The 276,535-nt window shown below is 46.5% G+C and overlaps 5 protein-coding genes across 5 annotated transcripts; 2 read left to right on the top strand and 3 right to left on the bottom strand.

The window, feature by feature from the left end:
• Positions 1-41,479: 41,479 nt before the first annotated feature.
• On the bottom strand, positions 41,480-59,766 carry KLF1 (KLF transcription factor 1). Its single transcript, XM_069762199.1, has 3 exons — positions 59,603-59,766; positions 56,404-57,130; positions 41,480-41,993 (listed from the first exon to the last, which is right to left on the bottom strand). Exons 1-3 carry the CDS (start codon positions 59,654-59,656, stop codon positions 41,788-41,790), a joined length of 987 nt encoding a protein of 328 aa, XP_069618300.1. The 5' UTR covers positions 59,657-59,766; the 3' UTR covers positions 41,480-41,787.
• A 22,212-nt stretch (positions 59,767-81,978) lies between these two features.
• Positions 81,979-109,400, top strand: GCDH (glutaryl-CoA dehydrogenase). The gene is made up of 12 exons (XM_069767161.1): positions 81,979-82,034; positions 85,467-85,576; positions 86,178-86,213; positions 90,066-90,206; positions 90,287-90,349; positions 90,419-90,589; positions 97,724-97,853; positions 98,024-98,240; positions 107,410-107,513; positions 108,319-108,444; positions 108,706-108,866; positions 108,968-109,400. Exons 2-12 carry the CDS (start codon positions 85,477-85,479, stop codon positions 109,039-109,041), a joined length of 1,323 nt encoding a protein of 440 aa, XP_069623262.1. The 5' UTR covers positions 81,979-82,034; positions 85,467-85,476; the 3' UTR covers positions 109,042-109,400.
• Positions 109,401-128,486: 19,086 nt separating this feature from the next.
• On the bottom strand, positions 128,487-152,399 carry SYCE2 (synaptonemal complex central element protein 2). The gene is made up of 3 exons (XM_069762484.1): positions 152,389-152,399; positions 149,183-149,393; positions 128,487-128,877 (listed from the first exon to the last, which is right to left on the bottom strand). Exons 1-3 carry the CDS (start codon positions 152,397-152,399, stop codon positions 128,677-128,679), a joined length of 423 nt encoding a protein of 140 aa, XP_069618585.1. The 3' UTR covers positions 128,487-128,676.
• An 11,023-nt stretch (positions 152,400-163,422) lies between these two features.
• On the top strand, positions 163,423-195,794 carry SMIM44 (small integral membrane protein 44). The gene is made up of 4 exons (XM_069762485.1): positions 163,423-163,432; positions 179,670-179,803; positions 193,334-193,577; positions 194,278-195,794. The coding sequence occupies exons 1-4, from the start codon at positions 163,423-163,425 to the stop codon at positions 194,514-194,516; spliced, it is 627 nt and encodes a 208-aa protein (XP_069618586.1). The 3' UTR covers positions 194,517-195,794.
• FARSA (phenylalanyl-tRNA synthetase subunit alpha) lies at positions 195,789-214,967 on the bottom strand. Its single transcript, XM_069767162.1, has 13 exons — positions 214,778-214,967; positions 209,070-209,207; positions 208,823-208,921; positions 208,394-208,512; positions 202,450-202,542; positions 202,224-202,352; positions 202,023-202,138; positions 200,951-201,035; positions 200,693-200,792; positions 200,407-200,575; positions 198,610-198,687; positions 197,485-197,599; positions 195,789-196,474 (listed from the first exon to the last, which is right to left on the bottom strand). The coding sequence occupies exons 1-13, from the start codon at positions 214,949-214,951 to the stop codon at positions 196,369-196,371; spliced, it is 1,521 nt and encodes a 506-aa protein (XP_069623263.1). The 5' UTR covers positions 214,952-214,967; the 3' UTR covers positions 195,789-196,368.
• Between the last annotated feature and the right edge of the window lie 61,568 nt (positions 214,968-276,535).

Genomic DNA, 276,535 nt, shown 5'->3' on the forward strand with positions numbered 1-276,535 from the left:
TGTGCTGGGGGCAGCTGTGCGTGGCTGTGCTGGGGGCGGCTGAGCGTGGCTGTGCTGGGGGCTGGGGGCGGCTGTGCGTGGCTGTGCTGGGGGCGGCTGTGCGTGGCGGGGGCGGCTGTGCGTGGCTGTGCTGGGGGCGGCTGTGCGTGGCTGTGCTGGAGGCGGCTGTGCTTGGCTGTGCTGGGGGTGGCTGTGCGTGGCTGTGCTGGGGGCAGCTGTGCGTGGCTGTGCTGGGGGCGGCTGTGCATGGCTGTGGCTGTGCTGGGGGGCGGCTGTGCTGGGGGCGGCTGTGCGTGGCTGTGCTGGGGGCGGCTGTGCTGGGGGCGGCTGTGCTGGGGGCGGCTGTGCTGGGGGCGGCTGTGCGTGGCTGTGCTGGGGGCGGCTGTGCGTGGCTGTGCTGGGGGCAGCTGTGCGTGGCTGTGCTGGGGCGGCTGTGCGTGGCTGTGATGAGGGCGGCTGTGCGTGGCTCTGGCTGTGCTGGGGCGGCTGTGTGTGGCTGTGCTGGGGGCGGCTGTGGCTGTGCTGGGGGCGGCTGTGCGTGGCTGTGCTGGGGGCGGCTGTGCGTGGCTGTGGCTGTGCTGGGGGCGGCTGTGCTGGGGGCGGCTGTGCGTGGCTCTGGCTGTGCTGGGGGCGGCTGTGTGTGGCTGTGCTGGGGGCGGCTGTGGCTGTGCTGGGGGCGGCTGTGCGTGGCTGTGCTGAGGGCGGCTGTGCATGGCTGTGGCTGTGCTGGGGGCGGCTGTGTGTGGCTGTGCTGGGGGCGGCTGTGCGTGGCTGTGTTGGGGGCGGCTGTGCGTGGCTGTGTTGGGGGCGGCTGTGCATGGCTGTGGCTGTGCTGGGGTGGCTGTGGCTGTCCTGGGGGCGGCTGTGCATGGCTGTGGCTGTGCTGGGGGCGGCTGTGCATGGCTGTGGCTGTGCTGGGGGCAGCTGTGCGTGGCTGTGCTGGGGGCGGCTGTGCGTGGCTGTGGCTGTGCTGGAGGCGGCTGTGCTGTGGGCGGCTCTGCGTGGCTGTGGCTGTGCTGGAGGCGGCTGTGCTGGGGGCGGCTGTGCGTGGCTGTGGCTGTGCTGGGGGCGGCTGTGCGTGGCTGTGCTGGGGTGGCTGTGCGTGGCTGTGGCTGTGCTGGAGGCGGCTGTGCTGGGGGCGGCTAGGCGTGGCTGTGCTGGGGCGGCTGTGCTGGGGGCGGCTGTGCGTGCTGTGCTGGGGGCGGCTGTGCGTGGCTGTGCTGGGGGCAGCTGTGCGTGGCAGTGCTGGGGGCAGCTGTGCTGGGGCGGCTGTGCTGGGGGCGGCTGTGCGTGGCTGTGGCTGTGCTGGGGGCGGCTGTGCGTGGCTGTGCTGAGGGCGGCTGTGCGTGGCTGTGCTGGGGGCAGCTGTGCGTGGCTGTGCTGGGGCGGCTGTGCATGGCTGTGATGAGGGCGGCTGTGCGTGGCTCTGGCTGTGCTGGGGGCGGCTGTGTGTGGCTGTGCTGGGGGCGGCTGTGGCTGTGCTGGGGGAGGCTGTGCGTGGCTGTGCTGGGGGCGGCTGTGCGTGGCTGTGGCTGTGCTGGGGCGGCTGTGCGTGGCTGTGGCTGTGCTGGGGGCGGCTGTGCATGGCTGTGGCTGTGCTGGGGGCGGCTGTGCATGGCTGTGGCTGTGCTGGGGGCAGCTGTGCGTGGCTGTGGCTGTGCTGGAGGCGGCTGTGCTGGGGGCGGCTGTGCGTGGCTGTGGCTGTGCTGGGGGCGGCTGTGCGTGGCTGTGCTGGGGTGGCTGTGCGTGGCTGTGCTGGGGCGGCTGTGCGTGGCTGTGGCTGTGCTGGAGGTGGCTGTGCTGGGGCGGCTGTGCTAGGGGCGGCTAGGCGTGGCTGTAGCTGTGGCTGTGCTGGGGCGGCTGTGCTGGGGGCGGCTGTGCGTGGCTGTGCTGGGGTGGCTGTGCGTGGCTGTGCTGGGGCGGCTGTGCGTGGCTGTGGCTGTGCTGGGGCGGCTGTGCGTGGCTGTGCTGGGGGCGGCTGTGCGTGGCTGTGCTGGGGGCGGCTGTGCGTGGCTGTGCTGGGGTGGCTGTGCGTGGCTGTGCTGGGGCGGCTGTGCGTGGCTGTGCTGGGGCGGCTGTGCTGGGGTGGCTGTAGCTGTGGCTGTGCTGGGGCAGCTGTGCTTGGCTGTGGCTGTGCTGGGGGCGGCTGTGCGTGGCTGTGGCTGTGCTGGGGTGGCTGTGCGTGGCTGTGCTGGGGGCGGCTGTGCTGGGGGTGGCTGTGCTGGGGGCGGCTGTGCGTGGCTTTGGCTGTGCTGGGGTGGCTGTGCATGGCTGTGCTGGGGTGGATGTGCATGGCTGTGGCTGTGCTGGAGGCGGCTGTGCGTGGCTGTGCTGGGGTGGCTGTGCGTGGCTGTGCTGGGGCGCTGTGCGTGGCTGTGGCTGTGCTGGGGGCGGCTGTGCGTGGCTGTGCTTGGCTGTGCTGGGGGGGCTGTGCGTGGCTGTGCTGGGGCGGCTGTAGCTGTGGCTGTGCTGGGGCGGCTGTGCGTGGCTGTAGCTGTGGCTGTGCTGGGGCGGCTGTGCGTGGCTGTGCTGGGGCGGCTGTGCGTGGCTGTGGCTGTGCTGGAGGTGGCTGTGCTGGGGCGGCTGTGCTAGGGGCGGCTAGGCGTGGCTGTAGCTGTGGCTGTGCTGGGGCGTGTGCAGTCCGTGTGCCGTGCAGGAGACAGCGAAACATTAAGCGCTGTCCCCCCCACTGGTGCTGGAGCCGCGATTCATATGTTCCCTGCAGCAGCGTTTGCTGCAGGGAACATAGGAATATTAGTGTTTAAAATGCAGATCCAGGTAACCCCCCCTCCCACCCCCGGTGCGCCTCCAAGGTGCGCCTCCCCCCCTCTCCCCCCCTCCCCCCCCCACCCCCGCACACCCCCGGTGCGCCTCCCCCAAACCCCTCCCCCCCCCCATGTGTTTCCCCCGCTGTGATTAAAATACTCACCTAGCTTCCGGATTCCTCGCCGCAGCGTCCTCTTCTGGCCGCAGCCTCTCCTGTATGCGATCACGTGGGGCCGCCGATTACAGTACTGAACATGCGGCTCCGCCCCTTTGGGAGGCGGAGCCGCATATTCATGAGTTTAATCGGCGGCCCCACGTGACCGCATACAGGAGAGGCTGCGGCCAGAAGAGGACGCTGCGGCGAGGAATCCGGAAGCTAGGCCCCCCCACGGCCGGTATATTATGGGGGGGATAATTAAGTTCGGCTGCGTCACTCTGGTCCAGACTGCGCAGGTGCGGTGCGTCGCGCTTGCGCAGTCTATAAAGGCTTCGGACAGAGTGACGCTCCCACCGTTATATTATAGATATGATTGTGCTCACCGCATGTGTTGGGGGACACTCGCTTGGCACGGGATTCAAGCACACGGGCACGAATTTTAAACACAAAAACAGTCCATATGGTTTATTTAAGACTCATAAACCGCACCGTAAGCCAGGTTACACATCATTGGCTTACACATAGTCTGTTACTTCATTAGTCTGCGGCAACTAAACACTCTGGCCCTCTCCTGACCAGTTGCCATGGGTTACCACACAGTTCATATAGCAGATACACTTCTCTGCCATAACTACAGTACATTACAATCCCCTTGTCCGGGGTTACCTTCCAGGAGCCCCGCTCCTCACGCTGACTCCTTGTCAGTCCTGTCTTCTGGGAAAACTGCCTCATGGGAATCACCAACTTGCCTGGCAGGCATATGGATCGCCCCCAGACACAGGGCCACGCGTTCTCGGTACCGGGCCTCTCTGGTTCGGTTCTGGAGCTGTCACGGTGGCTAGACCCGGTCCGCGACCCTGCTAAGGGGCGTCCAATAAAGGTCGTGCAGTCTGTAAGGGGTTTGTGACGCCACCTGTGGTATTCGGTCAGGGCGACCGACGCTTCTGTGGGGTCCGCTGGGGTGATGGAATGGCAGCTGGATGGTATACCTTCCCACAGGTGAAGTGTGTCCCCAGGGCTTCCCAGTAAGGTGGATGGTGATGGTGTGAGGTGCAGGCAATAACGAGGACACAAGGTTGCAGTCTCTTTACCTCTTTACTGAAGACTTCAGGATCCGCAATCCAGAGCATGCTTAACAGGGCTATCTGAGACCGGCCGGTCCGATGGGCACTTCCAGAATTCCCTTTGCAGGTGGAAATCGTTGCCTACCAATAGCGCCTGTGTGTTGTAGTGCTACCCTGCTGAGCATTCGGAATAGTCCTCACAACTTCTGTTCTCGTTCGTTCGTTCTTTCTAATGTGTTCCAGATGTTTCTAGTTCAACGTCCCCCAGGTATGTTATGGCTAGGACGCACCCATATGACGGCAAGGCCTGGAGGTCTTCCGGGACCCTAGAGACGCCCCTCTCCCACTGTTGCCCCCTATGTCTTCGTAGGTGTTTAGGTGAGACAGCCAACCTATAATTAACTGTCCTGCGGAGTTTGAAGTAAGGCTGAGTCATTTACTCCCTCGGTGTTCCGGCTACGCGCCTCAGTAGGATGTTGCCTCGGTCTCACGGCACGACTCCTACTGGTTCTCCTTTGTGCTTGATCTCGTTTCTCACTGTCTCACAATATCCTTCGCTTCGTGTCTCTTTCTTAGGATACCGCCGCGGGGTGTGCAGGCGCGGTTCCGTAACGTTCTGGTCGCCTGGTGCCTGCCAGGTTCCCACGCCTGACAGGGACCCCCCTGTGTCTTCTCCCTGCAACACCCCCTGCCATGGGATGTTGCCTGAATCCAACCCAGTCAGCTTCTGACTAACTTTCTCTCCAACCCCTAGTTTTACCAGTGTGAGGAGGGGCCCAATAAATAAAGCCTTTTGCTCCCACTAGTGGCCGGAGTGTGAAGTGTAATGTGTGCTGGTGATACCTGGTCAGTGGAATTCCTTCAGTGCCATCAGACGTACCATCACTCCCCTTAGTGGCAGAGTGTCATACTGCAACGACCAGATCTCTGGGGCGCTGCACATACCTCAGTCAGTCCAGACCCACCGAAGGACAATAGCTTCCCCAACACAGATCGTCCAGGTCCACGGTCTTTCAGGTGCTCCAGGAAGACTCCACTCACAGGAGCTTCCAACACAGACCGCCCAGTACCACGATCACACTGTGCTCTTCAGGACATCCATCCCCACTGGGACCGTCCAACACAGAGGCATGTTGCCTGGCCAGGTGCTATTCAGGACTTCGTCCAACACCCCAGGCCACCAGGTCCAAAGCCCCACCATGTGCTATTCAGGGAGATGGCACTCCCAACACAGGCTCTCCAGGACCTTCAGCACAGACCATTCAGATTCATACTGAGAGACCATGCAGGAACCACCCAGGAAACATGTGACCCCACACCCTGGTCAAATTATATACCTTTAACCACTCCCCTAGGTGGGAGTGTGTGTGTGGCTAGTTTGACCCGCGTGTCCTGGGGAGTACATACAGCGCCCCCTAGCTGTAACAGGGGTCACTGCATCACTATATATATATATATATATACATATATATATATATATATATATATATATACGTACAGTGGGAGAAATAAGTATTTGATCCCTTGCTGGTTTTGTAAGTTTCCCACTGACAAAGACATGAACAGTCTATAATTTTAAGGGTAGGTTAATTTTAACATTGAGTGAATATCAAAAATAAAACCCAGAAGATCACATTGTATAAATTATATAAATTTATTTGCATTTTGCAGTGAGAAATATTTATCTGATCCCTCTGGCAAACAAGACTTAATACTTGGTGGCAAAACCCTTGTTGGCAAGCACAGATGTTATTTGTAGTTGATGATGAGGTTTGCGCACATGTCAGGAGGAATTTTGGTCCACTCCTCTTTGCACATCATCTATAAATCATTAAGATTTTGAGGCTGTCACGTGGCAACTCGGAGCTTCAACTCCCTCCATAAGTTTTCTATGGGATTAAGGTCTGGAGACTGGCTAGGCCACTCAATGACCTTAATGTGCTTCTTTTTGAGCCACTCATTTGTTGCCTTGGCTGTATGTTTTGGGTCATTGTCTTGCTGGAAGACCCAGGCACGACCCATTTTTAATGTCCTGGCGTAGGGGAATCAGGTTGTCACTCTGAATTTGACGGTACATGGCTCTATCCATTCTCCCACTGATGAGGTGAAGTAGTCGTGTGCCCTTAGCAGAGAAAGACCCCCAAAACATAATGTTTACACCTCCATGCTTGACAGTGGGGATGGTGTCCTTTGGGTCATAGGCAGCATTTCTCTTCCTCCAAACACATCAAGTTGAGTTAATGCCAAAGAACTCAATTTTTGTCTCATCTGACCACAGCACCTTCTCCCAATCAATCACAGAATCATCCACGTGTTCATTGGCGAACTTCAGACGGGCCTGCACATGTGCCTTCTTCAGCAGGGGAACCTTGCGGGCACTGCGTGATTTTAAACCTTTACGGCGTAATGTGTTACCAATGGTTTTCTTGGTGACTGTGGTTCCAGCTGCCTTGAGATCATTAACAATTTCCCCCTGTGTAGTGTTAGGCTGATCTCTCACCTTCCTGATGATCAAGGATACCCCACGAGGTAAGATTTTGCATGGTGCCCCAGATCGATGTCGATTGACAGTCATTTTGTATTTCTTCCATTTTCTTACTATTGCATAAACAGTTGTCTCCTTCTCACCCAGCATCTTATGGTTTTGCAGCCCAGCTTTGTGCAGGTCTATGATCTTGTCCCTGACATCCTTATAAAGCTCTTTGGTCTTGCCCATGTTGTAGAGGTTAGAGTCTGACTAATTGAGTCTGTGGACAAGAGTCTTTTATAAAGGTGACTATGTAAGACAGCTGTCTTTAATGCAGGTAACAAGTTGATTAGGAGCGTCTAACTGGTCTGTAGGAGCCAGAACTATTAATGGTTGGAAGGGGATCAAATACTTATTTCTCTCTAAAAAATTCAACTAAATTTATATAATTTATACAATGTGATTTTCTGGATTTTATTTTTGATATTCTATCTCTCAATGTTAAAATTAACCAACCCTTAAAACGAACCTGTCACCAGGTTTGGCCGATATAAGATACGGCCACTGCATTCCAGGACTTATCTACAGCATTTTATAATGCCATAGATAAGTCCCTGATCCGACCTGAAGGGTAAGAAAAATAAGTTTTATTATACTTACCCGGGGGAAGGGTCCGGTCCAATGGGAGTCGCAGGTCCTGGTACGGCACCTCCCATCTTCTTGCGATGCCGCCCTCCAATTGCTGCATCGCGCTCCTGCGCAGGCGTATTTATATGCCATGTTAAGGGCGGAGCAAGTACTGCAGTGCACAGGCGCTGGGCCTCTCTGACCTTTCCCGGCGTCTGCGCAGACACTTAAATGCTAAATGACTCAACATAGCAGACCAAAGAGACCAATCTGCTGCAAACGTGGGAGAGGCAGACCCATTTTAGCATTTAGATGTCTGTCTTTATGCCTATACCTTGCTCATATGTGGCACTGAGGTGTCGCTACCCTTTGTATTTTATATATCTGCTATTATTTCTATTGTATTCTATTTTTCAAAAACTTGTAATAAAGCTATATACGGTAATTTTTTAGCACAGCTCTTATCCATTTTTCCTTTGTTCTCCATTATATCGTATGTAAGAAAATGTGGGGCCCATTATACTGTATGGAGGACTATGTGGGGCCCATTAGACTATGTGGAGAGCTAGGTGGGGTCATTATGCTATGTGGTTGTCACGCTGGGTGAGGGAGAAGCTAGGTGAACAACAATGGGAAGAGAGTGGGAGAGCCCAAACACTAGGAAAGGGGGAGTCGAGACTCCTAGGCGCATCTGACAACACTCTGTCTGCCCTATCACCGAGCAGGAACCTAATCCTTGACAGCCCCTAGCAATAGGCCATGGATAGGGAGTGGGTGGGGTGGGCGCTAGTCAGCAACTACAACTAAAGACAAAGCAGGAAGACAAACGAGGGAATGCACTTAGCTTGAGACGACACGAGAGCTCACACCAGCAGTCCTCCAAGAGGCTCCAAGAAGAAACTAGCCGTCTTCTAGCACTGCCAACAGACAGAAGTAAATAGAGCTAACACCAGCGCCTAACTGAAGGGACTCGGGGTATTTAAACATCCAGCAAGGGTGTGTCAATAAGCAGCAGAAGGTGGAGGTAACTGCTAGGTCCTAAAGGAAGAAGGATATCGCTCCATAACAGAGATGAAAATCAAGAAGGTGCTGGCAAAGCCAAGTGCAATGACCTTCGGCAGCTGGATCCAAAATGACTGTCGCATCTGGCACACTTGTGACAGTGAGGACCATTATACTGTATGGAGGACTATGTGGGGACTATTATACTGTTTGCAGGACTATATGAGGGCCTTCATACCGTTTGCAGGTCTATGTGAAAGGGCCGATATACAGTTTGCAGGTCTATGTAGGGGGGCATTATACTGTTTGCAAGTGGATGTGGGGGGCAATTGTACGGTTTGTAGGACTATGTGGGGGCCATTATACTATTTGCAGGAGTATGTGGGGGGCCATTACACTGTTTGCAAGACTACTCAGGTGGCCATTATACTGTTTGTAGGTCTATGTAGGGAGGTATTATACTATTTGCAGTGCTATGTGGGGACCATTATACTGTTTGGAGGGCTATATGGGGGCCATTATACTGTTTGGAGGGCTGTGTGTGGGCCATTATACTGTATGCAAGCAAACAGTGTGAAGGTTTTTGTGGGATTCATCATGCTGTGTAGAGGCCGTTGTACTGTTTGCTGTTTGGAGGACTGCATGGGGGCCATTATACAGTGTAGATCAGGGGTTTCAAACTGCAGTCCTCGAGGGCCTCAAACCATGCGTGTTTTCAAGATTTCCTTCTCATCGCACAAGGTGCTGGAATCATTCTGTGCAGGTGATTAACTTATCACCTGTGCAATACCAGAAAATCCTGAAAACAGGACCCATTTGCGGCCCTCGAGGAATGCAGTTTGAGACCTCTGGTGTAGGTGGTTGTGTTGGGGGTCATCATACTGAGGGGAGGTGTGTGAGGGCCATTATACTGTATGGAGGGCTGTGCGGCAATTATAGTTGGGCCATCATACTGTGTTGGGGTCACCATACTTTGCCACGGGAGGGTTGAGGGGAGTGGGGTGTAGTACGGTCATTATACCGTGTGTGTGTGGAGGGTACTGTGCAAGAATTCACTGTGGAGAAATCATACTCTGTTTCGGGGGGACACTGTTGTTGGCATCATACTTTATAGAGGCAATAAAAAATCAATCTAGGGACTTCAATAGGAGGAAAATTACAATGTAAGAGCTGCAAAGTTGTGAGATTTTCTCTTCCGTGACTTTTTTAGACCACTTGACCAGCTGGGATGTAATACGCCACACAGTCCATTGACAAGAGTGGCGTTGTTTCTTGGAAAATAAAATAGACATTTTCTTTTTTTTTATATTCAACCCCCTTTTATGGATCATAATCGGATACTGCCACCAGGTTGAGAAAGGCCTTATAGACGCAATTAAGGACTTATTAGGGGTGATTCGATAGCTACTTTTCCCAAAAAAAATTGCTGCAGCTTCTAAAACAGACGATCTATTGTGCTGAATTTTGGATTGTACCTACCTTGGTTAATGAGAAATTGATGTTTTAAAGGAGGTGTTGAAAATGTCCACCATTTGCATCCAAGCACCACACGCTGGCCATTTCATACAGGGCTACCACTAGAAATTTTGGGGCCCCATACTGGCAAAATTTTCGGGGCCCCCTTGAGACTCCGCCCAGGCTCCACCCCAGCCCTGCCTCCAGGCTCCACCCCTCGAACTGTCCACAGTCCCACCGCGCTCTCTTGGAAAATCTCCACTTCTCACCTATCACACATTAACAGTTCCCATCACCAGATCACACATATAACCGGCAGCTTTTGTTTTGGCCAAAAGATTTTTTAAGCCGCCACCATAACACAGTAGACACTTTTGGCCAGGCCCTACTCTACTGTAACCTAATAAATATTTGTTAAAATATGCAATACAATTAAGGTATATTTTTATTTATTTTTCAATTTTTAAAATGACCTATAATACTACATACAAGGAACAAATACCACAGCACTATGACCAGATGACATATAACCACCACAGTGATCGAATAATATAAAATACAAGCAACAAATACCGCTACATCATGACCAGACCACATATTACCACCTGTGACCGAATAATACCACATACAAGGGACAAATACTGCAACACCATGAACAGACGACATATTACCACCACATAATGACTGAATACTACAATACTGATCAGTAATAAAAAAAAAACACAATACTATCACCATCAGTGCCATTATACACAGGAGATCTGTAATTAGTAAGCAGTGTCTACAGGTAATACAGTGATCACCGGTGACATTATACACAGGAGCTCTGTATATAATGTATAGGTAATACAGTGATCACTGGTGACATTGTACACAGGACCTCTGTATATAGTATACAGTGTATAGTGTCAGTGTATAGTTAACACTGACTCACCAGTGACGTCTCTAGGTGAAGTCCTTCATCTTTCATCCAGCACAGACCGCCATCACTTCATCCAGCCAGGACTCGTCTCTGCAGGAAATAACACAGTTATCTCGAGTTCCACTTGTAGAACACATTGCTTAATTTTCCCAGCCTCTACATTACACCACATGAAGAAGGCGACATAGTATCACTCTACACAGCAACAGGACCGCCCCCCATTTAAAACAGTATACTCAAAAAATAAAATAAATACATCACTGCAATAATAATATCCCTTAATTAGCCCCTATGGTAATATTCCCCATCCTGGCCCCCGTGTGTCTCATTCCAGGCTCCAGCCATATGTTCTCCCATCCTGCCCTCATGAGTATCCATTCTACCCCATATGATCTCCCCATCCTGCCCCATCTGTCTCCATCGTATCCATTCTGCCCCATCTGTTTCCAATCCTGCCCCATCTGTGTCCAGCACTCTGCCCCATCTGTTTCCAATCCTGCCCCATCTGTGTACAGCACTCTGCCCCATCTGTTTCCAATCCTGCCCCATCTGTGTCCAGCACTCTGCCCCATCTCTGTCCAGCACTCTGCCCCATCTCTGTCCAGAACTCTGCCCCATCTCTGTCCAGCACTCTGCCCCACCTGTGTCCAGCACTCTGCCCCATCTGTTTCCAATCCTGCCCCATCTGTGTCCAGCACTCTGCCCCATCTGTTTCCAATCCTGCCCCATCTGTGTCCAGCACTCTGCCCCATCTGTGTCCAGCACTCTGCCCCATCTGTGTCCAGCACTCTGCCCCATCTGTCTCCATCGTATCCATTCTGCCCCATCTGTGTCCAGCACTCTGCCCCATCTGTTTCCAATCCTGCCCCATCTGTGTCCAGCACTCTGCCCCATCTGTTTCCAATCCTGCCCCATCTGTGTCCAGCACTCTGCCCCATCTGTTTCCAATCCTGCCTCATCTGTGTCCAGCACTCTGCCCCATCTGTGTCCAGCACTCTGCCCCATCTGTGTCCAGCACTCTGCCCCATCTCTGTCCAGCACTCTGTCCCATCTCTGTCCAGCACTCTGCCCCATCTGTGTCCAGCATCTCTGCCCCATCTGTTTCCAATCCTGCCTCATCTGTGTCCAGCACTCTGCCCCATCTCTGTCCAGCACTCTGCCCCATCTGTGTCCAGCACTCTGCCCGATCCCTGTCCAGCACTCTGCCCCATCTCTGTACAGCACTCTGCCCCATCTGTGTCCAGCACTCTGCCCCATCTCTGTCCAGAACTCTGCCCCATCTCTGTCCAGCACTCTGCCCCATCTGTGTCCAGCACTCTGCCCCATCTGTTTCCAATCCTGCCCCATCTGTGTCCAGCACTCTGCCCCATCTGTTTCCAATCCTGCTCCATCTGTGTCCAGCACTCTGCCCCATCTGTGTCCAGCACTCTGCCCCATCTGTGTCCAGCACTCTGCCCCATCTGTCTCCATCGTATCCATTCTGCCCCATCTGTGTCCAGCACTCTGCCCCATCTGTTTCCAATCCTGCCCCATCTGTGTCCAGCACTCTGCCCCATCTGTTTCCAATCCTGCCCCATCTGTGTCCAGCACTCTGCCCCATCTGTTTCCAATCCTGCCTCATCTGTGTCCAGCACTCTGCCCCATCTGTGTCCAGCACTCTGCCCCATCTCTGTCCAGCACTCTGTCCCATCTCTGTCCAGCACTCTGCCCCATCTGTGTCCAGCATCTCTGCCCCATCTGTTTCCAATCTTGCCTCATCTGTGTCCAGCACTCTGCCCCATCTCTGTCCAGCACTCTGCCCCATCTGTGTCCAGCACTCTGCCCGATCTCTGTCCAGCACTCTGCCCCATCTCTGTACAGCACTCTGCCCCATCTGTGTCCAGCACTCTGCCCCATCTCTGTCCAGCACTCTGCCTCATCTGTGTCTAGCACTCTGCCCCATCTCTGTCCAGCACTCTTCCCCATCTCTGTCCAGCACTCTGCCCCATCTCTGTCCAGCACTCTGCCCCATCTGTGTCCAGCATCTCTGCCCCATCTGTTTCCAATCCTGCCCCATCTCTGTCCAGCACTCTGCCCCTTCTCTGTCCAGCACTCTGCCCCATCTCTGTCCAGCACTCTGCCCCATCTCTGTCCAGCACTCTGCCCCATCTGTTTCCAATCCTGCCCCATCTCTGTCCAGCACTCTGCCCCATCTCTGTCCAGCACTCTGCTCCATCTGTGTCCAATCCTGCCTCATCTGTGTCCAGCACTCTGCCCCATCTGTGTCCAGCATCTCTGCCCCATCTGTTTCCAATCCTGCCTCATCTGTGTCCAGCACTCTGCCCCATCTCTGTCCAGCACTCTGCCCCATCTGTGTCCAGCACTCTGCCCGATCCCTGTCCAGCACTCTGCCCCATCTCTGTCCAGCACTCTGCCCCATCTCTGTCCAGCACTCTGCCCCATCTGTGTCCAGCACTCTGCCCCATCTCTGTCCAGCACTCTGCCTCATCTGTGTCCAGCACTCTGCCCCATCTCTGTCCAGCACTCTGCCCCATCTCTGTCCAGCACTCTGCCCCATCTCTGTCCAGCACTCTGCCCCATCTGTGTCCAGCTTTTTGCAGCTGTGTCCAGCGTTCTTCCCTGGGCCCCCCGGATCGCCGCTCTCAAGAAAAAAAAAAGTTCTTCTTACCTGGCCGTGCTCCTGCGGCGGGCGAAGTTCTCTGTCTCCACGCAGCTGCAGCGTGCACTCGCTGACGACTGACAATGACGTCAGACGCCGGCGACATGCACACACACTGCGGCTGACGTCAGCTGCCAGCCTCAGATTGTCTGGCGGCTGTTAACTATCGATAGCTTTAAACAGCTGCAGCGTCGGCGCTAAGGGCCCGGTTAGCCTGCGGCTGCCGGTAGGGGCCCGGTGAGCAGATGAGACGGGGCCCGATACGGGCCCCCTCTGCCCACCGGGCCCCATACGCCAGTCACGGCCATCATGCCCTGATGGCGGCCCTGATTTCATATTGATGTATTCCGCAGGATGTCTGGGGTCATAGCCTGAATTTCTCGCTATATGTTCTCGGAGGGCCTGGAATGTTGGTGGCTTGTTACTATACATCCGACCTTTCAAATGGCCCCAAAGGAAAAAAAATCCGTTAATAATGAATTATTTTCCCATGATCGGGCCTTCTCAATTCCTGGCAGACAGTGACTCTGTACGGGCAAGCACAACTTTTCTTGGCCGCTCGTTGACCTACTGTATTATCATTTTGGGTCTCTATTCTAGCATGTGACTGTATGGCCATCACCCATATACAGGTGCTTCTCACAAAATTAGAATATCATCAAAAAGTTAATTTATTTTAGTTCTTCAATACAAAAAAGTGAAACTATATAGAGTCATTACGCACAGAGTGATCAATTTCAAGTGTTTATTTCTATTAATATTTGGGGGAAATTGTGTGTAAATGGGTTAGTAACTGGCTTAGTGATAGAAAGCAGAGGGTGGTTATAAATGGTATAGTCTCTAACTGGGTCGCTGTGACCAGTGGGGTACCGCAGGGGTCAGTATTGGGACCTGTTCTCTTCAACATATTCATTAATGATCTGGTAGAAGGTTTACACAGTAAAATATCGATATTTGCAGATGATACAAAACTATGTAAAGCAGTTAATACAAGAGAAGATAGTATTCTGCTACAGATGGATCTGGATAAGTTGGAAACTTGGGCTGAAAGGTGGCAGATGAGGTTTAACAATGATAAATGTAAGGTTATACACATGGGAAGAAGGAATCAATGTCACCATTACACACTGAATGGGAAACCACTGGGTAAATCTGACAGGGAGAAGGACTTGGGGATCCTAGTTAATGATAAACTTACCTGGAGCAGCCAGTGCCAGGCAGCAGCTGCCAAGGCAAACAGGATCATGGGGTGCATTAAAAGAGGTCTGGATACACATGGTGAGAGCATTATACTGCCTCTGTACAAATCCCTAGTTAGACCGCACATGGAGTACTGTGTCCAGTTTTGGGCACCGGTGCTCAGGAAGGATATAATGGAACTAGAGAGAGTACAAAGGAGGGCAACAAAATTAATAAAGGGGATGGGAGAACTACAATACCCAGATAGATTAGCGAAATTAGGATTATTTAGTCTAGAAAAAAGACGACTGAGGGGCGATCTAATAACCATGTATAAGTATATAAGGGGACAATACAAATATCTCGCTGAGGATCTGTTTATACCAAGGAAGGTGACGGGCACAAGGGGGCATTCTTTGCGTCTGGAGGAGAGAAGGTTTTTCCACCAACATAGAAGAGGATTCTTTACTGTTAGGGCAGTGAGAATCTGGAATTGCTTGCCTGAGGAGGTGGTGATGGCGAACTCAGTCGAGGGGTTCAAGAGAGGCCTGGATGTCTTCCTGGAGCAGAACAATATTGTATCATACAATTAGGTTCTGTAGAAGGACGTAGATCTGGGGATTTATTATGATGCAATATAGGCTGAACTGGATGGACAAATGTCTTTTTTCGGCCTTACTAACTATGTTACTATGTTACTATGTAATATTGAAGACTAGCTGAAGAGCCCGGCGTTGCCTGGGCATAGTAAATATCTGTGGTTAGTTATAGCACGTCACTTCTCTTATTTTCCCATCACGCCTCTCATTTTCCCAATCACATCTTTAATTTTCCCCCTCACATCTCTCATTTTCTCCCTCACTCCTCTCATTCCCGCCTAACACTTGTCATTTCGACCTCACATCTGTCATTTTCCAATCACTACACTATTTTCCCTCACTCCTCTCATTTTGCACTCACACCTTTTCATTTTCACCTCACACCTCTCATTTTCACCTCAGTATATACGTTTGTCATCTCCCTTATATATAGTATACACCTGTATGTCATCTCCTGTATATAGTATATACCTGTATGTCATCTCCCCTATATATAGTATATACCTGCTGTGTGTCATCTCCCCTGTATATAGTATATACCTGTATGTCATCTCCTCCTATGTATAGTATATACCTGTATGTCATCTCCTATATATAGTATATACCTGTATGTCATCTCCTCCTATATATAGTATATACCTGTATGTCATCTCCTCCTGTATATAGTATATACCTGTGTGTCATCTCCCCTGTATATAGTATATATCATCTCCTCCTGTATATAGTATATACCTGTATGTCATCTTCTATATATAGCATATACCTGTATGTCATCTCCTCCTGTATATAGTATATACCTGTAGGTAATCTGCTCCTGTATATAGTATATACCTGTGTGTCATCTCCTCCTGTATATAGTATATACCTGTATGTCATCTCCTCCTGTATATAGTATGTACCTGTATGTCATCTCCTCCTTTATATAGTATATACCTGTGTGTCATCTCTCCTGTATATAGTATATATCTGTGTGTCATCTCCCCTGTATATAGTATATACCTGTGTGATCTCCTGTATTAGACCTCGTTAACACGTTATTTGCTCAGTATTTTTACCTCAGTATTTGTAAGCTAAATTGGCAGCCTGATAAATCCCCAGCCAACAGGAAGCCCTCCCCCTGACAGTATATATTAGCTCACACATACACATAATAGACAGGTCATGTGACTGACAGCTGCCGTATTTCCTATATGGTACATTTGTTGCTCTTGTAGTTTGTCTGCTTATTAATCAGATTTTTATTTTTGAAGGCTAATACCAGACTTGTGTGTGTTTTAGGGCGAGTTTCGTTTGTCAAGTTGTGTGTGTTGAGTTGTGTGTGGCGACATGCATGTAGCGACTTTTGTGAGATGAGTTTTGTGTGGCAACATGCGTGTAGCAACTTTGTGTGTCGAGTTGCATGTGACAGGTTAGTGTAGCAAGTTGTGTGCAGCAAGTTTTGCGCATGGCAAGTTTTGCGCGTGGTGAGTTTTATGTCTGGTGCCTTTTGAGTAAGTGCAAGTTTTGTGTGAGGCAACTTTTGCATGTGTTGCAAATTTTGTGCATGTGGTAATTTTTCCGCATGTGCAAGTTTTGCGTGTGGCGAGTTTTCCATGAGGTGAGTTTTGCACTTGTGGCGAGTTTTGCGTGTGGTGAGTTTTGAGCGGCGACTTTTGTGTTTCGACTTTTATGTGGCGAGGTTGGTGTATGTGTGGTGAAATGTGTGCTGAGGGTGATATGTGTTCAAGCACGTGGTAGTGTGTGGCGCATTTTGTGTGTGTGTTCATATCCCGTGTGTGGTGAGTATCCCATGTCGGGGTCCCACCTTAGCAACTGTACGGTATATACTCTTTGGCGCCATCGCTCTCACTCTTTAAGTCCCCCTTGTTCACATCTGGCAGCTGTCAATTTGCCTCCAACACTTTTCATTTCACTTTTCCCCATTATGTAGATAGGGGAAAAATAGTTTGGTGAATTGGAGAGCGCGGAGTTAAAATTTCACCTCACAACATAGCCTATGACGCTCTCAGGGTCCAGACGTGTGACTGTGCAAAATTTTGTGGCTGTAGCTGCGACGCCTCCAACACTTTTCATTTCACTTTTTCCCCATTATGTAGATAGGGGCAAAATTGTTTGGTGAATTGGAAAGCGCGGGGTTAAAATTTCACCTCACAACGTAGCCTATGACGCTCTCAGGGTCCAGACGTGTGACTGTGCAAAATTTTGTTTCTGTAGCTGCGACGCCTCCAACACTTTTCCTTTCACTTTTTTCCCCATTATGTAGATAGGGGCAAAATTGTTTGGTGAATTGGAACGCGCGGGGTTAAAATTTCACCTCACAACGTAGCCTATGACGCTCTCAGGGTCCAGACGTGTGACTGTGCAAAATTTTGTTGCTGTAGCTGCGACGCTTCCAACACTTTTCCTTTCACTTTTTTCCCCATTATGTAGATAGGGGCAAAATTGTTTGGTGAATTGGAACGCGCGGGGTTAAAATTTCGCCTCACAATATAGCCTATGACGCTCTCGGGGTCCAGACGTGTGACTGTGCAAAATTTTGTGGCTGTAGCTGCGACGGTGCAGATGCCAATCCCGGACACACACACACACACACACACACACACACACACACACACACACACACACACACACACACACACACACACACACACACACACACACACACATTCAGCTTTATATAGTAGATTATGGCTTACACCAATGAAAATCCAAACATCATTATCTCAGTAAATTAGAATACTTTATAACACCAGCTTGAAAAATTATTTTAACATCCAAAATGTTGGCCTACTGAAATACACTGCTCAAAAAAATAATATAAAGGGAACACTTAAACAACAGAATATAACTCCAAGTAAATCAAACTTTTGTGAAATCAAACTGTCCACTTAGGAAGCAACACTGAGTGACAATCAATTTGACATGCTGTTGTGCACATGGAATAGACAACAGATGGACATTATTGGCAATTATCAAGACCCCCTCAATAAAGGAGTGGTTCTGCAGGTGGGGACCACAGACCACATCTCAGTACCAATGCTTTCTGGCTGATGTTTTAGTCACTTTTGAATGTATTCTGTGCTTTCACACTCGTGGTAGCTTAAGACGGACTCTACAACCCACACAAGTGGCTCAGGTAGTGCAGCTCATCCAGGATGGCACATCAATGCGAGCTGTGGCAAGAAGGTTTGCTGTGTCTGTCAGCGTTGTGTCCAGAGGCGCTACCATGAGACAGGTCAGTACACCAGGAGACGTGGAGGGGCCGTAGGAGGGCAACAACCCAGCAGCAGGACCGCTACCTCCGCCTTTGTGCAAGGAGGAACAGGAGGAGCATTGCAAAAGCCCTGCAAAGTGATCTCCAGCAGGCCACAAATGTGCATGTGTCTGCACAAACGGTTAGAAACCAACTCCATGAGGATGGTCTGAGTGCCCGATGTCCACAGACGGGGGTTGTGCTCACAGCCCAACACCGTGCAGGACGCTTGGCATTTGCCACAGAACCCCAGGATTGGCAAATTCGCCACTGGCGCCCTGTGCTCTTCACAGATGAAAGCAGGTTCACACTGAGGACATGTGACAGACGTGACAGAATCTGGAGATGCCGTGGAGAGCGATCTGCTGCCTGCAACATCCTTCAGCAAGACCGGTTTGTCAGTGGGTCAGTAATGGTGTGGGGTGGCATTTCTTTGGAGGGCCGCACAGCCCTCCATGTGCTCGCGAGAGGTAGCCAGACTGCCATTAGGTACCGAGATGAGATCCTCAGAATCCTTGTGAGACCATATGCTGGTGCTGTTGGCTCTGGGTTCCTCCTAATGCAGGACACTGCCAGACCTCATGTGGCTGGGGTGTGTGAGCAGTTCCTGCAAGATGAAGGCATTGAAGATATGGACTGGCCCGCCTGTTCCCCAGACCTGAATCTGATTGAGACCTGAATTCGATTGAGCAGATCTGGGACATCATGTCCTGCTCATCCACCGTCAAGTTGCACCACAGACTGTCCAGGAGTTGGCGGATGATTTAGTCCAAGTCTGGGAGGAGATCCCTCAGGAGACCATCTGCCACCTCATCAGGAGCATGCCCAAGTTTTGTACAGTAGGGAGGTCATACAGGCACGTGGAGGCCACACACAATACTGAGCATCTTTACCTTGGCATGAGGCATTTTCACTGAAGTTGGATCAGCCTGTAATTTTATTTTCCACTTTGATTTTGAGTATCATTCCAAATCCAGACCTCCATGGGATATTCCTTTTGATTTACATTGACAATTGTTATGTTTTATTGTTCTGAACACATTCCTCTATGCAATGAATAAAAATTTGCAACTGGAATATTTCATTCAGAGATATCGAGGTTGTGGTATTTTAGTGTTCACTTTATTTTTTGAGCAGTGTATATATTCATTCACTACTAAGTCAGGGCTCCTTTTGCATCAAATATTACATCAATGCGGCGTGGCATTGAGGTGATCAACCTGTAGCACTGCTGAGCTATTATAGAAGCCCAGGTTGCTTTGATAGCAGCCTTCAGCTCGTCTGCATTGTTGGGTCTGGTGTCTCATCTTCCTCCTGACAATATCCCATAGATTCTCTATGGGGTTAAGGTCAGGAGAGTTTGCTGCCAATCAAGCACAGTGATACTGTTGGTTGGTTGTAAGCCAGGTATTGGTACTTTTGGCAGTGTGGACAGGTGCCAAGTCCTGCTGGACAATTAAATTTTCATTTCCAAAAAGCTTGTCTGCAGAGGGATTTCCTTGTAGATGGCTGCGCTGACTTTGGTCTTGATAAAACACAGTGGACCTACACCAGCAGATGACATGGCTCCACAAACCATCACTGATTGTGGAGACTTCACACTAGACCTCCAGCAGCTTGGATTGTGGCCTCTCCACTCTTCCTCCAGACTCTGGGACCTTGATTTCCAATTTAAATGCAAAATTTACTTTACTTTCATCTGAAAACACCTTGGACCACTGACAACAGTCCGGTTCTTTTCCTCCTTGGCCCCGGTAAGACACTTCTGGCGTTGTCTACGGGTCATGAGTGGCCTGACACAAGGAATGTGACTGTTATGACCTGGTGGTAAGGACAATAATGGACCTGGTGGTTAAGAGCACACGGAATGACCTGATAGTTACAAATAATATAGGACAAGCTCTGAGACGTGGGAACTCTGCTGACCGCAATCCCTTATCCTATCACACACACTAGAAATAGCCGTGGATTGCTCCTAACGCTCCCTATGCAACTCGACACAGCCTAAGGAACTAGCTAGCCCTGAAGATAGAAAAATAAGCCTACCTTGCCTCAGGCAATTTCCCCAAAGGAAAAGGCAGCCCCCCACATATAATGTCTGTGAGTAAAGATGAAAATACAAACACAGAGATGAAATAGATTTAGCAAAGTGAGGCCCGACTTACTGAACAGACTGAAGATAGGAAAGGTAACTTTGCGGTCAGCACAAAAAACTACAAAAAGACCACGCAGAGGGCGCAAAAGACCCTCCGCACCGACTCACGGTGCAGAGGCGCTCCCTCTGCGTCCCAGAGCTTCCAGCAAGCAAGACAAAAATCAAAATAGCAAGCTGGACAGAAAAATAGCAAACTAAAGAAAAACAAGCAGGAACTTAGCTTCTGCTGGGAAGACAGGTCACAAGAACGATCCAGGAGTGAACTAGACCAATACTGGAACATTGACAGGTGGCATGGAGCAATGATCTAAGTGGAGTTAAATAGAGCAGCCAGCTAACGAATTAACCTCGTCACCTGTGGAAGGAAACTCAGAAGCCGCAGCCCCATGGACAGAACCAGCCGAAGTACCATTCATGACCACAGGAGGGAGCTTGACAACAGAATTCACAACAGTACCCCCCCCTTGAGGAGGGGTCACCGAACCTTCACCAGAGCCCCCAGGCCGACCAGGACGAGCCAAATGAAAGGCAAGAACCAGATCGGCAGCATGAACATCGGAGGCAAAGACCCAGGATTATCTTCCTGACCATAACCCTTCCACTTGACCAGGTACTGGAGTTTCCGTCTCGAAATACGAGAATCCAAAATCTTCTCCAACTCCCCCTCAACCAACACCGGGGCAGGAGGATCAACGGAGGGAACCATAGGCGCCACGTATCTCCGCAACAACGACCTATGGAATACATTATGGATGGCAAAAGAAGCTGGAAGGGTCAAACGAAACGACACAGGATTGAGAACCTCAGAAATCTTATACGGACCAATGAAACGAGGCTTAAACTTAGGAGAGGAAACCTTCATAGGAACATAACGAGACGACAACCAAACCAAATCCCCAACACGAAGTCGGGGACCCACACAGCGCCGGCGGTTAGCGAAACGTTGAGCCTTCTCCTGGGACAATGTCAAATTGTCCACCACATGAGTCCAAATCTGCTGCAACCTATCCACCACAGTATCTACACCAGGACAGTCCGAAGACTCAACCTGCCCTGAAGAGAAACGAGGATGGAAACCAGAATTGCAGAAAAACGGCGAAACCAAAGTGGCCGAGCTGGCCCGATTATTAAGGGCGAACTCAGCCAAAGGCAAAAAGGACACCCAATCATCCTGATCAGCAGAAACAAAGCATCTCAGATATGTTTCCAAAGTCTGATTAGTTCGTTCGGTTTGGCCATTTGTCTGAGGATGGAAGGCCGAGGAAAAAGACAAATCAATGCCCATCCTAGCACAAAAGGCTCGCCAAAACCTCGAAACAAACTGGGAACCTCTGTCCGAAACGATGTTCTCCGGAATGCCATGTAAACGAACCACATGCTGGAAAAACAATGGCACCAAATCAGAGGAGGAAGGCAACTTAGAAAAGGGTACCAAATGGACCATCTTAGAGAAGCGATCACAAACCACCCAAATGACCGACATCTTTTGAGAGACAGGGAGATCCGAAATAAAATCCATAGAGATATGCGTCCAGGGCCTCTTCGGGACCGGCAAGGGCAAAAGCAACCCACTGGCACGAGAACAGCAGGGCTTAGCCCGAGCACAAGTCCCACAGGACTGCACAAAAGAACGCACATCCCGCGACAAAGACGGCCACCAAAAGGATCTAGCCACCAAATCTCTGGTACCAAAGATTCCAGGATGACCAGCCAACACCGAACAATGAACCTCAGAGATAACTCTACTAGTCCATTTATCAGGGACAAACAGTTTCTCTGCTGGGCAACGGTCAGGTCTATCAGCCTGAAATTTTTGCAGCACCCGCCGCAAATCAGGGGAGATGGCAGACAAAATTACCCCCTCTTTGAGAATACCCGCCGGCTCAGGAACACCCGGAGAGTCGGGCACAAAACTCCTTGACAGGGCATCAACCTTCACATTCTTAGAGCCTGGAAGGTACGAAACCACAAAATCAAAGCGGGAGAAAAATAGCGACCAACGAGCCTGTCTAGGATTCAACCGTTTGGCAGACTCGAGATAAGTCAAATTCTTGTGATCCGTCAAGACCACCACGTGATGCTTGGCTCCTTCAAGCCAATGACGCCACTCCTCGAATGCCCACTTCATGGCCAACAACTCTCGATTGCCAACATCATAATTGCGCTCAGCAGGCGAAAACTTTCTAGAAAAGAAGGCACATGGTTTCATCACCGAGCCATCAGAACTTCTTTGCGACAAAACAGCCCCTGCTCCAATCTCAGAAGCATCAACATCGACCTGAAACGGGAGCGAAACATCTGGCTGGCACAACACAGGGGCAGAAGACCTTTAACTCCTGAAAAGCTTCCACAGCCGCAGGAGACCAATTGACCACATCAGCACCCTCCTTGGTCAAATCAGTCAATGGTTTAGCAACTCTAGAAAAATTACTGATGAAGCGACGATAAAAATTAGCAAAGCCCAGGAACTTTTGCAGACTCTTCACAGATGTCGGCTGAGTCCAAACATAAATGGCCTGGACTTTAACAGGGTCCATCTCGATAGTAGAAGGGGAAAAAATGAAACCCAAAAATGAAACCTTCTGATCTCCAAAGAGACACTTTGACCCCTTCACAAACAAAGAATTCGCACGAAGGACCTGGAACACCATTCTGACCTGCTTCACGTGAGACTCCCAATCATCCGAAAAGACCAAAATATCATCCAAATATACAATCAGGAATTTATCCAGGTACTCTCGGAAGATGTCATGCATAAAGGACTGAAATACTGATGGAGCATTGGAAAGCCCGAATGGCATAACCAGGTACTCAAAATGGGCTTCGGGCGTATTAAATGCTGTTTTCCATTCATCGCCCTGTTTAATACGCACAAGATTATACGCACCACGAAGATCTATCTTGGTGAACCAACTAGCCCCCTTAATCCGAGCAAAACAAATCAGACAGCAGCGGCAAAGGATACTGAAATTTGACTGTGATCTTATTATGAAGGCGGTAATCAATACAAGGTCTCAAAGAACCATCCTTCTTGGCCACAAAAAAGAACCCTGCTCCCAATGGTGACGACGACGGGCGAATATGACCCTTCTCCAAGGATTCCTTTACATAACTCCGCATAGCGGCGTGCTCTGGCACAGATAAATTGAACAGTCGGCCCTTAGGAAACTTACTACCAGGAATCAAATTGATAGCACAATCGCAATCCCTATGAGGAGGTAGGGCACTGGATTTGGGCTAATCAAATACATCCCGGTAATCCGACAAAAACTCCGGGACTTCAGAAGGGGTGGATGACAAAATAGACAAAAATGGAACATCACCATGTACCCCCTGACAACCCCAGCTGGACACAGCCATTGATTTCCAATCCAATACTGGATTATGGACCTGTAGCCATGGCAACCCCAAAACGACCACATCATGCAGATTATGCAACACCAAAAAGCGAATATCCTCCTGATGTGCAGGAGCCATGCACATGGTCAATTGGGTCCAGTACTGAGGCTTATTCTTGGCCAAAGGCGTAGCATCAATTCCTCTCAATGGAATAGGATACTGCAAGGGCTCCAAGAAAAAACCACAGCGCCTAGCAAACTCCAAGTCCATCAAATTCAGGGCAGCGCCTGAATCCACAAATGCCATAACAGAATAAGATGACAAAGAGCAAATCAGAGTAACGGACAAAAGAAATTTCGACTGTACAGTACCAATGGTGGCAGACCTAGAGAAACGCTTAGTGCGCTTAGGACAATCGGAGATAGCATGAGTGGAATCACCACAATAAAAACACAGCCCATTGCGACGTCTGTGTTCTTGCCGTTCAGCTCTGGTCAAAGTCCTATCACATTGCATAGGCTCAGGTCTATGCTCAGATAATACCGCCAAATGGTGCACAGCTTTACGCTCACGCAAGCGTCGATCGATCTGAATGGCCAAAGACATAGACTCATTCAGACCAGCAGGCATGGGAAATCCCACCATGACATCCTTAAGGGCTTCAGAGAGACCCTTTCTGAAAATTGCTGCCAGGGCACATTCATTCCACTGAGTGAGTACAGACCACTTCCTAAACTTCTGACAATATATCTCTACCTCATCCTGACCCTGACACAGAGCCAGCAAGATTTTCTCTGCCTGATCCACTGAATTTGGTTCATCATAAAGCAATCCGAGCGCCAGAAAAAACGCATCAACATCACGCAATGCCGGATCTCCTGGCGCAAGGGAAAATGCCCAGTCCTGAGGGTCGCCACGTAACAAAGAAATCATGATTTTCACTTGTTGAACAGGGTCACCTGAGGAGCAAGGTTTCAAAGCAAGAAACAATTTACAATTATTTTTGAAATTCAGAAACTTGGATCTATCCCAAAAAAAACAAATCAGGAATTGGAATCCTAGGCTCTAACATCGGATTCTGAACCACAAAATCTTGAATGTTTTGTACCCTTGCAGTGAGATTTTTCATACAAGAGGACAGACCTTGAATGTCCATATCTACACCTGTATCCTGAACCACCCAGAGGTAAAGGGGAAAAGAGAGACAAAACACACTGCAAAGAAAAAAAATGGTCTCAGAACTTCTCTTATCCCTCTATTGAGATGCATTAATACTTTTGGCCACCTGTACTGTTATGACCTGGTGGTAAGGACAATAATGGACCTGGTGGTTAAGAGCACACGGAATGACCTGATAGTTACAAATAATATAGGACGAGCTCTGAGACGTGGGAACTCTGCTGACCGCAATCCCTAATCCTATCACACACACTAGAAATAGCCGTGGATTGCTCCTAACGCTCCCTATGCAACTCGACACAGCTTAAGGAACTAGCTAGCCCTGAAGATAGAAAAATAAGCCTACCTTGCCTCAGAGAAATTCCCCAAAGGAAAAGGCAGCCCCCACATATAATGACTGTGAGTAAAGATGAAAATACAAACACAGAGATGAAATAGATTTAGCAAAGTGAGGCCCGACTTACTGAACAGACTGAGGATAGGAAAGGTAACTTTGCGGTCAGCACAAAAAGATACAAAAAGACCACGCAGAGGGCGCAAAAGACCCTCCGCACCGACTCACGGTGCGGAGGCGCTCCCTCTGCGTCCCAGAGCTTCCAGCAAGCAAGACAAAAATCAAAATAGCAAGCTGGACAGAAAAATAGCAAACTAAAGAAAAACAAGCAGGAACTTAGCTTCTGCTGGGAAGACAGGTCACAAGAATGATCCAGGAGTGAACTAGACCAATACTGGAACATTGACAGGTGGCATGGAGCAATGATCTAAGTGGAGTTAAATAGAGCAGCCAGCTAACGAATTAACCTCGTCACCTGTGGAAGGAAACTCAGAAGCCGCAGCCCCATGGACAGAACCAGCCGAAGTACCATTCATGACCACAGGAGGGAGCTTGACAACAGAATTCACAACAGTGACACTTGTAGCCCATGTCCTGGATACGTCTGTGTTTGGTGCCTCTTAAAGCAATGATTCCAGCAGCAGTCCACTCCTTGTGAATCTCCCCCAAATTTTTGAATGTTTTTTCCTTAACAATTCAAGGCTGCGGTTATCCCGGTTGCTTGTGCACCTTTTTCTGCCACACTTTTTCTTTCCACTCAACTTTGCATTAATATGCTTGGATACAGCACTCTGTGAACAGCCGGCTTCTTTACAAAGACCTTTTGTAGCTTACCCTCCTTGTGGATTGTGTCAATGACTGCTGTCATGATCCCAATGGCAGGGGATCACAAAAAGGACAAGCACAGATACAAACAAGCTCTAGGGCGATGGAACCTGAGCTGACCGCGACCCTGAACCTAACACACAAATAAATGTAGCCGGGGAACGTGCCTACGATGATCCTAGACGTCTCGCTCCAGCCGAAGATCTAACTTCCTCTATTAGAAGAAACACAGACCTCTCTTGCCTCCAGAGAAATACCCCACAGCAAATAGCAGCCCCCCACATATAATGACGGTGAAATGAGAGGAAAGCACATACATAGAATGAAAACAGTTTCAGCAAAATGAGGCCCGCTAAAGCTAGATAGCAGAGGATACAAAAGTGAACTGCGCGGTCAGCGAAAAACCCTTCAAAAAACCATCCTGAAATTACTTGAACTCATGTGCCAACTCATGGTACATGAAAAGCAATTTCAGCCCACTAGAGCAACCAGCAGCAGAGAATCACATATCTGCAGGCTGGACTAAAAACCAAATTGAGCAAAACACAAAACAGGAAAATCCAAACTTAGCTTGTCCAGAAGGTTCTAGGAGCAGGGAGCAGAGGAAACAAGACACACTGGATACATTGATAACCGGCGAGGAAATGCCAGCAAAGCCAGGTTAAATAGGAAACTCCCATATGCTGATGGAACAGGTGGAACCCAGAAACCCAGGAAAGACAAGTCACCCAGTACCATCAGTAACCACCAGAGGGAGCCCAAAAACAGAACTCACAACAGTACCCCCCCCTTGAGGAGGGGTCACCGAACCCTCACGAGAACCACCAGGGCGACCAGGATGAGCCCTATGAAAAGCGCGAACCAAATCATCAGCATGAACATCCGAGGCAACCACCCAAGAATTATCCTCCTGACCATAACCCTTCCACTTGACCAAATACTGGAGTTTCCGTCTGGAAACACGAGAATCCAAGATCTTCTCCACAACATACTCCAATTCTCCCTCCACCAGCACTGGAGCAGGAGGCTCAAGCGAAGGAACAACAGGTACCTCATACTTCCGCAACAACGACCGATGGAACACATTATGAATAGCAAACGATGCCGGGAGATCCAAACGAAACGACACAGGGTTAAGAATTTCCAAGATCCTATAAGGACCGATGAACCGAGGCTTGAACTTAGGAGAAGAGACCTTCATAGGAACAAAACGAGAAGACAACCACACCAAGTCACCAACAAGAAGTCGAGGACCCACGCGGCGACGGCGATTAGCAAACTGCTGAGCCTTCTCCTGGGACAACTTCAAATTGTCCACCACATGACTCCAAATCCGATGCAACCTATCCACCACCATGTCCACTCCAGGACAATCAGAAGGTTCCACCTGACCAGAGGAAAAACGAGGATGAAACCCCGAATTACAAAAGAAAGGAGAAACCAAGGTAGCAGAACTAGCCCGATTATTAAGGGCAAACTCGGCCAGCGGCAAAAAGGTAACCCAGTCATCCTGATCAGCAGAAACAAAACACCTTAAATAAGTTGCCAAGGTCTGATTAGTTCGTTCAGTCTGGCCATTCGTCTGAGGATGGAATGCAGACGAAAAGGACAAATCAATGCCCATCTTAGCACAGAACGTCCGCCAAAATCTAGACACAAACTGGGATCCCCTGTCAGAAACGATGTTCTCAGGAATCCCATGCAAACGAACCACATTCTGAAAAAACAGAGGGACCAACTCAGAGGAGGAAGGCAACTTAGGCAAGGGTACCAGATGAACCATTTTAGAAAAGCGATCACACACAACCCAGATGACGGACATTTTTTGAGAGACAGGGAGATCCGAAATAAAGTCCATGGAAATGTGCGTCCAAGGCCTCTTCGGGATAGGCAAAGGTGACAACAATCCACTGGCCCGAGAACAGCAAGGCTTAGCCCGAGCACAAACCTCACAAGACTGCACAAAAGAACGCACATCCCTCGACAAGGAAGGCCACCAAAAAGACCTGGCCACCAAGTCTCTAGTACCAAATATTCCAGGATGACCTGCCAACGCAGAAGAATGGACCTCGGAGATGACTCTACTGGTCCAATTATCCGGAACAAACAGTCTCTCAGGCGGACAACAATCAGGTTTACCCGCCTGAAACTCCTGCAAAGCACGTCGCAAGTCTGGGGAGACAGCAGACAAAATCACCCCATCCTTAAGGATACCAGAGGGCTCAGAATTTCCAAGGGAGTCAGGCACAAAACTCCTAGAAAGAGCATCCGCCTTCCCATTCTTTGAACCTGGCAGGTACGAAACCACAAAATCGAAACGAGAGAAAAACAGTGACCAACGAGCCTGTCTAGGATTCAGACGCCTGGCAGACTCAAGGTAAATCAAATTTTTGTGATCAGTCAAGACCACCACACGATGTCTAGCACCCTCTAGCCAATGACGCCACTCCTCAAATGCCCACTTCATGGCCAAAAGTTCCCGATTACCAACATCATGATTCCGCTCAGCCGGCGAAAACTTTCTAGAAAAAAACGCGCATGGCTTCATCACTGAGCCATCGGAGCTTCTCTGTGACAAAACCGCCCCCGCTCCAATCTCGGAAGCATCAACCTCAACCTGAAAAGGGAGCGAAACATCTGGCTGACGCAACACAGGAGCAGAAGAAAACCGGCGCTTAAGTTCCTGAAAGGCCTCCACAGCCGCAGGAGACCAATTAGCAACATCAGCACCCTTCTTAGTCAAATCCGTCAAAGGCTTAACAACACTAGAAAAATTAGTTATAAAACGACGATAGAAATTAGCAAAGCCCAAGAACTTCTGTAGACTCTTAAGAGATGTAGGCTGCGTCCAGTCACAAATAGCCTGAACCTTGACGGGATCCATCTCAATAGTAGAAGGGGAAAAAATATACCCCAAGAAAGAAATCTTCTGGACTCCAAAGAGACACTTTGAGCCTTTTACAAACAAGGAATTGGCCCGCAGGACCTGAAACACCTTCCTGACCTGCTGAACATGAGACTCCCAGTCATCAGAAAAAACCAAAATATCATCCAAATACACAATCATAAATTTATCCAGATATTCACGGAAAATATCGTGCATAAAGGACTGGAAGACTGAAGGAGCATTAGAAAGTCCAAAAGGCATTACCAAATACTCAAAATGGCCCTCAGGCGTATTAAATGCGGTTTTCCACTCATCACCTTGCTTTATTCGTATAAGATTATACGCACCCCGAAGATCAATCTTAGTGAACCATTTAGCCCCCTTAATGCGAGCAAACAAATCAGTCAACAATGGCAAAGGATACTGATATTTTACGGTAATCTTATTCAAAAGACGATAATCTATACAAGGCCTCAAGGAACCATCTTTTTTGGCCACGAAAAAAAAAAACCTGCTCCCAAAGGGGACAAAGATGGACAGATATGTCCCTTTTCCAAGGACTCCTTAACATAATCCCGCATAGCAGTATGCTCTGGCACTGACAGATTGAACAAACGACCTTTAGGAAATTTACTGCCTGGAATTAAATTTATAGCACAATCGCAATCCCTGTGAGGAGGAAGCGAACTGAGCTTAGGCTCCTCAAAAACATCCCGATAGTCAGACAAAAACACAGGAATCTCAGAAGGAGTAGATGAAGCGATAGAAATCGGAGGTGCATCATCATGAACCCCCTGACAACCCCAGCTTAACACAGACATTGATTTCCAGTCAAGGACTGGATTATGAGTTTGTAACCATGGCAGACCAAGTACTAGAACATCATGCAAATTATACAGTACCAGGAAGCGAATCACCTCCTGATGAACGGGAGTCATACGCATGGTCACTTGTGTCCAGTACTGAGGTTTATTCATAGCCAAAGGTGTAGAGTCAATTCCCTTCAAAGGAATAGGGACTTCCAGAGGCTCCAGACTAAACCCACAGCGATTGGCAAATGACCAATCCATAAGACTCAGGGCAGCGCCTGAATCCACATAGGCATCGACGGAAATGGATGATAATGAACAAATCAGAGTCACAGACAGAATGAACTTAGACTGTAAAGTACTAATGGCAACAGACTTATCAACCTTTTTTGTGCGTTTAGAGCATGCTGATATAACATGAGCTGAATCACCACAATAAAAGCACAACCCTTTTTTCCGCCTATACTTTTGCCGTTCACTTCTGGACTGAATTCTATCACATTGCATTATCTCAGGTGACGGTTCAGACGACACCGCCAAATGATGCACAGGTTTGCGCTCCCGTAAACGCCGATCAATCTGAACAGCCATAGTCATAGACTCATTCAGACCAGCAGGCGCAGGGAACCCCACCATAACATCTTTAATGGCCTCAGAAAGGCCATCTCTAAACTTTGCAGCCAGAGCGCACTCATTCCACTGAGTAAGCACCGACGACTTCCGAAATTTTTGACAATAAATTTCTGCTTCATCTTGCCCCTGAGAGAGGGCCAACAAAGCTTTTTCAGCCTGAATCTCTTGGTTAGGTTCCTCATAGAGCAAACCCAATGCCAGAAAAAACGCATCCGCATTAAGCAACGCAGGGTCCCCTGGTGCCAATGCAAATGCCCAATTCTGAGGGTCACCCCGCAGGAAAGATATAATTATCTTGACTTGCTGAGCAGGGTCTCCAGAGGAGCGAGATTTCAAAGAAAGAAACAACTTGCAATTGTTCCTAAAATTCAGAAAACGAGATCTATCTCCAGAAAAAAACTCTGGGACAGGAATTTTAGGTTCAGACATAGGAGCATGTACAACAAAATCCTGTATATTTTGAACCTTAGTGGCAAGATTATTCAGGCTGGAAGCCAAACTCTGGACGTCCATGATAAACAGCTGGGATCAGAGCCATTCAAAGATTAAGAGGAGGAGGAAGTAGCCAGACTGCAATAAGGCTAGGCAGCAAACTCTGAGGGAAAGAGAAGGAAAAAAAAAAAAAAAAAAAAAACTTCCTCAGACTACTTATCCTCCTACTTCAGCCAATACAATTAACACTTTGTGGGCCGGTTATACTGTCATGATCCCAATGGCAGGGGATCACAAAAAGGACAAGCACAGATACAAACAAGCTCTAGGGCGATGGAACCTGAGCTGACCGCGACCCTGAACCTAACACACAAATAAATGTAGCCGGGGAACGTGCCTACGATGATCCTAGACGTCTCGCTCCAGCCGAAGATCTAACTTCCTCTATTAGAAGAAACACAGACCTCTCTTGCCTCCAGAGAAATACCCCACAGCAAATAGCAGCCCCCCACATATAATGACGGTGAAATGAGAGGAAAGCACATACATAGAATGAAAACAGTTTCAGCAAAATGAGGCCCGCTAAAGCTAGATAGCAGAGGATACAAAAGTGAACTGCGCGGTCAGCGAAAAACCCTTCAAAAAACCATCCTGAAATTACTTGAACTCATGTGCCAACTCATGGTACATGAAAAGCAATTTCAGCCCACTAGAGCAACCAGCAGCAGAGAATCACATATCTGCAGGCTGGACTAAAAACCAAATTAAGCAAAACACAAAACAGGAAAATCCAAACTTAGCTTGTCCAGAAGGTTCTAGGAGCAGGGAGCAGAGGAAACAAGACACACTGGATACATTGATAACCGGCGAGGAAATGCCAGCAAAGCCAGGTTAAATAGGAAACTCCCATATGCTGATGGAACAGGTGGAACCCAGAAACCCAGGAAAGACAAGTCACCCAGTACCATCAGTAACCACCAGAGGGAGCCCAAAAACAGAACTCACAACAGACTGCCTTCTGGACATCTGTCACGTCAGCAGTCTTCCCCATGATTATGGAGCCTAATGAAACAGACTAAGAGACCTTTTTAAATGCTTAGGAAGCCTTTGCAGGTGTTTTTTGTTAATCATTGTAATTTACTGAGATAATGACTTTTGGGTTTTCATTGGTTGTCAGCCATAATCATCAACATTAACAGAAATAAACACTTGAAATAGATGACTCTGATTGTAATGACTCTATCTAATATAGGAGTTTCACTTTTTGTATTGAAGAACTGAAATAAATTAACTTTTTGTTATTCTAATTTTGTTAGAAGCACATGTATGTATCACACAACTTCCCTCTGTATCTTACAACTTTTTACATTTTTTTTATTATGTCAATAATTTAAGTGTGTGCACCCGTTCTTCTGCATTTCCACTGTACACCAACTTGTGTTTCTAATATTCTTTTGTACTGCCACTATACATGGTGTGTTATGCCCAACGGTGCCGCACGGGGATTTGTGGACTCATTGTGCCACAGGTACGGGCCTGCCTAGAAAAGGGTGTAGCTAAGCGGCTACCGGGTGTTCACTGGAGCTCCTGATGATGGAGACAGACTGAGCTGCAGGTAGCTGCCAGGTACCACTCCTAGGCAGCAGGGCTACCACTTGGAATTTCGGGGTCCCATAATGGCAAAATTTTCAGGGCCCCCCTTGAGACTCACAGAATGACAGATGTATATCTGCCTACTGCACATTAGTAATACGGTATGTCGTCACACCCTCTATTCTCTCCACTTTTCATCACTGCTCCGTTTCACTCACTTTAGATCTAGGGTTCTGTGAGATACCTGGTTATTAGGCTCTGAAAACATATTTATATCATGCATCATGACCATTTACAAATTGTTTGTATATACTTTGGTTTCTCATGTTTTTTATGTTTTTCTATGTTTATTTTTATATTGTTTTATGTTTTCAATGTTCTTTTTGTACATTTATATTAATGCCTGTAATTCTATTTACTTCGGTAGTAACTGATGAAGGTCGTTAAGGACCGAAACGTTTTGTGTATACTACAATAAATATTCCAGCAAATACATTTAAGTTGTGCTAGGTTTTTTACTTACTGTCCATTCTGCCCCATGTCTCCATCCTGCACCATGTCTCCATCCTGTCCCGTGTCTCCATCCTGCCCCCTGTGTCTCCCTTCTGCCTCCTGTCTCCATTCTGCCTCGTGTCTCCATTCTGCTACCTGTCTCCATCCTGCCTCCATGTCTCCAATCCTGCCCCTGTGTCTCCATTCCTGCCCCCGTGTCCCCATTCTGCCCCTTGTCACCATTCTGTCCCGTGTCTCCCATCCTGCCCCTGTGTCTCCAGCCTGCCCCGTGTCTCCTAGCCAGCCCCCGTGTCTCCTAGCCTGTCCCCTGTCTCCATTCTGCCCCTGTCTCCTATCCTGCCTCCGTGTCTCCCATCCTGCCCCCGTGTCCCCATTCTGCCCCAGGCAGGATGGAGACACATGTTCCATGTGTCTCCATTGTGCCGGTAAAACATATTGCAGCTGCCGCTTTCAATAAAAAAAAAAACCCCTTTCTTCATACCTGGCCGCGCTCCTGCGGCGATGATCCCTCCAGGCGTTTCAAGCAGGCGCTCGCTGGCGAACGACAATGACCGATTGGCTTTAACTTTTTTTTTTTCTTTTACAATAGAGTAACTGAACCTGCGTCTTGGACGCAGGTTCAGTTGCTGCACAGGCACAATCCTGCCGCTGGGGCCCGATGAGGGCCCCTCTGCTGATCGGGCCCCATACGTCAGTCAGGGCAGTAATGCCCTGATGGCGGCCCTGCAAGGCAGAACCGGGTACTGCAGCTGCTGTCCCCAGGGGTCAGGTTCGCTGACACTGATAAGGGTTATGTTCAGAAACACCGGTCTAGGATACTGGATGAGGGACTGACTGCACACGGACCGAGGGACAATGCTCATGAACTGGCCGGACTGGGCCTAGGGGACTTCTACTGGCCACTCCAGGACCAAGGGACAGTGCTCAGGCACTGGCTGGGATTTGGGTTCAGGACGCTGGCCACACCACGACCTGCTATTCAGGTTCAAAACACTGGCCGCACTGGGAACAAAGGACCTCACAACTGCACTGGTAGATGACCAACTACCTAAAGACTCAACTAATTTCTTGGCGACTTCGTAAGTGAGAGGGAGTCTTTTATACAGGATGACTCCCAGCAATTGGCTGGGAGCCATCTTGCAGGTGTACTCAATTATGCTAAATGCCTCTCCGCAACAAGCTTAGGGCATTTACTATATGCACGTTCTGCCCCTTTCAGACCAGTGTTAGTGGGTGCACACCAGGAAGAGGAAGGAGCACGCCGGGGAGCCACGCTGTTGGTCCGAGTGGTAAGTCGGCATCCCTGCATGAAGGGACAAGGGGACACCATGCAGGGGCCCTAGCCATTGAGCTAAAGTAGTCCCCTTTAAGCCCCCTCTTCTTCAAGCCCATGAGGACTCTCTGGAGAGAAGTTGTAAGCCGACAGCTCTTCATGGACTCCCACGATTTCTCTTTAGGACCACGACATCTTCTGTCTACTAGAAGAAACGTGACATGTCTCACCATCATCACAACTAGGATTCTTATCTCCATCAAGCCATCCTCAGCATAGAAAGAAATGGGCATAGTACCAGGAACTGGGCTTTGGGAAGTCTTTCTCCATTAGTTAAGATCTGCTACCAAGCCTGAGGATTCAAGGACCGACTGGAGTTCCTTTGCCTGGTTGGTGGACAGCTGATACTTGGAAGATGCCACCGCATTGACATTCTCTTCACCAGACCTACTAGAGACTGAAGATACCATCTCTGGGTCCATCTTCAGCCTGGTCTCAAAGTCGAAATGTCCACAAGGCTGGGAGGGTCCTGGAGGGCAGATCATTGGTACTATTATTAGGACTGTGTGGAACATTGCCTCCTCTTCCATTTCTTTGGACACACCAGGGCACAGGAACTTGGCGACTAGCAGACCTGGTGGAGAAGATGGCAACACTGCTGGTTGACCTGGATGTATGGGGATAAGGCATTTGTTGTGACTCGGCTGTCCCCAACAAAGCACCACACAGGTTCTCCAGACTAGAACAAGTACCAGACAGCACATGGAAGGTGATATTCTCTGTGTATAACGCTTTGATCTGGAGCTCAAATTGTTCAGACATGAATTGACTCTTTCTAAATATAATAATAATCTTTATTTATATAGCGCCAACATATTCCGCAGCGCTTTACAGTTTAACAGTTTAAAACACGACAGTCATAAGTAACAACGTTAGCAATAATACAATAATTAAAGTAAAATAAAATGACCCTGCTCGTGAGAGCTTACAATCTACAATGAGGTGGGGGAGACACAGAGTACAGGTGTGTCTGAGCAGGGCTCGTCCTTCCCTTGACAACACCCTCACTGGATTCTGGAGCTGTAGGACAGGAATCTGATACCGACTCTTTATGGCTTGCAGCACTAACTTTCCTGCCAAACCAAAGCCTCTGCTTGCCACGAATACAGTCACAATCATCTATGGAGAGGTAATACTCCCACCAAGGGCAGCCTCTCCCACTGGCCCAAGGTTTTGGGGTTACTTAGACTTCACTTGACAAAGACCATCAGGATGTTCCACACACCCGCAGTAATACTGCAATCCCATTTCTTGACTGATATCCGGCTTCTGCTCAGTCTGCCAAGCACTGTCGATCTTCACAGATTCTGCACAGCACAGGTAGCTACCTCAACAGGCTGGGGAACAAATGGTCTTTGAAAAGACAACCAGACGTGACGGTTTCTTCACATGCGTCACCTGTCTGGTCTGTTCCTGAAAGTAAAGAAGTGATATTTTTGCAGAAGATTCATACAGAAGGCTCCCTGGTCCGAGGTGATAGGAACCCCTTGTTCCAATGGGTGGTTGAGCCATGCCAAGGCATCTCCTGCTAGATAGGACATCAGGAATCCCACCTTGGCCGATCAGTGAAAAGCTGCTGAGAGAAAACTTCATAGTGTCACATGCACTGCTCCAGGAACCCACGGCAATGCTTCAACTCTCCATAATATCGAGGTGCATAAGACAGGACGGGTTCCATTCCAGGAGCACAAGTGTCAGGTTGTCCAGATGGCAGGGCTTCCAATCAGGCATCGAGTGTCATCAGATGAAACAAAATTTTATCCTGTCTCTCGCTGATAGCACAGCTGCCGACACAGCGTAGAGTGCAGAGAAGAGTGGGGATCAGCAGGGCCCAGCAAACTGTTACACTCATTGGTGGTTCACGCGGATTTGTGGACCCACTGTGACACAGGACTGGGCCTGCCTATGAAGGGAGTAAGCGGAGACTTGGAAGGGGCTAAGCAGCTACCAGGTGTTCACTGGAGCTCCTGATGGTGGAGACAGACTGGGCTTCAGGTAGCCGCCAGATACCACTCCTAGGCAGAACAGCGGTACTGCAGCTGCTGACCCCATGAATCAGATTTGCTGACACTGATTAGGGCTATGTTCAGACATACTGGTCTAGGATACTGGATCAGGGACTGGCCGCACAAGGGCTGGGGAACAATTTTCAGGCACTGTCCGCATCGTCGGGACCAGTGGACTTCAGGAACAGGCCTTTTTTATTTCAAGACTGGCCACTTCAGAACCAGGGGACAGCATTCAGGCACTGGCCGCACTGGTACCAGGGGACTTTGGATTCAGGACTGGCCACTCCAGGACCAGGGAACGACATTCAGGCATGGCCGCATCAGACCAAGGCGACTTCGGGAACAGGACTGGCCAAACCGGGAGTGAGGGGAAAACATTCAGGCACTGACAACACAGGGACCAGGGATTCGGGTTCAGGATACTAGACAAACTGGGGCCAGGGATTCGTGTTCAGGAAACTGGCCAAACCGGAACCAGGGATTCGGCCACACTGGACCAGGGAACCTCACAAATGCGATTGTAGAACACCAACTATCTAATGACTCAACTCTTTGCTTGGCGACACCCTAATGGAGATGGAGTCATCTTGCAAGTGTACTCAATTATATTAAATGCCTTTCAGCAACAAACTTGGGGCATTTACTATATGTGCACACTGCCTCTTTAAGATCAGGGAAGTACTGCCGGATACTGCGACGCGCACACCAGGATCGGGCAGGAGCACACCAAGGAACCACGCCATGGGGCCAAGGAGGTCAGTGAGCCAGCGTCCCTGCATAGATCGAGAACAGGATACCATACAGGGGCGCCGGACATAGCGCTACATGGTGTATGCAATTATTTGACCTAACATCAGATTCTCTCCCCTTTTCTTGGTCTTTCTAGTCCGAGTTTCAGTACGATCGAACTTTTAGAAGTTACAGCAATTTTTCCGGGAAAAGCAGAGAGGGAATCATCCTGTATATTATCATGGGCACCTTACGTTACACTGGCAGGAAAGAAAAGACGTTTAGAGACATTTGTGATGGTTTCTAGAGAAGATTCATTGAGGTCCCAGAGGGAATTGCCCCGGCTGCTGCCTCCATGACGCACATCATAAACACAACTCCGCACATCCCGGGCCCGCCTGCTGATTGACAGCTGATTGGCTCGTCATTTCCCCAGGGGGTCTGACTATGTAATTGCCAAGAGCTATTTTTCAGGCATGCGATTCTCCGGGGAGCAGAGCTTATCCAAGTAATGTCTTATACACCTACATAACAATAAGATGTCAACCATTGCATCACATATAAAACAGCAGTTTAACAACTTCCTAAGAACTCCCAACACTGGCCCTGTTTGGACCCCGCCTGATGGTACATGGTTTCAAATAAAAATGTAGTAGTAACATAATGGCAGGCAAGGGCACCTCTATGGCCCGATAGCCATGCCATGGGTTTCCCACTTAGTCGGTATGTTATTGTTTAAAGGACCTTATAACTTTTCTATGATTATTATGTCTTGATTTTTACAATGTACCACTGCTTTCGTAACCATTGTTATTATTTTTACTTAACAAATCAATAGAAGACATGAAAATAAATAACTTTGTAATATATTATATCAGATAAACCACTTCTGTCTTCTCCTGGACTAATCTTTCATTCTTAAAATTCTTTAATTTACAGATAAAATCTATCTTTAGCAAGGAGAGATTTCCTATTACTGAGATAAGAGATGGCAGTTGGTGCTTATAAGGTTCTATGGAGAACTCTCATTTCAGGAGAACGTGCAGCAGAATGTTTGTGTCTGCCTCCTGCTCCTCCCTCCTCTATGCCTGTGTCTGCCTTCTGCTCCTCCCTCCTCTATGTCTGTGTCTGCCTCCTGCTCCTCCCTCCTCTATATCTGTGCCTGCCTTCTACTCCTCCCTCCTCTATGCCTGTGTCTGCCTTCTGCTCCTCTCTCCTCTATGTCTTTGTCTGCCTTCTGCTCCTCCCTCCTCTATGTCTGTCTCTGCCATCTGCTCCTCCCTCCTCTATGTCTGTGTCTGCCTCCTGCTCCTCCCTCCTCTAAGTCTGTGCCTGCCTTCTACTCCTCCCTCCTCTATGCCTGTGTCTGCCTTCTGCTCCTCTCTCCTCTATGTCTGTGTCTGCCTTCTGCTCCTCCCTCCTATATGCCTGTGTCTGCCTCCTGCTCCTCCCTCCTCTATGCCTGTGTCTGCCTCCTGCTCCTCCCTCCTCTATGCCTGTGTCTGCCTTCTGCTCCTCTATCCTCTATGTCTGTGTCTGCCTCCTGCTCCTCCCTCCTCTATGCCTGTGTCTGCCTTCTGCTCCTCCCTCCTCTATGTCTGTGTCTGCCTCCTGCTCCTCCCTTCTCTATGTCTGTGTCTGCCTCCTGCTCCGCCATCCTCTATGTCTGTGTCTGCCTTCTGCTCCTCCCTCCTCTATGCCTGTGTCTGCCTCCTGCTCCTCCCTCCTCTATGTCTGTGTCTGCCTTCTGCTCCTCCCTCCTCTATGTCTGTGTCTGCCTTCTGCTCCTCCCTCCTCTATGTCTGTGTCTGCCTTCTGCTCCTCCCTCCTCTATGCCTGTGTCTGCCTTCTGCTCCTCCCTCCTCTACGTCTGTGTCTGCCTCCTGCTCCTCCCTCCTCTATGTCTGTGTCTGCCTCCTACTCCTCCCTCCTCTATGTCTGTGTCTGCCTCCTGCTCCTCCCTCCTCTATGTCTGTGTCTGCCTTCTGCTCCTCCCTCCTCTATGCCTGTCTGCCTTCTGCTCCTCCCTCCTCTATGTCTGTGTCTGCCTCCTGCTCCTCCCTCCTCTATGTCTGTGTCTGCCTCCTGCTCCTCCCTCCTCTATGCCTGTGTCTGCCTCCTGCTCCTCCCTCCTCTATGCCTGTGTCTGCCTTCTGCTCCTCCCTCCTCTATGTCTGTGTCTGCCTTCTGCTCCTCCCTCCTCTATGCCTGTGTCTGCCTTCTGCTCCTCCCTCCTCTATGCCTGTGTCTGCCTTCTGCTCCTCCCTCCTCTATGTCTGTGTCTGCCTCCTGCTCCTCCCTCCTCTATGTCTGTGTCTGCCTCCTGCTCCTCCCTTCTCTATGTCTGTGTCTGCCTTCTGCTCCTCCCTTCTCTATGTCTGTGTCTGCCTCCTGCTCCTCCATCCTCTATGTCTGTGTCTGCCTCCTGCTCCTCCCTCCCCTATGTCTGTGTCTGCCTCCTGTTCCTCCATCCTCTATGTCTGTGTCTGCCTCCTGCTCCTCCCTCCCCTATGTCTATTTCTGCCTTCTGCTCCTCCCTTCTCTATGTCTGTGTCTGCCTCCTGCTCCTCCATCCTCTATGTCTGTGTCTGCCTCCTGCTCCTCCCTCCCCTATGTCTATGTCTGCTTCCTGCTCCTCCCTTCTCTATGCCTGCACAAATAGAGAATAAGACCAAAACATCCAAGCTAGTGTGAACAGGCGCCAACCAAAAAAACATAAGTTGAAAAACGATAAAGGTTGCACCATTATTTTACCAAGAATGATTACTCTAGAACATTCAACATGCATTACTGCCATAGAAAATAGCAAAAATTTTTGCAGATAAATATTTCATGTGTAGATTATATAGCGCTTTTCTCCTATTTTCTATGGCAGTAATGCATTTTCAATGTTCTAGAGTAATTCTTGGTAAAATAATGGTGCAACCTTTATCGTTTTCCTCTATGCCTGTGTCTTCCTCCAGCTCCTCCCTCCTCTATGCCTGTGTCTTCCTCCAGCTCCTCCCTCCTTTATGGCTGTGTCTTCCTCCAGCTCCTCCCTCCTTTATGGCTGTGTATTCCTCCAGCTCCTCCCTCCTTTATGGCTGTGTCTTCCTCCAGCTCCTCCCTCCTTTATGGCTGTGTCTTCCTCCAACTCCTCCCTCCTCTATGCCTGTGTCTTCCTCCAGCTCCTCTCTCCTTTATGGCTGTGTCTTCCTCAGCTCCTCCCTCCCTTATGGCTGTGTCTTCCTCCAGCTCCTCCCTCCTCTATGCCTGTGTCTTCCTCCAGCTCCTCCCTCCTTTATGGCTGTGTCTTCCTCCAGCTCCTCCCTCCTTTATGGCTGTGTCTGCCTCCAACTCCTCCCTACTCCATAGAATTTTAAAAGCACCAACTGCTTATCGGAGGATTTCGCTGACAAGATACCTGACAAAGTTGCTTATTTTCAAGTACACAATTATGAAATTAAAAAAATAAAACAACAGTTACTCTTTAAGACCATTGTCATTGGTAGCTACACCCATTAATGATGTCATCTAGTAATCATAGTAACATAGTAACATAGTAACATAGTTAGTAAGGCCGAAAAAAAGACATTTGTCCATCCAGTTCAGCCTATATTCCATCATAATAAATACCCAGATCTACGTCCTTCTACATAACCTAATAATTGTATGATACAATATTGTTCTGCTCCAGGAAGACATCCAGGCCTCTCTTGAACCCCTCGACTGAGTTCGCCATCACCACCTCCTCAGGCAAGCAATTCCAGATTCTCACTGCCCTAACAGTAAAGAATCCTCTTCTATGTTGGTGGAAAAACCTTCTCTCCTCCAGACGCAAAGAATGCCCCCTTGTGCCCGTCACCTTCCTTGGTATAAACAGATCCTCAGCGAGATATTTGTATTGTCCCCTTATATACTTATACATGGTTATTAGATCGCCCCTCAGTCGTCTTTTTTCTAGACTAAATAATCCTAATTTCGCTAATCTATCTGGGTATTGTAGTTCTCCCATCCCCTTTATTAATTTTGTTGCCCTCCTTTGTACTCTCTCTAGTTCCATTATATCCTTCCTGAGCACCGGTGCCCAAAACTGGACACAGTACTCCATGTGCGGTCTAACTAGGGATTTGTACAGAGGCAGTATAATGCTCTCATCATGTGTATCCAGACCTCTTTTAATGCACCCCATGATCCTGTTTGCCTTGGCAGCTGCTGCCTGGCACTGGCTGCTCCAGGTAAGTTTATCATTAACTAGGATCCCCAAGTCCTTCTCCCTGTCAGATTTACCCAGTGGTTTCCCGTTCAGTGTGTAATGGTGATATTGATTCCCTCTTCCCATGTGTATAACCTTACATTTATCATTGTTAAACCTCATCATTGTTAAACCTAATCATGATGATGTCATTCACTATTCTTAAAATAAATGCACCAACCCACATTTACTATATTAGATTGGGGTTGATGACCGGGGCAGTGGATGAGACTCATACATTCCCCTTGGGCATGTCGTCCTTGGGTATCATTGACACAATCAGAGTATACAAACAAATACAAAAGAAAAAAAAAGCACAAAAAAATCATCAGAATTAGTTTATTGCTACAAAATTAAAAAAAGGATTGTTCCAAAAAAATCACAAAAAATAAAAAAAAGGCAGCTGCCTCTAGTGGTCATGCAGTAAAATCACACATATGGAATATCTACACGCATGTACATTACTCTATACAATTATGGTATGAAGAAGAAGTGGGAACATAGGGCAGAGCCTGAACTTGTACAGTTCCTGTGATAGGATTAGTTAAAAAAAAAACACATATATGTATTATATACAAAAATAGAACTTCTATAATAACAGGAGATCTGACAGACAGATAATAGTACTAAAGATCATTTTATTATTTCCTTCCCATTACTCTTATATTCATGCCTCTTCATATGTAGAGCCAGATGGTCAGAACGGGCAAAAGTTCGTTCACATAAAAAACAATGGAAAGGGCGAACACCAGTGTGCTTCCGTATATGACGGGTAAGTTCATCAGAACGGGCAAATTTCCAACCGCAACCATCCCATTCACATACATAAGGTTTCTCTCCTGCAAAATAACGTGGAAGTTCATTGGTATTCATATAATATAATTATTATTAATTTTAAAATAATACTATTAATGTAACAGGATTTTACAGGGTAATAAGAGGATCAGGAGCCGGGTTACTGTAATAAGAGGTTACAGGGTAATAAGAGGATCAGGAGCTGGGTTACTGTAATAAGAGGTTACAGGGGTAATAAGAGGATCAGGAGCCGGGTTACTGTAATAAGAGGTTACTGAGGTAATAAGAGGATCAGGAGCCGGGTTACTGTAATAAGAGGTTACAGGGTAATAAGAGGATCAGGAGCCGGGTTACTGTAATAAGAGGTTACAGGGTAATAAGAAGATCAGGAGCCGGGTTACTGTAATAAGAGGTTACAGGGTAATAAGAGGATCAGGAGCCGGATTACTGTAATAAGAGGTTACAGAGTAATAAGAGGATCAGGAGCCGGGTTACTGTAATAAGAGGTTACAGGGTAATAAGAGGATCAGGAGCCGGGTTACTGTAATAAGAGGTTACAGAGTAATAAGAGGATCAGGAGCCGGGTTACTGTAATAAGAGGTTACAGGGTAATAAGAGGATCAGGAGCCGGGTTACTGTAATAAGAGGTTACAGGGTAATAAGAGGATCAGGAGCCGGGTTACTGTAATAAGAGGTTACAGGGTAATAAGAGGATCAGGAGCCGGGTTACTGTAATAAGAGGTTACAGGGTAATAAGAGGATCAGGAGCCGGGTTACTGTAATAAGAGGATACAGGGTAATAAGAGGATCAGGAGCCGGGTTACTGTAATAAGAGGTTACAGGGGTAATAAGAGGATCAGGAGCCGGGTTACTGTAATAAGAGGTTACAGGGGTAATAAGAGGATCAGGAGCCGGGTTACTGTAATAAGAGGTTACAGGGTAATAAGAGGATCAGGAGCCGGGTTACTGTAATAAGAGGTTACAGGGTAATAAGAAGATCAGGAGCCGGGTTACTGTAATAAGAGGTTACAGGGTAATAAGAGGATCAGGAGCCGGGTTACTGTAATAAGAGGTTACAGGGTAATAAGAGGATCAGGAGCCGGGTTACTGTAATAAGAGGTTACAGAGTAATAAGAGGATCAGGAGCCGGGTTACTGTAATAAGAGGTTACAGGGTAATAAGAGGATCAGGAGCCGGGTTACTGTAATAAGAGGTTACAGGATAATAAGAGGATCAGGAGCCGGGTTACTGTAATAAGAGGTTACAGGGTAATAAGAGGATCAGGAGCCGGGTTACTGTAACAAGAGATTACAGGGGTAATAAGAGGATCAGGAGCCGGGTTACTGTAATAAGAGGTTACAGGGTAATAAGAGGATCAGGAGCCGGGTTACTGTAATAAGAGGTTACAGGGGTAATAAGAGGATCAGGAGCCGGGTTACTGTAATAAGAGGTTACAGGGTAATAAGAGGATCAGGAGCCGGGTTACTGTAATAAGAGGTTACAGGGTAATAAGAGGATCAGGAGCCGGGTTACTGTAATAAGAGGTTACAGGGTAATAAGAGGATCAGGAGCCGGGTTACTGTAATAAGAGGTTACAGGGTAATAAGAGGATCAGGAGCCGGGTCACTGTAATAAGAGGTTACAGGGTAATAAGAGGATCAGGAGCCGGGTTACTGTAATAAGAGGTTACAGGGTAATAAGAGGATCAGGAGCCGGGTTACTGTAATAAGAGGATACAGGGTAATAAGAGGATCAGGAGCCGGGTTACTATAATAAAAGGTTACAGGGTAATAAGAGAATCAGTAGCCGGGTTACTGTAATAAGAGGTTACAGGGGTAATAAGAGGATCAGGAGCCGGGTTACTGTAATAAGAGGTTACAGGGGTAATAAGAGGATCAGGAGCCGGGTTACTGTAATAAGAGGTTACAGGGGTAATAAGAGGATCAGGAGCCGGGTTACTGTAATAAGAGGTTACAGGGGTAATAAGAGGATCAGGAGCCGGGTTACTGTAATAAGAGGTTACAGGGTAATAAGAGGATCAGGAGCCGGGTTAATGTAATAACAGGTTACAGGGTAATAAGAGGATCAGGAGCCGGGTTACTGTAATAAGAGGTTACAGGGTAATAAGAGGATCAGGAGCCGGGATACTGTAATAATAGGTTACAGGGTAATAAGAGGATCAGGAGCCGGGTTACTGTAATAAGAAGATCACGAGCCGAGTTACTCTAATAAAAGGTTACTGGGTAATAAGAGGATCAGGAGCCGGGTTACTGTAATAAGAGGTTACAGGGTAATAAGAGAATCAGGAGCCGGGTTACTGTAATAAGAAGATCACGAGCCGAGTTACTGTAATAAAAGGTTACTGGGTAATAAGAGGATCAGGAGCCGGGTTACTGTAATAAGAGGTTACAGGGTAATAAGAGAATCAGGAGCCGGGTTACTGTAATAAGACGTTATAGGGGTAATAAGAGGATCAGGAGTCGGGTATCTGTAATAAGAGGTTACAGGGGTAATAAGAGGATCAGGAGCCGGGTTACTGTAATAAGAGGTTACAGGGGTAATAAGAGGATCAGGAGCCGGGTTACTGTAATAAGAGGTTACAGGGTAATAAGAGGATCAGGAGCCGGGTTACTGTAATAAGAGGTTACAGGGTAATAAGAGGATCAGGAGCCGGGTTAATGTAATAACAGGTTACAGGGTAATAAGAGGATCAGGAGCCGGGTTACTGTAATAAGAGGTTACAGGGTAATAAGAGGATCAGGAGCCGGGATACTGTAATAATAGGTTACAGGGTAATAAGAGGATCAGGAGCCGGGTTACTGTAATAAGAAGATCACGAGCCGAGTTACTGTAATAAAAGGTTACTGGGTAATAAGAGGATCAGGAGCCGGGTTACTGTAATAAGAGGTTACAGGGTAATAAGAGAATCAGGAGCCGGGTTACTGTAATAAGAAGATCACGAGCCGAGTTACTGTAATAAAAGGTTACTGGGTAATAAGAGGATCAGGAGCCGGGTTACTGTAATAAGAGGTTACAGGGTAATAAGAGAATCAGGAGCCGGGTTACTGTAATAAGACGTTATAGGGGTAATAAGAGGATCAGGAGTCGGGTATCTGTAATAAGAGGTTACAGGGTAATAAGAGGATCAGGAGCCAGGTTACTGTAATAAGGTGTTACAGGGGTAATAAGAGGATCGGGAGCCGGGTTACTGTAATAAGAGGTTACAGGGTAATAAGAGGATCAGGAGCCGGGTTACTGTAATAAGAGGTTACAGGGTAATAAGAGGATCAGGAGCCGGGTTACTGTAATAAGAGGTTACAGGGGTAATAAGAGGATCAGGAGCCGGGTTACTGTAATAAGAGGTTACAGGGTAATAAGAGGATCAGGAGCCGGGTTACTGTAATAAGAGGTTACAGGGTAATAAGAGGATCAGGAGCCGGGTTACTGTAATCAGATGTTACAGGGTAATAAGAGGATCAGGAGCCGGGTTACTGTGATAAGAGGTTATAGGGGTAATAAGAGGACCAGGAGTCGGGTTACTGTAATAAGAGGTTACAGGGTAATAAGAGGATCAGGAGCCGGGTTACTGTAATAAGAGGTTACAGGGTAATAAGAGGATCAGGAGCCGGATTACTGTAATAAGAAGATCACGAGCCGAGTTACTGTAATAAGAGGTTACAGGGTAATAAGAGTATCAGGAGCCGGGTTACTGTAATAAGAGGTTACAGGGTAATAAGAGAATCAGGAGTCGGGTTACTGTAATAAGAGGTTACAGGGTAATAAGAGGATCAGGAGCCAGGTTACTGTAATAGGAGGTTACAGGGGTAATAAGAGGATCAGGAGCCGGGTTACTGTAATAAGAGGTTACAGGGTAATAAGAGGCTCAGGAGCCGGGTTACTGTAATAAGAGGTTACAGGGTAATAAGAGGATCAGGAGCCGGGATACTGTAATAAGAGGTTACAGGGTAATAAGAGGATCAGGAGCCGGGTTACTGTAATAAGAGGTTATAGGGGTAATAAGAGGATCAGGAGCCGGGTTACTATAATAAGAGGTTACAGGGTAATAAGAGGATCAGGAGCCAGGTTACTGTAATAAGAGGTTACAGGGGTAATAAGAGGATCAGGAGTCGGGTTACTGTAATAAGAGCTTACAGGGTAATAAGAGGATCAGGAGCCAGGTTACTGTAATAAGAGGTTACAGGGGTAATAAGAGGATCGGGAGCCGGGTTACTGTAATAAGAGGTTACAGGGTAATAAGAGGATGAGGAGCCGGGTTACTGTAATAAGAGGTTGCAGGTTAATAAGAGGATCAGGAGCCGGGTTACTGTAATAAGAGGTTACAGGGGTAATAAGAGGATCAGGAGCCGGGTTACTGTAATCAGAGGTTACAGGCTAATAAGAGGATCAGGAGCCGGGTTACTGTAATAAGAGGTTATAGGGTAATAAGAGGATCAGGAGCCGGGTTACTGCAATAAGAGGTTACAGGCAGTGGCGTAGGAAGGGGGGTGCGGGGGGGGCGGTCCGCCCCGGGCGGCACAATGCGGGGGGCGGCCGGCGCTGCAGAAGAAAAAAAAAAAAAGACGCCCCTTTAAATCTTCGGGCGGCGCCGTCCGCCGCCACGACCAGGGCCAGCTCCCCCCACCACCGGACCCCGCCCCCCGCTCTATACTCACCTCTCCTGGTTCCTGCGGCGCCGGCAGCTGCAGCCTCCTCTGACTCTGCGACGTCTCAGAGCAGAGGGCGCGATGACGTCACTACTGTGCGCGCCGCTCTGCCTCTCTGTCCTGAGCGTCGCAGAGCCGGAGAGACGCTGACTGCACCGGACCTGCGCTAGGAACGGGAGAGGTGAGGATTTTACTTTTTTTTTTTTTTCTTTATGTCTCACTGTCTGGGGCTGGGGCAATGCTGGAGACCATGGGGCAGATTGCTGGACACACTGGGGCAATACATGAGACCATGGGGCAGATTGCTGGACACACTGGGGCAATACATGAGACCATGGGGCAGATTGCTGGACACACTGGGGCAATACAGGAGACTATGGGGCAGATTGCTGGACACACTGGGGCAATACTGGAGACCATGGGGCAGATTGCTGGACACACTGGGGCAATACAGGAGACCATGTGGCAGAATGCTGGACACACTGGGGCAATACAGGAGACCATGGGGCAGATTGCTGGACACACTGGGGCAATACAGGAGACCATGGGGCAGATTGCTGGACCCACTGGGGCAATACTGGAGACCATGGGGCAGAATGCTGGACACACTGGGGCAATACAGGAGACCATGTGGCAGAATGCTGGACACACTGGGGCAATACAGGAGACCATGGGGCAGATTGCTGGACACACTGGGGCAATACAGGAGACCATGGGGCAGAATGCTGGACACACTGGGGCAATACAGGAGACCATGGGGCAGATTGCTGGACACACTGGGGCAATACTGGAGACCCTGGGGCAGATTTCTGGACACATTGAGGCAATGCTGGAGACCCTGGGGCAGACTTCTGGACACACTGGGGCAATGCTGGACACTGGGGCAGATTGCTGGACACACTGGGGGTAATATGCTGGACACACTGGGGCAATGCTGGACACTAGGGGTAATATGCTGGACACACTGGGGCAGACTGCTGGACACACTGGGGAAAGGCTGGACACTGGGGCAGATTGCTGGACACACTGGGGGCAGTGCTGGACATACTGGGGCAGATTGCTGGACACACTGGGGGTAATATGCTGGACACACTGGGGCAGATTGCTGGACAACATGGGGGTAATATGCTGGACACACTGGGGGCAGGACTTGAGGCATGGGCAGAATGTAGATACGGGGCATGATTGGAGACACGGGGCAGGATTGGATCATGGGGCAGGACGGATACGATGGAGGCTGGTGGGGCAGGATGGGGAGATCATATGGGGTAGAATGGATACTCATGAGGGCAGGATGCGAGAACATATGGCTGGAGCCAGGAATGAGAAACGGGGCCAGGGTGGGGAATAGTATTACCATAGGGGCTAATTAAGGGATATTATTACTGCAGTGATGTATTTATTTTATTTTTTGAGTATACTGTTTTAAATGGGGGGGCGGTCCTGTTACTGTGCAGAGTGACACTATATCACCTTTTTTTCTTCATGTGATGTAATGTAGAAGTTGTGAAAAATTAAGTAATGTGTTCTGCAAGCGGAGCTCGAGATAACTGTGTTATTTCCTGCAGAAACGAGTCCTGGCTGGAAGGAATGATGGCGGTCTGTGCTGGATGAAAGATGAAGGACTTCACCTAGAGACGTCACTGGTGAGTCAGTGTTACCTATACACTGACACTATACACTGTATACTATATAGAGGTCCTGTGTATAATGTCACCAGTGATCTCTGTATTACCTCTACACAGACACTGCATACTAAGTACAGATCTCCTGTGAATACTGGCACTTATGGTGATAGTATTGTGTTTTTTTTTTTATTACTGATCAGTATTGTAGTATTCAGTCACTATGTGGTGGTAATATGTGGTCTGGAAATGGTGTTGTGGTATTTGTCCCTTGTATGTAGTATTATTCGGTCACTATGTGGCCTGGTCATGGTGTGGTGGTATTAAGTCACAGGTGTGGCATGTGGGGGTGACACCATTAGGCCCAGTTTAAGTTCTACAAAACAGGAAAACCGTTTTTGGTAACCTTTGTGTGTATTGAGCCGGGGGGGGGGGGGCGCCAAACTCGGGAACAGCCCCGGGCGGCAAAAGCTCTAGCTACGCCTCTGGTTACAGGGTAATAAGAGGATCAGGAGCCAAGTTACTGTAATAAGAGGTTACAGGGTAATAAGAGGATCAGGAGCCGGGTTACTGTAATAAGAGGTTACAGGTTAATAAGAGGATCAGGAGCCGGGTTACTGTAATAAGAGGTTACAGGGTAATAAGAGGATCAGGAGTCGGGTTACTGTAATAAGAGGTTACAGGTTAATAAGAGGATCAGGAGCCGGGTTACTGTAATAAGAGGTTACAGGGTAATAAGAGGATCAGGAGCCAGGTTACTGTAATAAGGTGTTACAGGGGTAATAAGAGGATCGGGAGCCGGGTTACTGTAATAATAGGTTACAGGGTAATAAGAGGATCAGGAGCCGGGTAACTGTAATAATAGGTTACAGGGTAATAAGAGGATCAGGAGCCGGGTTACTGTAATAAGAGGTTACAGGGGTAATAAGAGGATCAGGAGCCGGGTTACTGTAATAAGAGGTTACAGGGTAATAAGAGGATCAGGAGCCGGGTTACTGTAATAAGAGGTTACAGGGGTAATAAGAGGATCAGGAGCCGGTTTACTGTAATCAGATGCTACAGGGTAATAAGAGGATCAGGAGCCGGGTTACTGTAATAAGAGGTTACAGGGTAATAAGAGGATCAGGAGCCGGGTTACTGTAATAAGAGGTTACAGGGGTAATAAGAGGATCAGGAGCCGGGTTACTGTAATCAGATGTTACAGGTTAATAAGAGGATCAGGAGCCGGGTTACTGTAATAAGAGGTTACAGGGTAATAAGAGGATCAGGAGCCAGGTTACTGTAATAAGAGGTTACAGGGTAATAAGAGGATCAGGAGCCGGGTTACTGTAATAAGAGGTTACAGGGTAATAAGAGGATCAGGAGCCGGGTTACTGTAATAAGAGGTTACAGGGGTAAAAAGAGGATCAGGAGCCGGGTTACTGTAATAAGAGGTTACAGGGTAATAAGAGGATCAGGAGCCAGGTTACTGTAATAAGAGGTTACAGGGGTAATAAGAGGATCAGGAGCCGGGTTACTGTAATAAGAGGTTACAGGGTAATAAGAGGATCAGGAGCCGGGTTACTGTAATAAGAGGTTACAGGGGTAATAAGAGGATCAGGAGCCGGTTTACTGTAATCAGATGCTACAGGGTAATAAGAGGATCAGGAGCCGGGTTACTGTAATAAGAGGTTACAGGGGTAATAAGAGGATCAGGAGCCGGGTTACTGTAATCAGATGTTACAGGTTAATAAGAGGATCAGGAGCCGGGTTACTGTAATAAGAGGTTACAGGGTAATAAGAGGATCAGGAGCCAGGTTACTGTAATAAGAGGTTACAGGGTAATAAGAGGATCAGGAGCCGGGTTACTGTAATAAGAGGTTACAGGGTAATAAGAGGATCAGGAGCCGGGTTACTGTAATAAGAGGTTACAGGGGTAAAAAGAGGATCAGGAGCCGGGTTACTGTAATAAGAGGTTACAGGGTAATAAGAGGATCAGGAGCCAGGTTACTGTAATAAGAGGTTACAGGGGTAATAAGAGGATCAGGAGCCGGGTTACTGTAATAAGAGGTTACAGAGGTAATAAGAGGATCAGGAGCCGGGTTACTGTAATAAGAGGTTACAGGGTAATAAGAGGATCAGGAGCCGGGTTACTGTAATAAGAGGTTACAGGGTAATAAGAGGATCAGGAGCCGGGTTACTGTAATAAGAGGTTACAGGGTAATAAGAGGATCAGGAGATGGGTTACTGTAATAAGAGGTTACAGGGTAATAAGAGGATCAGGAACCGGGTTACTGTAATAAGAGGTTACAGGGTAATAAGAGGATCAGGAGCCGGGTTACTGTATAAGATGTTACAGGGGTAATAAGAGGATCAGGAGCCGGGTTACTGTATAAGAGGTTACAGGGGTAATAAGAGGATCAGGAGCCGGGTTACTGTAATAAGAGATTACAGGGTAATAAGAGGATCAGGAGCCGGGTTACCGTAATAAGAGGTTACAGGGGTAATAAGAGGATCAGGAGCCGGGTTACTGTAATAAGAGGTTACAGGGTAATAAGAGGATCAGGAGCCGGGTTACTGTAATAAGAGGTTACAGGGTAATAAGTGGATCAGGAGCCGGGTTACTGTATAAGATGTTACAGGGGTAATAAGAGGATCAGGAGCCGGGTTACTGTATAAGAGGTTACAGGGGTAATAAGACGATCAGGAGCCGGGTTACTGTAATAAGAGATTACAGGGTAATAAGAGGATCAGGAGCCGGGTTACCGTAATAAGAGGTTACAGGGGTAATAAGAGGATCAGGAGCCGGGTTACTGTAATCAGATGTTACAGGGTAATAAGAGGATCAGGAGCCGGGTTACTGTAATAAGAGGTTACAGGGTAATAAGAGGATCAGGAGCCGGGTTACTGTAATAAGAGGTTACAGGGGTAATAAGAGGATCAGGAGCCGGGTTACTGTAATAAGATGTTACAGGGGTAATAAGAGGATCAGGAGCCGGGTTACTGTAATCAGATGTTACAGGGTAATAAGAGGATCAGGAGCCGGGTTACTGTAATAAGAGGTTACAGGGTAATAAGAGGATCAGGAGCCGGGTTACTGTAATAAGAGGTTACAGGGTAATAAGAGGATCAGGAGCCGGGTTACTGTAATAAGAGGTTACAGGGTAATAAGAGGATCAGGAGCCGGGTTACTGTAATAAGAGTTTACAGGTTAATAAGAGGATCAGGAGCCGGGTTACTGTAATAAGAGGTAACAGGGTAATAAGAGGATCAGGAGCCAGGTTACTGTAATAAGAGGTTACAGGGTAATAAGAGGATCAGGAACCAGGTTACTGTAATAAGAGGTTACAGGGTAATAAGAGGATCAGGAGCCGGGTTACTGTAATAAGAGGTTACAGGTTAATAAGAGGATCAGGAGCCGGGTTACTGTAATAAGAGGTTACAGGGGTAACAAGAGGATCAGGAGCCGGGTTACTGTAATAAGAGGTTACAGGGGTAATAAGAGGATCAGGAGCCGGGTTACTGTAATAAGAGGTTACAGGGTAATAAGAGGATCAGGATCCGGGTTACTGTAATAAGAGGTTACAGGGGTAATAAGAGGATCAGGAGCCGGGTTACTGTAATAAGAGGTTACAGAGGTAATAAGAGGATCAGGAGCCGGGTTACTGTAATAAGAGGTTACAGGGTAATAAGAGGATCAGGAGCCGGGTTACTGTAATAAGAGGTTACAGGGTAATAAGAGGATCAGGAGCCGGGTTACTGTAATAAGAGGTTACAGGATAATAAGAGGATCAGGAGCCGGGTTACTGTAATAAGAGGTTAAAGGTTAATAAGAGGATCAGGAGCCGGGTTACTGTAATAAGAGGTTACAGGGGTAATAAGAGGATGAGGAGCCGGGTTACTGTAATAAGAGTTTACAGGGTAATAAGAGGATCAGGAGCCGGGTTACTGTAATAAGAGGTTACAGGGTAATAAGAGGATCAGGAGCCGGGTTACTGTAATAAGAGGTTACAGGGTAATATGAGGATCAGGAGCTGGGTTACTGTAATAAGAGGTTACAGGGTAATAAGAGGATCAGGAGCCGGGTTACTGTAATAATAGTTTACAGGGTAATAAGAGGATCAGGAGCCGGGTTACTGTAATAAGAGGTTACAGGGGTAATAAGAGGATCAGGAGCCGGGTTACTGTAATAAGAGGTTACAGGGTAATAGAAGGATCAGGAGCCGGGTTACTGTAATTAGAGGTTACAGGGTAATAAGAGGATCAGGAGCTGGGTTACTGTAATAAGAGTTTACAGGGTAATAGGAGGATCAGGAGCCGGGTTACTGTAATAAGAGGTTACAGGGTAATAAGAGGATCAGGAGCCGGGTTACTGTAATAAGAGGTTACAGGGTAATAAGAGGATCAGGAGCCGGGTTACTGTAATAAGAGTTTACAGGTTAATAAGAGGATCAGGAGCCGGGTTACTGTAATAAGAGGTAACAGGGTAATAAGAGGATCAGGAGCCAGGTTACTGTAATAAGAGGTTACAGGGTAATAAGAGGATCAGGAGCCGGGTTACTGTAATAAGAGGTTACAGGGTAATAAGAGGATCAGGAGCCGGGTTACTGTAATAAGAGGTTACAGGTTAATAAGAGGATCAGGAGCCGGGTTACTGTAATAAGAGGTTACAGGGGTAATAAGAGGATCAGGAGCCGGGTTACTGTAATAAGAGGTTACAGGGTAATAAGAGGATCAGGAGCCGGGTTACTGTAATAAGAGGTTACAGGTTAATAAGAGGATCAGGAGCCGGGTTACTGTAATAAGAGGTTACAGGGGTAATAAGAGGATCAGGAGCCGGGTTACTGTAATAAGAGGTTACAGGGTAATAAGAGGATCAGGAGCCGGGTTACTGTAATAAGAGGTTACAGGGGTAATAAGGGGATCAGGAGCCAGGTTACTGTAATAAGAGGTTACAGAGGTAATAAGAGGATCAGGAGCCGGGTTACTGTAATAAGAGGTTACAGGGTAATAAGAGGATCAGGAGCCGGCTTACTGTAATAAGAGGTTACAGGGTAATAAGAGGATCAGGAGCCGGGTTACTGTAATAAGAGGTTACAGGATAATAAGAGGATCAGGAGCCGGGTTACTGTAATAAGAGGTTACAGGTTAATAAGAGGATCAGGAGCCGGGTTACTGTAATAAGAGGTTACAGGGGTAATAAGAGGATGAGGAGCCGGGTTACTGTAGTAAGAGTTTACAGGGTAATAAGAGGATCAGGAGCCGGGTTACTGTAATAAGAGGTTACAGGGTAATAAGAGGATCAGGAGCCGGGTTACTGTAATAAGAGGTTACAGGGTAATAAGAGGATCAGGAGCCGGGTTACTGTAATAAGAGGTTACAGGGTAATATGAGGATCAGGAGCTGGGTTACTGTAATAAGAGGTTACAGGGTAATAAGAGGATCAGGAGCCGGGTTACTGTAATAAGAGTTTACAGGGTAATAAGAGGATCAGGAGCCGGGTTACTGTAATAAGAGGTTACAGGGGTAATAAGAGGATCAGGAGCCGGGTTACTGTAATAAGAGGTTACAGGGTAATAGGAGGATCAGGAGCCGGGTTACTGTAATAAGAGGTTACAGGGTAATAAGAGGATCAGGAGCTGGGTTACTGTAATAAGAGTTTACAGGGTAATAGGAGGATCAGGAGCCGGGTTACTGTAATAAGAGGTTACAGGGTAATAAGAGGATCAGGAGCCGGGTTACTGTAATAAGAGGTTACAGGGTAATAAGAGGATCAGGAGCTGGGTTACTGTAATAAGAGTTTACAGGGTAATAAGAGGATCAGGAGCCGGGTTACTGTAATAAGAGGTTACAGGGTAATAAGAGGATCAGGAGCCGGGTTACTGTAATAAGAGGTTACAGGGTAATAAGAGGATCAGGAGCCGGGTTACTGTAATAAGAGGTTACAGGGTAATAAGAGGATCAGGAGCCGGGTTACTGTAATAAGAGGTTACAGGGTAATAAGAGGATCAGGAGCCGGGTTACTGTAATAAGAGGTTACAGGGTAATAAGAGGGTCAGGAGCCGGGTTACTGTAATAAGAGGTTACAGGGTAATAAGAGGATCAGGAGCCGGGTTACTGTAATAAGAGGTTACAGGGTAATAAGAGGATCAGGAGCCGGGTTACTGTAATAAGAGGTTACAGGGTAATAAGAGGATCAGGAGCCGGGTTAGTGTAATAAGAGGTTACAGGGTAATAAGAGGATCAGTAGCCGGGTTACTGTAATAAGAGGTTACAGGGTAATAAGAGGATCAGGAGCCGGGTTACTGTAATAAGAGGTTACAGGGTAATAAGAGGATCAGGAGCCGGGTTACTGTAATAAGAGGTTACAGGGTAATAAGAGGATCAGGAGCCGGGTTACTGTAATAAGAGGTTACAGGGTAATAAGAGGGTCAGGAGCCGGGTTACTGTAATAAGAGGTTACAGGGTAATAAGAGGATCAGGAGCCGGGTTACTGTAATAAGAGGTTACAGGGTAATAAGAGGATCAGGAGCCGGGTTACTGTAATAAGAGGTTACAGGGGTAATAAGAGGATCAGGAGCCGGGTTACTGTAATAAGAGGTTACAGGGTAATAAGAGGCTCAGGAGCCGGGTTACTGTAATAAGAGGTTACAGGGTAATAAGAGGGTCAGGAGCCGGGTTACTGTAATAAGAGGTTACATGGTAATAAGAGGATCAGGAGCCGGGTTACTGTAATAAGAGGTTACAGGGTAATAAGAGGATCAGGAGCCGGGTTACTGTAATAAGAGGTTACAGGTTAATAAGAGGGTCAGGAGCCGGGTTACTGTAATAAGAGATTACAGGGTAATAAGAGGGCCAGGAGCCGGGTTACTGTAATAAGAGGTTACAGGGTAATAAGAGGATCAGGAGCCGGGTTACTGTAATAAGAGGTTACAGGGTAATAAGAGGATCAGGAGCCGGGTTACTGTAATAAGAGGTTACAGGGTAATAAGAGGGTCAGGAGCCGGGTTACTGTAATAAGAGGTTACAGGGTAATAAGAGGATCAGGAGCCGGGTTACTGTAATAAGAGGTTACAGGGTAATAAGAGGATCAGGAGCCGGGTTACTGTAATAAGAGGTTACAGGGTAATAAGAGGATCAGGAGCCGGGTTACTGTAATAGGAGGTTACAGGGGTTATAAGAGGATCAGGAGCCGGGTTACTGTAATAAGAGGTTACAGGGTAATAAGAGGGTCAGGAGCCGGGTTACTGTAATTAGAGGTTACAGGGGTAATAAGAGGATCAGGAGCCGGGTTACTGTAATAAGAGGTTACAGGGTAATAAGAGGATCAGCAGCCGGGTTACTGTAATAAGAGGTTACAGGGTAATAAGAGGATCAGGAGCCGGGTTACTGTAATAAGAGGTTACAGGGTAATAAGAGGGTCAGGAGCCGGGTTACTGTAATTAGAGGTTACAGGGTAATAAGAGGATCAGGAGCCGGGTTACTGTAATAAGAGGTTACAGGGTAATAAGAGGAACAGGAGCCGGGTTACTGTAATAAGAGGTTACAGGGGTAATAAGAGGATCAGGAGCCGGGTTACTGTAATAAGAGGTTACAGGGTAATAAGAGGATCAGCAGCCGGGTTACTGTAATAAGAGGTTACAGGGTAATAAGAGGATCAGGAGTCGGGTTACTGTAATAAGAGGTTACAGGGGTAATAAGAGGATCAGGAGCCGGGTTACTGTAATAAGAGGTTACAGGGTAATAAGAGGGTCAGGAGCCGGGTTACTGTAATTAGAGGTTACAGGGGTAATAAGAGGATCAGGAGCCGGGTTACTGTAATAAGAGGTTACAGGGTAATAAGAGGATCAGCAGCCGGGTTACTGTAATAAGAGTTTACAGGGTAATAAGAGGATCAGGAGCCGGGTTACTGTAATAAGAGGTTACAGGGTAATAAGAGGATCAGGAGCCGGGTTACTGTAATAAGAGGTTACAGGGGTAATAAGAGGATCAGGAGCCGGGTTACTGTAATAAGAGGTTACAGGGTAATAAGAGGATCAGGAGCCGGGTTACTGTAATAAGAGGTTACAGGGTAATAAGAGGGTCAGGAGCCGGGTTACTGTAATTACAGTATTATTGTTCCTATTTCTCGGCGGAGGGGTGGTAATGCGACGCTCAGTGTGTACACAGCCATTGCTGTCTCTCACCAGTGTGGGTACGTAGATGAGCTTTCAGGTGTGAGCTCTTGGTGTAGGTTTTGTAGCATCCATCGTGGGTACAGCTGTGACTGGTGACAGTTCGGTTTGATGTGCGCTTTCCTTGCTTTTGCTTCTTTTCCTTTTGGGTATAGGCCAGTGAATGTGCCGTTGGTTGTGGTAATACATAGTAGGACATTGTGGAGGGGAAGGACTGGTAAGATTGCCCTTCTAGAACAGAAAACGAAGTCCTTGGTAAAATTGGCACTGGAATCGTTGAATAGTGGGTGCTGGGAATCCCTGGCGGCATTAGATCTTGTTTGGGTGGCAGGGAATACACGTAGCCCATAGATTGTAGGATGGAGTAATTGGCATTGTCTGTGGGTTGGTGGATCGGGTTGGTATTGGTTGATGGCTCGGTCTTGGGAATCATTTCTGGAGGTCCATGTAAAGATGCTGGATCTGCGAGGTGGTCTTCAAAGGGAAGGAGCAGGGTACTAATGACGTCAGTCGGGCACATATCCGTGAACTCCTGCGGGTGACCCTGGGTAACTGGCGCCTGTGAGGAATAGCCGCCATCTGCTGACTGTTCTAAAAAATGGAGGAAATCCACATCCCAATTGGATTCTTCTTTTTTTTGGAATGTGGTAACGTCTGGAGGAGCGGAGTGCGAATACTGACAACCAGGGGGCACTGGGTATATCTCCGGCCCCGGCTCTGACGCGGCACAATTCCATATCTGAAGATGAAAAACAATCTCATTACTCAGGGAAAGCAGCAGGTTTTGTGAAGAGCTTGTTGATTTTTTTTTTATCACTATTTTTTCTCTATCTCGGCTTTTTTTTTTTTTAACCAAAGGGCAAAGATTGAATTTGCTGCCTGTATACCCTGCTCACTGTCGTTATTTTTTTTTTTTATTCACATTCTAATTTTCATTGTGTAGATCATTCCGAAATAAAATAGGCCAAAATATAAAAATAAAAATAATAATGATGATGATAATAATATAAAGAAGAAGAAATATAAAAAACAAAAGTAAATAAGAAAATTTAAAGAAAAAGTTTTGGAATGAGAGAAATTCTGTTGCAATACCAGACTCAAACAGCGACAGGTGTGGCGCTGTTCCTTAAAGTCATTGCCATGTTTTATTAATTCTGCACAACCCCTTTAAGGACATAATTGAAAAAAAATAAAACTTGCATGCCTTTCCGTAAAATTAGAAGCACTGTATGTGTCCATAGAAATTACTAAAGGGGTGATTTACTACTAAACAACCCCCCGCTAAATTACTTCAGGTTCCATTTAAAATAAAAATATTCATCTCCGGCAGTAATGTCGTTCCGGAGATATTACTTGTTGTGTCACGGTACTGCTGCAGCCAATCACCGACTGCTGGTCAGGTGAAGCCGGAATATTGATGAGTTACAGATAATCAGCAGCCAATCAGTATCCATTGTTTTTATTTTAAATGGGGCCCTGAAGTTATTAGGCAGGGGGTGTCTAGTAATGGACAACCCCATTAATGCCCAAAAAAGGAAGCCCTTGTGAATAAAAATATTCCAAAATTTCAAATATTGGAAACAAAAAAAAAATATTAGTATGAAGTATTTTTTTCGAGACTGTGTGATCCACGTTAATACTTCTTCAGGGTAGGCCTATGTTCTATAGATTTTGGTCCCGTACCGTCTGTTGGTGCCCTCTCCCTATGGGGTTATTTACTTTCCAGTGTGTAATTGACTATACAGAGCTCAAATATAAGCACCATACGGTATTATACCCAATCACAGTGAGGAAGAACACATAAAACGTCCATATTGTAGCCTAAATAACAATACTATACAGTGCTACCAATGCTATACACTGCAAAAATAACGTTCTGTACGGTGACAAAGTAGCAGTAATTATCACCGAGTGCTTAAAAAATACCAATATACAATGACCAAATAATACCTGTGTACAGTGCTCAAATAAAAGCTACTGAGAGTCTTCAAATAATACATGAATACAGTAACTCAATAATACCTACATATAGTACTGAAATAGCTTCTACATACAAAGAATAAATAATACTTATATACAGTGATCCAATAATACCTAGAAACATTACCAAATAATGCATATATACAGTGCTTAAATAATGCCTACATGTAGTAACCATATAATGCCTATATACAATACTTAAATAATACCAACATAAAGGTCCCAAATAACATCTACATACAATGAGTAAATAATACCTGTGTACAGTGCTCAAATAAAAGCTACATACAGTTCCCAAATAATACCCGAATACAGTGAACAAATAATACCTACATATGGTGCTGAAATAGATCCTACATATAGTGATCAAATAATACTTATATACAGTGATCAAATAAAACTTACATACAGTAACCAAATTATACCTATATACAGTGCTCAAATAATACCTACACACAGTTCCCAAATAATATCTATATACAATAACCAAATAATATCTATATACAGTGCTCAAATAAAACCTACATACAGTGACCAAATAATACCTATATACAGTGCTCAAATAATATCTATATACAGTAACCAAATAATGCCTACATACAGTTCCCAAATAATATACAATATATATATACAATATACAATAACCAAATAATACCTAGGCACAGTGCTCAAATAAAACCAACATACAGTGACCAAATAATATGTATATACAGTAACCAAATAATACCTAGGCACAGTGCTCAAATAATGCCTACATACTGTTCCCAAATAATATCTATATACAGTAACCAAATAATATCTATACACAGTGCTCAAATAAAACCTATAAAACCTACATACAGTGACCAAATAATACCTAGATACAGTTCCCAAATAATATCTATATACAGTAACCAAATAATATCTATACACAGTGCTCAAATAATGCCTAGATACAGTTCCCAAATAATACCTATATACAGTGACTAAATAATACTTAGATACAGTGCCAAATAATACCTACATACAGTGCTCAAATAATACCGACATACAGTTTCCAAATAATACCTAGAGTTCCCAAACAGTGATCAATTAATACCTATTTACAGAAAACAAATAATACCTACATACGGTGCTGAAATAGCACCTACATACAGTGGCTAATTAATAAAATATATATATGTATACGCACATGTCTATCCACTACCAAAATAGAAAACTACCTGCTATAATGTGTACAGAGGCCACTTACCTGATTATTGTCATATATGAACTGACCCTGAAAATCGCAGGAAGCTAACGCCATCCTCCCTATACACAGCTGTACGTATAGACGGTATATATAGTAGTATACGTATATCTCTTAGCTCTGCATTTCCCCGCTCTCTGTCGTCTTCATTCAGTTTGCCATAAGATAACCAGAGCAGGGAACGCTGTGTTTTCTATTTGCTTTTTTTTTTTCTCAAGAAATTTTGTGGTTTTGAAGATTGTATCTGATTGGTGGAAAGTGAGAGGAAGCCCCGCCCCTGTGTTAATCTCTCCGCCCTTTCTCGCTCGCCGTGTCATCAAATTATAGTGAAGAAATGGCATTTTGTGCTTTTTTTTTTCCGCAGAGACGACACATTACAACATGGCAATAGTCAGGGACATATTTTAGTAAAAATGAGCAATGTTCCGTAAAGACCTGCAATATGTCTACGTATCTCTGATAAAAATGAGGGAAAGATTAATTATTTTATTATGTACACTGATGAGCAAAAGGGTAACGATGTTTTGACCTTCTGACTTCCAGGCTCCATATCTCACCATCCACTACTGCTTTGATCTTGAGACTGCCATCATTTTATAGACAATCATCTTGACTATCTCATACATAAATTGTACTTACAGCTGTTTAGCATATGATTACTTATGCAGATTCTTGTCAGGTCACTGCATTGTTACTGTTTTGCTCTTAAAAATCTAAAAAAAAATTTTTTTATTTTGTTAATCCACCTTTGTCTTTCACCACTGCCTGAATCCTTCTGCTCTCAGTTAGATTCAAGCATGTCTCCCCCGAAATCTGATCCCAGGTCTCTTCTACAGGTTTCCCATGTCGGTGCACACTGGTCCCTCACTTGGGTCTGTATACAGCTTTTTCTTCACCTCTACCCACAAGTGTTGGATTGGGTGAAGGTCTGGGCACTGTGGGTGGAATCCAGCTCCTCTACTTCATTGTCATTGAACCATTTCTTCTCCAATCTCGATGTATGCTTTGGGTCGTTGTCCTGCTGGAACACTATGCCGTCCTTTTCAAAACCATAGTACTTGACTGTATGAAGTAACTCATCTTGTAGGACAGTCACATATAGCTCAGCATTGAGACCACCATCGATCCCGGTCAAGTATCCAATGCATTTGGCTGTGAAACAACCTCATGTTATCAGGCTTCCTCCACCGAACCTGACAGTTCCTTCAATTTGTCCATCCATTAGCCCCTTTTCCCTTGTTTCTTTCAGACCCATTGTCACCCATCAGTGCCTATAGCCTATTGATTTCCGTCTCGTCACCCATTTCCAATCTTCTACCATTCACTTTTCATATGACAATATTGAAGTCAAGGCATCTTCGCCTTTTTTCGGACCACCACTCCAGTCTTGTGTAATGTGGGTCACACGATGCTTCTATGGACTTCTGTGATCTCACTATTACGAAGCCTATGAGCCACCTCCACTCTTGTGTTTGTAGCACTACAACTGATCGACCTTGTGATGAGCCGACTTGTTGACTCTGATATTTTGCCTGGACGTCCACCTCTTGGCTTCTGAATGGATAGATGGACTTCGTTTTCTCTTCTGCCAGCTGTCATGGCGCTCACATGATGCAGTTTGGTAATTTTCTTGGCCAAGAGACCACTATCTATGAGTTGGAAGATGCTGTTTCCCTTTTCTTGGGAAATCTACTTCATGGCTCCTCGGTTCAAACCAATGTCTGGGATGTCTTAGTGAATCCTGCTTTGAGCAGGGGGTTGGACCAGATGACCCAGGAGGTCCCTTCCAACTCTAACATTCTATGATTCTATGACCTTTCACTTGGGAATCAGCCTAATAACACACTGAGCTATTAGAGAATGTGAGAACAGGTTGTAATTTTGCAGTATTGAGGAAGAAAAAGACTTTTCCACCACCAGGATCAAAACAGTAACAATGCAGTGACCTGACAAGAATCTGCATAACTAATCATATGCTAAATAGTTAGAAGTCAAATGTCTGTATGAGATATCCAAGATGATTGTCTATAACATGATGGTAGTCTCACTTTCCAAGCAGTAGTGGATGGTGAGATATGGAGCCTGAAAGTCAAAAGTTAAAAACATTTTTACCCTTTTGCTTTTATTACGACCCCTCTCATTCTTCCTTATTAAGACATATGGATGTCCCCTGCTCTCTTCTTTAGTCAGACACAGTAGAAAGCCACTAACAATTTTTACTCCCGTGGACCCAAGTTGTCTGTGCATTACATGTCATGCAGCTGCTATGAGGACCGTGGAGGAAAGGGGCGCTGCCCAGGTTGGTCTGATATGTTCTTCAGGGGTGGTGAGAAGCTATGCTGGACCACCTTATGAAGAAAACCTACATCTTTAGCACAAATGTGGGTTGAGTTGTTGACTAATCAGGTCTTGAATGACTGGGGACTAGAAGTGAACAAACTGATTCGCAAAACCTTGGTACAGCTGCTACGTCAGTGTTCCGTGACCGCCAGATGAAGCTGTGCGAAACGTCTCTTCCCTTACACTACCCACAGAGATTTTTCTAACTGGTAGGACTGGCTTACAAATGAGGAGGAACTGGGTATTCCAGCAGGTACTAAGCAGTTTACAATGCTTCCATCTAGAGGCCACAGATCATCGATGCAACAACTGGACCAATGTCCTGTGGATTTATTCACTCATCTCCAGTGGGGACAGGTCCTTCTCTCCTTGATAGCAAGTCCCAATGTTATAATGAGGGGGTGATTTTAAAGGGTCCTCCTCTGTTCTGCTTACACCACAGACACCAAGCGCTACTTCAGATACTTGATGAGGGCCAATCAGTTGATCTTTAGGGCAGCTTCATTTGAAAGAGCGGATGTCCTGATGGGGCTACCGCCTCAAATAGTTATACTATGATGTATTTGTTTTAAATGCAGCAAGGCAGTGGCGAGGACTGATCATATCTGCATAAACCTTATTCCCTGTTACTAATTTTACAATACTTTAATCGAGAATCAATGGATAATTCTGAAAACCACGATGGACCCATATCATATACTCTCTATATTAATATGGTCTCCCTATGATAGCGACCCCAGAGGAGAAATGAGGTATTGCATGTTTCCCATTGATATCAATTGGTTGTCTGTGAAATGCGTTGGAATGACGGGGTCCTCCACAGCGATTTGTGACGAAAAGATGAGGGTTCTGAAGAGGTAACCATATTTCTAATAAGTCAGGATTCTCTAATGGGGTAATTAATACCAGACTACCTCATTAAGGAGGTGAGGTAGGGGGTCGAAATGAGGGACAATTGAATGATGTGAATATTGCTCCATACATTGTAAAAATATTGCAGTCGTCTTCTTCATCTACTCGCACTTCACTAGTTCAGCACAACCTGCTCCCAGAATGCTTGGTGGACAGATTTAAGGGAGAGACAGATAAGGCCTCCATGGCTCTTATCTCCTCCACTCCACCGTGGCACATGCGGCACATGAAGGCCGATAACACTGAGTGACGTTAAGTTACACGACTGCAAGTTATTTTAAAAAAAAAACTTCAAAAGTCATCCCAAGAATTTGACGATTTTGCTAGTAATAACTATCAACGATCAGAGGCTTGTAGTAAGCCTCCAATACGGAGGATCGAACACAGAGGCTAAAAAGAAAACCTCTTTTTTTTTTCAATATTCTAGAAAGAAAAAAACTAGATGAATTAATTGCCCTTGAAATGTAAAGCTCAAAGTATTACAAAAACATCTGGTTCTTGATGGTTACGGGTTGTACCTACTTTCTATATCGGGTCCTTGGTGGTCTGTGATGTTGTCAATGACCAATAGTATGGAAGAGGAAGGGAAAAGAACAAAAAAAGGGAATTCTGCAGAAAGGTCAAACTGGGCAGATAAAGGTGTAACTTGACCGTAAAGCAAAATCCGCACCAGGGATCCCACGTACCAAACTCCTTTAATAGTAGCAGAGCTTTTGGGTCCCTTTGGCACCAGAGGTAACATTTGTCAGAGAAATGTTACCTCTGCACTCACTATAGTTCCGCCAATGTGGGACATAGAATGTTAGAGGTGGAAAGGACCTCCAGGGTCATCTGGTCCAACCCCCTGCTCAAAGCAGGATTCACTAAATCATCCCAGACAGATGTCTGTCCAGCCTCTGTTTGAAGACTTCCATTGAAGGAGAACTCACCACCTCTGGTGGCAGCCTGTTCCACTCATTGATCACCCTAACTCTTACTGTGCCCGCATTATTTAGCTATATTATGACTCCATTGGCCCCAATCTTCACCCCTTTTGCATTATTAATGTACTATAATTTTTCTGGGGAAAAAAACTAATCAAATTAGTTCTCTTTCATGTAGAAGGAAACGTTCAGTAGTTCCACCTCTTGGAGCCCGTCTGAACCTTGCAACAAGAATAGAAGCCAAACCAGAGTCTCCTTAAGGAAAATAAACCTATCTGCAGACAGCGGTTTGGGGAACCTGCTCCCTATAAGAGTCCCTACATCGGCTGGAAGTTGCCTCAAACTGGACAAACCCTCTGGATAAGAAAGTCCTGCCCAGGTCTTCAGAAACGGAATAGGACTTTATGGTCCATTGGCACATCATCCAGTGTTTAATCCATGGTGGTCGAAAAACATCAGAGACCTGGTGGTCTAATGGAAAAATCATGATTAGATTGTAGGTGACTGTTAAAAGTACCTTCTCAATGAAATCCGTAGGAAAAGAGCATATTCTATAATCCCTGGTGAGACCCCTGTAGAATAAATGTGGGCAACATGGGCAATGGACTAACTCTGGGTCCCATAGATATGAAAACCTGTATGCACCATGTAATATAATATACACGTACAGTGGCATATCCTGAAGCTCATGGGTCCCAATGCCAAAATTTCCAAAACAGCCCCCAAATATCATCAGTCTATAACAGTATGGGCAAAAGTGACCTTTTGGGCCCCTCTAGACTTTGAGACCTGAGTGCATCTGTGACCCCTGAGCCCCCTATAGTTACATCCATGCAAGTATAATAGTTTAACATTAATTCGTTTCCATCTATATAACCCGCGAAGATGGGGTTTTCGAGTGTTTTTAAAACTTTACAAGTAAAAAAGTTGAAAAAGTGAAAGGGCCGAGGGTGAAAAGTTTGGAGGAAGTTCATGACCATGCGTGTGCTATCCACGTTCCTCTATTTTTTTTTTCTTTTACCATAATATGGAGGGTACAAACAACTCCAAGCCGCTGCCATCCAATGAAATGTCCTAGAAAATGCAGCCTGTGCAGAGAGTTGTGAAACATATTGTGAATCGTGCAAGTTCTTTTTATGGATTTCCTTGTGAAGAAGACACGAAGGTGTGATGAAAGCGGCCGGGCCTTCTGCTTCATAATCACGTGTAATATTATACATTCGTGTACTAATTCAAAGCTAGGGGAACTAATGCTAAACTGGAGCATAACTGTTGTGAATTCTGCTCTTGGGCTCCCTCCGGTGGTTATGAGTGGTAGTGCTGCTGTCTTTGGATCGCAGCATTCATCAGGTGTGTCCACTTAGTGCTTTGGACTGGGCTATTTAGTCTTGCTTGTTTCTTTAGTCAGTGCCAGTTGTCCATTGTTTTTGGAGGATTCACATCCTGCCTGGTCTCTCCTGCTTTCGCTGTTCATTTCAACAAAGATAAGTTCTGGCTTTGTTTTTGCTGTCCACATGCTGTGGGCCTTATAGTTCAGTGCATTTATATGTTTTGCCTTGTCCAGCTTGGTCTGTGTAAGGATTTATTCAGCCAAGCTGTATCTCTGGAGATGCAGATATACCCTCCATGTCTTTAGTCAGATGTGGAGATTTTGTATGGTCTGTGGTGGATATTTTCTAGTGTTTTAATACTGACCGCATAGTACTCTGTCCTATACTTTCTTTCTAGCTAGAATGGCCTCCTGTGCTAAATCCTGATTTCAGTCTGCGTATGTCATTTCCCTCTCCTCTCACAGTCAATATTTGTGGGGGCTGTCTATCCTTTGGGGATTTTCTCTGAGGCAAGATAGTTTTCCCGTTTCTATCTTTAGGGGTATTTAGTCCTCAGGCTGTGTCGAGGTGTCTAGGGAGAGTTAGGTACATCCCACGGCTGCTTCTAGTTGCTGAGTTAAGTTCAGGGTCTGCGGTCAGTACAGGTACCACCTGTGATGAGGGAACAGCCGCCATCTTGGAACAGGCATGCTATCAGATTGGCGTGACTCCATTTTGTCTCCTGGACACAGGAGTGCTCCTGGCCCCCACCTTTGCTAATGAATAGAGTTCCTATTAGTATGCTAACGGGCTGAGCTCAGTGTAAACTGTAGACGGTAGTTCAAAGCCCCATGAGGAAACCACGCCACCAGGGGGCTTGGAAATGCTTGGGGGCTTAATTAAAACACGCATGCCAAGTGGCCACTGGATACACATCTATTATGGCAGCCCAGCCAAACCGTCTCCAACATGGAATTGTGAATTATGGACGCATCGTCCGAGGTACAGGCTCATAAAAAATATTCTCCTTACCCTAAAGAAATTGTGCATCCAACAGTGTGACTCCCGTGACGGTGGAAGGTCTGAAACCCGAGATATAGGGATCAGCCTCCCACAGGGACCGAATGGGTCCAGGTTTGATCCCAGTACGACCGGCAGAACAAACCACAGGCGCTGGTACTGCCCGTGTGCTGATCCGATCATCCTGAGAGAAGTTATCCCATTTATTAGATATTGGAATAAATCTTGCAGGGAGACAGAGGGGGTGGAGATTGCTAAGCCCACCCAGCTGCAGGCAGGGGGGCTCAGCCAGGTATAAGAAGAAGCTGAGGTCACTGGGAGGGTCTCACTCCACAGAAGAAGATGATGATGATGACATCTTAAGGAACAGGGTATGCCAGCCAGAGGGGAGCAAGCACATGCTTTCTGGGGGCTGCCCGGCAACTAAGTTTTTGGACCTGCGGAATGCTATGCCCCCCGGCTTCCACAAGCGACCTTCGACCTGGTAAATTGACCTCCAGCTTTATACCTTTAAGCCTTGTATTATTGTTGTTATATTGTACTCTGACTAATTCTTGATATATTTTTTGACTGTATATTTCTTGTAATTATCTAGTGCGCCCTTAAGGCAATTAAATCATAAATTAATTTTGGGCTGATCCTTTTACTCTGATTGCGAATCTTAGAATACCCAGGGTGGGTAACAGGGCAGTCTCCCCGGCGGCCATTTGCTCTAGGTGCAGTCCCTTTACTGACCTGAGAGACAAAGGGGGCGCCGGAGAGCTGGACCTGTGTAGTGACGTCACGGATTGGTGACGTGGGAGGAAGGGGTAATCCTTCACACCACCTTCTCCAGAGTACATCTCATGCTGCTCCTAGGCCACCAGATCATAACAGTACAACTGGCCAACAATGAGTTAAACGCATCTCAGAAGAAGGGAAGAAAATTGCTGAGCCATTTTTTTTTCTGTAGTCTGTTGTGTCTTTCCTTCCCTCTTTTCCTCTGGGTGGCTCAGGAGTTGGGCGCTGACATGGAGGTTCAGGAACTGGTTTCTCGTGTGGACCAACTTGCTGCTAGAGTACAGGGTATTTCCGATTATATCATTCAGACTCCTGTCTTGGAGCCTAGAATTCCTACTCCTGATTTGTTTTTTTGGGGACAGGTCCAAATTTTTGAGCTTTAAAAATAACTGTAAACAGTTTTTTGCTCTGAAACCCCATTCTTCTGGTGATCCCATTCAGCAGGTTAAGATTGTTATTTCCCTGCTGCGTGGTGATCCTCAGGATTGGGCATTTTCCCTGGAATCTGGGAATCCTGCTTTGCTTAATGTAGACACCTTTTTTCAGGCGCTAGGGCTATTGTATGATGAACCTAATTCAGTGGATCATGCAGAGAAGACCTTGTTGGCCTTGTGGCAGAATCGTATTGCCAGAAATTTAGAAAATGGTCTGTGTTGACTAAATGGAATGAGGATGCTTTGGCGGCAATTTTCAGAAAGGGCCTGTCTGAATCCGTTAAAGATGTTATGGTGGGGTTCCTGTTGTGAATTCTGTGGCAGAGCTCCCTCCTGTGGTCACAAGTGGTACTTCGGCTGATTCTCTCTGTGAGCTTCCGTTGGTGGAGGAAAGTGGTACTGCGGCTTCTGAGTTTCCTTCCTCAGGTGATGTGGTGAAGTCGTTAGGTGCTGCTCTATTTAACTCCACCTAGTGCTTTGATCCTGGCCTCCAGTCAATGTTCTAGTATTGGACCTGTTTCCTCCTGGATCGTTCCTGTGGCCTGCTGCTCTGCATAGCTAAGTTCTGCTTTGCTATTTTGTTTGCTGTTTTTTCTGTCCAGCTTGTCTATTTGTTTTTTTCTGCTTGCTGGTAGCCCTGGGACGCAGAGGGTGTACCTCCGTGCCGTTAGTTCGGTACGGAGGGTCTTTTTGCCCCCTTTGCGTGGTTTTTGTAGGGTTTTGTGTTGACCGCAAAGTTACCTTTCCTATCCTCGCTCTGTTCAGAAAGTCGGGCCTCACTTTGCTAAATCTATTTAATCTCTACGTTTGTCTTTTCATCTTAACTCACAGTCATTATATGTGGGGGCTGCCTTTTCCTTTGGGGTATTTCTCTGAGGCAAGGTAGGCTTATTTTCTATCTTCAGGCTAGCTAGTTTCTCAGGCTGTGCCGAGTTGCATAGGGAGCGTTAGGCGCAATCCACGGCTGCCTCTAGTGTGGTTGGAGAGGATTAGGGATTGCGGTCAGCAGAGTTCCCACATCTCAGAGCTCGTTCTATGTTTTTGGGTTATTGTCAGGTCACTGTATGTGCTCTGACCTCTATGTCCATTGTGGTACTGAATTACCTTTTCATAACAGGTTCCCCACGCCTGCTGGTCTGAGTGATTCTATGTCTCTGGCCATTCAGATTGATCGGCGCTTGCGCGAGCGCAGAGTTGTGCACACTGTGGCGTTGTCCTCCGAGCGGAGTCCTGAGCCTATGCAGTGTGATAGGATTTTGTCTAGAGCTGAACGACAAGGATTCAGGCGTCAGAATGGGTTGTGTTTTTACTGCGGCGATTCTGCTCATGTTATTTCTGATTGCCCTAAGTGTACAAAGAGAATCGCTAGTTCTGTTACCATCAGTACTGTACAACCTAAATTTCTGTTATCTGTGACCTTGATCTGCTCATTATCGTCATTTTCTGTCATGGCATTTGTGGATTCAGGCACCGCTTTGAACTTAATGGACTTAGAATTTGCCAGACGTTGTGGTTTCCCCTTGCAGCCTTTGCAGAACCCTATTCCTTTAAGGGGCATTGATGCTACACCCTTGGCTAAAAATAAGCCCCAGTTTTGGACACAGCTGACCATGTGCATGGCGCCAGCCCATCAGGAAGATTGTCGTTTTCTGGTGTTGCATAATTTGCAAGATGCTATTGTGCTGGGTTTTCCATGGTTGCAAGTACATAATCCGATATTGGATTGGAAATCTTTCTATGTCTGTGACTAGTTGGGGTTGTCAGGGGGTTCATGGTCACGTTCCTTTGATGTCAATTTCCTCTTCTCCCTCTTTTGAAATTCCAGAGTTTTTGTCAGATTTCCAGGATGTATTCGATGAGCCCAAATCCAGTTCCCTTCCACCGCATAGGGACTGTGATTGTGCTATTGACTTGATTCCAGGTTGTAAGTTCCCTAAGGGTCGACTTTTCAACCTGTCTGTGCCAGAACATGCCGCCATGCGGAGCTATATTAAGGAGTCTTTGGAGAAAGGGCATATTCGGCCATCTTCTTCACCATTGGGAGCAGGTTTTTTTTTTGTTGCCAAGAAGGATGGCTCCCAGAGACCCTGTATTGATTATCGCCTCTTGAATAAGATCACGGTCAAATTTCAATACCCTTTGCCTTTGCTTTCTGATTTGTTTGCTAGGATTAAGGGGGCTAGTTGGTTTACTAAGATTGACCTTCGAGGGGCGTATAATCTTGTTCGTATTAAGCAGGGTGACGAATGGAAAACTGCATTTAATACGCCCGAAGGCCATTTTGAATACCTTGTGATGCCATTCGGACTCTCTAATGCTCCATCTGTGTTCCAGTCCTTCATGCATGATATCTTTCGGAGTTATCTTGATAAATTCATGATTGTATATTTGGATGATATTTTGATTTTTTCTGATGATTGGGAGTCTCATGTGAAACAGGTCAGGATGGTATTTCAGATCCTTCGTGATAATGCTTTATTTGTGAAGGGGTCTAAGTGTCTCTTTGGAGTGCAGAAGGTTTCTTTTTTGGGCTTCATTTTTTCTCCCTCATCTATAGAAATGGATCCGGTTAAGGTTCAGGCCATTCATGATTGGATTTAGCCCACATCTGTGAAGAGCCTTCAGAAATTTGTGGGCTTTGCTAATTTTTATCGCCGTTTCATTGCCAACTTCTCCAGTGTGGTTAAGCCCCTGACCGATTTGATGAAGAAGGGCGCTGATGTGACGAATTGGTCCTCCGCAGCTGTTTCTGCCTTTCAGGAGATTAAACGCCGATTTACTTCTGCCCCTGTGTTGCGTCAGCCGGATGTTTCTCTTCCATTTCAGGTTGAGGTTGACGCGTCTGAGATTGGGGCAGGGGCCGTTTTGTCTCAGAGGAATTCTGATGGTTCCTTGATGAAACCGTGTGCCTTCTTTTCTTGGAAGTTTTCGCATGCGGAACGCAATTATGATGTCGGCAATCGGGAGTTGTTGGCTATGAAGTGGGCATTTGAGGAGTGGCGACATTGGCTTGAGGGGGCCAAACACCGTATTGTGGTCCTGACCGATCATAAGAATCTGATTTACCTCGAATCTGCCAAACGGTTGAATCCTAGACAGGCTCGATGGTCCCTGTTTTTCTCCCGTTTTGATTTTGTGGTCTCGTATCTTCCGGGTTCTAAGAATGTCAAGGCTGATGCCCGCTCTAGGAGTTTTTTGCCTGATTCCCCGGGGTCCTTGAGCCGGTCGGCATTCTGAAGGAAGGGGTGATTCTTTCTGCCATCTCCCCTGATTTACGACGGGTTCTTCAGGAATTTCAGGCTAATAAAGCTGACAGCTGTCCAGTGGGGAAACTGTTTGTTCCTGATAGATGGACTAGTAAAGTGATTTCTGAGGTTCATTGTTCTGTGTTGGCTGGCCATCCTGGGATTTTTGGTACCAGAGATTTGGTTGGTAGATCCTTTTGGTGGCCTTCTTTGTCGCGGGATGTGCGTTCTTTTGTGCAGTCCTGTGGGACTTGTGCGCGGGCCAAGCCTTGCTGTTCCCGCGCTAGTGGGTTGCTTTTGCCTTTGCCGGTCCCTGAGAGGCCTTGGACGCATATTTCTATGGATTTTATTTCAGATCTTCCGGTTTCCCAGAGGATGTCGGTTATCTGGGTGGTTTGTGACCGGTTTTCTAAGATGGTTCATTTGGTACCTTTGCCTAAATTGCCTTCCTCTTCTGATTTGGTTCCGTTGTTTTTTCAGCATGTGGTTCGTTTGCATGGCATTCCGGAGAATATTGTATCCGATAGAGGTTCCCAGTTTGTTTCTAGGTTTTGGCGGGCCTTTTGTGCTAGGCTGCGCATTGATTTGTCTTTTTCTTCCGCATTTCATCCTCAGACAAATGGCCAAACCGAGCGAACTAATCAGACTTTGGAAACTTATTTGAGATGCTTTGTGTCTGCTGATCAGGATGATTGGGTGGCTTTCTTGCCATTGGCCGAGTTTGCCCTTAATAATCGGGCTAGTTCTGCTACCTTGGTTTCGCCTTTTTTTTGTAATTTTGGTTTTCATCCTCGTTTTTCTTCAGGGCAGGTTGAGCCTTCTGATTGTCCTGGTGTGGATTCTGTGGTTGACAGGTTGCAGCAAATTTGGGCTCATGTGGTGGACAATTTGGTGTTGCCTCAGGAGGAAGCTCAACGTTTTGCTAACCGTCGTCGGTGTGTTGGTTCCCAGCTTCGGGTTGGGGATTTGGTCTGGTTGTCTTCCCGTCATGTTCCTATGAAGGTTTCTTCCCCTAAGTTCAAGCCTCGGTTTATTGGTCCTTATAGGATTTCTGAGATTATCAATCCTGTGTCTTTTCGTTTGGCCCTTCCAGCCTCTTTTTCCATCCATAATGTTTTCCATAGATCTTTGTTGCGGAAATATGTGATGCCCGTTATCCCCTCTGTTGATCCTCCGGCCCCGGTGTTGATTGATGGGGAGTTGGAGTATGTGGTTGAGAAGATTTTGGATTCTCGTTTTTTTGAGGCGGAAGCTTCAGTATCTTGTCAAATGGAAGGGTTATGGACAGGAAGATAATTCTTGGGTTGTTGCCTCCGATGTTCATGCTGACGATTTGGTTCGTGCCTTTCATTTGGCTCGTCCTGATCGGCCTGGGGGCTCTGGTGAGGGTTCGGTGACCCCTCCTCAAGGGGGGGGGGTACTGTTGTGAATTCTGCTCGGTGGTTATGAGTAGTAGTGCTGCTGTCTTTGGATCTCAGCATTCATCAGGTGTGTCCACTTAGTGCTTTGGACTGGGCTATTTAGTCTTGCTTGTTTCTTTAGTCAGTGCCAGTTGTCCATTGTTTTTGGAGGATTCACATCCTGCCTGGTCTCTCCTGCTTTCGCTGTTCATTTCAACAAAGATAAGTTCTGGCTTTGTTTTTGCTGTCCACATGCTGTGGGCCTTATAGTTCAGTGCATTTATATGTTTTGCCTTGTCCAGCTTGGTCTGTGTAAGGATTTATTCAGCCAAGCTGTATCTCTGGAGATGCAGATATACCCTCCATGTCTTTAGTCAGATGTGGAGATTTTGTATGGTCTGTGGTGGATATTTTCTAGTGTTTTAATACTGACCGCATAGTACTCTGTCCTATACTTTCTTTCTAGCTAGAATGGCCTTCTGTGCTAAATCCTGATTTTAGTCTGCGTATGTCATTTCCCTCTCCTCTCACAGTCAATATTTGTGGGGGGCTGTCTATCCTTTGGGGATTTTCTCTGAGGCAAGATAGTTTTCCCGTTTTTATCTTTAGGGGTATTTAGTCCTCAGGCTGTGTCGAGGTGTCTAGGGAGAGTTAGGTACATCCCACGGCTGCTTCTAGTTGCGGAGTTAAGTTCAGGGTCTGCGGTCAGTACAGGTACCACCTTCTCCAGAGTATGTCACATGCTGCTCCTAGGCCACCAGATCATAACACATAACATTTATCAGGGGCCTAAGAAGAGACCCCAAACTCTAAAGAGACATTCACAGACATATGTGATGATGAATCTGTAGGGTCTTAGCATCTGAGATTTGTGCTATTAAGCCAATGAAGAAAAGAGTACAACATTCCCAACAGAATTATGTCACAGTACAGGGATAATAAACACAGTGATGTCACAGTACAGAGATAATAAACACAGTGATGTCACAGTACTGGGATAATACACACAGTGATGTCACAGTACAGGGATAATACACACAGTGATGTCACAGTACAGGGATAATAAACACAGTGATGTCACAGTACAGGGATAATAAACACAGTGATGTTACAGTACAGAGATAATAAACAGTGATGTCACAGTACAGGGATAATAAACACAGTGATGTCACAGTACAGGAATAATATAAACACAGTGATGTCACAGTACAGGGATAATAAACACAGTGATGTCACAGTACAGAGATAATACACACAGTGATGTCACAGTACAGGGATTATAAACACAGTGATGTCACAGTACAGAGATAATAAACACAGTGATGTCACAGTACAGGGATAATACACACAGTGATGTCACAGTACAGGGATAATACACACAGCGATGTCACAGTACAGGAATAATAAACACAGCGATGTCACAGTACAGGAATAATAAACACAGCGATGTCACAGTACAGAGATAATACACACAGTGATGTCACAGTACAGGGTTAATAAACACAGTGATGTCACAGTACAGGAATAATAAACACAGTGATGTCACAGTACAGGGATAATAAACACAGTGATGTCACAGTACAGGGATAATACACACAGCGATGTCACAGTACAGGGATAATACACACAGCGATGTCACAATACAGGGATAATAAACACAGCGATGTCACAGTACAGGGATAATACACACAGCGATGTCACAGTACAGGGATAATAAACACAGCGATGTCACAATACAGGGATAATAAACACAGCGATGTCACAGTACAGGGATAATACACACAGCGATGTCACAATACAGGGATAATAAACACAGCGATGTCACAGTACAGGGATAATAAACACAGCGATGTCACAGTACAGGGATAATAAACACAGCGATGTCACAGTACAGGGATAATAAACACAGCGATGTCACAGTACAGGGATAATAAACACAGCGATGTCACAGTACAGGGATAATAAACACAGCGATGTCACAGTACAGGGATAATAAACACAGTGATGTCACAGTACAGAGATAATAAACAGTGATGTCACAGTACAGGGATAATAAACACAGCGATGTCACAGTACAGGGATAATAAACACAGCGATGTCACAGTACAGGGATAATACACACAGTGATGTCACAGTACAGGAATAATAAACACAGCGATGTCACAGTACAGGGATAATAATCACAGTGATGTCACAGTACAGGGATAATACACACAGTGATGTCACAGTACAGGGATAATAATCACAGTGATGTCACAGTACAGGAATAATAAACACAGTGATGTCACAGTACAGGGATAATACACACAGTGATGTCACAGTACAGAGATAATGCACACAGTGATGTCTCAGTACAGGGATAATAAACACAGTGATGTCACAGTACAGGGATAATAAACACAGTGATGTCACAGAACAGGGATAATAAACACAGTGATGTCACAGTACAGAGATAATAAACACAGTGATGTCACAGTACAGGGATAATACACACAGTGATGTCACAGTACAGGGATAATAATCACAGTGATGTCACAGTACAGGGATAATAAAAACAGTGATGTCACAGTACAGGGATAATAAACACAGTGATGTCACAGTACAGGGATAATAATCACAGTGATGTCACAGTACAGGGATAATAAAAACAGTGATGTCACAGTACAGGGATAATAAACACAGTGATGTCACAGTACAGGGATAATAATCACAGTGATGTCACAGTACAGGAATAATAAACACAGTGATGTCACAGTACAGGGATAATAAACACAGTGATGTCACAGTACAGGGATAATAAACACAGTGATGTCACAGTACAGAGATAATACACACAGTGATGTCACAGTACAGGGATAATAAACACAGTGATGTCACAGTACAGGGATAATAAAAACAGTGATGTCACAGTACAGGGATAATAAACACAGTGATGTCACAGTACAGGAATAATAAACACAGTGATGTCACAGTACAGGGATAATACACACAGTGATGTCACAGTACAGAGATAATAAACACAGTGATGTCACAGTACAGGGATAATAAAAACAGTGATGTCACAGTACAGGGATAATAAACACAGTGATGTCACAGTACAGGGATAATAATCACAGTGATGTCACAGTACAGGAATAATAAACACAGTGATGTCACAGTACAGGGATAATACACACAGTGATGTCACAGTACAGAGATAATGCTGTGTCTTGTGCACTTGCCAACGGACATCTACATAGGGAAATAGGAAAAAGGACTGGAGTCTGACACAGGTGGACAATGAATGGGCCGAAAGATAACAATGGACACAGAGAAAAAGGTTCACACTCAATCAGAGTGATAGGAAAATGGACGTATGGTCACCTGAACGCCTTACCACCATAGCCCATGTTCATCTTCCTGCTCAGCCAAATCTTTCAAATCTGACACGTGACACTGTGATACCAATTTGGGAATGCTTCTACATATCCCATTGATTCTGAGTTTATATTTTTGTGACTCGTTGTACGTTATATCAGTGATAGATTCAGGTCATTATGATTTGCCTTTATTCATGAAAATATCTGAAATTTGACAAAAATTTTGAAAAATTTTAAATGTTTGAACTAAGATGGGTGGAAAAGGGTCCACAGCCCGGGGGGTGATCAAAGCCCCCAATGCACATAAACATAAGAGATCCCCACCACTGAGTACACAGACGGGGCCATCATTCATTGCCACAAAAGTGAAGATTGACCATAAACAGCATCACCGGAGAACCCAAGTCTTGTGTCCCATGGACTGCACATCATTAAAATGAGCCATGTAATACTTCTTTCCCCTCTGGGGGTGCTCCAGGTTTCTATACAGATCACATCTGATCATGGGTGGTTCTGCAGTGGGACGCCATAGTGTCACTAATAAATCAGCAGTATTCGAGAGTAATGAATCATAGAAAGGAGAAGCTTGTGGTCACTCTTCTATAATATGACTTCCTTTTAAGAGTAGTAGAGTTGCTACCTAAAAAGAAAAAGATCAGATTTATACAGAAGAAAGGGGCTTTGGTGTTGAAGGTTTTGTCTCTCCATGGGGAGATATTGTTTATTTACTAGTTCCCTGAGAAAGCCCACGCGAAACGCGCGTTGAGGCTGCGTGATCTGGCGTAACACAGGGATTCACATGAGTAAGGAGCATTCCTGCAGCTCTTAGCTGAGTTACACATGTATTGGAGGTTTATCTCTGTTTTTCCATAGTTGGATGATATTTATCCTCAAACATAACCATATATGCTGCTGGTTTTATCTCAAGTAGGAACTGTTACATCTTCATGCCCTGCAGCTTAAACCCCTTTATTTGATCTTAGGATTGTGACTCGCCGTTTCCTATACTTTAATTGTGTCGACCCCAGACTTAGTTATCTGAGTCCTTCATTCAAATCTCCTTTGTCTTTATGTGACTTCCACCTTTAGTGATTTATTTATTGTGTTATGATGAAATTATAATAAAATGTTTCTATACATCCTTTAACAGTAAATCTTTACGCCTTGTCCTCTTGTATTTGCATATACAGTATGTTTCTGAGTATTTCTGTTGTCCTTGACAACCCTCTATGTGGCCTAAGGCCTCTAAATCACCTTTGTGTGACACGTTTTGTTCTGAAATAGTCGTTCCATGTATTACCGTGTTTATAGCTCCAATACAGGCCTATGTGTCTCCATGGTAACAGACTACAAACAAACTGTGTAGTCTGATTATACTGCCTTCCATGGGTTCCTTACTTTTCGTTATACATTGGTAGGTCAGAAAGCAGTATAGGACAGATGATCAGGACTATGACCACAGGTTCAGACTACATGGGGTTTGTTTGTTGTCCGTTTCCATGGAGAAACATTACTCTGCTTAAAAGCTGTTTAAACTTTTTTTTTTCATTTTGATTATGCTGAAACAATACAAAATGGGTGTGAAAATTGGATTTTGAGAAATGTAAATCTTTAGGCCTCTTTCACACTTCCCTGACTCCTGTATGTGTGGTGACAGTTTTCACACGTACCAGAAACATGTACACACCTAGACCCATTCAAATGAATGGGTATGTGCACATGTCAGTTTGATTCCACAGACCGTGTGTCCATGGGCAAAACCCGCTGACATGTCCGGTTTTTACCGTCAGCACGGGCAGCAAAACATCCCACACACGTGAACACGGAGATTGATGTCCTCTGTGTGACACGCATCGGCACCGGGGAAGAAGTGCTTCAATAAGCGCTGTTCCCCGGCGGCAGGTGCTGAAGACGGCTGTTATCATTCTCCCCTGCTCTGCCAGTGATCGGTGCAAGCAGAGAAGAATGATGAGACTTATAATAATGTAAGGGGGTGAAGAGGAAAACGAGCCCAAAGGAGGTTGCTTTCCCTGCTCCTTACCTGGAACCACTTAGTCGTACAGCTGGGTTGTTGGGGAGAGGACTTTCTGCCCTGGACAGAGGAGACCATGTGACTGCTGGGGGCAAAGAGGAAAAGAGAGGGGTGTTGTCAGAAAAGAGCGGGAGAGCAAAGCGCGTGAGACAGAGGGGACAGCGCGCCAGAGAGAAAGCAGGCTACGAGAGAGAGAGAGCTCCCTGTGAAGGCACTGAAGCTGAGATACCAGCCATAGTGAAGGCTGTATGTGAGAGTGTGGACTTGGAAACCTCCGTAATCAGAGAAGACTTTTCCCCTGACAGTGCAGAGACAGTGACCCGAGCGCGCAGCCTCGGTGAACGCAGTGACAAGCCAAGACTCCCTGAGTGTGACAAGTAAACTGCCCAGTGTGTGTGTGGCATCGCAACTGCAGAGAGACTGCCAGCTTAACATACAGAGACTCAGCAGTGTGGCTGTGCTACTTCCTGCTTCCAGTTTCACTCTGAGAAAAGGCTGCAACGATTTAACCCCGGAGTCTCCAGTTCCCAAGAGACAGAGCAGAGACTTCAGAATCTTCAAGTGCTGTGGGTGACGGCACCCTCGCTGGAAAAAGGACCCTTCAGTCAGGACCTCGCTGGACTGATAAGTTACAAGAACACTCGTTAACCATTTCTATTCCGCTTAACTGTTTTCATAGCTTCAGTTACCTTGTTGTGTATTGTTATACTCTGTGCTCTTTCTCTATTAACCCCCTCTGTTTTCTCCCTGCGAGGAGAATCTTACTCCTAGTAATAAATACCCCCCAACAGTTGGTCTGTCTGTTCCGTGGTGACATACTCTACCCTGCACTCTATTACAATAAAGTCCGAACAACGACATCAGGTGGGGGCTTTTGGGACTCTTAGGCTGGAGTCACACTCAGCGTAAGACAATACGGTCCGTATATTACGGCCGTAATACGCAGAAAAGTCCCCAAAATAGTGGTCCGTAGCTCCTCCGTAGGCAGGGTGTGTCAGCTTATTTTGCGCATGGCATCCTCCGTATGTAATCCGTATGGCATCCGTACTGCGTGGTTTTCTCGCAGGCTTGCAAAACCGACATACGGCTATACAAGGGATCCATGTGTAAAAAAACAAACAAACATATATACTGTCTATATATATATATATATATATATATATATGTCAGTAGACACATATATGTATATATATATTATTACTTCATACAGCTCTAGATAGCTTTAAAGTCGGTAATTCAATTACCGGCTTTTGCTTTCTCCTTCACAAACCCAACATGATATGAGACATGGTTACATACAGTAAACCATCTCATATCCCCATTTTTTTTGCATATTCCACACTACTAATGTTAGTAGTGTGTCTATGCAAAATTTGGCCATTCTATCTACTAAATTAAAGGGTTAAATGGCGGAAAAAATTGGCGTGGGCTCCCGCGCAATTTTCTCCGCCAGAGTAGTAAAGCCAGTGACTGAGGCCAGATATTAATAGCCTGGAGAGGGTCCACGGTTATTGGCCCCCCCCCTGGCTAAAAACATCTGCCCCCAGCCACCCCAGAAAAGGCACAATCGGAAGATGCGCCTATTCTGGCACTTAGCCACTCTCTTCCCATTCCCGTGTAGCGGTGGGATATGGGGTAATGAAGGGTTAATGCCACCTTGCTATTGTAAGGTGACATTAAGCCAGATTAATAATGGAGAGGCGTCAATTATGACACCTATCCATTATTAATCCAATTGTAGTAAAGGGTTAAAAAAACACACATTATTAAAAATTATTTTAATGAAATAAAAACAAAGGTTGTTGTAATAATTTATTCTACGCTCAATCCACCTGAAGACCCTCGATCTGTAGCAAAGTAAAAATAATAAACCAACAATATACATACCTTCCGATGATCTGTAACGTCCCACGATGTAAATCCATCTGAAGGGGTTAAAATATTTTGCAGCCAGGAGCTCTGTTAATGCAGCGCTGCTCCTTGCTGCAAAACCCCGGGGAATGAAGGTAAAGTAAGTCAATGATGGGGGTAAGAGTCCCAAAAGACCCAAAATGCTGTCGTTCGGACTTTAATATAACTCTCGTCATTTTCTTCTGCTCGCGCCGATCGCCGGCAGAGCAGGGGAGATTGATGAGAGCCGTCTTCAGCACCCGCCGCCGAGGAACAGCGCTAACTGTAACGCTTCTTCCCCGGCGGCCATCCGTGTGGTACTGATGCGGCACACTGTTGCCACATGTATTACACACACGGACACACGGACATGGATATCTCTGGTACCGTTTTTTACCTGAAATAAACCGACGTGTGAAAGAGGCCTTATGGTTTAGTCACAGAGCGTTTTCTGGATAGTCACTGTATGTTGGCTCGTAACGCGCTGTGGAATTATCGTGTCGTTGGGGTAAAGTGAGGCATTATAATATCCCAATCTTATCCTGCCACGCCACAGAAGGTGACAGCAGAAGGGCGCACTTACTTACGAAGGCGTGCGGAGTAAATAAAGTTAATATATAACAGCTGCGAACTAAGGAAATGTAACACTTAATAGTCCAGTGACGTTTGTTCCGAAAGGCCCAGCACCTCTCATCGTATACAAGGACCCGATGATCACATGAGCCATTACTACATATGTCGGCCATCAAGGACAGCCGGCCCCATACACATGGCGGCCACACTTCTGTCTGATGAAGCGCTCTGTGATGATAGACCGCCATCTGGTGGGTAAGAGTGGGATAGCAGCTATAATGAACTGTCCACTAGCTGCGCTCTGTGATGATAGACCGCCATCTGGTGGGTAAGAGTGGGATAGCAGCTATAATGAACTGTCCACTAGCTGCGCTCTGTGATGATAGACCGCCATCTGGTGGTAAGAGTGGGATAGCAGCTATAATGAACTGTCCACTAGCTGCGCTCTGTGATGATAGACCGCCATCTGGTGGGTAAGAGTGGGATAGCAGCTATAATGAACTGTCCACTAGCTGCGCTCTGTGATGATAGACCGCCATCTGGTGGTAAGAGTGGGATAGCAGCTATAATGAACTGTCCACTAGCTGCGCTATGTGATGATAGACCGCCATCTGGTGGGTAAGAGTGGGATAGCAGCTATAATTAACTGTCCACTAGCTGTGCTCTGTGATGATAGACCGCCATCTGGTGGTAAGAGTGGGATAGCAGCTATAATGAACTGTCCACTAGCTGCGCTATGTGATGATAGACCGCCATCTGGTGGGTAAGAGTGGGATAGCAGCTATAATGAACTGTCCACTAGCTGCGCTCTGTGATGATAGACCGCCATCTGGTGGTAAGAGTGGGATAGCAGCTATAATGAACTGTCCACTAGCTGCGCTCTGTGATGATAGACCGCCATCTGGTGGGTAAGAGTGGGATAGCAGCTATAATGAACTGTCCACTAGCTGCGCTCTGTGATGATAGACCGCCATCTGGTGGTAAGAGTGGGATAGCAGCTATAATTAACTGTCCACTAGCTGCGCTCTGTGATGATAGACCGCCATCTGGTGGTAAGAGTGGGATAGCAGCTATAATGAACTGTCCACTAGCTGCGCTCTGTGATGATAGACCGCCATCTGGTGGTAAGAGTGGGATAGCAGCTATAATGAACTGTCCACTAGCTGCGCTCTGTGATGATAGACCGCCATCTGGTGGTAAGAGTGGGATAGCAGCTATAATGAACTGTCCACTAGCTGCGCTATGTGATGATAGACCGCCATCTGGTGGGTAAGAGTGGGATAGCAGCTATAATGAACTGTCCACTAGCTGCGCTTTTATGTTTATTTTATGTCTTTATACATACACATTTATATACATAATAAAATAACAAAAAAAAAAATAATGTCAATAGAATAAATCAACAACAACAATAACAACAACAACAACAAAACAGAATAAAGTTATGGGGCAGGATAAAATGCAAAAATCCATTTTTTATTTTTTTTTAAAGAACGTTTATTCTGCTAAAACCATAAACACCTATCATTTTGGTATTGCTGTCATCATCACACGTCCCCGCAGAATAAAGGTAACATGATATTTATTCCACATGGTCAACACCCAAAAGACCCCAATAAACACCATTTTATTCTATTTTCTACCCTCCAAAAAAGTTTGGCGTTTGTTAATAAACTCTATATGATGTTGCTAAAAAAAAAAAAAACTCATCCCACAAGGGGTTAAAGGAGATCTCCTCCACAAATATAATAACGCGCTTTCCTTTAGCGCCTCGTCTAGGCCATCATAGGAGGGAAGGGGTTAACGGACTTCATTTAACTAGTTCACCCACAGCAGCCAATCAGCTTTCACCTCTCATAGCTCTAAGTTCAGCTTGAAAATAAAATCAGGAATTTTGATTGGTTCCTAATTGGCACCTCCTTCACCGATTGGTTGCGTCGGAGCCTTTTCGCGCAGTGATTGGTTATTGCCTATACGTTTTCTTTACATTCGTGTTCTTCCTTACATATATAGAGATATCTCGGTTTAGTTGCCTATATGACAACCTTCACGTCACTTCTCGCAAATTCGCATTCGTCACGTACCCGCCACACTCAATATGGCGTCTTCAGCCAGTCAGTGACGTCATTAAGCAGCGACGCTGCAAGTCGTCCACCAGGTGGCGCTGCTGCGCGGTCAGTTTCATAAGCTGCTGCCAGAGAGGAGACGCCGAGGAAGGTGAGGGTCGTAGTGTTTGTGTGGGTGCGTGGCAGGCGGAGGGGCGACCCTGGGGGGCTTTCAGAGTTTATATCACGGTGCCACCATGTTGGGAGCTCTGGGTTCACACTTTGGGCCTTGCTGACAAGTATGTTGTGTTAACCCTGCACTTTCCAGTGAACACTTACCTGTAATAAAAAAAAGAGCTGCTGGGAGTACCATAAGTCCCAGCGTAATCTTTGCTGCAGAACATTCTAACCAGCTCCGTGTGTTTTTTTTTTCTGGGGGGGGGAGGGTCATCAAAGAAGGTGAATTTAGCTCCCAGCCGGTGGTATCCTGCTATAACCCTACTATATAGGGGGTGGAGGGCAACATACAATGTGCTGCCACTTTAAGGACAGGGATGGTGATGGCGCCTTTAATTCGGCCTTTGCTGGAGGGAAGAACAAAGGTCGAAGAAAAAAAAACAAAGTTCTGCAGATTTTTGTTAGGAAAAAAAAAAGCAGCGGGTAATGATTACATGGGACAAGGCTCGTGTCACATGGTACAACGAGACTGGGGATTACCCCCTTATGTGTCTGCTGGGCATTGTAGTGCCAAGTATGACAGGTGCAGTTACTATGGATCAGGACACTACAACTCCCAGCATGTCCTCGTGGTCACGGACATCCCGCGACTCCAGCTGCTATATCAGTATGAATGCTCCTCTCAGCTGATTGGCTACATCTGGGGGTGAGGCCCGGGCTGATGCATCTCATTGGCTGCAGTTGGTAGCTTACTTTTTTTATTAAAGGGACAGGCTCAGAAACGAAACTGTTCACACTTTAAGGTTTGTCCATCTTCTCCGAAACCTCCTGTAAAAGCGTTCGCAGTGTGTATCTCTATCTCACGATGACATGTTTTACTCACCTCCAGACTTTTAATCGCTTCATTTTTTCCGAAGAAACCTGGCCGCTCAAAAAAAAAAAAGAATCACCGAGCCGTTCTTAAAGGGACACTGTCACCTGAATTTGGAGGGAACAATCTTTAGCCATAGGGGCGGGGTTTTCGGGTGTTTGATTCACCCTTTGTTTACCCGCTGGCTGCATACTGGCTGCAATATTGGATTGAAGTTCATTCTCTGTCCTTTATAGTACACGCCTGCGCAAGGCAAGATTACCTTGTGCAGGCATATAACACGGAGGACAGAGAATGAACTTCAATCCAATATTGCAGCCAGCATGCAGCCAGCGGGTAAGGAAAGGGTGAATCAAACACCCAAAAACCCCGCCTCCATGGCTGAAGATTGTTCCCTCCAAATTCAGGTGACAGTGTCCCTTTAAGGTGTTTTTTTTGCTCTGAAAACAATCTAGATCCCATAATATGAAACAATGAGAAGGATCAAAAGACGGCCGGGTGTCTTTCATTTTTGTCATACTAAAAAAACAACAAAAAACCACATTGCCCAGCCACGTAGTATGTTGCCCAGCGACGTAGTATATTGCCCAGCCACGTAGTATATTGCCCAGCCACGCAGTATATTGCCCAGCCGCGTAGTATATTGCCCAGCCACGTAGTATATTGCCCAGCCACGTAGTATATTGCCCAGCCACGTAGTATATTGCCCAGCCACGCAGTATATTGCCCAGCCGCGTAGTATATTGCCCAGCCACGTAGTATATTGTCCAGCCACGCAGTATGTTGCCCAGCCACGTAGTGTATTGCCCAGCCACATAGTATATTGTCCAGCCACGTAGTATATTGCCCAGCCACGCAGTATATTGCCCAGCCGCGTAGTATATTGCCCAGCCACGTAATATATTGTCCAGCCACGTAGTATATTGCCCAGCCACGCAGTATATTGCCCAGCCGCGTAGTATATTGCCCAGCCACGTAGTATATTGGCCAGCCACGTAGTATATTGCCCAGCCACGCAGTATATTGCCCAGCCGCGTAGTATATTGCCCAGCCGCGTAGTATATTGCCCAGCCGCGTAGTATATTGCCCAGCCGCGTAGTATATTGCCCAGCCACGTAGTATATTGGCCAGCCACGTAGTATATTGCCCAGCCACGCAGTATATTGCCCAGCCGCGTAGTATATTGCCCAGCCGCGTAGTATATTGCCCAGCCGCGTAGTATATTGCCCAGCCGCGTAGTATATTGCCCAGCCACGTATGTCACAGGTTAAAAAATAAACCTATGCTCACCTTCCGAGGGCCCCTTGTAGTTTGGTCACATGACCGTGACGTCATGGCAGGTCGTTCTCACGCAGGGCCTGTGATGACCTTGCAGTCACATGACCGTGATGTCATGGCAGGTCCTTGTCTCATACCATCCTTGCCACCGGAACCTGCCGCTTGCATGGAGCGGTCACCGGAGCGTCGCGAAAGGTGAGTATATAATGATTTTTTATTTTTTTTATTATTTTTAACATTAGATCCTTTTACTATTGACCCTGCATAGGCAGCATCAATAGTAAAAACTTGGTCACACAGGGTTAATAGCGGCGGTAACGGAGTGAGTTACCCGCGGCATAACGCGGTCCGCTGGCATTAACCCTGTGTGAGCGGTGACTGCGGGGAGTATGGAGTGGGCGCTGACTGCAGGGGAGTAGGGAGGGACAAATCGGACTGTGGCCGTCGCTGATTGGTCGCGGCAGCCATGACAGGCAGCTGGCGCGACCAATCAGCGACTTGGATTCCATGACAGACAGAGTCCTCGACCAATGAATATCCGTGACAGACAGACAGAAGGACAGACAGACGGAGGTGACCCTTAGACAATTATATAGTAGATATCTGGACAGCGTAGTATATAAAATACCACAAAGACACTGGAAAAATAGCTAAAAATAGAAATCAGAAAAAAGAAGCGATCTATGAAGTTTTTTTCTCATGAAAAACGGATGTTTTTAGCTGCCTGAAAAAAAAAAAGGTCATCTGAACACAGGCCGTATTCACACCTGCATATTCCAGCTCTGTAGTCGGTTTTGTTTATTTGAACACTTTTCTGATCTAGTGAAATTGTTTCCTGTACACAGTGGTGTGAAAGTGTTCGCCCCTTTCCTGATTCCCTATTCTTCTTTTGCAAGTTTGTGACACTTCAATGTTTCCGATCAACAAACAAATGTAAACAATAGACAAAGAGAACGCAAGGAATCACAAAATGCAGTTTATAAATGAAGGTCTTTATTATTAAGGGAAAAAGAAATCCAAACCTTCAGGGTCCTGCGTGAAAAAGTGACACAGTAACTAACTGAGGTTTACCACGTCTTTGGGAAGCAGAGTTCTAAGTGCCATTTGTTTGGAGATCTGTAACATTTAAGTGTGACAAACATGCAAAAGTATAAGAAATCAAGTAGGGGGCACATAACTGTATGTGTGTATATAATATATATATAATTTTTATTTTTTATTTTTTTTGCAGCTTTAATATTTTTGCAGTTTCTGATATTTTGTGCGTGTTATTTGCAGGGTGGTCATCATGTCGCTGACTGGCAGCCCCCTTCGTCTGCTCAGAGCCGTGACTCGAAGCTTTGGCATCACCGCGGCCAGGACACAGGGCACCGCGGCCACGCACCTAGGTAATCTCCTCTAATCCATAGTCCTCAGGATCTGGTCTATCAGACTGTCAGGGTATTAGGATTTGGATATCCTATCATTATATCATCCTGCAACCTACTAATTTGCTGTGCGCTTCCGTTTCTAACCATTACCCAGATCGCTGCTTGTTTTTTTTATTGTGTAGGATCATTTGTGGATGCAAATAATGTTTCTATTCACTTACACAAGCAGAGATCGTGTAACCACAAGGAAGTGAAGTGTATTTACGCCAGCTTGGTTGCATGGTGCTCTTTTGTCCACAAGGTGGCAGAAGAGTATAGTAAGCCCATAGTAGTGCTAGATGGTGGTAGTCGGCGACTCGACTATGTGCAGAAACTAAGTGGAAACTCGGTAAAAAAATGTCACAACTTTTCAACAACTGAGTTTCTGCTCCGAAAAATGACACAGATCGAAGTTCCTCCTTCCCTCCTCCGTGCCCGTGTGTCAGGATTGAGGCGGGCTGCGCGCCGCCATCAGTGGAGTTCTCGGGTCGGAGAGGTTGCGTGCAATCCTCCTCCGTAGCTGTGTTTCTCCTCATGCTGGAACATGCCATTTACCTTCGGCGTTTGTTCCATTTTCCAGACACCAAGAAACAGAAAGAACAGAGATCTGCAAAGTGTAAGTTTATCTTGTATTTATATATAATGTAAACCTTTTTGCTTTGTACTCCCCGCTTCTGTGTCTAAGTAGGGAGAGGGAGGAGCTGGAGCTGCAGGTGAGAGTAGCAAGAAATATCCTGACCCACTAATGTCCTCCATTCAGTCCCGTTGTATATCCGTTTAGTGGTGATATGGGGTTTACAGGAGCTTTTCCTCATGCTATCACCCCTCATTTTCTCCACGTAGGAGAAGGACTACAGGGCTCTGACGTGGTCATTTTTGCTCAGCTCCGCATACATATGTTTAGTGAAAGTCTATCCAGCAATAAAGACTTCATTGGGAACTGTGCTTTAACCAAACTTTGCATGAATCAATAGTTCAGGTGAATATAAGACTCTTTGTAATATATATTGTCAGAGAATTTTGCCTCTTTCTCCACTTTTGAGCCACTTCTCCCCTTCCTTTCTGCCATCTGAACTTGTCAGCTTATCTTCATCTTGCTCATGACTGCCAGCACAGTGAGGTGTCGGGTTACATGTCCTATTAAACTGTGTAGGTAAGAGCAAGGAGAAGAAACAAGCAGAGGCAGACACAGGGATGTGCTCAACTTTCTAACAAGATTTTTCCATCACCTCCCCAGAGCTGGATTCACATTTATACTGCTCCATACTGAGCTCACATTTACCGTGCTCAGTACTGCTGTATAATTGCCTCCATGCTGGATTCACATCTACACTGCTCAGTACTGCTGTATAATCGCCCCCATGCTGGATTCGCCTCCATGCTGCTGTTGCTTTTTTTGTGGTGCTTTTTATGCAAGAGATTATAGCCTCTGGTCTCCTCTCTGTAGTTCAGAGTCAATAAATTAAGGAGATAGAACCCACAGAGGGGAAAATTGATGAAAATGCAGGGTACAAGTCATAATAACGTCCAGAAATAGGGTTATTTGTAATGGACACACACAAGATTGCTTATTCTGAAAACTTACATAAAAGTGTACTTACCCTTGAAACATGTTGCCAATTTGTGGGGTTTTGGGGTCAAAAATTATTTTAAATGCTAGTAAAGTCTGATTTTCATGGTCTGTATACAGATCCTGATTTTGAACTGGACATGGCTCTCTGGAGATGACTGCTCCCGGCTTATATGAGACCATTAAATTCAGGTGCGCAAATCAGTATGTACACAGACTGTGAAAGTCAGATGTGTAATGATGTGCGGGGCTGTAGCCGCGGGCCAAGGTGCTTGTCTCCTGCGCCCCGGCACGTTACATGAAAGTAGAGGTCCTGGCTGAATGAGTGGCCTTGTGCTGTGAAGGCCTTACGCCCGTGCAGGCCACATGTAATCATTTCCGGAGGTCACTTTGTCTCTCTCTGTCACTTATGCTCAGGATCACGTCATCCCTTCTCTTCGATCTCTTTTCATATAGGGTCACCCTGGACCTTTTGGTCTGCTCACTATGCACCCCAGGCCTTATCTAACATCCCAGCAGGAAATGGTCACTTTCCCTTACTCTAGCCTCTCCCACTGTGGGCTAGTCCCAATTATTAACTCTAACCGTTTGTAACACTAATGCCGGCTCCGCTGCGTGGTTCCCCTTTTTCCTCCATGCAGGGACGCTGATATACTCGCAGCTGCATGGTCACCCCTGGTGTCTCTCTCAGCATGTCTCTCTGCGTCTGTGCACGCTGCACAGACTTCTCGGCGGCGCAAGTAATGCGTGCTCCCCCTGTTCTTAAAGGGGCAGCGTGTGTGGTTTGAAAATGCTCCCAGCCAATAGCTCGGAAGCATCTTGTATAAAAGGCACCCTCCCTAAGAGGGAGTTGCCTGAACAACCCCTGTAGTTCCCGTTACAGTTCCGCACACGTACATCATGTTGCCAGTTACCCTCGTCCTTGTATCCTGAGTAGTTTTAAATCAATTTGGATCCCTGGTCCTTATGTGGCCAGGGCCTGAACCTGTACCCCTGCGCCTTGTGTGGCCAGGGCCTGAACCCGAACCTTGTGTGGCCAGGGCCTGAACCCGAACCTTGTGTGGCCAGGGCCTGAACCTGAACCCCTGCGCCTTGTGTGGCCAGGACCATAACCTGAACCTTGTGTGGCCAGGGCCTGAACCTGAACCCCTGCGCCTTGTGTGGCCAGGGCCTGAACCCCTGTGCCTTGTGTGGCCTGGGCCTGAACCTGAACCCCTGTGCCTTGTGTGGCCAGGGCCTGAACCCCTGCGCCTTGTGTGGCCAGGGCCTGAACCTGAACCCCTGCGCCTTGTTTGGCCAGGCCCTGAACCTGAACCCCTAAGCCTTGTTTGGCCAGGGCCTGAACCTGAACCCCTGCGCCTTGTTTGGCCAGGCCCTGAACCTGAACCCCTGCGCCTTGTGTGGCCAGGGCCTGAACCTGAACCCCTGTGCCTTGTGTGGCCAGGGCCTGAACCTGAACCCCTGCGCCTTGTGTGGCCAGGGCCTGAACCTGAACCTTGTGTGGCCAGGGCCTGAACCTGAACCCTTGCGCCTTGTGTGGCCAGGGCCTGAACCTGAACCCCTGCGCCTTGTTTGGCCAGGGCCTGAACCTGAACCCCTGCGCCTTGTTTGGCCAGGCCCTGAACCTGAACCCCTGCGCCTTGTGTGGCCAGGGCCTGAACCTGAACCCCTGTGCCTTGTGTGGCCAGGGCCTGAACCTGAACCCCTGCGCCTTGTGTGGCCAGGGCCTGAACCTGAACCTTGTGTGGCCAGGACCTGAACCTTGTGTGGCCAGGGCCTGAACCTGAACCCTTGCGCCTTGTGTGGCTAGGGCCTGAACTTGAACCCCTGCGCCTTGTTTGGCCAGGGCCTGAACCTGAACCCCTGCGCTTTGTGTGGCCAGGCCCTGAACCTGAACCCCTACGCCTTGTGTGGCCAGGGCCTGAACCTGAACCCCTGCGCCTTGTGTGGCCAGGGCCTGAACCTGAACCCCTCTGCCTTGTGTGGCCAGGACCATAACCTGAACCTTGTGTGGCCAGGGCCTGAACCTGAACCTCTGCGCCTTGTTTGGCCAGGGCCTGAACCTGAACCCCTGCGCCTTGTGTGGCCAGGGCCTGAACCTGAACCTTGTGTGGCCAGGGCCTGAACCTGAACCCCTTGGGCCTTGTGTGGCCAGGACCATAACCTGAACCTTGTGTGGCCAGGGCCTGAACCTGAACCCCCTGGGCCTTGTGTGGCCATGGCCTGAGCTCGGAGCTGCACCTGGCGGTCCTTTGAGCCAAAAACTGCACCTGTGTCAGTCCTGGTTAGCGGTCCAGTGTCTGTACTGCCGGAGGCTGTTCCAGTATCCACATCCAGCCCTGTCTGTGACACCATGTCAGCATCTGTTCTGCCCAAGGATCCAGAACCTGTATAGTCTGAACAGAGTCCGATTCTGGTCCTGCCATTTACTCGGGAGTCCAGTCCATGCTTGCGATCCTTACCCCAGGGGTCAGCAGCTGCACTACTGGGGACTGCCTAGGAATGGTACCTGGCGGCTACCTGCAGCTCAAGTCTGACGCCACCATCAGGAGCTCCAGTGAATACCAGGTAGCCGCTTAGTTACATCCCTCCTTGGTAAGCCCGGCCCTATGGCACAGGGGGTCCACGAACCATGTGCGCCACCCACGTGGGCGACACCGTCAAACTACACATGTCTAACGCACACCACAATTTGCATTACACAACACAGTTCACATTACACATCATTAACGCTTATCGCATTACACACACCTCAACAGCAAAACTTGTCTTTTCAAGGTGGAAATGTTGGCAGCATGTCCATCTCCTATATAAGTACCGTATATTAGAAAGTTGCTGAATTAATATTTGAACTCCTTGGTGTCAGTGATGCCCATGTGTATGTGTTCTATACCGCAGCCCGGGCGCAGTTTGACTGGCGCGATGCCCTCTGCCTGGACTCGCAGCTGACGGAGGATGAGATCATGATACGGGACAGCTTCCGATCTTACTGTCAGGAGAGACTCATGCCGCGGATCCTGATGGCGAACCGGCAGGAAGGTAGCAGTGATAGCTACTGATCCTCTCTCCCTACGTGACGTCTTTTCCCTCCATGTAACTCCACTTGGTTCTCTTTGTAGTGTTTGACCGGGAGATTATGTCGGAGATGGGAGAACTGGGTGTCCTGGGATCTACTATTAAAGGTAATGGATCACGCATTGTGTTTACATGATCCTATGATACGATTCACCATTGCTCAATGCTCCCTCCAGGTTATGGCTGTGCCGGGACCTCGTATGTAGCGTACGGGCTGCTGGCGAGAGAAGTGGAGCGGGTGGACAGCAGCTATCGCTCCGTGATGAGCGTCCAGTCCTCGCTGGTGATGCATCCGATCTATGCATATGGGACCGAGGAGCAGAAGCAAAAGTATCTTCCTAGACTAGGTAATGGTTGTGTGAGGCCCAGTGTCGCAGTGGTGCCTGCGGTGCGGATGGCTACTGCTGTGTAATTTATTTATGTGCTCAACTGTAGTAGTGTCTGTGCTGTAGGTCTAAGGGCTAACGTTTCTCTTTGTGGAGTGTGACATACTGACTCTGGCATGCCAAGGTAAGGAGGGTTATTCGCCGTGCAATGCACCTCTGGGAAATTGAATATGCAAATTGCCTCTTCAGAGAGGAGGAGAACTTGAAGTCTATAGCGCCACCTGCTGGAAGCATATGCACTATACGTGTCTTTTATGGGGTAGTGGTGTCTGTGCTGTAGGTGTCTTTTATGGGGTAGTGGTGTCTGTGCTGTAGGTGTCTTTTATGGGATAGTAGTGTCTGCGCTGTAGGTGTCTTTTATGGTGTAGGAGTGTCTGTGCTGTAGGTGTCTTTTATGGTGTAGCAGTGTCTGTGCTGTAGGTGTCTTTTATGGTGTAGTAGTGTCTGCGCTGTAGGTGTCTTTTATGGTGTAGGGGTGTCTGTGCTGTAGGTGTCTTTTATGGGGTAGTAGTGTCTGCGCTGTAGGTGTCTTTTATGGTGTAGTAGTGTCTGCGCTGTAGGTGTCTTTTATGGTGTAGGGGTGTCTGTGCTGTAGGTGTCTTTTATGGTGTAGGGGTGTCTGTGCTCTAGGTGTCTTTTATGGTGTAGTGGTGTCTGTGCTCTAGGTGTCTTTTATGGTGTAGGGGGTCTGTGCTGTAGGTGTCTTTTATGGTGTATGACTCTGCGCTGTATGTGTTTTTTATGGTGTAGTGGTGTCTGTGCTGTAGGTGTCTTTTATGGTGTAGTAGTGTCTGCACTGTAGGTGTCTTTTATGGGGTAGTAGTGTCTGCGCAGTAGGTGTCTTATTGTGTAGTAGTGTCTGTGCTGTAGGTGTCTTTTATGGTGTAGTAGTGTCTGCGCTGTAGGTGTCTGCGCTGTAGGTGTCTTATGGTGTAGGAGTGTCTGTGCTGTAGGTGTCTTTTATGGTGTAGTAGTGTCTGTGCTGTAGGTGTCTTTTATGGTGTAGTAGTGTCTGCACTGTAGGTGTCTTTTATGGGGTAGTAGTGTCTGCGCAGTAGGTGTCTTATTGTGTAGGAGTGTCTGTGCTGTAGGTGTCTTTTATGGTGTAGTAGTGTCTGCGCTGTAGGTGTCTTTTATGGTGTAGGAGTGTCTGCGTTGTAGGTGTCTTTTATGGTGTAGTAGTGTCTGCGCTGTAGGTGTCTTTTATGGTGTAGTAGTGTCTGCGCTATAGGTGTCTTTTATGGTGTAGTAGTGTCTGCGCTGTAGGTGTCTGCGCTGTAGGTGTCTTATGGTGTAGGAGTGTCTGTGCTGTAGGTGTCTTTTATGGTGTAGTAGTGTCTGTGCTGTAGGTGTCTTTTATGGTGTAGTAGTGTCTGCACTGTAGGTGTCTTTTATGGGGTAGTAGTGTCTGCGCAGTAGGTGTCTTATTGTGTAGTAGTGTCTGTGCTGTAGGTGTCTTTTATGGTGTAGTAGTGTCTGCGCTGTAGGTGTCTGCGCTGTAGGTGTCTTATGGTGTAGGAGTGTCTGTGCTGTAGGTGTCTTTTATGGTGTAGTAGTGTCTGTGCTGTAGGTGTCTTTTATGGTGTAGTAGTGTCTGCACTGTAGGTGTCTTTTATGGGGTAGTAGTGTCTGCGCAGTAGGTGTCTTATTGTGTAGGAGTGTCTGTGCTGTAGGTGTCTTTTATGGTGTAGTAGTGTCTGCGCTGTAGGTGTCTTTTATGGTGTAGGAGTGTCTGCGTTGTAGGTGTCTTTTATGGTGTAGTAGTGTCTGCGCTGTAGGTGTCTTTTATGGTGTAGTAGTGTCTGCGCTATAGGTGTCTTTTATGGTGTAGTAGTGTCTGTGCTGTAGGTGTCTTTTATGGTGTAGTAGTGTCTGCGCTGTAGGTGTCTGCGCTGTAGGTGTCTTATGGTGTAGGAGTGTCTGTGCTGTAGGTGTCTTTTATGGTGTAGTAGTGTCTGTGCTGTAGGTGTCTTTTATGGTGTAGTAGTGTCTGCACTGTAGGTGTCTTTTATGGGGTAGTAGTGTCTGCGCAGTAGGTGTCTTATTGTGTAGGAGTGTCTGTGCTGTAGGTGTCTTTTATGGTGTAGTAGTGTCTGCGCTGTAGGTGTCTTTTATGGTGTAGGAGTGTCTGCGTTGTAGGTGTCTTTTATGGTGTAGTAGTGTCTGCGCTGTAGGTGTCTTTTATGGTGTAGTAGTGTCTGTGCTGTTGGTGTCTTTTATGGTGTAGTAGTGTCTGTGCTGTTGGTGTCTTTTATGGTGTAGTAGTGTCTGCGCTGTAGGTGTCTTTTATGGTGTAGTAGTGTCTGCGCTGTAGGTGTCTTTTATGGTGTAGTAGTGTCTGCGCTGTAGGTGTCTTTTATGGTGTAGTAGTGTCTGCGCTGTAGGTGTCTTTTATGGTGTAGTAGTGTCTGTGCTGTTGGTGTCTTTTATGGTGTAGTAGTGTCTGCGCTGTAGGTGTCTTTTATGGTGTAGTAGTGTCTGCGCTGTAGGTGTCTGCACTGTAGGTGTCTGCGCTGTAGGTGTCTTATGGTGTAGGAGTGTCTGTGCTGTAGGTGTCTTTTATGGTGTAGGAGTGTCTGTGCTGTAGGTGTCTTTTATGGTGTAGTAGTGTCTGTGCTGTAGGTGTCTTTTATGGTGTAGTAGTGTCTGCGCTGTAGGTGTCTGCGCTGTAGGTGTCTTATGGTGTAGGAGTGTCTGTGCTGTAGGTGTCTTTTATGGTGTAGTAGTGTCTGCTGTAGGTGTCTTTTATGGTGTAGTAGTGTCTGCGCTGTAGGTGTCTTATGGTGTAGGAGTGTCTGTGCTGTAGGTGTCTTTTATGATGTAGGAGTGTCTGTGCTGTTGGTGTCTTTTATGGTGTAGTAGTGTCTGTGCTGTAGGTGTCTTTTATGGTGTAGTAGTGTCTGCGCTGTAGGTGTCTTTTATGGTGTAGTAGTGTCTGCGCTGTAGGTGTCTTTTATGGTGTAGGGGTGTCTGTGCTGTAGGTGTCTTTTATGGGGTAGTAGTGTCTGCGCTGTAGGTGTCTTTTATGGTGTAGTAGTGTCTGTGCTGTAGGTGTCTTTTATGGTGTAGGGGTGTCTGTGCTGTAGGTGTCTTTTATGGTGTAGGGGTGTCTGTGCTGTAGGTGTCTTTTATGGTGTAGCGGTGTCTGTGCTGTAGGTGTCTTTTATGGTGTAGGGGGTCTGTGCTGTAGGTGTCTTTTATGGTGTATGACTCTGCGCTGTATGTGTTTTTTATGGTGTAGTAGTGTCTGTGCTGTAGGTGTTTTTTATGGTGTAGTGGTGTCTGTACTGTAGGTGTCTTTTATGGTGTAGTAGTGTCTGCACTGTAGGTGTCTTTTATGGGGTAGTAGTGTCTGCGCAGTAGGTGTCTTATTGTGTAGGAGTGTCTGCGTTGTAGGTGTCTTTTATGGTGTAGTAGTGTCTGCGCTGTAGGTGTCTTTTATGGTGTAGTAGTGTCTGCGCTGTAGGTGTCTTTTATGGTGTAGTAGTGTCTGTGCTGTTGGTGTCTTTTATGGTGTAGTAGTGTCTGTGCTGTTGGTGTCTTTTATGGTGTAGTAGTGTCTGCGCTGTAGGTGTCTTTTATGGTGTAGTAGTGTCTGCGCTGTAGGTGTCTTTTATGGTGTAGTAGTGTCTGCGCTGTTGGTGTCTTTTATGGTGTAGTAGTGTCTGCGCTGTAGGTGTCTTTTATGGTGTAGGAGTGTCTGTGCTGTAGGTGTCTTTTATGGTGTAGGAGTGTCTGTGCTGTAGGTTTCTTTTATGGTGTAGTAGTGTGTGCTGTAGGTGTCTTTTATGGTGTAGGAGTGTCTGTGCTGTAGGTTTCTTTTATGGTGTAGTAGTGTCTGCGCTGTAGGTGACTTTTATGGTGTAGTAGTGTCTGCGCTGTAGGTGTCTTTTATGGTGTAGGAGTGTCTGCGTTGTAGGTGTCTTTTATGGTGTAGTAGTGTCTGCGCTGTAGGTGTCTTTTATGGTGTAGTAGTGTCTGCGCTGTAGGTGTCTTTTATGGTGTAGTAGTGTCTGTGCTGTAGGTGTCTTTTATGGTGTAGTAGTGTCTGCGCTGTAGGTGTCTGCGCTGTAGGTGTCTTATGGTGTAGGAGTGTCTGTGCTGTAGGTGTCTTTTATGGTGTAGTAGTGTCTGTGCTGTAGGTGTCTTTTATGGTGTAGTAGTGTCTGCACTGTAGGTGTCTTATTGTGTAGGAGTGTCTGTGCTGTAGGTGTCTTTTATGGTGTAGTAGTGTCTGCGCTGTAGGTGTCTTTTATGGTGTAGGAGTGTCTGCGTTGTAGGTGTCTTTTATGGTGTAGTAGTGTCTGTGCTGTAGGTGTCTTTTATGGTGTAGTAGTGTCTGCGCTGTAGGTGTCTTTTATGGTGTAGTAGTGTCTGCGTTGTAGGTGTCTTTTATGGTGTAGTAGTGTCTGTGCTGTAGGTGTCTTTTATGGTGTAGTAGTGTCTGCGCTGTAGGTGTCTGCGCTGTAGGTGTCTTATGGTGTAGGAGTGTCTGTGCTGTAGGTGTCTTTTATGGTGTAGTAGTGTCTGCTGTAGGTGTCTTTTATGGTGTAGTAGTGTCTGCACTGTAGGTGTCTGCGCTGTAGGTGTCTTATGGTGTAGGAGTGTCTGTGCTGTAGGTGTCTTTTATGGTGTAGGAGTGTCTGTGCTGTTGGTGTCTTTTATGGTGTAGTAGTGTCTGTGCTGTAGGTGTCTTTTATGGTGTAGTAGTGTCTGCGCTGTAGGTGTCTTTTATGGTGTAGTAGTGTCTGCGCTGTAGGTGTCTTTTATGGTGTAGGGGTGTCTGCGCTGTAGGTGTCTTTTGTGGTGTAGGGGTGTCTGTGCTGTAGGTGTCTTTTATGGTGTAGGGGTGTCTGTGCTGTAGGTGTCTTTTATGGTGTAGCGGTGTCTGTGCTGTAGGTGTCTTTTATGGTGTAGGGGGTCTGTGCTGTAGGTGTCTTTTATGGTGTATGACTCTGCGCTGTATGTGTTTTTTATGGTGTAGTAGTGTCTGTGCTGTAGGTGTTTTTTATGGTGTAGTGGTGTCTGTACTGTAGGTGTCTTTTATGGTGTAGTAGTGTCTGCACTGTAGGTGTCTTTTATGGGGTAGTAGTGTCTGCGCAGTAGGTGTCTTATTGTGTAGGAGTGTCTGCGTTGTAGGTGTCTTTTATGGTGTAGTAGTGTCTGCGCTGTAGGTGTCTTTTATGGTGTAGTAGTGTCTGCGCTGTAGGTGTCTTTTATGGTGTAGTAGTGTCTGTGCTGTTGGTGTCTTTTATGGTGTAGTAGTGTCTGTGCTGTTGGTGTCTTTTATGGTGTAGTAGTGTCTGCGCTGTAGGTGTCTTTTATGGTGTAGTAGTGTCTGCGCTGTAGGTGTCTTTTATGGTGTAGGAGTGTCTGTGCTGTAGGTTTCTTTTATGGTGTAGTAGTGTCTGCGCTGTAGGTGTCTGCGCTGTAGGTGTCTTATGGTGTAGGAGTGTCTGTGCTGTAGGTGTCTTTTATGGTGTAGTAGTGTCTGTGCTGTAGGTGTCTTTTATGGTGTAGTAGTGTCTGCACTGTAGGTGTCTGCGCTGTAGGTGTCTTATGGTGTAGGAGTGTCTGTGCTGTAGGTGTCTTTTATGGTGTAGTAGTGTCTGCACTGTAGGTGTCTGCGCTGTAGGTGTCTTATGGTGTAGGAGTGTCTGTGCTGTAGGTGTCTTTTATGGTGTAGGAGTGTCTGTGCTGTTGGTGTCTTTTATGGTGTAGTAGTGTCTGTGCTGTAGGTGTCTTTTATGGTGTAGTAGTGTCTGCGCTGTAGGTGTCTTTTATGGTGTAGTAGTGTCTGCGCTGTTGGTGTCTTTTATGGTGTAGTAGTGTCTGTGCTGTTGGTGTCTTTTATGGTGTAGTAGTGTCTGCGCTGTAGGTGTCTTTTATGGTGTAGTAGTGTCTGCACTGTAGGTGTCTGCACTGTAGGTGTCTGCGCTGTAGGTGTCTTATGGTGTAGGAGTGTCTGTGCTGTAGGTGTCTTTTATGGTGTAGGAGTGTCTGTGCTGTAGGTGTCTTTTATGGTGTAGTAGTGTCTGCGCTGTAGGTGTCTTATGGTGTAGGAGTGTCTGTGCTGTTGGTGTCTTTTAAGGTGTAGGAGTGTCTGCGCTGTAGGTGTCTTATGGTGTAGTAGTGTCTGCGCTGTAGGTGTCTTATGGTGTAGGAGTGTCGGTGCTGTTGGTGTCTTTTATGGTGTAGTAGTGTCTGCGCTGTAGGTGTTTTTTATGGGGTAGTAGTGTCTGCGCTGTAGGTGTCTTACGGTGTAGGAGTGTCTGTGCTGTAGGTGTCTTTTATGGTGTAGGAGTGTCAGTGCTGTAGGTGTCTTTTATGGTGTAGGAGTGTCTGTGCTGTTGGTGTCTTTTATGGGGTAGTAGTGTCTGCGCTGTAGGTGTCTTACGGTGTAGGAGTGTCTGTGCTGTAGGTGTCTTTTATGGTGTAGTAGTGTCTGTGCTGTATGTGTCTTTTATGGTGTAGTAGTGTCTGCGCTGTAGGTGTCTTTTATGGTGTAGTAGTGTCTGCGCTGTAGGTGTCTTATGGTGTAGGAGTGTCTGTGCTGTTGGTGTCTTTTATGTTGTCGAACTCTGTGCTGTAGGTGTCTTTTATGGTGTAGTGTCAGTGCTGTAGGTGTCTTTTATGGTGTACGACTGTGCTGTAGGTGTATTTTATGGTGTAGTAGTGTTTGCGCTGTAGATGTCTTTTATGGTATAGTGTTTGCGCTTTATGGTGTAGTCCGAGTGTCTGTGCTGCAGGTGTCTAATAGTGTAGGAGTGTCTGTGCTGTTGGTGTCTTTTATGGTGTATGACTCTGCGCTGTATGTGTTTTTTATGGTGTAGGAGTGTCTGTGATGTATGTGTCTTTTATGGTGTAGTAGTGTCTGCGCTGTAGGTGTCTTTTATGGTGTAGTAGTGTCTGCGCTGTAGGTGTCTTTTATGGGGTAGTAGTGTCTGCGCTGTAGGTGTCTTACGGTGTAGGAGTGTCTGTACTGTAGGTGTCTTTTATGGTTTAGTTCTGTCTGTGCCATTGGTGGATGCCGTCTTGGGCAGTCGCGTCTGTGTTCCTTTTACATCCATTAAAAAAGTGACATTCTCATTGCAGCGAGAGGAGAGTTGCTGGGATGTTTCGGTCTCACAGAACCAAACCACGGCAGTGACCCTGGTGGGATGGAGACCAGGGCTCGATACAATCCAACCAGCAAAACATACACACTAAATGGATCCAAGACCTGGTAAGATTCCTGCTTCACAATCTACTGTTCTCTAGCCACTGCTGGTAAGGAGGACACTGTACAGACACCAGTAAAAATCATAGCACATGTAAACCATTAGTGATCACACATAGTATGGGATTAGTAGTGTCCTCGTATGTAATGTTTCATGATGACTGTTCTTTGCATAGGATCACAAACTCTCCCATCGCTGACTTATGTGTGGTTTGGGCTGTGTGTGAAGATGGCAAAGTCCGAGGTTTTCTTATAGAAAGGGGAACGAAAGGGCTGTCCACCCCGAAAATAGAGGGAAAATTCTCACTGCGGGCATCTGCGACTGGAATGATCATAATGGAAGATGTTGAAATTTCAGAGGAAAATCTCCTGCCTAATGTGTCCGGCATGGGGGTGAGATATTATCTGTACTTCCTCCTATTACTCCATATATCCTCCTATATCTCCTCCTATTACTCCATATATCCTCCTATATCTCCTCCTATTACTCCATATATCTTCCTATATCTCCTCCTATTACTCCATATATCCTCCCTATATCTCCTCCTATTACTCCATATATCCTCCCTATATCTCCTCCTATTACTCCATATATCCTCCCTATATCTCCTCCTATTACTCCATATATCCCTCCTATATCTCCTATTACTCCATATATCCTCCTATATCTCCTCCTATTACTCCATATATCCCCCTATATCTCCTCCTATTACTCCATATATCCTCCCTATATCTCCTCCTATTACTCCATATATCCTCCCTATATCTCCCCCTATTACTCCATATATCTTCCTATATCTCCCCCTATTACTCCATATATCCTCCTATATCTCCTCCTATTACTCCATATATCCTCCTATATCTCCTCCTATTACTCCATATATCCCCCTATATCTCCCCCTATTACTCCATATATCCCCCTATATCTCCTCCTATTACTCCATATATCCCCCTATATCTCCTCCTATTACTCCATATATCCTCCTATATCTCCTCCTATTACTCCATATATCCTCCTATATCCCCTCCTATTACTCCATATATCCTCCCTATATCTCCTCCTATTACTCCATATATCCTCCTATATCTCCTCCTATTACTCCATATATCCCCCTATATCTCCTCCTATTACTCCATATATCCTCCTATATCTCCTCCTATTACTCCATATATCCTCCTATATCTCCCCCTATTACTCCATATATCCCCTATATCTCCTCCTATTACTCCATATATCCTCCTATATCTCCTCCTATTACTCCATATATCCTCCCTATATCTCCTCCTATTACTCCATATATCCCTCCTATATCTCCTATTACTCCATATATCCTCCTATATCTCCTCCTATTACCCCATATATCCTCCTATATCTCCTCCTATTACTCCATATATCCTCCTATATCTCCTCCTATTACTCCATATATCCTCCTATATCTCCTCCTATTACTCCATATATCCTCCCTATATCTCCTCCTATTACTCCATATATCCTCCTATATCTCCTCCTATTACTCCATATATCCCCCTATATCTCCTCCTATTACTCCATATATCCTCCTATATCTCCTCCTATTACTCCATATATCCTCCTATATCTCCTCCTATTACTCCATATATCCTCCTATATCTCCTCCTATTACTCCATATATCCTCCTATATCTCCTCCTATTACTCCATATATCCTCCTATATCTCCTCCTATTACTCCATATATCCTCCCTATATCTCCTCCTATTACTCCATATATCCTCCTATATCTCCTCCTATTACTCCATATATCCCCCTATATCTCCTCCTATTACTCCATATATCCTCCTATATCTCCTCCTATTACTCCATATATCCTCCTATATCTCCCCCTATTACTCCATATATCCCCTATATCTCCTCCTATTACTCCATATATCCTCCTATATCTCCTCCTATTACTCCATATATCCTCCCTATATCTCCTCCTATTACTCCATATATCCCTCCTATATCTCCTATTACTCCATATATCCTCCTATATCTCCTCCTATTACCCCATATATCCTCCTATATCTCCTCCTATTACTCCATATATCCTCCTATATCTCCTCCTATTACTCCATATATCCTCCCTATATCTCCTCCTATTACTCCATATATCCTCCTATATCTCCTCCTATTACTCCATATATCCTCCTATATCTCCTCCTATTACTCCATATATCCTCCCTATATCTCCTCCTATTACTCCATATATCCTCCTATATCTCCTCCTATTACTCCATATATCCTCCCTATATCTCCTCCTATTACCCCATATATCCTCCCTATATCTCCTCCTATTACCCCATATATCCTCCTATATCTCCTCCTATTACTCCATATATCCTCCTATATCTCCTCCTATTACTCCATATATCCTCCTATATCTCCTCCTATTACCCCATATATCCTCCTATATCTCCTATTACTCCATATATCCTCCTATATCTCCTCCTATTACCCCATATATCCTCCTATATCTCCTCCTATTACTCCATATATCCTCCCTATATCTCCTCCTATTACCCCATATATCCTCCCTATATCTCCTCCTATTACTCCATATATCCTCCTATATCTCCTATTACTCCATATATCCTCCTATATCTCCTCCTATTACCCCATATATCCTCCTATATCTCCTCCTATTACTCCATATATCCTCCCTATATCTCCTCCTATTACTCCATATATCCCCCTATATCTCCTCCTATTACTCCATATATCCCCCTATATCTCCTCCTATTACTCCATATATCCTCCCTATATCTCCTCCTATTACTCCATATATCCTCCCTATATCTCCTCCTATTACTCCATATATCCCCCTATATCTCCTCCTATTACTCCATATATCCTCCCTATATCTCCTCCTATTACTCCATATATCCTCCTATATCTCCTCCTATTACTCCATATATCCTCCCTATATCTCCTCCTATTACTCCATATATCCTCCTATATCTCCTCCTATTACTCCATATATCCTCCCTATATCTCCTCCTATTACTCCATATATCCTCCCTATATCTCCTCCTATTACTCCATATATCCCCCTATATCTCCTCCTATTACTCCATATATCCTCCCTATATCTCCTCCTATTACTCCATATATCCTCCTATATCTCCTCCTATTACTCCATATATCCTCCCTATATCTCCTCCTATTACTCCATATATCCTCCTATATCTCCTCCTATTACTCCATATATCCTCCCTATATCTCCTCCTATTACTCCATATATCCTCCTATATCTCCTCCTATTACTCCATATATCCTCCCTATATCTCCTCCTATTACTCCATATATCCTCCCTATATCTCCTCCTATTACTCCATATATCCCCCTATATCTCCTCCTATTACTCCATATATCCTCCCTATATCTCCTCCTATTACTCCATATATCCTCCTATATCTCCTCCTATTACCCCATATATCCTCCTATATCTCCTCCTATTACTCCATATATCCTCCCTATATCTCCTCCTATTACCCCATATATCCTCCCTATATCTCCTCCTATTACTCCATTTATCCTCCCTATATCTCCTCCTATTACTCCATATATCCCCTATATCTCCTCCTATTACTCCATATATCCTTCCTATATCTCCTCCTATTACCCCATATATCCTCCTATATCTCCCCCTATTACTCCATATATCCTCCTATATCTCCTCCTATTACTCCATATATCCTCCTATATCTCCTCCTATTACTCCATATATCCTCCCAATATCTCCTCCTATTACTCCATATATCCTCCCTATATCTCCTCCTATTACTCCATATATCCTCCTATATCTCCTCATATTACTCCATATATCCTCCCTATATCTCCTCCTATTACTCCATATATCCCCCTATATCTCCTCCTATTACTCCATATATCCTCCTATATCTCCTATTACTCCATATATCCTCCCTATATCTCCTCCTATTACCCCATATATCCTTCCTATATCTCCTCCTATTACTCCATATATCCTCCTATATCTCCTCCTATTACTCCATATATCCTCCCTATATCTCCTCCTATTACTCCATATATCCTCCCTATATCTCCTCCTATTACTCCATATATCCTCCTATATCTCCTCCTATTACTCCATATATCCTCCTATATCTCCTCCTATTACCCCATATATCCTTCCTATATCTCCTCCTATTACCCCATATATCCTTCCTATATCTCCTCCTATTACTCCATATATCCTCCTATATCTCCTCCTATTACTCCATATATCCTCCCTATATCTCCTCCTATTACTCCATATATCCTCCCTATATCTCCTCCTATTACTCCATATATCCTCCCTATATCTCCTCCTATTACTCCATATATCCTCCTATATCTCCTCATATTACTCCATATATCCTCCCTATATCTCCTCCTATTACTCCATATATCCCCCTATATCTCCTCCTATTACTCCATATATCCTCCTATATCTCCTATTACTCCATATATCCTCCCTATATCTCCTCCTATTACTCCATATATCCTCCTATATCTCCTCCTATTACTCCATATATCCTCCCTATATCTCCTCCTATTACTCCATATATCCTCCTATATATCCTCCTATTACTCCATATATCCTCCTATATCTCCTCCTATTACTCCATATATCCTCCCTATATCTCCTCCTATTACTCCATATATCCTCCCTATATCTCTTCCTATTACTTCATATATCCTCCGTATATCTCCTCCTATTACTCCATATATCCTCCCTATATCTCCTCCTATTACTCCCTATATCCCCTCCTATTACTTCATATATCCTCCCTATATCTCCTCCTATTATTATTATTATTATACATTTTTATAGCGCCATTTATTCCATGGCGCTTTACATGTGAATACGGGGCAAATATAGACAATTACATTAAACATGAGCAGATAACAAGGCACACGAGTACATAAGGAGGGAGGACCCTGCCCGCGAGGGCTCACAGTCTGCAGGGGGTGGGTGAGGATACACTAGGAGAGGGAAGAGCTGGCTGTGCGGCTGTTCAGTAGGTTGAGGATCACTGCAGGCTGTAGGCTTGTCGGAAGAGATGAGTCTTCAGGTTCTTTTTGAAGGTTTCTATGGTAGGCGCAAGTCTGATGTGTTGGGGTAGAGAGTTCCAGAGTATGGGGGAAGCACGGGAGAAGTCTTGGATGCGGTTATGGGAAGAAGAGATGAGAGGGGAGTAGAGAAGGAGGTCTTGCGAGGATCTGAGGTCGCGTGTAGGTAGGTACCGGGAGACCATGTCACAGATGTATGGAGGAGACAGGTTGTGGAAGGCTTTGTATGTCACTGTGAGGGTTTTGAACTGGAGTCTCTGGGCGATAGGAAGCCAGTGAAGGGCTTGACACAGGGGAGAGGCTGGGGAATAGCGGGGGGACAGGTGGATTAGTCGGGCAGCAGAGTGTAGGATGGATTGGAGTGGTGCCAGAGTGCTAGAGGGGAGTCCAGAGAGTAGGAGGTTGCAGTAGTCGAGGCGGGAGATGATAAGGGCATGCACTAGTGTTTTTGCAGTGTTGCGGTCAAGGAAAGCACGGATCCGGGAAATATTTTTGAGTTTGAGACGCCAGGAGGAGGCAAGGGCTTGGATATGTGGCTTGAAAGAGAGGGCAGAGTCGAGGATCACCCCGAGGCACCGGGCGTGTGGGACTGGGGATAGTGAGCAGCCATTGACATTGATGGATAGATGTGGTGGAGGGGTAGAGTGAGATGGGGGAAAGATGATGAATTCTGTTTTGTCCATGTTCAGTTGTAGAAAGCGAGCAGAAAAGAAGGCTGAAATGGCAGACAGACAGTGCGGGATTTTGGTAAGCAAGGAGGAGAGGTCAGGTCCGGAGAGGTAGATCTGCGTGTCGTCGGCGTAGAGATGGTACTGCATACCGTGGGATTCTATGAGCTGTCCCAGGCCGAAAGTGTAGATGGAGAAGAGTAGGGGTCCTAGAACAGAGCCTTGAGGAACACCGACTGACAAGGGGCGAAGTGAGGAGGTGGTGTGGGGGAGGGAGACACTGAATGTTCGGTCTGTCAGATATGACGAGATCCAGGAAAGGGCCAAGTCTGTGATGCCAAGGGATGAGAGGATTTGTAGCAAAAGGGAGTGGTCAACAGTGTCAAAGGCAGAAGACAAGTCCAGGAGAAGGAGGACAGAGTAGTGTCGCTTGCTCCTGGCAGTTAGTAGGTCATTGGTGACTTTAGTTAGGGCAGTTTCAGTTGAGTGATGGGAACGGAAGCCTGATTGTAACCGATCAAAGAGGGAGCAGGAGGAGAGGTGGGAGGACAGTTCAAGATGGACGTGTTGCTCCAGCAATTTGGAGGCATAAGGGAGAAGAGATATTGGGCGATAGCTAGACACAGAGGATGGGTCGAGGGAGGGCTTTTTGAGGATGGGTGTGATCTTGGCATGCTTGAAGGATGAGGGAAAGACACCTGTTGTGAGTGAGAGGTTGAAGAGGTGCGTTAGGGTTGGGATGAAGACCGTGGAAGGGTTAGGGATGAGGTGGGATGGGAGCGGGTCAAGCGTGCAGGTGGTGAGGTGTGATCTTGACAGGAGGGTGGAGAGCTGATCTTCTGTCATGGTGGAGAAGCTGGTTTTGGAGGAGCAGGGTTGAGCAGCTAAGAGGGGCAGTGGGCGCTGTGGGCCAAAGCTTTCTCTGATCGTATTGATCTTCTGTTTAAAGAAAGAGGCGAAGTCATCAGCAGAAATGAGGGGGGAGGGAGGAGGTGCGGGGGGACGGAGTAGAGAATTGAAAGTGTTGAAAAGCTGTTTAGGGTTGTGAGACAGGGAGGATATGAGGGATGAGAAGTAAGTTTGTTTTGCGGCAGTGAGCGCAGAACATTACTCCATATATCCCCCTATATCTCTTCCTATTACTTCATATATCCTCCTATATCTCCTCCTATTACTCCATATATCGCCCCTATATCTCCTCCTATTACTCCATATATCTTCCTATATCTCCTCCTATTACTCCATATATCCTCCGTATATCTCCTCCTATTACTCCATATATCTTCCTATATCTCCTCCTATTACTCCATATATCCTCCCTATATCTCCTCCTATTACTCCATATATCCTCCCTATATCTCCTCCTATTACTCCATATATCCTCCGTATATCTCCTCCTATTACTCCATATATCCTCCCTATATCTCCTCCTATTACTCCATATATCCTCCCTATATCTCCTCCTATTACTCCATATATCCTCCGTATATCTCCTCCTATTACTCCATATATCCTCCCTATATCTCCTCCTATTACTCCATATATCCTCCCTATATCTCCTCCTATTACTTCATATATCCTCCGTATATCTCCTCCTATTACTCCATATATCCTCCCTATATCTCCTCCTATTACTCCATATATCCTCCTATATCTCCTCCTATTACTCCATATATCCTCCCTATATCTCTTCCTATTACTTCATATATCCTCCGTATATCTCCTCCTATTACTCCATATATCCTCCCTATATCTCCTCCTATTACTCCATATATCCCCCTATATCTCTTCCTATTACTTCATATATCCTCCTATATCGCCCCCTATTACTCCATATATCCTCCCTATATCTCCTCCTATTACTCCATATATCCTCCGTATATCTCCTCCTATTACTCCATATATCCTCCCTATATCTCCTCCTATTACTCCATATATCCCCCTATATCTCTTCCTATTACTTCATATATCCTCCCTATATCTCCTCCTATTACTCCATATATCCTCCCTATATCTCCTCCTATTACTCCACATATCCTCCTATATCTCCTCTTATTACTCCACATATCCCCCTATATCTCTTCCTATTACTCCACATATCCCCCTATATCTCTTCCTATTACTTCATATATCCTCCCTATATCTCCTCCTATTACTCCACATATCCCCCTATATCTCTTCCTATTACTTCATATATCCCCCTATATCTCCTCCTATTACTCCATATATCCTCCCTATATCTCCTCCTATTACTCCATATATCCCCCTATATCTCCCCCTATTACTCCATATATCCTCCCTATATCCTCCCTATATCTCCTCCTATTACTCCATATATCCTCCTATATCTCCTCCTATTACTCCATATATCCCCCTATATCTCCTCCTATTACTCCATATATCCTCACTATACAGTATCTCCTCCTATTACTCCATATATCCCCCTATATCTCCCCCTATTACTCCATATATCCTCCCTATATCTCCTCCTATTACTCCATATATCCCCCAATATCTCCCCCTATTACTCCATATATCCCCCTATATCTCTTCCTATTACTCCATATATCCTCCTATATCTCCCCCTATTACTCCATATATCCCCCTATATCTCTTCCTATTACTTCATATATCCTCCCTATATCTCTTCCTATTACTCCATATATCCTCCTATATCTCCCCCTATTACTCCATATATCCCCCTATATCTCTTCCTATTACTTCATATATCCTCCCTATATCTCCTCCTATTACTCCATATATCCTCCTATATCTCCCCCTATTACTCCATATATCCCCCTATATCTCTTCCTATTACTCCATATATCCTCCTATATCTCCCCCTATTACTCCATATATCCCCCTATATCTCTTCCTATTACTCCATATATCCTCCCTATATCTCTTCCTATTACTCCATATATCCTCCTATATCTCCCCCTATTACTCCATATATCCCCCTATATCTCTTCCTATTACTTCATATATCCTCCCTATATCTCCTCCTATTACTCCATATATCCTCCTATATCTCCCCCTATTACTCCATATATCCCCCTATATCTCTTCCTATTACTTCATATATCCTCCTATATCTCCCCCTATTACTCCATATATCCCCCTATATCTCTTCCTATTACTTCATATATCCTCCCTATATCTCCTCCTATTACTCCATATATCCTCCTATATCTCCTCCTTTTACTCCATATATCCTCCCTATATCTCTTCCTATTACTTCATATATCCTCCGTATATCTCCTCCTATTACTCCATATATCCTCCCTATATCTCCTCCTATTACTCCATATATCCCCCTATATCTCTTCCTATTACTTCATATATCCTCCCTATATCTCCTCCTATTACTCCATATATCCTCCTATATCTCCTCCTATTACTCCATATATCCTCCCTATATCTCCTCCTATTACTTCATATATCCTCCTATATCTCCTCCTATTACTCCATATATCCCCCTATATCTCCTCCTATTACTTCATATATCCTCCTATATCTCCTCCTATTACTCCATATATCCTCCTATATCTCCCCCTATTACTCCATATATCCTTCCTATATCTCCCCCTATTACCCCATATATCCTCCTATATCTCCTCCTATTACTCCATATATCCTCCCTATATCTCCTCCTATTACTCCATATATCCTCCTATATCTCCTCCTATTACTCCATATATCCTCCCTATATCTCTTCCTATTACTTCATATATCCTCTTCTTTATCTTCTATTTCTCCATAAAGCACTTATAAAACATGTTATTTAATTGTCTTTTGTAGGGTCCTTTTGGTTGTCTGAACAATGCCCGCTATGGAATATCTTGGGGTGCACTGGGTGCAGCCGAGTTTTGCTTCCATACAGCACGGCAGTATACATTGGATAGGTATGTAATGTGTTGTGGTGCTGAGAATGCACCTGGTACATGTGATATTTTCGATGTAGGTACATGTCGATGTAGGTACATGAACCAATGGATGGAGCAACCAAAATTATCATAGAATGTTAGAGGTGGAAGGGACCTCCTGGGCCATCGTGTCCAACCCCCTGCTCAATGCAGGATTCACTAAACCATCTCAGACAGATGTCTGTCCAGCCTCTGTTTGGAGACTTCCATTGAAGGTGAACTCGCCACCTCTTGTGGCCGCCTGTTCCGTCTACACTGTGACAGCCCTTCAGATATTTGTAGACAGCTACTAATTCTCCTCTTAGCCTTCTTGTATGCAAGCTAAACTTTCCCAGATCCTTTAACAATTCTTCGTAGGACATACTTTGCAGTTCCCTCACCATCCTGGTAGCTCTTCTCCAAATTTTCTTCAGTTTTTCGATGTCTGTTTTAGAATGTGGTGCCCAGAACTGGACACAGTATCCCAGATGAGGCGTGGAGGGTGATAATTACTTAACGTGATCTCGCCATCCCAGAGCTGTTTGCCTTTTTGCTGCTGCATCACACTGTTGACTCATGTGCAGTCTGTGATCTATTAGTATACCCAAGTCTTTTTCACACTTGCTGTTGCTTAGTTCTATTCCTCCCATTCTGTCGATGTAATTTTCGTTTTTCTTGCCCACATATAGAATCTTGCATTTTTTCCTGTTAAATACCATTCTATTAGTTGCTGACAGTGAGTTAGATGTACGGCACATAGAGTGACTTGTGCTCTAAATAATCAGCATCATTCCTGCCTTCACAGGATTCAGTTTGGTGTGCCACTTGCCAGAAACCAGCTGATACAAAAGAAGATGGCAGATATGCTGACGGAAATCACCATCGGGCTGCAGGCATGTCTGCAGTTGGGGCGCCTGAAGGATGAAGACAAGTAGGTTGTGGTTCAATCCTTTCTAAAGTGTTGAGGCTTTAAACTTGACGAACTAGGGGTGCAGTTGCGTCTCAAAAATCGCCCCATCTCCGTTCTTAATCTAAGCAATGAGTATATTTCCAGTTTATTCTTTGTCAGGATCCGTGTTTCATCTGACACCAGTAATGGGGTTAAGGTCGGGCACCGCCAGACTGCCCAGGGATCGCGTTATAACTATGAGGTTGTGTAGTACAAATTCTTCTCCTTGTCACATATTTGTAGAGCTACTCCAGAAATGATCTCTCTGCTGAAGAGGAATTCATGCGGCAAAGCTCTGGACGTTGCCCGTCAAGCCCGAGATATGCTGGGAGGAAACGGCGTGTCTGATGAATACCACGTAATCCGGCACGTCATGAACCTGGAGGCTGTAAACACGTATGAAGGTATGCGCGTAGCAGGATAGCAAATTGCACTATTAACACCATTCTAGGTGACAAAAAGTACTCACTTGTCCAATGTTACTAAATATTTTGCTTGGGTGCAGGTACTCACGATGTCCACGCTCTGATCCTGGGCCGAGCGATCACCGGCTTACAGGCCTTCACTGTTAATAAATAGTCCGACTCCGCCACTATGTGATGCGGCAACGTTTACTGAATGGGTCCCGGATTCTGCAGCATCCGATGCCACACTTGTGACGGAAAAATAAGACATTTCTAGTGGCTGATTACTACTTGACATCTGGTTTGTCTGTCACGACATGATCCATATCACATATTGAGGCCACCTGAGAGCATCCCCAGCTATCCAGCCCATACATCTATGTCCGACATGGTGCTGATGGGCTTGGACACATCCGGATATGTGGACTTGGACATGATGTTGTCATCAGTTTTATAACACGACTGCTTCCTCTACAAATCACAGTGATCTATTTTCTGGGTTTATTGTAAAATACAACGTTTCTGTTTTTAGGATATTTGGTGGCATTTTTATTTGTTTTTAATTAACTGCATGTATTTTGGGTTATATATAATTTTTGTAATTGGGTTTCATTAAATATTTTGGATGGTTTAGCATTTACAAAACTTCACGCAGAATGAGAACCTGTCAGACGGCTCATTCTGAGGTCAGGGTTTATAGCTCCTAGCTCTTATAGCCTTTTCTAAGACTCATGGCTTCTGCTCAAATTTTGTTGTGGTCATAAATCAACTTTACTGTCGCCTCATTGGGGGACACAGGACCATGGGTGTTATGCTGCTGTCCACTAGGAGGCGACACTATGCATAATCTGAAAAAGATTAACCGTGGCTCCTCTGCAGTATACACCCCTGGACGGCGTCGGCCTTCTCCAGTTTTTGCTTAGTGTTGCATAGGAGGCACACCTAAGATTTTTTACTCCGTTTTTTTCCGACGGATTACAGATGAAGAAAAGTGGGTCTTCTGTGAGACTCCCGGCATGGCTCCTTCCTCGGCCCCCTATTACGGGGTGCCCGGTTGAAGTCGAGATGGCTATTCCCTATGTCGCTCCTTCCCCAGTCCCTCGGGTGCTGGTTCGAAGTCGAGAACCCCCCTGCTTCCCCAATTCCTTTTGGTTTCTGGGTTGAGGTCGAGACGAGGATGAAGCCCCCTGAAGGTCATAGCAGCACCCTCCCTAATCCCCCTCTGGGGGCAATAGGTTGAGACGCCTCAGGTAGGGCTTGTACAGGCAGCACTCTGCAGCTCCCAGCAATGGGCTAGCACACTGTGCCTGCATCCAGGGACCCCCAGCCCAGCTGCGGGCTCCTGTCGGGGCCGGGGGGAGTGTAGGTAGGCATGGCACAATAGAGACACAGGGCTCCCTGCGCCCCTGTCTCTGCGACAGCACCAGCTCTATACTGCCACAGGGGGACCCCTTACAGGGCCCCCCTTTCCGCTTATAGCCCCACCGCTATCCTGACTTTAAATCTGGGGGGGGAGGGGTCCGGTTCAGATCCGACCTCCGCCTGGACTTCCGTGCCGGCCTGGAGCCTTTCTGGGCATCAAGCATCTAATTTAGGCCGCAGCTTTGGCCTAGCTGTAGCTGCCGCCTCTTCTCCGCCCCCCGGCCCGCCCCCCCCGGATGACAAATATGACACTCTACAGCAGAGGTGTCAAACTGCATTCCTCGAGGGCTGCAAACAGGTCATGTTTTCAGGATTTCCTTAGTATTGCACAGGTGATGGAATCATTCTGTGCAGGTGATTAAATTTTCACCTGTGCAACACAAGGAAATCCTGAAAACATGACCTGTTTGCAGCCCTCGAGGAATGCAGTTTGACACCTCTGCTCTACAGTGTCACAGATGGGGCGGATCGAGACAGAAAGGGCGCCTTTTTCCTCAGCTCTCCGCCCCTTCTCCCCCTGCCTCTTCTCCTCGGCTGCCATTTCTACTGCAGCAAGGATTAACCCTGCATCTCCCGGTCTGCAGGACCAGGCCAGCCAGTCTCCGGGGGGCACAGGACTGTGGTTCTTCGGCGCTGAAACTAGGAGCAAACTGGTGGGGTAAGATCACAGCTGGGTTGTTTTACTCGGCTGTGAATCCATATTCCCTATAAGGCTCCCCTGTAAGGTGCTCTGCATAGCTACCCCTGTAAGGTGCTCTGCATAACCAGCCCTTTTGCACTCTGTGCACTATGCCGGGCTCAAGGTCCAAGAGAACCAGGCAGGACTGCTTTTATGCATTCTGCACAGCCTGCGGGACCGCTCTTCCCAGTGGCAGCACGTACCAGCACTGCCAGGACTGCACTCAGACTACTGTGTCAGAGCCCCAAGAGGCCCCTGCCAATGCTTCAGTGTCTAATGCCACGCCGGAATGGGTCACTCAGATGTCGCAATCTATGACACAGTCTATAGATAACCTAACCTCCACATTGCTTCAGGCTCTGCAGAGTCATGCCTCGGCTATGACCGCTACCCAGCAAAGGGAGAGCTTGACTCAGGGACAGGACGACCCTGGCACATCCACGTCTAGGTCAGGACGCAAGCGGACCCACAGGTCACGTTCATCTGTGTCATCTCATAGCACACGGTCATCCCCTTCTAGGGAGAGAAACCCTAGTTCTAGGTCATCTAGACTGTCCCCTTCCAGGGGCAGACAATGCACATCTCCGCAATCCCCGACCAGAGAAGGCCTCCGCCCCAACTCACCCAGCAAGGGACGCCTCAGTGATACACTGGATTCGGAAGGCATCTGTGACTCTGACTCAGACAAGGAAACGGAGGGGTCCCTGATCCCAATCCCTCCTAGCAATACAGCGCTAGTTGAGGACTTAATCTCTTACATCCATCGGGTGCTGAACATTTCTGATCCGCCACCAGAGGCCCCAGAACACAAGATTTCCTTCAAACGACCTCTGAAGCCGCCTAAGGTTTTCTCTAACCACCCAGAGTTTCAGGCGATCCTTAAAAAGCAGCTCTCACAGCCTGAGAAAAAATTAGCTAATCGCAAATATCTGGAGGCGAGGTACCCCTTCCCACAGAAGGATACCAAGGAATGGACAGACCCACCCGAAGTGGACCCCCCAGTCTCTAGACTAGCAGCACAGACCCTCCTTTCACTGCCAGATAGCTCAACCCTTAGGGATGCAGCAGGCCGGCAGGTAGAACGCATGGCTCGTTCAATTTTTGAGGCTGCAGTGGCATCCCTGGCTCCTGTGTTCGGTTCAGTTTGGGCTGCCAAGACCATTCAGGCCTGGGCCAAAAATTTACAAGCTGGCCCCCAAGCATCCGCTCCAGAGCTGTCGGACCAAGCAGTTCAAATAGCAGTCGTAGCAGATTACATGCTTCATAAAGCTCTGGATTCAGCAAGGGGTGTAGCGGGGATAGCATCAAACACCATCACAATTCGGCGTATTCTCTGGCTACGGGAATGGAAAGCGGACGCAGCCTCAAAGAAGTCCCTCAGGCACCTCCCCTACCTCAGTGGGCGACTTTTTGGTGAACAGTTGGACACAATGATATCCACCGCCACCGGGGGTAAGAGTACCTCTCTTCCCCAACTGAAACCTAAACGCACTTACAAGAAGCGTAACCAAACTCAATTCCGATCCTTTCGGAATTCTTCGGACTGGTCCGTCTCGCGTCCAGCACAAAATCGTAACCGTTCCCCACGCAGGGACAACTCATGGTCGACGCAAAGGTCGGACAAGACCTGGCAGTCAAAAGCAGCCCAGTCTAAGCCCAGAGGAGGAAAAGCTCAGACTTTCTCCTCATCATGACTCACGAACTCCGGAAGACACCACACCCGTAGGCGGCCGACTTTTGCTCTTTCATCAAGTCTGGCTGCCTATTACAGAAGACAGATGGATCAGGGAACTAGTGTCTTCCGGATACAAGATAGAGTTCACCTCCAACCCACCGGACCGATTCTTCCTTTCTGTCCCCCCAAAACCACCGGCCAAGGCTCGTGCCTTCCGACAAGCGGTCTCCTCGCTATTTCATGCAGGAGTCATAGTACCGGTCCCCATGGCCAAGCGCTTCCGAGGGTTCTACTCCAATCTATTCATAGTCCCCAAGAAAGGAGGCAGTGTGCGGCCCATATTGGACCTAAAACAACTCAACAAATATGTACGGGTCCGTCACTTCTGCATGGAGTCTCTTTGGTCCATCATTGCGTCCATGGAGAAGGGAGAATATCTCGCCTCCATAGACATACAAGACGCATACCTGCATAAACCAATTGCACCTGCCCATCAGAGGTTTCTCAGGTTCGCAATCGACTAGGACCACTACCAGTTCATGGCTCTCCCGTTCGGACTCGCCACGGCTCCCAGAGTGTTTACCAAAGTCATGGCAGCCACCATGGACGTCCTGCACTCCAGAAGCATAGTAGTCGTTCCATACTTGGATGATCTACTCATCAAGGCTCCCACCTTCAAGGACTGCGAGCTCAGCGTCTCAATTACAATCGACACTGAGTCGCATGGGCTGGTTATTCAACTTACAAAAGTCATCACCAACCCCGTGTCAGTCTCTGACCTTCCTGGGAATACTATTCAACACCTCCAGGGGTCTAGTGCTCCTTCCCAAGGACAAGGCACTGGCTCTCCGCCTAGGAGATCGCACCCTCCTCCGCAAACCCCCTCGATCTCTCCAGTTTGCCATGAGAGTCCTCGGCAGGATGGGGGCAGCAATAGAAGCCGTCCCATTTGCCCAGTTTCGCCTCTCCAACTAGCCATCCTCAAGTCCTGGGACAAAACCCTTTCTCTCTTGACAAGGAGTTCCGGCTAACATCAACCAAGAGGTCCCTTCACTGGTGGCTCAAGCCAACCTCGCTAGCAAAGGGGAAATCCTTTCTCACAGGTCAATGGAAGGTTCTGACCACTGATGCGGGCCTGACGGGTTGGGGTGCAGTGCACCTACACCACAGGGCATAGAGCAAGTGGTCCCCAGTGGAAGCGACCATGCCCATCAACATCCTGGAAATTCGTGCCATCCTCCTGGCATTGAGGGCCTCTCACATCAGAATACAGTCGGACAATGCCACGGCTGTGGTATATGTGAATCACCAAGGGGGGACCCGCATTGCCCAGGCGATGTGAGTAGTGTCACATATCCTCCACTGGGCAGAGGACACAGGGTCGGTTCTCTCGGCGGTCCACATTCCAGGTGTGGACAACTGGGAAGCAGACTTCCTCAGCTGACAAGGAATAGACTCGGGAGAGTGGTCTCTCCATCCCAAAATTTTTCGCCAGATTTGCCATCGCTGGGGGACCTCGGATGTGGACCTAATGGCATCCCACTTTAATGCCAAGGTCTCCAACTTCATGGCCAGAACACACGATCCGTGGTCGCTCAGAGCAGACGCTCTGGTTCAGGACTGGACCCAGTTCCAGCTTCTGTACATTTTTCCACCTCTCCCCCTGATATCCAGGGTGGTGAGGAAGATCAAGCAAGAGGGAGTTCCAACCATCCTAATCGCACCGGACTGGCCCAGACGTACATGGTACGCCGACATCGTACAACTTACAGTAGACGCCCCCTGGCGTCTCCCCGACCGCCCCGATCTATCACAAGGCCCGTTCCACCACCAGAACTCAGGGGCTCTCAATTTGACGGCATGGCCCTTGAGACCTGGGTTCTAACCCAGGCAGGGCTCTCGCCGGACATCATTGGAACCATGATCAGGGCACGGAAGCCAGCCTCTGCCAAGATCTATTACTGTACCTGGAAAGCTTTCTTTACCTGGTGCGAATCTCGTGGCCAGACCCCACTCCCTTATTCCTTACCCAAAGTACTTGGTTTTCTCCAATCGGGTCTGGAGGCCAGGCTGTCCCTGGGCTCGCTTAAGAGCCAGGTGTCAGCCCTCTCAGGGCTTTTTCAAAGGCGCATTGCTACCAAGCCGAAAGTAAGGACTTTTCTTCAGGGGGTTTCCAGATTGGTTCCCCCCTACAGACGACCACTAGAAACGTGGGACCTCAACCTGGTCCTGACAGCATTGCAGGACCCACCTTTCGAACCCCTTAAGGAGGTCCCGCTCCGCCTTCTATCCCAGAATGTGGTTTTCCTGGTGGCAATCACCTCGCTACACAGGGTGTCTGAACTGACAACACTCTCCGGCAGACGGCCCTTCCTGATTTTTCACCAGGACAAGGTAGTTCTCCGTACGGTCCCATCCTTCCTTCCGAAGGTTGTGTCCCACTTCCACCTCAATCAGGAAATTTCACTGCCATCCTTTTGTCTGGTCCCGGTTCATAGAGTGGAGAAGGCTCTGCATACGCTTGACCTTGTCAGGGCATTGCGTATATGTGTCTAGGACTGCGTCCTTCCGGAGGTCTGATTCTCTTTTCCTTCTTCCGGAAGGCGGCCACAAGGGTCTGCCAGTTTCCAAAGCTACCCTTGCCAGGTGGATCAAATCTACCATACAAGACGCCTACCGCCTTAAGAATTCTCCTCTTCCAGCCGGTATTACAGCACACTCTACATGGGCGGTAGGGGCCTCCTGGGCCATTCGGCACCAGGCTTCGGCACAACAAGTGTGTAAGGCGGCCACCTGGACTAGCCTACACACGTTTACTAAACACTACAGGGTTCATACCCAGTCCTCAGCGGACGCGAGCCTGGGTAAATGTGTTCTGCAGGCGGCGGTGCCCCAAGTGTAGCAGCCTGTCTGCACAATATTTGTCCATTGCTTCCCACCCAGGGACTGCTTTGGGACGTCCCATGGTCCTGTGCCCCCCAATGAGACGACAGAGTAGAGGAGATTTTTGTGTACTCACCGTAAAACTTCTTTCTCTTAGCCTCTAATTGGGGGACACAGCTCCCACCCTGTTGCCCTTCCGGGCCGTTGTTACTGTCGAATTCTCCTATTGTTTGCTTGAGCTCGTACATAGTTGCCCTCTTATAGGCATGGTTATGTTATTCATGTCACGTTCCTCCTACTGCTTTTGCACAAAACTGGTGAAGGCTAATGCCGTCCAGGGGTGTATACTGCAGAGGAGGAACCACAGTTAATCTTTTTCAGATTATGCATAGTGTCGCCTCCTAGTGGACAGCAGCATAAAGGTACCGTCACATTTAGCGACGCTCCAGCAATATAGACAACGATCCGACCTAAACTAGATCGCTGGAGCGTCGCTGTTAGGTCGCTGTAGAGATGTCAAACACAGCAACTCCAGAACAATGCAGGAGCGATCCAGTGATGTACTTATCGTTCTCGCTGGTTGTTCGCTCCATGAAGAAACATTGCAGGCATCGTTGCTTTTGCTGTCAAACATGACGAATCACGCCGACCTGACGACCAAATAAAGTTCTGGACTTTCAGCTACGACCAGCGATGTCACAGCGGGATCCTGATCGCTGCTGCGTGTCAAACACAACGAGATCGCTATCCAGGACGCTGCAACGTCACGGATCATTGTCGTTCTCGTTGTAAAGTTGCTGAGTGTGAAGGTACCTTAACACCCATGGTTCTGTGTCCCCCAATTAGAGGCTAAGAGAAAGAGATTTTACGGTGAGTACACAAAAATCTCCTTTTAGGTGCTCAAGAGAATAGAAAAGTCTAACTTTAACAACCTCTCATTATATTGGAAGCCTCCATCCCTTGTAATAATCTAGTTGCCATCTTTTAAACTGACTCTAACTTCCCAATATCATGCATCCCATATTCTAGATGTAGCCCTACAAGTGATTTATAGAGGGCTAATAATTGAGATCACAGGATTTTAGCTTTTTATACACCCTAAAATTTTGCTTGCCTTTGCAGCTGCTGCCTGACATTGAGTATTGCTGCTTAGCTCATTGTAATCAGAATCCCCCGTCCTTCTCCTGTTCTGTAGTCTCAAGTATATTTCCACTTATTACATATGCAACAATAGGATTACTCTGACTGGTAAATTACTCTACATTATTATCTGCCATATGTTTGCCATGCAGACATCTTATGCAGATCATTCTGTAATATTATACAATCTCGCTCAGTTTTTATCCTATAAAGTATGGTGTCATCAGTAACAACTGCAACTTTACTCTCTATCCCATCCAAAATGTCAATAATAAGGAGATTAAAAAGAATTGGACCTAAGACAGATCCTTGTGGTCCCCATGGTTCCCGGTGTGGATTCTTGTGGTCTGCAAGGCTCCCGGTGTGGATCCTTGTAGTTCTCGCGGCTCCCAGTGTGGATCCTTGTGGTCCCCACAACTCCCAGTCACCACTTCTCCAACTGACTCATACAGCCCAGTAAAAGCTAAGCTGTTAAAAAAAAAATTATGAAACCTAATTGCAAAAATGAACCCAAAATATATACAGTTAATTTAAGAAAAATGCTTTAGTATTGCCAACACAGATGTAAAAAAAAAAATTGAATGTACTGTGCAAGGTCTCCAAATAAAATCTTACTTTGCAAATAAAAATTTTTAGTTTTGAAATAAAACCTAATTATTAAAAAAAAAATGAACCTTTATGGTCTGAGTCTCAGAATGGACAATAAATCCCCCATGTTATATAGGGTGTGAGTTTTCTCACTGTGATTTCCAGTGAGAACTTAGGAGGGAGGAGAAATACTACAGTGTCAGAAAAGCCTACGTAGACTTGGTTTTGAATGACTTCGAGTCCTTGAATTTTAAGCGAGGATCGATTAACAATCTGACAACAATTGAAATTGAGGGCATTAAGACTCTCAAAAATGATGTAAATTTGGTAATAAAATCTGCTGATAAGGGTGGAGGAGTGGTACTACAAGATTTGGATGCTTATGTCCGAGAGGCTAATAGGATTTTGTCAGATGAGGGGACTTATAATATTTCCAATAGGGCTGAATATGAGAATGCGATAATAAAATATAAGGAGTTAGTTAAAACAGCTGATGAAATGGGAATTCTGAATAAGAGCGAGAAAGAATTCCTTGGGGTAAAAAACCCAAAGATGGCAGTTTATTACCATCTCCCAAAGGTTCATAAGGATGAGTTTAACCCACCTGGACGACCGATCATAGCGGGGATTAACTCTTTAACATCAAATCTAGCAGCATTTGTGGACTCCTTTATGAATGAGTCTGTCAGAAATTTGGGTTCTTATCTCAGGGATTCTACCCACCTTATACAGGAATTGCAGGGACTTATATGGGGTGATGATTTTTTATTTATATCTATTGACGTGACTGGTTTATATTCTAATATTGACCACACTATTGGCCTTCAATGTTTTAAATTATACATCGATAGATTATCGAATGTGACCATGGCCCAAAGAGAGTTTCTGTTGAAAAGCATGACTTTTATTTTAGAGAACAATTTTTTTACATTCGGGGAGACTATTTATCACCAGATACGGGGGACTGCCATGGGGTCGAAGGCAGCGCCTACGTATGCTAACTTATTCATGGCTGCCTTTGAGTCCTGGTATGTCCTCCATTGTAAACATAAACAGAATCTGGTTCTATACAAACGTTTTATAGATGATATATTTATTATCTATAATAATGTAGATAATACGGTTTTTGATTTCCTTGATGCTATAAGGGATAATCATTGGGGTTTGGAGCTCACTCCCTGTGTGGATAGTAAAAGTGTCACCTTTTTAGACTTGAACATCTATATTGATGATGCCGGAGAGATCATGACCAAAAACCATTTTAAAAGAGTGGATGCCAATGGGTATGTTCACTATGAAAGTAACCATCATAGACCATGGCTTAGGAACATCCCAAGGAATCAGTATTATAGGATTAGAAAAAATTGTACTTCTGATACAGCATTTAGGGAACAAAGTAAAATTCTTAGGGAGAGATTTCAGGAAAAAGAATATCCGGTGAAGCTTGTTAAAAAGGCTTACAATTCCGTTAAGGGTTGTTCCCAAAATGAGCTTATACATCTTGACAAAAATAAGGGTGTTAGAGAAAACCTTTTTGAAACAAATTTTATTACTACTTTTTCGTCACAAAATGTACAAATACGGAATATATTAGAAAAACATTGGAGTGTGATCTTAAACGATCCGATCCTTAATAAGGTGGTTCCCATGAAACCAACAGTAACATTTAAAAGGGCTCCTACTATAAAAAATGTTTTGGCACCTAGTGTAGTTAAGATTTCCTCCTCTGGATGCACTTTAGTAGGTAAAGAATGGATTGGCTGTTACGGTTCTTACCGATGTAATGGACGTAGGTGTAAATGTTGTAGATCTATTAGTAACAATGTTGACAGCTTCACGTCGTTTGCAAAAAAAGGGAAGGCTTTTAATATCAATTTTAGAATGACGTGTCAGACAGATTACGTAATCTATTTGATTCAGTGCAACTGTGGTAAACAGTATGTGGGAAGAACTTCTCAACCTCTTCACAAACGTGTGAACTCCCATAGGTTTAATATTCTTAGAGGTTTTTCTGAACATGGATTGTCGCGACATTGTACCATAGTTCATCATGGGAATGTTAAATTATCTGTTACTCCCATTGATCATGTGCCTGTTAATACACCTAGGAGATTGGAGGTCCTGGGTAAAAAAGAAACATATTGGATATTTAAGTTGGGCACCTTAAGCCCTGGTGGATTGAATGAGGTTAGCGACCTCTTCTAGGTACCTATAAGTAATTAATATCATGAGTTTCATCTCACGGAGATTCTTCTGTGATGGATTTTCTTGATTGTAGGAGTTCCTCCGTGTGTCGTCGTGGGGAGAGACTATGGACCTCAGTGCTCCCCATTTTTCATGAACTCCGGTGGTTAACTGGTTTGAGGTGCTGCTTATTCCTTTGTAGTGTTTGTAGACCTCTAGATCATATGGGTTCATATCCGAAAAGAGTTGTGGAAATTGAGCATATGGGAACCCATTCTTTCCCTTACTTTTTTACTTTTTTACTTTATATTATGTGATGTTGTTACCTTATATGAGCCCTTTGTTTGTTTTGCCTTTATTATGGGTCAACATATGATAGCGTCTTGAATGGGTTTAACTGGTGGATCCAGGATAAATAGTTGCCCTCACCTAAGACCACCAGGTGGTGTAGTGGTATAAGACGGAGGTTTATTCTCTGGAGGATAGTTTTTAGGTTTCTTCATATGTGAGTTCTGATCCTGGTTGATCTAGATACCAGAAATGTTTATATATATTTGTTTTTATTATTTATTGATTAATATTTGTAGTTCTATAGATTGATTATTGTGTTTTATGTATTTTAATGTTTTGTAATTAATGTTATGGGTGTATTTATAAATTTTTGATTTAAAGTGGGCGTTCTCACCAGAAGTGATGTCGTAAGAAGGTGGGGTTTATACATGTTTGTATATATTTTTTTGATTGTATTTGTAGGTATATATACCTGTTTTTACTGATGAATCTTGATGCCCTGATGAAGTGGCCTGTTGGCCACGAAACGCGTAGGCTAATAAACAGAGTGTGTGTGTAACTCTGATACCTTTATTGTGGTCTGCGCGGCTTCTATTCTCCGGTTCTACTTCTCTCCATGTGGAGTGTCAGAAAAGGAAAGACACAAGAGGGCAAAATTTCCCATATTTCTTAGTCATGTAGATTTTATGAGGGTAAGGCCATAGATCTTGACAAAGATGCTAATTTTTTTTAATTGTCAGGGAGAGACTTGTCAGTCCACTAGAGCAGAATGGGAGAATCCCACCAGGGGCAGCGCTGGACTCCTTTCCTCTCTCCAGCTGGATCTTCAAGGTATATTGTGCTCTCTGGTATTTTCCACTTAAAATACCTAAGGCCATGTTCACACTATGCGGTTTTTACTGCGGAACCGCGGCGATTTTGCTGCTGCGGGTCCGCAGCTGTTTTCCATGCAGGGTACAGTACAATGTTACCCTATGGAAAACAGAAACCGCAGTGCACATGATGCGGAAAAACCCGAAAAAAAACGCGCAGAATTGCTGCGGAAAAAAAGAAGGACCATGTCACTTCTTTGTGCAGAATCGCAGCGATTCTGCACCCATAGAAATGCATTGATCTGCTTACTTCCCGCATGGGGCTGTGCCCACCATGCGGGAAGTAATGCGGATAATGTGCAGGTGGTACCCGGGGTGGAGGAGAGGAGACTCTCCTCCAAGCCCCGGGAACCATATTTGTATTAAAAAAAAAAGAATTAAAATAAAAAATCATGTTATACTCACCTCTGAAGTCTCAGCGCTGCACGCGGCCGTCCGGTCTCAGGTTTGCTATGCGACCAGGACCTTCGGTGACGTCGCGGTCACATGACTGTGACGTCACCGAAGGTCCTGGTCGCACAGCATCTTTGGAACCGGACCGCCGCCTGCAGCGCCCAGGAGATCCGGACATCAGAGGGTGAGTATATCATTATGATTTTATTATTTTTAACATTACTATTGATGCTGCATATTGCTGCATATGCAGCATCAATAGTAGGGGTAAATCCCGCAGCGGAACCCGCAGCGGAACCTGCAGGACAAACCGCGATAAATCTGCAGGGATAACCGCAGCGGGTTTGCCCTGCAGATTTATCAAATCCGCTGTGGGAGAACCCGCAGGATAAAAAGGAATGTGTGAATGTGGCCTAATACTTGTCTCGCAGATGTGCGACTGGGTACAGATAATATGTGACAATTTAGCAGGGGCAATAATCTTCATTACTCCGCTGTTGGAGTGTGTCAGCAAGGAAATAGATAGGGAGTACAAGTTTCACCATTCCACAATGTGCCAAGTTTTCGCAAAGTACCAAACATTAGCCACGTGCGTTATACATACATGACCACTAAGTACTTGACGCAGGAGGAGGTGATTTAATGAACAAAATGGGTTTGGATGGTAAGGGATGGATGTTAAGACAACTTCCCAAACAAAACATTTTGGCTGCTTTTACATTACGTTGCTGTCATTCGTAGGGCTTACAATGTCGGAGGAAATCCAGCCCTTGTTCAATTTTAGAAGAGTCAGCCTGTTTGCATTTTACGTTGACAGTCGTGTGTGCCTATCCATTATGATTGCACCAGGCAAACGAAAATCATGCTCAGACAACACACTTGTAGTAGGGAATGGCAGCACCTCCAAGGTGTCGAAGGAGAGGTCGGGCCAAATGTGGAGCTTGGACAACCAATAGTCAATAGGCACTGAAGAATAAGGAAGGACACTCTTAACGTCACTTAAGTAGTCTTTCACCATCTTGGTCAACTTCTCCCCTCTTCATAGTTACACCCACAGGTAACCCTTGCTGATGTGACGGTCTTATGAAAATGTGTAAGTTGGGGTACATCCCCCAAGTTGCACCTTGTGTGCGTGGCCCTTTCCTGTAATCCTTGTGCCTGAAAAAAAGCTGGTACCTCTGCCAGCAGCGTTGTCTCAGCATAATCTCTCTAACAAGTCTTCCACGACGGCTCTCTGGCATACATGCACTGCAAATGGCACGTCTGCCTCAGACATGAGAGAAGCAAATTTCTCATTGTACTGTGGGTCAAGAAAGGTCTACACCCAGTATTTCATGGTGGACAAAATGTGTTTCACGCAAGGGTTTTGGGAAAGGCATCTGGACATGAACTTTGCCATGTGTGGCAGACTACAGAGTCAAACATTCAGTGTCCTCACCAGGAAGAACACTAACCATCCTCTCCTCCTCATGATGCATAGCCTCCTCCTCATCAGACCATCTATGCTGGACAGGCGTGAAGGTGGGATTGGGAGTCCCATCTGTAGCGCAGACCAAAAACTCCTGTTCCGCCTCGTCCTATTCCTCGTCATAACCCAATGTGGCTTGAGAATATTGTGTGAGGTGGGGCGGTGTGGTATCAGCCACTGTAAAATCTTGCTCCATAGCCACCTGCTCGGCATTCAAAGCTTCCTCTTTGAGATTCTGCAGCGAATGTTTTAATTGACAGAGCAGTGGGATGGTTACACTGACAATAGCGTCATCAGCGCTCACCGTCTTGGTGCAGTACTCAAAGTTTTGAAGAACCGACAGTTATGTTTGGGGGCCCAACGTTACTCTGATGGGCATTGAGAAGTTGGAATTCAAAATTTTCTTCATAACCAGGATCCTTGTATCTTGTTGTAACACACTTTATGCATTTAATAGCCCTCTGTGTCTATACTTTTACACATATTGGTTGATAACTGGTTCATGCATCATTACATGAACACTTACATTATGGCTGGTCAAAACAATGAAAGCAATTGTTACCATTCACCTTTCGTCCCTCCCCATTTCCTCATAGATTGTAAGCTTGCGAGCAGGGCACTCGTTCCTCTTGGTATCTGTTGTTTATGTGATTTTTGTTAATCTGTAATGTCTTTTATTATCTGTACAAGTCCCCTCTAACATGTAAAGGGCTGCAAAATATGTTGGCGCTATAGAAATAAAACTTATTATTATTATTATTATTAAAGGTCAAAATACAGCGTGTGGCAGGTCACAAATCAGTCAGTGACGAGGCAAATTAAAGCACTGCTGCAGCAAAGCTAGCCTGAGAAGACTTTCAGAAATGTGCACTTATATGCCGTACCTTGGCAAGTAGGTTCAGCAAGTCAAGGTATGTTTTTTAAAAACACTATATAACCAAGTTCAGGACTGGGCAATGCATGGAACGTGTTTACCAGCTTGCCGAGCTTTAAAGCCGCCACCAAGTTACACCCATTATCGCACACAACCAGACTTGGTTGAAAGCTCAGCGGGGAGAGTCACTGATCAGTCTGTTCTTTTATCACCTTCAGCAGCTCGGTTGCGTTGCCAAGGCAGTGCTGCAGACATCCCAGCTGGGGAGTGATGGGGAGGCTACTTTCGGTGAGGATGAGGCTGAAACCCTGATGGAAATTGGACCCACTATTCTTGGTGTGGGTAAAATGTGTGATGTCCCAGCCTCTGACTCTGTTCCAGACTCCACCGTGTTCAGCCAGTGTGCCATAAGGGAAATGTAGCATACCTGTTCACAAGAACTTGTCCGCGTGTCTGTGGTAAAGTAGACCTTCCCTGTGATTGCGTTGGCTAGAGCACGTTTGATATTGTGTAACAAGACTGCTTATGTAATGCCTTGACGGCACACTGGGATAAATAGTGTTGGATGGTAATTGAGTACCGTGGGGCTGCCACCACCAAGAGGTCGTAGAAAAACTCAGTTCCCACAAGTCGAAACGGCAACATTTCCAATGCTACCAATCTGGCTATATGGGTGTTTAGCGTTTTGGCCTGTGGGTGGGTCGATATTCCTGCTTTCTGTTAAAGTCTAGGGTAGGGACAAGTGAACGCTGCGTTGGGACAATGAACTGGACGTGGTTGCTGACTGTTGTGTCTGTACAACTGCAGGTTTTGGGCAGGAGGCATCAGTACCTGCTTCATGGACATCAGATTGGGAAGGCCGTAAGTGTCTGCACTGCTGTGCTCGCTAGGCGTGCCACAGTGCCAGGTTGGATCAGTGGCCTCATCATCAACCACATCATCTTCCAATTCCTCAATCTGATCCTCCTTCTGAGTTGCGATTTTAGGCTGACCTGATGGCAACTGTGCGTCATGATTATCCTCCACCTCTTCAGACATGAATTGACCTTCCCCAACGTGGCTTTCTCCTGGCCGTGTGGGCTCAAATGTTTGGGCATCACTGCACTCAACCTCCTCATGACCCTCTGTAATGTTGCACGTTGAGAGGCCTGGCAAATTACAAGCGAACGTAAACAGTTCATCATAGTGGCCAGCTTTGGGTCATATGTCTACTGGGACTCTTGATGGGGTTAGGAAGGAGAACCAGGTTGAGGATTCAGAGGTCCAGCCCCTTGGTTACTGAGACTGGACCGTGTGGAAGACTTTGTGGTGCTGCTTGTCAACACACTGGAGCCTTTGTCTGCCATCCAACCCACATCATCCTAGCAATTGTCTACGTTCATCAGTGGTGTATCGCGCTGACCACATTTTCACGGGAAGCTTACAGCGGCTTCACCCACTATGACAGTTGTTCCCTTGGTATCCAGTGGCAAAAATGAACTGTGGAGCTTACAAAATGCAGGTTTCACAGCAGCTGCTGGCCCTCTGTGAACTGTCAGCAGGGGCTGCATAATGACGTGGCGGTGGACAAAGAACATAATTCAAATGGGCATGTTTTAGCTGGCATTGTAAAGGGATAGGGAATATGTATTTCACTTTCTGGCTAACTACAATGTTCAAAAAAAATAAAGGGAACACTAAAATACAACATCCTAGATATCTCTGAATGAAATATTCCATTTGCAAATTTTTATTCATTACATAGTGGAATGTGATCAGAACAATAAAACATAACAATTATCAATGTTAATCAAAAGGAATATCCCATGGAGGTCTGGATTTGGAATGTTACTCAAAATCAAAGTGGAAAATCAAATTACAGGCTAATCCAACTTCAGTGGAAATGCCTCATGACAAGGAAAAGATGCTCAGTATTGTGTGTGGCCTCTACATGCCTCTATGACCTCCCTACTTCACAATGCCTGGTCATGCTCCTGATGAGGCGGCGGATGGTCTCCTGAGGGATCTCCTCCCAGACCTGGACTAAAGCATCCAAACTACTGGATAGTCTGTGGTGCAATGTGACGTTGGTGGATGGAGCAAGACATGATGTCCCAAGACATGATGTCCCATATGTGTTCAATCGGATTCAGGTCTGGGGAATGGGCGGGCCAGTCCATAGCTTCAATGCTTTATCTTGCAGGAACTGCTGACACGCTCCAGCCACATGAGGTTTGGCATTGTCCTGCATTAGGAGGAATCCAGTGCCAACCGCACCAGCATATGGTCTCACAAGGGGTCTGAGGATCTCATCTTGGTACCTAATGGCAGTCAGGCTACCTCTGGCGAGGTACCATTACTGACCCACTGCCAACCAGTCATGCTGAAGGATGTTGCAGGCAGCAGATTGCTCTCCATGGCATCTCTAGACTCTCACGTCTGTCACATGTGCTCAGTGTGAACCTCCTTTAATCTGTGAAGAGCACAAGGGCGCCAGTGGCGAATTTGCCAATCCTGGTGTTCTGTGGCAAATGCCAAGTGTCCTGCATGGTGTTGGGCTGTGAGCACAACCCCCATCTGTGGACGTCAGGCACTCAGACCATCCTCATGGAGTCTGTCTCTAACCGTTTGTGCAGACACATCCACATTTGTGGCCTGCTGGAGGTCATTTTGCAGGGCTCTGGCAGTGCTCCTCCTGTTCCTCCTGTTCCTCCTTGCACAAAGGCAGAAGTAGCGGTTTTGCTGCTGGGTTGTTGCCCTCCTATGGCACCCTCCATGTCTCCTGGTGTACTGGCCTTTCTCCTGGTAGCGCCTCCAGCCTCTGGACACTACACTGACAGATACAGCAAAGCTTCTTGCCACAGCTCACATTGATGTGCCATCCTGGATGAGCTGCACTACCTGAGCCACTTGTATGGGTTGTAGAGTCTGTCCCATGCTACCACGAGTGTGAAAGCACAACCAACATTCAAAAGTGAACAAAACATCAGCCAGAAAGCATTGGTACTGAGATGTGGTCTGTGGTCCCCACCTGCTGAACCACTACTGAGTGTGTCTTGATAATTGCCAATAATTTTCATCTGTTGTCTATTCCATTTGCACAACAGCATGTAAAATTGCCTCACAACCAGAGCCCACATCAAAGCGGGGGATACTGACATCAGTGTAATAGTACGTCTGATGTTAGTAAGGGGTTAAAAACGTCAGCTCGTCATGCAAATAAGCCCTCACCCAACACGAGATCATGAAAAATGGAGACGCTACGGGTATTAGCAAAGTTTAGAATTTTTTTTCACCACTTAGATAAAAAAGAACTTAAACATGTTTGGTGTCTAAGAACTCGTAATGACTTGGAGAGTCATAATAGCAGGTCAGTTTTAGCATTAGTGAACATAGTAAAAAAAGCCAAACAAAAAACAAGTGAGGGATTGCACTTTTTTGCAATTTCACCGCACTTGGAATTTTTTTCCGTTTTCTAGTACATGACATGCAAAAACCAATGGTGTAGTTCAAAAGTACAACTCATCCTGCAAAAAACAAGCCCTCACATGGCCATATTGACTGAAAAATAAAAATGTTATGGCTCTGGAAAAAGGGGAGCAAAGAACGAAAATACTAAACGGAAAAAAGCTCCGGGGGTGAAGGGGTTAATGATACAATTTTTGTGTAGATACGATCTGTTATTCGCCTGTTATTGCATTTTAATGCAAAGTGCGGTGACCAAAAAAACGTAATTTTGGAGTTTTGACTTTTCTTCTTGCTACGCCGTTTAGCGATCAGGTTAATCCTTTTTTTTATTGATCTATATCGGGCGATTCTGAACGCGGCGATACCAAATATGTGTAGGTTTGATTTTATTTTCATTTTTCTATTTTGAATGGGACGAAAGGGGGGTGATTAGTGATGAGCGAATATACTCGTTAGTCGAGATTTCTCGAGCACGCTCGGGTGTCCTCCGAGTATTTTTTAGTGCTCGGAGTTTTAGTTGTTAGTGCCACAGCTGAATGATTTACATCTGTTAGCCAGCATAAGTACATGTGGGGGTTGCCTGGTTGCTAGGGAATCCCCACATGTACTTATGCTGGCTAACAGATGTAAATCATTCAGCTGCGGCGCTAAAAACTAAAACTCCGAGCACTAAAAAATAGTCGGAGGACACCCGAGCATGCTCGGGAAATCTCTAGTAACGAGTACATTGGCTCATCACTAGGGGTGATTTGAATTTATATATATATATATTTTTTTTATACACTTTTTTTTTTTTACTTTTGCCAAGCTTCAATAGTCTCCATAGGAGGCTAGAAGCTTGCACAACTCGACTGGCTCTGCTACATAGAGGCGATGGATGTTCAGATCGCCTTAATGCAGTAGAATTGCTGAGTTGCTATGAGCGCCAACCACAGGGTGACGCTCATAGCAATCCGGCACTGACAACCATAGAGGTCTCAAGGACCTCTGATTGTCATGCCGACGAACCGATGACCCCCAATCATGTGACGAGGGTCACCGCTGCACGTATTTCCGGCCCGATGGCTGGAAGCGCACGTTAAATGTTTAACTATTTAATAGCCGCAGGTGGAATCGCAATCCACCCGCGGCTATTGCGGGCACATGTCAGCTGTTCAAAACAGCCGACATGTCCCGGAAAAGATGTGGGCTCAGCGACGGAGCCCACATCAAAGCAAGGGATACCGACATCGTTGTACTATTACACCTGATATTAGTAAGGGGTTAAAAATCCATAAAACTGGCGCAATAGTCTGACAACATTATTCCCAGATACCATATGTGAGTCAGAAAGGCATGCAGGCATCTTCTCCATGCTGTTCCCATTTAGTTTTAGCTCTTTCCCATCCATTTCAGCTTTTTTTCCTCAGACCTCCAGACCTGTTTGTTGGGTCCAGCATAAAAATATTCAGCTTTCCCGTTGACTTGCATTGGATTCATTATTCGGTACAAATAAACGGACATTAGAAATTATTTGTGCCGATTTTCCAAGTCCGAATATTTCACTATTCGATCATCACTACTAATAATGAACACAGGGACCAAAATAAATGGATACAAATCAGATACTGCACACTTTTTTTTTGTTGGTGCTAAAACAGCTGTGTGAATTGAGCCCTAGGCTTTGCACCTTTACAACCATATAAATGCACTTGCATGATGAAATGTTTGCCTGTCATTTATTCAGAAATGTTGCATACGGTATTTCTAACTTAGAACAATGAGTAATACGAGACATAAAATGTGTTCGTTCTCAGATAAAAACCCTCACAACTGCAAAACATAAGCTGCTGTGAGAGATTGATGGCAGGGATAATGTAACCTACTGGATACGGGGTCCCTTCAGTCTGCACACTCAGCCATGGTACTGTAAGCCCAGGCCCAGGTCTTTGTAGACGGTGACCACTGTCTCGCAGACTTGTTTGAGCTCAGCCTGCAGCTGCCCGATCCTTTCGATGATCTCCGTCAGCTCTTTCAGCTGGACCTGGAGTTGTGTGTTGTTCTGTTCGTACACCTGGTACATCCTGTCCTCAAGATGCTGAGATAATTCTGCCACCTGAGAAGACAAAAAGTGATCACTTGACAGACTGTCCGGAACCTCACGTGAAATGTGCGCACCACTATTTGCGTCAACCTTATAATAACCACATTTCATTCAGATACAAGGATAGGATTTGCTTTTTAGCCAGTGACCTGTGATGACTTTTTTTTTCCGTTCTGCTCAAATTAGAAAATTACCATGCAGGAAATACAATGCCAATCGTGTCTTGGACTATAAAGCTTTCTAACTTTGTAACAGCTGGCGGTAAAATCAGAGGATGTTCTGTATTCCTTTTCTCACTAATTGCTCCCGCTAGCTGCATCCCCCGGGGACTTAATGCAGTTACAATAATGTGCTCACAACTGATTACGTAAATATGTAGGGGAGGGAGACGAAAAGCAACTACAGCCACGATGCCAACAGTACAGCGTTGCCTTATTATCCCAGGATGCAGGGAGGATATTATCATTTCATTACAAGAAAAAACAAAGCACATTTATATGATAAGCGTCCAGAGTCGCGGAGCGGCGTAGGAAAAAAACACGCCTGCCAGACGACTTCACCGCTTTCAAACAAGCTACACTTGCCTTCAAACTAGCCCTCACTTCTGATAAACAGACCTATTTCACTAACCTTGTATCTTCACTATCCCACAACCCAAAACAACTGTTCAGCACATTTAACTCTCTCCTCTGCCCACCACTGCCACCTCCAACTCCCCTCATCTCTTCTGAGGACTTTGCCACCTACTTCAAAAACAAGATCGATCAAACAAGGCAAACCTTTACTGTTCCACCACCCCAACCACTCCATATACCAGACGTCTGCCCTTCCCCAATAAAATCCCTATCCAACATGACTGAAGGAGAACTTACTCACCTCCTTTCCAAATCACACCTCACCACCTGTCCTCTTGACCCCATCCCTTCCCACCTGCTCCCCAACCTCACTAACACGCTCATTCCAGCCCTAACCCATCTCTTCAACCTATCGCTATCTTCTGGTACCTTCCCCTCTGCCTTCAAACCATCACACCCATCCTCAAAAAAGCTAACCTTGACCCAACTGCTATGCCCAGCTATCGCCCCATATCACTGCTCCCATTTGCTTCCAAACTCCTTGAGCAGCATGTCCATGGTCGACTTTCCTCCCATCTCTCATCTAACTCTCTCCTTGACAACCTCCAATCTGGCTTCTGCCCCCACCACTCCACCGAAACTGCTCTGACCAAAATTAGTAATGACTTACAGCCAAATCTAACAGACAGTTCTCCATCCTCCTTCTCGACCTGTCCTCTGCTTTTGACACAGTCGACCACTGCCTACTGCTACAGATTCTTTCTTCCCTCGGCATCAAAGGCCTTGCCCTGTCCTGGATTGCCTCATACCTTTCCGACCACACATTTAGTGTTTCCCACTCCCACACTACTTTCTCACCCCGCCCCCTCTCTGTTGGAATCCCTCAAGGCTCTGTCCTAGGGCCTCTACTTTTTTCCATCTATACCCTTGGCCTAGGACAACTAAAGTCCCATGGCTTCCAGTGCCACCTATATGCGGACGACACTCAGATCTACCTCTCTGGCTTAGATGTCGCCTCTCTTCTGTCCAGAATCCCGGAGTGTCTGTCAGCCATATCCTCCTTCTTCAACTCTCGCTTCCTAAAACTCAATGTAGACAAAACCGAACTCATCATCTTTCGCCCATCTCGCGTATCCCCCCTACCTGATCTATCTATTATGGTAAACGACATTACACTCTGTCCCACACCTGAATTCTGCTGCCTCGGGGTAACTCGGTTTTGCCCTGTCCTTCAAACCGCACGTTCAAACTCTTGCCACCAACTCAAAAATATTGCCAGAATCCATCCCTTCCTCAGCCAACAATCTACTAAAACTCTTGTGCATGCCCTCATCATCTCCCACCTCGATTACTGCAACACCCTCCTCTGTGACCTCCCCACTAACTCCCTTTCACCACTCCAGTCTGCCCTCAACTCTGCTGCTCGGCTAATCCACCTCTCTCCTCGCTACTCGCCTGCTTCACCCCTCTGCAAATCCCTCCACTAGCTTCCAATTCCCCAACGAATCCAGTTCAAACTGCTAACACTGATCTACAAAGCCATCCACAACCTGTCCCCTCCCTATATCTCTGAACTAATCTCCCGATATCTTCCCTCACGTAATCTCCGATCCTCCCAAGACCTCCTACTCTCTTCCACACTTATTCGTTCTTCACACAACCGCCTCCAAGATTTCTCCCGAATATCCCCATCCTCTGAAATTCCACGCCTCAACACGTCCAATTATCCACCCCCCTTGGATCCTTCAGACGGAACCTAAAAACCCATCTCTTCAGGAAAGCCTACAGCCTGCAATAACCATTCTACCGCCTCACCAACCACCCAAGATGCCGCCTCACCAACCACCTGAGCCTATGCCGCCCCACCAACCACCCGAGCTGCCGTGTCACCACCACCAGAGCTGCCGCCTCACCACCACGAGTGCTGCAGCACACCGACCTCCTGTCTCTTCCCCATTATCCCGAAGAATGTAACTCCACAAGGACAGGGTCCTCTCCCCTCTGTACCAGTCTGTCATTGTAAATTTGTTTACTGTTAACGATATCTATAACCCTGTATGTAACCCCTTTTCACATGTACAGCACCATGGAATTAATGGTGCTATATAAATAATAATTAATATGATGAAATCCGTTTTAATCATAATCGGGATTAAATCTGTCTGCGGCTCCAACCGGGGAATCTTGCAAATTTTCAGTGGATAATTCGCCGACACCACATACAATGTCACGACCCCCTGCAAAAATAATGTGTTGCCTGACTGTCCCAAAGTTCTACATCTCAATCGTCTGTTTCAGAAGATCTGTCAAAAGTGTCTGGAAGCAAATTATGCCACAGTGTCTAAAGAAGAAAAATTCATTTATGGTTGGCACACAGCTATCTCATCTATATGATTAACCGAAGGCCATCTCACTTTTACGGTCAGCCAAAGGCTATCTCACCTATACAGTCAGCCGGCGACTATTACATGTGTATAGTCAGGAGGTGGCTATATCACCTATACAGTCAGCAGGCGACTATTACATGTGTATGGTCAGGAGGTGGCTATATCACCTATACGGTCAGCAGGCGACTATTACATGTGTATGGTCAGGAGGCGGCTATATCACCTATACGATCAGCAGGCGACTATTACATGTGTATGGTCAGGAGGCGGCTATATCACCTATACGGTCAGCAGGCGACTATTACATGTGTATGGTCAGGAGGCGGCTATGTCACCTATACGGTCAGCAGGCGACTATTACATGTGTATGGTCAGGAGGCGGCTATATCACCTATACAGTCAGCAGGCGACTATTACATGTGTATGGTCAGACGGTGGCTATATCACGTATACGGTCAGCAGGCGACTATTACATGTGTTTGATCAGAAGGTGACTATATCACCTATATGGTCAACAGGTGACTATTACATGTGTATGGTCAGGAGGTGGCTATATCACCTATACGGTCAGCAGGCGACTATTACATGTGTATGATCAGAAGGAGGCTATATCACCTATACGGTCAGCAGGCGACTATTACATGTGTATGATCAGAAGGTGGCTATATCACCTATACGGTCAGCAGGCGACTGTTACATGTGTATGGTCAGAAGGCGGCTATATCACCTATACGGTCAGCAGGCGACTGTTACATGTGTATGGTCAGGAGGCGGCTATATCACCTATACGATCAGCAGGCGACTATTACATGTGTATGCTTTGCAAAAAAGAAAAAAAAGAGAGAGATGCTCCTTTCATTTTAGTGCTGGTGCTGTGTGGCGGCCATTGTTGCTGTGGCTTTGTGCTGGTGGGGCGGCGCGGTCTGGAGTCATGGGGGCTCAGTCTCGCAGCATGGGTGCTGTGGGGCAACAGGCCGTCCGCCCTGCTGGTGCATGGCTGCTGTGGCGGTGGTCGCCGCACGGCTCCGCTCCGTTAGGGCGATAGGACCCACTACGAGGTTTGCCGTGAAGTGGCAGTGGGCTTCATACAGTCTGATCAGAATGTTAAACTGAAAACCTCATGTTCAGTATATAAATTTTTGCCTAGCGGCTTTAGATCAACGTATGATTTTGGGATGTGCGGTTCATGCTCTTTTTTTTTCTTTTTGTACAAAGCATGTTCTTGTCTCTTTCTTGGACCAGCACTCCTCCCATTTGGCACAGGTGATTTTAATTAGCAGGAGACTGCAAAGTAAGGGGTCTAGCCCATTTTGGCTCTCACTGAAGAGCTGGAGGAAGGTGAGTTTCAATGCTCCTTTCATTTTAGTGCTGGTGCTGTGTGGCGGCCATTGTTGCTGTGGCTTTGTGCTGGTGGGGCGGCGCGGTCTGGAGTCATGGGGGCTCAGTCTCGCAGCATGGGTGCTGTGGGGCAACAGGCCGTCCGCCCTGCTGGTGCATGGCCGCTGTGGCGGTGGTCGCCGCACGGCTCCGCTCCGTTAGGGCGATAGGACCCACTACGAGGTTTGCCGTGAAGTGGCAGTGGGCTTCATACAGTCTGATCAGAATGTTAAACTGAAAACCTCATGTTCAGTATATAAATTTTTGCCTAGCGGCTTTAGATCAACGTATGATTTTGGGATGTGCGGTTCATGCTCTTTTTTTTCTTTTTTTTTCTTTTTGTATTACAAGTGTATAGTCAGGAGGTGGCTATATCACCTATACGGTCAGCCGGCGACAATTACATGTGTATGGTCAGGAGGCGGCTATATCACCTATACGAACAGCAGGCGACTATTACATGGGCAGCACGGTGGCGCAGTGGTTAGCACAGCAGCCTTGCAGCGCTGGAGTCCTGGGTTCTAATCCCACCCAGGACAACATCTGCAAAGAGTTTGTATGTTCTCTCCGTGTTTGCGTGGGTTTCCTCCGGGCACTCCGGTTTCCTCCCACATTCCAAAGACATACTGATAGGAATTCTAGATTGTGAGCCCAATCGGGGACAGTGATGATAATGTGTGCAAACTGTAAAGCGCTGCGGAATATGTTAGCGCTATATAAAAATAAAAGATTATTTATTATGTGTATGGTCAGGAGGCGGCTATATCACCTATACGGTCAGCAGGCGACTATTACATGTGTATGGCCAGGAGGCGGCTATATCACCTATACAGTCAGCAGGCGACTATTACATGTGTATGGTCAGGAGGTGGCTATATCACCTATATGGTCAACAGGCGACTATTACATGTGTATGGTCAGGAGGCGGCTATATCACCTATACGGTCAGCAGGCGACTATTACATGTGTATGGTCAGGAGGTGGCTATATCACCTATACAGTCAGCAGGCGACTATTACATGTGTATGGTCAGGAGGCGGCTATATCACCTATACAGTCAGCAGGCGACTATTACATGTGTATGGTCAGGAGGCGGCTATATCACCTATACAGTCAGCAGGCAACAATTACATGTGTATAGTCAGGAGGCGGCTATATCACCTATACAGTCAGCAGGCGATTATTACATGTGTATGGTCAGAAAGTGGCTATATCACCTATACAGTCAGCAGGCGACTATTACATGTGTATAGTCAGGAGGCGGCTATATCACCTATACGGTCAGCAGGCGACTATTACATGTGTATGGCCAGGAGGCGGCTATATCACCTATACAGTCAGCAGGCGACTATTACATGTGTATGGTCAGGAGGTGGCTATATCACCTATATGGTCAACAGGCGACTATTACATTTGTATGGTCAGGAGGCGGCTATATCACCTATACGAACAGCAGGCGACTATTACATGTGTATGGTCAGGAGGCGGCTATATCACCTATACGGTCAGCAGGCGACTATTACATGTGTATGGCCAGGAGGCGGCTATATCACCTATACAGTCAGCAGGCGACTATTACATGTGTATGGTCAGGAGGTGGCTATATCACCTATATGGTCAACAGGCGACTATTACATGTGTATGGTCAGGAGGCGGCTATATCACCTATACGGTCAGCAGGCGACTATTACATGTGTATGGTCAGGAGGTGGCTATATCACCTATACAGTCAGCAGGCGACTATTACATGTGTATGGTCAGGAGGCGGCTATATCACCTATACAGTCAGCAGGCGACTATTACATGTGTATGGTCAGGAGGCGGCTATATCACCTATACAGTCAGCAGGCAACAATTACATGTGTATAGTCAGGAGGCGGCTATATCACCTATACAGTCAGCAGGCGATTATTACATGTGTATGGTCAGAAAGTGGCTATATCACCTATACAGTCAGCAGGCGACTATTACATGTGTATAGTCAGGAGGCTGCTATATCACCTATACAGTCAGCAGGCGACTATTACATGTGTATAGTCAGGAGGCGGCTATATCACCTATACAGTCAGCAGGCGACTATTACATGTGTATGGTCAGAAGGTGGCTATATCACCTATACAGTCAGTAGGCGATTATTACATGTGTATGGTCAGAAGGTGGCTATATCACCTATACAGTCAGCAGGCGGCTATTACATGTGTATGATCAGAAGGTGGCTATATCACCTATACAGTCAGTAGGCGATTATTACATGTGTATCGTCAGGAGGCGGCTATATCACCTATACAGTCAGCAGGCGACTATTACATGTGTATGGTCAGAAGGTGGCTATATCACCTATACAGTCAGCAGGCGACTATTACATGTGTATAGTCAGGAGGCGGCTATATCACCTATATAGTCAGCAGGCGATTATTACATGTGTATGGTCAGAAGGTGGCTATATCACCTATACGGTCAGCAGGCGGCTATTACATGCGTATGGTCAGAAGGTGGCTATATCACCTATACAGTCAGCAGGCGACTATTACATGTGTATAGTCAGGAGGCGGCTATATCACCTATACAGTCAGCAGGCGATTATTACATGTGTATGGTCAGAAGGTGGCTATATCACCTATACAGTCAGCAGGCGGCTATTACATGTGTATGGTCAGAAGGTGGCTATATCACCTATACAGTCAGCAGGCGAATATTACATGTGTATAGTCAGGAGGTGACTATATCACCTATAGGGTCAGCTGGTGGCTCTCATCTGTATGTTCAGCAGGCGATTATTAACACCTGTGCGATGAGCTGGCAGCTGTCTCACCTGTACAGTTAGCAGGCGGCTATCTCATGTGTGCTCAGTGGGCAGCTATCTCACTTGTACGGTCAGGTGGTGGCTAGCTCACCTGTACGGTCAGTTCATGACTGTCTCGCCTGAAAGGTCAGTTGATGACTGTCATTTATACAGCCAGTTGATAGCTATCTTAAGGTGCTTTCACAATGCTCTCAGGCACCCGCTTGTGTCCAGCCCCTCTGCAAAATAGAATTTGGGCATGTTTGCCGAAGGGGCCATAGACTTATAATGGTGCAACAGAGCAAACATGCGCTCTGTCGTGCATCACTTTTGGGAATGTTCGCCTCGAGTAGGCGTATAGACACACGTTCACTCTTTTGGCGCATACATCTGAATCAATTTTGCGGGGATTCGGACATAAGCCTCGATGGGACCACTGAACTGGTGCCTAAACACAATGTGAAAGTACCCATACCAAAATGGTCAGCTGATCACTATACCACCGGTATGGTCAGTTGATTACTATGTTACCTGTACGGTCAATTAATGACTATCTCACCTGTACGGTCAGTTGATGGCAGTTTCAAATATACGGTAAGCTGGTGGCTATCTTACCTGTACAGTCAGTTGATGACTGTCTCAAGTGAAGAGTCAGTTGGCAGCTACCTCACCTGTACGGTCAGTTGGTGGCTGTCTCACCTGTAAGGTCAGTTGATGGATGTCTCACCTGTAAGGTCACCAGGCACATGGCTAATCTGTATGGTCAGCAGGTGGCTATCTCATCTGTACAGTCAGCAGGATCTCACCTGTATGTATGTCAGCAGGCAGCTATATAAACTATACGTTTATCAGGCAGCTATCTCACCTGTACAGTCAGCAGGCGCCTATCTCAGATGCACAGTCAGCTGGTGGTTATCTCACATGTACGGTTAGCTGGCGGCCATCTCACCTGTATAGTCAGTTGATGGTTGTCTCACCTGTATGGTCAGTTGATGGCTAGCTTTCTTGTATGGTCAGTTGATGGCTCTCTCACTTTTATGGTCAGCAAGTGGCTACCTCACCTGTTCGGTCACCAGGATCTCATCTGTACAGACAGCAGACACCTATCTCACCTGTACAGCAGCAGTATCTCACCTTTTAACAGGCGGCTATCTCACTGTGCGGTCAGTTAATTGCTATCTCACTTGTTTGGTCAGTTGATGGCTATGTTATTTGGTCAGTTTATGACTATCTCACTAGTACAGTCAGTTGATAGCTATATCCCTTGTACGATCAGTTGTTAACTAGCTTAGGCTACTTTCACACTAGCGTCGGGCTCGGCCCGTCGCAGTGCGTCAGGCCGAGGTTACCGACGCTAGCGTTGTTTGCGCCGCACAACGGGTGCAGCGGATGCAGATTTTCATAGCATCCGCCGCCCCATTGTGAGGTGCGGGGAGGTGGGGGAGGAGTTCCGGCCGCGCATGCGCGGTCAGAAAAAGCGGTCCGTCGGCAGCAAAAAACGTTACATGTAGCGTTTTTTTGCTCCAGACGGTTCACCACAACACGGCGCAACCGTCGCACGACGGTTGCGACGTGTGGCAATGCGTCGCAATGCGTCGCTAATGTTAATCTATGGGGCAAAAACGCATCCTGCAAACAACTTTGCAGGATGCGTTTTTTCCCATAAACGACGCATTGCGACGTATTGCAAAAAACGCTAGTGTGAAAGTAGCCTTACCTGTACGATCAGTTTATGACTAGCCATTTATACGGCCAGTTGATAGCTATCTTAAGGTGCTTTCACATTGTGTTCAGGCACCTGCTCCTTGGCCCCTTCAGGGCTTGCATCCAGCCCCCCCTGCAAAATGGAATTTTGGTATACAGTATTTGTCGATGGTGCATAGACTATAATGTTGCCAACAGAGCAAACTTGCATTCTGTTGTGCATAGTTTTTGGGAATGTACGCCTAATGGAGGCGGACACTCAGATGTAGTAGACTGGGTCTGAGTGTCCGCCTCCAGTAGGCGTATACGCCCAAAAATGATCCACATCAGAGGACACGCTCCTTCTGTCAGCACCATTATAGTCTAAGGCCCCATCGACACATACGTCCGAATCCCATTTTGGGGATTATTCTGAATAAGTGCCTAAACGCAATGTGAAACCACCCTTACCTGTATGGTCAGTTGATGGCTATTTCACCTGTACGGTCAGTTGATGGCAGTCTCAAGTTTATGGCCAGCTGGTGACTATCTTACATGTATGGTCAGTTGATGGCTGTCTCAAATGAACAGACAATTAGTGGCTAACTCACCTGTACGGTCAGTTGATGGCTGTCTCACCTGTAAGGTCAATTGATGACTGTATCACCAGTAAGGTCAATTGGTGGCTGTCTCACTTGTAAGGTCAGCTGATGGCTGTCTCAGCTGTACAGTCAGTTGATGGCTGTCTCAGCTGTACAGTCAGCTGATGGCTGTCTCAGCTGTACAGTCAGCTGATGGCTGTCTCAGCTGTACAGTCAGCTGATGGCTGTCTCTCTCATCTGTACTGTCAGTTGATGGCTGTCTCAGTTATATGATCAGATGATGGCTGTCTCAGCTGTATGATCAGTTTATGGCTGTTTCAGCTGTGCGGTCAGTTGATGGCTGCCTCAGCTGTACAGTAAGTGGATGGCTATCTCACTTATAAGTTTAGATAACAGCTAAAGTTATCTAATACTCCAGTTCTAGACCAACCGGTATATTTCCCAAAAATCTGCCCTCAGCACAAAATTAAATTTAGTTTTGAAAAGAATATGGGGGATATTATTCCATGCCAATCAATTGTATCATATTTGGTCGGAGAATATAAACCTCCTTCAAATTGTGAAGCCGAGACAGGACACCTGGCACAGCAGATAGTCCAGTTTCAAAAGCTCTAAGTAGAAAAAAATCACACCCCTAGCAGTCTAGCAGGGACCAAGGCCTTTCTGGCAGAACAAACTCTTGTTGGGACTTGTCAGGGATACAATATTTGTCAGGACTTTCTTAATCCCACAAATCACTGATATTACAGGCCAGGAAGTTCACGAGTACCACCCGCTGTGATTTTGGAGCACCCAGCTCTCTGCTGTCCCTATCGTCTGGACAATTACATGATTGGCCGACGATCAACGGAGAAGGCCGCAGCCTGTTCACACCACTAGTCTGGCAATTGGAAAATTAACTGTGAGCGTACGGCATATACACTTCCAGATTCCAACATATGGAATATGTGTACATACTCCGATACAGTCACAGCCAACTCTCAGATAACTCTAGACTACTTGCCGCCACTACTAATCTGTTTCGGTCATGTTAACGATAGCTATCACTTCGAGGCGTAGTTTACAGATCAAAAGGAATAGAACTATTACATTTTATATTTAATCCAAAGGGAGGCAGTGTTTATAAGCAATATACAAAGATTTTACAAGGGGGACAAAACAATACAGAATAAACAGTTACAGAAAATAAAAGGGATTAGCAGGAGAACTTACTTCACCGATCGCAGAGACGATGCAGTTCAGCCAAAGGAGAGAGCTTCGATTAAGGCTACTTTCACACTTCCGTCTTTTCAGATCCATTGCAATGCGTCGTTTTGGGAAAAAAACGGATCCTGCAAATGTGCCCGCAAGATTCATTTTTTTCCCCATAGACTTGTATTAGCGACGGATCGCGATGGATGGCCACACGTCGCATCCGTCGTGCGACGGATCTGTCGTGTTTTGGCGGACTGTTGTCTGGAAAAAACGCTCAATGTAACGTTTTTTGTCTGCATCGAAAAAACGTACAGAGACGGATCCTGCGGCGTCCGTCGTTGGCTATAATGGAAGCCTATGGGTGCAGGATCCGTTGCTGTCCGTCAAATGACGGAATCTAGCAACAGATTCCGTTTTTTTACACTGAGCATGCCTGGAAGGATTTCTATTCCTTTAATTTAACCCATTTTTCCTGCAGCTGCTGCATCGACGGATCCGTCAAAAAACAGGATCCAGTGCATCCGTTTTTTACAATCTGCACAGGATCCGTCTTTTCAACACTTTGACGGATTGTGACTGATTCTAAAAGACGGAAGTGTGAAAGTAGCTGTTGATGAACAGGGCCGCTGCATACATACATACAAGATATGTAGCTCTCTGCACGAATGCTGATAATTGGGACTGATCTTTTAACAGACCCTGAGTCCCACCCACACACCCCTCTAGGATGACTTTACAAGGGCCCAATTGTGGGCTGGACTCAGCCCTTCATAATTTTAGGAAATCACAATTTATTGAATACGGTAACTCCTCTCACAAAGTCCAGACTGATGTCATCTTTTGTATTGGGATTTTAGCTACGCTTAGAGACCAAACATGGCTTATCTGCTGGTGGTTATATGGCCCCTATGGATTTGGGGCCTTTTGGTGGGGGTTATAATTCTGAGAAAAATATGGTTATTTTGCCCAGTTATCCTGGTTCCAACAATGTACGTCTCATTAATATTGGATGTATGGAAAATCCAATAGTCCATATTTTCTCCCGGAGCCATACTGTCTGCTCTCTCATTGTACTGCAGTTACTGTAGCTAGTTGTAAAGGGTGTCAGTTGTTCTTTGATCCATTTCCAACCCTAATAAGACCTTTTGTGTCTCTCTCAGTGGACAATACACATCCTCTTCAGTTATGTGGACATAAACAAGAATCTCTGCTTCACATCTCTGTCACTGCCATTTTACATAAAGGCATCCACCATTGTCTCCTCAATACACGATAGATGAAAGAAAAAAGGGAGAGGGGACATGAGGGACCTCAAGGATTTTTTATACTTTCTATGACAGGAGCCATGGTTCTTTTCCTGAAATTTTGTGGCCTTTTTTCTCCATACAGACCTTTGATTATTGTAGTCAAAGAAATCTGTTTTAACCTTATCCATTTACAGGATATGTCGCCAAAATGCATCAGGCTTACTTAGATGTTCTTTTGCATATTTCTGTCGCTGAATTTTATGGTGAGGACGCAAGAGAGGTTTTCTTCCAATGACTCTTCCATGAAGGCCACATTTGCGCAGATCTCTCATGACAGTAGAACAATGTGTAACACTGCGCCCAGACTGATTGGTGCAAGTGGGGATTGTGCCACAAACCAGACTTACCCTGGAGAGATGTGACTAAGCAGCTACCTTGGCATTCACTGGAGCCTGTAGTGGTCAGGTTAGGCTTGTGCTGAAGGCAGCTGCTAGGTACCACACCAGGACGGCGTCTGGCAGCATCAGCTGACCCCACAGGGGTACCAGACAATAGGTGCAGGCGAGTACTGTAGATAGCTGATGTATAGACTGGCAAGTACTGGCGGGCATGGGTGATGTACAGGGGGCATGGCTGACACTCTGGAAGGCAGGCGGGCATGGTTAACACTCTGGCAGGAAGGCGGGCATGGCTAACACTCTGGCAGGCAGGCCGGCACAGTTCAGACTGGAGGGACAGGAACTGTTTCAGGACGGACTGGAACACTGGCAGGTACAAGTGTGATATGGGGACAGGTTGGAACCAGTTCAGACTGTACGATCAGGAACAGTTTCAGGAAGGACTGGGACACATGCAGGTACGAGTGGGATGTGGGGACAGGTAGGACCCAGTCACAGTGGACGAGGAGGAACAGTTTCGGGAAGGACTGGGACACAGGCAGGTATGACTAGGGTACAAGGACGGGTAGGAACCAGTTCAGACTAGGGACAGTTTCAGGAAGGACTGGGACAAAGGAAGGTACGAGATGAATACGGGAACATATAGGACTAAGTTCAGCCTGGACAAGCAAGGAGCCGCAGATGCGGAACAGGAGCGCAGCTGCAGATGCAGAATGGGAGCAAAGAGACAGATACGGAGCGGGAGCAGAGTCGCAGATGGGAAACGGGAGCAGAGCCGCAGATGCGGAACGGGAGAAGAGCCGCAGATGCGGAGAAGGAGGAGAGCCGCAGGCGCGGAAAAGGAGCAGAGCCGCAGGTGCGGAGAAGGAGCAGAGGACCAGATTCACACATGTACTTACAGTGAAGTAGCAAGTGTGCACCAAAGGCACCAACGTTGTGCAGGGACAACAGAATAGAGATAAGTGCTGGTTCAGATAAGGCGAGTATAAGGAGTGGGAAAAGGACAGACACAGGAGGATAGGGAAAGATCCAGACTAGGATACAAACAAGTTCAGGGATAGGACTTAGTTCTGACTAAGACAGACACGGGATCAAGTTCAGGATACAGGTTTCAGGCCTGGATATACAGCCCCTAGGGTGGCAGAAACAAGATAGGTAAACCTGGATATACTGCCCCTAAGGTGACAGAAATAATCGCAGAAACAGGACAGGACCTGGCAACTCAGAAGTTGAACACAGACTGAGAGAGCATGTTGCTCAGGCATCTTCCCATTGGTGGAGATGCCTTAAGTACCAGGTGCCACTTGGCAATAGGGTGGGGACACATTAGAAATGTACACAGTGTCTCTTTAAGAATCAGGAAGATCAGGCATCGCCGCCCTAAGCATACAGCCAGGAAGTATGCACACAGCAAGCAGAGAACACGTTTATAGCATGCAGCAAGCAGATCACGGAACTCACTGCATGGCCCAGAGTGGTGAGTAAGTTGGTGCATTTGCTCAGTGGGGGATGGGAAGCCATGCAGTGATGCCGGCAGCCATAACTCTAACAGGCTAATTAAAGGGAACCTTCCACCCCTTCCAGTCGTTTGTAACTAAAAGAGCCACCTTGTGCAGCACTAATGCTGCGTTCTGACAAGGTGGCTCTTTTACTTTTTGGTACTGTAACTGCAGAAATAATTGATTTTGCAATTTGTCCAAATACCTTGAAACAGTCCATGGGGCAGGTCTCCCCCCCCCCCCCCCCCCAATGCAGAAGCAGCACCGCCGTCACTCATGCCCTCTTGGCGCTGCCTCCTCAGCGTTATTTTCAACTGTCTCTGCGCCTGCGCTGTTATCTTATGCCTTGGGCATTTGCAGTTAGCGCTGCCCGTCTTCTGGCATCATTTGATGTCTTGCTGACTGCGCCTGTGCGGCCGCGCTGCCTGAGATCCCGCCCCGCAGTGTGAATAAGTCAGAAGACACTGCGGGGCGGGATCTTGGGCAGCGTAGCGGCACAGGCGCAGTCAGCAAGGCATCAAATGATGTCAGAGGACGGGCAGCGCTAACTGCACATGCCCAAGGCATAAGATAACAGCGCAGGCGCCGGGACAGTTGAAAATAGCGCTGAGGAGGTGGCGCCAGGCGCCAAGAGGGCATGAGTGACGGCTGTGCTGCGTCTGCATTAGGGGGGGAAAGACCTACCCCCAGGACAGTTTCAAGGTATTTTGGACAAATTGCAAAATCGATTATTTCTGAAGTTACAGCACCAAGAACTAAAAGAGTCACCTTGTCATAATGCAGCATTGGTGCTGCACAAGGCGGCTCTTTTAGTTACAAACGCCTGGGTAGGGGGGGTGAAAGGTTCTCTTTAAGCTCTGAAAACTTTGTAAAAGTTATCTGAGCACACAAATGTCTAAGGGTGTCAAAACTTTTGCATCTGCCCATTTTGTAATTTTTTAAATGTAAAAAACGACAATTTGTTTTTTAATAAAATATTAAGGAAGTGTGCCATCTTTAACTTTAGCCATTTGAGAGATCATGTCATCTTCAAATTATTTAACTGTTCACAATAACAGTAATTTTGACCAGGGTTGCCCAAGCTTTTACATGCCACTGTATATCCATTGTGTTTTTACTGTTTTGTCTAGCGTGCCCTTAAGGTGTTTAAATATCCAGTTTAATCTTGGGGTGCTCTTTCATCTAGATCCACAAATCAACATGTCCATGTTTTCGGTTTATGCTACCGGGGATGGTTTCTGGCCCGATATAATCCTGTTAACGAACAAGGCTTATATCTAACAAGGAACTGGCGGCAGCCCTGTCGGGCTAGCAATAATAATAATAATAATCTTTATTTATATAGCGCCAACATATTCCGCAGCGCTTTACAGTTTAACAGCTTCAAACACAACAGTCATAAGTAACAATGTTAACAATACAATAATTAAAGCACAATAAGACGACCCTGCTCGTGAGAGCTTACAATCTACAATGAGGTGGGGGAGATACAAAGTACAGGTGTGTATTTACAAAGATGTATTTACAATGATGGTCCAGCCATCTTCAGGGAGTGGGGGATAGATGGAAGTAGTGAATGGGCTACACACAAACAAAAAAACTGATTAGGGAACATGATAGGCCGCTCTGAACAAATGTCTTTTGAGCGAGCGCCTAAAACTATGCAAATTGTGGATGGTCCTAATTTCTTGGGGTAGAGCATTCCAGAGGATTGGCGCAGCACGGGAGAAGTCTTGTAGTCGGGAGTAGGAGGTACGGATTAGTGCAGAGGTTAGTCGAAAGTCATTTGCAGAGCGAAGAGGTCGGTTAGGCCGATAGACAGAAATGAGGGAGGAGATGTAAGGGGGTGCTGCACTGTGAAGAGCTTTGTGGGTGAGAACAAGTACTTTGAATTGTATCCTGCAATGAATGGGCAGCCAGTGTAATGATTGGCGAAGAGGGGATGCATCTGAGTAACGATTAGCTAGATAGACGTCCCTGGCTGCTGCATTAAGGATTGACTGGAGAGGGGAAAGTCGAGTGAGGGGGAGGCCAATTAATAGAGTGTTGCAGTAGTCCAGGCGGGAGTGGACCAGGGCGACAGTGAGGGTTTTTGTTGTTTCTATGGTGAGAAAAGGGCGGATTCTAGAGACGTTCTTTAGGTGTAAGCGGCATGAGCGGGCAAGAGATTGTATATGGGATGTGAAGGAGAGATCGGAGTCAAACATAACACCCAGACAGCGCGTCTGCTGCCGGGGTGTTATTATGGTGCCACCCACAAAGAGGGAAACGTCAGGTTTAGGGAGGTTAGTAGATGGTGGGAGCAGAAGAAGTTCAGTTTTGGAGAGGTTGAGTTTCAGATAGAGAGCGGACATCAGGGCCGGACTGGGACTAAAATTCAGCCCTGGCATTTGAAGTTACACAGGCCCACTTGTCACATGGTGACGGTATAATATCTTTGTACACTTGTAGGTTACAAGAAGTGAGGGGAGTGTAACACGACTATATAACATAATCACAGCTGTATCCAGCATTACAGCTCAGTCCTATTTATTGCTTTTATTTGCAGTACCAAGAAAAGCCGCTACTTTACCTACATAACTGGATCTCGTAGATAATGAAGAGATTGAGACGACCAAAGGCTGGGATACCTCATTCTGATGCTCCATAAACTTTGCCTACAGCCACTTTTGGTTCCGCTGCGCAGCACGAGACCTGGTGACTCTGAAGAGCGGTGACATCAGTAACGCCACCGCTCTTCAGATATTCTGTGTCTTGCGCTGAGCTCGGCGACTGTGAAGAGTGGTATCGTTACTACCGTCACTGCTCTTCAGAGTCGCTGGGTCTCTCCGGGTCTGGGCTAGTAGTGGGGGTGTCTGATAGACACCTCTCCATTACTTACACCAGGAATTGATAGCAGCTGACATTACGCAGCTGACATCAACCCTAAAAATCATTACACATACCAGAATTAAATGCTCTGGCGGCTGGGAAAAGCAGTAGCGTTAGCACTATTCCCAGGCATTGGGTGCTAACTGGAACTGTCATCATCCTTGCCTGGTCTCCCTGCAAAGCATTTCGGTTGTATTTACATGCGCTGATCTCAGGTCGCTAAACGAGTGTGATCGACAATGGTGAAGTCGTTCGCTTGTTTCCCGGCCTCTTTACACCAACAGTACCATGTTGTCAGCAGCACAACTACAGTTTACACTGGCAATGTGCTGCTGAGAACAAGGATTTCTGTTCCCACATAAACAATCCAATCACTCGATGAATAGGCAGCATTTTGCTTGTTTAGTATAATACACCCCCTAGTCCTCCATATATTATAATGTGCACCTCAGTCCTCCATATAGTATAATGTGCACCTCAGTCCTCCATATAGTATAATACACTCCTCAGTCCTCCGTATAGTATAATACATTCCTCATAGTGCTCCATATAGTATATTGCCCCGCCATAGTCATCCATGTAGTACAATTCACTTCCCATAGTATAATGCACCCCATAGTTCTTCATATAGTATAATGTATTCCCCATAGTCCTCGATTCAGTATAATGCAGCCCACATATAGTATAATGATGCAACCCCAGAATATAATGTAACCCCCGAGAATATAATGCAGCCTCCTCATATAGTATAATGCAGCCCCTGCATATATAATGTATGGTAGCCCCCTCAAAGAGCATAATGCAGCCCCCCATAGAATATAATGTAGCCCCCAGAGAATACAACCCCCCATAGAATGTAATACAGCCCCCCCATAGAATGTAATACAGCCCCCCATAGAATGTAATACAGCCCCCCCATAAAATGTAATACAGCACAGCCCCCATAGACTGTAATACAGCCCCAAGCAAGACTAGAAGATTTACCAATGAATCCAAAAGTGTTTAAACAGCAAGGTAAAATTGTTGAAAAATTATTTAAAACATAACTTTTTTTTTTAATTTAAATAGTAAAATCCTGGGGCTCATAGCTCCACCAGCATACATAGATAAATAACAAATAACACCACACAATTCACATACTAGCAGACACCTATTCAGAGTGCTGCAAACAATAAGGCGTAATAGAAGAAAAGCCATAACAGAATAAAATCTCAGAAATTGCACCCTACCAGTGCTACCATTAGGCCCAATCAATTGTCACATCACTGTGCAAATGTACTCAAACAGACAGAAGAGTGACCAATTGCCTGTATACTTGTTGCCTAGGTAATCAATAAAATAAAGGAACAATCTCACCCATCTATGTTCCTTCCTTCGCTGCCAAGGTTAACAGGGTCCATGAATGTCCGAATTCCTAGGGGGGGCTCTAGAGTCCACACAATGTCCCTGTGTTTGGGTTCATACAGGATCCTGACCTACTCATCCCCACGTTATATCTCCCAAAGCGTTTCTCTCGGCTCGATCATCAGTGGAGAAGCCGTTCAATGCAAAGCGGGGAATGTATGTGCAATATTCATCACACACGATAGAAAATGGACGGACTCACCGCACATGTTCCATGGCTTTACATAGAACGCCGTATGAAGAAGAGGCCGTCATATCCGGTGCGTGAGTGCTATATACAGTACACGTCACATCCGGTGTGTGCTTATGTGGAACACATATTAGGTGCGTCCCATTGTCACATACGGCGATGTAGCGCAACTGTTAGTTCCAGCTGCAAATGTAAACAAAAGCCGCATGGTTGCTATGTGCTCATCACATCTGGTGTATGCTTATATGGAATGCACAGTGAGACGCACATGTAATCTCCGGCCGAAGGGGGGAGTCGGCACTGGGGGGGGGGGGGAGTCGGCGCTGGAGAGCGGCCCACTACTGCCACCGGCCCTTCTGGCATTTGCTAGAAGTGCCCGATGGCCAGTCCGGCCCTGGCGGACATGATGTCAGAGACTGCGAACAGACAGTCAGTGGCGTTCTGTAGTACAGCAGGAGTAAAGGTACCGTCACACATAACGATTTCGTTAATGATATCGTTGCTTTTTGTGACGTAGCAACGATATCGTTAACGAAATCGTTATGCGTGACAGCGACCAACGATCAGGCCCCTGCTGGGAGATCGTTGGTCGCTGGGGAATGATCAGGACTTTATTTTGTCGCTGGATCAGCCGCTGACATAGCTGAATCGGCGTGTGTGACGCCGATTCAGCGATGTCTTCACTGGTAACCAGGGTAAACATCGGGTTACTAAGCGCAGGGCCGCGCTTAGTAACCCGATGTTTACCCTGGATACCATTGTAAAAGTAAAAAAAAAAAAACACTACATACTTACATTCCTGTCACGTTCCCTCAGCGTCAGCTTCCCTGCGTCCCCCAGTGTTAGCGCCGGCCGGCCGTAAAGCAGAGCACAGCGGTGACGTCACCGCTCTGCTTTCGGCCAGCGCTTACACAGTGCAGGGAAGCTGACGCTGGGGGACGCGACAGGAATGTAAGTATGTAGTGTTTTTTTTTACTTTTACATTGGTAACCAGGGTAAACATTGGGTTACTAAGCGCGGCCCTGCGCTTAGTAACCCGATGTTTACCCTGGTTACCCGGGGACTTCGGCATCGTTGGTCGCTGGAGAGCTGTCTGTGACCACAGAACGACTTACCAACGATCACGGCCAGGTCGTATCGCTGGTCGTGATGGTTGGTAAATCGTTAAGTGTAACGGTACCTTACGGCCAGGCTCTGTTTCAAAGGTGCTAGTGAAAGGGGTCTCTCAGCCTGTCAGGATTGTGAGTGAATGTTGTGCCACGCTAGCGGTCCCATGAGCCACCCTCTATCAGTTCTCATGCCTCATTGTTCCTCTGTGAACAGGGAGTGTCTGTCTAAAATTGTAAGAAGCTGCCATTACTTATTTCCAGGGGGCGCGGAACATCATGTAGGTGAAAGTGGGGAGACAGTACTGCATGACCCCCGACATATTAGTGACGTCAGGAGGGGGCTACGAAGTGCAGTTTTTCACAACTTTGTTGTTTGTTTTTTTTCATTGTTCTCAGCTTAACAAAAACTGGATGACATTTCCTGCAACAATTTGCATGACCAAAGATTTCTCTATGCCACTGCTTCTTCGCAGGATAATGGAAGTGAATGGGGTACACTGCATCCTGAGAATACTGCAACCACGACAAGCACGTTGCAATAAATCCAACTGTTTCTGACTTTCTGCAACTGATCTGTAGTGGTACCTTGGGGGGTCGCTGGGTCATGACCTAAAGAGCGCAGCTATCACAGCTTTACACATGGGTTTGAGCTGAGCGCCTTTCCCCAACTGAGTTCTTTTTAACAATGCTCGTAACTAGTGATGAGCGAACATGCTCTGATAAGGTGTTATCTGAGCAGGCTTGTGTGCTGAGTTTCTTCAGCGTGCTCGAGTATGTTTGAGTCCCCGAGGCTGCCATGTCTCGCAACTGTTCAACAGCCTCAACACTTGCAATTGTATATTACTTGCAGGGATTGCCTAACAGGTACATAGTATTCGAGCGCGCCAAAGATACTCTTTTATCACACAAGCATGCTCGAATAACACTTTATCAGATCACGTTCGTTCATCACTATCATAACCTCTCAATCATAAACTCTTGAAAATAAACCCTTAGTACCTTGATATTGAGGTTTGTGTTAAAGTTTTTCATCATGGTTTGATCCTTGATGCGTCCTTCATTGATTGTATCGATCAGGCTCTGGGCACGGCTCTGCAGCGCCTCCACATTGGCAGCTAAAGTGGAGAAACAGTTAGAAGTCTTCCCCTCAGAGGTGCTGGTGGTGGTGGATGTACCGGATCCAGGAGTGGAGAAGGAGGGACCCGACAGACTACAAATAAAAAAAGCAAAAACGTTAAGGCAACTCTAGAGGGGTTTCTCTACTGATACACAAGGAGGTCAGGTGGGAGGCCAGGGAGGCGAGACGTGATCCAGAGGGCCGCTTCGTTTTTGTGCATGCATTTATTAATTCACGAGAGTATGTGTTGTTGTGCATCTATAATCCTCCTCCTGCCAATGTGTCAATCCTCCGTATGGCTCTAGGCTTCTCCTTAAAATATCCGGAAGCCAAAGTTATTTGTATGGGGGACTTTAACTTAGTTATGAATCAATCCATGGATAGATTGAGACTGGATGACGTAACATCAGGGGACGCTTTACCTCAACAACCCTCTCAATTAGCATTGTTTATGAACGGGAGCGGGTGGTTAGATTTATGGAGAATAAATCATCCGGAAGTTAGAGGGTACACCTGCCACTCGTCAACTAGACAATCTCTATCTAGAATAGACTATATATTTGGGTCGGGTGAGTTGGCATTACGGGTGGATAGCATTGAACATGGTAATCGGGGGATCTCGGACCATAGTCCAATTATTCTTAAACTTAAATATGAGAAATCCGATAATAGTAATGGGTTCTGGAAACTGAATCCCTTCTGGTTGAAATTGATAGACTCTAGTGATAGGACGGTTGATCAGTTGAATGATTTTACTCTAACACATTCGGAACTCCAAAACTCTGGTTTATTTTGGGATACCCTGAAGGCATACCTGAGAGGATGCTTGTCCTCAACTATTTCCTACATCAAGAGGGTAACGGCGAGGGAGGATGAGGAGATAGAGCAAAGATTAAAAGACTCAGAGGCCACTTATATAGCTAATCAGTCCAGCAGCAATAGAATTGAATGGCTTACTTCCCAGAGACTATATACCCAGCATGCAGACGCTAAGTCAAAACGCAAACTATTTTTCACTCGGCAGTCCTATTTTGAGCTGGGCAATCAAGCCAGTACACTCCTGGCCTTTTTGGTGCGCCAACATAACACCTCCAACACAATATTGCAGATCCGAGCGTCTGATGGCTCGTTGGTATCCTCTACTGATAAAATACTTCAGAGCTTTTACGATTACTACATTTCACTATACAAATCTAAAAGTGGTTTTGATATTGATGAATGCTTGGATTATCTATCAGATATAACATTCCCCTTACTAAGCCCATCTCAACGAGCCCTTACGGAGGCTGAATTCACCCTGGAAGAGGTAGAACATGCAATAGCGGATATGGCTACTGGGAAGGCCCCGGGACCTGATGGGTTCCCCATTGAATTTTACAGGAAATACCGTGATAAATTAGCACCTATATTGCTAAAGGTACTTAGGGGAATATGGGAGGGTGAATCTGTACCTGAAACATTTTATGATGCTAATATTGTCGTGCTCAGGAAGGAAGGGAAGGATCCTCTAGATTGTGGATCATATAGACCAATTTCTTTGGTGAATGTTGACTATAAGATTTTTACGAAAATTCTAGCTACCAGACTGAATACGATCATATTGGATCTCATACACCCAGATCAAACTGGTTTTATGCCCGGGAAAAATACCTCTATTAATATCAGACGGGTGCAATCGGTTATTCAATATAGTACACTAGAACCAGACAATAAGTGGGCATTGGCTTCGCTGGACGCAGCCAAGGCTTTTGATTCCCTTGAGTGGTCTTTTTTAATTGCATGTCTACGGAAATATGGGTTTGGGAATAAATTTCTGAGAGGGATAGGTACACTATATGCGAAGCCTGGGGCGCGAATGGTGGTAAACGGCTTTGTGTCTGCGCCATTTTCTTTGCATAGGGGAACTCGCCAGGGATGCCCTCTCTCCCCAGCCTTATTTGCCTTGGCAATAGAAGCCTTGGCAATACGGATGAGGTCTTCTGTAGATATTAAAGGGATACATATTGCTGATCGGGTGGACACTATAGGTCTATATGCTGATGATATGGTGGTGTTTATGGACCAGACGGAAGATACATTACCAAAAGTAATAACGATGATTGATAAATTTAGCAAGTTTTCTGGCCTATATATAAACTGGGATAAGTCTGCTTTGATGCCTCTCTCCCATACCCCAATGCAAAGCCTTGAAACCCTCTCGCTATTGCCCATTGTCTCCAATTTTAAGTATCTCGGGATGCATATGACTCAGCGCAGTCACCTAGATCTACATCTCAATATATATCCACTAATTGACGTGGTTAAATTTAAATATGCTACCTGGGATAAGCTCCCGCTATCGGTAGCTGGTCATATTAATCTGATCAAAATGATTTTACTCCCAAAATTGAGCTATTGTTTTCAACATAGTGCCGTTTCAATACCTAAATCTTTCTTTGCAACCCTAAACTCCCTTACTACATCCTTCATATGGGGGAAGGCTAGGCCTAAACTTAAATTATCCACCCTGCAGAGACCTAAGCGGGGGGGCGGGGCGGCTTTGCCGGACTTCTATCTGTATTACCTTGCTGGACAGGCCAAAATGATAAGTGAGTGGATGCCCGGGAGGTCTCTCCCCAACTCTGAAAGCCATATATTACATTCAGCTAAAGTTGATTGCCCGCTGGGTTTTCTAGAGATGGAGAAAATTGCTGTCCCTCGTTTGCTTCCTTTGCTTCGCCTGGCACGATCAATATGGAGACAAATTAAAAAAGTGACACAATATGTAGATATAGCAGCTGAAATGCCGTTATGGAATAATGGTTACTTTCCGGGATTATTGGGTCACCCATCTACTGAATTTTGGATGTCGTGTGGTGTCCTCACGGTGAGCAATATACATAGCCAGGGGGTTTTTGTTTCTTTTGAACAATTACAAAATACTCATAATATACCGAAGTCTCAATTTTTCCGCTACCTGCAACTAAGATCTGCCTTCCAATCACATGTACGAAATACGGGTGCGGGTCGAGCTATTTCAACTCTGCCGTTAATAGGAATTCTTAATTCACAGGGCCCTCAGGGACTCATTTCCTCTTTATACACCTACCTGATATCCATAGGCGAAGTATCTGCTATAGATTCAATTAAGGGAAAATGGGGGAGACTTCTTCCGGATACACTAGGAGAAGAATGGGATGAAATCTTGGAATCTCCAACTAAGGTCTCCCCGTCAATCAATAATAAGATGATCCAATTATATATAATCTATCAATCTTATTTGACCCCGACTCGTCTTTTTAAAATGGGCCGTCTTCATTCATCAGACTGCTTGAGATGTCACTCTAGTGACGCAGATTTTATCCATATGATATGGAAGTGTCCTGTTATTTTTCAATATTGGAGAGAAGTGACGGCACTATTGACATCTTTGGTGTCGATCCCTGTTCCACTTGAGCCACTGGTATGTTTGTTTGGAGTATGGGAGGCGGAGGCTTGGGATCACCACACAGGAATATTCCTGAGGGAGTCACTGTTCATGGCACGAAAGGTGTTGGCGCTGCGTTGGATGGGAGGCTCTGGTCCATCTCTTAGAGCATGGGTTGACTTAATAAATTCAATTATTCCGTATGAGCGGACGCTTTATCAGAAAAGGGGTTGTCCAACTAAATTTGAGAAGATATGGGGAAGATGGAATTCATCCTGTCACACTGTATAAGTTAAAAGGACTCAGTATACGCATAAGAAAAGGGTGTATGACTCTCTAGACATTATTTACCAACAGAGCGGGATGTATTTAGAACTCTTCTTTGTAAGCGGCATTACGTTTGTATTAAAGACTTTATTAGAAGTTAATGTAGTTACAGTTAAAGTTTAAAATAAGGCATTAATGATCAACATGCACAATTTATTATCTTTATAATATCATATAAACCAGGGATTCAAGCTTCAGGAGGCTAATTTGCATATTCCAGGTGCCTTCTGGGAGAAGCGAAGTCTCCCTAAGCTAGAAGATCGTTGGGTACAACCGGGACCAGCTGCTTGGAAAGTATCACCAATTTTTGCCTGTAGGACATTATTGCAAGAGAGCTTGGCTGAGTAGATTACACAAGAAGGAAAACACACAGCAAGTCAGCAGGATCTAGGAGCAACATGGCAGATGTGACAACCTACATGGTGAGCTGCAGCATGTGCTACATGTTCACAGATCGACCAGAAGAAGAATCCAATTTCACCTGTCAGAAGTGTAGACTAGTGGCCCTTTTAGAAGAAAAGGTGCGGGGTCTGGAAGAAAGAATAGCAACTTTGAAACTCATCAAAGAGAATGAAGACTTTCTAGACGGAACAGAAGCATCTCTACTGGTCACAGAAAGTGCAAAAAGTGTCCGAGAACCTCCAAAAGCAGATGAGTGGAAGCATGTGACCAAAAGAAGCAAGAAGACCATGGAGAAATCACCAACCACACAACTGAAGAACCGATATCAAATCTTTGTAGAGGATGAAGATGGCACACCTAAGGATGAAGCAATACCAGCAAGCAAAAAAGAAAAGGGCACACAGCAACAAGTGACAGCAAAAAGTACAGCCAAGAAGCAACGAAGAGTGGTGGTGGTGGGAGACTCACTACTGAGAGGCACCGAAGCAGCCATCTGCAGACCGGACATAACTGCAAGAGAAGTATGCTGCCTTCCAGGTGCAATGATCAAGGATGTGACCGATAGGATACCAAAGCTCTTCAGCTCCAAGGACGTCCACCCATTTCTTCTGATACATGTTGGCACCAATGACACGGCAAGGAAGGACCTACCGACAATCTGCAAGGACTTTGAAGAGTTGGGGAAGAAAGTAAAGGAACTGGATGCACAGGTAGTTTTTTCTTCTATCCTTCCAGTAGACGGGCATGGCACCAGGAGATGGAACAGGATCCTTGATGCAAACAACTGGCTAAGACGATGGTGCAGACAACAAGGATTTGGATTCCTGGACCACGGTGTGAATTACTGGTATGATGGACTCCTCGCCAGAGACGGACTACACCTCAACAAACCTGGGAAACACACATTCGCCAGAAGACACGCTACACTCATCAGGAGGGCGTTAAACTAGAAGAAGAGGGGACGGGAAGAAAAACATTAGACTCGAACAAAGACAACCCAGGAAAACATACTCAGAAGGGAGGTAAGAACATTTCTAAAACAATCCACAGTGAGGAGATTGGAACAAAACAAAATCCTCTAAACTGCATGCTCGCAAACGCCAGAAGCCTGACAAACAAGATGGAAGAACTAGAAGCAGAAATATCTACAGGTAACTTTGACATAGTGGGAATAACCGAGACATGGTTAGATGAAAGCTATGACTGGGCAGTTAACTTACAGGGTTACAGTCTGTTTAGAAAGGATCGTAAAAATCGGAGAGGAGGAGGGGTTTGTCTCTATGTAAAGTCTTGTCTAAAGTCCACTTTAAGGGAGGATATTAGCGAAGGGAATGAGGATGTCGAGTCCATATGGGTTGAAATTCATGGAGGGAAAAATGGTAACAAAATTCTCATTGGGGTCTGTTACAAACCCCCAAATATAACAGAAAGCATGGAAAGTCTACTTCTAAAGCAGATAGATGAAGCTGCAACCCATAATGAGGTCCTGGTTATGGGGGACTTTAACTACCCGGATATTAACTGGGAAACAGAAACCTGTGAAACCCATAAAGGCAACAGGTTTCTGCTAATAACCAAGAAAAATTATCTTTCACAATTGGTGCAGAATCCAACCAGAGGAGCAGCACTTTTAGACCTAATACTATCTAATAGACCTGACAGAATAACAAATCTGCAGGTGGTCGGGCATCTAGGAAATAGCGACCACAATATTGTGCAGTTTCACCTGTCTTTCACTAGGGGGACTTGTCAGGGAGTCACAAAAACATTGAACTTTAGGAAGGCAAAGTTTGAACAGCTTAGAGATGCCCTTAATCTGGTAGACTGGGACAATATCCTCAGAAATAAGAATACAGATAATAAATGGGAAATGTTTAAGAACATCCTAAATAGGCAGTGTAAGCGGTTTATACCTTGTGGGAATAAAAGGACTAGAAATAGGAAAAACCCAATGTGGCTAAACAAAGAAGTAAGACAGGCAATTAACAGTAAAAAGAAAGCATTTGCACTACTAAAGCAGGATGGCACCATTGAAGCTCTAAAAAACTATAGGGAGAAAAATACTTTATCTAAAAAACTAATTAAAGCTGCCAAAAAGGAAACAGAGAAGCACATTGCTAAGGAGAGTAAAACTAATCCCAAACTGTTCTTCAACTATATCAATAGTAAAAGAATAAAAACTGAAAATGTAGGCCCCTTAAAAAATAGTGAGGAAAGAATGGTTGTAGATGACGAGGAAAAAGCTAACATATTAAACACCTTCTTCTCCACGGTATTCACGGTGGAAAATGAAATGCTAGGTGAAATCCCAAGAAACAATGAAAACCCTATATTAAGGGTCACCAATCTAACCCAAGAAGAGGTGCGAAACCGGCTAAATAAGATTAAAATAGATAAATCTCCGGGTCCGGATGGCATACACCCACGAGTACTAAGAGAACTAAGTAATGTAATAGATAAACCATTATTTCTTATTTTTAGGGACTCTATAGCGACAGGGTCTGTTCCGCAGGACTGGCGCATAGCAAATGTGGTGCCAATATTCAAAAAGGGTTCTAAAAGTGAACCTGGAAATTATAGGCCAGTAAGTCTAACCTCTATTGTTGGTAAAATATTTGAAGGGTTTCTGAGGGATGTTATTCTGGATTATCTCAATGAGAATAACTGTTTAACTCCATATCAGCATGGGTTTATGAGAAATCGCTCCTGTCAAACCAATCTAATCAGTTTTTATGAAGAGGTAAGCTATAGACTGGACCACGGTGAGTCATTGGACGTGGTATATCTCGATTTTTCCAAAGCGTTTGATACCGTGCCGCACAAGAGGTTGGTACACAAAATGAGAATGCTTGGTCTGGGGGAAAATGTGTGTAAATGGGTTAGTAACTGGCTTAGTGATAGAAAGCAGAGGGTGGTTATAAATGGTATAGTCTCTAACTGGGTCGCTGTGACCAGTGGGGTACCGCAGGGGTCAGTATTGGGACCTGTTCTCTTCAACATATTCATTAATGATCTGGTAGAAGGTTTACACAGTAAAATATCGATATTTGCAGATGATACAAAACTATGTAAAGCAGTTAATACAAGAGAAGATAGTATTCTGCTACAGATGGATCTGGATAAGTTGGAAACTTGGGCTGAAAGGTGGCAGATGAGGTTTAACAATGATAAATGTAAGGTTATACACATGGGAAGAGGGAATCAATATCACCATTACACACTGAACGGGAAACCACTGGGTAAATCTGACAGGGAGAAGGACTTGGGGATCCTAGTTAATGATAAACTTACCTGGAGCAGCCAGTGCCAGGCAGCAGCTGCCAAGGCAAACAGGATCATGGGGTGCATTAAAAGAGGTCTGGATACACATGATGAGAGCATTATACTGCCTCTGTACAAATCCCTAGTTAGACCGCACATGGAGTACTGTGTCCAGTTTTGGGCACCGGTGCTCAGGAAGGATATAATGGAACTAGAGAGAGTACAAAGGAGGGCAACAAAATTAATAAAGGGGATGGGAGAACTACAATACCCAGATAGATTAGCGAAATTAGGATTATTTAGTCTAGAAAAAAGACGACTGAGGGGCGATCTAATAACCATGTATAAGTATATAAGGGGACAATACAAATATCTCGCTGAGGATCTGTTTATACCAAGGAAGGTGACGGGCACAAGGGGGCATTCTTTGCGTCTGGAGGAGAGAAGGTTTTTCCACCAACATAGAAGAGGATTCTTTACTGTTAGGGCAGTGAGAATCTGGAATTGCTTGCCTGAGGAGGTGGTGATGGCGAACTCAGTTGAGGGGTTCAAGAGAGGCCTGGATGTCTTCCTGGAGCAGAACAATATTGTATCATACAATTATTAGGTTCTGTAGAAGGACGTAGATCTGGGGATTTATTATGATGGAATATAGGCTGAACTGGATGGACAAATGTCTTTTTTCGGCCTTACTAACTATGTTACTATGTTACTATGTTATACATGGCTATGTATGGTAATTTCCTGTAATTAATGGAAAATGATGAATACGAGCAAAATGTGTATGATCTTTCCTGAAATCAATAAACGAATTTAAAAAAAAAAAAACGTTAAGGCAGCTTATTTGAGTGATCCTAATTACAACATTTGGCCTCATTCAGATGTCACGAGCTGCTAATGCACAGACTGGCCGTGGCCCTCCCGACTCAAGTGTGAAGGCCTCAAAGAAATATATGTGTCGGGAGAATCCATGATCCGACAGATTTGCAGAGACATCTGCATGAGCCCTATACCTACTGTACATGTTTTTTTCTGGCATGTAATATTATTATTATTATTATTATTATTTATTTATATAGCACTCTTAATTCCATGGTGCTGTACATGAGACAGAGTTACATCAAAATACAAATATCACTTACAGTAAACAAAACTAACACTGATAGACTGATACAACGGGGCGAGGACCCTGCCCTTGCGGGCTTACATTCTAAAGGATTATGGGGAAGGAGACAGTAGGTCGAGGGTTGCAGTAACTCCGATGGTGTTGAGTTGGCCGTGTGGTCATTACAGGTTGTAAGCTTCTTTGAAGAAGTGAGTTTTCAGGTTTCTTTTTAAGGATCCAAATGTGGTAGATAACCGGACGTGTTGGGGCACAGAATTCCAGAGGATGGGGGATATTCGGGAGAAGTCTTGGAGGCGATTGGGTGAGGAGTGAATAAGCGTGGAGGAGAGAAGGAGGTCTTGGGAGGACCGGAGATTACATGAGGGAAGATATTGAGAGATTAGTTTAGAAATATACGGAGAAGAAAGGTTATGGATGGCTTTGTAGGTCAGTGTTAGTAGTTTAAACTGGATATGCTGGGAAATTGGAAGCCAGTAAATGGATTTGCAAAGAGGGGAAGCAGGAGTGTAGCGAGGAGAGATTAATTAGTCCGGCAGCAGAGTTAAGGACAGACTGGAGGGGTGCAAGAGTGTTGGAAGGTAGGGCAGAGAGGAGGATGTTACAGTAGTCAAGGCGGGAGATGGTTAGGGCATGCACAAGCATTTTGGTAGAGTGAGGGTTGAGAAAAGGACGGATTCTGGAAATATTTTTGAGCTGGAGGCGACAGGAGGTGGCGAGAGCTTGGATGTGCAGTTTGAAGGCCAGGGCAGAGTCAAGGGTTACTCCGAGGCAGCGGATTTTGGGGACAGGGGAAAGTGTGATTTCATTTATTTTGATAGATCAGGTAGGGAAGATGTGCGAGATGGAGGAAAGATAATGAGTTCAGATTTGTCCACATTGAGCTTGAGGAAGCAAGAGGGGAAGAAGGAGGATATGGCCGATAGACAGTCTGGGATTCTGGAGAGCAGAGAGGTGACATCTGGGCCAGAGAGGTAGATCTGAGTGTCATCGGCATATAGATGGTACTGGAAGCCATATGACCTTATGAGTTGTCCCAGGCTGAGTGTATAGACTGAGAAGAGTAAGGGCCCTAGGACAGAGCCTTGAGGGACACCAACAGAGAGGGGGCGAGATGAAGAGGTAGTATGGGAGTAGGAAATGCTAAATGTGCAGTTGGTAAGGTATGAGGAGATCCAAGATAGGGCAAGGTTTTTAACACCAAAGGAAGAGAAGATCTGTAGTAGGAGGCAGTGGTCAACTGTGTCGAAGACAGAGGACAGGTCTAGAAGGATGAGTATAGAGAATTGTCTGTTAGCTTTGGCTGTAAAGGTACCGTCACATTAAGCGACGCTGCAGCGATATAGGCAACGATGCCGATCGCTGCAGCTTCGCTGTTTCATCGTTGTGTGGTCGCTGGAGAGCTGTCACACAGACAGCTCTCCAGCGACCAACGATGCCGAAGTCCCCTGGTAACCAGGGTAAACATCGGGTTACTAAGCGCAGGGCCGCGCTTAGTAACCCGATGTTTACCCTGGTTACCATTGTAAATGTAAAAAAAAACAAACAGTACATACTTACATTCCGGTGTCTGTCCCCCGGCCTCAGCTTCCCTGCACTGTCTCAGCGCCGGCCGGCCGACGTCACCGCTGTGCTTTACGGCCGGCCGGCGCTCACAGTCAGTGCGGGAAGCTGACGGCGGGGGGACAGACACCGGAATGTAAGTATGTAGTGTTTTTTTTTTACATTTACAATGGTAACCAGGGTAAACATCGGGTTACTAAGCGTAAGCGCGGCCCTGCGCTTAGTAACCCGATGTTTACCCTGGTTACCAGGGGACTTCGGCATCGTTGGTGAAGACATCGCTGAATCAGCGTCACACACGCCGATTCAGCGATGTCTGCGGGAGATCCAGCGATGAAATAAAGTTCTGGCCTTTCTGCTCCGACCAACGATGTCACAGCAGGATCCAGATCGCTGCTGCGTGTCAAACACAACGATATCGCTATCCAGGACGCTGCAACATCACGGATCGCTAGCGATATCGTTGTTAAGTCGCTCAGTGTGAATGTACCTTACGTAAGTCATTAGTAATTTTGGTCAGGGCAGTCTCAGTGGAATGGTGGGGATGGAAGCCAGATTGTCGAAGAGAAATTTAGATGCAAAGTGAGAGGAAAGTTCAGCATGGACGTGCTGCTTAAGGAGATTGAAAGCAAATGGGAGCAAAAATATGGGGTGATAGCTGGACATAGCGCTTGGGTCATGGGATGGCTTTTTGAGGATAGGTGTGATTGTGGCATGTTTGAAAGCAAAGGGGAAGGTACCAGAGGTTATTGATAGGTTGAAGAGATGGGTTAGGGATGGGATTAGTGTGGTGGTGAGGTTGGGGAGGAGATGGGATGGGGTCAAGCGCGTGGTGAGGTGTGATTTGGAGAGAAGATGAGCAAGCTCCCCTTCAGTAATTTTGGAGAGGGAAGTTATGGGGTTTGGGCATGGGTCTGGTAAACAAAGGGGTTGTGGTGGTTTGACAACAAAGATTTGCCTTGTTTTGTCTATCTTATTTTTTAAGTGCATGGCAAAGTCCTTGGCAACGATTAGGGAACTCGGAGGGGGCAGTGGTGGGCGGAGGAGGGAGTTAAAAGTGTTGAACAACTGTTTGGGGTTGTGGGATAAAGAAGATACGAGAGATGTAAAATAGGCCTGTTTAGCAGAGGTGAGAACTGATTTGAATGTGAGTGTGACATTGTAGAAAGCAGTGGCAGTGTCTGTGTGGTGGAGTGAGGATATGGATGCTAGTGATAGGATAGAGTGAGAGAGCGTGTGGGTGTCAAGGTGTGCGAGGTTTCTGCGGGGTTGCGCATGTTGCTGGACATGGGTGACAGACAGGTGAGAAGGTCTGGGATAAGAAAGTGAGCAGATAGTGGTCAGATAGAGGGAGAGGGGAGGTACTACTGGTCAAAAGTGAAAAACATACCAATTTGCACATGCTTTTATATACAGCCCGGTAATTTGGTCACAAGATGGTGCACGTATTTCGGGATAATCAGTTTTTACATTCTTATTGTGCCTAGCTTTTCTTAGAAAAAAAAAATATTGATATGTCTCATGTAAGCAAATTAAAAATGTCCCTGTCTAAATAATACACCGTAGACCTGAACGTGAACTGTTCCGTCTGCTGGAAAAGTCTCCTACTAAGCTTAACATTTCTAACAGAATTACCGGGCACTCAGTTCATTAATTAATATGCAAGTCTTGCCCAATTAATGGAATTCGAAGTAACATGGAACTGAAATCTGTGCTAAGTACTGTGGCGCTTATCTCTCTAGGTCGGGTGCCAGGTCACAGAGAAAGATTTAGGCCGCTTTCACACGACTAAACTTAACGGCCTAAGTACGAACCGAACCGTGGGTTTCATGACCCTCATTTATGCCCATGAGGCTCTTGGCGAGTTTGGATGAGGAGACTCACAGCCGACCCTGATATCACAAGCCATACTCGGGCCGTAAAGCTCAGATGTGTGAAACCAGCCTCCTGACTCAATGTTTAGGCCTGGAGTTATTTTCAGGCATTTTACAAATTTATAAAAAGTGTATACAAAAAGCAGCATATGACCCGCAGCCAGTGGCGTACCTAGGGGGGGCAGTCTGGGCATGTGCCCTGGGCACAGCCGGCAGGGGGGCGCAGTCGGGCCGCCTAATGCGGCAACCCGTAGTGTCTCCCCTGGCGGCTGCATTCTGCCGCCCCCCGGACTGAGAGTTGGCTGTTCTCTGTGCCGACTGTCAAGCTGAAAGCCGGCACAGAGAAGCCGCAGCTCGCCGGCTCCCAACATGTGCGGACATACCGCTTGTGCAGCCTGTGCGGCTGCATCGGGGCCCGGAGGTGGAGGGGGGCCCCTGCAGGGTGGCTGCGGCGGGCAGGGAGAAATCCCTGCAGCTCCGCTGCCTACAAGAGAAAATAGCATAGTGTGTGTTGTGTGTGTGTGCGTGCATGCGTGCGTAGCACTGCGGGTGAATGTGCACAGACGTAAATGGTGTTGTGTGTGTACGGGCAGGAGAGGCGAGGGCAATGATGGGGCTGATGGGGAGAGGGCAATAATGGGGATGGTGAAGGAGGAGGAAATGATGGATGTGGTGGAATGGGCAATGATGGGGTGGGGGGAAATTATCGAGGTGGTGGAATGGGCAATGATGGGGGTGGGGGAGGCAAAGATGGAGGAGGTGGAATGGGCAATGATGGTGGTGGGGAAGAATGCAATGATGGTGGGGGAGGAGGAAATCATGGAGGTGGTTGGAAGGGCAATAATGGGGGGTGGAAGGGGGAGGAAATGATGGAGGTGGTAGAATGGACAAGGATGGTGGTGGTAGAAAGGTCAATGATGATGGTGGAGGGGGAGAAAATGATGGAGGTGGTGCAATGGGCAAGGATGGTGGTGGCAGAAAGGACAATGATGATGGTGGTAGAAAGGGCAATGATGGGGATGGTGGGGGAGGAGAAAATGATGGATGTAGTGGAAAAGGTAAAGGAGGAAATGATGGAGGTGGTGGAATTGCCAATTATGGGAGTGTTGGGGAAGGAAGAAATGATGGAGGTTGTGGAATGGGCAATTATATGGGGTGGTGGCGGAGAAAGCAATGATAGTGGTGGTGGAGAAGGCAAAGATGAAGGTGGTGAAGAAAGCATTGATGGGGTGGGGTAGAGGACAATAATGGGATGCGGGGGGTGGAGGACAATGAGGGGTGTTGGGGATTGGGATGGGAGGAAGGGGGACTTATAACGGACTTAGGAACAGGGGGAGGAAGACATTATCGCTTATTATGTCTTACAGTCCCTTAGAATACAGTGTACGTACTTATTATGTATAACACAGTCCCTTAGTATATAGTGTAATCACTTATATATAGCACAGTCCCTGACGCCTGACTGCGTCTTTCGCTGATTGTTCGCAGCCGGCTGGGCGCGACCAATCAGTGAAGCCAGGGTCAGCTCTAGGTTTTTGAGGGCCCCGGGCGAAAGAGTCTCACAGCCACGTAGCATATAACACAGCCCATGTAGTATATTGCACAGCCACATAGTATATAGCACAGCCCACATACTATATAGCACAGCCCACGTAGTATATTGCACAGCCACATAGTATATAGCACAGCCCACGTACTATATAGCACAACCCACGCAGTATATAACACAGCCCACGCAGTATATAAGACAACCCACGCAGTATATAACACAGCCCACGTAGTATATAGCACAGCCCACATAGTAATAGCACAGCCCACGCAGTATATAACACAGCCACGTAGCATGTAACACAGCCCACGCAGTATATAACACAGCCCACGTAGTATATAACACAGCCCACATAGTATATAGCAATGTGGGCACCATATCCCTGTTAATAAAAAGAATTTAAATAAAAAATAGTTATATACTCACCTTCCGGCGGCCTCCTGATCCAGCCCAGGCCTTTAGCGATGCGCCTCGCGACGCTCCGTTCCCAGTAATGCCTTGCGGCAATAACCCGTGATGATGTAGCGGTCTCGCGAGTCCGCTACGTCATCTGGGGTCATTGCCGCAATGCATTCTTGGGACCGGAGCGTCGCGAGGAATGGGAAAGGCTGCCGAGGATGCCGGAAGGTGAGAATATAATGATTTTTTTTATTATTATTTTTAACATTATATGTTTTTACTATTGATGCTGCATAGGCAGCATCAATAGTAAAAAGTTGGTCACACTTACAGGGTTAATGGCAGCCTTAATGGACTGCGTTACACCGCTTTATGCCGTGGTGTAACGCAGTCCGTTTGACGGACTGCTAAAACGCTATGTGGGCGCTGACTGGAGGGGAGTATGGAGAGTGCACTGACTGGAGCGGAGTATGGATGGGCCAATTCGCGGCCGGACTGTGCCTGTCGCTGATTTTTCACGTCCAGCCGGCCGCGACCAATCAGCGACGCGGGATTTCCATGACAGACAGACAAACAGACAGACGGAAGTGGACCTTAGACAATTATATATATAGACTAGCTGAAGAGCCCGGCGTTACCTGGGCATAGTAAATATCTGTGGTTAGTTATAGCACGTCACTTCTCTTATTTTCCCATCACGCCTCTCATTTTCCCAATCACATCTTTAATTTTCCCCCTCACATCTCTCATTTTCTCCCTCACACCTCTCATTTTCTCCCAACACTTGTTATTTCAACCTCACATCTGTCATTTTCCGATCACTACACTATTTTCCCTCACTCCTCTCATTTTGCACTCACACCTTTTCATTTTCACCTCACATCTCTCATTTTCACCTCAGTATATACATGTTTGTCATCTCCCTTATATATAGTATACACCTGTATGTCATCTCCTGTATATAGTATATACCTTTATGTCATCTTCCCTGTATATAGTATATACCTGCTGTGTGTCATCTCCCCTGTATATAGTATATACCTGTATGTCATCTCCTCCTATATATAGTATATACCTGTATGTCATCTCCTCTGTTGTGAATTCTGTGGCAGAGCTCCCTCCTGTGGTCACAAGTGGTACTTCGGCTGATTCTCTCTGTGAGCTTCCGTTGGTGGAGGAAAGTGGTACTGCGGCTTCTGAGTTTCCTTCCTCAGGTGATATGGTGAAGTCGTTAGGTGCTGCTCTATTTAACTCCACCTAGTGCTTTGATCCTGGCCTCCAGTCAATGTTCTAGTATTGGACCTGTTTCCTCCTGGATCGTTCCTGTGGCCTGCTGCTCTGCATAGCTAAGTTCCGCTTTGCTATTTTGTTTGCTGTTTTTTTCTGTCCAGCTTGTCTATTTGTTTTTTCTTGCTTGCTGGAAGCTCTGGGACACAGAGGGTGTACCTCCGTGCCGTTAGTTCGGTACGGAGGGTCTTTTTGCCCCCTTTGCGTGGTTATTGTAGGGTTTTGTGTTGACCACAAAGTTGCCTTTCCTATCCTCGCTCTGTTCAGAAAGTCGGGCCTCACTTTGCTAAATCTATTTCATCTCTACGTTTGTCTTTTCATCTTAACTCACAGTCATTATATGTGGGGGCTGCCTTTTCCTTTGGGGTATTTCTCTGAGGCAAGGTAGGCTTATTTTCTATCTTCAGGCTAGCTAGTTTCTCAGGCTGTGCCGAGTTGCATAGGGAGCGTTAGGCGCAATCCACGGCTGCCTCTAGTGTGGTTGGAGAGGATTAGGGATTGCGGTCAGCAGAGTTCCCACGTCTCAGAGCTCGTTCTATGTTTTTGGGTTATTGTCAGGTAACTGTATGTGCTCTGACCTCTATGTCCATTGTGGTACTGCATTACCTTATCAGAACAGTACTGGAGGCCCAAAGTACTAATGATTCTCAATAGAGGGAAAAAAGAAGTTTTGAGACCATTTTTTTTCCTCTGCACTGTGTTTTGCCTTTTTTTCCCCCTAGACATTTGGGTGGTTCAGGACACAGGTGTGGACATGGAGATTCAGGGTCTGTGCTCTTCACTGGATAATCTCGTTATAAATGTACAAAAGATTCAAGATTTGGTGGTTCAGAAGCCTATGTTAGAACCAAGAATTCCTATTCCAGATTTGTTTTATGGTGATAGAGCCAAGTTTGTGAATTTCAAAAATAATTGCAAACTGTTTCTGGCCTTGAAACCTCGCTCCTCTGGTGACCCAGTTCAACAAGTGAGAATTATTATTTCTTTTTTGCGTGGCGACCCTCAAGACTGGGCATTTTCCCTTGCGCCAGGAGATCCTGCATTAAGTAATATTCATGCGTTTTTCCTGGCGCTCGGATTGCTGTACGATGAGCCTAATTCAGTGGATCAGGCAGAGAAAAATTTGCTGGCTCTGTGTCAGGGTCAGGATGAGATAGAGGTATATTGTCAGAAATTTAGAAAGTGGTCCGTACTCACTCAATGGAATGAAGGTGCGCTCGCAGCTATTTTCAGAAAAGGTCTCTCTGAAGCTCTTAAGGATGTCATGGTGGGATTTCCTATGCCTGCTGGTCTGAATGAGTCTATGTCTTTGGCCATTCAGATCGGTCGACGCTTGCGTGAGCGTAAATCTGTGCACCATTTGGCGGTATTACCTGAGCTTAAACCTGAGCCTATGCAGTGCGATAGGACTTTGACCAGAGTTGAACGGCAAGAACACAGACGTCTGAATGGGCTGTGTTTCTACTGTGGTGATTCCACTCATGCTATCTCTGATTGTCCTAAGCGCACTAAGCGGTTCGCTAGGTCTGCCACCATTGGTACGGTACAGTCAAAATTTCTTCTGTCCGTTACCTTGATCTGCTCTTTGTCATCGTATTCTGTCATGGCATTTGTGGATTCAGGCGCTGCCCTGAATTTGATGGACTTGGAGTATGCTAGGCGTTGTGGGTTTTTCTTGGAGCCCTTGCAGTGCCCTATTCCATTGAGAGGAATTGATGCTACGCCTTTGGCCAAGAATAAGCCTCAGTACTGGACCCAGCTGACCATGTGCATGGCTCCTGCACATCAGGAGATTATTCGCTTTCTGGTGTTGCATAATCTGCATGATGTGGTCGTGTTGGGGTTGCCATGGCTACAAGTCCATAATCCAGTATTAGATTGGAAATCCATGTCTGTGTCCAGCTGGGGTTGTCAGGGGGTACATGGTGATGTCCCATTTCTGACTATTTCGTCATCCACCCCTTCTGAGGTTCCAGAGTTCTTGTCTGATTACCGGGATGTATTTGATGAGCCCAAGTCCGATACCCTACCTCCGCATAGGGATTGTGATTGTGCTATCGATTTGATTCCTGGTAGTAAATTCCCAAAAGGTAGACTGTTTAATTTATCTGTGCCTGAGCACGCCGCTATGCGGAGTTATGTGAAGGAGTCCTTGGAGAAGGGGCATATTCGCCCGTCATCGTCGCCATTAGGAGCAGGGTTCTTTTTTGTAGCCAAGAAGGATGGTTCACTGAGACCTTGTATAGATTACCGCCTTCTAAATAAGATCACGGTTAAATTTCAGTACCCCTTACCGTTGTTATCTGATTTGTTTGCTCGGATTAAGGGGGCTAGTTGGTTCACCAAGATAGATCTTCGTGGTGCGTATAATCTTGTGCGTATTAAGCGAGGCGATGAATGGAAAACTGCATTTAATACGCCCGAGGGCCATTTTGAGTATCTAGTTATGCCATTCGGACTTGCCAATGCTCCATCAGTGTTTCAGTCCTTTATGCATGACATCTTCCGAGAGTACCTGGATAAATTCCTGATTGTGTACTTGGATGACATTTTGATCTTCTCGGATGATTGGGAGTCTCATGTGAAGCAGGTCAGAACGGTGTTTCAGGTCCTGCGTGCTAATTCTTTGTTTGTGAAGGGATCAAAGTGTCTCTTTGGTGTTCAGAAGGTTTCATTTTTGGGGTTCATCTTTTCCCCTTCTACTATCGAGATGGACCCTGTTAAGGTCCAAGCCATCCATGATTGGACTCAGCCGACATCTCTGAAAAGTCTGCAAAAGTTCCTGGGCTTTGCTAATTTTTATCGTCGCTTCATCTGCAATTTTTCTAGTATTGCTAAACCATCGAGGGGTTCAAGAGAGGCCTGGATGTCTTCCTGGAGCAGAACAATATTGTATCATACAATTATTAGGTTCTGTAGAAGGACGTAGATCTGGGGATTTATTATGATGGAATATAGGCTGAACTGGATGGACAAATGTCTTTTTTCGGCCTTACTAACTATGTTACTATGTTACTATGTTACATTGACCGATTTGTCCAAGAAGGGTGCTGATGTGGTCAATTGGTCTTCTGCTGCTGTGGAAGCTTTTCAAGAGTTGAAGCGTCGTTTTTCTTCTGCCCCTGTGTTGTGTCAACCAGATGTTTCGCTTCCGTTCCAGGTCGAGGTTGATGCTTCTGAGATTGGAGCAGGGGCTGTTTTGTTGCAGAGAAGTTCTGATTGCTCGGTGATGAAACCATGCGCCTTCTTTTCCAGGAAGTTTTCGCCTGCTGAGCGAAATTATGATGTGGGCAATCGAGAGTTGCTGGCCATGAAGTGGGCATTCGAGGAGTGGCGTCATCGGCTTGAAGGAGCTAAGCATCGCGTGGTGGTCTTGACTGATCATAAGAACTTGACTTATCTCGAGTCCGCCAAGCGGTTGAATCCTAGACAGGCTCGTTGGTCGTTGTTTTTTGCCCGTTTTGACTTTGTGATTTCGTACCTTCCGGGCTCTAAAAATGTGAAGGCGGATGCTCTGTCTAGGAGTTTTGTGCCCGACTCTCCGGGGTTATCTGAGCCGGCGGGTATCCTCAAAGAGGGAGTAATTGTGTCTGCCATCTCCCCTGATTTGCGGCGGGTGCTGCAAAAATTTCAGGCTAATAAACCTGATCGTTGCCCAGCGGAGAAACTGTTTGTCCCTGATAGGTGGACGAATAAAGTTATCTCTGAGGTTCATTGTTCGGTGTTGGCTGGTCATCCTGGAATCTTTGGTACCAGAGAGTTAGTGGCTAGATCCTTTTGGTGGCCATCTCTGTCGCGGGATGTGCGTACTTTTGTGCAGTCCTGTGGGATTTGTGCTCGGGCTAAGTCCTGCTGTTCTCGTGCCAGTGGGTTGCTTTTGCCCTTGCCGGTCCTGAAGAGGCCTTGGACACATATCTCTATGGATTTTATTTCAGATCTTCCCGTCTCTCAAAAGATGTCAGTCATTTGGGTGGTCTGTGATCGCTTCTCTAAGATGGTCCATTTGGTACCCTTGTCTAAATTACCTTCCTCCTCTGATTTGGTGCCATTGTTCTTCCAGCATGTGGTTCGTTTACATGGCATTCCAGAGAATATCGTTTCTGACAGAGGTTCCCAGTTTGTTTCGAGGTTTTGGCGAGCCTTTTGTGGTAGGATGGGCATTGACTTGTCTTTTTCCTCGGCTTTCCATCCTCAGACTAATGGCCAGACCGAACGAACCAATCAGACCTTGGAAACATATCTGAGATGCTTTGTTTCTGCTGATCAGGATGACTGGGTGTCCTTTTTGCCTTTGGCTGAGTTCGCCCTTAATAATCGGGCCAGCTCGGCTACCTTGGTTTCGCCGTTTTTCTGCAACTCTGGGTTCCATCCTCGTTTCTCTTCAGGACAGGTTGAGTCTTCGGACTGTCCTGGTGTGGATACTGTGGTGGACAGGTTGCAGCAGATTTGGACTTATGTGGTGGACAATTTGACCTTGTTCCAGGAGAAGGCTCAACGTTTCGCTAATCGCAGACGCTGTGTGGGTCCCCGACTTCGTGTTGGGGATTTGGTTTGGTTATCTTCTCGTCATATTCCTATGAAGGTTTCCTCTCCTAAGTTTAAACCTCGTTTCATTGGTCCGTATAGGATTTCTGAGGTTCTTAATCCTGTGTCTTTTCGTCTGACCCTTCCAGATTCTTTTTCCATACATAACGTATTCCATAGGTCATTGTTGCGGAGATACGTGGCACCTATGGTTCCATCTGTTGACCCTCCTGCCCCGGTTTTGGTGGAGGGGGAGTTGGAGTATATTGTGGAGAAGATTTTGGATTCTCGTGTTTCAAGACGGAAACTCCAGTATCTGGTTAAGTGGAAGGGTTATGCTCAGGAGGATAATTCCTGGGTCTTTGCCTCTGATGTCCATGCTCCCGATCTTGTTCGTGCCTTTCATATGGCTCATCCTGGTCGTCCTGGGGGCTCTGGTGAGGGTTCGGTGACCCCTCCTCAAGGGGGGGGTACTGTTGTGAATTCTGTGGCAGAGCTCCCTCCTGTGGTCACAAGTGGTACTTCGGCTGATTCTCTCTGTGAGCTTCCGTTGGTGGAGGAAAGTGGTACTGCGGCTTCTGAGTTTCCTTCCTCAGGTGATATGGTGAAGTCGTTAGGTGCTGCTCTTTTTAACTCCACCTAGTGCTTCGATCCTGGCCTCCAGTCAATGTTCTAGTATTGGACCTGTTTCCTCCTGGATCGTTCCTGTGGCCTGCTGCTCTGCATAGCTAAGTTCCGCTTTGCTATTTTGTTTGCTGTTTTTTTCTGTCCAGCTTGTCTATTTGTTTTTTCCTGCTTGCTGGAAGCTCTGGGATGCAGAGGGTGTACCTCCGTGCCGTTAGTTCGGTACGGAGGGTCTTTTTGCCCCCTTTGCGTGGTTTTTGTAGGGTTTTGTGTTGACCGCAAAGTTACCTTTCCTATCCTCGCTCTGTTCAGAAAGTCGGGCCTCACTTTGCTAAATCTATTTCATCTCTACGTTTGTCTTTTCATCTTAACTCACAGTCATTATATGTTGGGGGCTGCCTTTTCCTTTGGGGTATTTCTCTGAGGCAAGGTAGGCTTATTTTCTATCTTCAGGCTAGCTAGTTTCTCAGGCTGTGCCGAGTTGCATAGGGAGCGTTAGGCGCAATCCACGGCTGCCTCTAGTGTGGTTGGAGAGGATTAGGGATTGCGGTCAGCAGAGTTCCCACGTCTCAGAGCTCGTTCTATGTTTTTGGGTTATTGTCAGGTCACTGTATGTGCTCTGACCTCTATGTCCATTGTGGTACTGAATTACCTTATCATAACACTCCTCCTTTATATAGTATATACCTGTGTGTCATCTCTCCTGTATATAGTATATATCTGTGTGTCATCTCCCCTGTATATAGTATATACCTGTGTGATCTCCTGTATTAGACCTCGTTAACACGTTATTTGCTCAGTATTTTTACCTCAGTATTTGTAAGATAAATTGGCAGCCTGATAAATCCCCAGCCAACAGGAAGCCCTCCCCCTGGCAGTATATATTAGCTCACACATACACATAATAGACAGGTCATGTGACTGACAGCTGCCGTATTTCCTATATGGAACAAATTTGTTGCTCTTGTAGTTTGTCTGCTTATTAATCAGATTTTTATTTTTGAAGTCTAATACCAGACTTGTGTGTGTTTGTCAAGTTGTGTGTGTTGAGTTGTGTGTGGCGACATGCATGTAGCGACTTTTGTGAGATGAGTTTTGTGTGGCAACATGCGTGTAGCAACTTTTTGTGTGTCGAGTTGCATGTGACAGGTTAGTGTAGCAAGTTGTGTGCAGCAAGTTTTGCACATGGCGAGTTTTGCGCGTGGTGAGTTTTATGTCTGGTGCCTTTTGAGTATGTGCAAGTTTTGTGTGAGGCAACTTTTGCATGTGTTGCAAATTTTGTGCATGTGGCAATTTTTCCGCATGTGCAAGTTTTGCGTGTGGCGAGTTTTCCATGAGGTGAGTTTTGCACTTGTGGCGAGTTTTGCGTGAGCCTAGTTTTTGCATGTGGCGAGTTTTGCGCGTGGTGAGTTTTGAGCGGCGACTTTTGTGTTTCGACTTTTATGTGGCGAGGTTGGTGTATGTGTGGTGAAATGTGTGCTGAGGGTGGTATATGTGTTCAAGCATGTGGTAGTGTGTGGCGCATTTTGTGTGTGTGTTCATATCCCCGTGTGTGGTGAGTATCTCATGTCGGGGCCCCACCTTACCAACTGATCGTTATATACTCTTTGGCGCCATCGCTCTCATTCTTTAAGTCCCCCTTGTCCACATCTGGCAGCTGTCAATTTGCCTCCAACACTTTTCCTTTCACTTTTCCCCATTATGTAGATAGGGGTAAAATAGTTTGGTGAATTGGAAAGCGCGGAGTTAAAATTTCACCTCACAACATAGCCTATGACGCTCTCAGGGTCCAGACCTGTGACTGTGCAAAATTTTGTGGCTGTAGCTGCGACGCCTCCAACACTTTTCCTTTCACTTTTTTCCCCATTATGTAGATAGGGGCAAAATTATTTGCTGAATTGGAAAGCGCGGGGTTAAAATTTCACCTCACAACGTAGCCTATGACGCTCTCAGGGTACAGACGTGTGACTGTGCAAAATTTTGTTGCTGTAGCTGCGACGCTTCCAACACTTTTCCTTTCACTTTTTTCCCCATTATGTAGATAGGGGCAAAATTGTTTGGTGAATTGGAACGCGCGGGGTTAAAATTTCGCCTCACAATATAGCCTATGACGCTCTCGGGGTCCAGACGTGTGACTGTGCAAAATTTTGTGGCTGTAGCTGCGACGGTGCAGATGCCAATCCCGGACATACATACACACACATACACACACACATACACACATTCAGCTTTATATAGTAGATAACATCATCCCTTATTACGGAACATTCTCATACACACATTCAGCTTTATATAGTAGATAACATCATCCCTTATTACGGAACATTCTCTCTAGTTACATTATTTATTATTATTATTATTATTATTATTATTATAGCGCCATTTATTCCATGCTGCCGTCCCTTATTATATAGCTTCCTGTGCTGTTATGTACAGTGCTTTCTCTTACAGAGGGAGTTATTATGTTTGGGGACAATTTGAGTGGGGTTGGAGGATTTATTATGTGTGGGGTGAGATTTGGAGTGAGGATGGGGGATTTCATGTGTGTGGGGAGATTTGTAGTGGAGATGGGGTTACTTATTGTGTTGGGAGATTTGTAGTGGGGATGGGGAATATGTGTGGGGGAGATTTGAGGACACAAAATGAATAGCAAAGGGGGTGATGGGGGGCATATATGAGGAAACAGTACATTGGAATGGGGGGTATGCATGAGGAAACAGTACGGGAGAATTGGGGGCATGTATGAAGAAACAATGCGGGGGAATTCGGGGCATGTATGAGGAAACAATATGGGAGAATGAGGGCATGTATGAGGAAACAGTATGGGGGAATGGGGGGCATATTTGAGGAAACAGTATGAGGGATGGGTGCAGACAGGATGAGGAGCGAACGGGGGAATGTAGGCGGACACAGTATGAGTAGCGATGTGAAAAAATGTATGTGGACAGAGTACGGGGAGTGAGGGTGATGGGATGTGTGCAGAAACAGTATGGGGAGTCAGGTGAGCAGGCAGTATAGAAACTGAGGGGGTAAATATATTAGGAGACAGTATGGTGAACAGGGGGATGTGAGAGGAGACAGTATGAAGAGGGAGGGTGTCACGATACCCGGGTATTTATGCTGCAAGGGAAACTGCACCCAGCAGCAACAGAGCTGGACCAGAAACCGGGTAACTAACATGAACACCAACGGGACCTTTCACATGAGACAGTGACCAGGTAAATCAAAAGGACCTACGATCATGTGACAGAGTGGGAGGTGGTCAGGGGCGGAGCCAGATGCCGGGGAACAGAGAAGGGACAAGCATAAAAGAATAGTGAAACAAGCCAAGGTCCTAGCCAGGAGATTACAAGATACCAACAGGGAGAGTCAGAGAATAGTCAGAAGCAAAGCCAGGGGTCAGTAATCCAGGAAATTGAATAAAGCAGGTAACAGCAAGACACTAAGCAAGCCAGCACACACTACAGAGGTCAAGCATACAGACTGCAGAAAACCTATAGCTGACAAGGATACCAGGTTAAGAGCGAGTATAAATAGACCTCCCATCTTGAAAGAGAGGCTAAAAAATTAACCCTGAGAGTACAAGACATAACCTTGTCCTAACCATGTCAGAGGGGAATAGTGTGAGGAGACAGTATGGGGGGAGAAAAGTGAGTGGGCACAGAATAGAAAATGAGTAGTGGGGGCGTAGCATGGAGGGACAGTGCAAGGGCGCAGCCAGGATGGGACAGTATACCAAAGAGCGGGACTGAGATGAGAGAGTACAGTATAGAGACTGAGCCCTATAGGGGGGGACACAGTATGAGAGGACAGTGTGAAGAGGGGGCCGTTATGGAAACGAGAGGTCAGTGTGAAGAGCATGTACCATAAGAGGGACAGTGTGGGGGTCATATTTTGTGTGCAGACAATATAGTGAGAGGCAATTTTTTATTCAGGAGTATTTTAATGACACTTATATCTTTAATCCCTTTCTGACCTCGGACGGGATAGTACGTCCGAGGTCAGATCCCCCTCTTTGATGCAGGGCTCTGGCGGTTTTGTTTTGTACAGCTGACATGTGCCCGCAATAGCGGTGGGTGAAATCGCGATTCACCCTCCGCTATTAACTAGTTAAATGCCGCTGTCAAACGCCGAAAGCGGTATTTAACCGGCGCTGCCGCCCATCCGGCCGGAAATGAGCGCATCACTGACCCCCGTCACATGATTGGGGGTCAGCGATGCATCAGAATGGTAACCATAGAGATCTTTGAGACCTCTATGGTTACTGATCCCGGATAGCTGTGAGCACCACCCTGTGGTCGGAGTTCATAGCAGGCCTGTTATTAAGCTACATAGCAGCGATCTGGTGATCGCTGCTATGTAGCAGAGGCGATCGAGTTGTGCCAGCTTCTAGTCTCCCATGGAGGCTATTGAAGCATGGCAAAAGTTTAAAAAAAAAAAAATGTGAAAAAATAAAAAAAAATCAATGCCCCATTCAAAATAAATCAATAAGAAAAAATCAAACCTACACATATTTGGTATCGCCACATTCAGAGTCGCCCGATCTATCAATAATAAAAAAGGATTATCCTGATCGCTAAATGGCGTAGCGAGAAAAAAATTAGAAACGCCAGAATTATGTTTTTTTGGTCACCGTGACATTGAATTAAAATGAATTGAATTTTTATTTTTAGCAAAGTTTGAAATTTTTTTTCACCACTTAGATAAAAGAGAACCTGGACATGTTTGGTGTCTATGAACTCATAATGACCTGGATAATCATAATGACAGGTGAGTTTTAGCATTTAGTGAACCTAGTAAAAAAGCCAAACAAAAAACAAGTGTGGGATTGCACTTTTTTGCAATTTCACCGCACTTGGAATTTTTTTCCCGTTTTCTAGCACAAGACATGCTAAAACCAATGATGTTCAAAAGTACAATTTGTTTCGCAAAAAATAAGCCCTCACATGGCCAAATTGACGGAAAAATAAACAAGTTATGGCTCTGGGAAGGAGGGGAGTGAAAAACGAACACGGAAAAACGGAAAATCCCAAGGTCATGAAGGGGTTAAGGGCATCATGTGGAGATTTTCTGCAAAAGAGTGGAGAAGATGGAGGTCTGCAGAGACGAGCTGTGGATGAGAAAACTCATCATGGGGTCTGGACAAGATGAAGAAAAGAAGGAGAACGGCTCCAGAGACAACATCTACTATATAATTGTCTAAGGATCACTTCCGTCTTTCTGTCTGTCCTTCTGTCTGTCTGTCACGGATATTCAGTGGTCGCAGCCTCTGTCTGTCATGGTATCCAAGTCGCTGATTGGTCGTGGCAAAACGCCCACAACCATTGCCACGACCAATCAGCGACGGGCGCAGTCCGGCGGCAACATGGCCGCTCCTTCCTCCCCGCAGTCAGTGCCCACTCTGTACTCCCCTCCAGTCAGCGCTCACACAGGGTTAATGGCAGCGCTAATGGACCGTGTTATGCCGCGGTGTAACGCACTCCATTAACGCTGCTATTAACCCTGTGTGACCAACTTTTTTACTATTGAGGCTGCCTGTGCAGCCTCAATAGTAAAAAGATCTAATGTTAAAAATAATTAAAAAAAATAAAAAATCATCATATACTCACATTCCGGCGCCTTTCTCACTCCTCGCGACGCTCCGGTGACCGCTCCATGCAAGCCGCAGGTTCCGGTAGCAAGGATGGTATGCGACAAGTACCTGCCATGACGTCACAGTCATGTGACCGCGACGTCATCACAGGTCCTGCACCCATTCCAACCCTGGGACCGGAAGCTGCCGCGTGCACCGCACACAGGGCCAGGGCTTCAACAGAGGGCGAGTATATGTTTATTTTTTATTTTAAGTCTGTATACTCCATGGCTCTGTGCTGTATACTCCATCGCTGTGCAATATACTACGTGGCTGGGCAATATACTACGTGGCTGGGCAATAAACTACGTGACTGGGCAATATACTACGTGGCTGGGCAATATACTACGTGGCTGGGCAATATACTACGTGACTGGGCAATATACTACGTGGCTGGGCAATATACTACGTGACTGGGCAATATACTACGTGACTGGGCAATATACTACGTGACTGGGCAATATACTACGTGATTGGGCAATATACTACGTGGCTGGGCAATATACTACGTGACTGGGCAATATACTACGTGGCTGGGCAATATACTACGTGGGCTGGGCAATATACTATGTGACTGGCTAATATACTACGTGGCTGGGCAATATACTATGTGACTGGGCAATATACTACGTGACTGGGCAATATACTATGTGGCTGGGCAATATACTACGTGACTGGCCAATATACTACGTGGCTGGCCAATATACTACGTGGCTGGCCAATATACTACGTGGCTGGGCAATATACTACGTGACTGGGCAATATACTACGTGACTGGGCAATATACTACGTGGCTGGGCAATATACTACGTGGCTGAGCAATATACTACGTGACTGGGCAATATACTACGTGGCTGAGCAATATACTACGTGGGTGGGCAATATACTACGTGGCTGAGCAATATACTACGTGGCTGAGCAATATACTACGTGGACATGCATATTCTAGAATACCCGATGCGTTAGGCCATGTTCACACGATCCTTTTTTTAATGCGGAACCGCCGCGATTTTCCCGCTGCGGGTCCGCAGCTGTTTTCCATGCAGGGTACATTACAATGTACCCTATGGAAAACAGGAACTGCTGTGCCCACATTGCGGAAAATCCCCAAAAAAGCCGCGCTGAATAGCTGCGGTAAAAAAGAAGTACCATGTCACTTCTTTTTGCGGAACTGCAGCGGTTCTGCACCCATTGACCTCCATTGTGAGGTCAAACCCGCAGTAAAACCCGCAGACGAAAAAAATATCTGCGGGTTTTCTGCGGTTTGTGGTGCAGAACCGCTGCAGTGTGGCTGCCCCCCCGTGCTCTCATCCCCCCCCCCCCCGTGCTCCGACGCCCCCCCTCCCCCCCCCCCCCGTGCCCTAATCTCCCCCCTTATACTTACTGGGCCTCCCGATGTCCGTCCGGCCGTCTTCTCCCTGGGCGCCGCCATCTTCCAAAATGGCGGGCGCATGCGCAGTGCGCCCGCCGAATCTGCCGGCCGGCAGATTCGTTCCAGGCACATTTTGATCACTGTGATAACCTCACAGTGATCAAAGTGAAAAAAAAGGTAAATGCCCCCCCACCCCCCTTTATCACCCCCATAGGTAGTAACAGTAATAAAATAAAGATTTTTTTTTTTTTCCCCACTACAGTTAGAACTAGGGTTAGGGTTAGGGGTAGGGTTAGGGGTAGGGTTAGGGGTGGGGTTAGGGGTAGGGTTAGGGTATTTTCAGCCATTTTAACCCTAAAAAAACTTCCTAGAAAACACACAGAAACTGCACTAAAAAACGCATCAAAAAACGCATTAAAAAACGCATAAAAAAACGCATCAAAAAGCACCAAAAAACGCACCTGCGTTTTCTGCCAAGAGCTGCGGTTTTTAGTGCAGAAAAAACAGCAGGGAAATCAGGAACGTGTGAACATTGCCTTAGGATCGTGCCACCATCTAGTCATCTATAAGGTACCTGGATGTAAATGTTATGTGTGATACTGACTAACTCTCATGTTTTTATTGTTAGGAGCATTAAGGTCAGTCATTCTTTGTGACTGCAGACTTCTGAATTCTCACAGTACGCTCTGCACGCTGTCAGGATTCTCTCGTGCTGGCGATTTACATACATGCGGTCACGTGCTGACTAGACATGTGTGGTCTCACTCAATGAAAATTAACTGAGCGAGGCCGGGCACGTCTAGTCGGAATGTGGTCAGAAGTATACAAATCACATGCTTGTGCTGACAACACTGTCCACCGGCCCAAGGGGGGCGCCAAAATGAATTCTTGCCCCGGCTGCCAGAAACCCTACATACACTTCTGCCCGCAGCAATCAAATAATTGCTTGACCAGCCTCACTGGTAAAAGTTGTCTTCACGAGTCAACCCCATGAGTCAGACTCTCAATATAAGAGAGGACACCACATACATCAGAAATGAGAGTGGCATTAAATTAAAACATAAGGAATGATAGCAATAAAGTAATTATTACTAGTAATATCTAGGGAGGCATTTTAAATCGATCAAGTCTCACCCAGCGGAAGTTTGGCCATTATTAGTGCTTGGATTTACCGACGCCTCGCGTGCTTCTCTGTCATCCGACTCGGAGTCAGCCATTTTGATTGTCACTAAGAAGAGGTAATAAATTAATATTACAACTCTGCGGATGCAGCCGTATGGTAATCAATCTCCATAGACTTCAATGGGGCATTTTCCATTCACAGAAACACAGCACACACATCCCTCTGATGGGTAAAGAGGGTGTTAACAGGAAGAACGGCTCCTGCATCCAAATCCTTCATCTCTGCTACAGACTTTGGATTGAGATCCAAAAACTTGAATTTACAACTCTGTTGGTATCAGTTGAAAGCTGAAGGGTCCTGGTACCTAAAGCTAAGCTCACAATGGAGGGGGACATTATTACCGTAAGGGGCCAGGAGGGAGACATTATAACTGGAAATGGCCCAGAATGTGGGACATTATACCAGGAAGGGGGCCAGGATGTGGGACATTATACCAGGAAGGGGCCAGGATGTGGGACATAATACCAGGAAGGGGCCAGGATGTGGGACATTATACCAGGAAGGGGCCAGGATGTGGGACATTATACCAGGAAGGGGTCAGCACATGGGACATTATACCAGGAAGGGGCCAGAATGTGGGACATTATACCAGGAAGGCGCCAGGATGTGGGACATAATACCAGGAAGGGGCCAGGATGTGGGACATTATACCAGGAAGGGGCCAGGATGTGGGACATAATACCAGGAAGGGGCCAGGACGTGGGACATTATACCAGGAAGGGGCCAGGACGTGGGACATTATACCAGGAAGGGGCCAGAACGTGGGACATTATACCATGAAGGGGCCAGAATGTGGGACATTATACCATGAAGGGGCCAGGACGTGGGACATTATACCAGGAAGGGGCCAGGACGTGGGACATTATACCAGGAAGGGGCCAGAACGTGGGACATTATACCATGAAGGGGCCAGAATGTGGGACATTATACCATGAAGGGGCCAGGACGTGGGACATTATACCAGGAAGGGGCCAGGACGTGGGACATTATACCAGGAAGGAGCCAGGACGTGGGACATTATACCAGGAAGGGGCAAGGATGTGGGACATAATACCAGGAAGGGGCCAGGACGTGGGACATAATACCAGGAAGGGGCCAGGACGTGGGACATTATACCAGGAAGGTGCCAGGACGTGGGACATTATACCAGGAAGGGTCCAGGACGTGGGACATTATACCAGGAAGGGGCCAGGACGTGGGACATTATACCAGGAAGGGGCCAGGATGTGGGACATACCAGGAAGGGGCCAGGATGTGGGACATTATACCAGGAAAGGGCCAGAATGTGGGACATTATACTAGAAAGGGGCCAGGATGTGGGACATTATACCGGGAAGGGGCCAGGATGTGGGACATTATACCGGGAAGGGGCCAGGATGTGGGACATTATACAGGGAAGGGGCCAGGATGTGGGACATTATACTAGAAAGGAGCCAGGATGGGAGACATGATTCCAGGAATTTCACCACACTTTTATTTTTCTGGATATTATATGGTAAAATTAACAGTGATATTGGAAAATACAACTTGGCCCTGATATGGCGATGTAGACGGAAAAATATAAGTAAACCTGCTCGGGCTGGTAATATATGTGGGACAGCGTCTCTGAGGCGCCAAGATCAATATAATGGTGAACGTGCACTTTACAAGTTTAGTGCAATGAAATAGCCTGAAACCTACAGAAACATATGAGCTCTGACTATATATCAGGCTTCATAGGGTAATAAGCTCATCTAAATGTCACACAGAGCAGTTACATGAGAAGGACCACGATCAGGAGCGATCAAATATGGCGGCCACTTGTCTTTTTATGTACGCGGTCGTTTTTGAATTCTCCTCACAGCGACAGAAGGCGGGAAATCAGAAGGGGCGGAGCTTCCGATGTTTTCAAAATGGCTGACGAGACTGCGGAGTGCGAGGTCTGAAGAGCCGCAGGAGAAGAGTAACCTGAGGAGGCGTGGTTTGAGACTACTGCGGGTAATGAGGGGCGTGGTTTGATTACCGCAGTTACTACGGAGGGGCGTGGTTTCAGAGTCCTGTGAAGGGACGTTGAATCAGATTACTCCGGTTAATAAGGAGGGGCGTGGTTTCAGAGTACGTAGGTTAATACAGAGGGGCGTGGTTTCAGAGTACAGCGTGTATTGTGGAGGGGCGTGGTTTGATCTCTGCTGCTTTAGGCGGGAAATGAAAGCTGGAAGTGTCTAGTTGAGGGAATGTCTTGTTTTGAGGCAAACTTTCCACCATTGTAGTTCAGAAAATGATAAGCTTAGGGGGTGTTATGTAAACGGAGAAGTAGGGAACCGACTGTACACTGATAATGATTAATAATAGGAAAATTAAAATTGTGGGGAAAAAAATTGTGATTAATGTTCAATTCAGAACCAACCCTATAATACTAAAACAATAGTTGTGTATTTCATATATCTGTCTACAGACGGAAGGAAATAAACCATATAAAATAAAGCTAACGTAATATTGTCTATTCCTTCCCTGTGTATAGAACTATACAAAATATTAAAATAAAAATATTTAGAAATATATACGTGTATCCACATGTATCTATATATTTATACTAGCTAATGAACCCGTTCTACGCCCGGGTGGCGAGCATTTATATTGGTATATGGTCTCCATCCTGTCATGTGCTGCTCCATCCTGCGTCCCCATCCTGTCATGTGCTGCTCCATCCTGCGCCCCCATTCTGTCATGTGCTGCTCCATCCTGCGCCCCCATCCTGTCATGTGCTGCTCCATCCTGCGTCCCCATCCTGTCATGTGCTGCTCTCATCCTGCGCCCCCATCCTGTCATGTGCTGCTCCATCCTGCGTCCCCATCCTGTCATGTGCTGCTCTCATCCTGCGCCCCCATTCTGTCATGTGCTGCTCCATCCTGCGCCCCCATCCTGTCATGAGCTGCTCTCATCCTGCGCCCCCATTCTGTCATGTGCTGCACCCATCCTGCGTCCCCATCCTGTCATGTGCTGCTCCATCCTGCGCCTCCATTCTGACATGTGCTGCACCCATCCTGCGTCCCCATTCTGACATGTGCTGCACCCATCCTGCGCCTCCATTCTAACATGTGCTGCACCCATCCTGCGTCCCCATTCTGACATGTGCTGCACCCATCCTGCGCCTCCATTCTAACATGTGCTGCACCCATCCTGCGCCTCCATTCTGACATGTGCTGCACCCATCCTGTGCCCCCGTTCTGACATGTGCTGCACCCATCCTGCGCCTCCATTCTAACATGTGCTGCACCCATCCTGCGCCTCCATTCTGACATGTGCTGCACCCATCCTGCGTCCCCATTCTGACATGTGCTGCACCCATCCTGCGCCTCCATTCTAACATGTGCTGCACCCATCCTGCGCCTCCATTCTGACATGTGCTGCACCCATCCTGCGCCTCCATTCTGACATGTGCTGCACCCATCCTGCGCCTCCATTCTGACATGTGCTGCACCCATCCTGCGCCTCCATCCTGTCATTTGCTGCTCCCATCCTGCGCCCCCATCCTGTCATGTGCTGCTCCCATCCTGCACCCCCGTTCTGTCATGTGCTGCCCTATTCTGTCATGTGCTGCTCCCATCCTGCGCCCCCGTTCTTTCATGTGCTGCTCCCATCCTGCACCACCGTTCTGTAATTTGCTGCTCCCATCCATATGCCCCATCCGCTGCTCCATAAAGGTTTATGCCCCCATAAGATCCTCCATAGTATATGCCCCATACACTGCTCCATAAAGGTTTATGCCCCCCATAAGATGCTCCATAGTATATGCCCCGTACACTGCTCCATAAAGGTTTATGGCCCCCATAAGATGCTCCATATTATATGCCCCGTACACTGCTCCATAAAGGTTTATGGCCCCCATAAGATGCTCCATAGTACAGGTCCTTCTCAAAAAATTAGCATATAGTGTTAAATTTCATTATTTACCATAATGTAATGATTACAATTAAACTTTCATATATTATAGATTCATTATCCACCAACTGAAATTTGTCAGGTCTTTTATTGTTTTAATACTGATGATTTTGGCATACAACTCCTGATAACCCAAAAAACCTGTCTCAATAAATTAGCATATCAAGAAAAGGTTCTCTAAACGACCTATTACCCTAATCTTCTGAATCAACTAATTAACTCTAAACACATGCAAAAGATACCTGAGGCTTTTATAAACTCCCTGCCTGGGTCATTACTCAAAACCCCCATCATGGGTAAGACTAGCGACCTGACAGATGTCAAGAAGGCCATCATTGACACCCTCAAGCAAGAGGGTAAGACCCAGAAAGAAATTTCTCAACAAATAGGCTGTTCCCAGAGTGCTGTATCAAGGCACCTCAATGGTAAGTCTGTTGGAAGGAAACAATGTGGCAGAAAACGCTGTACAACGAGAAGAGGAGACCGGACCCTGAGGAAGATTGTGGAGAAGGACCGATTCCAGACCTTGGGGAACCTGAGGAAGCAGTGGACTGAGTCTGGTGTGGAAACATCCAGAGCCACCGTGCACAGGCGTGTGCAGGAAATGGGCTACAGGTGCCGCATTCCCCAGGTAAAGCCACTTTTGAACCATAAACAGCGGCAGAGGCGCCTGACCTGGGCTACAGAGAAGCAGCACTGGACTGTTGCTAAGTGGTCCCAAGTACTTTTTTCTGATGAAAGCAAATTTTGCATGTCATTCGGAAATCAAGGTGCCAGAGTCTGGAGGAAGACTGGGGAGAAGGAAATGCCAAAATGCCTGAAGTCCAGTGTCAAGTACCCACAGTCAGTGATGGTGTGGGGTGCCATGTCAGCTGCTGGTGTTGGTCCACTGTGTTTCATCAAGGGCAGGGTCAATGCAGCTAGCTATCAGGAGATTTTGGAGCACTTCATGCTTCCATCGGCTGAAATGCTTTATGGAGATGAAGATTTCATTTTTCAGCACGACCTGGCACCTGCTCACAGTGCCAAAACCACTGGTAAATGGTTTACTGACCATGGTATTACTGTGCTCAATTGGCCTGCCAACTCTCCTGACCTGAACCCCATAGAGAATCTGTGGGATATTGTGAAGAGAAAGTTGAGAGACGCAAAACCCAACACTCTGGATGAGCTTAAGGCCGCTATTGAAGCATCCTGGGCCTCCATAACATCTCAGCAGTGTCACAGGCTGATTGCCTCCATGCCACGCCGCATTGAAGCAGTCATTTCTGCCAAAGGATTCCCGACCAAGTATTGAGTGCATAACTGAACATTATTATTTGATGGTTTTTTTGTTTGTTATTAAAAAACACTTTTATTTGATTGGATGGGTGAAATATGCTAATTTATTGAGACAGGTTTTTTGGGTTATCAGGAGTTGTATGCCAAAATCATCAGTATTAAAACAATAAAAGACCTGACAAATTTCAGTTGGTGGATAATGAATCTATAATATATGAAAGTTTAATTGTAATCATTACATTATGGTAAATAATGAAATTTAACACTATATGCTAATTTTTTGAGAAGGACCTGTATATGGCCCGTATGCTGCTCCATAAAGGTTTATGGCCCCCATAAGATGCTCCATAGTATATGCCCCGTATGCTGCTGTGATATATATAAAAAAAAAAAAATACCATACTCACCTATCGTCGCTGGGCGCCGAGTGCTGGGGGGCCTGAGCATGCGGGGACACCGGCGCGCTGTGGGGGTCAGGTGCCGGAGTCGCGGCTAGCTCAGGCCCCCGACACTTGCTATATTCACCTGGCCCTGATCCAGCGCTGCGTGCCGCTTCTTCCGGGTCCTCTGGCTGTGACTGTTCAGTCAGAGGGTGGCGCGCATTAAGCGCGTCATCGCGCCCTCTGAACTGTGAACGTTACAGGCAGAGGACCCGGAAGATGGAGCGGCGCGCAGCGCTGGAACGGGACAGGTGAATATAGCTCATACTCACCCTCCTGGCACGTCCCTGCCTCTCCGTTGGAGATTGCGGTGTGCGTTCAGTGCTTACACATACCGCGATCTCCTGGGAGCGTCACTCTGTGGGGTCCAGACTGCGCCGGCGCTCGTGCAGTCTATAAAGGCTTCGGACAGAGTGACGCTCCCAGCCTTATATTATAGATGTATATATGTAGCGATCTATCTATTATCTATGTATTATCTATATAAATAAAATAGATTTATTATTTACTAATATTACTTTATGTAGTTTATCTCCTTGCCCGTGTAGATAACTATGTAAAATAATAAAAAAATGTATATATTTTAAAATGTAAACATTTTGTATGTTTTATTTACTTCCCTGTGTATATAGATACTAGCTATTGAACCCGTTCTACGCCCGGGTGGCGAGCATTTATATTGGTATATGGTCTCCATCCTGGTATGTGCTGCTCCATCCTGCGCCCCCATCCTGTCATGTGCTGCTCCCATCCTGCGCCCCCGTTCTGTCATGTGCTGCTCCCATCCTGCGCCCCCGTTCTGTCATGTGCTGCTCCCATCCTGCGCCTCCATTCTGTCATTTGCTGCTCCCATCCTGTCATTTGCTGCTCCCATCCTGCGCCCGTTCTGTCATTTGCTGCTCCCATCCTGCGTCTCCGTTCTGTCATGTGCTGCTGCCATCCTGCGCCCGTTCTGTCATGTGCTGCTGCCATCCTGCGCCCGTTCTGTCATGTGCTGCTGCCATCCTGCGCCCGTTCTGTCATGTGCTGCTGCCATCCTGCGCCCGTTCTGTCATGTGCTGCGGCCATCCTGCGCCCGTTCTGTCATGTGCTGCTGCCATCCTGCCCCCGTTCTGTCATGTGCTGCGGCCATCCTGCGCCCGTTCTGTCTTGTGCTGCGGCCATCCTGCCCCCGTTCTGTCATGTGCTGCGGCCATCCTGCGCCCGTTCTGTCATGTGCTGCGGCCATCCTGCGCCCGTTCTGTCTTGTGCTGCGGCCATCCTGCGCCCGTTCTGTCATGTGCTGCGGCCATCCTGCGCCCGTTCTGTCATGTGCTGCTGCCATCCTGCCCCCGTTCTGTCATGTGCTGCTGCCATCCTGCGCCCGTTCTGTCTTGTGCTGCGGCCATCCTGCGCCCGTTCTGTCATGTGCTGCGGCCATCCTGCGGCCGTTCTGTCATGTGCTGCGGCCATCCTGCGCCCGTTCTGTCATGTGCTGCTGCCATCCTGCGCCCGTTCTGTCATGTGCTGCGGCCATCCTGCGCCCGTTCTGTCATGTGCTGCGGCCATCCTGCGCCCGTTCTGTCATGTGCTGCTGCAATCCTGCGCCCGTTCTGTCATGTGCTGCTCCCATCCTGCGCCACCATTGTATTATATGCCCCCCGCTCCAGTGTGTATGCCCCCGAATGCTGCTGCCATATAAAAAAAAAAAAATACCATACTCACCTATCGTCCGGCTCCACTGCAGGTATGTCTTCAAGAAAATGGCGCCGGAAAGCGGGGACTGCGCAGGCGCCGATTCCGGCAGCAGGAATCGGCGCCTGCGCAGTCCGCGCTTTCCGGCGCCATTTTCTTGAAGACACACCTGCAGTGGAGCCGGAGTGTGTCTTCAAGAAAATGGCGCCGGAAAGCGCGGACTGCGCAGGCGCCGATTCCAGCAGCAGGAATCGGCGCCTGCGCAGTCCACGCCCTCCGGAGCCGGGAGCAGAGGAGCCGGGAGACGGAGCCGCAAGCAGCGCTGGAACCGGGAAAGGTGAGTATACTTACCCTCCCTCCTGGCGGTCCCTGACTCTCCGGTGGAGATCGCGGTATGCGTTCAGTGCTTACGCATACCGCGATCTCCCGGGAGCGTCGCTCTGTGAGGCCCAGACTGCGCCGGCGCTTGCGCTTGCGCAGTCTATAGAGGCTTCGGACAGAGTGACGCTCCCAGCGTTATATTATAGATGTGTGCACACATATAGGCACAGATATGTGTGCACACATATAGGCACACATCTATAATATAACGCTGGGAGCGTCACTCTGTCCGAAGCCTTTATAGACTGCGCAGGCGCAAGCGCCGGCGCAGTCTGGCCCCCACAAAGTGACGCTCCCAGGAGATCGCGGTATGCGTAAACACTGAACGCACACCGCGATCTCCACCGGAGAGTCAGGGACCGCCAGGAGGGTAAGTATATTCACCTGTCCCCCGTTCCAGGGCTGCGTGCGGCTCCGTCTCCTGGGTCCTCTGCTGTGACGTTCACAGTTCAGAGGGCGCGATGACGCGCTTAATGTGCGCCGGCGCCACCCTCTGACTGAACAGTCACAGCCAGAGGAGCCGGAAGATGGCGGCACGCAGCGGTGGAACGGGACAGACAGGTGAGTATAGCAAGTGCTGGGGGCCTGAGCTAGCAGTGATACCGGCACCTGACCCCCACAGCGCGCTGGTGTCCCTGCCTGCTCAGGCCCCCAGCACTCAGCGCCCAGCGACCATAGGTGAGTATGGTATTTTTTTTTTTTATATATGGCAGCAGCATATGGGGCATACACTATGGAGCATCTTATGGGGGCATATAATACAATGGAGCATCTTATGGGGGGCATATAATACAATGGAGCATCTTATGGGGGCCATAAACCTTTATGGAGTAGTGTACGGGGGCATACACACTGGAGCGTCTTATGGGGGCCATAAACCTTTATGGAGCAGTGTACGGGGGCATACACACTGGAGCGTCTTATGGGGGCCATAAACCTTTATGGAGCAGTGTACGGGGGCATACACACTGGAGCGTCTTTTGGGGGCCATAAACCTTTATGGAGCAGTGTACGGAGGCATACACTATGGAGCATCTTATGGGGGCCATCAACCTTTATGGAGCAGTGTATGGGGGGCATACACTATGGAGCATCTTATGGGGGCCATAAACCTTTATGGAGCAGTGTACAAGGGGCATACACTATGGAGCATCTTATGGGGGCCATAAACCATAATGGAGCAGTGTACGGGGCATATACTATGGAGCATCTTATGGGAGCCATCAACCATAATGGAACAGCTTATGGGGCATATGGATGGGAGAAGCAAATTAAAGAATGGTGGCGCAGGATGGGAGCAGCACATGACAGAACGGGGGCGCAGGATGGGAGCAGCACATGACAGAACGGGCGCAGGATGGGAGCAGCACATGACAGAACAGGGGCACAGGATGGGAGCAGCACATGACAGAACGGGGGCACATGATGGGAGCAGCACATGACAGGATGGGGGCGCAGGATGGGTGCAGAACATGTCAGAATGGAGGCGCAGGATGGGTGCAGCACATGTCAGAATGGGGGCGCAGGATGGGAGCAGCACATGTCACAATGGGGGCGCAGGATGGGAGCAGCACATGACAGAATGGGGGCGCACGATGGGTGCAACACATGACAGAATGGGGGCGCAAGATGGGTGCAACACATGGCAGGATGGGGGCGCAGGATGGGTGCAGCACATGACAGGATGGGGACGCAGGATGGAGCAGCACATGTCAGAATGGGGGTGCAGGATTGGAGCAGCACATGTCAGAATGGGGGTGCAGGATTGGAGCAGCACATGTCAGAATGGGGGCGCAGGATGGGTGCAGCACATGACAGGATGGGGACGCAGGATGGAGCAGCTCATGACAGGATGGGGACGCAGGATGGAGCAGCACATACCAGAATGGAGACCATATACCAATATAGATGCTCGCCACCCGGGCGTAGAACGGGTTCAATAGCTAGTATCTATGTACACAGGGAAGTAAATAAAACATACAAAATGTTTACATTTTAAAATATACACACACACACACACACACACACACACACACACACACACACACACACACACACACACACACACACACACACACACACACACACACACGATAATATCAATACAATTAAAGTAGTGAGAATAATAGTAAGATATATATGTATAGCTATATTAATAACACAATTTAAAATAAATAACAGTAATAATATTATATATATATATACTGCTCAAAAAAAAAAAAAAAAGGGAACAACCAAAATCCCACATCCTAGATATCACTGAATGAAATATTCCTGTTGTAAATCTTTATTCATTACATAGTGGAATGCGTTGAGAACAGTAAAACCTAAAAATGATCAAGGTAAATCACAACTAATATCCCATGGAGGTCTGGAGTTGGAGTGATGCTCAAAATGAAAGTGGAAAATCAAATTACAGGCTGATCCAACTTCAGTAGAAATGCCTCAAGACAAGTAAATAATGCCCAGTAGTGTGTGTGACCTCCACGTGCCTGTATGAACTCCCTAGAATGCCTGGGCATGCTCCTGATGAGGTGGCGGATGGTCTCCTGAGGGATCTCCTCCCAGACCTGGACTAAAGCATCCGCCAACTCCTGGACAGTCTGTGGTGCAACGTGACGTTGGTGGATGGAGGGAGACATGATGTCCCAGATGTGTTCAATCGGATTCAGGTCTGGGGAACGGGCGGGCCAGTCCATAGCTTTAATGCCTTCATATTGCAGGAACTGCTGACACACTCCATCCCCAAGAGGTCTGGCATTGTCCTGCATTAGCGGGAACCCAGGGCCAAACGCACCACCATATGGTCTCACAAGGGGTCTGAGGATCTCATATTGGTACCTAATGGCAGTCAGGCTACCTCTGGCGAGCACATGGAGGGCTGTACGGCCCTCCAAAGAAATGACACCCCACACCATTACTGACCCACTGCCAAAGCGGTCATGCTGAAGGTTGCTGCAGGCAGCAGATCGCTCTCCACGGCATCTCCAGACTCTGTCACGTCTGTCACATGTACTCAGTGTGAACCTGCTTTCACCTGTGAAGAGCACAGGGTGCCAGTGGCGAATTTGCCAATCCTGGTATTTTGCGGCAAATGCCAAGTGTCCTGCACGGTGTTCGGCTGTGAGCACAACCCCCATCTGTGGACGTTGGGCACTCAGACCATCCTCATGGAGTCAGTTTCTAACCGTTTGTGCAGACACATGCACATTTGTGGCCTGCTGGAGGTCATTTTGCAGGGCTCTGGCAGTGCTCCTTCTGTTCCTCCTTGCACAAGGTCCTGCTGCTGGGTTGTTGCCCTCCTATGGAACCCTCCACGTCTCCTGGTGTACTGGTCTGTCTCCTGGTAGCGCCTCCAGCCTCTGGACACTACGCTGACAGCAAACCTTCTTGCCACAGCTCGCATTGATGTGCCATCCTGGATGATCTGCACTACCTGAGCCACTTGTGTGGGTTGTAGAGTCCGTTTCATGCTACCACAAGTGTGAAAGCACAACCAACATTCAAAACTGACCAAAACATCAGCCAGAAAGCATTGGTACTGAGATGTGGTCTGTGGTCCCCACCTGCAGAACCGCTCCTTTATTGAGGGTGTCTTGATAATTGCCAATAATTTCCATCTGTTGTCTATTCCATTTGCACAACAGCATGTGAAATTGATTGTCAATCAGTGTTGCTTCCTAAGTGGACAGTTTGATTACACAGGAGTTTGATTTACTTGGAGTTATATTCTGTTGTTTAAGTGTTCACTTTATTGTTTGAGCAGTATATATATATATACATATATATATATATATATATATATATATATATATATATATATATATATATATATATTACCATGGCTGCAGTGGAGACGACAAAGCCACATCTTATTGTTAAATCAGATTGAAATATTGTCAGTCAAAATGCAGTACTGCTCTGGAAATATATTGGGGAGCCATCTTGACAACCAGTTACCCACATTTCCCCAGTGGCGGCCACAAGAGGAGTATTGGCGGCCGTTCCCAATTAAACAGCCGCCATTGTGACTATACAAAGCTGGTGACATACGCTGATGCACAGCCATATTACGCCCGCTATTAGTTTCAGTGTTAAAAAAAAAACTTATATCGCCCAGTATATTATCTTTTTGTACTGGCAAAACCACATCCCATCCTCTCATTGTTTCTCAACAGGGTGCATAAATTTAATAAACATCGCAATGCAGCAGTCAACGAGCTGCATTTTAAGCCCTAAACTAGTGAAAAAATGATAAGCCAACGTGTGCACTGAAGCCTTAGGTGGCAACGATGCAACATTTCCTGGAATTGCACTAATTTTTTATTCAGTGCAAAAATTTTGGGCCTAAACCCCGTTATTGCTCCTTTACTTATTGGATTTTATTTTACTGCTGATATTTTTCATTTTCTTCTTTCCCAGGTTCTTCAGATTCAGACTCAGAGTCTAGGAGAATACTATTAGCGGTCTGGGCTTTGAATGAACAAGTTAGGAAAATGAATTATAAGAATATTGCGTGGCATAGCCATTGGGGGTGGCCATCTTGGCCCACTCACCGATAAGTGCTCACCTGTCCTGGATCCATGGGAGAGCGCCACTCTCAGCTATGCTGTCGAAACCGTGAACTCCTTTCCACTCTCAGTTAGGTCACAGGCTGCTTTATGTCTGTGACCTACATCATCTTGACGTTTTTTGGCGGCCGCACTATCCCTTCCATTCCCCCCCCCAAAAAGGCAATAAAAACATCATATGCACTCCAAAAAGGTATCAATAAAAAAATCAGGCTAATACCACACGAAACAAGCCCGCAAACGGCTCCATCAACAGTAAAATAAAAAGTCATACGCCTCAGAAAATGGCAACACAATATGTATTTTAATGAATTTTCGATTTTTTTTTTAAACTAATATATATGTTTGTGTGTATAAAACCTACACAACTTTCATATCTCCATAATCATATTGATCTGAACAATCACATTATCAGGGCATTATAAGGGCCCAAAAACAAAAACTCCCAAAACAATGGTTTAATTTTTTTTTTTTTAACTATTTCAAGCGCACTTGGAATTGTTTTTACATTTTTTAGTACATTATATGGTGAAGTAAATGGCGTCATTCAAAATGACAACTTGCGTTGTAAAAAAAAAAAAAAAAGCCCTCATACTTGTATGTCAACGGAAAAAAAAATACAAAACTTGCAGCTCTTAGAAGGAGGGGAGGAAAGGACAATAAAAATTGCAAAAATGGAAAAAAAAACAAAAACTGCCTGGCCTTTAAGGGGTTAACTTCTGGGAGTATAATGGGAACATATTGCGATGTGACGTAGGGATTAGGCGGCGGTAGCAGTTGGCATCATCTCTCCCGGAGGCTGTTGCCCTGTTATCCTGAGTTATGTCAGCAGCCGAGCTGTGCCGGCGGCACACGGTAATGAGAAAGCAGTCATTATCTGCTTCATGAGCTGAAGGGTGCGAGAAATACACGGGCTTAACAGAGGGAACCTGCAGCTGCTGAACAGTGAGTACTATCCTGTTCCATACTTGGAAAGTGGGAATCTAAAGTGGGTGTAGATGTGGGAGCGTCAGAGGTAGCAATTGCACCTAGGCCCGGTTTTCTGAGGGTTCATATGGCAGGTGGGAGCCCAAGAGCTTTGAGTTATACATCTCATAGGATGTAGGTCCTCTCGAAAGCTTGGAATCGTGTGCACTCTTGAGTTATCACGAAACCCTTTGGGTTCTTCTGACGCCATGTAGAACCATACTGGGTAGTCCCTGCCAATGTCAGGTGTCCTGACAGGGTGCGGCTGGTCCGATCGCTAAAATATTACTACATGTAGTCTCTGAAACTTGTACAATTAATTATCAAATGTTTCTTGAAAGAGGAAAGGTTGGATGGAAGGACGGATAGACAAGATAGATATCGGATAGATGAATGGAAGATAAATCAATAATTAGATCAATAGGTGATGTTAGATTTGAGATGATGGATGGATAAACAGATATTAGATGATGGATACTTGGATTTAGGCTTCATTTACATGTCCGTGTGACACGTCCCGACGCTGGGACCCATAGAGTACAATGGAGGTATTCACAGATCCAAGAGCAAGATCCGTGAGACTCAGAGTATGGTCACGTTCAGTATTCAGTCAGTATCTTACCTCAGTATTTGTAAGCCAAAACCAGTAGAGGAACAATCAGAGGGAAAGTCTAATAGAAACACGTCACCACTTCTGTATTTATCACCCACTCCCGGTTTTGGCTTACAAATACTGAGGTAAAATACTGACCAAATACCGAGCGTGTGAACGTGGCCTATGTCCTATTCAGATTCGATTTTGAGGATGACACTCGGCTATTAACCCAGCAAACCTTTCATTTTTTCCTTTTATATTATTTTGTTTCTTGCCATCTTTCTAGAGCCACAACTTTTTTATTTTTCATCGACCTAGACATGTGAGGGCTCTTTTTTTATTTCTGCAGGACGAGTTATAGTTTTGAATGGCATCATTCATTTTACCATGTAATGTACTGAAACATAGTAAAAGAATTCCAAATGTGATGAAATGGGGAGAAAAATGCAATTCCAATGTTTGTTTTTTTTTTTTGGGGGGGGGGGGGGGTATTTTTACTGCATTCATTGTGCGGTAAAAATGATCTGGAAACATGATTGTTCACGTCAGTCAGATTATGGCAATACCAAATATGCATCGTTTGTTTTATATTTAAGCGGTGAAAAAATAATAATATATATTGAAAAAAAAATTTTTTTTCTCTAATGTCCCTATTTTCACAGGCCAGTAAAACTGTGTTGATGGGGCCATGAGGGCTTGTTTTTTTTTGTATGGTGAGCCGACATATTTATTGATACTGATTTTATGTAAATACAATGCTTTTATTGCTTTTCGTTACATTTTTTTTAGGGACGTGAAGTGACTAAAAAAAAAAACTACTAAATATGTTTAATTTTTGTTTTATTATTTTTGACGTTGGAAAATGAGGTGGATATGAACTTTTATTTTTTTTAAGTTTTTAAAATTTTTTTTTTTTTTTTTACATTATTTATTAGGTCCCTTAGGAGGTTTCAACATTGATTGCTTATACTATATCCTGCAATAAATATCGCAGTGTATAGTGAAAATTTCCGTCAGACCAAACTGACTGTGGCTGGAAGTCTTCAGCATCCTGTCACGTTGGGTCAATGGGAGCCGGTACGCTTGGGCACAGGCACACGTTCCATTTAGATGCCACTGTCAGAGATTGACAGGTTAACAGTCGCGGCCAGAACTCTTCTCCAGCCACGCTTGTCACGAGACAGATGCTGGCTATATAATATAGCCGGTATCTGCCGCTTGGGAAGAAAGTACTGCTCCTGAGCCCCCTCCACATGTGGGGACCTGGTCTGAATATGCCCTTTTGCAGAAAGGGGTTGAAGTCAATGGGGATCGGTGTAAATCAGAAGGAACGCAGACTTTGGGCTTCAGCGTTCCATCCCGAAGAGTCAATGGATGAAAAAAACATTCATACCACCTATCTGCTTTGGTGGGAAAAAAAATGGATGCCAGTGGGATGACACCTGAGGGGAAGAAAAATTAAAAATCAGTCAGTTTCTCTCAGATGGTAACACTGTGTTTATGCGTGTATGCCGCCTGAAAAATAGTAGGACTTTTGGATAAACCCCCCCACACTAGGACATCTTTATATTGGGAACGCTCTGTGGAACATGTGTAATCGGGAGGATGGTCAATGTACGATTATATACAGGATTTGGTGGGGAAAGACCTGCAAAGACTAATTATGTCTTATGTACAGGATATGGAGGTCGTCCCCGATTCAACCCTGAACTTCACCGCCAGCCGGGCGCAGGCACAGTCTTCATACCAATACTCCGTCTCCAGTGACAGCCCCTCGTACGCCGACTACAAGCCTCTGGAAATGGAGCTCATCCCTCTTCCACGAGCGGTCGTCTATCTTCTCATGGCAGCTGTGGTGGTGGTAGCTGCCGTGTACGCCATCGTGGGACATCTCATCAAAGACTTGGCACACGACATCGCAGGTGCGGCCGGTCGTCTACCGTTTTGGGTTTCTTTAGTAATCGCTTATACTTATTCATCATCTTCTTACATCCCATAAAACTGCCATATAATGATCTACCAGCTGTAGAAAGAGCGACAAAGACTGTCCGCAGTTCTGGTAGAAGATAAAACCTAATAGTCTCCATTACCGGTCAGTAGGATTGCTTGGGATTTGCTGGGATCCGTTGTCACACAGATCAGGTAAAGCGGCCATGGGTTCATTAACACGGCATGGTCATGTGGCCAACATCCCATTAGGGGGACTCGGGTTATCATTTTCTACTATGTGGACTAGACAAAGTGAAACGCAATTTAAAAAAAGAATATATATATACTAGATTGTGGCCCGATTCTAACGCATCGGGTATTCTAGAATATGCATGTCCCCGTAGTATATGGACAATGACGATTCCAGAATTCGCGGCAGACTGTGCCCGTCGCTGATTGGTCGAGGCAACCTTTATGACATCATCGTCGCCATGCTGTGCCCGTCGCTGATTGGTCAAGGCCTGGCATCCTCGACCAATCAGAGACGCGGGATTTCCAGGACAGACAGACAGAAAAACCCTTAGACAATTATATATATAGATTCCTGAAAAAGGAGTATGTCCCACCCAAGTATCCAGTAGGGATTTCTCTGCCGCGATGTCATGTATTCATACAATGCCATCTCTCCTACAGATTGCATCCTGGGACCGCAGACCGACAGCAAGGCTTATCCCGCGCCTGACCTGCCGCCCATGAGGAAATGTCTCCTGCCTCTATCTGCAGATAAACTGAGTATTTACTGCCTGCCGGAGCAGCCGGCCGTGTGCGTGCCTATCGCCACAAGCCACGAGATTCCCACCAGCCTCTCCTACCCACCACCATCATACGGCAGAGACTGTGGCCAGAGGAAAGCTTCCCTGCAAAGTGTATGACTGACATCCGAGTTACCCGTCGGTGTCCTGCACACGGTGGGTGAGGGCACCAGGGCTTACGTCGTAGTCTACACCCGACTCTCAGTAGTCGTGGCGGTGTGAGTGAACGAGGCCTTGTCAGAGGATGACATCACAATAGAAAACTTGAGGAAGCCATATTGATTTTTCCTAAGGCGCTGAGAAAACCAATTTTCTAGTCCAGTGCCCACCCGTCCAAACATCAATGCTTTTTTTTCTCCCCCCTATCAACGGTTGGCTCTGAATGAATGAGCCGTAACTGGAACGAGGGGTCACACCCAATCCTTACTGGGCCACCCTGTACCAGTCGCAAGTTTAGGGGGTGACCGTCTTCTCATGGAAACGCTCATCTATATATTTTAGAACAGATATGAACTCATGCTTCCCCTGGGCAGAAAGTGGCATCTTGTAATTTTCACTTGGACCACGTTCACACATTCGGTAGGTTATCTCAGTATTTGTAAGCCAAAACCAGGAGAGGAACAATCAGGGGAAACGCATAATAGAAACTCGTCACCACTTCTGCATTTTTCACCCACTCCTGTTTTTGGCTTATAAATACTGAGGTAAAATACTGAACGCCAGTTCATGTGGCTCCTCCCCATCAGTCTGTGGTGGGAGGGGCAGACTCCACGTCACATGGCTCCTCCCTCCTGACTGTCACCCTGTAATGGGAGGGGCAGACACATGTAGCTTCTTTCTCCTGTGTCACCTTGTGGTTGGAGGGGATAGACTCCAGTACATGTAGCTCCTACCTCCTGACGTGTCACCTTGTGCTAGGGGGTACAGATACCAAATCATGTAGCTCCTATCAATCTGTAGTGGGAGGGGCAGACTCCATGTCATAGCTCCTCCCTCCTGACTTACCCGTAGTGGGAGGGCCAGACACATGAAGCTCCTCCCTCCTGACTTACCCGTAGTGGGAGGGCCAGACACATGAAGCTCCTCCCTCCTGACTTACCCGTAGTGGGAGGGCCAGACACATGAAGCTCCTCCCTCCTTTGTCAACCATTTTTGGGAAGAGCAGACTCCATGTCATGTAGCTCCTCTCTTCCCAAAAGTCACATTGTAGTGGGATGGGCAGACTCCATGTCGCAACAGGAGGGAGGAGCTACCTTGCAGTGGGAGGAGCATATTCCATTACCCTGTGATGTAAGGGGCAGCCTCCATGCTACATGACTATTTTCTATACCAGACATGTGGAACTTTTTATAAATCGCACAATGAGGTATTGATTATCAATAAACAGAACAATTCAGTAAATGTGATTTATTTCCATTAGAAGCTGATAATCCGCACATCAGAGGTCACGTCGTCATCTCTGTAATCGTACTGAAGCCTGATCCACCGGCCATAATAACAAATAGTAAAAGGATAAGGTTCTAAGAAATGTCAATAAATAAAATATCCTGCACCCTCAGGTCCGATATAACCAGTTAGACTTATAAAATACAGCATTTTCAGATTCGGCTCTTAAAAAGGAACACTCCGATAAAGACTTATACACAGCGGGGCAGGTTTACTAATGGGCGGATGATAAAACCGTGTGATGCGCCGCCCCCTAGGACCACACACTGGGCAAAACGGTGAATCAGTTTTTCTTTGAGTCTTCCTTGAAAATAGAGAAATAATATATATAGGATTTTAACATTATGCTTTATCAAAATCTACCCATACAAACAAATTCTGGACATCTGTACAAAGTCCCAGGAAAATAAGAAAAGGCCCCAATACACACCCACCCACACACAGTAGTAGCTGTGATCCACGGAGTCCAAAGCTACCTACAGGTACTCTATAAACACATACAGGCAAAATACAGGGGGCGTTCTAATTAGGAGTCCAGGCGGCATATAGGGCTGTCGTACACCATCTGCAGATTAACCTTATGTCCCACCAGTTCTCTGATGTTATTAATGCCGTATTTTATCATTGTCGGCCTGGAAGGGAGAAAAAAAAATAATCAGGTTTATTTAGTGGAGATGTAGATAAACGTACACAATGGAATATAAACATTTTTAATTGCTGCAAATTGGCATTCCCATAGTTCAAAATCCATATCTCCAATGCAGATCAATGAGTCGCCATGGTTACAGACTACAAACAGTTTGCAGTGCGTCTCCATGGTTACAGACTACAAACAGTGTAGTCTGACTGCCATAATATAGGTTTGCCAAAAAAGAAACAAAACACAACAGTGAGAAGAAAGAGGGAAGACTACACCAGGGTAGTCCATAATAATAGTGGACACATAGCTCTGCATAGGCGCTGCAAACACAAAACGGGGATTTTTTTTTTTTTTTTTTACGAAGATTTGATTATTATTTTAGATTTTTTTTTTTTTACAGCAGAATTAAAGTCTGCAGACTGTCATAGTCTTCTATTAATTGTGTAAGCAGATCAGCATGGATTATCCGTCGTCAGCGCTACAGGCGGTATTTAACGGCACCTCTTGTCTTCTATGCTGCAGTATTTTGGATTGTGGCCCCAGCCATAATAAATGGGATTATTACAGGACGTTTTAAAACAAAAGACATTTGTAAAGCTTCTCCTAATCCAGACATAGCAACACGGTCAGAAATGAGCACTGACTATATAAATTGTGAGGTACGGTATTATTTATGAAGGGGTTTGACAAGAATCAGTGCAGAAACCCAAAACGATGCAAGTATACCCTGAGCCCGACCGCATAAAAGCCCACATATATAAATGCCATTACCCACCCAAGATGGAGCTCAAGACAGGGTCACGTGATGATAAAACCATGTTTACGTATCCGGAGGTGAAGCATATGGCGGTAGACGGGAAACATTTACACTAACGGGATTAACAAGGGAACGGCTAAAGACTGACGAGGCAATCAGACCGCGGGTAATCCGTCCGGCCGTCTGCGGTAGGTCAAGCAATTACACTACTGACGTCATTACTGCCATTATTGACCCCTACTCACCTCTCCAGCGACAGACCCCAGGCGATGACAGACACGTCCTCAGGTAGACCCATAGGAAGGAGCATTTCTGGACGGAACACTCCAGAGTTCCCAACTTCCACCCATTTCTTCAAACCTGCAACAAATTATATTTCTAGTAAGATGCAAACCGGACAATCCCGTACTGATCCCGATATATACGTGAGACATTGTAAACAGATTATCTGCGGACCTGTGACACGATCCTCCTTTCATTAGGGTCTCTCTAAAAAAATAATAATGGTGGCAATAACAATGAATAAATGTCAGTCACTCATCCAAAACAAAAAATTACCTGATATACCCCATAAGTTCTTCCTCTGAAAGTAAAGTCTGGACCAAGAGGCGAAACTTGTAAAATCGAATCCAGCTTGCTGTTGTAATCTGCTGTGGATTTTAGCTGTGCAAATGTGTAGCTAAAATCCGCAACAATTCAAACCCATATACGGTATTATTTCCCTCCTAGATCATTTGTTTTCTAGTTATATTGTTCCTTTAAAGATCCCAACCTATAACATTAGGTGCATAATTACGGTTTTGAGACTTCCGCCATTTTCAAGAACTCTGCTTGCGTTTAGTGAATGGAAACAGCCAGTGTACTGCAGCTAACCCAGATCTGGATAAAGCCCCGTAATGACTTCATGTCCAAGCTGCCGTGTTGAATTAATGATCCCGGCGCTTACACATGTTATTTCCTGTGGGCGGCTTAGGATTATATAACGGGGTCTAATCCTCCAATTACAGATGAGGAGCGCAGCGAGCATATTGCCTGGAAAGCATGCGGCACGTGTGGTGTAATCCTGGGGATGAGTTACAGATGTGCTCATATAATATACACCCGGGAACATGCAGTAATACACGAAAGAGAGCCATCTAATGCTTATTACACACCTCAGCTGCTGCAGAACATCTCACTAAAGAATAATCGAAAAAATAAGTGCATTGTGAAATTGTGCAGCGGCAGATGTGTGCACTGCAAGGTTTTGCATCGTCACTTGCAGAAGCATAAGTACCGAAGCTGAGAGCAATGGGGGGCAGCAACGTATTATCTATTATTGACATCAGCACAGTTTATATACGTCATGTTTTCATTTACTGGAATCTGACCTTCATGATAGCTGAAGACTTCCATGCTGGGCTCTGTGTAAGGATTATATGCAGGCTTGAAACGCAATTTAGTGATTCCTGGAAGAAAACCGCAGTTAGTCTCTGACACTGATAAGCAAAAATATTTCCACAAATGTGTCAGATTACGAGAGCTGTAAAAAACATCTCGCACATAGGTGGCAGTATTACAGTAGTTATATTCTTGTACATAGGAGCAGTATTATAGTAGTTATATTCTTGTACATAGGGGCAGTATTATAGTAGTTATATTCTTGTACATAGGAGCAGTATTATAGTAGTTATATTCTTGTACATAGGGGCAGTATTATAGTAGTTATATTCTTGTACATAGGGGGCAGTATTATAGTAGTTATATTCTTGTACATAGGGGCAGTATTATAGTAGTTATATTCTTGTACATAGGGAGCAATATTATAGTAGTTATATTCTTGTACATAGGAGCAGTATTATAGTAGTTATATTCTTGTACATAGGAGCAGTATTATAGTAGTTATATTCTTGTACATAGGGGGCAGTATTATAGTAGTTATATTCTTGTACATCGGAGCAGTATTATAGTAGTTATATTCTTGTACATAGGGGGCAGTATTATAGTAGTTATATTCTTGTACATCGGAGCAGTATTATAGTAGTTATATTCTTGTACATAGGAGCAGTATTATAGTAGTTATATTCTTGTACATAGGGGCAGTATTATAGTAGTTATATTCTTGTACATAGGGGCAGTATTATAGTAGTTATATTCTTGTACATAGGAGCAGTATTATAGTAGTTATATTCTTGTACATAGGGGGCAGTATTATAGTAGTTATATTCTTGTACATCGGAGCAGTATTATAGTAGTTATATTCTTGTACATAGGAGCAGTATTATAGTAGTTATAGTCTTGTACAAAGGGGCAGTATTATAGTAGTTATTTTCTTGTACATATGGAGCAGTATTATAGTAGTTATATTCTTGTACATAGGAGCAGTATTATAGTAGTTATATTCTTGTATATAGGGGCAGTATTATAGTAGTTATATTCTTGTATATAGGGGCAGTATTATAGTAGTTATATTCTTGTACATAGGAGCAGTATTATAGTAGTTATATTCTTGTACGTAAGGGGCAGTATTATAGTAGTTATATTCTTGTATATAGGAGCAGTATTATGGTAGTTATATTTCTGTACATGGGGGGGGCAGTATTATAGTAGCGTGATAGTAACATAGTAACATAGTTAGTAAGGCCGAAAAAAGACATTTGTCCATCCAGTTCAGCCTATATTTCATCATAATAAATCCCCAGATCTACGTCCTTCTACAGAACCTAATAATTGTATGATACAATATTGTTCTGCTCCAGGAAGACATCCAGGCCTCTCTTGAACCCCTCGACTGAGTTCGCCATCACCACCTCCTCAGGCAAGCAATTCCAGATTCTCACTGCCCTAACAGTAAAGAATCCTCTTCTATGTTGGTGGAAAAACCTTCTCTCCTCCAGACGCAAAGAATGCCCCCTTGTGCCCGTCACCTTCCTTGGTATAAACAGATCCTCAGCGAGATATTTGTATTGTCCCCTTATATACTTATACATGGTTATTAGATCGCCCCTCAGTCGTCTTTTTTCTAGACTAAATAATCCTAATTTCGCTAATCTATCTGGGTATTGTAGTTCTCCCATCCCCTTTATTAATTTTGTTGTCCTTCCTGAGCACCGGTGCCCAAAACTGGACACTTTGGACTGATAAGACACTCCAAAGCAAATGTGTTTTGCTCGTAGTTTTCTGCATACCAAGTTTAGTGAAGAATTCCTTCAGGACACCCATGAGGTCTCCTAGGGTGAGTCCAACATCAGCCACTACACCTTCTATCTGGTGAAATTCCGCTAGATGGGTGGCATCCAGAGTTTCATTCCTGAATACTCTGTCAATGGAGAAATATTTCACTGGTGTGAACTCCTTCTACATAACAGAGAAAGAAAAATTTATTATAAACAAGACACAAATCTGCCTTGTGCCAATGGGAGGGATGGCCGCGTCGTACCACAGACCACCAGTCACCCACAGCCCTGAACGTACCTGCTGAGCCAGTTTGTAGAGAATCCGAGCACTGACCGCTGTGGTGTGGGTCCGCAGGAGATTCTTCTTGGCCTCATTTATGCTCCAATCATATTTATACCTGCAAATGGTTGATTTGTTACATATGCATGACATCATAAAAAAAATAAAATAAATCTGCTCCTCCCACCAGAGGGTGACAGCCAAGAGGGAGGAGCTGTGTGACATTGAGCCTGTCTCTATATCACAATGACAGAAGAAAATACCCCAATCTCTCACCCTTGTGATCCATATCCTCCCTCAGAATGAACTTTTTTCACCCGTTCTAGATAATCCATGGGAAATTCTGACGCCATCGCTGGATCTGAAAGAAACAAAACTTTAAACAAACTTCCTAGAAAAACAATGCTATAGTGATGGGGAGCAGTCTATGGGATTGAGTGGCTGTGGCGTTTGTCAGCCACTGGGGTCGGAGTTGCGGCGCTCGATGGCTACCGAGTGGGAGGGGGCAGGGTTGGAGGACGTTTGAGGCAGGACCTGCTGCGTTCGTCGACTGCCGAGGCCATGAGGCTGGAGCAGATGCTTCGGCAGTGCTCGTCGGCTGCCGGGAGAGGAGGCTGGAGCGGATGCTCCAGCGGCGCTTGTCGGCTGGAGCGGATGCTGCGGCAGCGCTCCTGTCAGCTGCCGGGGGGAGAAGACTCAAGCAGATTTTGCGGCGGCGCTCGTCAGCTGCCAGGCGTGGAGGCTGGAGCGGATGCTGCAGCGGCGCTCGTCGGCTTCCGGGCGAGGAAGCTGGAGCGGATGCTGCGACGGCAGCGCTCATCGGCTGCCGGGCGAGGAGGCTGGAGCGGATGCTGCGGCAGCGCTCCTGTCGGCTGCCGGGGGGAGAAGACTCAAGCAGATTTTGCGGCGGCGCTCGTCAGCTGCCGGGCGAAGAGGCTGGAGCGGATGCTGCAGCGGTGCTCGTCGGCTTCCGGGCGAGGAAGCTGGAGCGGATGCTGCGACGGCAGCGCTCATCGGCTGCCGGGCGAGGAGGCTGGAGCGGATGCTGCGGCAGCGCTCCTGTCGGCTGCCGGGGGGAGAAGACTCAAGCAGATCTTGCGGCGGCGCTCGTCAGCTGCCGGGCAAAGAGGCTGGAGCGGATGCTGATGCGGCGCTCGTCGGCTTCCGGGCGAGGAAGCTGGAGCGGATGCTGCAGCAGCACTCGTCGGCTGCCAGGGGAGGAGGCTGGAGCGGATGCTGCAGGGGCACTCGTCGGCTGCCAGGGGAGGAGGCTGGAGCTGCGGCGCTCAGAGACCCCCCCGAGGTACTATGAATATACATTTATCGGTCACAACACTTTGGTACGGACCCTGCAGGAAGAAGGTGTCGTGTTGATCTCTGGCCGGATGCTGCTGAGGCTGGAACAAGGCATCGAAGTTCCAGAAGGAGCTCTCTATAAAGTTATTGGTCGGCATCTCTGTAAATCTGGTAGAAAAAAAAATAGCATGGAGTCTCTGAACTCACAGAATAACCGTGATGAACGCTCCAGGGGGGCATGGAGGACTCTTACCCCATCTCTAAGAAGATCTGTCTAAACTGTGTGCGGACTTTCATCAGCGGGTGCAGGTGCCCACATTCGGGCATCACTCCCAACGCGTTGAAGTTGTAGGCCTTAAATTTCTTGTCTCTCCAAGAACCGCTGCAAAACCAGGAAAGCATGAGGAAGGTAAGAGGGGGAGGAGGGAGATGCAGCTTCAGGAGTCCATCCATGGAGGACCATGATGCATTGCACTGACCTGGCGATCATTTCTGGAGTCAGGTCCGTCTCCTGTTTGGTAATACTCGTGCTGAAGCCATTACCCTTTGTTACCCAGTAGGTTTTAACAGTCCTGGAAAGAGATTAAAAAAAAAAAAAGTAAATTATCGTCGGGTCATCACCTTAATTATAGTGAGATCAATAAAAAAAAACAACACCTGATTGTAACCAAAGCACAACAAGGTCCAGTGCGCAAAGAAGTTAGTTTTTACTTTTAGACAGGTGTATACATCTCCTCCAGACTTATTTTCTGTCACTCCACCATGCTTTATACTGCAGTACTGCTTACTTAGATCAGCAGCAGCATCCAAGTACGGGCTCAGCGGAAAGTTCATACACAGAGATTAATCATTGACTGCCAATAGTGGAAAGTCCAACACTGCCCCCTGGTGTACAAACTACAGAATACAGACCTACTCATGGATAAAAGAAGATGTCTGGTTATAGTTGTCCACTTTTTACACTTTACATATAGATTTATTTGTATTATTATTTGAGTCTCTTCATGCGCTATTAATTCCACAGCATTTAATAATGTAAACTGAGCTGTACTCAGCGTCTTCACTCGCTGATTGACTGCAAAACAGTGGCAGGAAACATAGGCCGACCCCATCAGTTTAAAGGATACAGTGGCTTGCGAAAATATTCACCCCTTTGACTTTTTAATTATTTTGTTACATTACAACCTGTGTGTAAATATTTTTCTAATCCGATTTGTGTGCGATGCATCAGCTAAAAGCGCGCGTCGGGGTAAGGGCGGACATGTAGTCCATTTTCCAATCTAGGTTTGTGCTCCTGTTTTATTATGACACTTTGGTTAGATATGTTTAGGATATCGTTTAACATTGGAATCTTACATACTAACGGTATGACCCTATGATTAAGGTTTCCTATGGGACTAGTGATGGTGGGAGTCTACTTTATTTTACCACTTTGTATCCGAGTTAACATTTGCTAGATAGGGATTGTATCCCTCTATGCACACTAGAGTGGCTAGGTTATACCTATGAGTATAGGTGGGATCTTTAGGTTGATATTCCTTTACTGTATCGATTTGGTTGTTAAATTTATTTCTTAATTACGATCACTGGACCTGGATCTCTCCTCTACATCCCACTGCATCTTTTTGTGATTATTATAATTATATTGACTAACACACTATATATTCCTGGACAGGACTGGATTGGGGTTCCCTCTTCTGGGCACTCAGATTTTTAGATTGTTTTTTATTATTTTAAATAATTTAAATAAAATATAATGGTTTTATTCATTTAATGGTTCTCTTTCGACAAAACAGTAATTTAAGTCCGAATTTTGGCTTAACATGTTCACTCGAAGTGCCATTGCCTCTTAGTATATTGTTATCAGCAGTAAATAGTCTGAGTTGATGAAGTGAAGGGAGAAAAATACAGGCAAACATTAAATTATGGGGTAAAATAAATAAAACTTGGCATGTGCATATGTATTCACTTCTTTTGCCAAGGGGGCTTAATTGTCTCCTCTCCAAATCGCACCTCACCACCTGTGCGCTTGACCCCATCCCATCCCACCTCCTCCCCAACCTCATCACCACGCTTATCCCATCCCTAACCCACCTCTTCAACCTATCACTATCTTCTGGCACCTTCCCTTCTGCTTTCAAACATGCCACAATTACACCTATCCTTAAAAAGCCAACCCCTGATCCAACTGCTATGTCCAGCTATCGCCCAATATCGCTGCTCCCATTCACTTCCAAACTCCTGGAGCAGCACGTCCACTCTGAACTTTCCTCCCACCTCTCATCCAACTTGCTCTTTGACAATCTACAATCTGGTTTCCGCCCCATCACTCAGCTGAGAAAGCCTTGACCAAAATCACTAACGACCTACTTACAGCCAAAGCTAATGGACAATTCTCTATACTCCTCCTTCTAGACCTGTCCTCTGCTTTCGACACAGTTGACTACTGGCTCCTACTGCAGATCCTCTCCTCCTTTGGCATCAAAGACCTCGCCCTATCCTTGATCTCCTCATACCTTTCCAACCGCACATTCAGCGTCTCCCACTCCCACACTACATCCTCATCCCACCCTCTCTCTGTTGGAGTCTCCCAAGGCTCTGTTCTAGGACCCCTACTCTTCTCAATCTATAAACTTGGCCTGGGACAACTCAAAGTCTCATGGATTCCAGCACCACCTCTATGCAGATGACACTCAGAGCTACCTCTCTGGCCCAGACGTCACCGCTCTGCTGTCCAGAATCCCAGAGTGCCTATCAGCCATATCCTCCTCCTCCTCTCGTTTCCTCAAACTCAACGTGAACAAATCTGAACTCATCATCTTTCCTCCATCTCATAGATCTTCCTTACCTGACCTATATATCGCAATTAACGACATCATGCTTTCCCCCGTACCGGAAGTCCGCTGCCTCGGAGTAACCTTTGACTCTGCCCTGTCCTTCAAACCGCACATCCAAGCTCTCTCCACCTCCTGTCGCCTCCAGCTCAAAAATATCTTCAGAATCCGTCCTTTCCTCAACCGTCAATCTACTAAAATGCTTGTGCATGCCCTCATCATCTCCCGCCTTGACTACTGCAACATCCTTTTCTGTGGTCTCCCTGGTAACACCCTTGCACCTCTCCAGTCCATCCTTAACTCTGCTGCCCGACTAATTCATCTCTCTCTGCGCTACTCCTCCGCTTCCCCCCTCTGCAAACCTCTTCACTGGCTCCCATTCCCTCAGCGTATCCAGTTCAAATTACTAATACTTACCTAGAAAGCCATACATAACCTGTCTCCTTCATATATCTCTGAACTAATCTCCCGATATCTTCCCTCACGTAATCTCCGGTCCTCCCAAGACGTCCTTCTCTCCTCCACACTTCCGCTCCTCACCCAACCGCCTCCAAGACTTCTCTAGAATATCCCCCATCCTCTGGAATTCTTTGCCCCAACACCTCCAACTATCAACCACATTCGGATCCTTCAGACGGAACCTGAAAACCCACCTCTTCAGGAAAGCCTACAGCCTGCACTGACCCTGCTGCCCCCTCATCACTACCGGAGATACCGCCTCACCAACACCGGAGCTCCTGCAACCCTCAACCTAATGTCTCCTTCCCCATAATCCTGTAGAGTGAAAGCCCACAAGGGCAGGGTACTCGCCCCTCTGTATCAGTCCGTCATTGTTAGTTTGCTTACTGTAAGTGATATCTGTAACTTGTATGTAACCCCTTCTCATGTACAGCACCATGGAATCAGTGGTGCTATATAATAACCAAACACCACCATTAATAAGATGCACCACTAACCAAACACCACCATTATCAAGAGGCACCACTAACCAAACACCACCATTATCAAGAGGCACCACTAACCAAACACCACCATTAACAAGAGGCACCACTAACCAAACACCACCATTATCAAGAGGCACCACTAACCAAACACCACCATTATCAAGAGGCACCACTAACCAAACACCACCATTATCAAGAGGTACCACTAACTAAACAACACCATTAACAAGAGGCACCACTAACCAAACACCACTATGAAGACCAAGGAGATGTCCAAACTAGTCAGGGACAGAGTTGTTGAGAAGAACAAGTCAGGGTTGGGTTATAAAATAATATCCCAATCTCTGATGATCCCCCAGAGCACCATCAAATCCATTATCATTAAATTGAAAGAACATCTTACTCCAACAAACCTGCCAAGAGTTGGCTGCCCACCAAAACTCTCAGCCTGGACAAGGAGGGCATTAATCGGAGAAGCAGCACAGAGACCAAAGGTAACCTTGAAGGAGCTGCAGAGTTCCCAAGCAGAGACTGGAGCATCTGTCCATACGACCACAATAACCCATACACTCCATAAAAGGCGGCTTTTATGGAAGAGCGGGTAGAAAAAAAGCCTTTACTTACATATTAGAATTGTAAGATTCGATTTGAGTTTGCCAAAAAAAACACATGGGAGACTCATCAAATGTATGGAGGAAGGTGCTGTGGTCAGAGGAGACCAAAATTGAACATTTTGGCCACCAAGGTAAACGCTATGTCTGGCGCCAAACCAACACAGCTCATCACCCCAAGAACACCATCCACACAGTAAAACATGGTGGTGGCAGCTGTGGCAGGAAAAATGGTCCGAGTTGAGGGGGAAGATGGATGGTGTGAAAAACAGGGATATTCTTGAGCAAAACCTGGTTTAATCTGTCAGTTCACTTTCCAACAAGAAAATGACCCAAAGCATACTGCTAAAGCAACACTCAAGTGGTTTAAAGTGAACCCGTCAGCAGGATTGTGCTCAGCAACCTACAGACAGTGTCAGGCTGGTTCTGTTATACTGATTACAATGATGCCTGGTGATGAAATCCGTCTTGTGGTTGTTGAATCTTTATTTTCATTTTTGAGTTAATGATATGCTCGTGCCCCGGGGCGGCCTGTGGGGGTCTTCATGTGGTGCTCTGATTAGGTATTCATCTATATGGCTTCTGACAGGTCACTAATCCCTGCTGACAGGTTCTCTTTAAGGGGAAACGAGTAAAGGTACTGTCACACTAGACGATATCGCTAGCGATCCGTGACGTTGCAGCGTCCTCGCTAGCGATATCGTCCAGTGTGACAGGCAGCAGCGATCAGGCCCCTGCTGGGAGATCGCTGGTCGGGGAAGAAAGTCCAGAACTTTATTTCGTCGCTGGACTCCCCGTAGACATCGCTGAATCGGCGTGTGTGACACCGATTCAGCGATGTCTTTGCTGGTAACCAGGGTAAACATCGGGTAACTAAGCGCAGGGCCGCGCTTAGTAACCCGATGTTTACCCTGGTTACCATCCTAAAAGTAAAAAAACAAACACTACATACTTACCTACAGCCGTCTGTCCTCCAGCGCTGTGCTCTGCTCTCCTCCTGCTCTGGCTGTGAGCGTCGGTCAGCCGGAAAGCAGAGCGGTGACGTCACCGCTCTCCTTTCTGGCTGCCCGGCGCTCACAGCCAGACCAGAGAAGCAGAGCACAGCGCCGAGGACAGACAGCGGTAGGTAAGTATGTAGCGTTTGTTTTTTTACTTTTTAGGATGGTAACCAGGGTAAACATCGGGTTACTAAGCGCGGCCCTGCGCTTAGTTACCCGAGGTTTACCCTGGTTACCGGGGACCTCGGGATCGTTGGTCGCTGGAGAGCGGTCTGTGTGACAGCTCTCCAGCGACCAAACAGCGACGCTGCAGCGATCCGGATCGTTGTCGGTATCGCTGCAGCGTCGCTATGTGTGACGGTACCTTAAATGTTTTGGAGAGGCCGAGTCACAGCCCGGACCTTAATCCAATGAAGAATCTGTGGTCAGACTTGAAGATTCCTGATCACCAGAGGAAACCATCTAACCTGAAGGATCCGGAGCAGTTTTGTCTTGAGGAACGGGCAAAAATCCCAGTGATAAGATGTGGAAAGCTCAGAGAGAGACTTATCCACAGCGACATGTACCTGTAATTTCCACAAAAGGAGGCTCTACAAAGTACCGACTTTAGGGGGGGTGAATAGTTATCCTCACTGACGTTTTCAGTTATTTGCTTCACAATAAAAAGAAAACCAAAATGTTCACAGTTGTCGTCATGAACTGATGCAAACCCTCAAAAAAAAAAAAGTTAAATTTCAGGTTGTGAGGTAAAACGCCAAAAATGTCAAGGGTGTGAATACTTTCACAAGCTGTTGAAGATCTTCTTGATGTTCTCCAACCAGAATTAGTTGTTGCTGTGACAGAAATCTGCTCTCTGAGCACCAACTTCCTCATGAGCTACTGAAAAAAGCTGAGCTGCAGTGTAAAGCATGGAAGACGGACAAAAAGGTGAGAAGCCTGAAGCCATAGCTGAAATGGGAAGAGATGGAGCGGAGCGGTACATCCATCACCTACAGAGGGCGGTCTCACAGTAATGGCCGCCGCTCCGGGCACTTACACTTCGTTAAGTAGCTTCCTCTTCTTCAGCTCGCTCTTGTCCTTCTCGTTCACACCGTCAGACTTTCCTTGCAGGATGAGCTGCAGATTTTCCTTAACCGTGTCCTCTACCGAATCTACCTGGAAAGGCAGAGAACAGTATTAGTGGATTAGTAGTGCCGCCATGTGATGCCATACTTGGAGAGATGACCTGATTGTCTGCAGTCACTATGTTGTTGCCTAAGTGGACACCCCTTTAAGGGGGTTAAAGGGTTCATCCTATTCCACATCGAGCAGAGCAGGTAACATTACGTCTACTGACTCCCAGGTGAGGCAGTGAGGGGAGCAGGACCACCCCTGAACACAGGGGAGCAGGGCCACCCCTTTAATAACCATTGCTATAGATGTGCATTACACACAACTCCAGGAAATGATAAAAGAGGAGACTCACCGTCCTGAACACACGGGGGCCGCCCTCTGCCCCTTTATCCAGCCGGACCCAGCGATTGGACATGGCCTTACTGAAGCCCACCTTGGCGATGGGGAGTTTCTGTAGGGAACACACAGGATGGAGGAGCTCAGGTGCGAATCACAGGGACTTCCTCTATGCCAGACAGTCTGGACCCACCCACTGGACACTTTAGACTTTGCTAGCACTGCTTCCCTCGCACTGTATATTAAGGAGGCTGCACACTCACCATTAGCTCGCTCTGAAGAAGACCCTCTTTGGGTAAGCTCTGGAACACCCGGACCTCGTGACTGCCACTGTCAGCGATCTCCTGCCCCTCGGAGCTCAGCTCCCACTTCTTGCTGGATCTCTGCTGCGCCTCGATAATCTGGAGGGACAGAGACGACATGAGATGATCAGATGGAACGCAGATCACAGTCTGCCCAACACCTCACCCCTGTCCTTAATAGGGACTCAATGGCAGGAGCCCGCCGACCCCAGCAGAAACTTCAACAGGATGTGATTCCTTGGACCCACATCCAGCTGAAGTGTATCACTGTGCAGAGACCCGTTATACACTACGGCGCACTACGGAGCGGCGCGTTATACACTACGGCGCACTACGGAGCGGCGCGTTATACACTACGGCGCACTACGGGGCGGCGCGTTATACACTACGGCGCACTACGGGGCGGCGTGTGGCGCACTACGGGGCGGCGTATGGTGCACTACGGGGCGGCGCAGTATACACTACGGCGGACTACGGGGCTGCGCATTATACACTATGGGGGGGCGCATTATACACTACGGCGGACTACGGGGCGGCGCATTATACACTACGGCGGACTACGGGGCTGCGCATTATACACTATGGGGGGGCGCATTATACACTACGGCGGACTACGGGGCGGCGCATTATACACTACGGCGGACTACGCTGTCAGTGGTGTCCCGGAGCCCCACGCTGTCAGTGGTGTCCCGGAGCCCCACGCTGTCAGTGGTGTCCCGGAGCCCCTCGCTGTCAGTGGTGTCCCGGAGCCCCTCGCTGTCAGTGGTGTCCCGGAGCCCCTCGCTGTCAGTGGTGTCCCGGAGCCCCTCGCTGTCAGTGGTGTCCCGGAGCCCCTCGCTGTCAGTGGTGTCCCGGAGCCCCTCGCTGTCAGTGGTGTCCCGGAGCCCCTCGCTGTCAGTGGTGTCCCGGAGCCCCTCGCTGTCAGTGGTGTCCCGGAGCCCCTCGCTGTCAGTGGTGTCCCGGAGCCCCTCGCTGTCAGTGGTGTCCCGGAGCCCCTCGCTGTCAGTGGTGTCCCGGAGCCCCTCGCTGTCAGTGGTGTCCCGGAGCCCCTCGCTGTCAGTGGTGTCCCGGAGCCCCTCGCTGTCAGTGGTGTCCCGGAGCCCCTCGCTGTCAGTGGTGTCCCGGAGCCCCTCGCTGTCAGTGGTGTCCCGGAGCCCCTCGCTGTCAGTGGTGTCCCGGAGCCCCTCGCTGTCAGTGGTGTCCCGGAGCCCCTCGCTGTCAGTGGTGTCCCGGAGCCCCTCGCTGTCAGTGGTGTCCCGGAGCCCCTCGCTGTCAGTGGTGTCCCGGAGCCCCTCGCTGTCAGTGGTGTCCCGGAGCCCCTCGCTGTCAGTGGTGTCCCGGAGCCCCTCGCTGTCAGTGGTGTCCCGGAGCCCCTCGCTGTCAGTGGTGTCCCGGAGCCCCTCGCTGTCAGTGGTGTCCCGGAGCCCCTCGCTGTCAGTGGTGTCCCGGAGCCCCTCGCTGTCAGTGGTGTCCCGGAGCCCCTCGCTGTCAGTGGTGTCCCGGAGCCCCTCGCTGTCAGTGGTGTCCCGGAGCCCCTCGCTGTCAGTGGTGTCCCGGAGCCCCTCGCTGTCAGTGGTGTCCCGGAGCCCCTCGCTGTCAGTGGTGTCCCGGAGCCCCTCGCTGTCAGTGGTGTCCCGGAGCCCCTCGCTGTCAGTGGTGTCCCGGAGCCCCTCGCTGTCAGTGGTGTCCCGGAGCCCCTCGCTGTCAGTGGTGTCCCGGAGCCCCTCGCTGTCAGTGGTGTCCCGGAGCCCCTCGCTGTCAGTGGTGTCCCGGAGCCCCTCGCTGTCAGTGGTGTCCCGGAGCCCCTCGCTGTCAGTGGTGTCCCGGAGCCCCTCGCTGTCAGTGGTGTCCCGGAGCCCCTCGCTGTCAGTGGTGTCCCGGAGCCCCTCGCTGTCAGTGGTGTCCCGGAGCCCCTCGCTGTCAGTGGTGTCCCGGAGCCCCTCGCTGTCAGTGGTGTCCCGGAGCCCCTCGCTGTCAGTGGTGTCCCGGAGCCCCTCGCTGTCAGTGGTGTCCCGGAGCCCCTCGCTGTCAGTGGTGTCCCGGAGCCCCTCGCTGTCAGTGGTGTCCCGGAGCCCCTCGCTGTCAGTGGTGTCCCGGAGCCCCTCGCTGTCAGTGGTGTCCCGGAGCCCCTCGCTGTCAGTGGTGTCCCGGAGCCCCTCGCTGTCAGTGGTGTCCCGGAGCCCCTCGCTGTCAGTGGTGTCCCGGAGCCCCTCGCTGTCAGTGGTGTCCCGGAGCCCCTCGCTGTCAGTGGTGTCCCGGAGCCCCTCGCTGTCAGTGGTGTCCCGGAGCCCCTCGCTGTCAGTGGTGTCCCGGAGCCCCTCGCTGTCAGTGGTGTCCCGGAGCCCCTCGCTGTCAGTGGTGTCCCGGAGCCCCTCGCTGTCAGTGGTGTCCCGGAGCCCCTCGCTGTCAGTGGTGTCCCGGAGCCCCTCGCTGTCAGTGGTGTCCCGGAGCCCCTCGCTGTCAGTGGTGTCCCGGAGCCCCTCGCTGTCAGTGGTGTCCCGGAGCCCCTCGCTGTCAGTGGTGTCCCGGAGCCCCTCGCTGTCAGTGGTGTCCCGGAGCCCCTCGCTGTCAGTGGTGTCCCGGAGCCCCTCGCTGTCAGTGGTGTCCCGGAGCCCCTCGCTGTCAGTGGTGTCCCGGAGCCCCTCGCTGTCAGTGGTGTCCCGGAGCCCCTCGCTGTCAGTGGTGTCCCGGAGCCCCTCGCTGTCAGTGGTGTCCCGGAGCCCCTCGCTGTCAGTGGTGTCCCGGAGCCCCTCGCTGTCAGTGGTGTCCCGGAGCCCCTCGCTGTCAGTGGTGTCCCGGAGCCCCTCGCTGTCAGTGGTGTCCCGGAGCCCCTCGCTGTCAGTGGTGTCCCGGAGCCCCTCGCTGTCAGTGGTGTCCCGGAGCCCCTCGCTGTCAGTGGTGTCCCGGAGCCCCTCGCTGTCAGTGGTGTCCCGGAGCCCCTCGCTGTCAGTGGTGTCCCGGAGCCCCTCGCTGTCAGTGGTGTCCCGGAGCCCCTCGCTGTCAGTGGTGTCCCGGAGCCCCTCGCTGTCAGTGGTGTCCCGGAGCCCCTCGCTGTCAGTGGTGTCCCGGAGCCCCTCGCTGTCAGTGGTGTCCCGGAGCCCCTCGCTGTCAGTGGTGTCCCGGAGCCCCTCGCTGTCAGTGGTGTCCCGGAGCCCCTCGCTGTCAGTGGTGTCCCGGAGCCCCTCGCTGTCAGTGGTGTCCCGGAGCCCCTCGCTGTCAGTGGTGTCCCGGAGCCCCTCGCTGTCAGTGGTGTCCCGGAGCCCCTCGCTGTCAGTGGTGTCCCGGAGCCCCTCGCTGTCAGTGGTGTCCCGGAGCCCCTCGCTGTCAGTGGTGTCCCGGAGCCCCTCGCTGTCAGTGGTGTCCCGGAGCCCCTCGCTGTCAGTGGTGTCCCGGAGCCCCTCGCTGTCAGTGGTGTCCCGGAGCCCCTCGCTGTCAGTGGTGTCCCGGAGCCCCTCGCTGTCAGTGGTGTCCCGGAGCCCCTCGCTGTCAGTGGTGTCCCGGAGCCCCTCGCTGTCAGTGGTGTCCCGGAGCCCCTCGCTGTCAGTGGTGTCCCGGAGCCCCTCGCTGTCAGTGGTGTCCCGGAGCCCCTCGCTGTCAGTGGTGTCCCGGAGCCCCTCGCTGTCAGTGGTGTCCCGGAGCCCCTCGCTGTCAGTGGTGTCCCGGAGCCCCTCGCTGTCAGTGGTGTCCCGGAGCCCCTCGCTGTCAGTGGTGTCCCGGAGCCCCTCGCTGTCAGTGGTGTCCCGGAGCCCCTCGCTGTCAGTGGTGTCCCGGAGCCCCTCGCTGTCAGTGGTGTCCCGGAGCCCCTCGCTGTCAGTGGTGTCCCGGAGCCCCTCGCTGTCAGTGGTGTCCCGGAGCCCCTCGCTGTCAGTGGTGTCCCGGAGCCCCTCGCTGTCAGTGGTGTCCCGGAGCCCCTCGCTGTCAGTGGTGTCCCGGAGCCCCTCGCTGTCAGTGGTGTCCCGGAGCCCCTCGCTGTCAGTGGTGTCCCGGAGCCCCTCGCTGTCAGTGGTGTCCCGGAGCCCCTCGCTGTCAGTGGTGTCCCGGAGCCCCTCGCTGTCAGTGGTGTCCCGGAGCCCCTCGCTGTCAGTGGTGTCCCGGAGCCCCTCGCTGTCAGTGGTGTCCCGGAGCCCCTCGCTGTCAGTGGTGTCCCGGAGCCCCTCGCTGTCAGTGGTGTCCCGGAGCCCCTCGCTGTCAGTGGTGTCCCGGAGCCCCTCGCTGTCAGTGGTGTCCCGGAGCCCCTCGCTGTCAGTGGTGTCCCGGAGCCCCTCGCTGTCAGTGGTGTCCCGGAGCCCCTCGCTGTCAGTGGTGTCCCGGAGCCCCTCGCTGTCAGTGGTGTCCCGGAGCCCCTCGCTGTCAGTGGTGTCCCGGAGCCCCTCGCTGTCAGTGGTGTCCCGGAGCCCCTCGCTGTCAGTGGTGTCCCGGAGCCCCTCGCTGTCAGTGGTGTCCCGGAGCCCCTCGCTGTCAGTGGTGTCCCGGAGCCCCTCGCTGTCAGTGGTGTCCCGGAGCCCCTCGCTGTCAGTGGTGTCCCGGAGCCCCTCGCTGTCAGTGGTGTCCCGGAGCCCCTCGCTGTCAGTGGTGTCCCGGAGACCCTCGCTGTCAGTGGTGTCCCGGAGACCCTCGCTGTCAGTGGTGTCCCGGAGACCCTCGCTGTCAGTGGTGTCCCGGAGACCCTCGCTGTCAGTGGTGTCCCGGAGACCCTCGCTGTCAGTGGTGTCCCGGAGACCCTCGCTGTCAGTGGTGTCCCGGAGACCCTCGCTGTCAGTGGTGTCCCGGAGACCCTCGCTGTCAGTGGTGTCCCGGAGCCCCTCGCTGTCAGTGGTGTCCCGGAGACCCTCGCTGTCAGTGGTGTCCCGGAGACCCTCGCTGTCAGTGGTGTCCCGGAGACCCTCGCTGTCAGTGGTGTCCCGGAGCCCCTCGCTGTCAGTGGTGTCCCGGAGCCCCTCGCTGTCAGTGGTGTCCCGGAGCCCCTCGCTGTCAGTGGTGTCCCGGAGCCCCTCGCTGTCAGTGGTGTCCCGGAGCCCCTCGCTGTCAGTGGTGTCCCGGAGACCCTCGCTGTCAGTGGTGTCCCGGAGCCCCTCGCTGTCAGTGATGTCCCGGAGACCCTCGCTGTCAGTGTCGTCCCGGAGCCCCTCGCTGTCAGTGGTGTCCCGGAGCCCCTCGCTGTCAGTGATGTCCCGGAGCCCCTCGCTGTCAGTGATGTCCCGGAGACCCTCGCTGTCAGTGTCGTCCCGGAGCCCCTCGCTGTCAGTGGTGTCCCGGAGCCCCTCGCTGTCAGTGGTGTCCCGGAGCCCCTCGCTGTCAGTGTCGTCCCGGAGCCCCTCGCTGTCAGTGATGTCCCGGAGACCCTCGCTGTCAGTGGTGTCCCGGAGCCCCTCGCTGTCAGTGGTGTCCCGGAGCCCCTCGCTGTCAGTGGTGTCCCGGAGCCCCTCGCTGTCAGTGGTGTCCCGGAGCCCCTCGCTGTCAGTGGTGTCCCGGAGACCCTCGCTGTCAGTGTCGTCCCGGAGCCCCTCGCTGTCAGTGAATGGTGACACATTTCCTATGTAGAACCTGCACAGGCCGGATAGTTCTCACAGCACTCACTGCCCTGCATGCTGGGTCTTGTAGTCCCACAGCAGCCATATGTCTCCCATATACACACACCCGGCACTATTGCGTCATCCGGGAAGTCTCACCTCTCCCAGGGACTGCAGACTCTTCACCGCACCCACCACTTGCTGGTGGTCCACTCCCAGAGCCCCCGCCAGCTCCAGGCTGTCCAGACCCCCGCAGTCTCCATCCCGCAGCTTCTGCAGCAGCAACTCCGCTACTGTGTTATCGGCCATGCTGCCGGCTTCTCTGCTGCGCATGTGCCGGAAACGTCACCCAACGAATCCACAATGCTTTGCGAGTGTGCGCCATCTTGGTACGTGAAGCCTGGTGTCCGCCATCTTGCTCCACTTTTCTACGTTTCCTAGCGTTGAAAGGAATAAACAGTGTGGTGTGCGCACAGCGCCCTCTGGCGGTGCCCGGCTGCATAGCGAACAACACAAAGGATTTGTTGACTGGAGGGAATCGGTTGATCTCTGCTCGCTGTCACTCAATGAAATTGTTCTTGTTTTTGTATAAAAGCTAAAAAGAATAATAACGTTTAGGACCAGCGCGAGTCGGAATTTCCCCCAGTAATATAATTATCCATATACATTGCCACATGACATATACATAGGAGGTGCACACACTTGCACACCTCATAACGTTCAAAAAGAGGGACAGATTGTATGCCGCACATACAGCTGCTAAGGACACGTTTAGGTCACCGATTTACCATTTCTGTCTACCTTGCCCACATAGAGAAAATGTTAGAAAGTTATGGACATCCCATTTAAGGCTGTGTTCACACTACTAAACTCTTCCATTTATAGGAAAAAAACAATATAAAGCAGCTGGGGACGGACCCATCATTAGGGCTCATCCATCATCGTGAAAAAAAAACGTTCTGATTTCAGTAAAGAAAAGTGAGACGATGGTGACGCAAGTTTCATGCAATCTTCATCCAATTTTTCAGTACAATCCAATTTTGAACACCTTATGTTTATAGCCTCGGAAGGGGGTAATACCCATTGAGCTTCCCAGGCTATTAATATCAGCTCACAGCTGTATAATTAGCCTTTACTGGTTATTAAAATGGGGGACCCTAAAAAAAATTACATAGGGTCCCCCTATAATTAATAACCAGCAAAGGCTAGGCAGACAGCTGAGGGCTAATAATAATAGGCTAGGAAAGGGGCCATGGATATTGGCCCCCTCCCAGACTAAAAACATCAGCTCTCAGCCGCCCCAGAAAAGACACATCATAAGATGCGCCAATCCTGGCACTGAGCCTCGCTATTCCCACTTGCCCTGGTGTGGCGGCAAGTGGGCTGTTAGCTGGGGGGGTTTATGTCACCTTTTTATTCTCAGGTGACATCAAGCCCAGAGGTTAGTAAGAAAAAGGCGTCTACAAGAGGCCCCTATTACTAACCCCACAGTGATATTATAAAAAATACACACATCCCGAATAAAGTTCTTTACTTGAAATAATGACACAGACTCCTTTAATGAATCTACATTTACCAAAAACATATATACTCACGTCAACATCCAATTAACTGAAGCCAATGTGTTCTGTAACAGAATTAAAGTAATAAACCACCATATTCTTCACCTGTCAGCTGAGAATATAATCCATTTGGCCCCCGACGGGTCTAGCTCTGCTACATATAGTTGGCAGGTTGCATTGTTGCATGATGCGACTATATAGCCTGCCATTCAGCAGAGACACTGAGCTGCACGTGCTTGCTCAGCTCAACGCCTTTCATCTCACTCACGTCAGCACGATAATTGGTCTATACTATATGGGGGCTGCACTATCCTCTGTAGGGCTGCATTATACTATATGGGGCTGCATTGTACTGACTGAGGCTGCATTACACTGTATGGGGCTGCATCATACTGTATGGAGCAGCATTTTACTTTATGGGGGTACATCATACTCCTATTGGGGTGCATTATACTACTATGGGGGTGCATTTTACTACTATGGGGTGTATTATACTATATGGGGCTGCATTATACTCTACGGGGATGAATTACACTCTATGAGGACTTCATTATACTCTGTTATGACCCGGTGACCTTGGAGCAGCATGAAAACTTTCACTGGAATAGGTGGTAACTATACTGACCGCAAATCCTGATCTTAACACCGCAACTAGAAGTAGCCGTGGAGTGTACCTAACAAACCCTAGACACCTCGTCACAGCCGGAGGACTAAATACCCCTATAGATTGCCTCAGAGCAGAACCCCAAAGGATAGGCAGCCCCCCACAAATATTGGCTGTGAGTAGGAGAGGAAAGACACACACAGGCAGAAAACAGGATTTAGCACAAGAGGCCACTCTAGCTAAAATAGGAAAGGATAGGACAGAGTACTGTGCGGTCAGTATTAAAACCCTTCCAAAAATATCCACAGCAGATTATACAAAAAATTCCTCCATCTAACTAAAGACGGGGAACGTATATCTGCAACTCTAGAGAATCCTACACTCAGAGCAGAAATACAATCACAAAACAAGCACACAGCTTGTGTGCAATAGAAAAAGAAACAGACACTTATCTTTGCTGAATTGGCAGCTAAGCAGGAGAAGCCAGACAGAGATCCAACACTTCCCAAGAAACATTGACAACTGGAAAGGACTAATGAGTCCTGCAAACCTAAATACCCCAGTCAGAATTGCAATCAGTAGATACACCTGACCAGGACTGCAGCCCAGGGACAACTGCATTACCACCTACAACCACCAGAGGGAGCCCAAAAGAAGAATTCACAACAGTACCCCCCCTTGAAGAGGGGTCACCGAACCCTCACTAGGGCCCCAGGCCGATCAGGATGAGCCAGATGAAAGGCACGAACCAAATCAGCGGCATGGACATCAGAGGCAAAAACCCAAGAATTATCCTCCTGGCCATAACCCTTCCATTTGACAAGGTACTGAAGCTTCCGCCTCGAAAAACGGGAATCCAAAATCTTCTCAACAACATATTCCAACTCCTCATCAACCAACACCGGGGCAGGAGGGTCAACCAAGGGAACAACGGGCTCCACATATTTCCGCAATAAAGATCTATGGAAGACATTATGGATAGCAAAAGAAGCCGGAAGCGCAAGTCGAAAAGACACCGGATTAATAACCTCAGAAATCCTATAAGGACCAATAAACCGAGGCTTAAACTTAGGAGAAGAAACCTTCATAGGAACATGACGGGAAGACAACCAGACCAGATCCCCAACCCGAAGCCGGGAACCAACACACCGACGACGGTTAGCAAAACGTTGAGCCTCCTCCTGAGACAACACCAAATTGTCCACCACATGAGCCCAAATCTGTTACAACCTGTCAACCACAGAATCCACACCAGGACAGTCAGAAGGCTCAACCTGCCCAGAAGAAAAACAAGGATGAAAACCAAAATTACAAAAGAAAGGCGAAACCAAAGTAGCCGAACTAGCCCGATTATTAAGGGCAAACTCGGCCAACGGCAAGAAAGCCACCCAATCATCCTGATCAGCAGACACAAAGCATCTCAAATAAGTCTCCAAAGTCTGATTAGTTCGCTCGGTCTGCCCATTTGTCTGAGGATGAAACGCAGAAGAAAGAGACAAATCAATGCCCAGCCTAGCACAAAAGGCCCGCCAAAACCTAGAAACAAACTGGGAACCTCTGTCGGACACAATATTCTCCGGAATACCATGCAAACGGACCACATGCTGAAAAAACAACGGAACCAAATCCGAAGAGGAAGGCAATTTAGGCAAAGGCACCAAATGAACCATCTTAGAGAACCGGTCACAAACAACCCAGATAACCGACATCCTCTGGGAAACCGGAAGATCAGAAATAAAATCCATAGAAATATGCGTCCAGGGCCTCTCAGGGACCGGCAATGGCAAAAGCAACCCACTAGCACGGGAACAACAAGGCTTGGCCCGCGCACAAGTCCCACAGCTGCACAAAAGAACGCACATCACGCAACAAAGAAGGCCACCAAAAGGACCTACCAACCAAGTCTCTGGTACCAAAAATGCCAAGATGACCAGCCAACACGGAACAGTGAACCTCAGAAATCACTCTACTAGTCCATCTGTCAGGAACAAACAGTTTCCCCACAGGACAGCGGTCAGGTTTGTCAGCCTGAAATTCCTGGAGAACCCGTTGTAAATCAGGGGAAATGGCAGAAAGAACCACCCCTTCTTTCAGAATACCGACCGGTTCTAAGACCTCAGGAGAATCAGGCAAAAAACTCCTAGAGAGGGCATCAGCCTTAATATTCTTAGAACCCGGAAGGTACGAGACCACGAAATCAAAACGGGAGAAAAACAGGGACCATCGAGCCTGTCTAGGATTCAGCCGTTTGGCAGACTCGAGGTAAATCAGATTCTTATGATCGGTCAGGACCACAATACGGTGCTTGGCCCCCTCAAGCCAATGTCGCCACTCCTCAAATGCCCACTTCATAGCCAACAACTCCCGATTGCCGACATCATAATTGCGTTCCGCAGGCGAAAACTTCCGAGAAAAGAAGGCACACGGTTTCATCAAGGAACCATCAGAATTCCTCTGAGACAAAACGGCCCCTGCTCCAATCTCAGAAGCGTCAACCTCAACCTGAAACGGAAGAGAAACATCCGGCTGGCGCAACACCGGAGCAGAAGTAAATCGACGTTTAAGCTCCTGAAAGGCAGAGACAGCCGCAGAGGACCAATTCGCCACATCAGCGCCTTTCTTCGTCAAATCGGTCAAGGGTTTAACCACGCTGGAAAAATTAGCAATGAAACGGCGATAAAAATTTGCAAAACCCAAAAATTTCTGAAGGCTCTTCACGGATGTGGGCTGAATCCAATCATGAATGGCCTGAACCTTAACCGGATCCATCTCTATAGACGAGGGATAAAAAATAAAGCCCAAAAAAGAAACCTTCTGCACCCCAAAGAGACACTTAGACCCTTTCACAAACAGGGCATTGTCACGAAGGATCTCAAATACCATCCTGACCTGTTCCACATGAGACTCCCAATCATCGGAAAAAATCAAAATATCGTCCAAATATACAATCAAGAATTTATCAATATAAGTCCGGAAAATATCATGCATGAAGGACTGAAAAACAGATGGAGCATTAGTGAGCCCGAATGGCATCACAAGGTATTCAAAATGGCCTTCGGGCGTGTTAAACACAGTTTTCCATTCATCACCCTGCTTAATACGAACAAGATTATATGCCCCCCGAAGGTCAATCTTCGTAAACCAACTAGCTCCCTTAATCCTAGCAAACAAATCGGTAAGCAAAGGTAAAGGGTATTGAAACTTGACCGTGATTTTATTCAAGAGGCGATAATCAATACATGGTCTCAAGGAACCATCTTTTTTAGCAACAAAAAAGAACCCCGCTCCCAACGGTGAAGAAGATGGCCGAAGACTCCTTAATATAGCTCCGCATGGCGGTATGTTCAGGCACAGACAGGTTGAAAAGTCGACCTTTAGGAAACTTACAGCCTGGAATCAAGTCAATAGCACAATCGCAGTCCCTGTGCGGTGGAAGGAAACTGGACTTGGGCTCATCGAATACATCCTGAAAATCAGACAAAAACTCTGGAATTTCAGAAGAGGAAGAAGAGGAGATTGACATCAAAGGAACATTATCATGAACCCCCTGACAACCCCAACTAGTCACAGACATGGACTTCCAATCCAACACAGGATTATGTACCTGCAACCACGGAAAACCCAGCACGATAGCATCATGCAAATTATGCAACACCAGAAATCGACAATCTTCCTGATGGGCTGGCGCCATGCGCATGGTCACCTGTGTCCAAAACTGGGGCTTATTTTTAGCCAAGGGTGTAGCATCAATGCCCCTTAAAGGAATAAGGTTCTGCAAAGGCTGCAAGGGAAAACCACAACGCCTGGCAAACTCAAAGTCCATTAAGTTCAAGGCGGCACCTGAATCCACAAACGCCATGACAGAAAATGATGACAATGAGCAGATCAAGGACACAGATAACAGAAATTTAGGTTGTACAGTACTGATGGTAAATGAACTAGCGATCCTCTTTGTCTGCTTAGGGCAGACTGAAATGACATGAGAAGCGTCGCCACAATAATAACACAACCTATTCTGACGTCTGAATCCTTGTCGTTCCGTTTTAGATAGAATTCTATCACACTGCATTGGCTCAGGAGTCTGCTCTGAGAACAACGCCACAGCGCGCACAGTTCTGCGCTCCCGTAAGCGCCGGTCAATCTGAATGGCCAGAGACATACAATCACTCAGACCGAAAGGCGTGGGAAACCCCACCATAACATCTTTAACGGATTCAGAAAGACCCTTTCTGAAAATTGCCGCCAAAGCATCATTATTCCATTTAGTCAGTACAGACCATTTTCTGAATTTCTCACAATACAATTCTGCCGCCTTTTGACCCTGAGACAGGGCCAACAAGGTCTTCTCAGCTTGATCCACAGAATTAGGTTCATCATATAATAATCCTAAAGCCTGAAAAAAGGAGTCTACATTAAGCAAAGCCGGATTCCCAGATTCCAGGGAAAATGCCCAATCCTGCGGGTCGCCATGCAGCAGGGAGATGAGGATTTTAACCTGCTGAATGGAATCACCAGAGGATCGAGGTCTCAGAGCAAAAAATAGTTTACAGTTGTTTTTAAAACTCAAAAATTTGGACCTGTCACCAAAGAGCAAATCAGGAGTAGGAATCTTCTGTTCTAAAACAGGAGTTTGAACAATATAATCAGAAATACCCTGTACCCTAGCAGCAAGCTGGTCTACACGAGAAACTAATTCCTGAACATCCATGCTTGCACCAGGCTCCTCAGCCACACAGAGATAAAGAGGGAAGAGAAGATAAAGCAGACTGAAGAAAAAAAATGGCTCAACACCTTTCTTCCCTTCTTCTGAGATGCATTTAACTCATTATTGGCCAGTTGTACTGTTATGATCCGGTGACCTTGGAGCAGCATGAAAACTTTCACTGGAGTAGGTGGTAACTATGCTGACCGCAAATCCTGATCTTAACACCGCAACTAGAAGTAGCCGTGGGGTGTACCTAACAAGCCCTAGACACCTCGTCACAGCCGGAGGACTAAATACCCCTAAAGATGGAAATAGGAATACTATCTTGCCTCAGAGCAGAACCCCAAAGGATAGGCAGCCCCCCACAAATATTGGCTGTGAGTAGGAGAGGAAAGACACACACAGGCAGAAAACAGGATTTAGCACAAGAGGCCACTCTAGCTAAAATAGGAAAGTATAGGACAGAGTTCTGTGTGGTCAGTATTAAAACCCTTCCAAAAATATCCACAGCAGATTATACAAAAATTCCTCCATCTAACTAAAGACGTGGAACGTATATCTGCAACTCCAGAGACTACTAAACTCAGAGCAGGAATTCAATAAAAAACAAGCACACAGCTTGTGTGCCATAGAAAAAGAAACAGACACTTATCTTTGCTGAATTGGCAGCTAAGCAGGGGAAGCCAGACAGAGATCCAACACTTCCCAAGAAACATTGGCAACTGGCAAGGACTAATGAGTCCTGCATACCTAAATACTCCAGTCAGAACTGCAATCAGCAGATACACCTGTCCAGGACTGCAGCCCAGAGACAACTGCATTACCACCTACAACCACCGGAGGGAGCCCAAAAGCAGAATTCACAACATATGGGGAGTGCAATATAATATGTGTACTCTATGGAGCTGCATTATACTCTATGGGGGATACAATATACTCTATGGGAGTTGCATTATACTCTATCTAAGACTATGGGGAGTGCAATATACTATGTATACTCTATGGAGCTGCATTATACTCTATGGGGGATACATTATACTCTATGGAAATTGCATTATACTCTACCAAGGACTATGGGGAGCGCATTATACCATGTGTACTCTATGGGGCTCACTATACTCACTCTGTCACAGACTATTGAGTGCACTATACTATATAGGGACTGCATTATACTGTATGGCGGACTATGGGTAATGCATTATATTGTATTGAGAACTATGAGGAATGCATTATACTATATGAAGGACTATGGGGTGCATTATACTACGGGGAATGCATTGTTTGGAAGACTATTGAGTGCATTATGCTATATAGAGGGCTATGGGACGCATTAGACTATATTGATGACTATGGGAAGTGTATTATACTATATGGAGGATTATGGGGAGTGGATTATACTATATGGAGGACTATGGGGAATATTATACTATGCAGAGGTCTATGGGGCACATTATACTATATGGAGGACTATGGGGTGTGCATTATTCTATATGGAGGACTATGGAGTACATTATTCTATGTGGAGAACCAAGGAGTGCATTATACTAGACGAGCAAAATTGTTTGGATTGGATTGTTTATGCAGGATCAGAAATCATTGTTCTCAGCAGCACTTCGCCAGGTGAAAACTGCAGATATACTGCCAATTACATGATACTGTATGGACACAGGTTGATCTACTCAGAGGCGTAGCTAGGGGTTTAGCTGGGGGAAGGGGGAGCAAAACCTCTCAGTGGGACCTTAACAATGTAACTCTGATTACAACTATAGCAGAGCGCCCTAATTGTGAGCACAAGGGAACCTCAGCAGATGACCATGGTATTACGGAAAATAAATCTTTATAAAAAAAAAACAACATTGATATTACCGCCATATAGTGCCCATACAGTGGTAGATACATGTTCTGTAGATGATATAGGAGATTACAGTACAGTTATAATAATAATAATTTTATTTCTATAGCGGCAACATATTTCGCAGCACTTTACATTTTAGAGGGGACTTGTACAGACAATAAAATACATTACAGAATCACAATAATAACATAAACAACGGATACCAAGAGGAATGAGGGCCCTGCTCACAAGCTTACAATCTATACATAATAAATGAAATTATAGAATAAACAAAAATACTGGGTCTATAAGTAAGCATTCATAATTATAACGATATAATCTAATTATAACAAATATATATTGACAATATATGTATATAGACCCTCTGACGAAGGTGGAAGCCGAAACGCGCGTCGGGGTGGATGACAGACGGATGAAGGAGCGCTTTTAATAGTGTAAGTCTGCTGCCCTCCTTTTTGTTCCATCACATTGTGGCCCTCACTATTAGGTGACTTTATACAAATGATCACAACAATACGAGCACTGTCTCACACAAGCTTTCCCCTATACTGATGTACATATACTGTATGATTTTTTGATTTTTTTCCTAATTGTTGCATAAGGCACTAATCTTTTATGAGCATCTATAAAGCATGCAATAAAGCACATCAGCTGCAGCAGATACTTGTGGTCTTTCCTAATGAAGAAGTGTTTTGTACTTTGAAACGCGTAGAATAAACCACTATCCATTTGACAATCTGGGATATACGTCTCATCATTAATCAGCAAGCGCGGAAATCATCCTCAAACCTCTCCTTTCTTTCCAGGAATATCCGCAGGAAATTCGGTAAGACCTCATGCTGTCAGAAGGCTATGTGCTCCATGTGCCTCCAACCCTCTACTGCTTGATCCTGAACCTCACGCTAAAACTGTCTGAATAAACCAGGAAATGTTTCCCATTTTTGCTTGACCTTGACCCCTCACATGCTGGGTTGGTCCAAAACATTTTACTGTATCTGTTATACCATGAAAATGCAATAAAAACATATGTCACAGTACACACCTTACAATTGTTGTCTTCAGGGGTACGTATATGACAACAGCCCCTGTCACACCCATATATAGTCCGGCAGAAGCAGCTTCTAATGGCATACGTTCTCACCTTCTAACCATCCGGATCTAGAGGGGCTGTCTCGAATTTGGGGACCTGTCCCGGGAGGTTGGGGGGGGTGTCCTAACTCCAACTGTATCTGTGTCCTTATTACACAGATACAGCTGAATACAATGGTGGAGAAGCGAGCTGCTTAGTTGCACAGGAACATGACCCTGGTATTGTCGAAGCTTCTTGGGAAAGAGGGAGATACCCCCTACTGACACTCTTACCATCCCTTACCTTTTTTCCCCCAGCGCGACCACCCGAACCCCTTCTCCCAATTAAGACAGAGACAAGAGTTTCTTTGGAATTATGTAGGCCACAGCAGCCTGTTTATTAAACAAAAACAACGGTTAACAATTAATGTAAAAGCATACATTTCAAAACTAGGGGAAGTCCTTGGAGCCCAAAAGAATCTGGTGATTTTAACCATACCACGAACATAACTCAAACCATATTTTACTCCCAGCCGTTGTAAGCCTGGCTCGGGAGCACCAAAAACCCCGCAAGAGGGTTCACTGTTCGCGGTAAAAACATGAGATCCGACCACCCCTGCCGGAACTCCCCACCACCAATCACCAGATCCAAAACATAATAAACTTCAGAACAGAGGAGCCATATACCTATGGACCCCCCAAACCAATTTCCACCAACTCCAAGGACTCCCCCCAACCGCCCAGGCCGCAATGACCCAAAAAGAACCATGTGCATACTAAAACCACCCGCTCACCGCGAGTAATTTACACCCACAGAACCACAAACCAAAAAGGGCGGGAGGGAGGGATGCTTTCAGTGCTGGTGAGCGGGAACTGACCGGCCCCTGCCCCCTGACACTTCCCTAACCCTCTCTTCAACTATCTCCCCCGCCCCCTATACTGTTAACCCTTTCAGCCCCACCCCCTCCTCTCCAACCCATTGTCATGCTGGCCTTCGCTTAGCCGTGGGGGGGAGGGGGCGGCTCGCTCCGGCCTGTCCTTGACCCTGGTATTGTCGAAGCTTCTTGGGAAAGAGGGAGATACCCCCTACTGACACTCTTACCATCCCTTACCTTTTTTCCCCCAGCGCGACCACCCGAACCCCTTCTCCCAATTAAGACAGAGACAAGAGTTTCTTTGGAATTATGTAGGCCACAGCAGCCTGTTTATTAAACAAAAACAACGGTTAACAATTAATGTAAAAGCATACATTTCAAAACTAGGGGAAGTCCTTGGAGCCCAAAAGAATCTGGTGATTTTAACCATACCGCGAACATAACTCAAACCATATTTTACTCCCAGCCGTTGTAAGCCTGGCTCGGGAGCACCAAAAACCCCGCAAGAGGGTTCACTGTTCGCGGTAAAAACATGAGATCCGACCACCCCTGCCGGAACTCCCCACCACCAATCACCAGATCCAAAACATAATAAACTTCAGAACAGAGGAGCCATATACCTATGGACCCCCCAAACCAATTTCCACCAACTCCAAGGACTCCCCCCAACCGCCACAACGAGAGGCCTTTGAAAACCTTAAAGGCCCGAGACCCCACCCGACCGAAAAGCTATGGCCTTCTCAATGCCCTCCTGTAACCCAAGAGCCCAAAAATCCATTCCTACAGCATTCAAATGCACGCCGTCCGCCAACCAATACTCCCCATTTCCAGATTCCAATTCAAAATGTCTGACCGCCGCACCCCCATTCCTAACCACAAAGGCAGACACCGCCCTGTTCACCTTTATGCGGGCCTTATCAATTTTTTGCAAAGACCGCATGTGCTTCCACCGTTTCCGCGGCACGATTTCGGACCAGACGACAGTCAATCCCGGGTACAAAACCCACAAACGTAAACAGTCCTGTTTGATGTCTCTAACCAACTCCCGAAAAGGTCGGACCCCAAGATCGTTACCCCCCACGTGCAAAACCAAAACGTCGGGAGCTCTGTCCAGTCTCACACTGTTCTGGATTTCCCGCAACACGCGATTCCAGGCCATACCCCGAAAACCGAGCCACCGGATGACTGCGACGCTTCGATCAAATCCGAGTTGCCTGCCCTCCGTCCGAACGTCGGCTCGCAGAGCTCCCCAGTGCACGTACGAGTGTCCAAGAATCCACACCAATAAACCTTGGTGACCTGGAAAACAAACACAAACTTAACAACTGTCCCCTACTGCAGCAAAACGCTCCATAAAGCCTATAAAACCCCATCGACCACCCCCTGTGGCCGCACATAACTTCTAAAGCGGTTGGAGCGCCACCTACCGATCCTACGAATGGCGGAATCCTCCAATCCCCCAATTGCCACTTCAGTTGCGGCACCTATCCGGAAGGAGTGAGGGGCGAAACAAGCCCCATCCAACCCCACCGAGGAAATCGCCTTTTTGAAAACCGCCGTGAACTGGTATCGAGACAAGCAGGAACCATCCTGGTGACATAACAATGCCCCATCCCGCTTAGGCTGCAGGCCCCAAAAGTTGCTAAGGCAAGAGACTGGACACATAACGGACCCCGCAACTGAGCCCACCACAATTCTGCTGCCCCGCCCCTCCTGATCCGACTTTGACCTTCGCAACCATAACTCCACCTGGCCCCCAGCCAACAATACGTCCCTGGCCAATAAACCCCCCGGCCCTTTTTTGTTTGGTGCCACCAACTCTCCTACTCTAAAGGCCCCAAAAAAGGCCAATGAAAAGGCCAGCCGAAATAAACAAAGCTCAAAAAACGAAGAACACAGTGATGACAATGCTTCGCCCAATTTTTCCAAAACGTTAAAAGACACCGGCCTCCTAGAATCTGTTCCTCTGGGCCGCCGCCTAAAACCTCTTACGGCCCTCTGCACCAAAAAGGACTTGGTGATATCGTCCTGACCCCGCAATTTGCAACCAAAGGCCAGGGCCGCCATGACTCTTGACACTTTTGCGGGAGACCAACCCGCTGATGCCCCCCGGCTCAACCATGACAACAGGATCCCGATCTGATCCAGGTAGCTCCACCCACCAGATTCCGCTGCTAGCAAAAACTCCCACTCCCGCCAAGTTGCCTGATAAGCCTCCCAGGTTCTGGGAGCCAACGACGCCTTAATCAATGCCTGTGCGTCCCGGACACCGCTAGCCAAAGTTCAGGAGGGCACTCCAAACCGACCATCTCCGCCTCCGGGGCCAATGACCGAAAACGATCGAACTGCAAACGAGAAAGAGAGTCAGCGATGGAGTTATGAACTCCCGGCACATGCGACGCTGTGACATGCGCGTTCAAATTCAAACACAGCAGCACCAAACGCCGTAACACGCAAACCACCGGCGGCGAAGATGCAGACAAACTATTAATCGCGCAAACCACCCCCATGTTATCGCAACGAAAACGAACACGCCTGTTCCGAAAATTATCTTGCCACAAGTGCACCGCTACCAAAATAGGGAAAATCTCCAGGAGAGCAATGTTACGAACTAAACCAGTAGAAATCCAACTCGCAGGCCACTTTGCCGCGCACCATTGCCCTTGGAAATATGCTCCAAAACCCGAACCTCCGGCTGCGTCAGTGAATAATTCCAACGACTCGTTGTCAATCACGCCCGCCATAATCAACGACCTACCATTATATGACTTCAGGAACTCACTCCACACTGCCAAATCCTCATTGTGCTCAGCTAATAACCGCACAAAATGGTGAGGAGCCTTAACTCCCGCCGTAGCGCTAGCCAACCTCCTAGAAAAAACTCGCCCCATTGGCATGACTCGACAAGCGAAATTAAGCTTACCGAGCAGAGATTGCAGGTCTCGCAAAGGCACCTTACGCAGGCGACCAGTTCGCACAACGTCTTCCCGTAGGCCCGTCAATTTGTCCTCAGGCAAACGAAACTCCCACCGCACGGTATTGATGACTATGCCTAAGAAACACAAGCACGTACTCGGGCCTTCCGTCTTACCCGTTGCCAGCGGGACCCCGAACCGCGAAGCCACCCATTCAATCGCATTCAAAATCCTTGCACAGCAATCGGACCCCGCCGGGCCGATGCACAAAAAATCGTCTAGGTAGTGTAGGACCGCATCGCAACCAGACACGTCCCGTACCACCCATTCCAAAAAGGAACTAAACGCCTCGAACAGAGCACAAGACAGCGAACAACCCATGGGCAAACATCTGTCAACAAAAAATTTTTTCTCCCAAAAACATCCAAGAAGTCTAACGCTAGACTGATGAACCGGCAACAATCGAAAAGCGGCTTCTATGTCCGTCTTTGCCAACAGGGCACCTTTTCCGCATCTCTGCACCCAAGCTACCGCTTCATCAAACGATGCGTAAACCACCGAGCACAAATCAGGATCAATGCCGTCGTTCACCGACCTACCCTTAGGATACGACAGGTGCTGGATAAGGCGAAATTTTCCCGCTTCCTTCTTAGGGACCACCCCCAGAGGGGAAACAACTAAGTCCTCAAACGGAGCATGGTCAAAAGGGCCAGCCATGCGGCCCAAAGCCACCTCCTTACGTAACTTCTCTGAAACCACCTCAGAGTGTAACAAGGCTGAATGCAGATTTTTCCTAACAACGGGAACCACAAAAGGAGGTGCTGGAATAACAAAACCTTCCGTAAAACCGGACAGTAACAGTGCCGCCTTTTCCTTATCCGGGTACCTACTTAGATAAGGGACCATCCTTTCCACCATCACCGGAGTCTCCCCCATGGGAATTACCTGGACCTGCTTTTGCCTTGCCCTTCTTAAAGCATTTTGCGGCTCCGTGGGAGGAACCACTGCAGTGGGAGCACAAATGTTTAAATCTACAATTGCTTCCAAATTTGCACTGTCCCTCATTAAATTGCCAGCAGACACCCAACTTCTGTCCTCCTGCCTGACCGGCGTTGCCTGAGGAGCTCCCTGCACCGGACTGAGATCCATGGCCGGACCCACCGGCCCCCCCTTGAAAGGGATGGCCGAACTTGTACTGCGCCATCACGCGCAACCAGAGACCAATATCCTTCTGGTCCCACCTAATAGCCGGCCGCACAGCTTTTCTCTGCCTAAACTGCTCATCGTATCTCAGCCACGCCTGACCGCCATACACCCTATGAGCCTCACTGATGGAATCCATGTAGCAAAACAGCCCCGAGCAATTCTCCGGAGCCTTCTCGCCAATAACACTGGCCAAAATGGCAAAAGCTTGAAGCCAATTAGCAAAAGTCTGGGGAATCAAACGCCAACGCCGCTTTTCTTCCTCCTCCTTTTTTAAATCCTCCTTCTTCCCCTTGTCAATGTTAAATTTCTCCAAGGGGAGCAGTGAAAAAATTTCCACGTACTCATCCTTACTAATCTTTTCCCTGACCTCTTTCTTAAGATGCGCCCCCAACGGGCCCTCAAAACACACGTATACCTCGCCGTGCGCCCTATCATCTAAGTGGACCCTACACTCCTTCTCCTTCTCAGTCTGCACAGAAACCGAAACTGGCTCCGCAACCTCGGCCTGCGCTGCTGCCGCACTAACCGGACTCCGTGTTACACCAGACCAAGCACCCAAAAAACCCTGCGGAGCCACATCACGATCCAATCTAGCTAGCAGGTTCTGCACATTAACCAAAAGCTCCCGCACCCCTGCCGCTTCACCGCCGCCTGCTACCCCTGCCGCAGCTACGCCGCTAAGCGCTCCCTGACCACCACTAAACGCAGGCGCACTAGCATCATAAGAACAAGCACGAGACACAGACGCATACTCACCGGGCTGCAAGGGATCTGTGGTCCCTCCAGCCGGAGTGCTGGTATCCGGACGTCCACGAACGGCCCAATCCGCCACCGACCCGTCCAACGATGTGCCTTGGAGGTGTCCGTCAGACCCGCTGCTCCCGGACGCAGCTGGCCCGTGGGACACTAGATTCGGACTCCCCGCGATGGGGGGAGACGCCGCCTGGACCGGCGAGGGCACATCTTGCTGACCGGCGCCAGCCGCAGTCCAGGCCGCCGTAAGAGGCTGTCCGCTCCAAGGCCCTGGAGCAGGGGGACCCCCCGCCACTGTAGTAGGGGCCGACCCAGCGCCGTCCTGCCTCGGGCCGCCCGCCCCGCTTCCATCCACCGCTCCTCTGGGCCCCGCTCTCACCGCCGAGGCAGACCGCGCGGCGGAAGCGGCACCGCCGCGGCCTCCCGCTGCTCTAGGCCCCAAGCGCTGCCCGGCGCGTCTTGGCTCCGCCCCCACCGCACCACGAGGTGAGGGCCTAGCAACCGCCGCTGCGCCCCCCCTGGCAGTCGGATTCCTCCCAGGCCGGGGCCTACTCGCCGCTGCTCTTACCGGCGCCCGGCCTGGAGGGTCCCGGGAGGGGCTCCTACGCCTGCGGGGGGCGCTAGGCCCAGGATCCGGCGATAGGCGCTCGGGGGGCCGTGTCCGCCGAGCCCGCCGATCAAGATGGGGGACCGCCGGCGGGGATCCGCTGCCGCCGGCGCCGCCGTCCAGCAGGTGGGCCACCTGCGCCTCCAGCCATCCGGGAGGCCGAGAGGCTGCAGCCGCCCTCAGGCTCTGCAGCACAGCGTCCACACCTGACATGCTGCTGCTTTCAGTGCTGGTGAGCGGGAACTGACCGGCCCCCGCCCCCTGACACTTCCCTAACCCTCTCTTCAACTATCTCCCCCGCCCCTATACTGTTAACCCTTTCAGCCCCACCCCCTCCTCTCCAACCCATTGTCATGCTGGCCTTCGCTTAGCCGTGGGGGGGAGGGGGCGGCTCGCTCCGGCCTGTCCTTTCATGTGAAAAAACAAAACAGGCAAGTGGGATGGTTGTGTGTGGGTCATTGTGGGGAATTTATACTGTGTGCAGGGGGGCTGCATTATATTCTATGAGGGAGACTACATTATATTCTATGAGGGGGGCTGCATTATATTCTATGAGGGGGGCTGCATTATATTCTATGAGGGGGGCTGCATTATATTCTATGAGGGGGGCTACGTTATATTCTATGAGGGGGGCTGCATTATATTCTATGAGGGAGACTACATTATATTCTATGAGGGGGGCTGCATTATATTCTATGAAGGGGGCTGCATTATATTCTATGAGGGAGACTACATTATATTCTATGAGGGGGGCTGCATTATATTCTATGAGGGGGGCTGCATTATATTCTATGAGGGGGCTACATTATATTCTATGAGGGGGAGCTACCCCATGCCCTGCTACATAATTAAGACATGTACTTATATTATACCCTGATACTGGTGTGTTTTACCACACAATTGGTGGTCTTGTAGTTATTTCTATGTAGCTACATAGTGGGCCCCAAGAATGATTTTCTCTGGTGGGCCCAAGGTGCTCCAGTATAACGCAGATAAGGGGGGTGACTAGCACTGTTGCTTTGCAGCGCTGGGGTCCTGGGTTCAAATCCCACCAAGGACAACATCTGCAAAGAGTTTGTATGTTCTCTCCGTGTCTGCGTGGGTTTCCTCAGGGTTCTCCGCTTTCCTCCCACACTCCAAAGACATACTGATAGCCAATGTAGATTGTGAGCTTCAATGGGGACAGTGATGGTAATAAGTGTAAAGTGCTGTGGAATATGATGGCCGGGAAAGGTCAGAGAGTCCCGGCGCCTGTGCACTGCAGGACTTTACTCTGTCCTCAATAGGCAGATCAGTGCGCCTGCGCAGGAGCGTGGTGCCGAGGAGTCATGAAGCAAACAGGAGGGCGACATCGCAAGAAGATGGGAGGTGTCGGACCCGGACCTGTGACACCCATTAGACCGGACCGCCCCCGGGTGAGTATAATAAAACTTACTTTTCTTATCCTTCAGGTCGGATCGGGGGCTTATCTACAGCATTATAGAATACTGTAGATAAGCCCTGAAAGGCGATGGCCGTATCTTATATGGGCCAAACCTGGTGACAGGTTCCCTTTAATCTCTCTCTTTTATATATTCCATTATGTTCCACCTGAATTGTTGCCATGACCCACAGTTCGAGTATCACCCTGTGAAGGGCCTTCCGATAGTGACACCTCAGCCAGGGGTGAGCACACACTGACTGACCGTTTAGGTATTAAGGCCCCTTCACATTAAGCGACGCTGCAGCGATACCGACAACGATCCGGATCGCTGCAGCGTCGCTGTTTGGTCGCTGGAGAGCTGTCACACAGACAGCTCTCCAGCGACCAATGATGCCGGTAACCAGGGTAAACATCGGGTAACTAAGCGCAGGGCCGCGCTTAGTAACCCGATGTTTACCCTGGTTACCATCCTAAAAGTAAAAAAAACCAAACACTACATACTTACCTACAGCTGTCTGTCCTCCAGCGCTGTGCTCTGCTCTCCTCCTGTACTGGCTGTGAGCACAGCGGCCGGAAAGCAGAGCGGTGACGTCACCGCTCTGCTTTCCGGCTGACCGACGCTCACAGCCAGTACAGGAGGAGTGCAGAGCACAGCGCTGGAGGACAGACAGCGGTAGGTAAGTATGTAGTGTTTGGTTTTTTTTACTTTTAGGATGGTAACCAGGGTAAACATCGGGTTACTAAGCGCGGCCCTGCGCTTAGTTACCCGATGTTTACCCTGGTTACCAGTGAAGACATCGCTGGATCGGTGTCACACACGCCGATCCAGCGATGTCAGCAGGAGTCCAGCGACGAAATAAAGTTCTGGACTTTATTCAGCGACCAACGATCTCCCAGCAGGGGCCTGATCGTTGGTCGCTGTCACACATAACGATTTTATTAACGATATCGTTGCTACGTCACAAAAAGCAACGATATCGTTAACAATATCGTTATGTGTGAAGGTACCTTTAGACAGACCAAAAAGGGACATCCCACCTCCAAAGGGTCAATTTTATCTCATTTAATTATCATGTGTCCTTGAGAATCTGTAAACCCTGAAGGTAGCGGCAGCGCTGTGACCACTAGATGTCGCCGCACTGACTGAAAATCTATGGCGAATCATCACCGTGAGCCGGGATCTAAAACTTTGCACAGATATTTGACGACTATAACTAAATCTTATGCAATTCGCACAAGTCGGGCAACTCTTGATCACGAGACAGTTCCAAAAAAATGATGACTTGTATCTAATCAGAGCAGTAAGGGTACTCCACCCGAAATATGACCTGCATGTATAAGTCCCTATTTAGCATGCTTCTAGATGATCTTGGATTGGGCAACAGATGTGGGCTGGCAACCGCTGAAGCCGGCTACTAGAGCCCCCACAGCCCTGCAGAGGAGATTGTATGAACTTTTAGTTATCTATTCACTCTTTACAAAAAGATCAAGATGAACTCATCAATAGACCAAACCAAGATAGAGTTATTATCTCTGTACTGTGACATCACTGTGTGTATTATGCCTGTACTATGACATCACTGTGTTTATTATCCCTGTACTGTGACATCACTGTGTGTATTATCCCTGTACTGTGACATCACTGTGTCTATTATCACTGTACTGTGACATCACTGTGTGTATTATCCCTGTACTGTGACATCACTGTGTGTATTATCCCTGTACTGTGACATCACTGTGTTTATTATCTCTGTACTGTGACATCACTGTGTTTATTATCTCTGTACTGTGACATCACTGTGTGTATTATCCCTGTATTGTGACATCACTGTGTTTATAATCCCTGTACTGTGAGATCACTGTTTATTATCCCTGTACTGTGACATCACTGTGTTTATTATCCATGTACTGTGACATCACTGTGTTTATTGTTATGATACGGTGGTCTAGGAGCAACATGGAACGAGCTCTGAAGGAAATGGTAACTTTACTGACCGCAGTCCCTAAGCTCAACACACACTAGAAGTAGCCGTGGAATGCTCCTAACTCTCCCTAGGCATCTCGTCACAGCCTAAGAGCTAACTACCCCTAAAGATAGAAGCAGGAAAGCTATCTTGCCTCAGAGAAAATCCCCAAAGGATAGATTAGCCCCCCACAAATAATGACTGTGTGTGGAGAGGGAAAAGACATACACAGAATGAAACCAGGATGAGCACAAGAGGCCAGTCTAACTAAATAGATAGGACAGGATGGAATACTATGCGGTCAGTATAAAACACTACAAAAATCCACGCAGAGTTTACAAAAAATCTCCACACCTGACTAAAGGTGTGGAAGGCAAATCTGCCTCCCAGAGCTTCCAGCAAGACAGAATTAATTCACACTAATAAGCTGGACAAACATAGAAAGCACAGAATGGATAAGTCCACAATCTATGGACAGAAAAGGGCAAACAAAAATTTAGCTTAGCTGAACTGGTCAGGAAACCAGGGAAATCCAAAGAGATGTGAATCCAACCAGGAACCATTTACAAGTGGCACTGGCTGAAGATAGAGCCAGACTTAAATAGCCGAGCAGAAGAGACGATAAGTGAAGGCAGCTGATGACAGCTAACTCCAAGGAGCAGCCATACCACTAGAAACCACAAGAGGGAGCCCAAGAGCAGAACTCACAAAAGTGCCACTTACAACCACCGGAGGGAGCCCAAGAGCGGAATTCACAACAGTACCCCCCCTTGAGGAGGGGTCACCGAACCCTCACCAGAGCCCCCAGGCCGATTAGGACGAGCCAAGTGAAAAGCACGAACCAAATTGGTGGCATGGACATCGGAGGCAACAACCCAAGAATTATCCTCCTGGCCATAACCCTTCCACTTGACAAGATACTGAAGCCTCCGCCTCGAAAAACGAGAATCCAAAATCATCTCAACCTCATATTCCAACTCTCCCTCAACCAACACCGGGGCAGGAGGGTCAACCGAGGGAACAACGGGCACCACATATCTCCGCAACAAAGATCTATGGAAAACATTATGAATGGCAAAAGAGGCAGGAAGAGCCAAACGAAAAGACACCGGATTAATAATTTCAGAAATTTTATAAGGACCAATAAACCGAGGCTTAAACTTAGGAGAAGAAACCTTCATAGGAACATGACGAGAAGACAACCAAACCAAATCCCCCACACAAAGCCGGGGACCAACACACCGACGGCGGTTGGCAAAACGTTGAGCCCTTTCCTGAGACAACGTCAAATTGTCCATCACATGAGTCCAAATCTGCTGCAGCCTGTCCACCACAGAATCAACACCAGGACAATCAGAAAGCTCAACCTGCCCAGAAGAAAAACGAGGATGAAAACCAAAATTACAAAAGAAAGGTGAAACCAAAGTAGCCGAACTAGCCCGATTATTAAGGGCAAACTCGGCCAATGGCGAGAAAGACACCCAATCATCCTGATCAGCAGACACAAAGCATCTCAAATAGGTCTCCAAGGTCTGATTAGTTCGCTCAGTTTGGCCATTTGTCTGAGGATGAAACGCCGAAGAAAAAGACAAATCAATGCCCATCCTAGCACAAAAGGCCCGCCAAAATCTAGAGACAAACTGAGAACCTCTGTCAGACACAATATTCTTCGGAATGCCATGCAAACGAACCACATGCTGAAAAAATAATGGAACCAGATCTGAGGAGGAAGGCAACTTAGGCAAAGGTACCAGATGGACCATTTTAGAGAACCGGTCACAAACAACCCAGATAACAGACATCTTCTGGGAAACAGGAAGATCCGAAATAAAATCCATGGAAATATGCGTCTAGGGCCTCTCAGGGACCGGCAAAGGCAACCCACTAGCACGGGAACAGCAAGGCTTGGCCCGGGCGCAAGTCCCACAGGACTGCACAAAAGCACGCACATCGCGCGACAAGGAAGGCCACCAAAAGGACCTAGCAACCAAATCTCTGGTACCAAAAATCCCAGGATGCCCAGCCAACACTGAACAATGAACCTCAGAAATTACCTTACTTGTCCATCTATCAGGAACAAACAGCTTCCCCACTGGACAGCGGTCAGGCCTATCAGCCTGAAATTCCTGAAGCACCCGCCGCAAATCAGGGGAGATAGCAGAAAGAATCACCCCCTCCTTAAGAATGCCAACCGGCTCAAGGACTCCAGGAGAATCAGGCGAAAAACTCCTAGAGAGGGCATCAGCCTTAACATTCTTAGATCCCGGAAGATACGAGACCACAAAATCAAAACGGGAGAAAAACAGGGACCATCGAGCCTGTCTAGGATTCAGCCGCTTGGCCGACTTGAGGTAAATCAGATTCTTATGATCGGTCAGGACCACAACACGGTGTTTAGCTCCCTCAAGCCAATGTCGCCACTCCTCAAACGCCCACTTCATAGCCAACAACTCCCGATTGCCGACATCATAATTGCGTTCCGCAGGCGAAAACTTTCTGGAAAAAAAAGCACACGGTTTCATCAAAGAACCATCAGACTCCCTCTGAGACAAAACGGCCCCTGCCCCAATCTCAGAAGCGTCGACCTCAACCTGAAAAGGAAGAGAAACATCCGGTTGACGCAACACAGGGGCAGAAGTAAATCGGCGTTTAAGCTCCTGAAAGGCCTCAACAGCCGCAGAGGACCAATTCGTCACATCAGCGCCTTTCTTCGTCAAATCAGTAAGGGGCTTAACCACACTGGAAAAGTTGGCAATGAAACGGCGATAGAAATTAGCAAAACCCAAAAATTTTTGAAGACCCTTCACAGATGTGGGTTGGATCCAGTCATGAATAGCTTGGACCTTAACAGGATCCATTTCTATAGATGAGGGAGAAAAAATAAAACCCAAAAAAGAGACCTTCTGAACTCCGAATAGGCACTTAGACCCCTTCACAAATAAAGCATTATCACGAAGGATCTGGAACACCATCCTGACCTGCTTCACATGAGACTCCCAATCATCGGAAAAAATCAAAATATCATCCAAATATACGACCATGAATTTATCAAGATAATTGCGGAAAACATCATGCATGAAAGACTGGAACACAGATGGAGCATTAGAGAGCCCGAATGGCATCACAAGGTATTCAAAATGGCCTTCTGGCGTATTAAATGCAGTTTTCCATTCGTCACCCTGTTTAATACGAACAAGATTATATGCCCCTCGGAGGTCAATCTTAGTAAACCAACTAGCCCCCTTAATCTCAGCAAACAAATCAGTAAGCAAAGGCAAGGGGTATTGGAATTTGACCGTGATCTTATTAAGACGACGATAATACAGGGTCTCAAGGAGCCATCCTTCTTAGCAACAAAAAAGAAACCCGCTCCCAATGGTGACGAAGAGGGCCGAATATGCCCTTTCTCCAAAGATTCCTTAACATAGCTCCGCATGGCGGCATGCTCTGGCACAGACAGGTTGAAAAGTCGGCTCTTAGGGAACTTACAAGCAGGAATCAAGTTAATAGCACAATCACAGTCCCTGTGCGGTGGTAGGGAACTGGACTTGGGCTCATCAAATACATCCTGGAAATCCGACAAAAACTCAGGGACCTCAGAAGAGGGGGAAGAGGAAATTGACATCAAAGGAACGTCACTATGTACTCTGTTGTGAATTCTGTTTTCGAACTCCCTCCTGTGGTCATGAATGGTACTCCGGCGAGTTCTGTCCATGGACTCCCACTGGTGGCTGTGAGTGGAGCTGCTGCTTCTGAGGTTCCTTCCACAGGTGACGTAGTTTATTCTTTGGCTGGCTGTTCTATTTAACTCCACTCAGATCGTTACTCCATGCCAGCTGTCAATGTTCTTGTACTGGTTCAGTTCGCTCTTGGATCTTTCTGGTGACCTGTCTACTCCAGCAGAAGCTAAGTCCCTGCTAGTTAATTATTTGTTCATTGTTTCCTTGTCCAGTTGGCTATCATGATTTTGCCTTGCTAGCTGGAAGCTCTGGGATGCAGAGTGGCACCTCCACACCGTGAGTCGGTGCGGAGGTCTTTTTGCACACTCTGTGTGGTCTTTTGTAGTTTTTGTGCTGACCGCAAAGATACCTTTCCTATCCTCAGTCTGTTTAGTAAGTCTGGCCTCCCTTTGCTGAAACCTGTTTCATTTCTGTGTTTGTGACTTTCATCTTAACTCACAGTCAATATATGTGGGGGGCTACCTTTTCCTTTGGGGAATTTCTCTGAGGCAAGGTAGGCTTTATTTTCTATCTTTAGGGCTAGTTAGCTCTTAGGCTGTGAAGAGGCGTCTAGGTCGTGTTAGGTACGCTCCACGGCTATTTCTAGTTGTGTGATAGGATTAGGGGTTGCGGTCAGCAGAGCTCCCACTTCCCAGAGCTTGTTCTGTGTGAGTTTAACCATCAGGTCGTTCCGGGTGCTCCTAACCACCAGGTCCATAACAGTACTCCTCGACAACCCCAACTAGTCACCGACATAGTTTTCCAATCCAGCACCGGATTATGTTCCTGTAACCATGGAAATCCCAGCACAACAACATCATGCAGGTTATGCAACACCAGAAAACGGCAATCTTCCTGATATGCAGGAGCCATGTACATAGTCATCTGTGTCCAGTACTGAGGTTTATCCTTGGCCAAGGGTGTAGAAACAATGCCCCTCAAAGGAATAGGGCTCTGCAAAGGCTGCAAGGAAAAACCACAGCGCCTGGCGAATTCTAAGTCCATTAAGTTCAGGGCAGCGCCTGAATCCACAAATGCCATGACAGAAAAGGACGACAATGAGCAAATCAGGGTCACAGCTAAGAGAAATTTAGGCTGTATAGTACTATTGGTAACAGACCTAGCGACTCTCTTAGTACGCTTAGGGCAATCAGAGATAACATGAGCCGAATCACCACAGTAAAAACACAGCCTATTCTGACGTCTGAATTCTTGCCGTTCTATTCTAATCAAAATCCTATCACATTGCATAGGTTCAGGACTTTGCTCAGAGGATACTGCCATATGGTGCACAGCTTTGCGCTCGCGCAGACGCCGATCAATCTGAATGGCTAGAGACATAGATTCGCTCAAACCAGCAGGCGTAGGAAAGCCCACCATAACATCTTTAAGGGTTTCAGAAAGACCTTTTCTGAAAATAGCAGCAAGAGCCTCTTCATTCCATTTAGTGAGCACAGACCATTTTCTAAATTTCTGGCAGTATAACTCTGCCGCTTCCTGACCTTGACACAAGGCCAACAGGGTTTTTTCCGCATGATCCACAGAATTAGGTTCGTCATACAATAATCTGAGCGCTTGAAAAAATGCATCTACATTCAATAATGCCGGATCCCCTGTTTCAAGAGAAAAAGCCCAGTCTTGAGGGTCACCACGCAGGAAGGATATGATGATTTTTACCTGCCGAATGGGATCACCAGAAGAATGGGGTTTCAAAGCAAAAAACAATTTGCAGTTATTTAAACAGTTGATAAACAAATCAGGAGTAGGAATTCTAGGCTCTAAAGCCGGAGTCTGGACAACATAGTCCTGGATACTCTGTACTCTTGCAGCAAGTTGATCCACACGAGAAAACAAACCCTGAACATCCATGCCAAAGCATATATCCTGAACCACCCAGATATCAAGAGGAAAAAAAAAAAAAAGACAAACCAGAGCACGGAAAAAACAATGGTTCAGAACTTTCTTTTCCTTCTTTTGAGATGCATTTAATTCATTTTTGGCCACTTGTACTGTTATGATATGGTGGTCTAGGAGCAACATGGAAAGAGCTCTGAAGGAAATGGTAACTGTACTGACCGCAGTCCCTAAACTCAACACAACACTAGAAGTAGCCGTGGAATGCTCCTAACTCTCCCTAGGCATCTCGTCACAGCCTAAGAGCTAACTACCCCTAAAGATAGAAGCAGGAAAGCTATCTTGCCTCAGAGAAAATCCCCAAAGGATAGATTAGCCCCCCACAAATAATGACTGTGAGTGGAGAGGGAAAATACATACACAGAATGAAACCAGGATGAGCACAGGAGGCCAGTCTAACTAAATAGATAGGACAGGATGGAATACTGTGCGGTCAGTATAAAACACTACAAAAATCCACGCAGAGTTTACAAAAAATCTCCACACCTGACTAAAGGTGTGGAGGGCAAATCTGCTTCCCAGAGCTTCCAGCAAGACAGAATTAATTCACACTGATAAGCTGGACAAACATAGAAAGCACAGAATTGGTAAGTCCACAATCTATGGACAGAAAAGGGCAAACAAAAATTTAGCTTAGCTGAACTGGTCAGGAAACCAGGGAAATCCAAAGAGATGTGAATCCAACCAGGAACCATTTACAAGTGGCACTGGCTGAAGATAGAGCCAGACTTAAATAGCCGAGCAGAAGAGACGATAAGTGAAGGCAGCTGATGACAGCTAACTCCAAGGAGCAGCCATACCACTAGAAACCACAAGAGGGAGCCCAAGAGCAGAACTCACAAAAGTGCCACTTACAACCACCGGAGGGAGCCCAAGAGCGGAATTCACAACAGTTTATTATCCCTGTACTGTGACATCACTGTGTTTATTATCTCTGTACTGTGACATCACTGTGTTTATTATCCCTGTACTGTGACATCGCTGTTTATTATCGCTGTACTGTGACATTACTGTGTTTATTATCTCTGTACTGTGACATCACTGTGTCTATTATCCCTGTACTGTGACATCACTGTGTTTATTATCTCTGTACTGTGACATCACTGTGTGTATTATCCCTGTACTGTGACATCACTGTGTTTATTATCTCTGTACTGTGACATCGCTGTGTTTATTATCCCTGTACTGTGACATCACTGTGTTTATTATCCCTGTACTGTGACATCGCTGTGTTTATTATCCCTGTACAATGACATCACTGTGTTTATTATCCCTGTACTGTGACATCGCTGTGTTTATTATCCCTGTACTGTGACATCACTGTGTTTATTATCCCTGTACTGTGACATCACAGTGTTTATTATCCTTGTACTGTGACATCGCTGTGTTTATTATCCCTGTACTGTGACATGACTGTGTTTATTATCCCTGTACTGTGACATCACTGTGTTTATTATCCCTGTACTGTGACATCACTGTGTTTATTATCTCTGTACTGTGACATCACTGTGTGTATTATCCCTGTACTGTGACATCGCTGTTTATTATCCCTGTACTGTGACATCGCTGTGTGTATTATCTCTGTACTGTGACATCACTGTGTTTATTATCTCTGTACTGTGACATCACTGTGTTTATTATCCCTGTACTGTGACATCACTGTGTTTATTATCTCTGTACTGTGACATCACTGTGTTTATTATCTCTGTACTGTGACATCACTGTTTATTATCTCTGTACTGTGACATCACGGTGTTTATTATCTCTGTACTCTGACATCACTGTTTATTATCCCTGTACTGTGACATCACTGTGTTTATTATCCCTGTACTGTGACATCACTGTGTGTATTATCCCTGTACTGTGACATCACTGTGTTTATTATCCCTGTACTGTGACATCACTGTGTTTATTGTTCTGTCCTCACTAGCTGAGGCAGGCTCATACGTAGCTATACAGTCAGCTAAACCGCTATACCGGGGTCCAATAAGGAGACTGTGGTTGAGTCTGTGCTTTATTAAACGTAGTGGTATATTGATGCGGTGAAACTGTGAACAATGATATACATAGAATCAGTGCATGGTATAGAACAGATACATAATACACATGATATACATTATGCATAACATTTAGAAAGCTAGTAACTGAACTAGGAGTACAACTGGTTAAACTAGGCTACTATAGAGCAGAAATATCTACAGAAAGCATAAAGACATACCGGCAATGCAATCGCAAGGGGGATGAAGTGAAGCGTCTTTCCTTGAAGGCAAACTGAAGAAAGTGAAAGGAAAAATGGAGGGAAATGGAGGCTGAGCTACCATAATGCATTGCAAAGGAGGAGGAGAATCAGACATGGATAATACAAACACAGAAGATTGAACTGTCAACATAACTCTGACCACTAGAGAGAGCCAAAGCACTAAAAACAAATAAAGATATGAACATCCATACTGAGAAACCTGCAATTACGCAAACAGATAATCAGGGTAACAATATTAGATGGCGGAGACAGAACACTCCCCGTCTGGCATCAACGGATGTCACTACTCCTTTCTTCCGAAGGCAACAATAGGACCAGTTCAGATACCGGTCTGGAAAATGTCTTAGGTTCATTCCCTTTGGTCATCCTTAGCTCAACTTTGCGGACGTTGCCGTCCTTGCTCGGGAACGTTGCGGTAACTAGGCCAAGTGGCCACTGGTTCCGATGAATTTGACAGTCTTTCACAAGAACAAGGTCACCTATGTTCAGATTAGGTTTAGTAGATTGCCACTTCGCACGTGGCTGCAGGGTAGACAAATATTGTTTGCGCCACCTGTCCCAGAAAGTATTTGCAAGACTTTGTACCTGTCTCCATTGGCGTTTGTAGAGGTCCTTAGCATCGAATCCTCCTGGAGGGGCACTGGACAGTCCCGTTTTCTGGGTAAGTAGAGTAGCTGGAGTCAATAACAAGAGCTCCTCAGGGTCGTTAGGAACTGGAACCAGGGGTCTTGCATTGATTATAGCTGCAGCTTCAGCCATGAAGGTGATTTGCTTTTGTGGGTAAGCCTCGCTGCTCCTTTACATTTTTCCATGTCAAGAGTTCTGGTGGTCCTGAATGAGCGAGCTATATGAGTCAGGCAGGTAATGGCTCGAGTAAGTGACTTCCAACTTGAGAATCTGTCGAACCTGCAAGATCCAAGCTGGATAACAGAGGTCATTGCATGTAGTGTAGACACCTGAGGGCGGATTTCAGCATCTGAGTCCTCTCCTACTAGTTCAAAGGTGTCCGGAAAACATTCCTCAATGTACAATAGTTTTGGTCCAGAGAGCCACGTTGTGCTTCCTAGTCCACTTGCGTCAACTGCTCTAGTTGCATGATCCGCGGGGTTCTGATCTGTGGGTATGTAATGCCACTGCTTTGGATGAACTGATCTCCTGATTCGTAGCACTCTGTTATTGACATAAACGTAGAATCGCCTGGTTTCGTTGTGGATATATCCCAGGACTACTTTGCTGTCTGAGTAGAACTTGGCCTGTGTCAGGTCGATATCCATTTCGGATGCAATGAACTCCGCTAACTCAACGGCTAAGACTGCGGCACAAAGCTCTAACCTGGGTATAGTGTGCTCTGGTTGTGGTGCGAGTTTAGCCTTTCCCATGATAAAACCAATGTGGCACTGACATTTAGAGTCTACAGTTTTGAGATAGGCAACAGCGGCAATTGCTTTGACAGAAGCATCTGCAAATACGTACAGTCTTTGGCTCTGTATCTCAGTAGATGGCACAGGGGTGTATGCTCTTGGCACATGCAGGTTGGAGAGTGCCGCTAATGAGTTCTTCCACTCTTCCCACTGGATCCTCTTATCAGGTGGCAGAGGTGCATCCCAGTCAGATGTTGTCAGATGTTTCCTTAGTTAAGTCTCTTAGTAGGGCCTTGCCTTGTATAGTAACAGGAGCTGCGAAACCCAAGGGATCGTACAGACTGTTGATGGTAGACAAGACGCTTCTACGTGTGAAAGGCCTTTCTTCCTGGCTGACCTGAAAGGTTTAAGCGTCTGACTATAGATTCCAGAGAAGCCCGAGACTGCGTTGCATTGGTGCGGGGTCCGACCCCAGGTCCAGGTCTCTGAGACCATTACCTAGGTCCTGAGAAGGGAACGCTTCCATGAGTTCTTGGCTGTTTGAGGCTATTTTATGAAGCCTAAGGTTCGAGCAGGCAAGCATGTCCTGAGCTCTCCTGAGAAGACTGATGGCAGTCTCATTTGAAGGCATGTCTTTTAGACAGTCGTCGACATAAAAGTCCTTTTCTATGAATTGTCTGCCATCTGCTCCGTATTCTGCTTCTCCTTCCTGAGCCGACCTTTTGAGTCCGTAAATGGCGACTGCAGGGGAAGGACTGTTGCCAAAGATGTGCACTCTCATGCGATACTCTGTGACTTCTTTAGTAGGATTATTGTCTCTGTACCAGAAGAATCTTAGGAAGTTCCTGTCTCTCTCTCTCACAAGGAAACAATGGAACATTTGCTGGATGTCAGCGATGAAGGCAATGGAATCCTTACGGAAGCGCATAAGTACACCCAGTAGTTTGTTATTGAGGTCTGGTCCTGTCAGCAGAACGTCATTCAGGAAGTGTAGGGATTAGCTCAGGTGAGCAATGGCAGGGCCGCAGTAATGAGGCAACACGCAGGCTTCCAGTCAATACTTCAGTGGTTTATTGTCACTTTAAACAGTCCGAGACAGAAAGTAAGAAAAAAACCAAACATACTCCAGCTTGGAGAACCACTGGTCTCAGACTCACCCTTACACGGGACGGGCTTAACTAAGCGGCAGCCAGGTCAGCGGCTTCCGCCAGGTGCCATTCCCAGGGCTGCTAAGAGTCGTGTCACCAACCTTTGTGACATGTGTGGGAGAGAAAACAGTTCAGGTTCCTTCCAGCCTAGTTCCATCCCCAGAATAACATGTGCCAAACAAAAGAAACTCCATTACATAGTCTATAGCCACACCCACAGGTGAGGTATCCATCACATGGGCTGATCACATGATCGTGACATCACTGCAGGTCCTCAACTTTAGGGAAATAACATGCCAAAACTTATCCTGCTGGGAGAAACATATCTTCCGTCCAGCACTACACCTTTTAGTGCACCACAGGAGACATCATTAAATTTAGCACTGGAATCAAACACGACTCTGATCTGGCCTGGTTTTTTAGGGTGGTAAACTCCGAACATGAGTAGGAACCAGCATTCTTCAGAGTCTTTGAGAGTGGGAGCTAGTTCTGCGTGACGGTTTTCAAAAATCTTTGACATGAAGGAGAAAAAGTGATCTTTCATCTCTGGTTTCTTTTGCAGATTACGAATGAGAGAGGAGAAACGTTGTAATGCCTGATTTCTGTTGTTCGGTAGACGTGGTCTGTGGGTTTTGAAGGGAAGAGGTGCGACCCAGCTGTTGGTCTCATCTTTAACGAGTCCCTTGTCCATTACCTCTAAGAACAACTTGTCCTCTACCGACATTGCCACTTGGTTGTCCTGCTTAGTTCTCTGGAAGACTGTGCACCCTAACTGATCCTCATAGCTTCCCGACACTATACTGCTGTCGTGAGTAAAGTCTATTAGATGGTTGGGCAGTTGGACGCTGTGTGGCAGTTCCCTGACATGGAACTCATTGTTACAAGGTTGAAACAGAGATGGACGTTCTTTCTCCAATGTATTTGTCAGCATGCTTGTCACAGAAGATGGGGCGTGCATGCGTCCCAAGCATACGTTGCCAATTATGACCCATCCTAGGTCTAGCCTTTGGGCATAGGGAGCATTGTGGAGTCCATTGATATGACGTCTCACTTTATGAACCTGCAGGATATCTCTCCCCAACAGCAGAATTATCTGGGCCTGATGGTCGAGTTCCGGTATAAGGTGTGCTATTTGTTTTAAGTGCGCGTGATGGATTGCTACATCTGGTGTAGGGATTTCCGATCTGTTGTCTGGGATCTGGTTACATTCGATGATCGTAGGTAGCGGTAGGCAGAATTGTCCGTATAAAGACTTGATCTGGTAGTCAGTAGCTTTCTTGCCTGCTGTTGTCACAGTACCTGCACACGTCTTTAAGGAGTAGGGAGTGCTTGGCCCTTTGATGTTGAATAGGTCAAAGAACGTTGATCTAGCCAAGGATCGATTACTTTGATCATCCAAGATAGCATACAGTCTTACAGCTTGGTCTCTATGGCCCTTCGGGTATACTTTGACGAGGCATATTTTTGAACAGGACCTACTGTCTATTGTCCCTTTGCAGACCTCGGTACATTGTGAAGTGATCTCTGGCGTAGCTGTATCAGTGCTCCTTTCCTCCCCGCCATGCTCACTGTCAGCTGGCGTGTTTTGTGTACTCCATGGAGCTGGGCCAGGGTGTAGAGCGGTGTTATCATCTGTGGTGCCACATTCTGTGCATTTTACACTGACCTTGCAATCCTTGGCAAGATGAGCTGTGGACGAGCAGCACTTGTAGCAGATACCGTTTTCTTTCAGGAAGCTTCTGCGATCTGGCATAGATTTTCCTCTGAAGGCTCTGCATTTCAGGAGAGGATGAGGCTTCTGATGAAGTGGGCACTGCTTGTCAGGGTCCTGCACCTTTGTCTCTGATTGGGAGCAGCCAGCAGACCTGTAATTAGAACCTGGAGAAGAAACATAAGTCTTGTGTACTTCCACAGATGTTCTGCGTGGATTTGCAGGTGGTGATGGTGTGGCATATGGTATTGCAAAGTCAAAGCTGGGATCGTTTCTAATTCTCGCTTGTTGGTGTATGAAGTCTACAAAAACGGAGAAGGGAGGGAATGGAACGGTGTGTTTGTATTTGTACGTGGAACCATGTGTGAGCCACCTCTCCTGTAGAATGTAGGGCAACTTCTGGACTATAGGGTTAACACCTATGGCTGTGTCGAGGAATGCAAGTCCCTGTAGGTCGTCCTCGTATTTGGCAACTTGGACTTCCTTTAGCAGGTTGCTTAGCTCTCTAAGTTTCTGGAGACCTTTGTTAGATATTTTAGGAAAGTCATTGATTATTTTGAACAAGGCTCTTTCTATTACTTCTGCTGAGCCGTAACACTCATCCAGCCTCTTCCAGATCTCTTTGAGGCCAGTCTCAGGGCGGTTTATATTAATGTCTCTGATCCTTACTGCATGTTTGACTGACTCTTCTCCCAGGTATTTGACTAACAGGTCTATCTCTTCCCTGTGTTGTAGTCCCAAGTCTCTAATGACATTTTGGAAGGAAGTTTCCAAGCTCTGTAACCTTCAGCTCGGTCAGTGAATTTCATGAGTCCCTTGGCAACCAGTTCAAGTCGTGTGAAGAACTTGGCAAATTCAGTCGTGAACCGGTTGTCAGAAGAGTATACTGGTGATGGGTCGCCCTGATAGTGATGTGAGGTGCGTTCGTACCTGTTAGTGTCCTCAGGGTGGCGCCAGCCGGTGTCGTATTGCTTCAGCCTGAAGTACGGTGTGTCAGCAGGGTGATCCACGTTGGTTACCTGATGAGGGGCAAGGTAGTCATTAGCAGTGTTGTTTTGCCTCACATTTTCGAGTTTGTTTCTGTCCTGAGCCTCGTGACGACTCTCGCTCACTTCGCTGCAGGTGTCGTATTCTGGTTTTGGTACAGGGTTATAGTTTGGATCAGGAAGTTCATTAACATACTGAGATGTGCGTTGTGGTGAGTCTTGCAGTGGAAACTCCAGACTCGACGTACTGCTTTGGCTATGCAGCTTGGGATTTTGCGCGGCTTCTAGCGATTCTGCTTCGGCGAGGGCTGCGGCAGCTTCCCTTTTTGCTGCTAGGCTTTCTAAGGCGGCATCCACGCGCGCCTTCTCTAATTGAAGTTGCATCTCTTGGTCAGCAAAGCTCGCTCGCATTTTGGCGGCTTCAGCATTTGCGCGGGCAATGGCGACCGCGCTGCTGATAGATGTTGTCTTTGAGGAGACGGAAGTAACAGATCTTGTCCTATGTGATTTGTGAGACATGGTGTCTTGGGAGAGTGCTTGGCTGTGCAGAGATTGCTGTAGCTGTATTTAGTCTCTGAGTAGCCGGTGACTTGAATCCCACTAGTTGGATGGCTGACGTTTCACTGTTCTGTCCTCACTAGCTGAGGCAGGCTCATACGTAGCTATACAGTCAGCTAAACCGCTATACCGGGGTCCAATAAGGAGACTGTGGTTGAGTCTGTGCTTTATTAAACGTAGTGGTATATTGATGCGGTGAAACTGTGAACAATGATACACATAGAATCAGTGCATGGTATAGAACAGATACATAATACACATGATATACATTATGCATAACATTTAGAAAGCTAGTAACTGAACAAGGAGTACAACAGGTTAAACTAGGCTACTATAGAGCAGAAATATCTACAGAAAGCATAAAGACATACCGGCAATGCAATCGCAAGGGGGATGAAGTAAAGCGTCTTTCCTTGAAGGCAAACTGAAGAAAGTGAAAGGAAAAATGGAGGGAAATGGAGGCTGAGCTACCATAATGCATTGCAAAGGAGGAGGAGAATCAGACATGGATAATACAAACACAGAAGATTGAACTGTCAACATAACTCTGACCGCTAGAGAGAGCCAAAGCACTAAAAACAAATAAAGATATGAACATCCATGCTGAGAAACCTGCAATTATGCAGAGATAATCAGGGTAACAATATTAGATGGCTGAGACAGAACATTTATTATCCCTGTACGGTGACATCACTGTGTTTATTATCCCTGTACTGTGACATCACCGTGGTTATTATCCCTGTACTGTGACATCACTGTGTGTATTATCCCTGTACTGTGACATCACTGTGTGTATTATCCCTGTACTGTGACATCACTGTGGTTATTATCCCTGCACTGTGACATCACCGTGTTTATTATCTCTGTACTGTGGCATCACTGTGTGTATTATCCCTGTACTGTGACATCACCGTGGTTATTATCTCTGTACTGTGACATCACTGTGTTTATTATCTCTGTACTGTGGCATCACTGTGTTTATTATCCCTGTACTGTGACATCGCTGTGTTTATTATCCCTGTACTGTGACATCACTGTGTTTATTATCTCTGTACTGTGACATCGCTGTGTTTATTATCCCTGTACTGTGACATCACTGTGTTTATTATCTCTGTACTGTGACACCACTGTGTTTATTATCCCTGTACTGTGACATCACTGTGTGTATTATCTCTGTACTGTGACATCACTGTGTTTATTATCTCTGTACTGTGACATCACTGTGTTTATTATCTCTGTACTGTGACATCGTTGTGTTTATTATCCCTGTACTGTGGCATCACTGTGTTTATTATCCCTGTACTGTGACATCGCTGTGTTTATTATCTATGTACTGTGACATCACTGTGTTTATTATCCCTGTACTGTGACATCACTGTTTATTATCTCTGTACTGTGACATCACTGTGTTTATTATCTCTGTACTGTGACATCACTGTGTTTATTATCCCTGTACTGTGACATCACTGTGTGTATTATCCCTGTACTGTGACATCACTGTGTTTATTATCTCTGTACTGTGACATCACTGTGTTTATTATCTCTGTACTGTGACATCACTGTGTTTATTATCTCTGTACTGTGACATCACTGTGTTTATTATCACTCTATTGTGACATCACTGTGTTTATTATCCCTGTACTGTGACATCACTGTGGTTATTATCCCTGTACTGTGACATCGCTGTGTTTATTATCCCTGTACTGTGACATCACTGTGTTTATTATCTCTGTACTGTGACATCACTGTGTTTATTATCCCTGTACTGTGACATCACTGTGTTTATTATCCCTGTACTGTGACATCACTGTGGTTATTATCCCTGTACTGTGACATCGCTGTGTTTATTATCCCTGTACTGTGACATCACTGTGTTTATTATCTCTGTACTGTGACATCACTGTGTTTATTATCCCTGTACTGTGACATCACTGTGTTTATTATCTCTGTACTGTGACATCACTGTGTTTATTATCCCTGTACTGTGACATCGCTGTGTTTATTATCCCTGTACTGTGACATCACTGTGTTTATTATCCCTGTACTGTGACACCACTGTGTGTATTATCCCTGTACAGTGACATCACTGTGTTTATTATCCCTGTACTGTGACATCACTGTTTATTATCCCTGTGCTGTGACATCACTGTGTTTATTATCTCTGTACTGTGACATCACTGTGTTTATTATCCCTGTACTGTGACATCGCTGTGTTTATTATCCCTGTACTGTGACATCACTGTGTTTATTATCTCTGTACTGTGACATCACTGTGTTTATTATCCCTGTACTGTGACATCACTGTGTTTATTATCCCTGTACTGTGACATCGCTGTGTTTATTATCTCTGTACTGTGACATCGCTGTGTTTATTATCTCTGTACTGTGACATCAATGTGTGTATTATCTCTGTACTGTGACATCACTGTGTGTATTATCTCTGTACTGTGACATCATTGTGTTTATTATCCCTGTACTGTGACATCATTGTGTTTATTATCCCTGTACTGTGACATCACTGTGTTTATTATTCCTGTACTGTGACACCACTGTGTGTATTATCCCTGTACTGTGACACCACTGTGTGTATTATCCCTGTACAGTGACATCACTGTTTATTATCCCTGTACTGTGACATCACTGTGTTTATTATCCCTGTACTGTGACACCACTGTGTGTATTATCCCTGTACTGTGACACCACTGTGTGTATTATCCCTGTACAGTGACATCACTGTTTATTATCCCTGTACTGTGACATCACTGTGTGTATTATCCCTGTACTGTGACATCGCTGTGTTTATTATCCCTGTACTGTGACACCACTGTGTGTATTATCCCTGTACTGTGACATCACTGTTTATTATCCCTGTACTGTGACATCACTGTGTTTATTATCCCTGTACTGTGACATCACTGTGTTTATTATCCCTGTACTGTGACATCACTGTGTGTATTATCCCTGTACTGTGACATCACTGTTTATTATCCCTGTACTGTGACATCACTGTTTATTATCCCTGTACTGTGACATCACTGTGTGTATTATCCCTGTACTGTGACATCACTGTGTTTATTATCTCTGTACTGTGACATCACTGTGTTTATTATCTCTGTACTGTGACATCACTGTGTTTATTATCCCTGTACTGTGACATCGCTGTGTTTATTATCCCTGTACTGTGACATCACTGTGTTTATTATCTCTGTACTGTGACATCGCTGTGTTTATTATCCCTGTACTGTGACATCGCTGTGTTTATTATCCCTGTACTGTGACATCACTGTGTTTATTATCTCTGTACTGTGACATCGCTGTGTTTATTATCCCTGTACTGTGACATCACTGTGTTTATTATCTCTGTACTGTGACATCACTGTGTGTATTATCTCTGTACTGTGACATCACTGTGTGTATTATCTCTGTACTGTGACATCACTGTGTTTATTATCTCTGTACTGTGACATCACTGTGTTTATTATCTCTGTACTGTGACATCGTTGTGTTTATTATCCCTGTACTGTGGCATCACTGTGTGTATTATCTCTGTACTGTGGCATCACTGTGTTTATTATCCCTGTACTGTGACATCGCTGTGTTTATTATCTATGTACTGTGACATCACTGTGTTTATTATCCCTGTACTGTGACATCACTGTTTATTATCTCTGTACTGTAACATCACTGTGTTTATTATCCCTGTACTGTGACATCACTGTGTTTATTATCCCTGTACTGTGACATCACTGTGGTTATTATCCCTGTACTGTGACATCGCTGTGTTTATTATCCCTGTACTGTGACATCACTGTGTTTATTATCTCTGTACTGTGACATCACTGTGTTTATTATCCCTGTACTGTGACATCACTGTGTTTATTATCCCTGTACTGTGACATCACTGTGGTTATTATCCCTGTACTGTGACATCGCTGTGTTTATTATCCCTGTACTGTGACATCACTGTGTTTATTATCTCTGTACTGTGACATCACTGTGTTTATTATCCCTGTACTGTGACATCACTGTGTTTATTATCCCTGTACTGTGACATCACTGTGTTTATTATCCCTGTACTGTGACATCACTGTTTATTATCTCTGTACTGTGACATCACTGTGTTTATTATCTCTGTACTGTGACATCACTGTGTTTATTATCTCTGTACTGTGACATCACTGTGTTTATTATCCCTGTACTGTGACATCGCTGTGTTTATTATCCCTGTACTGCGACATCACTGTGTTTATTATCCCTGTACTGTGACATCACTGTGTTTATTATCCCTGTACTGTGACATCACTGTTTATTATCTCTGTACTGTGACATCACTGTGTTTATTATCCCTGTACTGTGACATCACTGTGTTTATTATCTCTGTACTGTGACATCACTGTGTTTATTATCCCTGTACTGTGACACCACTGTGTGTATTATCCCTGTACTGTGACATCTCTGTGTTTATTATCCCTGTACTGTGACATCACTGTGTTTATTATCCCTGTGCTGTGACATCACTGTGTTTATTATCTCTGTACTGTGACATCACTGTGTTTATTATCCCTGTACTGTGACATCGCTGTGTTTATTATCCCTGTACTGTGACATCACTGTGTTTATTATCTCTGTACTGTGACATCACTGTGTTTATTATCCCTGTACTGTGACATCACTGTGTTTATTATCCCTGTACTGTGACATCGCTGTGTTTATTATCTCTGTACTGTGACATCGCTGTGTTTATTATCCCTGTACTGTGACATCACTGTGTTTATTATCTCTGTACTGTGACATCACTGTGTTTATTATCCCTGTACTGTGACATCGCTGTGTTTATTATCCCTGTACTGTGACATCACTGTGTTTATTATCTCTGTACTGTGACATCACTGTGTTTATTATCCCTGTACTGTGACATCACTGTGTTTATTATCTCTGTACTGTGACATCACTGTGTTTATTATCCCTGTACTGTGACATCGCTGTGTTTATTATCCCTGTACTGTGACATCACTGTGTTTATTATCCCTGTACTGTGACACCACTGTGTGTATTATCCCTGTACAGTGACATCACTGTGTTTATTATCCCTGTACTGTGACATCACTGTGTTTATTATCCCTGTGCTGTGACATCACTGTGTTTATTATCTCTGTACTGTGACATCACTGTGTTTATTATCCCTGTACTGTGACATCGCTGTGTTTATTATCCCTGTACTGTGACATCACTGTGTTTATTATCTCTGTACTGTGACATCACTGTGTTTATTATCCCTGTACTGTGACATCACTGTGTTTATTATCCCTGTACTGTGACATCGCTGTGTTTATTATCTCTGTACTGTGACATCGCTGTGTTTATTATCTCTGTACTGTGACATCATTGTGTTTATTATCCCTGTACTGTGACATCATTGTGTTTATTATCCCTGTACTGTGACATCACTGTGTTTATTATTCCTGTACTGTGACACCACTGTGTGTATTATCCCTGTACTGTGACACCACTGTGTGTATTATCCCTGTACAGTGACATCACTGTTTATTATCCCTGTACTGTGACACCACTGTGTGTATTATCCCTGTACTGTGACATCGCTGTGTTTATTATCCCTGTACTGTGACACCACTGTGTGTATTATCCCTGTACTGTGACATCACTGTTTATTATCCCTGTACTGTGACATCACTGTGTTTATTATCCCTGTACTGTGACATCACTGTGTTTATTATCCCTGTACTGTGACATCACTGTGTGTATTATCCCTGTACTGTGACATCACTGTTTATTATCCCTGTACTGTGACATCACTGTTTATTATCCCTGTACTGTGACATCACTGTGTGTATTATCCCTGTACTGTGACATCACTGTGTTTATTATCTCTGTACTGTGACATCACTGTGTTTATTATCTCTGTACTGTGACATCACTGTGTTTATTATCCCTGTACTGTGACATCGCTGTGTTTATTATCCCTGTACTGTGACATCACTGTGTTTATTATCTCTGTACTGTGACATCGCTGTGTTTATTATCCCTGTACTGTGACATCGCTGTGTTTATTATCCCTGTACTGTGACATCACTGTGTTTATTATCTCTGTACTGTGACATCGCTGTGTTTATTATCCCTGTACTGTGACATCACTGTGTTTATTATCTCTGTACTGTGACATCACTGTGTGTATTATCTCTGTACTGTGACATCACTGTGTGTATTATCTCTGTACTGTGACATCACTGTGTTTATTATCTCTGTACTGTGACATCACTGTGTTTATTATCTCTGTACTGTGACATCGTTGTGTTTATTATCCCTGTACTGTGGCATCACTGTGTGTATTATCTCTGTACTGTGGCATCACTGTGTTTATTATCCCTGTACTGTGACATCGCTGTGTTTATTATCTATGTACTGTGACATCACTGTGTTTATTATCCCTGTACTGTGACATCACTGTTTATTATCTCTGTACTGTGACATCACTGTGTTTATTATCTCTGTACTGTGACATCACTGTGTTTATTATCCCTGTACTGTGACATCACTGTGTTTATTATCCCTGTACTGTGACATCACTGTGGTTATTATCCCTGTACTGTGACATCGCTGTGTTTATTATCCCTGTACTGTGACATCACTGTGTTTATTATCTCTGTACTGTGACATCACTGTTTATTATCCCTGTACTGTGACATCACTGTGTTTATTATCCCTGTACTGTGACATCACTGTGTTTATTATCTCTGTACTGTGACATCACTGTGTTTATTATCCCTGTACTGTGACATCACTGTGTGTATTATCTCTGTACTGTGACATCACTGTGTGGATTATCCCTGTACTGTGACATCACTGTGTTTATTATCCCTGTACTGTGACATCACTGTGGTTATTATCCCTGTACTGTGACATCGCTGTGTTTATTATCCCTGTACTGTGACATCACTGTGTTTATTATCTCTGTACTGTGACATCACTGTTTATTATCCCTGTACTGTGACATCACTGTGTTTATTATCCCTGTACTGTGACATCACTGTGTTTATTATCCCTGTACTGTGACATCACTGTTTATTATCTCTGTACTGTGACATCACTGTGTTTATTATCTCTGTACTGTGACACCACTGTGTGTATTATCCCTGTACTGTGACATCACTGTAATATATAGGGCTCCCTCCATATAGCAGTTATTTCCAGGGTGGTATTCTTATTATGCAGTCCGCTGTACCCCTCACTGGTGGGCGCTCTTTGTCAGCTCTGGTGTCAAACTTTGGGTCTGTAGACCGGACAGATACATTGAGCGCTTGTGCCGGGGGTCTCTCACCTGCTTTGCATACAAATTTGAAAAAGTGTCAGGTTAGAAAAGTGCCCTCTGCCACAAATGCCCCCTGTTAAATAAAAAACTAAATAAATATAAGTAGATGGTTCCTAATTTTATGATAATGTGATTTCTATGTTGACCCAGTATATATTTGTTCTAGACAAAGGCTGGCACTGTTCTCAATGTAAATAATCCCGGGTTGGCCGGATTTCCCTGTATAAACAACAGTCAGGCTACTGAATATTGGTCTGCATCCAGAATTTTAAGAACATCATTTTTTTTATTTAAATGTGTCATTAAATTGCTGCATTCGAAAAGTTAAATTGAGAATGCAAATATTTAATCAAAAAATTACTCTCTCTTAGCAGACAAATTAGGCTGTAACATTCTTTTTTGGGAAAACTCACATAAAAATTCAGTAAATTCTCTGCCCCAATAATCAGTAATTTATGTAACATAATTGCAGGACCTCTAGAGACCTTCATATCCATACAAAAGATTTCCCGATAGTCCTGCAGCACTATTATAAGATTACTTTAAAAAAAAGCCTTGTCTCAAGTTCAAAAACACTGAGTTTTTGCTTTTATTTTTTTCCCACTGCTCCCCTGATTATTCCGCTTTTTTATTTTTTAAAATCCACCATACGGTTCCGGAGATATGGGCCTTTTTATTTAGTGCTAATTTATATGGTCTTTATGAAGGGTGTTTTATGCAAAACAGCCTAAAGACACGCCCCTGAGGATCCAGTGAGCCACGCCCCCTTATAAAGACCATACAATTTATCACTAAATAAAAAAGCCCATATCTTTGGAACCCTATGGCGGATTTTAAAAATACAAAAACCTGAATACTCAGAGGAGCGGCGAGGATAAAATAAAGGCAAAAACTGGTTACTTTTCACCCGGCAACAGGTCCTCTTTAAATGATGATTGGCTGCTTTTTTTGTCAACAGATGTAAAGGCCAATATTTTTTTTTTTATCCCTGTGCTGCTCTTACTCTTTTTTCTCCATTAAAGTATGGGAAAATAATCTGTAGCTATATGGAAACCCTCAACAAGCAGGATACTAAGTAGATTTGTGTACATTGTTCTAACATTGGGGTGAGGCTTCTACTCAAGCTACTTCTGTATACAAATATACAGAGTTCCAATTATTACGCAAATAGTATTTTTCTTTGATTTTCCTAAATGGTCGATGCAAATGAATCAGTATAATGTAAAAATCATCTGTTAGAGGATAGATCATATTTTATCGGACAAACCTCCCAATAATAAAAGGATTTTTTTTTTTCAAAACTAAAAAAAAACAAAGTCAAAATGCACCAAATGATTCTGCAGCAGGAGTTGAGGCATTGTCAGCATGAAGATGCTTTTGCCATTGATGGCATGGTTCTTCTTTTTATACCATGGAAGAAAGTGGTCAGTCAGAAAGTCTACAGTATATACTTTGCCGAGGTAATTTCCATACTTTGAGGTACCCTACAGGGGTAGGTCTTTTCCTATAATTCCCACGTCAAGGCGTTTCTTGTTTCCAGGACCTAGCAATGCCTTTCCTCTATAAACAGTCTTCAAGTACGTCTGGGCCCACTGCAACAATTTCTGCTCATGAGTACTGCTTAGTGGAGGCCGAATTGTAAGTTTATGCACAACTTGAAGCCTCTGGAAGATCTTACATCTTGAATTTCGAGAGACTCCTGAGGCACTAGCAGCTTCTAATACCTGTTTGCTGCTTTGTAATGGTATTTTAGCAGCTGTTCTCTTCATTTAATGAGTTTGTCTGGCAGAAACCTTCCTCATTATGCCTTTATCTGCACGAACCTGTTCACAGTACGATGATCACACTTAAGTTTTTGTGAAATATCTATTGACTTCATACGTGGTGCAAGACATTGACGCTTTTCGGCAGCAGAGAGATCCTTTTTATTTCCCACATTGCTTGAAACCTTTGGCTGCTTAATAATGCGTCCTTCTTAAGTAGTGCTCCTGTAATTGGGCCCATCTGGCAAACTAATTATCACAGGTGTTTGAGGTTGGATTCAGTGATTCAAAGACCATGAGACGTAAACCCTTCATGAGTTTATTTGAAATTTTCTTTTACATATTTATGACATTTACATCCAATTTGCATAATGATTTAAAACGCAGTGTATATTAATTTGAATAAAATTGGATCATCTATGTCTTACTCTTGAGGTTTGACATCTCTCAGTTATGTCACACATGCCTGGGTTCAGTGTGAGGGAAGGTTTATACACAATACTTCCCCTTTACTGAGATAATAAGGAGAATTACATGAAGTTTATCAACAGCTCCAGTTTCCTGGTGGCTTCTAACATCTCTTCATCTCACCCTTTGCAGCCCCCATGGTTAGAATTACAACATGGCATCAGTTACAGTGGTTATTGAGAAATGAGGCTCAGGCTTATTGTGTGATTTCATCAGGACGCCCCCCGACCTTCTATACAGTTATTGCACCAATGACCCCCTGCCCATGTATATCGCCCATTTCTGAGCCATTACCAGTCACAGAAATAATTCGCATGGCTCTGTAATCATCTTTATATGCAAATGTAATAATATTAATAAGAAAGATTTTAAAAATATAGAAGGGGGTCCACTACTTTCAAACCCTTGTCAATGGGTACAGGAAAGTGGGAAAAAAATGTGATATGTACAAGAATATAACTACTATAATACTGCTCCTATGTACAAGAATATAACTACTATAATACTGCCCCCTATGTACAAGAATATAACTACTATAATACTGCCCCCATGTGCAAGATTATAACTACTATAATACTGCCCCCATGTACAAGAATATAACTACTATAATACTGCCCCTATGTACAAGAATATAACTACTATAATACTGCCCCTATGTATAAGAATATAACTACTATAATACTGCTCCTATGTACAAGAATATAACTACTATAATACTGCCCCTATGTACAAGAATATAACTACTATAATACTGCCCCTATGTACAAGAATATAACTACTATAATACTGCCCCTATGTACAAGAATATAACTACTATAATACTGCTCCTATGTACAAGAATATAACTACTATAATACTGCTCCTATGTACAAGAATATAACTACTATAATACTGCCTCCTATGTACAAGAATATAACTACTATGATCCGGCTCCTATGTACAAGAATATAACTACTATAATACTGCCCCTATGTACAAGAATATAACTACTATAATACTGCCCCTATGTACAAGAATATAACTACTATAATACTGCTCCTATGTACAAGAATATAACTACTATAATACTGCTCCTATGTACAAGAATATAACTACTATAATACTGCCTCCTATGTACAAGAATATAACTACTATGATCCGGCTCCTATGTACAAGAATATAACTACTATAATACTGCTCCTATGTACAAGAATATAACTACTATAATACTGCCCCCTATGTACAAGAATATAACTACTATAATACTGCTCCTATGTATAAGAATATAACTACTATAATACTCCTCCTATGTACAAGAATAAAACTACTATAATACTGCCCCTATGTACAAGAATATAACTTCTATAATACTCCTCCTATGTACAAGAATATAACTACTGTAATACTGCCCTATGTATAGGAATATAACTACTATAATACTGCCCCCTATGTACAAGAATATAACTACTATAATACTGCCCCTATGTACAAGAATATAATTACTATAATACTCCTCCTATGTACAAGAATATAACTACTATAATACTGCCCCTATGTACAAGAATATAACTACTATAATACTGCCCCTATGTACAAGAATATAACTACTATAATACTGCCCCCTATGTACAAGAATATAACTACTATAATACTGCCTCCTATGTACAAGAATATAACTACTATAATACTGCCCCTATGTACAAGAACATAACTGCTATAATACTGTCCCCTATGTACAAGAATACAACTACTATAATACTGCCCCTATGTACAAGAATATAACTACTATAATACTACCCCCTATGTACAAGAATATAATTACTATAATACTGCCCCTATGTACAAGAATATAACTAGTATAATACTGCTCCTATGTACAAGAATATAACTATTATAATACTGCCCCTATGTACAATAATATAACTACTATAATACTGTCTCCTATGCACAAGAATATAACTACTATAATACTACCCCTATGTGCAAGAATATAACTACTATAATACTGCCCCTATGTACAATAATATAACTACTATAATACTGTCTCTTATGCACAAGAATATAACTACTATAATACTGCTTCTATGTAGAAAAATACAACTAATATAATACTAGGAGCTCAACTGAAAAAGGGAACCTGTCACATTGGAGATATTTACCTTCAGATATGGGGTTAGTCCGCAGGTTATTAGCGTTATTGAGGTGCCCCTCAAATGTAATGAAAGCCCGGCTGCAAGGAGAAAAGGAACTTTATTCCTCCTTAGAGCTGCCGGCTTTCAGTCACTCAGGCGTGCTGGCGGCTCCTGGGAGGAATAAAGTTAATTTCCTACCCGTAGCCGGTCACCTTTCTAATGTTATTAACCTGTACATTACCCTCATATCTGCTGGTGATAACATTATCCGACATGAGAGGGTCCCTAATGTTCTTGTTCTATGACGCCAAGGTAATGATGAAGCTGGAGGAGGACCTGGCCCGCTTCATACCAGGCAGATGTTGGCTGTGTTATATAGCCGTCATTTGTCTGTAACGGCAGAGACCGGAGATGCAGTTTAACCATTTAAATTCCACTGTCGATTTGTGACAGTAAAAGTCTGCCATTGCCAATGCGTGTGTGCATTGACTACTGTCACGTCGCTGCCGCCTCCTGAGCCCTGTCATAGTCACGTGTCCTCAGCGTCCCGGCACGTCTCCACAGCTGCAGATCCTCGCTTTGCGTCCTCTCCTCAGTGCTCGCTCCCGGCCTGTGCTTCTCGTCGGGTGCGCGAGCACATTTCTGAACTCCGTCCTGGCGTGTCCTTCCTGTCCTCTCTATTACCTGTGAGGACTCCTACACGGAAGTACGGCGCAAGCGCTGGCCTTATTAACCGGCCCCTTCCTCCCTGCTCTGCCTTTAGCTCATTTGTGAATTCAAGTCACATTGGCCGTACACCTTCTCTGTACACCATGTTACCTGACTTTGGTCTTCCTTTGCTTTCCTAGTACAGATCCAGTCCTTGGTCTTCGTCCTGATAGCTCTCCGGTGTCCTGCCTGCCAGCTCGTGTCCTCCATCCAGTCCATGTACCTGTCTCCAGCCTGTCAGTTCTCATCTTAGTCCTGCCTGTGTTTATATCTACCTCTTGGTCTTCGTCCTGTTTGTTTCTCAGTGTCCTGCCTGTTCGTGTCCTTCATCCAGTCCTTGTACCTGTCTCCAGTCTGCCAGTTCTTCCTCCGTTCTGCTCGTGCTTCTGTGAGTCGCTCCTTAGTCCATCCTAGTCTCAAGCTGCCGTGGCGATAGTCTCTCGCGGGTCTGCCCCAAACGCTCCTTGTATAGGGGGTGGTCCATCTGGTCAGCTCGCCCGTGGGAGGATCGTTGTCACGGTCCAGTGGGTCCACCCTGTTCTATCCTCAGTAGAGTTTTCACAGTCCTCAGTAGAGTCCTCACAACTCCTATCGGCACACGAAATACAATATTACAAAAATGTAAAAAAAAGTCCAATATATCAAAATATTAGATTATATAAATGCCGAAAAGAAAAACTATAACAGCAGAATTGACTTTTTTTTAGGGAGTCACTGCACTTCTAAAACTATAACTATATGTAGATACAAGAATAAAAAAAAGTTATAGCTTTTGGAAGAAAGGGAGGAAAAAAAAACGAAGGCGCTAAAAACCCGATGTATCTGCATATCTGGCAGGTCTTCGCTAAGCCAACGCTTCTGATTGCAGTGTAAGAGACCTGACATAGTTGTATCAGGGACAAAGTCTGTGTTCACGTCTCACAACGAGCCTCTTTGAGATAAAAGGCGACTGTTGAGAGCAGTTAGATAGTCCGTGCTGATAGGGGCGGACTACACATGTGAGATCCCATCCGTTTAAGTTCTGAAGGCGACTAACGACAGGAAGAGGTTTCTCCAACTTCTACGAGAGCAAAATTTTGGGCCTGGCTGTGAACGTGAGGGTATCTCAAATTGTTCTACAGCTTGATTATAGATTATCACGGCAGAGAAGTCATTGAGGTTGTCAGGGAGTGTAAATTTCTGAAGAGCCCCGCATGATATCAACGGCGGTAGAACGCCCATATTTCCTGACCATTCATACTGTCTGAGACTAGAGATGGGCAGATCGATTCACAGGACTCCAGTCCATCGCCCATGTCAGCAGAATCTGACCGCTGGCCAGGAGGCTTAATTTCTGGGATCACTGGCATGGCTTTTGATTAGCCGGGCCGGCACAACTTGATCTTTATATTACGCTGCAATGATGTTGTGCCACACCGGCTAATGAAAATCCTCACTGGGAGTCACATATGGTAAGAGATTCGGGAGCCTCCCATCCAGCGGCCAGAGACTACTGACCTGGCCAACGGACCGGAGTCCTGCCTGTCTCTATCTGAGACCACTGACTTCAGCTCTTGACTTTCTCTTGCTGCTCCATGTCAGATGCTCATCCTACCCTCCATGCGGACGAGACTCGTAAAAGCCATTTTGGGAATCGGTGGTTGGTCACCCATTGAACATTGTGGGTAGAGGTTGACTTACCAACATGTTACCTAACTCTTGGTCTCCCTATTCAAAGTCTGAAGCAGGCCTAAAGCTCTAGGTCATTTATATTAATATCTTCTTATCTGGCTAGGGGTCTTTGTGCCCCTATGGAAATGGCCTGAGCGTGACTTCTACCTCTTCTCACTTGTAGCTACAACCCGGTCACTTATGAACATAGTTTCCCTCAATGTCCAGAAGACCTACTGGACTTCAAGAAAAGCTGGCATATATCTCAGGTAGCATCAGAACCTCCTCAAAACCTGCTGGAAAGTAGGTTTTAGTGGTGACCAGATGCATATTCTGGCGGTATGGAAGACAGTGGAGGGGTCTGGCCTTATAATGGAGGCTTGGCTATTAGAACATTTTTTTCAGTGGGGTCAAGTGCGTTCCACAATCACTTTCCTCCCAGATCGTCAAAATAAAAAGTAGGCAAGTGTAAATGACATCCTGTAGGGAGGTAGGAGCTTCGGGTATGGCTTTGTCCCCAGGCACATCGCTCAGGTGCTCGTTTTGTGTGCACAGCGTCACGTGCGGAGCGGAACGAGGAAGTGTAAGAGCTCATCGCCCCGTCGTTATGTAAGCCACTTCTACACATTACACATACTGCAGCCGGCTACGGCTCATAGGAAATGTAAATGTATTACAATCTTCAGGAAGTCACAGAGTACCTGGGGACAGGGATGGAGCGTCAGTGCCGAAGTGTTACCCAAGACATATTGGTCAGGAATTATTGAATTGCAAAATAACAAGGTGCAACCTGATTAGCAGAATGAGGCAACGGTTCCATTGACACAAAATGTATTTCAGTGAATAGTTTTCTATAGTTTTGCTAAAATAAAAATCTTTCATTACATATGAGAATTGTTCTATTATTGGACGCTCCAGTTTATTTTGCAGGTCCCTATATGCTCCGCTGTGTAGATATCGAGTGGCGGCTTTCGGTGGATGAACACTTTCTTTTCCAGAATTCCCGCTGCACTGGATATCCTTTCCAACTTTATATATAAGCACTGACGTTTGTGTACATTCATGAGTATATACAGTGGGGCAAAAAAGTATTTAGTCAGTCAGCAATAGTGCAAGTTCCACCACTTAAAAAGATGAGAGGCGTCTGTAATTTGCATCATAGGTAGACCTCAACTATGGGAGACAAACTGAGAAAAATAAAATCCAGAAAATCACATTGTCTGTTTTTTTAACAATTTATTTGCATATTATGGTGGAAAATAAGTATTTGGTCAGAAACAAAATTTCATCTCAATACTTTGTAATATATCCTTTGTTGGCAATGACAGAGGTCAAATGTTTTCTGTAAGTCTTCACAAGGTTGCCACACACTGTTGTTGGTATGTTGGCCCATTCCTCCATGCAGATCTCCTCTAGAGCAGTGATGTTTTTGGCTTTTCGCTTGGCAACACGGACTTTCAACTCCCTCCAAAGGTTTTCTATAGGGTTGAGATCTGGAGACTGGCTAGGCCACTCCAGGACCTTGAAATGCTTCTTATGAAGCCACTCCTTCGTTGCCCTGGCGGTGTGCTTTGGATCATTGTCATGTTGAAAGACCCAGCCACGTTTCATCTTCAATGCCCTTGCTGATGGAAGGAGGTTTGCACTCAAAATCTCACGATACATGGCCCCATTCATTCTTTCATGTACCCGGATCAGTCGTCCTGGCCCCTTTGCAGAGAAACAGCCCCAAAGCATGGTGTTTCCACCACCATGCTTTACAGTAGGTATGGTGTTTGATGGATGCAACTCAGTATTCTTTTTCCTCCAAACACGACAAGTTGTGTTTCTACCAAACAGTTCCAGTTTGGTTTCATCAGACCATAGGACATTCTCCCAAAACTCCTCTGGATCATCCAAATGCTCTCTAGCAAACTTCAGACGGGCCCGGACATGTACTGGCTTAAGCAGTGGGACACATCTGGCACTGCAGGATCTGAGTCCATGGTGGCGTAGTGTGTTACTTATGGTAGGCCTTGTTACATTGGTCCCAGCTCTCTGCAGTTCATTCACTAGGTCCCCCCGCGTGGTTCTGGGATTTTTGCTCACCGTTCTTGTGATCCTTCTGACCCCACGGGGTGGGATTTTGCATGGAGCCCCAGATCGAGGGAGATTATCAGTGGTCTTGTATGTCTTCCATTTTCTAATTATTGCTCCCACTGTTGATTTCTTCACTCCAAGCTGGTTGGCTATTGCAGATTCAGTCTTCCCAGCCTGGTGCAGGGCTACAATTTTGTTTCTGGTGTCCTTTGACAGCTCTTTGGTCTTCACCATAGTGGAGTTTGGAGTCAGACTGTTTGAGGGTATGCACAGGTGTCTTTTTATACTGATAACAAGTTTAAACAGGTGCCATTACTACAGGTAATGAGTGGAGGAAAGAGGAGACTCTTAAAGAAGAAGTTACAGGTCTGTGAGAGACAGAAATCTTGATTGTTTGTTTCTGACCAAATACTTATTTTCCACCATAATATGCAAATAAATTGTTAAAAAAACGGACAATGTGATTTTCTGGATTTTTTTTTCTCAGTTTGTCTCCCATAGTTGAGGTCTACCTATGATGTAAATTACAGACGCCTCTCATCTTTTTAAGTGGTGGAACTTGCACTATTGCTGACTGACTAAATACTTTTTTGCCCCACTGTATATATATGTGCATGTAACAAGGGGTGCAGCTAAAGTCCTATGGGCATCAAGGCAAATTTCCGTCAGAGGCCAACCACAACGACCAGTTTGGATCCATAAAGATATATGTTCCTCATCTCTCAAAACAAAAAATAGAAAATTAATAAATATATATACTGTACATATATATATTTATATACAGTAATAGCCAAAAGTGTTGGCACCCTTGTTCCAGAAAATGAAGTATTTCTCCCAGAAAGTCATTGCAATTACACATCTTTTGTTCTACAAATTTTTATTTCCTTTGTGTGTATTGGAAAAAAGGCAAATTGGAGATAATTTTATACAATAAACCCCAAAATGGTCTTGACAAAATAGTTGTCACCCTTAACTTAATATTTGGTTGCACCGCCTTTGGAATAAATAACTGCAATCAAGCACTTCCTACAGCCATCAACAAGCTTCTTACACCTCAGACCTGGAATTTTGGGCCACTCTTCTTTAGGCAACTGCCCCAGGACTCTCATATTTGAAGGCGCCTTCTCCCAACAGCAATTTTAAGATCTCTCCACAGGTGTTCAATGGGATTTAGATCCAAACTCATTGCTGGCCAATTCAGAAGTCTCCATCGCTTTGTTTCCATTTCAGGGGGCTTCTTGAAGTATATTTGGGGTCATTGTCCTGCTGGAAGACCCATGACCTAGGATGCAAACTTAGCTTTCTGACACCGGGCACTACATTGCGACCCACAATCTGTTGGTAATCTTCATATTTCATAATGCCTTGCACACAGTCAAGGCACCCAGTGTCAGAGACAGAAAAACAAAAAAAAAATCTTTGAACCTCCACCATATTTGACTGTAGGTACTGTGTTTTCTTTGTAGGCCTCATTACGTTTTCGGTAAACAGTAGAATACAAAAGACGCTTCCCCAGGAGGATTTTGGTGTAGTCATTTACATTTTGGCAATCTAGCTTTTTATTTCTCTGTGTTAGCTGTGGGGTCCTTCTGGGTCTCCTGCCATATAGCGTTTAATTTCATTCAAATGTCAACAGATAGTTTCTCTTGTCACTGATGCACCGTGAAGGACAGCATGAATTTCTTTAGAACTTGATTGGGGCTGCTTATCCACCATCCCGACTATACTGCGTTGCAAAATTTCGTAAATTTTTCTCTGCCATCTACATCCAGGTAGATTAGCTACAGTGCTATGGGTTGTAAACTTCTTGATTATGTTGTGCACTGTGGGCAAAGGAACATCAAGATCTCTGGAGAAGGAGTTGTTACCTTGAGATTGTTGCTATTGTTCAACAATTTTGGTTCTCAAGTCCTCGGACAGTTCTCTTCTCCTCTTTCTGACCTTCATACTTAGTGTGGCACACACAGACACACAATGCAATGATTGAATTCTCCCCTTGTTATCTGGTTTCGGGTGTGATTTTCATATTACCCACACCTGTTACTTACCACAGGTGAGTTGGAACTAGCATCATCTGCTTGAAACAAAGTTGTTTACCCACGATTTTGGAAAGCTACCAACAATTTTGTCTGACCCATTTATGGGTTTTTGTGTGAAATTATGCTCTATTTGCCTTTTTTTCTCAGTTTTTTTTTGTGTTGTTCCAATACACACAAAGGAAATAAACATGTGTATAACAAAACATGTGTAATTGCAATAATTTTCCAGGAAAAAAAGGCATACTTTATTTTCTGTAACAATTTCAAGGGCGTCAACACTTTTGGCCATGATTCTATATATATTATAGCAATGCCAGGTAGACTAGGGTTAAATCCTATCTCTGCAGGCCATGATTAGTTCACCTGGTTAGCTCTGAATATAACTAGGTTAGGTGTTTATCTAAGGTAGTCAGATCAGGGAGGCTGACCAGACTGGATGTGTCTTGAAGTTGAAGAGAGAGACAGGCCAGGATCCCTCGTAAGAAGATTCTGAACAGGATGTGTGCAGAGAACCACAAGTATCAGTGGTTGCTATGGACAATAACTGTTTTGTTTGTCCGAGCTGGGGCTATCTCAGCCGTGTAGGAGTAGCAAGGATTTGTACTGTTTAGTTAGAGCATGGACAAGGCTAGGGATTTATGTTTGAGTTTGTTTTGTTGCTTTGCAACCTGTACAAAGCAATAAAAACTACATGTGTTAGGACCAAAACTGCATTGCCTGTGTGAATGCTACCTAAGGTCTAATGCCTATCAGTGAGACTGAATCCTTACAATTGGTGACTGTAACGTGAGGAGGGAGAAAGGACCATGTGCTACACCAGAACTGACCCCCAAGGGACAGGAGGCAAGAAATGCCAGGAATGGTAGACTTGGCACGTACTGGCTGGCACAGTGACTGGCATGAGACACACAGGCAGGCAGGTACTGACTGGCATGACTGGTATCCAGGCAGGTGGTTGCAGGCGGGCACAGCTGATGTACACACAGGTAGGTGAGCACGGCTGATAGACAGGTAGGTGGAGATGACTGCTAGGCAGGCTGGTATGGCTGATGTACAGTAGAGGTATACTGGGACACGAGCACTGGGACCTGTGAACTAGCGTGTTAAAAACAGACTACAACGTTGCTCAGGCACCTCCTTGCAGGTGGAGATGCCTTAAATAGTAATTGTCTCCCAGCCATTGGCTGGGGTACTTTAGGATGGTGCCTGATGCCCCTTTAAGGAGGGAGTGTGTCCTAAGCACAGTGCCTGGGGATCTGCATGCAGTTAGCAGCAGGAGACGAGGGAGTACGGGACCGCGGCAGTGAGTGAGTCGGCGTCTCTGCTGGAGAAGGGAGGCAGAGTGCAGAGACGAAGGCGCTACACATACGATTTTACCTGCCTTTGTCCTTCAATAGTTGGTGCCACCATTCTTTGTGCCACCATTCAATAATTCTGCCCCCTTTGTACCCCTGAATAGTGCCTCTTTGTGCCATCTATGCTCCAATTTGCAATAAAAAATAAAGTCAGACTCACCTCGATACACTCCCATGACCAGCAGAATTTGTCCTCTCTGCTGAGCACAGGTGTCGTGATGAAGTGGCGTCATCACGCTGCCAGAACTTGTGGCAGGCTGTAGGCTTAAGAGACCTGTGACTTACGTGCCGGTGCAGGGGACTGACGGCTCTCTGCTCTCACGTTATCTGGGCAGGTCCGGTCCTGCTATTGTATATAGCACTATATTGTATATATAGCACTATATGTACAGTATCACAATCTACCACTCTTTCTATATGCAGATATACATTTACACATACGGTAAGTCAAAACTTTGGATGCACTTATTCATTTTTATTAGAATGTTTACATTGTAAATTCAGACTGAAGGCAGCAAAACCACCAAGGAACAAATATGGAAACAAGTAGTAAATGTGTGTGAACCAAAGTAAAATATGTGTGATGCCTTTGATTTCTCATTGTCCCCACCGGTTACTCTGACAGCTTTACACCCAGGTCTAATACATATTCTGGCTTGTTTTACATATGTGTCTCTGTATGGTTTTGCTGCCTTAAGTCTGAATCTACAATGTGCACATTCCGATAAGGACAAGAAAAAGCATTGCATGAACAGGTGTGTCCAAACTTTTGACTGTGTTCACAACCGATGCAGTGTAACTCGACTGGCAGTCACCATAGAATTGTCAGATCTGTCATTGACGCCTCGATCGCTTCATAGATGGGTAGATTCAGATTGAGCACAAGTGACCGGCGGGTAAGAGTCTAGAGCAGTGTTCCCCAACTCTGGTCCTCAAGAGCCACCAACAGGTCATGTTTTCAGGATTTCCTTAGTATTGCCCAGGTGATAATTGCATCACCGACACAGGCAATAATTCCATCACCTGGGCAATACTAAGGAAATCCTGAAAACATGACCTGCTGGTGGCTCTTGAGGACCGGACTTGGGGAATACTGGTCTAGAAAGATGGTGAATATCCGACCTGCAACATCATCCAGCAAGACCAGACTGGTGGAGGGTAAGTGATGGTCGAGGGGCCGCAAATACTTGTGAGGCTAGCACAAACCTCAATGTGATGACATTCTCAGAGCCGGTGTCTGACTTGGATGCCAAAGACTTACCGGCAGGCGTATGTGCACATGATGTCTTTTAGACATGTGCGAACCTGACGAGCTTCTAAGGAGTAAGAAGCTTTAGGACGCGCCGGCGTCTTTTTTGATAATTTTTTAATGCTTTTTTTTTCAACGTCTTTGACCTTCGTAGTGTTTTTGTTTTAACTTGTATAAACTTCTGAGAAGTTTCCAGGTTGAGGTCTCCTGAAGAAGGAACCGGTTACTTCTTTTATTCACTTTCAAAAACTGAATCGGTTAAAAGAAGCCCAATCTCACAAGTCATTTTTAATTTAAATTTTCCTTAGCAATTATTTAGTGCTTTTTTTTTTAGCTTTCTACTCACCTAAAAAAGACGTGTTGTGCGCATACTCTAACACTAATTCTGGAAGACCAATGCTTGGCTAGATGTAATCTTACCTGACGCTTGTTCACAAACTCATCTAAGCTTCTATATAATAAACTAAGCAGTTTATTTAATGAATGACGAGATGTCACCTATGTGTAAATACTGCATGAAATTATGTAGAATGGTAGGGGGCCCACTGGGGAACACACCTGCTCCCGCTGGCCAGTCCCGATCTACACAGAGCCATGGTCAGCTCTTATGCCATTGCTGTGGAACCTACGTTACTATTGATGCAGGACAATGCCCAGCTTCATGCGGGCAGCGTGTAGACAGTTCCTGGATGATTAAGGCATTGATGCCAGTGACTGGTTCTCATAGTCCCCAATCAGTAAAGATACATAACTTAGGTATTTCCCTGATATCACTGAATATATTTACACTGCTCAAAAAATAAAGGGAACACTATAATCCCACATCGTAGATATCACTGAATGAAATATTCCAGTTGTAAATCTTTATTCATTACATAGTGGAATGCGTTGAGAACAATAAAACATAAAAATGATTAATGTAAATCAAAATTAATATCTCATTGAGGTCTCGAGTTGGAATGATATTCAAAATCAAAGTGGAAAATTAAATTACAGGCTGATCCAACTTCAGTGGAAATGCCTCAAGACAAGGAAATGATGCTCAGTAGTGTGTGGCCTCCACGTGCCTGTATGACCTCCCTACTGTACAATGCCTGGACATGCTCCTGATGAGGCGACGGATGGTCTCCTGAGGGATCTTCTCCCAAGCCTTAGTCAAAGTTATCTTAGCACACAAGTCTTCAAGGGTGCCCAAATATTCGCATTAGTCAATTTTCCTTTTTGTAATTTTTAAAATGTAAAAAAAATGACAATTTTTTTTTTTTTTTTTGGGGGGGGGGGGCCTAAAATACAAAGGAAATGTTTCACCTTTAACTTTAGGCCTTTTAGAGATCATTTCATCTTCAACTCGCTTAACTGTTCACAATAACAGTACATTTTACCAGGGGTGTCCAAACTTTTATATGCCACTGTAAATTATGAGTAATTATGAGAAATGGCACAGGTAAAAAGTAGTGAGCACGCTTACTGAAATGTATTTAATACTTCGTACAAAAGCGTTTGCTGGTGATGACAGCTTAAAGACACCTCCTTTATTGAGAAACTAGTCGCTTGCATTGCGCAGGTGTGATTTTGGCCCATTCTTCCACACAAACACTATTCACATCCTGAAGGTCCCGTGGGCTCCTTCTATGAACTCTGAATTTTAGTTCCTTCCATACATTTCTATTGGATTCAGGTCCAGTGATTCACTGGGCCATTTTAGCAGCTTTATTTGATTTCTCTGAAACCTACTGACATTCATTGGCTGTGAATTTCAGATCATTGTCTTGCTGAAACGTCCAACCTCCTATCATCTTCATCATACAGGTAGATAGCAGATTTTTATCAAGAATGTCTCGGTACATTTGTTCATTCATGCTTCCTTCAATCATATGAAGTTTGCCAGTGCCATATGCTGAAAAACAAACACCTTGATGTTCCCACCTCCAAACTTCATTGTAGGTTTGGTGTTTTTGGGGCGATATGATGGCCTCCAAACACGTTGTGTATTGTGGCATCCAAAGAGTTCAATTTTGGTGCCATCAGACCAGACTATATTTTTCCAGTATTTCACCAGCTTGTCTAAATGTTGTTGAGCAAACTTTAAACGTGCTTGAACATGCTTTTTGTAAAGGCCATGGAGGTTGAGAACATTACTTACTTTCTTTGAAACAATTCTACCTGCTGATTCCAAGTCTTTCTGTAGCTCTCCACAGGTGGGCCTTCGATCTTGGTCAACTCTTCTGATAACTCTTTTCACTGTCTGAAATCTTGCGTCAAGGAAGAGTTTGGCTGTTCCTCATCCTTCACAGCTAGTCCTGTTAATGACTATTCCCACCTACACATGCGAATGATGATCAATATCACCTGTTTGGAATAATACTCACACAACTGACTATAATCCCACAATATCCCTGACGGTGCAAGTGTCTCTACAAGAACTGCTGCTATTTTTAAGCCAAAGGGCGGCCACTCCTAACATTGAATATTAAGATTTCTGTATTTTTGCACCTGTAAATATATGACTACACACAGTATAATGGAAGTTTGTGTGCATAGTAAAATCCTGCACATTCATAGACATCGGCGATACACGCGGGTTACATAAGCTCGCCTCTCTCTGGTGTATCTGTGACCAGATTATATTATATTACACCCACACAGACGGATCCATTGTGCCGCTGACAGGTATAGGGTGTAAGCTTACCGGTGCTGAACCCATGTATGCTAGGGATAATAGGAGTACGACTTACCTACATTAAATCCATAATGCCCCCTGTGTATGAGCACTGATACTCCTGTCAGGCTGGGTTCACGCGAACGTATTCCTAAGGCTATGTGCACGTCAGGATTTCTTGCAGAAATTTCCTGACAAAAACCAGACATTTCTGCCAGAAATCCGCATGCGTTTTTTAATGCGTTTTTTTCCCAATGCGTTAAATAGCGGGAAAAATGCGAAAAATCCACAAAATTAATGAACATGCTGTTTTTTTTTTACCGCGATGCATTTTTTTTCGTGGAAAAAAAACGCATCATGTGCTATAGACGGGCTACATTATATTCTATGGGGGGCTGCATTATGCTCTATGAGGGGGCTACCATATATATGCAGGGGCTGCATTATACTATATGAGGGGGCTGAATTATATTCTCTGGGGGGTTACATTATACTCAGGGGGCTACCATATATTCTGTGGGGTGGCTGCATTATACTCTGCAGTGGCATCATTATACTATATGTGGGCTGCATTATACTGTAATGATGACTATGGGGAATACATTATACTATATGAAGAACTATGGGGTGCATTGTACTATGGGAAGTGAATTGTACTACATGGATGACAATGGCGGTATATTATACTATATGGAGCACTATGAGGAGTGTATAATACTATATGGAGGACTGAGGAGTCTATTATACTATATGGAGGACTATGAGGAATGTATTATACTATATGGAGGACTATGAGGAGTGTATCATACTATATGGAGGACTGAGGTACACATTATAATATATTAGGAGGACTATGGGGTGTATTATACTAAACAAGCAAAATGCTGCCTATTCATCGAGTGATTGTTTATATGGGAACAGAAATCCTTGTTCTCAGCGGCACATCGCCGGTGTAAACTGTAGTTGTGCTGCTGATAACATGATACTGTATGGGGACAGATTGATCTAATTGTGATTGTTCTGTTCCCTTCATTCTTTTTCAGTTGGTGTAAAGAGGCCGGGAAACAAGCGACCGACTTCACTATTGTTGATCACACTCGTTTAGTGACCTGAGATCAGCGCATGTAAATACAACAGAAATGCTTCGCAGGGAGAGCAGGCAAGGATGATGAGAGTTGTAGTTAGCACCCGGCGCCTGGGAATAGCGCTAACTCTACTGCTTTTCCCAGCCGCCAGAGCATTTAATTCTGGTATGTGTAATGATTTTTAGGGTTGATGTCAGCTGCGTAATGTCAGCTGCTATCAATCCCTGGTGTAAATAATAGAGGTGTCTATCAGACACCCCCACTACTAGCCCAGACCTGGAGAGACCCAGCGACTCTGAAGAGCGGTGACGGTAGTAACAATACTGCTCTTCACAGTCGCCGAGCTCAGCGCACGACCCGAAATATCTGAAGAGCGGTGACGTTACTGATGTCACCGCTCCTCAGAGTCACCGGGTCTCGTGCTGCGCAGCGGAACCAAAAGTGGCTGTAGGTAAAGTTTATGGAGCATCAGAATGAGGTTCCACAATCCCTTCATTATCTACGAGATCCAGTTATGTAGGTAAAGTAGCGGCTTTTCTTGGTGCTGCAACTAAAAGCAATAAATAGGACTGAGCGGTAATGCTGGATACAGCTGTGATTATATGTTATATAGTCGTGTTACACTCCCCTCACTTCTTGTAACCTACAAGTGTACAAAGATATTATACCGTCACCATGTGACAAGTGGGCCTGTGAAACTTCAAATGCCAGGGCTGAAATTTAGTCCCAGTCCGGCCCTGCCCATGTACAAGAATATAACTACTATAATACTGCCCCCTCAGTGCAAGAATATAACTATTATAATACTGCTCCTATGTACAAGAATATAACTACTATAATACTGCCCCCTATGTACAAGAATGTAACTACTATAATACTGCCCCTATGTACAAGAATATAACTACTATAATACTGCCCCTATGTACAAGAATATAACTACTATAATACTGCCCCTATGTACAAGAATATAACTACTATAATACTGCCCCTATGTACAAGAATATAACTACTATAATACTGCCCCTATGTAAAAGACTATAACTACTATAATACTGCCCCCTCAGTGCAAGAATATAACTACCATAATACTGCTCCCATGTACAAAAATATAACTGCTATAATACTGCCCTATGTAAAAGACTATAACTACTATAATACTGCCCCCTCAGTGCAAGAATATAACTACTATAATACTGCTCCTATGTACAAGAATATAACTACTATAATACTGCCCCCTATGTACAAGAATATAACTACTATAATACTGCCCCCTATGTACAAGAATATAACTACTATAATACTGCTCCAATGTACAAGAATATAACTACTATAATACTGCTCCTATGTACAAGAATATAACTACTATAATACTGCCCCCTATGTACAAGAATATAACTACTAATACTGCCTCCTATGTACAAGAATATAACTGCTATAATACTGCCGCCTATGTACAAGAATATAACTACTATAATACTGCTCCTATGTACAAGAATAGAACTACTATAATACTGCCCCCTATGTACAAGAATATAACTACTATAATACTGCCCCTATGTGCAAGAATATAACTACTATAATACTGACCCCTATGTACAAGAATATAACTACTATAATACTGCCCCTAGGTACAAGAATATAACTGCTATAATACTGCCTCCTATGTACAAGAATATAACTACTATAATACTGCCCCTATGTACAAGAATATAACTACTATAATACTGCCCCCTATGTACAAGAATATAACTACTATAATACTGCTCCTATGTACAAGAATATAACTACTATAATACTGCCCCCTATGTACAAGAATATAACTACTATAATACTGCCGCCTATGTACAAGAATATAACTACTATAATACTGCCCCCTATGTACAAGAATATAACTACTATAATACTGCTCCTATGTACAAGAATATAACTACTATAATACTGCCCCCTATGTACAAGAATATAACTACTATAATACTGCCCCCTATGTACAAGAATATAACTACTATAATACTGCCCCCTATGTACAAGAATATAACTACTATAATACTGCTCCTTTGTACAAGAATATAACTACTATAATACTGCTCCTATGTACAAGAATATAACTACTATAATACTGCCCCTATGTACAAGAATATAACTACTATAATACTGCTCCTATGTACAAGAATATAACTACTATAATACTGCTCCTATGTACAAGAATATAACTACTATAATACTGCTCCTATGTACAAGAATATAACTACTATAATACTGCGTCCTATGTAAGTTATTAAAGTACCAAATATATTGCCTTGATAGCTTTGATATTGTATACATGTGTCAGGATTCCCTCGGTGGCGGTTCTGCATGGCTGACCTTCTGCTCCCCAGCTCACACACATGTAGTCATTCATGTATGGCAAGTATTGGTTTAGGTTCCGGTTCTGAGTTCCTGCGCCGTATCCTGCGCAGTATGTGCAGGCGCCATCTGTGTACTTCTGCTCTATTGTACAGAAAACAAGTCGGCAAATATTTTTTAATGGGAACATTATATTAGACTTGTGAACATCAGTAAAGGGGGATTCCTGTTACAGGAAACTATCAGAAGACAGGATAAGTGACCTATGGGGTCCGACCTGCGAGATCCCCAGTAGTCAGGAACACCCCACAAGACCCGCTATATACCGGGAACACCCCACAAGACCCGCTATATACCGGGAACACCCCACAAGACCCGCTATATACCGGGAACACCCCACAAGACCCGCTATATACCGGGAACACCCCACAAGACCCGCCGTATACCGGGAACACCCCACAAGACCCGCCATATACCGGGAACACCCCACAAGACCCGCCATATACCGGGAACACCCCACAAGACCCGCCGTATACCGGGAACACCCCACAAGACCCGCCGTATACCGGGAACACCCCACAAGACCCGCCGTATACCGGGAACACCCCACAAGACCCGCCGTATACCGGGAACACCCCACAAGACCCGCCATATACCGGGAACACCCCACAAGACCCGCCATATACCGGGAACACCCCACAAGACCCGCCGTATACCGGGAACACCCCACAAGACCCGCCGTATACCGGGAACACCCCACTAGACCCGCCGTATACCGGGAACACCCCACAAGACCCACCATATACCGGGAACACCCCACAAGACCCACCATATACCGGGAACACCCCACAAGACCCGCCGTATACCGGGAACACCCCACTAGACCCGCCGTATACCGGGAACACCCCACAAGACCCACCATATACCGGGAACACCCCACAAGACCCGCCGTATACCGGGAACACCCCACTAGACCCGCCGTATACCGGGAACACCCCACTAGACCCGCCGTATACCGGGAACACCCCACTAGACCCGCCGTATACCGGGAACACCCCACAAGACCCGCCGTATACCGGGAACACCCCACAAGACCCGCCGTATACCGGGAACACCCCACAAGACCCGCCGTATACCGGGAACACCCCACTAGACCCGCCGTATACCGGGAACACCCCACAAGACCCGCCATATACCGGGAACACCCCACAAGACCCACCATATACCGGGAACACCCCACAAGACCTGCCATATACCGGGAACACCCCACAAGACCCGCCATATACCGGGAACACCCCACAAGACCCGCCGTATACCGGGAACACCCCACAAGACCTGCACCATATACCGGGAACACCCCACAAGACCCGCCATATACCGAGAACACCCCACAAGACCCGCCATATACCGGGAACACCCCACAAGACCCACCATATACCAGGAACACCCCACTAGACCCATCAGTATTTTCCGGGATTGTTAGAATTATCTCTGGGCTTCTCTGGACTCATGATGGATTTTGCGCTGTTCTCGCTCTGCCCGGCGCCATCCTCAGCCGCGTCCTTTACTCCTTATAAACCCTTTCCTCAGCGCCCTCCCTGCAGCCCCTCATGTGGGGACCAAATCTGATGGTCACAGACACAGAGCGCACCGCCGTGACCCCGCCACAGAGCGCACAACCGTGACCCCGCCAGACACAGAGCGCACCGCAGTGACCCCGCCACATACACAGAGCGCACCGCAGTGACCCCGCCACATACACAGAGCGCACCGCCGTGACCCCGCCACAGAGCGCACAACCGTGACCCCGCCAGACACAGAGCGCACCGCAGTGACCCCGCCACATACACAGAGCGCACCGCAGTGACCCCGCCACAGACACAGAGT

The sequence above is a fragment of the Ranitomeya imitator genome, chromosome 4 (genome assembly GCF_032444005.1).
Source record: "Ranitomeya imitator isolate aRanImi1 chromosome 4, aRanImi1.pri, whole genome shotgun sequence".
In the NCBI taxonomy this organism is placed as follows: Eukaryota; Metazoa; Chordata; class Amphibia; order Anura; family Dendrobatidae; genus Ranitomeya; species Ranitomeya imitator.

Excerpts from the sequence above, each read along its gene's own strand:
- SMIM44 (XM_069762485.1), top strand. Across the intron at positions 179,804-193,333 it reads GTGGTTTGAGACTACTGCGG|GATATGGAGGTCGTCCCCGA; the intron begins GTAATGAGGGGC and ends TCTTATGTACAG. Across the intron at positions 193,578-194,277 it reads CTTGGCACACGACATCGCAG|ATTGCATCCTGGGACCGCAG; the intron begins GTGCGGCCGGTC and ends TCTCTCCTACAG.
- KLF1 (XM_069762199.1), bottom strand. The coding sequence starts at position 59,656 with ATGGCGTTAGCTTCCTGCGATTTTCAGGGTCAGTTCATATATGACAAT. Across the intron at positions 57,131-59,602 it reads TCATATATGACAATAATCAG|ATATGGAATTGTGCCGCGTC; the intron begins GTAAGTGGCCTC and ends TTTCATCTTCAG. Across the intron at positions 41,994-56,403 it reads TCATCTACGTACCCACACTG|GAGAGAAACCTTATGTATGT; the intron begins GTGAGAGACAGC and ends GTTATTTTGCAG.
- SYCE2 (XM_069762484.1), bottom strand. Across the intron at positions 128,878-149,182 it reads ACACAAACCTCAATATCAAG|GTGGCAGAATTATCTCAGCA; the intron begins GTACTAAGGGTT and ends TTGTCTTCTCAG.
- GCDH (XM_069767161.1), top strand. The coding sequence starts at position 85,477 with ATGTCGCTGACTGGCAGCCCCCTTCGTCTGCTCAGAGCCGTGACTCGA. Across the intron at positions 98,241-107,409 it reads CTAATGTGTCCGGCATGGGG|GGTCCTTTTGGTTGTCTGAA; the intron begins GTGAGATATTAT and ends TGTCTTTTGTAG. Across the intron at positions 108,867-108,967 it reads GGCTGTAAACACGTATGAAG|GTACTCACGATGTCCACGCT; the intron begins GTATGCGCGTAG and ends GCTTGGGTGCAG.
- FARSA (XM_069767162.1), bottom strand. The coding sequence starts at position 214,951 with ATGCGCAGCAGAGAAGCCGGCAGCATGGCCGATAACACAGTAGCGGAG. Across the intron at positions 208,922-209,069 it reads TTCTTCAGAGCGAGCTAATG|AAACTCCCCATCGCCAAGGT; the intron begins GTGAGTGTGCAG and ends TGTTCCCTACAG. Across the intron at positions 200,576-200,692 it reads TCTACAAACTGGCTCAGCAG|AAGGAGTTCACACCAGTGAA; the intron begins GTACGTTCAGGG and ends TCTGTTATGTAG.